The 288,358-nt window shown below is 41.0% G+C and overlaps 1 protein-coding gene and 2 pseudogenes across 1 annotated transcript; all 3 read right to left on the bottom strand.

Annotated features, from left to right (window-relative positions):
* Positions 1–13,947: 13,947 nt before the first annotated feature.
* LOC148029198 (putative calcium-binding protein CML27) lies at positions 13,948–15,446 on the bottom strand. The gene has a single exon (XM_087688677.1). The coding sequence runs from the start codon at positions 15,228–15,230 to the stop codon at positions 14,178–14,180; it is 1,053 nt and encodes a 350-aa protein (XP_087544803.1). The 5' UTR covers positions 15,231–15,446; the 3' UTR covers positions 13,948–14,177.
* A 47,317-nt stretch (positions 15,447–62,763) lies between these two features.
* On the bottom strand, positions 62,764–64,846 carry LOC148029197 (uncharacterized; annotated as a pseudogene).
* A 5,979-nt stretch (positions 64,847–70,825) lies between these two features.
* Positions 70,826–272,004, bottom strand: LOC148029196 (uncharacterized; annotated as a pseudogene).
* Positions 272,005–288,358: the final 16,354 nt, after the last annotated feature.

Here is a 288,358-nt window from a genome sequence, read left to right as displayed (position 1 = left end):
GCGGTGAGTTTGACCCTAAGATAAGCAAGTGGCACTATGTCTTCATCTTTCGGGTCTTGGTTTACAGCCTCAAGACTTCTGATACATGCCTTTGAGTCCTTAACTGCACAGTCAGACATGGATTCTCTACTGAGGTCTTGGGTTGTCTGTGCGGCGCTGCTCAAGGTACATCTATCATCAGGAGTGTCATGTCTAGTCATCCTTGTATTGATAGCTTGATGATGTTGCATTTTGCTTTGACTAGACGCAGTTTGAACACAGTGTACATGTGTTTTTGTGGTGTAGCCTTTTTGCCCTTGATGGCTAGATTGGTCCGTTGAGGTTCTAGGGTCTTTGTTTGTCTCTTTTCGGGTACGGGCTTTTGGTTGCTCTTTTGCAAGTGAGAATCCATGCTCGTGTAGAGCCATTATTACACTAGGGTCTAAGTTGGGGGACCTGTCACAGCACACGTTTTCTCTCCAACCTACTTGGGGGAGGTGCAGAGGGGGTAGAGCCCTCTTTGCAGGGGTTCGGGGGGTAGTCCCCTCCCTGGGTCGCAGGGCCGTTACAGTAAACACCATGCACAGTTTGGAGGACCGTTCAACCAAATCTTAAACTACTTGCTCTAAGTTTCAGCCTAATGATGGATCCGTGATGTGCCTTTAGCTCTATGTAGCCTGTGGGGTCAATTTCAGGGTTTAGAGTTTTTCTAATTTGTTGCCTCGTTCGTTTGTTTTGGGTCCAATCAGGCTTTACCACTCAGCGGTTTGCATCTAAGTCCCTGGGTCTCGCAACTGCCTACTTCTAGTTGCTAAGTGGCTGCGCCCTACGATTTTGCCTATTCCATGTGCCAGAATCAAGTTCTGGGCGTCCTAAGGGCTTTCAACAGATTACATTGCTGAGTTCTAACCGAGTCAGGTCAAATTTCTAAGAATTTGATCAAAATTTTTTACTTGGCCTAGCTGGTCCGAATTGCAGGGTATGAGTGCCCAATTTGGCACGTCCGAGGGCCGAGTAGAAAGGGCCATATGTAACTGTCTGAATGCCAAATTCGGCCAGTTCGAGCCTAGATATCTGATGACCGAGTTGGTCAAGGCCGAGTCAAGAGGTCTAAGTAGGCCGAGGCCGAGTTCCAAGGTAGTCCGAGTGCTTGATTCGGATGGGCCGAGCGTGGGCGTCTAAGTGGTAGTGGCCAAATGGTTTGAGAACCAAGTGGCTGAGTGGGCCGAGTCGAGTGGTCAGGAAGGCCGAGTGGGCTGAGGGCCGAACGGCCAAGCGGTTCAAGGGCCGATTCTGGGACTCGACCTAGAATCGCCATCACCTGGACACGCCGAGTGCAGCGCGGTTTTCGTTGGGCTTCACAAAATTCGCCGTGCCGGGTGTTGGGGGCCTTCCCCGTAGTCAAGCAGCTCCAGATTCATCCTACTCATGTAGGGGAAGGTGTAGAATTACTTGGGTTGGGTAAATATCTCATGGATGACAAGATCGAAGCGGATCCACTCACGAAGCTTTCCTCCTCTCTCCTGCTCTCCTGAAACCCTGCAATGCACAATGTGCCCTTTCTTGCCACTTTTGGCCCTTATACCCCTTCCCGGGTATGGTATTGATGCCCCCTATCATTCACTTGGAGACCTTAGGCATCACAAGCGAGCTTTTTACCTTTTTTTGCACAATTTTTACCCTATTTTGCAATAGTAAACCCTAATGCTTATTTTCTTTGTTTTTCTTTGTTTTCTCCTACTCTAATGCATCCAAAACACAAAGTAAATACCTACACTACTCCATCTCACAACATAAATCTCAAAAAAGCAAAAATCTACTTGCCAAGGAGGTCGAATACCATCTTCAACCCCCTCCCTTCCTACCTATCTCAAGCACTGGTTCGGGGAAAACCCTTACTTCGATGCTCGATTCGAAGCATGCAAGCGCTCAAGGCTTGAATCCGTTGGTCCCGGCAATGGAACCAAAATGTGGGAGCTTTCGCTCAACCTCCAAGACCGACGGACTGCTTATTGTTTCAAGCGTTACAAGCCGAGCACTAATGGCTACCTCTCACATAGCCAATGCACCATCCATATCTACGGGTGTAGTGAGTTTATCTCCATACCGTTTGAGTTACTTCCTCTCCCGTGCACTCCGGTAGCTCCACGATCCAAGTGTAAGCTTCAAGCAAGCTCCATCCTCAAGCTCCACGCTCCAAGCTCCATCACCGCAAGCAAGAGAAGAGAAGAGAAGAGAAGAGAAGAGAAGAGAATAGAAGAAGAGAGGAGAAGATGGAGAGCTTCTCCACCCCACGGTTCCTCACCCTCACAAACTCACTCCCTCACACTCTCACACTCCCTCTCTCAAGCACAAGCTCAAGCAAGCAAGAAGAAGAAGAAGAAGAAAAAGAGGAGAGCCACTTTTTGCCACACACAAGAATGAGCTTCTCATTCACTTTTTAGCTTTATATACAAAACCCTAAATCCCTTTTGGTCGGTCATCCCCTTTTCCCCTTTTTTACATGGCTGGCCGTAGCCCAGGCCCTTTTCCCATTGTTCTTCTTTCTTCCTAGCTTCCTTTCCACCGCCTGTCTACATTTACAAATTGCATAGGTGAGAGCCCGGGGCTCCTTAAATTAAACCATGATACGCTTGCACTCTTTTACAAAAGTTTTGACTTGCGCTTTTCCTTATGCGCCTTTGTCTTTCATTTCTCTTGCCTTGGCCTTTGTCTTTGTCTTTTATTTTAGCTTTTCGGATTTTCCACCACTTGGCACTCTTTTACAAGATTTTAGGGTGCGCCTTTGTATTTTAAAATGCACATTTCTCCTTTTTCATTTGCCTTGGGCTTTTTAAGGTTGCCCCTGTGCTTTTGGCCTTTTATTTTCTTATTTTTTCTGTCGGGCTACCTTTTTTTCGTCTTTGCCCTGCGTCCTTTTTATTTCCTTTTGCTTTCTTCGTGTTGGGTTTAATACCCAGAGCCAATAGCCAAGTTGAAGTCACCAATCGCATCCTTTGCTTGATCTTGACAAGAACGATTGCCACACATTGTCGCGACTAGGACAATCCACTTATTACAGAGGCCCTCTGGGCATACAGAACCTCCCATAAGGTAGCTACAGGACAGACCCCTTTCCAGTTACTGTATGGTATAGAATACGTATTCCCTGTTGAGCTGGAATTTTCCTCTTTGCGAGTGGCAGTTAAAGAATGCTTGGGAGATGATGAGTCACTACAACTCTGCCTCTTGCACTTGGAATGCTTGGACGAGATACAACGAATGGCCCTACAATGTATGAAAACCACTCAAGTGCGACGCAAGGCCTATCATGACAGTTTTATCAAGCACAAGGAGTTCAAAGAAGGTGATCTTGTCCTAGCCTATGATTCAAGATTTGGCAAGCTTCAACAACGGTTGATGGGGCCATACAAGGTACTTGTTGTCAATCCTAATGGGTATGTTTAGGTGCAGACCGTTGATGCCTCTGATGATCCCTTCTTGATCAATGGCTATTGTCTGAAGAAGTACTTCCCTCCTTGGGGATCTTGACAATCACAGTCGACCTACCCTCCCCCTTTTGGGCGTCACATTGTCCTTCTCGTCATGCTTTTGATAGCCCTTATAATTCTCCTCATGAGGTGGTCTTGTTCTGCTAGCCCCTCACAGATACCTCTCAACCCGACCTTGTTCTTTTCTCGTCTAATCCAACAATGGTGGTGAGGTTGGTACTGACACATGGTATTTCTACCATTCCCTTTCTTAACGGAAAAAAAAATAAAAAAGAAAAGAAAGAAAGAAAAAAACAAAAAACAAAACAAAACTGTTATGGGAGAAAAGAAAGAAATTCCTTATCATAACAAACCTCGTTCTCCAAGAAAAGGTGAAAACACCCTTAGGCGGGATGCTGACTATGGAAAAGGTGGTAACACCCAGCAGTTTAAGATAGCTAATCATCAGCATCACACCTTTTCAGCAAGGTAATTTGAAGCCACCTCCCTTGGTGCATTGTCTTTGCAATATCGGTCCTGCCGTCTGCCCTTATTAACAAACGATATTTCTTACAAATCATTGAAGTACCAGACTTGTTGGTTGCCTCCCTGGGTACGCCTTATCTTCAATATCCTTATGACAACAATCGCCGACATGATCTTCATCACCAACCCCTTGGGTGATGTCAGCTTCATCCTAACAGGATGGGGATGTGACTATGGGTTGCCCTCTGTATCTTTCAACAGAGCGTGAGACAGAGGTTGGGGTGAGTGACCAGTCTTTCCCTTCAAATCAAATGAGAGGTGTGATGTGTGAATAGAGTGTTGCACACACGGGATGGGCCTCTCAATGCACAACGCACGATTGTTCATGTGCAATGTACCATAAGGCTCCCTGGCCTTCCTTCTTACACTATATGCCGGCACAGGGTGGGATGCACAGTTAAACCATCAAAAGTGCACAAGGCATTCAAGCTCTACACAAGTGACAATGAGGATTACATCAATGGGTTTCAGGAATGGGTTACCCTCTATATCTTTCAACAGAGCATGAGACAGAGGGTGGGTTGAGTGTGATTGGTGTTTCTTCACTCAATTATCAAGAGGTGAGGATTGAGGGACGTTACGACCATTGGAGTCAGGTACATTTATGTTTTCCTATGCACCCACGAGATGGGTCTCTACCATTAGCACATGACACGTCACTCTATTCTGTACACTACATTACAAGGCTCCCTAGCCTTCCTGCTTGCACCTATGCTAGACGGGTTTGGACGCACTGATGCACCATCAATTGTGCACCCTGGCATACTCTCTTTGTACCATTCCCTTGTCGATTCCTAAACCGGGTGGGAGCTATAGGTTTTCATCATTATTCACTCGAGTAATGTTAGTAATGGGGCGAGTGACTGCTCTTTTATTCCATTTGAGTGATCATGAGTTGAATGCAATATCCCTTGTCATCGACGAATTTCATGTGATTTCTTCAACCAGCTACCTCCCTGGGTGCTATCATGTGTTCCCTGCCATGAAGGACGTTGGATGTGTGCTGTGAAGATACCTTGGTACCTCCTGCAGCTGACAACGATACAAGACGCAACCTCCATAGTTGGCATTACTCCTCGGTAATATGGGCCAAGTTTTTCTAACCCTACACCTTCTGTTTTTCAGTGACGGTCATGTCTTAAGTGTGGGGACGTTTTTCTGGTTGGTTTGTTGTGTAGTCTTAGGTCCTTGATGTTCGGTTTACCCTTCTTGCTAAGGTTTTTAGTCTAGGGACACGTCCCTGCACGTCTATGTTGCATATCCCCATGCATATACCCTACTATGATCATACATCTATGCCATGACTTCATTTTACCTTGATGGGGTCCCTTCCCCACTCCTCCATTCTATTTCACCCTGTCCTCGGAGTTGTTTCTTGACCGTTTGCCTTTATTTTTTGTTTTTTGTTTTTTTCATGTGAACGCACCCTATGTTTACTGAGACTCATATCCAACCGTACAGCGATGTTCCTCCCTTTGAACTACCCATTTTTCCTTTTTACCAACCCCTGTTTCGACAGATGGTTCTTGAGTTATTAATTTTTGAAGCAATTCCCAAAAATTGGATGGTTTTCCATGTGAACGCATCTTTATTACTTCGGAACCCTGATCTGATGTGCCAACCCTGTCCTACCCATTCCCCCTAATATTTTTACCTTTTTACTCGTGTCATTCGGATGCACGGTTCATCCACTATTAATTTTTGCGAGTTTTCGAGCCCTTTTCGTGCCTATTTTTCACAATTTTCCATGTGAACATGCCCTATTTTCACCGGAATTCTATTTTGACAGCCATGTCCCACTAGCCTTTCTCCCATTTTTTCCTTTTTCCTCCCCTCTCTTCCGACTTTTGGATTTTTAGTTATTAATTTTTTCGAGTGTATTTTTTGTGTTTTTTCCATATGAACCCCTCCCAATTTCCCCCAAACTGAGTTTTGATGCACCAGTCCTATGAATCCCTTTCTCCTGGACATTTTTCCTGTTTATTGCACTTCATTCCGACAATTGGTTTCTCCCGTATTAATTTTCGAGTCCATTTTCAAGTCCGTTTTTGGGGTTTTTCCCATGTGAACGCATCCTATCTTGATTGAAACTATGTTTTGCCATGATAGGGTTGTTGGTCACATTGTTCTGCACATTTTTCCTTCTTTCCACACTTCGTTTCAATGTGCAGATTTTTCGATTTTAATACACATAAGTGTTTTCGTGTCTGTTTCTTGCGTTTTTTCCATGTGAGCACCCTGATTTTGCCCTGAAACTAGTGTCACATTTTTCCATCATTTTCCACGTCTTTCAGTACCTTTTTTCTTCTTGTGGTTTTTCAATCCAACGTGTGGTTTGAGTTTTAGTAATTTTTCTTCATTTTTCCCGTGTGGTCACGTTTCTCGTGTCACGCGTGAACGCATTTGTTTTTGGTTTTACGTGCCTCGGGACACCCTTGTGGCTTTTGTGACTCGCGTGTCACTATCCCCGTCCTGTTTGATCCCATCGATGCAAAATTTTTTTACCCCCGCCCCGTGCCTGTGCACGGGACGAGGGTGCGCTCATTTTTCCTAACCCTTTTTTAAAACAAATAAATCATAACAATTAACAAATCAAAAAAATCACAACATAAATCAAAATTTAAACAAAAAAAACACAACCCACATAATAAAATTTTATAATAATAATAATAATAATAGTAAAACCAACAAAAATAACTAATTAATTTTTTAAAAAAAACAACAAAAGCAAAGAAAATGAAAATGAAATAAATAAAAAATTAAAAAACATGAAATTACCAAACCAAATAATAATAATAATCACACATAATTCAATTTTTTTTTTAAAAAAACAGTCTTACTTGCTTCTCCTCACGCACTCGCGGTCCTTCCACCCTTCCTCCTGCGACTCTCTCTCCCTGCGCCTCCTTCCTGCGACTTTCCCTCCCTGCGCCTCCTTCCTATGCCTCCTCGCCTCCCTTCCCCTCCTGCACCCTCGGCCTCCCTCCCCCCAACGTGTCCTCCCGTGCCTCCTACTCCCTTCTCCTCGCCCTCTGCCGCCTCCCTCCCCCCCGCCCTCCGCCTTGGCCTCCTCGTCCTCCACGCGCCATTCCGCCCTTCCGCTGCCTTGGCCTCCCTCGTCCTCGTCCTCTTCTACCCCCCCACGCCTTCCACCTCCTCCCTCTCCCACCGTATGGCCTCCTCCCTCGCCCACCATGCTGCCTCCTCCCTCTCCCACTGCGTCGCCTCCTCCCTCGCCCACCACCTATCTCCTCCCCACCACCTGCCTCCTCACTGCCCTCCCTTAGGCACCCCGCTCATCCCCCTCCTTCACCCCCTTCGTCCTCCTCTTTGTCCCCGCCCCGATTTGGGCCCCCCTCCCACTATTTTACCCCCCCTCTAGATTTGGCCCCCCACCAAATTTGGCCCTCCCACCCCCCAATTCCCCTAACCCCTAACCCACCCCCTAACCCCGGTTACCCTAACCCACCCCCTTACCCCCACTTACCCCTACCCAAGCCCCCTTTCCCACCCCTTCCCACTTCTCCCCCTCATAGGCCCTTTTCCCACCACCACCACCCGCAGCAAACCTGCCGCCCCCCATTTCTACCGGGCACCCACTAAATTCTCTGATCATCCCCTCCACGTGGGCCTTCTTGCTGCCAATGGTCTCGTGTGTGCATATGTTCGCGCAGGCCCCGCCATGTGCCTATCCGTACGTGCGCTGCTAGCAGGGGTTCATGCGCGAGGACGCGCCTCTGACTTGTTTGTGCGATGGTGTGTTGCAGTCAACCGTTCACACGCACTCGTTTTCAGTTGTTCACACACAGCTTGGGTAACGACTTTTAATTTCAAAACCCGAAAAACACATAAAAACACATTAAAATAAACATAAAACACCAAAAAACTTTTAAAAATTCATTTAAAATCCAAATAAATTGCAAAAAATTTCCTAGAAACTTTCCAACGTTGTTGAAATAATTTGCATTATTTTCTAAAGTGGGAATTCAAGAAAATAAATTGTAAAATTTTGAAAAGTTTGAATTTTTTCAAAAATACATGTAAAATACGCAAAATTCATTAAAAATTAGTAAAAATTGGAAAATATGTTCAAAACATTTTCATAAAATTTCACAAACTCCCTTGCCCCTTTTACCAATAATTTTTCAATTGAAAATGCTTTCATAAATGGCCAAAGTATTACTTGAAGCCAAAACCCTAAATTTAATACTTCACCTCATGAAAATTTATTTTAAATTTCAAAAATCAATTGAAAAATCATGGATATTAATTTAAAACACATTTTCACAACATATTCATGTGTCCTATATCCTATTTTAATCATTTTTTTAAAAAAATAAAAGAAAAAATAACCAAAAAACCAAAAATAATATACAAAATACAAACACACTTAAATTACAATTTAAAAATAAAAAAAGAGAAAAAAATAATAATAAAAAATAAAAATAAAACAAACATACTAAGGTGCTTTATTTTTTCAGTTAGTGGTTTTTGCTTTTTTTTTCTGGATTCCTTGCATTTGGAACTACTCAATACGCCTTCAGTCTCTTGCATACACACCCCTACCAGGTATTTATTTTTTTGTGCTTTATTCATTTTGGTTATCCCTTAATCATAATTAATTGTTAAAATGAACTATATTCACCCACTTTTTCATGCGTGCTCGTACTAAATACACATTTTTCTAATAATTTAAAATCAACCAACTATTCACTTTGCACGCACTACGTGCACTTCAGAGGCACTTTAATTTTTAAATAAAAATGAACCAGACGTCACAAAAAAAAGTACGCGCTGGCAAAAAACAACTCCACATCACCATTAATTTTTAATTAATGAATTTGCATTTAGAGACCCTTGTCTGGGTATCGCAGTCCGGGTTTTATTTAAGTACCCCTTCACCCTAATAAATTGTAATTAAAATTTTAAGAATGAACCATCATTTTCTTATTAAGGTTTATAACCTAATAAAGTTTCACCCATTATTAATAATTTCTTAAAATGAACCCTTCATTAAAACCATTTCCCCTCATTTCACTTTTTTCCCCTTTTTAATAAACACGCTTCATGGGATAGGCATGTAAAGTCCTTTAAGCTGAAACTATTAGTCAAAGTTATGGTTAGGTCCTGATTAGGTTTTTATGGTATAATGGTTTGTTTGTATGATATAATTATGGGTGCGGTTTATAATTTTTTTTCTTTTTTGCCTGATACGGGGTCTTGGGTGCCTGTTTGTTGCATCGCATGAAGTTTTCGATCGCATATGTGTAGAGGTCATGCCGAACTTTTTCTAGGATGTGGGTTGTTTGGGGTAGTCAATTGGTTAGTTACGTCTATGTGTGTACTTCTTTTGATTGATTTCTTTTTTATCGCTATTTGGTTGTTTTGCAAGCATTCTTTGTGATTGTCTGTGTTTATGGTGTGTGTGTTTTCCATCTAAATGGTGCCTCACGCTCCTCCTCATATCCAATATGTCCGTTGATTAGTAGGGATTATTCTTTCCTACTGGCTTTTGAGTCTATAGAGAAAACATGACTTGCAACTTTCATGGCTACTTCATTCCCATTGATTCCAGACGATCCATCCCTGTGTGATGAGTTTCTTGTATTATACAATAAGAAATCGGGCATGGTTTGTGGTGTTTCCATGGTATTGACACCCCGAGGATTAGGGAAGGCTTTATCTCTTCCCTACAAAGGAGAATCCTTTGTTACATCTAGACAATTATTCTCCAATGATGAGATTCTTAAGCTGTTATACAGAAGCAGACCAAAGAGGTTTTGGATGTCAAGAAAGTGATTAACACTTCAGTAGTGTCTTTTTCCATGATCCTTAATCCTCTTTGGAAGTTAGTTTGTCAATTTCTCTAAGATAGGTTTATGCCTGCCAAAACACCATCTCATTATTTGTCCAAAGAACTCTTCACAGCTTCTAGGATGGTGTTAAAAGGGGTTGCCATTGATTGGAGTACTTACCTGCTTATGAAGTTGGACCAATATTTTGTCAAAGTGACCAGAGGGAATGTTACAAATGTCACTTATGGTTCCTATTTATATGATTTTTTGATATACTCAGGCCTTAAGAAAGGTGTGCTACCACCTCCCCCATCTGATCCAGTTCCTCCCCCTCCACCTTCAGAGGATTCAGAACCTATTGACATAGAGGATCTTGATTCCCCTCCTCCATTGGTCATTCAGTGGAAGCACTTGAAGCGTGTGGCAGATAAAACTCCCTCAATCATTCCTTTAGTCACAGTTCTTGCTACATCTGGAAGTGACCTCTCTGTCTACCTTACATGCAACAATTTATTTCGAGCACATCGAGAGGGTTCTTTGGAAATATCAGTCCCTTCACTGAACAGTTTAGTGTGAGGAGATGCCATTCCATTCCTTTGTAATGACATCTAGAGTTCTATTGAACTCTCAATGACAGCTTATATTCAATAGTTATATGCTTCTTTCTATGAAAATTTGATGCAATCCAAAGACTAGTTGCATACGGCAACCACAGAGTTGGCCTCTGCTAAAAACACTCTTGCTGATTTGTTTAAGCAAATGAAGCAGCATACCCAAATAATTAAGACCCAGAGAGAAGAAATATCTTCTTTGAAGATTCAGTTAACAGAAGCTCAATCAGAGATCACTAGAGTTTCGGAAGAGAAAGAGAAAATGTCCAAAGAAGCTCAAGAGTTTCAAACTCTTTTAGATGCGAAACTATCAGCTTTGCAGAGTGCTCATAATACATTGGAATCCCAAGCTTCCCAAATTAAGGAGTTGCAAGACCAACTGACGTAGTCACGGTCCATTCTTCCAAGGCCCAATATTCCTATGATTCCTTCTATATCTCAGCAGGACTTGGAAGTTCTCTAGAGACATGCCACATTGTATCCGTTATTTCAAGATAAAGTGAAAAGATTGCATTCTAGAATGGATTTGTTATGGTCTACATTTGAGCACTTTCAGGAGTATGTTCCTCCGGACCATTCCTTTTTTGTCCACTATCAGGCAGAAGCTGGCCTTCTATATGAAGCATTCAATGATGGATATTCATATTCTAGAGGATGGTTGGAGTGGGGCTTGGTCTTTTGATTTGCTAACATAAATTATTCATATGGTCTTTGAAGATTCTATGACGATGGATACTATATTGTTGTCTTACATGTATCTACGAGGTCATCTATTGATTTCAGATGATGTAGATCTGGCTTGGTATGTGGAGGATGTGGTTTTGCAAGCTACCTTATATGTCAACTATTTGGAGTTGAGGATAGATGACATGTTCTAGTGTTATTATTCTAAAGTGGCTACTTGCCCTGACACTTCATGGCATTCAATGATTGATTTTGTGGTCCTGAATAAACGTCAGAATACAGCTTCTACTTATGTGCAGAGCACTAACCAACTGAGAGTGGATCTCCTAGCTTATCTTTCCAAGAATCATCCATTTGATTCATCCTTCTTTGATGCCTACAAGAGACGATCTGTTTTAGGTCCCTTTGTTCCTAGCCTATTGTACTATCAGAAAATGGCCCATTGCTATAATACTTATCTTTCCCTTTATCAATCCAACTTAGCAGCTATCTTACCTCTCCTTTTTCAACCTCAGGGTTTTCCTCAAATTTCTATCTTCACCTATTGTTTTTTCATTGAAGATCAAGTTTTTTCCCCTTCTCCACCATGACCTTCTCCATCTATCCATATACCTTCTACTTTTTCTGCTTATCAATTGACACCTTTCATGACTGATTCACTTAAATTTTCAACCACTCATTCTTTAGCTTATTCTTCCTTTTATGATTTTGCCTACCCATCTCCTTATCCTCTTTTACTTGTTCCACTTCCATCTCTTGCCACTTCTATTTCTCAACCCCCTCAGTTGGTTAGTGGATACGAAGGATTTGATCAGCAGATTTCGAGAAGAGGATGGAGCTCAACTAATTCTCTCACAGAACCACAAATTAATTGGCCATTAATTCCAGGGTACTGGACAATTGCTAGTCAAGCATACCAGAATTACCTCCATTTTTCTCACCAATATTCACAATCTCTAGATCCATCAGTGAGATTGACAGCTCATTTTTCTTGGTATCTAGCATATATGCATAGGAATTTCCATAACGATCAAAAGGCCATTCCAAAGATTTGTATGAATGTCAATGTGAACATTGATTCCCAACAATTGGATGTTTTATATTTTCGTGCCCTATGTCTACCTAGCACATACCTTGTTTTGCTAGAAAGGATGTGCTACCTTCAATTCTTTCAAAATCCTCCCAAGACATTTGTGGATGAGTCATTCTCCATGGATCGTTTTCAAAATTATCAAGCCTTCAAAAGAGATCACCTTCATTGATGCCTTTACAATGTATTTTGGATTATTCTTAATGATATATATATATATATATTTCTAGAGGTGTCATTCAGATGGTTGTGTTTGTGTTTGTGTTGTGGGTTAATTTTATGTTATGAGTTCGTGCTGGTTGAATAATTTATTCGAGAGCTCTTTTCAACTATTGATAGTGGATGGAAAACCTATGGTGGAAAGTTGTTGAAGAAGAACCTCTTATATTCTTTACAAATTTGTTATGACTTTTAATTGTTTATCAGATGAGTTAATGAATAATGAAGTTCTCCTTTAGTAGTATTTTTTCTAGAGATACAAGTGATAAGTTGGGGTCGTGGTTTAGAGAGATTATTGAAGATACTACAAAAGATTAAATTGAGCTCTTTATAAACTTATATTCTTCTTTTCCTTAGGTCACAAGGAAGCTTCTTTTCTAAGTGTGGGGATATGTTGAGATGGAAAAAGATTGAAATTTTGACTAATTTTTGTTGTTTTTTAGGTCTGAATGATTGATTTTTGGTGGATTTAAAGTGATGTATAGTTGTTAATGGGAGTGTTTGAGAGTGTTTTGGATGATATTGATTATATTTTGGAAGCTCATGATGATTTTTAGTGGAAATATGAGGCTCTGTGATGTTCTGATAGGTTCTATTGAGGTTCTGATTAGTTCTGTATAGCTTCTCTTTTGTTTTGATTTTCTTCTGTATGAAGCATGGATTGATGATTGATGAAGATTGAAATCTTTTGAAAGCTTATTGAATAGTTTTTTATAGTTTGGAATGGTTTTAGTATGAGTCATGAGGTTCTGATGACCTTCTGTAACCCTCTATAGAGCCTCTATCTCTACTTTGTATCTGCTCTGGTCCTATTCTGTACTATTCTATAGATCTTCTGTAAGTGTTCTGTAGAATGTATATGCGACTTTAGAAAAGTTTTCTAACTTTTGGAAAGGATGAATCTAAGTTCAAAAGAGCTAAAACAAATGGAAGAAGCAGCTGTTGAAGACTGAAGAGAAGACTGGAGTGACAGTGACAGTAGTAAGCTATGAAGAGACACTGCAGTGGCTTTGGTGCCTCTTCACATCAGACATACCTCTTCACTGTAGTGGCTTTGGTGCCTCTTCACATCAGACATACCTCTTGGGAGGTGCATCCACGACCTAAGAAGGATTATTGAGAGTCATTATTGAGCATTGTAGTGAGGAGATGATGTATTATTGAGAGAGAGAGAGAGAGAGAGAGAGAGAGAGAGAGATAATCTCTTTTACGAAAGCTAGATAATTTTTCTCATAGAATATCATCAATATGGTGAGTTGATCCTACCAAAGATAGACGGAATGATTATTGGGACATTTATGATGAGATTATGAGCTAATTCCAATCACAATATATTGAAGGATACAAGTGCAAGGTGAGTGCGACAGGATGCTTATATGATAGTAGATAACCCATAATTCATATCCATACATTGATAGAGAGATGACCATACTATAAGTTGACCGAATGATTATTGGGACATTTATGATGAGCTTATGGGCTAATTCCAATCACAATATATTGAAGGATACAAGTGCAAGGTGAGTGAGACAGGACGTTTTTACGGTAGTAGATAACCCATAATTCATATCCATACATTGATAGAAAGATGACCGATAATTCATATCCATACATTGATAGAAAGATAACCGTACTCTAAGTTGACGGCAATGTCAAATGCAAGCACTTACTACGACTTTCTAGAAGTCTAGCAAAGGTAGCCTTCATTTAGATAAGACCGGGTCTAAGAGGCACGTACTTTACACATGGAATTATTTCCTGGCTGGAGTTATCCAGACGATTATCAATGACACGAGATGGGGATATTAAGGAAGGGGAGCATCATGGACTTGAACTCCCAGAGGTCGATAAGGCCGTTGCCATCGGAGTCATGGCGGTCGATGCAGGCTTGGCAGGCGGCCGCGTCATCACCCTCGGGGAGGCCCAGCTGTCGCAGGACCAGCGCCAGCTCGGACGCGCTGATGAAGCCGTCGCCGTTGCGGTCGTACACGCGGAAGGCTGCCTCCACGTACTCGTCAGATGCAGTGTCGACGTTATCATTCCTCATCTTTTCATTAGCATCATCAGCTAACAGCTCCCTACGCCGAGCCATGAGGCGGGTCTGATCTCCCGCATCCGCAGGTAATTTCATTGGATCATCATGATGACCGCCCTCCATTATGTACCGGTACAGTGCTCGAAATCCAGAAGCATCCAGACCGCCAAATCCATGTTGAGGGGACTCATGTTGTAGTCCCGCCGGATGATCTGTATATTGGCTGCCGATGGCGCCGCGGATGAGAGATCTCAGAGAGTCTAACTGATTGTCGCCATGATCAATATCATGTGTGCTGCTGCTGCTGGCCAGCAGGCCGAGCTTCCGCAACAGGTCATAGATCTCATCCACGCTCAGCTTCCCGTCCCGATCCGTATCCAGTATCAGGAACATGTCTTGCACTAAGCTGCTCTTGCTGCGGTTGAATTTAGACGTGATGATCCGGCTGGAGCTGCTGCTTCTCTGACCAGCAGACGTAGTGCCTAATCTGCCTCCGTCGTCCATGATCACATGATCGGCCATTGCAGGTAGCTGGGAGCTGCTGATTGATTCATTTGAGTGCTGAGTTGCAGCTTCCTGCAGTTGATTATGACATTCGTCGACGCTAGGTATAATAACAGCTGATTCAGGAATCGGTGGACTCACGCGATTATCCTGATCATAATCTATAACACGTTGTCCCCTTCTGTCATGAAAGACGGAACCGACCTCCCAGAGGCTGTCAAAGCTTCTCTCCACGTCCAGGTAAGATGCGTGGTTTTGTGGTTGTAAGCGAAAATTTTCCATGATGGCTATAAGCATCTACACAACACGCTTATATATAAGGAGAGTCGAAACCGTCGACGCGGCAGCTTGCCGCCCGCGGCGTTGATGGGTGGTGGTGACGTACGAGTGTACGTCTGCACGACGTCCTTGCTGTGGTTATGGCGATTAGGCAAAGTTCTTCAGAAGTGAGAGCTGATTTGTGGGGATTCGCAGCTTCCAGGCAAACACTAGCGCTACTTCGCCGAAGGTGGATGAGGACGTTGACCATTAAATTTAGCCTCTGGCCGGCGATGACTCTAGATCCTTCTTTTCTTAGCCTAAAGAAGTTTCGGAAAATTTCAACCATCCAAAACTTTTACGTTTCAACTTAGATCGGTCCAAATCCTTTTATTTTACAAATTGAACCGATTTAATTCCCTTTTAAATATATAATGAAAAGATAATCACTTTTTTCCTATTATTTGAAAGGATCTTTATTTCAAAAATTTTTAAGGAATTTTTTAAATTATTTATCTCTTATGCTTTAGAAATGAAAACCTTTATTATCATTAAGAACCTTAATCTACATTACTTATGTAAATTTTCAATAGTAAAAAATAAATGTATAGAGGTGGTTTCTATATCTCTTAATGGGTCTAGACTCTATGGCCTCAAAGAAGTATATACATCATAAGCACAAAGATAAAAGAAAGTATAAAACAAAAACCCAAAAGAAAAGAAGTTAAATCTTAAAAGAAACAAAAAGGAAAAAAAAACATGAAAGAGAATATCATGAAATACAAGCAAAACCAAAAACAAAAAAGATTTTAAAAACAAGCATATTTTATTGAAAGAAGCAACCATGATACTAACCAGAGAAAACAAAACTAACATGAAAGAGAACATAGAAAAAATAAGTTTAGCATAGAAAAAGGACTAAACATAGAGAAAAAAATACAAATTTTACATTATAAAAATGTAATAAACATATAGGAAAAAAGGAAAAATTGTGACAATGAAAAATGTAAAAATTTTAAGATAACAAAAGCGCAAATAATGCACAATGACTTCAATATCATCATAGGCCATAAAAAATCAATTGCCCCTTTGAATATGCAAAGTTATTGCAAAATCAATTAGCAAATTCCTTGTGCTATGTATAAATGTCGATGTGTTTTTTCAGCCCATAAGTCCATACTCTCAATCAACTCCATATTAGTGAATTTAGAAGGCCCTTCAATAAAGTTTTTCATTAATGCATCTAAACTCTTAATCTCCAAATGATTATGTAGCTTACTCTTTATCATAGTTCGAGCACTAAAACCTCTCTCACAAATAGCAATGCTTGAACATTGGACAAGAGCTACTTGACAAAGAGTAAGAACATTACGATAAGCATCCCTCCACATATTGTTGCAAGCAAGTGCTAAAGTTACCTCTGGTAATGTGAATCTTACCCAATCTCTAGAAGCTTGATGCTTAAAATTTCTAAATTCTTTCTTAAACTCATCAACTTCTATCATTGCAGGGAATTCCCCTATATTCAACTTTTTGGGAAAACCATAAAATGAGGTTACTTTATCTATTTCTTGGATTCCATAGTTTTTTAAGGCCTTCTCATGTATTGGATGTTGTGTAGGCACAAGTATTTTTAAACAATTAAGCACAGAATTATCTTCAAATCGAGAATTCAAGTTACTTACCACTGACTTGGCAAAAGCAACTTGAAATTCTAAGGTCCTATTAAAGTCTTCTCTATTAATTTTACATTTTAAATCATGCTCATAAAACTTATTCCCATGCAAAGCACCTCTTAATGTATATAAATATCCTTTTTCAGGCCCATAGTCTGGAAGGATATCATATCCATATATATCGACAATTAATGCATTCATATCAGGAGGAGAACAATCAATGTAATATTGTGTTATGGATATAATTTCATTCTTCACAAGACTATCTATAGTTGTGACATCTACAAAGTCCTTTTGAAACATTTGGCTTAATGTTGTTAAACCTCTTAAAATGTCAGCTAAGAGATGTAAGCAATAAACACACTCAAATTCAGCCAATTCTTCATAAATATGCAATGCCTCTTTTTTTTTTATCTCAAGTATGGCATCTAAAGACTTGCATACTCTACTAATGGCTCTATATCTACTTAACCATCTCACATCAAAAGTATGCTCAAGTCGAAGAATGGGACATGCCAAATCTTGTTGCATAGCTTGCAACCCTTCTAATCTCTTTGTGCTAACATTAAAATAAGAAGCTATGGCATTAATAAGCTTTTTACAATAAGGCATCTCTTTTGCTACACTTGATATTGCAAAGGCACTACGATGTCCAACATAATGAATTGAAGTTAGAAATGGATTAACATGTTTTTTCAATAAGTCCTGAACACCATTATCCTTTCCTACCATTGTGGAACATCCATTGGAGCCAAAAGCAACAAATCTAGACAAGTCTAGCTTACATTTCTTTAGCTCACTAATAATAGCTTCAAACAAAGATTTTCCAGTACCATCATGCACATGTATAATGCCATAGAAACTTGTCTTGGGAATGCAATCTCTCTCAAGATATGATAAATAAATAACCATATGTCCATGTGAAGAGATATCATTGGACTCATCGATTAAAACACCAAACCATGGACTAGTAGAAACCTTCATTATTGTGGTTTTCATAAGATGTGATGACATGCAATAGATCATTTCAGCGCATGCCTTATCATCATTATAGAGACTAGTAGTATATGGTGCATGACAATCTTGCAACAAATTTATCATCTCAGGAAAAACTGAAAATGGTAAAAAAAAATTAGCAATTAAATATGCAATTCTAAATAATGAAAGTAATGCCTCATCTTTGAATTCCCTTATTTTTTTAACACTCTTTTCAATACAATCTTTTCCTTCAAGCAAAATGGCTTCCATGGCAAACTCATGACAAGTCGTGCGAACATGGGATTTTAAGCTACTAATTTTAAAATTCATTGATCCCCCTTTTGAATATGCACTATGTGGATGAGGATATTTTAAACAATACTTACAATATATTTTTACTTCGTCTCTATCATAAACAAGCCATTTGAATTGGTCAAGCCAATCCTCTTGAAAAAGTAAACGTCCTTCTTTTTTTCTTTCAAGTTCAGCCTTATCTTCAAGTGAAATATTATTGAGTGATTCATTCGAAGGCAATACATTAATTGAAGATGACTCCACAATATTATTAGTGTTTTCTTTTACCTTTTTAGAAGGATGCCTAGTTATATGTTCAATCCCAATCCAAGAGAGAAGATTTCCTTGTCTTTTTTCTCTTGATTTAGGTGCCATTTCTTGAAAATAAAAAGAGTAGTTTCGATCTTACCTTCTTTGCTAATAATACTTGAAATTTGCTACCTTTTATAATGCCTTTGTTCCTTTGAAAACCAAGCTCCTCAGATCTTTAGTTTCTTTTTATCTTCAACCTTCACAAATTTATCAATAAACACATAACAAAAAGAATTTATTGCTAATCTTTCATTTCACCAACCACTCTTAAAAGAAAAGAGATCGCATGCTTTTGCTTTATTGAGTGATGTCAATACTTAATTAGAAATTACATTGGTAATAGTAGAATTTAAAAGACTAAACTTTAAACTTTAAAACTTTGACAATAAACCTCTAAAGAATTGAGATGGTGCCTACCTGTTTTGCCACTTGTGAATCATGATTAGGGAGAATGTTGACAGCTTGGCTCTTGAGTAAGGAAGCATGGAAATTTGGAAGTTAGAAGACTAATTCATTGTTCACTGTTCAGGCCCAAGTAGTGAGGCACCTTTAAAGTGTAAGTTCTTGAATCTTCTCTGTCTCTCTCTCCCATGAATGCTTAATGATGCCAACAATTTACAAATCTCTCTCTCTCTCTCTCTCTCTCTCTCTCTCTCTCTCTCTCTCTCTCTCTCTCTCTCTCTCTCTCTCTCTCTCTCTCTCTCTCTCTCTCTCTCTCTCTCTCTCTCTCTCTCTCCCCCATCAAAGGCAACAGCCTCGCCCTACACAATACTGAGTACATGCCAACAATCTGTGTGTGTGTGTGTGTGTGTGTGTGTGTGTGTGTGTGTGTGTGTGTGTGTGTGTGTGTGTGTGTGTGTGTGTGTGTGTGTGTGTGTGTGTGTCTGCTCAATGCTCAAGCCTCACGTCCTCATGCTTCAGGCTTTAGCTCTGCAGCTTGCTCGGGAGTCGACAGGGGATGCTGAGCGCTCGCGGCCAATATTTAGGCCCCAGGGCTGATGCCCTCAGACAGCTGCTTACAGTAGCAGCTGGCCAGTCTTCAAGGCCCACAGCACCACGCCAAGAAGCCTCATGCCACACCACGCCAAGCCACCTCACGGCACGCCCTCAAGGCTCAGCCACACCAAGTTCCAATAACTTACATCCATTTTAGATTATCAAAATAAGAACTAGACTACCATAACTCCACGAAAAGGCACTTGCAAATAATATACAATATGATGTCTACTACAAACCTTGCTATAGTAAAACTAAAATATCTTTTAATGGGCTTATCCAAATCAAGCATTCTATGGGTGAAAAGAAAGCTCATTTGACATAATTTCAACCCATATATAGATATATCTCCTTTGTAATCAAACAAAATGAAAAGTGAGCCAAAATAGAAGGCCATCTACAACTTGCATGTAGTAGAATAGGGGTTAAGATGACTAGTTCTGAACCAAATAGACTTGCTAAAGGTAAAGATTTTGATCCCAATATGGATTCTAGTATAATGAAGGTGCAAAAGCCATTCCATATCCTCCTAAATAAAAGGTATGCCCACATAATAATAATTCAAAGTAAGAAAACTATTATCAAACTCATAATCTTGACCACTTGGGTCAAATGGGTAGGAAGAAGTATCCCCATAATCATATCAATCATTCATCATATTATAACCATCATGAATCTCATGTACATCTTCATCATCAATATACCAATCATAATATTCCTTACCAAAGTCTTCATAATCATAGTCATATGCATATTGCTCTTCTTGTGGTTGGTGTAGACCTTGCTTGAGCATGACTTGATGCATATCCTCAACTAATCCATCATAAGAGTGGTCAAAGACTACAAAATCTTCAATTTCACCAAACCCATATTCTTCTACAAGTGGTCCATATAACTACTCACTTACTAAGTACTCCTAATATGCCTATGCATTATCCTGTTCTAGATCATCTTCTTGCTTTTCATCTTGGTCATCTTCTTGTTCTTCATATTCTTATTCTTCATCTTGCTCATTGGCCTCTTCTTGTTCTTCACCTTCCCCATCATATTGTTTGTTGTTATCCTACCCATTCATGCACTATGGCATGTATAGCATCCTACACTACTCAAATAATCTGTTTTAAAGCATTTTTGGGCTTTTTTAGCCAAAACTAAGAACATTCCCCTATCAACCCACAAATTTTTTACCGAATTTTTTAAAAAAGATTCATATCCCTTTTTCCTTGTATGAAGCATGCTAACTTATCATTTGACAAAGAAAAAAGGTTAACTAGACCATTGCCTCTCGATAATCAATTGTTCTTCTACTTAATTGTGGAGTTTTCAATTGACCTTGCAAATTTAATCATTACAGTGTCACGCACAATAAAAAGCAAAGGTTTTTCATTACATGTTGAAGTTCACAAAGTAAATTGCATTACAGGTACAATAAAAAGCAAAGGTTTTTCATTACATGTTGAAGTTCACAAAGTAAATTACATTGCAGTTTGTTACAAAAACTCTAGTCCCTTGGCAACTCCTATCTCTCTCCCCTCCTATCTGTCTAGCTGACTACATTTCTCTCTTCATGATGGTCACCTACTTGGCATGAATCATGCATAGATATATATCCTTAAAAAGAGTGACAAGATACAATTATACAAATTCTTGTATACCTTACATGCAAAGTTGACATCCATAAGAGTGAAGAATTTCCTTCACTAACACTACAAGGATATAGGGGTCGCAAATGGCCGTTGCTATTTGCATCGCATTTAGCGACTGTACTCAGACGAAAAAAAATGGGCCGAAACTCGAGCGCGGCATTTTGCGCAAAAGAGTAAAAGAGAGAGTGAACTACATCGTGCATTAGGGAGGGAGAGGGAGAGAAAGAGAGAAAGAGGGAGAATGAGAGCTTTTCACTATCGCCGCCACTGGTATTCATGAAGAAGAGGAGGAAGCACATAAAGGGCGAAGAGGAGCCACCGAATCCATCCTCAAGTCTTTGTGGTGAGTACATTGCTCTCTCTTGGTTTGTTCTTGTATTTTCTCCTTTTTTTGTTTGTTTTTGTTAAGAATGATTTGTATTGAGAGAGAAAGAGAGGAAATGAGAAAGGGAGAGGAAGAGAGAAAAAGATAAATTTATTAGACACTTTCCACTTATCCCCCGCATATATCACATGGTTTGTATGTCTGGCATGGCAAGCTTGACAACGTGGCATGCAAAGAATAGATCCATAGATGGAGTCCAACGAATATCAGTGAATTCACGTGCATGGAGCCACATTGACTCTACCTTTCCAATCTTTTCCCAAGAGCCAAGGAATCTTCAGCTCAATCTTGCTATGGATGGCATGAACCCATTCGGTCTGCACTCAACTTCTTACAGTGTGTGGCCTATAGTCCTTGTTAACTACAACATCCCTCCATGGATTTCTACGAAGAAAGGATACTTCGTCCTTAGCTTGCTAGTTCTTGGCCACTACAAAGCTCCTACAAAGTCAAGAATATGGACGTGTGTCTTCGTCCAGTTGATGAGCTTAAGATTTTGTGGGAGGAGGGGGTCGTGGTGGAAGATATGAGCAAGCGCGATGGTCTACGGTCCGCCAATATACGAGCCATGTTTATGTGGACCATGCATGACTTTCCAAGATTCGGGGAGTGCTCAGGTAAGTAGACTTTCGTTCTCATTGGTAATATCTATCATAGCTCATTCAAGTTTGTATTCACTGGATAGAGATATTGAGACAGGTCTGGTTACCTCAGGTTATCATGCATGTCCATTGTGTGGGCCACAATTAGACTCCCGAAGGTCACGAACCATGAAGAAGATGGTATATCAAGGACACCCAGCTTTCTTACCGGAGGGTCATGAACTAAGGAAAGGTTTTCTTAGACGACCTCCAACATGAATGAACGCCCAAAGTTGGTACAAGTTGAAAATGGTCCACAGTGAGTCCCATCCAAATAGAATGCAACAGTTCTCAGTTTTTTATGAGTTGTCATATTGAACCCACTTACAGATCAACCACTTGTTGGATTCCATGCATATTTTCAAGAATATGGGTAGCTTACTATGGGACCACATCACAAGAAAGAGAGACACTGCAGGGGCACGAATGGATTTGAAGGAGATAGGCAAGATGCAGGTGCTTTGGCCGTAGTCAAGGCCACAGTCAAGTGCTGATGGTCACTTGCAACTACCTTGCGCTCCTTGGATTTTTTCCACTAAAGAAGAGCGCATTGTGAAGCAAATTATCAAGTTTATTCTCACTCCGACGAGTATGATGTATTTTCTCAAGTCTATGTTTTCTAAAGATGACCAATTATCAGGGCTAAAATCCCATGATTGGCATAAGATATGTCAGGTTCGTACTACAAATGGATTGTAATTGCCTTGCGTATTTTGCTATTTGGAGTCTAGTCATCGTCCATAATGCTTCTTCATTTGTGGCAGTTTGTACTACCGATGGCGATCACGGGATGCCTTACTCCAGAAATACATGGGGCGATTTACAGGTTGTCAAATTTAGTGCAATGGATCTCACTGAAGGAGATCAAGACATCCTCTATTGAATCCACAATGCGGGGAGCAGTGGAGACTGTCTGTCTCTTAGAGAAGTACCTACCCACCAGCATACTCACGATACAAACCCACCTCCTGGTGCATCTTGTAGAGGAAGTTGTAGAGGAAGTGGAGATTACGGGACCTATCCATACACGATGGATGTTCTTCTTGGAGCACTTCATGAAAACCCTAAAAGTCTTTGTGCAACAACGAGCTTGGCAAGAAGGTAGCATGGCTGAAGGTTGGTTGGTGTCTGAGACGTTAGCGCATATTTCACAGTCGCTACCAACAGTGGATTCAGATAATAGTGTGCTATGGTCTCATTGAAGAACAATGACAGATTGACCGGAGATGTGGTGGTTGGAAATGCAGTAGAAAAAAGGATGGATGCTTCAATGGAGGAGAAAGTGAGTCTTTTTTGTATGTTGCACCATTTCTCCTTGGAGACGTGACTCACTAGGTACAAGCAAGCCAGGAAAGATCGGGAAGAAGTGTGATCTGAATTTTGACATAGTATGCACCATCGATCGATTCAATATCCCGAGGGCATGGAGGAGATACCGTGGTTTATGTCAACGCAATGGTTGCATGGAGCTTTCATCGTAGTGTCTCGCAAAGAGGCAGAGGTCTCAACTAAGGAGTGGGAATTCTTGAGGGGATGTAGTCCAAAGGTGACAATGTGTTTAGGGTTTGTAGCATCTAGATTTTATATGCGACAACTAATTAATTGTTTCAATGTACAATAAAAAATATACAATGCGGTGTGGTCATGTGAACAACAACATTTTCGCGTGGAGCATATCGACAAAATGCACTCCACAATAGATTGTGGTATCATGGCAAAGTTCGAGCAAGAGATCCGATGACGAGCAACAGATCCAAACACCATTATAGATGAGATGGAGTATTTTGGAAACTTACAAAGCATTATCACGGTGGATTACTGTAGCTTCTCCATGATCCTATTTGATGTGTAGTGGTTCAAAGTGGTACTTGAAGGAGCTGAGGCAACAGTTCGACGAGGTCCATCTAGATTTCTCGAAAAAGATTCCAAAAAATGATGAACAAATTTGCGCGACACGTTTGTATTGTTGGCCCATTGTGAACAGGTGCATGAACTCATGTTTTTTTTTATTTTATTAAGACATGGTATATGTCATAAAAGTTAAATCTCTCTTGTATGCGATTTTGAACATGTAATTTTATATCCAAACCCCCGACAACCTCAATGGTGGTATATTGTATCTTCAGCTTCCCGAAGTGCAAAATATGATAAAAGCAATGTTCCCAGCGTAGATAAGGACATTATACAAATAGAGGGGTTGATATTGCAAGGGGTGGAGGCCACCGAAAGCTTGGAGCATGTAAAGAAGCCAAAATCGGGTAACAATGATGGAAATACAAGAGTCCAAGAATTCTTTGAGAATGAGATGGACTCATCCTTTTGTGCTGGCCTTTCTATCGGCCTTCCAATGTATGCAGAGTTGTGTCAAGAGATTGACATGGGACTATAGGGTATGTCATACTTGGAGCATCCACCTACTCAATTCATTGATAAATCACTTATAAGGGTACATAAGATATACGTTTTAAGTAAGATTTTTTTTAAGATTTATATTACCGTGATTTTCTTGATTTATATTGATTATGTTAACATCAAATTTTGTTTGTGTAGGTGACCTTTGTGGATATTTGGATTCACATGATGAGTCGAGGAATGAGCGACAAGGAGCTACAAAAGATCTTCACACGTATATCTCTAAATTAGGTGGCTCAATTCAAAGATATGGCAAACCAGGAGCTCTCTCTCAGACACCATGAGGCCATCCTATTAGATCTACTTCGGTGCGCTGCTCTGATGCTTCAATTTCCACCAGTAGACGAGGTCGATGCTCTAGACTTGGGTCGGATGGAGGGAGTAGTTAGGGGATGCTACAGAGACGTGGATGTAGTGAGCCCATGGTGGCGGCTTGGGATACATGTGCTATCCTCGCTCTTGTGCAGGTTTGAGAGAGCGTACTCAGGTGGTTGTTGTGGAGGTACCGATACAATGTCTCCATATCTTGTCGTTATGCTCTGCTAGAGTTGCATCACCTATGGGATTTTTCACTTCTGTGGAGAAGTCTACTCTAGTCACTCCAACTTTTGCTCAAATCGTCCACAGGTGGCACCCCTATGGGTGCTACTCTAAGAGATACCACCCCCGTAGGTACACCAAATGTACAGGGGTCTCCTAGATATGCCCAGGAGCGTGGTTGTAGACAGGAGAGGACACATCTTAGGCATATCCCAGAGAGGTATGGATACCTTGTAGATGATAGGATAGGAGCCATCATCATGAATGATGAGGGGAGGAGAGTGATGGCTCATATGAGAGAGTTGTGTTAACAAGTTTTTCGGCACAATGTCTTGGATCATTGGAAGAACATACCAGATGGGAGCAAGGACTACACAGTAGTATCCTTGGATGAGGAGTTTCTGGTACCTACCACAACATATACGTTTTCCACAAGCTGGATGATGGAGTGGCCGTGGACCTTGCAATGGTTATGTCCTTGTGCATGTTGGGTTTGGGGTTGGGGCAGCTCGGGTATGGATTGCTCGGTAGGGGCTAGTTTTGAAGTGGGAAGGAGGGTACTAGAGGGGGGGGAAGTTGTCTTGCTTTATACATGGGGCCCTTACCACCTATTGAGTCCCCCATAGTTGCCTCTCCACTAGCCTTTGGCCATTCTATCCTCTCCTAGGGTCTAATAGGCCATTGTTTTTAGCTTCCATATCCTCACTTACTTCTTCCTCTTTGAAATATTCTTCTTGTGTACGAGCTCTTTTCTAAGAGAGGATCTTTGAGCCTTTAGGTGGACTTGGGCGGGGGAGGGGAGGACATGGAGACGACGAGGTTCTATTATTATTGGAGGCATCCCGTTGACTAAAATTAGGGATCTGTTTGTGTTGCCATGGTAGAGAAGTGAAAACTTGTCATTGGCCTTGGCTTGGTAGTAGATGTTGTCACATAGTTTGCTTGGTGTGGACTATGAGGTGGTGGGTAAGAAGAGAATACAACAATAGAAGTATGAAATATAAAATGAACTAAAAGAGCTCTATTTATATGAAACCTAGTATTAGGGTTTAAGGGAGGTTCACATGTGGTTTTATATACATGTGCATTTTGACCCTTCCCTTTGCCTTGTCATATGCCATGTGACATGTGTATTCACTGTAAATGTGTTTTCACTTTTTGTTATTATGCACGTGGATTTGTTGCCTAATAGATTTAGCCAATGCGGTAGCCCTAGGATTCTCCAATGTAATGGAGCAACCAAAGCTACATCTATAAAACCAATCCAATATTTCTACAATGTAGCTTTACTTAATGCAACCACCTCCATAATAAGTGTTCTTGAAATATGCACCCATGAGCCTTGTACTTTTCCATACCTTGGGTGCTCCACATTTTCAAAGACTCATATTTTTCCAAAAATTATGATCCATAAGCAAATAATACGTACTACAAAGATATGGGACATTGACATTAGATTTTAAGTGTTAACATATCCAAACATTAAAGAACATGCAAGTACTAGAGTTAAATGGTGTATTTTGTAGTGGCTGATGTTGGTTTTTCCCCATGCATTGACAAATAACTTTGTAAAATCATTGACCACTACATGGAATTCAACTTGAATGGAATGATCTATTGATGGTTTGGAGCCCCAAGAGGAACACCAAGGAAAAGAAAATTCTCTTGCAAGAAAATCTATCTTGTAACATCAACAAGCTTTTATTTCATTCTTTTTATGACCATCACTAAGAAAACAACACCAAAGACAAGAAATCTTCACGCAGCATCATAGAAACAATCTCCCACGGCTTTATCTTTAATAAACTTGATTATGTTCTTCATCTTCTTCATAGATTTCATTGATAGACAAAGAGAACACAAGAGAAACATCATTTTGATGGAAATAAATCACATAGTATTCATCTTCATTGTCTTCATAGTCTTCTCTCTCATAGAAAGATACATTGTCTCACATAGAATTGACTATCTCTTGCATATGATCTCTCTCACAATAGTATGCTCTCAATAATATATCATATCCTCTCTACAATCACTCAATAATCACTCATAATAACCCCTCTTTGGTCGTGGAGACACCTCCCAAAAGGTGTGTCAGATGCGAAGAGGCACTAGAGCCACTACAGTGACTCTTCATAGCTCACTACTATCACTTCACTTCAGTCTTTACTTGAGTCTTTAGCAACTACTTCTTTGACTTATTTGAGCTCTTTTGCACTTTTATTCACCTCTTTTCAAGGCTAGAAAAATTTCTCAAGCTACATCCTCATCCAACAGAACACATACAGAGGCATACAGAAGCTCACAGAGGCTCAACAGAGAGTTACAGAAGGTCAACAGAAAGCATTAGAACCACATAACTCATACCAAAACCATTCCAAACCATCAAAAACCACTCAATAAGCTTTCAAACAATCTCAAACCTTATTAATCAATACTCCGTCCTTTCATACAGAGAGAAAACAGAACAAAACAGAAGCTCAACAGAAGGTATCAGAACCAAACAGAACATATCAGAACATCACAGAACCTCATATCTGTACTAATAATCATCATGAGCTTAATAAAACCATTCCAACCTATCCAAAACACTCTCAAACCACTTCCAAACCAATCAATCATCACATAAAATCAACCATTCAGCTCTCAAAAACAACAAAAATTAGCCAAAGAATAGGTCATTTCAACACTCAACATGGTTTTAGCATTACACACATTATCTTATCAAAAGAATGCCAAGGAATTCTTAAGAATAGGGCCTCTTTCCAAATTTGTATTGCATTTGCATAAATCTTTCCACAACTCCCACTTTAACTTTGATGTCTTGCTTGTCATATTGCTCAAGAATCTCTTCACCTTTGTTTCACTCATTGATATATTCTATGCTACATCATAAGTTAGGCTTGATTTTTTCTAATCCTTTTTAATCTTTACCTTGCCTCCATGTAAACCTAATGAAATTAATAGCTCCTCAACTTTCTCATCAATAGTTGCTTCACGTTTAGAGAGAGCCTTCATTATGTAGATATAATTCATATATAACTTCAATAATTTGTCAAATATGTGTTAATTGAAAATATGTGCATGAGGTAATGGAAAGTGCAAAAATGAATATTCTCTATGTTAATTGGAAATATGGTTTTCCAATTCTCGTCAAGACGTAACCTTTGATTGTGCCTTTCTACTATAGGAGGCCTCAGAAGAATCGTTTGCTTTTCATGCTAAATGGACAAGACAATGATATTGATGCCTTAGTGCCACAATTGAGCATACAATTTAGAGTCTTGAGATTACCACCCAAATTTCAATAAACATTAAAATCTCTGACTCCTTCCATGTAGAGCTTCTTACTATTTGTTTGCTTAGAAATTATATCGAGATATGGAGTATGTTGGAAGATCCAAGAGAGAAAATTATGGGTTTCCTTGGGCACTTCAACTTTGATGTTGCTAACTACCAAATTTTATTTTATGACTGCACACTAAATGGTTGGATAAGCATGCTGTCGTTTGCATAGGGCATGGCTTAATTCATCAATGTAAGACCCACCCTCTCCAACTTGCATCCCTTTATGATTTGGCATTCATCAAGCTTGATAACAAACTTAAGGTTGAAACAAGACCTGGCAATCATAGTTGGTAGGAACTTAGGGGAGATAAGTGTACTATATTGAATCCATAATGTTAGATTAGAGTTGCATCTTGTAGAAACGAACCATGGCATATTGCAACTTAATTAGGTCAAAAAATATTGTTGAAGTTATCATAGTCATAAGGAATATTTTCTTTGTTGGAAGAAGCTTGCATTTAAGTTGGATTAGAGAAAGAAAAAATCTTATCAAGGTAGCTCAAAAACTTTTCATTGTGCTTTCACTTGCATTAGTTTGAGAATTTATAAATATACATAGGGATGATTTGTTGTATTTCTTTCTATCATACTTGCTCCGTTTGTGTATTTGTATAAAGAATTGAAAGAAGCTTGGCTATGTCAGTTGGATTGCAAGACACAAGAAACTTTGTTCTCCATGCTTTAATAGCATGATGTTGATTTCCCTTTCTCTTTCTCTTAGGAGTATTACTTCTCTTTCTTTGTTTACCATTTCTCTTTCTCTTGCTGTATACACCATTCAAAGAAGTTTCATATCTCATTTAGATGTCAAGAAGTAAGAAACTCATTAAGTTATTATTTGGAATATTAAGGTTATGCTTTTCCTTTATGTTTGTACTTATGCTAGCTTTAGAAGACCTAAAAAACCAACATTTGATTATTTCAAGCCTTGAACTTTTTCTTAGTTCTTCGCTCATTATCTCTTTCTCTTTTAGTGCATTTGGATGTACTATTAAAAAAATCTTGAGATATTATTTGGTGTGTAAGAATCATCAACCCAACATGAATCTCTAGAACGCCAAGACCTATAGTGACCCACCCACCAAGCAATGCCCCAGTGCACTTTGTAGAGGAACCACTGGAGGAAGACTCATGTGAACCCTTTTGTGTCTTATGATGAGGAGGGTAATCTCATATTGATGGACTTTAGGCATGTGTCGATCATGGCTTTAGGCAGAGGGAGAGATAGAGGCCTAGGAGGAGGTCAGAACCATGAACCCTAGCATGTTGGACATGTGGCCATCCAGGGCATATCTCAACCTGATGCCCAAAAAAGGAGTGAGAAAATAGAGAGAAGGCCAACTTGAGGTGTCCTGAATGCAAAGTCACACACCTATTCGCTAATTGTCCTAGGCAAAAACCCTCCACTAGTCTAGCAATTGTGCCATCAATGTCACTCAAACTCTTTTGCGTCAAGTCATTGGACAATAATGTCATACCCATCCCCATAAATGTCATGACACGAGCCCAAATGAAGCAACCCGGTATTTCATTACTTGGACCTAGCAACCTAGAAGTAACCTCTATAGGGAAGAAGAGCTTGCGAAGGAGAAGAAAGAGGACTGATGCAAAAATAATACTCAAAACAGAGAGCATGACCACTTAGACAAAGGGAAAGCACGTTATTGATGCAAAACTAGAAACATCTACTCCTAAGATGAGGGTCAAGGGAAGTGCTAAGGTTGGAGAGTACCCTGACCCTAACTAGAAACTAAAGACTATGGATAAGATCAAAGAATTGATAAAAGAAGCACAAGCTCACTTGCAAGATGCTGAGCCTACTAGCATTGAGGACAAGATCAATGAACTCTCAACCATTAGCCCACCAATCTCTCCCACGTACTTGAGAACAAGAGAGGCAACATCACCACATAACCACAACCACATAAGAAAAATATGGACACCATGAATAGATGATTTTCCCAAGAGCATTGATAGGAAATTCATCAAGTAAAGGCAAGAAAGACGGTTTGCAATTTGTTCACCACACTTATATCAACTCGTGTAGCATCACCATTGGAAGAATTTCTTATGCAAAATCGTGCATTATGGCAAGTGTTGAAGGCGTCTTAGGCTATAATCAAGTGTATGTCCATCCAGACAATAGGGACAAGATGGCATTTGCCACTAAATGAGGGATGTTTGCCTACATAGTCATCCCATTTGGACTAACCAACACCCTTGCTACCTTCCAATGCCTCATGTGTGCCATTTGTAAGGATATGCTCAGAAAATGGTTGGAAGTATTTGTTGATGACTTGTGCATCCACGCTAACTAGAAAGAGCACTTAGAAAAGTTACGAAAAGTCTTTGAAAAATGTAGGCAATACGGTCTCTCATTGACCCCTTAAGGTACCAGTTTTGGGTGAAACATGATTATATTTTAGGGCATGTTGTGTTAAGGAATGGGATAGCCATAGACTCCTCAAAAGTCAGGGTAATTGTGCACCTTCCCCCTCCAACAAACTTCAAGGGAGTTCAATTCTTCTTAGGCTACACAAGGTACTACCAGCAGTTTGTAATGAACTATGCATTGATTGCTAGACCTTTGTATAAGCTATTGATAGTGTTCGAGTGGACTGAAGAATGTCAACAAGCCTATGAAAGTCTTAAATAGAATCTAGATTTATCTCCTATCTTAAGAGCCCTAGATTGGACCATTATCTTCCATCATGTGCATATTGATGCATCAAAGTTTACCGTGGGGAAAGTGTTGTGCCAACTTGGTGAGCATAACCTTGATTATCCAATGAGCTTTGCTAGCAGAAAACTCACTAATACGGAAATGAACTATTCCACAACAAAGAGGGAAGGGTTAATCATGGTTTTTACCATAAAGAAGTTTAGACACTATCTTCTAGCAACACCCTTTATCTTCTTTGTGGATCATCAAGCATTTCTTTACCTTGTGAACAAACCTTGCTCAACAAGCCACGTTGCTCGATGGTTACTTCTGTTGTTTGCAATTTGACTTCTCTATGGTAGTACACAAAGGTAAATGGCACTATATGGCAAGTCATATGTCCTGCATACCCACAGATGAAGCAACTGGACATGGCATCATTGATGATGACTTACCAGATGCACATCTTTTTAGAATGTCCAACGAACAAGACTTGTTTAGAGTAAATATCACACCATATTGGGCAAATGATATATTCCACATCATCCTAGAGAATGGATTGCCTAAATGACTCACAGAAAAAGTTAGGTTTAAAAAAATAATCTTGAAGATCCAACCCTATCCATTGATTGCTAAGGTCAATCATATTTGTTAAGATAGGATGGACTTCTAAGGAGATGTGTCTACGAACATGAAATGCAATATGTTCTCACAAAAGCACATGGCGAGGTCATTGAAAGACATTTCAGTGGAGACACCACAACACACAAGGTGCTCTAGTCTCAATTGTGGTGGCCTACACTCTTTCTGATGCAATTAAGTTTGTGAAACATTGTGATGAGGCCAACAGACCAAAGTCCCTATTTGTAAGGACACAATGGAGTTGACCCCAATGATCACATGCCAACCATTTGAGAAATGGAACATTGACTTCATAATTTGGTCCAATCAGTCCTATGACATAATACTCACAAGCTAAGTACATCATTGTTTCCACTGATGACTATCTCATCAAGTGGGCAAAAGCTCAAGCAACTCGCAAAAATGATGCTAGGACCACAGTCAAGTTCCTTTGGGAGCAAGTAGTCTCATAGTTCGATTGTCCCATAGAGTTAATTAGTGACCAAGGCATACATTTCATTAATGAAGTGGTTACTCACTTGTTATCCACCTTCTTGATAATCCAAAGGAAGTCCTCACCATATTATCCTCAAGCTAGAGTGACTGAGCCCCTCACGATTGAAATCAAGAAACCAAACATGACTGTTCAAAAAGTAGATCCTCGGCCTAGCTTTCTTAACAAGTGGATATCGGATGTAGCTGTTGAGTGTGCACAAAGGCCACTAGTACCCAAGGAGCCTTTGACTTCCCAAGAGGATAATGAGCACCACATGCACAACGTTGCTCATGATAAGGTTGATTGCTCAACAAAGAAAATGGTAGAATCATCAAACAACAACAAGCAAATCTTCTAGCCAGTGCCAAGTCTACCTAGGAGTCCCAAATCTCCTACACCCTCTTTTCCTAAACAGACATAGGAAGCACAATAGCACTCGTCAAGTGTAGTTGCTCAATCCCAATCTCTATCTCCATCTCAGCTTCCAAATGTCCAAGATGGGAGACACAATAGCACCCCTATTTCTCAACCTAGGGTTATACCTATGCAATCCACCGTGGCTAGCTCAATCTACACAAATGAATGCTCAAAGGGTAGCAAAAGACACGACCACTTTTGTTTTTATCTAAGGACTTGACATTGCAGTCTAGCAGCAGTAGCCAGTCCACTGAACTAGCCGGTGCTACTTTCGATCAGGAATCACAGTGGTCATAGCCTTTGGCCATGACGATGCCCCTTGCGGAACATATCCTTAGCAATTCACTTACATAAGAGATATCGAAACCAACATACTTGACACCTCCATCACTTACAAAGTACCTAAATCTTAGACTTGAGGAGAAATCTCTCAAGGATTTGGCCAAGGAGATGGTGCATTTGACTAATGAATGAGAGATGAAGTGCATGATGAAGCTTGATCACAAGTTGACAGCCATCACACGTGGGTACATCCATGTGGATATCAGAAGGGAAACAGTATAGCACACAAAGCTCATAGCCAAACCCCTAACTTGGGATGAACAACAACATGTTTGCTCCCGCTATGTAGCTATCACTGAAGAAGTCATAAAGGACATCCCAAAAGCCACAACTAGAGAATTACGCTTGATATCCTCACTCTATACTGCTCAATGTGTGACAAACAAGGAAAATCTCAAAGCAATCAAACAAAAAGGGAAAGGACAAGGCAACTTTGTGCAAAAATGGTACTCCAACCAGAGTTTGATAGCCAAAATTGGCCATCGACTAATAACACTCGCTAAGTGAAGGAAAGCCCATCAATACATGATCCCATGTATGTTGCCCCAACCTCATTAAGAGTGTTGGCAATGGTCCATGAGGTCCAACTTTATGCCACTATCCAAAAACATCCCTTGTATGATAAACTGCCTCTAGAAGAAGATCTACACGTGGCTAGCAGGCTAGGAGTAGGAAACATGGTACTTGATGTTAGCACATATGTCTTCTGCCTCACTCAAGATCCTGCAATCCTAGATCTCTATGCTTCCCATCAATACAACCTTGACTTCTTTAGTGGGTTTTGTCCAAGCTTACATGACAGGAATCCTAAACTATCTCTTAGTTCTACACGAGAGTCACCCAAACCTCCTGAGCAAGAGAAAAATAGCTCTAAATACAACACCTGTACTAATAAGAAGTGATGGAGGCATGTTCCAATGGGTAAGAACAAGAGCCTAGATCAAATGCCCTCTGACCCGGAGCAACTACCAATGCAATCGGATGAGGAGCTCAACACAGGGGAATTAGCTGAAGAGGTAGACTCTCCAAGAGAGACAGTTGTACCCTCACAACCTTGCGAGGCTATTCAACAAGGCTGCAGCTATGTCCCATAAGGACATGCCAGAAAAAGAGAATGTTGAGGCCCAACCAAGCACATCAATGGCTAACCTAGTTCACGGTCCTCAATCTTTAAAGGATACACCTCAATTTCCCAAGAAAAAGAGGAGAAAACAACAAAAACAACAGCAATTGCAAGTGGCGGTAGACGCCAAGAAGATTGAGACCAAAGGCGCTATAGAACTGAGGAATGAAGCATCGAGTCCACCCACGAATGAACCCATTTCCATCTCTCCTAACAACAGTGAAACCTCAGACACATCCGTGTGTTCTGATAAGTCAAAGCAACCATTACCGTCAACAGTTGCTTGCAACACTCCATCCACCGACAACAACAAAACATGCATTGACCAATCAATAGTGGATACAACACTGTAACAACAGGGGGAGTCGCATCTGAGGAGAACCTTGACACAATAGCAACAAATCCTCAAGAGAAACATGAAAACCTCGATGACATAAGTGATCCTAGTAGCGACCAAACTTGCTCATCTAGGCCTGAGCCTCCAGCTATGCTGAAGCCTAGGGAGACTCCCAAAACCTTGCATGAGATAGCAACTAAGCAAGCCTTCATGGGACATAGAAGTGTCATAGAGTGCTTGACTGAGTTGGAGGCTAAACTCAAATTATTCTCACGTGCTTATGTCCTTGCAAACATGGGCACATTCCCAAGGGAGCAGCTTGAGGAATACTTGCCATTTCCACTATCATGGGAAGAGCAAGAATATCTTAGCGAGCACTATGATAAGCTCCTATGTGAATGCATGCAACTCTTCTTTGACAAGGAGACCAACGAATTGCGCTTAACTATGACATTCAAAGAAATACTTTGCCAATCAAATATTTTAGAGATAGAACAACTAAAGCAACAATCAGAGGGTCGAAGTCAATTTGAAAAATGTTAGTTTGAAATTCGCATTACAATGGCCAAACTTGGAGCCAGTCTTAGAGGAGCAATTGGCCAATTGACGGTCTCAAAGAGACCCAACCTATGTGGGGCCAACTTCCTTTCGAGTACTAACTACCGTTTGGGGTATGGACTTAGCCAGAACTAGCCAAGAAAACTCTCTGATTGATAAAATTCTCATTGAGGAGGAGCTACATGTTGTGAGTAGACTCGGACAAGGTACCGTGCTACTCAATGTTGCAAAATATCTATTGTTATTGAGTAGGCTGCCATGATTCCTAGATGTCTATGCCACACTCTAGTACAATCCTAAGTTCTACAATTGGTTTTTATCCTCACGAAGTGACATGGATTCATAAACATGTATATAAATAAACAATGTGTTTTGTGGCTGTGTATAGATAATACAAAAAAAAAGCTAGCACACACACAAGCAATGATAATCAAGAGTAGGTGATATGCATCGAAGTCAACACCATGGGATTCTTATAAGTGATGTCTCTTTGAATTGCACCTGTTCATTATAGTTGAGGCACATGACTTATATGTACTCTCATGAGTTATCAAGTGGATACAGGACAACATAGGTCTCTATACGAAAGCGTTCAATGTCCAAGTTACCACAAGACCACCAACTCCACAAAGAGCCATTACAAAAAAAGTAATAGAAATACCAAGAACAAAGAGCCATGATGGAAGCCCCACTACTGGAAGAGAAAATCACCCTTGCAGAAAACAGACATTGCATTTGAGCATGGCCCAAAGCATAGTCATTGGCTACTCTCTCTTTCTTGGCCAAACTCTACATTTGGCTCACTATAGTTGCTACCTCAATTGTACCGATATCTCACATGTTACAAAGAGGTTTGCAAAATTTTAAGTGTATCTCTCCATCTCAACAACTATTCCTCCAACATCGAGGCTCATAACACAATCATCCTTGTAATATCCATTTTTCGTAGCCTTTGGATCTTGGCATTTCTCAATCCAAATGAAAGGCTAATAGCCTCAATGTATTGCATTGGTTGTATTCATTTTATCCCGAAAAAAAAGAGAGAAAAAATAGAAAACAAAAAGAAAAGAAAAGAAACAAACACTCACGATCACAACACAATACCTAGGGGTCCTCAAATTAGGTACATCCAGTGACCTTGGTTGGCTAGCTCCATCCCTAATCCCCTACCCCTTTTACACATCCCTCGCAATTGTTCAGGGCACATCAAGGGCAAGACCTACCTAGGGAGCCGGTTAGACTTGTCACCCTGAACCATTTGCACAATTTCTTTTTTGCACTCCATCTCAGTGCCATTGCAATCAATGGTGGTAAGCAAGGCATGGAAGATCATGGAAAATACATTGTACTCTTCAACCACTACAAGTAGCCATTAGCTAGCAAAGCTAAGGCATCAATGAGCTCAATTATGCTACATCGTGTTGTCAAAATCACAAATGATGTCTCAAGAAGCCTTCAAGTGTAATTCTCCTCAACATTGATAATTTTTTCCACCCTATCAAACGCTTGCTTCATCCACCCATTGCTACGAGGAACTAGACCATTAGTCTTCTAACTACGTAATATCTAAGTATGCACGTGCACTCACATAATATCTGCACCACAATATATACACAATTTGGATCCTCAAGTGCAGGAAAATCCTCTTAGCTTGCTTGTCTTGTCTCCCAAACTAATCAAACTACGTCTTGTGCATGATAAGAAGACTAGCACTACCCCCAAGGAGAGACCACATATGAGAGGTTTTCAATTGCAAGGACTGCAAACTCCAATGAAAGAAAGTATTATCAGCTCTTCATCAACACTCAACTTTGAATTCTTATTCTTTATCATCCTGCAAGCCCACCAAAGAGTCGTCGCCCACCACAAAATCCCCAAAACATCAATACCTATGCCAACCCATGAGTGCAACTCCCAACAAAAACCAACTATATCACCAACCAATCAGGCCAACAAAGTGTCACCAACCACCTTCATCCACACCACCACCAAAACTCCTCCAAGGCAACCCACAGTAGTCCCTTCCACACATGTCTTCGGTGCATGCCAAAGCCTACTACCTACGATGGTGAGTGCCATGGAACTGGCACTCGTCTAGGAGGGGGGTAATGTTAACCCTTAGACAACAAGGTGGAAAATCCAAAAAATCTAAAGCAGAAGACAAGGCCAAGGAAAAAGTGAAAAGGAATATGAAGGAGTGCCAAGAAAAATCCGAAAACACAAAAAGTGCAAAAAAATCCTAAATCGAGGAGAGAGGTGCACAAGAAAAAGATAAAGTCAATACTTTTTTTAAAAAGTGCAAGGTGCATCATGATTTATTTTAAGAGCACTGGGTTCTCACCTTCTCACCTGTGCAAATTGTAAAGCTAGATGGGCAGTAAGAAAGAAGCTAGAAAGATAGGAGGACAATGAGCAAAAGGGCCTAGGCCACAACTGGCCATGTAAAAAAGGGAATAAGGGGATGACCGCCCAAAATGGATTTAGGGTTTTGTATATAAATTTGAAAAGTGAATGAGAAGCTCAGTTTTGTGTGTAGCCAAAGGTGGCTCTTCTCTCCTTCTTCTTCTTCTTCTTCTTCTTCTTCTTCTTCTTCTTCTTCTAGCTTGCTTGAGCTTGTGCTTGAGAGAGGGAGTGTGAGAGTGTGAGGGAGTGAGTGTGTGAGGGTGAGGGACTCTAGTGGAGAAGCTCTCCATCTTCTCCTCTCTTCTTCTCTTCTCTTCTCTTCTCTTCTCTTCTCTTCTCTTCTCTTATCTTCTCTTCTCTTGCTCGCGGTAATGGAGCTTGGAGCGTGGTCTTGGAGCATGGAGCTTGAGGATGGAACTCACTTGAAGCTTGCACATGGATCGTGGAGCTATCGGAGTACTAGGAGAGAGGAGGCAACTTGATAGGGCATGCAGCGAGGTAAGCTCACTACACTCGTAGAGATAAATAGCATGTCGGCTATGTGAGAGGTAGCCATTAATGCTCAGCTTGGAATGCTTGAAACAATAAGCAGTCCATGGATCTTGGTGGTTGAGCTTGAGCTCTCCTCTACAACCAGCATGCCTTACACTGACAGGTTTGAATTGTGTGTTTGCCCAATAATTAGAGTTATAGTTCTCATGAAAGCAAAATGTCAGGAGAGAAGGTGAATTATATGCTAATAGAATAGATTATTTCTTATGAATATTGAGTTTTTGGCTTGCAGGAATTGATAGAAGGTTGTGTTATTCTAGTGTTTTCTCATGGCTTGTGCCTTATTTTTTGTACTAGCTCCTACCTTGCCGTGCTTGTGTCACAAGACCCCACATCTTTCCGACCATCACACACATAGTGCTTTGACAACATGAATCCTTCCCATAGAGTATGTATTGTTTCCCTTGCCAATGCACTAGGTATAACACCTTTGGAGCTCATAGAGCATGATTGTGCATTGGTGATTTACCTCCTTGCATTGGATATACCTATAGAGGAGGAGAGCAATGAAGATATAACTCCATGAGCTATTGCTATCACATACAGGGGAAAAGAGTTTTTTGAAGAGTCAATAAATGTTCAAGAGGAATGTGAGGTGGTTGGCTCTCATGGTGCCATCCTCTTTAGAAGATCCAAAAGTCAACAACCCCAACCTTACATCCTTGACACCCATTGAAGTAGATGGTGCATAGTACTTGCTTCTATCAAATGCGATGCAATACTTAGAAATGAAGAAAGAAGAGTTTTTCTCCATCTATGATTACATGGAGGTGCATTCAATGATGGTAGAGGAGGCTGGAAGATATGATGGCATAAGCTTAAATACGATGAGTGCCATCATAGCAACACAAGAGCAGATTATTTTGGCTGAAGAAGATTATCTTATGATGGATGCTGAATTCGAAGCGCTATAACATGATCTATTCAAACCATGGCCCCAACTTCCTAACAAGGAGTTTGTGGATCCATCTTCCCTAGAGAGGTGCATCATTGACACATGAGAAAACAAAGATACAAGATGATTTGAAAAATGTGAAATTTCTAACTATCATACATTTTTATTTGATGAAACTTGACCATAGGGTGCATTAAGTACCTGGAGTCCACTGAAATATCTTGTCAAAAAATGATGCCTATTGTTGCTGTGTCGTCTTGAAATCCAGCATCTGGGACCACTTTCCTAGCAATGGACCCGATACACCCTATGGTTAAGTTTCATTGCATTCCAATAACTCAATGTTAGTTAATCATGTTTTTTGTTTTGATCATATCATTCAGGATATACTATATATAGATGAGTTTACATCAATGCAAACTCAAGGAGGATCTCAACATGCTGATCAATGAAAGGATTCATCTCTAAAGGAGTACATTAGCAACTTTGTTACAGACTTGGTAGTCTTCCACAAGAAGTGCTCACCATGAGGAGAGGAAACAATCATGAAACTACGAGTTCTAACTAAGTCTTGACATTTTCAAGCAATATGTTTGACATCTAGCTTGGAGAAGGTGGTACTAGTGAAGTGATCAAAGCTTTTCTACCTGTTTGGCTAAGCACATGGTGGAGTAATATATGTGCTCATTAAATTAGGTGATCTCACAAAAGTGTCAAATTTGCTTCTCCTAGAGAAAGAATTTAAGGGGAAGCGTATCATTTTTAAAGCAAAGAAGGAGCTTCTATTTTCAACAAAAACTGGCCCCTCCTCTCTACCAATGAGAAAGACAAGGAATGAATGAGAGTTCTTGTTGGCCATCAACTCTTTCTATTTATTATCATTATCAGCCCATGGTATGTGTTTTTCTTGATGAATATAAGACATATTACTTTGTCACTATACATAAATATTCATTGAATAAATGTATGGTCTGTGTAAGTGTGACCATGATGTGTGGTACATTAATGACACATTTTTATATATTAATATAATTCAATTTAATTATGTAAATACGTAGTATGTATACTTGCAATCGTGCATATGCAATAATATAACTCATATTTGTATATATTGGTATTTTTGATATGCATGTATGTTAAACAAAAAATTAACTAACTAAATTGAGTACACATCACATGAGATTAAAAATATATACATATTTTGATATTAAAATGTATAAAAAATATTTTGGCTTCCAAGATATGATGGTGTTGTAGCACTCATGTTAAAATCTATGGAGGAGTCTCCTTGATGTATCAAAGCCAAACAATAAAGCTCATGCCTTTATCTCTGATTGTAATGTGCTTTGCATGGATGGCCTTTAGTGGTGTATCATTGAACATGTCAATGAGAAATCCTTTTGTAGTTGTTTGCAAGGTCTCCATGGCTATTGTAGTAGTCCACTTGTATGGCAATGAGGGATTAGCCACTTGCACCCAAAACCTTCCTAGACCTTTCACCCACATGTCTTGCAATATTTCTTGAACCACCTTCTGGAAGGATCTCTATGGGATAAGAAGCTCATATCCACGCTCTTCTTATCTCTCATAGGGAAATAGTCCTTAATCTCCATCTCCTCTTCTTCTATAGTGGTATTTATGGTTGAGTGGGATCACCTACCTACTACTGTACTAGAGGAGGATCAACCTTGTGCTCCAAGTAGGCCATGTCATATGGTCTTTGCCCTCAATCTTTGCTAGAATGAAATAGTTAGTGGCTTGCTTGGTATGTGCCATGCAAGTTTGAGGAGGGTGGGATTGAGAAAAGACAAAGGTTGGGGAGTGAAAATGGAGGAACTAATGAAAGAAAGATGTAAAAATGAGAAGAAGAATAAGCTTTTAACCCATTTAAATCTAAAAATTGGATTAATGCAACTTCATATACACGATCATTCTTAAGTGAGTAGTACAATTGTTTTGTACTAGGACGTAGTCAAGTGTGCACAAGGAGAATACTATTCAATAAAAGATAACATTACAAACTATATTCATTCCATTGGAATGAATGCATCCTTCACTTCTTAAATATTTCTTACAATTTGGAAGTCCTTGGGAGCTACAGTGATGCACCTCACATGTATTACACAATATTGAGCATCAACCATCAAGCCTACCAAAAAGGTCTCTATATAACACACTTCAGAGCATGAAGATATTATTTTGTGAAGCAATTGGGTCTATCTTGACTTAGTGCCAAAAATCACTTCATGCTTCCTATGCAGTAGAGGTCTTGCACAACTTGCAAGCAAGTCTTGAGAAACTTTCCTTTAGAATGATGAGATAAAAAAAGCACTAATACGTCTTGATTTCTCTCAAGGCCACTATACCTAGCTTCCACTTATGTTTCTTGTGGGATGGTGAGGAGGACCCCTTTCAAGTCATCTTGAGGAACCCTCAAGGCATGCACATATAAGAAATCATCTATGTAATGTGCACTCATCAAAGGGTATTAGAAAATACCCTTTCTTTACATACTATAAGGCCATAAGATGACCCCTTTTACTTTACTAAACTTACGAAATTTTTTCAAATTATAATTAAAAGTACTTTTAAAATATGATCCTATAAACTTTACTAAATAAAATACATTTTCTTTTGAACTAACATGATATTTTACATGTTTTATAAGGATTGAGCCTGGGGATGGTTCATTGATACGCTGTGAAATGTCATTGTTCAAGACTGCATCTAAGCTAGTAGATACATGGATCTGATATGATATGGGGCTTTGAGGGGAATCTTCTTCGTGGTTACCTTAGGCCTAGCCATATTTCCTATACAGCAATCGATTTGAAATCTCAAGGAATAAGGTAGAAAGTGAAACCATCTTATATAGTGCTTAGACTTTAAGACTCATTCACATAGATGTACTCTCTCTTTATCTCTTAAACAATGAATTGCATTTGCACTAAGAGAATACATTCTTCATCTTACTATCTTAGTTCTTTTCAAACCCATTTGTTGCCTTCTCAAAGCCTTGTCTCTAGCCACTTGGCACGGTTTTCTTTGGCACTTGAGGCATCATAACTCGCTCTTTTAGTGTTATGAAGTGATTCGATCACATTTGCAATGAATTCATTTAAAAAAAATTTTCTCTTTTCTTGAGAGTTGAGCTTCATATGCTACTATGATCTTGTACCCAAAGATAGTAATTGGATTATTATATTGTGTAATGGGAGCTCACACTCGACTGCCAAGACCCATAGACCGCTTATTCTTTCAAGAGTTTCAAGCGAGCACAAATGGCTCTCTCACCTAGCCAACGTGCCTTCGATCCTATGGGGGTGTAGTGATATTACCTTGATGCCCAAACGAGTAGCCTCCTCCCTCAAGCAACCTAGTAGCTCCACGATTCTAGATGCAAGCTCAAGTAACCTCAAGCCTCCATCTTCAAGCTACATCCTCCATAGCCGTGCATGAGACAATAGAAGAGAAGAAGAGAGGAGACGATGGAGAGCTTCTTCTCCTCAATCCCTCAACCTCACACACTCACTCCCTCACACTCTCACACTCCCTCTCTCAAGCATACACAAGCAAGCAAGAAGGAGAGAAGAAGAGAAGAAGAAGAGATCACACTTGCCACACACCAAAGAACGAGCTTCTCATTCACTTTTTGAGTTTATATACAAAACCCTAAACCCTTTTTGGGTGATCATCCCCTTTTTTACATGGCCATGGCCTAGGCCCTCTTTCCCATTGTCCTCCTAGCTTTTTAGCTTATTTTCTACCACCCGTCTACCCTTACAATTTGTACAGGAGGGAGCTTAGAGCTATTTTACAAAAGTTTCAGGGGCGCCTTGCATTTAAAAATGTGCTTTTGCCTTTGACTTAGCTTTTGAGTCCACCCTTGCACTTTCGATCATTTTCCTTCCTGCTTCTTCCGTTGTGTCTCATTTCCTTTTGGGCCATCTCTTTCATCTCCTGACTTGCACTTTTCCATTTTTTTCTGCTTTTTCTTGTGCTGAGATTAACATTATCCCCTCCTAGCTGAGTGCCAGTCCCATGGCACTGACGAGTAGTGGTTGGAAGGTGGTATGGGTCTAGCCACATTATATACAAGCCCTTGCTCAAGATGGTGTTGGATGGATTTGCCCTTAAAATTGAAGATGAAGTTGGGGTGGGATGCCGAGGGTGGGTGGATCAGTCCTTTGAAATTTAAGATGGTGTCGGATGGATCCCCATTGGAGAATGGCAGGTGGATGGATCTATATTTGAAATTGACAATGTTGTTGGACGGATCCCTCCCCTCGCCCTCCGAGGTCGATATGACGTGATCTTAGCCTAGCTTTTCCCTATTCCCTTCAAGTTGCCTTATCTCTTCACCTATGTCTGTTTAGACTTTACAACTTGCACATGAGGGAATCTGTCACTCTTACAAAATGAATTACATTGCACATTGTGCTTTCCTTGCGAGAGTCCTCAGAGGTTCTCACTCATCCTTGAGAGAGCCTTGCTAGAACATTCGATGCTTCCCCACATTCTTTCTAAGCACCTTGCTAGAATCTTTGGTTATTTTCTTCATCCTTGACAATATCTTGCTAGAATCTTTGGTTCTCTCCATTTTTTCAAGCTTGCCTTCTCCTCCACTTTTCTTTCCTGGGCAGAATGAGCTTCTTCATTCACTTTTTGACTTGGGTTTGTTCCTCCTCTGATTTGTTTCGGCTCCATGGTGACATGTCTTGCAACATTACCCCCCTCCTAGATGAGTATCAGTTCCATAGCACTTGCGATTTTGAGCTAATGAAGATTCGGTAATTTAAAAGGTGGTCATGTGAGATGATGATGATGAGGTCTCGTGGGGATTGGTTCTGGGAAGAAATTAAGCAATCAATTGAGGTGGCAAAGGCCAAGAGTGAATTGAATGGATGATGGGGCCTCCGAAGTTGGCGGGTTGCACCATTTGTATTTACTTGGAAAGAAAAGAAAAAAGGTGCACTACTTGGGGGTGTATCTACCTTACTGTGCGGTGTATCATGCTTATGCTAGTGGAACTGAGGCAAGCATGGGTGTTGTCCCACACTTGAGAACCTAGTTTGTGCATCAGTGTATGTGCGGTGCACAGCTTAGGGAGATAGGTTTGGAAGTCCTGTCCTTGAGGTGCCCTAAGCGTGTAGTGGAGAATGGGGCTAGGTAAAAAATCCTAGGTGTAGTGATTATGGCACTTGAATGATTTCAGAGATTGAGTCTTTCCTTTTATTTCTTTATTTCTTTTTCTTTTATTTTATCTCTCTTTTTCTTCTTCTTCTTCATTTTTTTCCTTCTTTTTTTTCTTTTAAAAAATATAAGTAGATAAACACATTTGCCATCATAGATCCATGGGTGCTCTTAGACTATATCCCAATCCTCTTTTGGTGATGCATTATGGGGTGGCCTAAGGGATTTGCGAAAAAAGGCATGGCTTTGCATGTGGCTTTTGAGATTAGCCCTAACATTTAGAGGTGTGGTTGACAAAAAGAGGTGTCCACACCTCGTAAACTGGCTATCATTCATGTTTTCAAGCACCTTCATACAAAAAAAGGGTAACAACGTAGCCCTCATCATTAGCCTAGGCCATGGCACAACTATCTATTCCTAGGTTGAGATAAAAAAAGAGCGGAGGGAGGTGGGCCTCCTTGATAGCTTGCTTTTGCTTTAGTGGAAACCTAATAATCCTAAAATAATTACAAGTTGTGATGAAAGTGGGGTTTGGACAGGATGAGAAATCCTCAAGAAAGCATGTGATTGATGGACGTATGTCTCCTACCTTGAAGGTTAGGCACCCCTCAAGATTCTCTGCATTGGCATTATAGATTTTGGGAAAGTCATACCTACCATGTAGGGCATGTAGATATGATCATTCCCTTCTTTGGGGAGTGTGTTGCAGAATGCCATCCATGCACCAAGGTTTGTATCCCAGATCCTTCTTTGCCATTTGGGTTGTGCTTCGTAACCTTGGACCATCTTAGGAATATGGTACACCTTGTCCTACTAGTAATCTGAGACCTCTTGCCTCCATCAAGTGATAACTATGCTCCAATCCTCGACCCATCGATTCGCCAAGTTGTTGGCCATTTGAATTATGTTGTCCACTACTTCCACTAGCAGGAATCGGTCCAAGTCTTGTGGGGATGGAAGAATGATAGCTCGAAGGGTCGGGTTTGCAGTTCTCCTTGCCCCCAAATACCCAGTTCTTGGGACCAGTTTGATGGGTTAGCAATCCTCACGTTGTGGCATGGGCTCTCCAGGAAGCTGTTGTGAAAGGGATGCAGGAGACGCGAGAGAGAAGAGCACACACAATGTAGGTGCTATCAACAATGTTATGATAACCTTATTGCACTTTCATATATATATGAATAAAGAATATGGGTAGTCACTGTACACGGGCAAGCCTAAGGGCCTTTTACCCCAACAACCTCCCACTAAAAGGCCAATGGGCCAGGGAGTGAAAAAACAAACAAAAGAAAAGAGATAGGGTGAGGAATCATGGCATCTCACCTAACGCCCAATCGGAAAGCGAGCTATGCAATAAGTGGCAGGAACCTCCTCACAAGAAGAGTCAAGCATCCCTGAGTCCATAATATCTACATAGTAACACGATGCCAAGAGTCTAGGCTCAGCTACATCATCATGGGTAACTACGTGCACCATACCACTATCAATAGTGGACTCACCCACTGTATCACTGACTCTGCTCTCATGTCTAGTGCGGTGCAATCTTTTCTACTCTCTAATCCACTTGAAGCATTTACGCTTCACATGCCCTGTCTTTCCACAATGAAAGCAAATAGAACCTATAAAACCTATAGGAGAGGACAACTAATCTGTAATAGCATGAGTAGGACTGTCCAATATATCCAAGGAGCTCAAAGAATCAAGGGAACTCTTATTAGAGAGAACAGGCTCATCAAGAGGACTGTATGCATGTCTAGAAGAGTTGGAAGTCGTCATAGCATACTACAAAGGGGACTCATCCAAACCAGAAGGGGAGAACACAAAGGCATCAACCACGGATGCAAAAGCTCCCACACGGACAAGCCTAATAGACAAAAGCATGACATATCCAACCACTGTAGCTCACAGCCATAAAAGCATAAGCATGCCTCGGAGCTATAAATGCATAAGCATCCCAAAAACATAGGAGTATACATAACTTTGCAGTGTCTCATACCATGTATTGACATACATGTCTAGCCAAGAATGGCAGGTGGCAAATAAACCTGCAAGAATCAAGCTAAAATAAAAGCCCAAATATCTGTGTAAAAGCATCTAGGTAAGAGGCTCTGCAAAATACATAGCAATAGACCAAGTGCATACATGGGTGGCCATAAAGATCAACTGCTCCCTGACATACATGGGCAATAGCAGCCCAAATAGCGATGCCATACAACAGAGAAGTAGGACCGCCATAACTGTAAATCCCAAGCACTATCAAATTCCACTGATCAGTAAGTATCCCGCATATCAAATGCAAACAAGCAATCACAGCTCAATAGGCAACTGCCAAAACAAGGGAGTAGTTCACTGCTCAATACTTGTAAGTGCATCCAAGTAATAGCCAAGATCCATAATCAGAGCATCAAATCCCATATAGCATCCAAGGTTGTAAGTGAAAAAGCCAAGTTGTAATGGAAAAATCCAAGTCAATGTCCAACTACTCAAGGGAATACTCAAATGACTGTCGGGACGAGCTCAAACAGCTGTCATCCACAGCCAAAGCATAAAGCATTCACCAAGACATCATAACCCGTACTGGGTAGCCTAGGCATAAACCATGTCATAGATGAAATGCCGGTTGCAAAGAAGTGGCAGTCAAACCCAAAGTGAGCTCTAATATCATCTCAAAAGCATTCCGAAGCATAAACAAGACATGTGGCATAGTCCAAATACATCATGACATCATACCGAGTAGTCGGGAGCACCCCATGACCAATAGGCATAACCCAACTATAGCATAAATAGCTTCAGCCCTGAAGTTTCCAGTAGCAAATAATAGTCCAAAACTAAGTGAAATAATGCTCAAACCAAGCTCAAATCAAGTTCCAACTCATAGGCATACATTCCTAGACATGTATGCACCAACCGGGCATAATCGAGCATCAAATGCCAAGACCTATAAGCATAAAATTGAAGTAACAAGTGGCTGTGGACAGATCTGGGACTATTCAAAACAGTCAATGGCTGAGCTAAATCAGCTCCAAATTCATCTCACATAAGAGGCATAACATCCACAAATAATCCGATATCAATAGACATCAATAGAAGCATCACATAAGCCATAGGCATACAAATACATGTTGTCTCAGACCTGAAATCTATTGCAAAATATTATATCATCAGAATTTGGTAAATCCAACATCATCATCGTGTCTGTAGCATGCCAAAACCCTAACTTAGACTCTTACCTTGCCTGAATGAGGTTCCGAATGCTCGAGATATAACAAAAAGAGTGATTTTTGAGCCATTTTTACAAAAGGTGCAAATAAACGTGAGCATGCTGCTATACTTGAGGGTCCAAACCAAGGTGGGTAGGGGATAAGAAAGAGCCCAATGAAGGCCTACACAAGCCTAGGACAAGTCCAAGAAAGAGGTGAAGAGAACAAGCTTCAATGATGGAAGCTATGGCTGCCTCTTCATGAAACCTTGTTGTTTTGACAGATGTCGAGGAAGAGCTCGCGAAGGAGTGGCTCTCATACTAGTTGAAAGGGATGCAGGAGATGTGGAAGAGAAGAGCACACACAATGTAGGTGATATCAACAATGTTATGACAGCCTTATTACACTTTTATATATATATGAATAAAGAATATGGGTGGTCACTGTACACGGGCAGGCCCAAGGGCCTTTTACCCCAACATGTTGGGGTTGTGCTCTAGCTCTATGCTAAGCTTGCTTTACCAATTCTTGTCTTCTTCTCTTAGCTACAATGATGCACTCAGGTACTTGGTTGCTTTTTGGGTCTTCTTGAGGTGCATCTGGTAGTAGTGGGCTAAGTTCTTGGGCATGTTGTTCTTCTAGTTCTTATTTGAAGTCCTATCCTTCCTCTAGTGGTTGCTCTTGTGGGATTGGAGCTAGGGTGGATACAACTGCTCCTGCTCTTCAAAACCTAGTTCCTTCAGCTCATTGGTGGAGAGGTGGGCATGCATCAAGTACTGGCGTAGTTCCTTTGTTGTGAGGCCGATGCCAATTGGAAGAGCATGCTCGTGCAGGCCGTACTTCAGGGCTCTGGTGGTCATCTTTAATTTCCTTCTTAGCCTCTCCACAGAATCCTCGCTGTCCACTTGTGTTACATGGAGCATTGTGCTTAAGAAGGCTTGTCGTTGTGCATCTGAACTTGCTTTTGCGGCTTCGATTTTGGTCTCTACCAACACCCGCTTGCATTTTGCTATGGCCAAGTACTCGACAAGTCCTCGCACCCATTCAAAGTCATCCCACCATTTGGCTCTCTCTTCTAATTCCTCCTTGCCCTTTTCCATACTTTGAGATAGTGTCATTACCACCTGCTGTTATTCATTCCATACTTCCAACATGTGTGTTTTTTTCCTATTGCGGTGGTTCGGCTATCTTTTGGGTGGTGGTATTTGTCTAATTATTTTATGACTAAGGGAATTTTTTGCCTAGTCTCTAGTGCTTGGAGTGTTTCTCATACTAGTTAGGATGGTTTGTAGGATGTGGGTCCCTAGTTGCATCATATCAAAGCAATCAAACACGTGTTGCTGCATAAGATCCAAGAAGGAATCCTATGATGAGCTCATTACTCTCACCTTCAACAACATTCTATGTATACTTTTCATTTATGCTCGCACAATTGCAAGCTAATGCCTAGGATAATTATTAAGATCTAGAAGTCGATTGAGGATATTTGTCCCCTAGCCTTAGAACTCTCAAGGTTTCCTTTCAATGGCCTTAGGGGTAATGATTAGGACATCAAATTTGGCAACTTGTTGTCATAAGCTATCAATTGAGGCCTAAAAGTCATCCATTAAGGCATCTCATGAGCCCTCAACTCTCTCCATTATGCTTTGTGTCATCCTCATAGTTGATAGGGGTGTTTTCAATGTGTATGAATTTGCTATCTAGGAGTCTGCTTGATGTGAGCATCCAAAGGCCACATTCACTCTATAAGCACATGTATCTACACCATGAACTTCAGGTATTCCTGTGGACTTTTTTTTCTGATTCTATGTGAGTATTGAAAGGTCACATCCACTCTGCAAGCACATGTACCTATGTCGTCATGAACTTAAGTTCGAGGTATTCCTATCAATTTTTTGTTTCGATTCTTATCTTTTGTCCTTGGTTTTCTTAGGTCTTCTGTCCTTATCCCTTTTTTTTTAGATCATTGAATATTGAGCAGGCGAGGTCTTCTTGACTACAATTCAGGTTGTGCTTGTGTTGCAATGTGCACAAATAGGATTTTTCTTTTCTTCAAACAATGTTGACAATATCTTTTGCCATGTTGAGTTTGCCATGTTGAGAGTGGGATCTTCCATTTTTCTTGACAATATCTTTTGCCATGTTGAGTTTGTCTTTCCTTGTGAGTTTCCTTTTCTTATTATAGCCTTTACCCTTTACATTCATTGTGTGTGTGTAAGTGTGACTACATGATAATGGTGGAATGCAATGAGACTAAGTGGGAGTGTTTTAGTGCATGTTTACCCTACGTTACATGCAAGGGAGGTGTACTCATGTGCTCTGTTTACTAGTGGTTAGAGTGTCTAAGTGTAGTTCTTGATGTGCAGCCTATGTTAGGATGAATAGATGGGGATGGCACAAGGTACAACGTGTTGATGCATGGGAGTACTAAGTGGTGCATATACTAGGAATGCATTAGTGTGAATGTGTGATGTGCAATGTCCTTTGGTCTAGCTTATGTGGATGTAAGGCATGCATAGTATGCTAACACATGTCATAATTCTTCTAGGCTGTCATGTGAGGGTGGTGTGGCTATGTGTATGCTAGTATGGTTGTTCAATGTGTTTGGCAAGATATCTCCTTTTTCCTCAATGCTCTATAAGCTCCCCCCTCTTGTACATACAAGATGAGAGTCAAGGGCTTCAAAGGAAGGAGGCTTCTTATAGTTGTTTTGGCATGCCTGTGTTTGCTAATGGGTATGTAAGGAGTAAATGCACAATGGTCTTTAAGGTGGAGTTCTAGTGCAAATGGACACTACAATACTACTCTAAAATGTGCATTAGTACACTATGATAGTGCACTAGAGTAGAGACCTAAATGTAGGGTCATGCAAGGTAACAAAATGACTTGTGCACGAAGCTAGATGTAGTGCACTTGAAAGGCTATGCATGCAAGGGTGGTACAATGGTGCACTAGTGTTGGAGTCCACTATGGTTTTATGGGTTCCATATCATACCTCAAGGCAAGCATATGTAGATCGAGAAGAAGGGTGTTTTAATGTACACTTATGGAAGATTAACCTTAAATGTGGTAGGTTGGTGCACAATGCCTATGTACTATGCACAAGTGTGACTATGTGCAAGTATGGGGGGTTTGTGTGTAATGTGACATGTAGTTCTAATAACAATGTACTACGGTAGACTATGTGCAAGTACATGTGTATGTGTGAGTGAAAGTTCTAGTTGCAATGTACTATGGTAGACCATGTGCAAGTATAGGTGTATGTGTGAGTGCAAGTGCAAGTGCACTCGCACACACAAGTGCGTGTTTATGTGTAATTGTAGCGTACTATGGTAGACTAAGTGCAAGCATAGGTGTATGTGTGAGTACATGTTTATGTGTAATGTGACATGCAATTCTAATTGTGGTGTACTATGGTAGACTATGTGTGCAAGTATAGGTCTATGTGTGAGTGCAAGTGCAAGTGCACACAAGTGCTTGTATGTGCATGTATGTGCATTAAAGTGCACATAAGTGCATGTAAGCGCAAGTGTGTCTACATGCACATGCACTAAAGTGCAAGTGTACTCATCCTAAGTGCAAGTGTGCCTAAGTGCACTCAAGTGATCTCAAGCACACACATTTTCATAGTCACTGGCTTATTATGGAGGCTCATGTGTACTAGGTTAAGGTATCTAAAGTTGCTAGTACAAATGCTCGCAAGTGCACATGCACATGTACTAGTGTTAGTACATGTGAATGTCAACATGTGCTAATGTTAACTCAAGTGCACCTAAGTGTACTCAAGCATGCAAAAGTGCATACAAGTGAGCTACATGAGGCTACATGCAAGGTTTACAATAATGGACCTAAAGTGGGTGCAGGCAACACAAGTGCACACAAGGATACTTAAGTGAGCTACATGAGGCTACATGCAAGGTTTACAATAGTGTACCCTGAGTGGGTGAGGGTGTGGGCACAAGTGCACAAAAGGGTGCTCAAGTGCATTTACATGTGCCATTACATGTGATATTGATAGTGCCAATGCCAATAGCAATGCACATGTGTACACACTATTGCATGTATGCACACTAGTTCACTACAAGGTGTCACCTTCCTTTCTCCACTAGTACACTAGTGTCACTTGCATTGGGTTGGTATTGAGATAAAATAGACTCTTACAAGCACACATCAATATGGCACGATGTTGTGCGCTTGGGGTTGATAGTCCTAGCAACTAGTGCAAAAGAGTGCATGTCTAGTGCAAGTGGTTCTGCAAGGCTATGTGTGAGGTGTAGTGGACTAAGTGGGATAGTGTGCAAAGTGTATGTGCACTAGGGTGGTGCACTAGCACACTAAGTTGTGCACTATGTGCATACGTGTAGTTCATTAGGGATAGTGCACAAGAGGCTGCAAGAGGAGGGCTTAGTGCAAAATAGTACACTAAGAGTAAGACTTAGTGCATGTGGGTAATGAGTTGTGTGCAAATGTGCATGCGGTAGTGCAATGCACTAGGCTTTGTGCACTAGGATGAAGCTAGTACACTAGTGTGCAAGGGTGTAGTAGACTAAGTATCAAGGGGTGGTGCACATTAGTGCATGTGTGAGTACCAGTGCCTATGATACTGTGTGTACATGTGTTGAGAAGTGCATATGCACTCAAGTGCACTAGGATGTATGGAAGTACACAAGGGTGTGCAATTGGATGCAGCAAGTGCACACACAAGGCCTCACCATCTTCCCTTACTCCCCCTCAAACCTCCCCCCTTGTGAATAGGGTGGGTGTTGGAGTTGCAAAGGAAGAAAAAGGGCCTCTTTGTGTGTGTATTAGGGTTGGTTAGAATGCGTGTCTCTACGATAAGTGCACTAGAGTGTTCTATAGTACACGTGTGGTTAGGAGTAGTACACTAGTGTGAGGTGAAATGCACTATTGTGAGTACTAATGTGGTTAGGAGTAGTACACTAGTGCAAGGTGAAATGCACTATTGTGAGTACTAATGTGCCAAATGAGTGTGTAGATGTCCAATGACTTTCATGCAAGTGTAAGAGATGCTCAAGGATATGTGCATAGTGCAAGATGCAAGCCTAGGTGGATAAGGCTACACATAAGTACACACATGTGCACACAAATGCACTAGAATGCAATGTTTTTTCATTGAAAATTTTAGTGAGTGGTGGGATGGCGCACGGGCACTATGAGGTGCCTTACTCCTTGCTCCTTCAACCCGTTGGCCTCGCTCTACAAACAACGTGGTCACCTAACCAAAGATAGAAAAGGAAGGAGGGACTAGGATTGAGAGCCCAATCCATCACAAGTGCCAAGTGTCAATGTAGTGGTGTGCGGTAGCAGGTATATAAGATTCAAGTGATTACAGTGTAATGCAAGTGCATCAACACATGAGTATACATAGTGCATGTGTTAGTGCCAATGCAAGGTTGTGCACTATGCAGTGCTCATAGAGACAAAAGTAATTCAAAGTCTCTTTCATAAATGCAATGCACTCTCCCGCCAGAGAGTGATGCATGCATCAAGCATAAATTTGAATGTAATCTTACCTCTATAGGGTTTGGATTTTGGCTTCCTTTGGCTTTACCCTTGGTAGCTATTCCCTTCTTATGATGGCTACTTTTGATGCTCATCATCTCTTCTTTCCTATCAATAGCTCCTTTTTCTTCTAAATCCTCTTGGGTTGAACTCAAAGCTAAGTCATTGTGCTCCTTGCATGCATGGTAGATGAAGAAGGAGACAATGAATGATGCTGAAGATGATTCAAGAGAGTTGTCAAAGAGCATGTGTGGGTAGTAGAAACCTTTTATTTGGGCTATTCTCTTATCAGTAAATAGAGCTCAAGCACAAGATCCTTGAAGTAGTTTGTTGGCAACCAGGAGATGGTTGCCTTGCAATAACTTGAAGATCAGGAAAGAAGATGTGGGGAAGCTTGCTAATGAAAATTATGGCTATAAGAGATACTCACACCTACAAGTCATGTGTTTGTTTCCCTTTTTATCTATAGGCCATGCTTTCTTCCCTACACCTTGTGGGCTACTCTTCAAGAGATTGCTTAGTAGAGGTAATTGGGGTTTTGATGAAGGGGCAAAAGGATAAGGTGATCAAGCTAGTTGTATAGGTCATGGGTTACATCAATAAGCATAGATCTCACACTAATTTTCAATGTCAATAGTGCTAGGGTAAAGGCACATGTGTCTAGATGCTCGTGTCACAATACCCTCACACCTGTATATTGGAGGTGGTGGGCGCCCGTCATTATCACTTCATTATTTATTCTCTCAGTGACATTTGAATAAAGGGAAGTTTAGTCACACATTGTGACTATTGGAGTTCCCACATCCTCTCTCTCTCTCTCTCTCTCTCTCTCTCTCTCTCTCTCTCTCTCTCTCTCTCTCTCTCTCTCTCTCTCTCTCTCTCTCTCTCTCTCTCTCTCTCTCTCTCTCTCTCATAGCTCTTGCTTCCACTCGTGTGCTTCCACTCCAGGCTTATTACTCTCTCCAAACGGTATTAGAGCCAACCATTTGAGGAGCTTCTTCATCCTTTTCTTTAGCCTGGATTCAAAGCTTCAACTCAAGGTTTCATGGCATCCATTGTTTCTTTGTCTTGATGTATGCATTGAGTCTTTCCTTCTTTTGACTTGTTCCAACTTGCTCCGTGCTTGTTGAGGAGCTTCCCAAGGCCTAACTGGGCCTTTTTAGTTCTTATTGGGCTAAGGAGCAACCATTTTATCCATTTTTGAGTGGATACAGAGTATGTTGTAGAAGTCATGGTGGATAGTTATGGCAACTTAATAACAGTGTCATGGCCATGACTTTTGCATACAGTATCAAATTTAGGCTTCTATAGCTAGAAACGAATAGCACAATGAGATCTATAAATATGGGTACTCACAAAGTTAATTTTGTGTAGTTTTATGTTCTCTATTTTACACAAAACAGAATTGTTCTAGTTTGGACAACAAACAGTAAATTCCATAATGCATGTTTGATGCTTCAAGTATGCTATTTTGGTGCTCAAATGGTATGGTTATGATTTTGGGCTGATTTGAGCACACATTTGGCTCAATTTTCTCAAAGATTTCATTAGTGTAATGATAGGGTTGAATGTCATTTATCTAGAAAAAGCATATGCCTCTTGTCACTGAATGCTTCTGAGGCTTGGTATTGCTACCTAAATGTTGTCTTAAAACTTGGGGATGCTTAACATGAAGGGTAACTGCATCCAATAAATATCAAGAGAGCATGTACACATCACAATGAGTCCTACAATCTCATTGTAATAAGCTCAAGTTCAATTGCATAAACTAAATGATTTGTAGTATATCTAAGTGCCAATGTGGCTCAATACTACATAAAGTTGAGTAGCTCCCACTAAAGGAAAAGTCAAATGCCAAATGAGCAAGCAAATCTCAAAACATCATGTGAATGACATCCAAGTATCCAAGATCCATACAGCATATATCTTGAAGCATTGAACCCAAGTAGTTTGCAAGACTTTGACTATAGCATCCAAGTAGTATCCAAGGACAGGAATGACAGCCAATGTCAAAGCATCCAACCTCCAATCTCAGCTTAGGAGCATGTCATAAACATATCCATAGGCATACATGACAACCAAAGTGTTGATACATCCAATATGTGGTACCTGAGTAGCTTCAAAGCATAATGAGCATAATATTTATTAGACAAATGCTTGATGTCCACTACAAAGATTAGGGATATGATATTTAAAAATGAGCTAATGCAAGCTCAATCAAAGCCTAAAAGCATTATAAGATATGTGGGCTAATTTGATCTCTTGGCTTAGACTTGGTACTTATACCTACTAGGGTGTTGTCAAAGGTATTTATGTGCTTCTTGGTTATGTATTTATCTTTGCTCAGTGGGTTATGCATTTGGCAGTTCTTTTCATTTACCTTTTTGACCTATCATGTGCATGATGTCTATGCCTATTGCATGCATGATTTCTGACACACTGCACTTGTGATAGTCTTCAGTGCCAATTGTTCTAGCTTCTTCCTTCTTGGTTGCTCATAGTTGTTTGTTGGCATATTACTACAATTTACTACAGCAACCTATCATTTTAATTCTATGCATTCTATTTGAGGGTAGTCACCTAGACTTGACAGTCTTTTACTTACAATTTGTGGCTCATTACTTTGGAAGTATCCCATGCCTTTCGCTTGATTTAGCAATGGTTTTGGGGTTGATTTGCAGGGTATTACAGCAACCCCTTTGTCCCTTCTGTGTACTTTCTTAGTCTCATTATGGCTACTGGTTCTCATAACACTATTATCTTCAATATTGAGATACTATATGGGATGAGTTACAACTATTGGAAGACCCAAATATAGTGGGTTTTAGTGTAAAAATTGCAGGTTAGACCAACCTCTCAAAAATGGGAGTGCCAAACCCGAAAATATTGCAGCTGAGGCTAGGGATGAACTAAATGAGCTATGCAAGTCCACCATCATTTTATCACTCTCTACACAAGTTCACTACAATGTTGTAACTAGAAATCAAATTATATATGAGATTTGGACACAAATTAAGAATATTTATGACAAGCAAAGTCATGCCTTTCAGATGTATCGATTGAAATAGTGATGGACCTTCACATGAAGGAAGGGACTTCACTCCATCATCAGCCATTTAGCTTTGCAGAGGAGATTGAGTTCAAGGATACTTTGCATCTTTTATTTCTACTTGGTACTCTACCTGAGTTGTGAAACACTTTTTGTATGGATCTATGTGCTAAGGATGGGCTAAATCTGCAGGATATTGGGAGTGCCCTCTTGACAGAAGAGGTAAATAGAAAGAATGTGGATGCTTCTCGTCCCATGCAATGACTGATGTGAGAGGCCGGTAGGATGGAAATGGTTGTGGTAGAGACTCTAACAAGTCTCAGTCTAGCACATGTGGATAGTCTCATAGTAAGTCCTATGGGACTGTAAAACCGATCTTACTTGTCATTATTATGGAAAATCTGGTCATATTTGACCACAGTGCCATAAAATGCATAAAGACAAGTGCAAAGAAAAGGGAACGGGTAAAGTGCAGGATAAGAATGATAATCACAGTATTGTGCCTAGCAAGTCTAGTGGTGTCAAGATTGAGGAGATTAATGTAGTGCAGCCTAATATATTTGATAATCTTATCTTGGCAGCTTCTTCTTTGGATGATTCACAGCTGGTTGATGCTTTATTAGGATATACTCACCGTTGGTTGATAGATTTAGGGGCTTTCTTTCATATGACCCCTCATAGAGAGTGGTTTCACTCCTATCACAGTATGATTGGATCTATTCGTTTGGGTAATGACTTGGCATTGAATATCATTGGTATTAGTAATGTCTAGCTGCGTTTCGATTCAAGAAGCATATTCATTCTTCATGATGTACATCATGTACTGGCTCTCACGAAGAGTCTTATCTCTACTAGGCACCTTGGATGATTTAGGTTATGTTGTCTCTTTTGGTGATTCCTCATGGAAGATTTCCCATGGGAATCTTGTTATTGCATGTGGTGCTAAGTCTAGTACCCTCTATCCTTTGCTTGTATATGGGTCAGTTGACCATGTTTTGGTTGTGGATGCTACAGTTCCACATGTATCTCTTTGGCATAGTCACCATGTGGACACGTCTTTAAAAGGAATGAAAATGCTTATCAATTTGCAGTGTCTTCCGCCCCTAGACTATAAGTATTTTGAGTCTTGTGATCATTGTTTATATGGTAGGTAGACACATTGTACGCATAAGAAGTCTGGCATGAAGTGCATGGGTGAGCCTTTGACTCTTGTTCATTCAAATGTATGTAGTTCCATGCCCTGTCAATGGTCGCTAGATGGTGCAAAGTACTTTCTCACATTCATTGATTATTACTTACATAAGGTTTGGAATTTCCTTGTTAAGCAAAAAATTGGATGTCTTGTATATCTTTCAACATTGGCTTACTCTTGTTGAGAACCAATTTGAGTATAGGCTAAAATGCCTAAGGTATAATGAATATGAGTATGTTTCAAAATATTTTAAGTAGTTTTGTAATGAGCGGGGTATTATGCGTGAGTTGATTGCCCCCTACACCCTCCCCAGAATTGTATTTCCGAATGCATGAACATGATTATTCAAGAGAGAGTCTATAATATGCTTAGCTATGCAAGCTTGCCCTAGTGCTTTTGGGCTAAGGCTATTACTACTATTGTACACACCCCCTTGCACTACTATTGATTGCTAGGTCAAAAAGGAGGTCTAGATTGGGAAACCTCCATCATATGCTCATTTGTGCATCTTTGGTTGTGAGACATTTTACCATGTTCCCAAAGACAAGCGTAATAAGCTAGATCCTAAGTTTGTGAAATGCATCTTTCTTAGTTATGGAGATGCAAGTGAGATGAGCTATTGCCTATGGAATCCACAAGCTCGCAAGGCTATCTATAGCCATGATGTCATTTTCTATTAGGAAAAGATGCATACGTAGCTTGAGCATGTAGTTGAGGTATGTAGGGTGATATTTCAGGAGGAGCCTCATGCTCTTGTACAACCAGCTAGACAACATGCCCTAGTTGATGCTCCAGTGGCCCAAGCCCCACTTGTTGTGTAGGATCAATCTACTTTGAGACGCTCTACTAGAGCTAGATGTTAGCCTCTGACTACTTTACCCTCTCCATGGATTATGTTATGGTAATAGATGTAAGTGAGCATCTCTCTTATGATGAGCCTATGCATAAAGATGATAGTCACTCATGGAGCAGGGCTATGCAGTCAGAGTTTGACTCCTTACATACTAACCATATATGGGATTTGGTTCCTTTGCCTAATGGCAATAAGGCATTGAAATGCAAGTGGGTATACAAGCTGAAAAGTATCCCTGGATGTCCCAAGTCCGCTTATAAGGCCAGATTAGTAGCTAAGGGTTTCAAGCAGGAATATGGTATTGTTTTGATGAAGTCTTTTCTCTTGTGATCAAAATGACGACACTACGTGTGGTACTAGCATTGGTTTCTCAACACCTTTACCACATGGATGTAAAGATGGCTTTTTTACATGGGGACTTGCATGATGAGATCTATATGCAATAGCCTAAGAATTCTAAAGAAAAAGGTAGGGAACACCTAGTGTGCAAGTTAAAAAGAGCCTTTATGGCCTTAAGGAGGCACGTAGAAAATGGTACCACAAGTTTGATGCTTTTATGCATTCACAAGGATATAGCCATAGTGCTATGGATCCTTGTTATACATGAAGAAGGCTCATGATGGCAACCTTATGATTTGATACTTCATGTGGACGATATGCTTATCGCCGCTAAGAGAGCTCATGATGAGTTGGATGCTTGAAAAACTCAACTCAAGAAGAGCTTTGAGATTAAGCACATGGGACAAGCCTCGCATATTCTTGGGATGTGCATCACGCATGATCACTCTAAAAGGGGCTCCTTTATTTGTCATAGGAGTATATCTAGAAAATCCTTGAGTGGTTTCATATGCAAGATGGTAAGCCTATTGGATATCCTCTACCTTCTCGTGTGAAGGTTAATCAAGCCAATTATTCATAATCTCATGAGAAAAAGGCCAAGATGGCCAAGATCCCTTATGCATCTGCCATGGTCAATTTGATATACGACATTGGGATGGCCAATTTGATGAGCAAAAGACCAAGATGGCCAAGATCCCTTATGCATCTACCATAGTCTATTTGATGTATGACGTTGAGATGCTGTCGAGGGTATCATGAGGTACTTGAAGGGCACACCAACTATGTGTATATGTTATGGTAGCCAGGATACATGAGTCATGGGGTACACTAACTCTAATTATATAGTACATGTAGATAGTAGGAATTCTATCTCTAGCTATGTCTTCACCTTTACTAAAGGTGCTATTTATTGGATGTCCAAGGTGCATAAATGCATGGCCCTCTCTACTACTAAGGCCAAGAATGTTATAGCCACTGAGGCTTGCAAGGAGACTGTCTGGTTAGGTTGTTTGGTGGCAGACCTTGGTATTACTAATGTGGTCTCTACATTGCATTTGAAATCTATGACTACTATCCAATTAGCTAAGGATCTGATCTCTACATTGAGGTGCATTACCACTTCATCAGAGAGGTCGTTGAGGACAGGTCCGTTGACCTTGTCAATATCTCACAATTGACCAAAATCCTATAGATCTGCTCATGAAAAGTCTCTGAGTAGAGCATTTTTCCTTTCTTAGAAAGTTGATGGGCATTGGATGAGATGATGTCTTTCCTCATCCTATTGTACTTACGTACATTTGTACTTTGTCACTTTTTTTCTTATTCTATCCTCATCACTAGGGACCCATTCACCTTTAAGTGGGAGGTTGTTGGGGGTAAAGGTACTTGTGCCTAGTCGCCCATGTATTACTACACTGAAAATATTTTCACACCTATACACTACAGGTGGCAGGCACCCATCATTGTCACTTCATTCTTTATTCTTTCATTGACATTTGAATAAAGAGAAGGCCAATCACACATTGTAGCTGTTGGAGTTCCCACATCTTGTGTGTGTCTCTCTCTTGCTTTTGCTCCTTCCACCATAGCTCTTGCTTCTACTCATGTACTTTCACTTTGGGCTACTCCTAGTTGAGTGTGCTACCCTTTGTAGCTAGCAAGAGCTAGATGATTGTCTCTTGCAACCCAAGGATATTTGTTAAGGGTTGGGCAATAGAGAGATCAGGGCTAGAAGGAGATAAATAATAGAAACTCATCTACTATTGGCACCTATTTGCAAAGTCTAAATCACCACGTGGGTAACAACAAGTGCTTCCCCTGATGATGCATTCTATTTATTGAAATAACATGAGCAACAGAGATCAAAATCTTGCTATTGCTACCTTGGTCCTAGCTTGATCACTACAAGAAGGTGAATAGATGGAAGTAGTAGGTTGTGGCAGAAATTTTGAAGTACAAGTGCTTCTTTCTTCTAATGAAGCCGTGAGCAATAGGCTTTTCCTTCCAAAATAAACAATAGGGTTGATACCCTCAAACAAAAGCCTAGGGTCTTAGAAATAAAGTATGTTTGTTATCACACCATTTCTTTTCCTCTCGTATTTAGCTTTTCCTCTTATTTCTCTCCCCAACATGGTGAATCAATCATGGGAGTGATGATGCACTTTCTTACAAGCACCTTGCCTTATACATTGGGGTTTTTTCCTATTAAGTCATGCTATGTGACCATTCTCTAGACTTCTCACTTTCGTGTCTTATAAGATTCATGTATCTCATTCTTTTGAGGGGCAAGATCTTTCATGTTGATCTCTAATTTAAGATTTTCATTTTCAAAATATAATAAGATTTTCAATTTCAATTTAACTACATTATTAGCACTAAGTATCTAGAGTACAAGTGTTTTATTTTGGTACAACTAATCTTAATTGACATCTAATAGTCAATAGGTTTGATATTTCTCTTACTACTTTGTCAATTGGATACAAAGTTTTTATGGTGGATTTCTATGAGTAGATTTGTAGATGCTAAGCATTGTAGGGTTGAAGGAGGGAGAAGAGTTAGTATCATTGGAGTGAACTTGTCTATTTTAGGGATTTTCCTACTTTGATCTACTTGATCACTATCTTAACTTAGAGTTGTATTAGCAACTTTTCCTTTCCTCCTCACATCCAATGGTGCACTTGCTAAAATGAGGGGATCAACAACGTCAAAAGTTCCTCATTCTAGATCAAAGCCCCATTTGAATTTTACTCAAGCTTAAAAACCACTAGATTAGGAGACACAATGTAGTTTAGAGGAGCAAAAAATGAGGATGTGGTCTAGTTCCTATGGATCCACTTTCTCTTTAGACTGAAAGAGGCACATATGAGAACAAGATGAGATTGCTTTTATGGCCATTGGAAGGAGAAGCTAGAGTTTGGTACGAAGAGATGTTGCATCATGAACCTAAAAAAAATTGGCCTGAATTGATTACAAATTTGTAGAGTCAATATGGAGGAGAGAATAAGTAGAACAAGTATGGAAGTAAGTGGAGAGACTGGTCCAAGAGAAGCAAATAACATGGAGCAACATATGATTCGATTGGAAACCTTGTGGAGGAACCTACAAAGGATTTCTAGGAAAATCCTTGCAATTTTCAATTTCTAGTCACATCGAGAGAGAGAAGGTGGACTCAAGAGTTGAGTGATAAAGAAAACATGAGATCAAATACAAGAGCCACCTATGAGAGCTATCAAGTTGGAGAGCTATAATGGAGAGAAGGTACGTTTAATTCTTTTTTTTTCATAAGTCAAGAAACATTGCTCTTTATTTTCCTCCTCCCTATTCTTGTGAGGAGCACAAACACCTTCTCTCTTTTTTCTCTTTGGGTGTGTTCTTCTCAAAAAGCACAGCCATTCAAGAGAAGAAGCATCATTCAAGAGACTTTCTTCTTCTCAATGAATTCTATTCACATAAACATTGGAGGTTGGGATGATACCTTCACCTTTGCTTATTTTGACTATATGAACAACTTCCTTCTCTAGTTGCTTCTTTTGCTCTTATGCTTCCAATCTAATGCCATTCTCTTCTTAAATGGCATTAAGTTATAGGACCTACCCAAATAGATCATATCTACCTTCTTGATTTTCAAATAATCTAGTAAAATATCTGCCTCTAGCCTTACCAAAGCAAATAATCTTCCATCTCGATGTGTTTGTTTCTTCCTCTTCTTCCTGTAAATAGACTTGCTTCTCCCACCTCTATGGGTTGTGGCTCTATAGCAAGTGGTTCCATCCTCCTTTGTGTATGCTTGATTGGCTTGGTCAAATCTTCTACAAGTTTTATACTCAAACTATGATTCTTTACCCAATTTTATGCCATCATTTCAACATTCTTCTTATCCTACTCAACACTGACTATCCAGAATGTTTCCAAAGTATTTTTCAAAGCTTATGAGTCTATGGGTAGGATCTTAAATGCATCCAAGTGATTTGCCAAGGAATTATACAACAATTCTAGACTACTTTGTTTGCAATCAACTTTACAAAAATCTAGATCAATCACAAGACACCTTAAGAAAACAAGGGAATGGAGGGAAAAGAACAAGGATAGACAAGCGACGACAACCTCGTTTTGAGGCAATTGAGGTACCATCATACAACATTCAACATAATCACGATCCACGCTGTCCATATGAGCAAAATATAAAAATGGAGCAAAGAGAGGATACGTAAGCAATGATGCTACAATCAGAAAAGTCCATCTCTAAATGCAACCATATGGCATCTAATATGACCTAATTCATATCAATGGCCTCAATGTAGGAAGCACCTTGTCTAGATGGCAGCACCAAGTACCGGACCCAAAGAACCAATAACTTCCTCTCTCTATTCATCCTCCCATCTATTAAGAAGGAAACCATCCCTCTATTCATAGGTTGTATGGGAAGTAACAATCTCAATACGTTTACTCATCAGTTGCCTCGTGTGCAATAAGTAGCACCATTCAGGTACACCCCACAGTGCCACTTATAACAGCTTTAATAACATCATAATGGACAATTAATGTGTCATAATACTATCCCAGTTTAGGAAAAGATCTCAACTGTACCAATCAAAAATCTCCATTCAACTCCTAGATAGTGCTCTAAGCTGAATAAATTTCCAAGTGTATGTCTACCCAATCAACATACAGAGCCACGCAGGGCACAAATGACTTTCAAGTCTAGAACAAGAATTACCCTAGGCTTACACTTATTGAAAATCTCACCTCATCCACATATATAGGAACCCATGGCTGCAATAAGCATTTACATTCAACAACACATCAACCCTACAATTGCCAAGCTCCCAATGCATCCAGATAGCAGGCTAGACATATCCACATGGCTGATCTACCTCATGGTGGATGATCCTCATACATGCCCATAAAGAGCTTAGAAGCCTCAGTAGCAGATAATAAATCAAACTTGAATCGAGAGTTCCAATAGTACAGTGCACTATAGACAAGGCAGACCTAAATTATCAAAGAGAGTATAGTGCAATGGCAAACCGGCCATCTAACACCACAGGCATCAATGATGACAGCCCACACATGAAAGGCGTAGAAATCTGATTAGTGCCTATGTAATTGTGGAACTTTACAAAATATCTGCTTTGGTTGGGATGTGGATGTAAGAAGCCAATATTTTGTAAGCTGCAGTGAGAGCTCAATCACAAATTGCATGCCGTTTGCCGAAAGACGTAAAAAACAAAGAGGGCATGCCATCTACCAGAGAGAATACATGTCAAATAGTATCTAGAGGCTGCAACTAGCATTACTCCAAAAAAGAATTGTGTTTGTTGCCCTTTGTCCAGGGAGCACAAGCAAAAACCAGTGAGAATCCTTGTCAGTAGTTATAATCTTGCACTAGCATTCAGTGGAGTGTATGTAAGTCTATATTACAAACAAAAAATTCATAGAAATGATGTACAAGTGACTCTCCAGACTTCCTCAATAGTTCCCAGACTCAGAATCCTTGGTGAAACCTTCCTCCAGATTATGCTGATTGAAGTAGCATTGCCATCTGTAGGGGCAAATTGTGATGTATGCACAGACAGATGTGAAACATCATTGCCACGTATGATATTCTCGCTATTAAATGATGTACACGGAACTTTGCAGATTTCCTCAATAGTCCCAGATTCAGAATCCTTGGATAAACCTTCCTCCAGAATATGCTGGTTGCCTCAGTGAACCCTTCCTACAGAATATGCTGGTTGCAAGTAGCATTGTCATCTGTTCAGGCAAATTGCCATGTTCGCAGAGACATGCAAAAAACGCTGGCTGTGCATTATATCAACTCTGCGGACTTCCTCAATAGTCCCTAAACTCAGAATCCTCGGTGAAGCCTTCCTCCAGAATACGCTGGTTGCAAGTAGCATTGCCATCTCTTGGGGCAAATTGTGACGAATGCACTGACAGATGCGAAACATCCTTGCCATGCACGACATCGTCCCAAGGATACCAGACATCTGCAAACTTCTGCAAACAGAGGGTATTTCCCATAACCACAGTGAACAAACCCTTGGCCTGGGCACTCATGAGCACATGTGCAAATCCAGAGTCATCTGAGACAAGGCAAATGCACTCCACACCATTTGCAATGCAGCTCTTCATGCGGTGTTTGAGGGCGCGGTCAGCGGCCTGGGGCTTATGATCCACGGTGCGGAGGCAGACTCCCGCTCGGCGGAGCTGGAAGCCAAGGCCGTATCCAGCATGGAGGTGCAGCCGCTGGCGCTCGCGGCTGTGGGAGGCCCTGAGGTGCCGGTGGAGGGCGAGCGGCGAGGGGCAGGGTGCGCCACAGATGGTGCACCCGCCTGCATGCTGCCGGGCAGCCCAGCGCGGGATGTGGAGAAGGGCGTGCTTGTTGGCGAAGGCCACAATATCCACGACCTCGCCGAACTGCTGCGCGGCGGCCTTGAGATGCAGGGCTGCGTGATAAGGGGACGCCTTGGGGGGCTTGTTGTCGAGGTCCCACAGTATCGACACCCTTCGGCCCTTCACGACGCCATGGCCGCAGCCCACAACCACAGGCAGGTACAGAAGGGCGCCATATGCCATAGCTGGTCTCTGCCTCCCTCTCTCATCGCAGTCTTTTAGCAGAATGCAGCATCAGCGATGCCCATTAAACGTGGCTGGATGCGAATATGAAAAGGAATAAGAGTAAGAATAATAAGAAAGATGCGAGACTACACATGAAGAGAAAAAGGCATAGGAAGTCCATAATAAGGCTGGTTACATAGTGCCATTGCTTGCCCAATCTGCGCCCAGTTTGGTTGACAGTCATCAATAAGTGTCCGTCCATCTTTCGTCCACAATCGTTCACACATCGACTATCACCTATGCACTAGACACTTCTCGAATCACATGTGAATGAAGGGACGCTATGGATGTAGATCATTAATGATATAATGATTATTATTTGAATAAGTGATTAAACACAATCATTGATGTTAGATTTTTTAAAAATAAATAATAAAACTAAAAGCATTACAAAACTTTTAAAAAACTGACTAATAAAACTAACACAAATTAGTAATGAAAAAGAAAGCAAGGGAGTTGAACCCTTTCACCATGTTGAGGCATGGCTCTACCCAACTCTTTGCGGAAATGTGGAAAGAGAGAAATTTTATTAGCACACCACCCCTCTTTTCACCTGCAATGCAAATGTTACAAAAGTCTACTCACCCTTGTCTTCGTCATTGATCTCCTCTGTAGAGTCAGAATCACCAAAGACTGTTCTCACATTTGCATTCTCCCTCTCTCGAAACATGGCTCAAGCAACATTGTCTCTTTAAGATGCTCCCCCAAGATAGCTTGCCCCCGGTGTTGGATACGTTGATTGAGCTCTTTGTATTGCTTGCATGGTACCTGTGTTTGTTAGCGGGCAACCTCTACTAATCCATTCCTCAAACTATTTTGTTGATCCATGCCTTGACGAGGTGCATTGCTTTCTCTCTTAAGTTCTGCTATTGCTTCACATATCCATACATCATCAAAACTATATCCATGCACAATGCATATATTATGTCGAACAAAGCATGCTGCCACCATCTTCGAGACATTTTGTAAAAGCATGTCACATCTCTTCAATAATATACGAAATGGCACTTTAAGGATGTCGAATGCTCTTTCAATTGGCATACGAGTACTTGATTGTGTGTAATTCTAATAATAACATTCCAGAGACAGTCCATCCTTACTACCCTTGAAAGGAGGAAGCATCCAAAAGCGTGCATGATAAGCACAATCGTCTAGTAGACAGTATTCTCCTAGAGCTTTGTTTGTGTATCGTTTTCCTAGATCTGAATATTGAAAAACATTCCAATCATGCTTAGAACGTGTCCAACCAACATCATAGTCCCAACATAATTGGCTACCACATTGATCTATAGAATACTTGAGTGGAAGCCCTTCCTATTAAAATAATCTTTGTAGTTCTCTCTTAGGGCAATGATGGGTATATGACTGCCATCTACTGCACCAACAACATACAATATACCTCGAAGGGCTTGAAATGCATCTGTATATATTTGTATTTGTTGTGATGCTGGCCACTTTATGTACATACCATGCAAGCCAGATGCGGCTAGTGCATCACAAAAGCCCAAAATAGCCAACTGTGTAAACGAAGTTGAGACTCCATACAAATCAGCTATAAGTCTCAAATTTAAGCTACTCGCCAAGCAATGCAGGGCCACACATATCCACTTCTTGACAAGTATTGCTCTTCTATAGTTCGTGTTCTTGCATCGCATTTGTGGTACTAACTTCGTGATGAGATATTCAAATGTACTCCTGCTAACTCATAACCTGCTTTTAAACATTCAATTTGAATAACTCCCCAGAAGCCCATGCTCCATAAAAGTTTGTGGTCTTGGCTAGGCCCAGCATGACTGTCGATCATGCCTTCGTTGACCTATCCTAGACATGCAACGTAACCTCAAGCTCTTCTCCTCTTGGATGCATGCAAAGTGATGCTTTTGTCACCTCCTCCACACCCAAGGAGAGCCTCCCTTTTTATAGGTTCCAAGAGCTTCTCTTCTTGGAGAGCGACTTGAGTGCCAAGATTGGAAAGGTTGATCTTCATGCAAGATGTGATTGTTCCAGGACCTACTCTGTAGAATAAAATTTGAAATATCTCTGTGTGTTGCTCGAATGGAAAAACGTCCAACACGAAAGTTGTAGATCTCACTGTTTTTGATAACCTTGAGAGCCATTTTTAGAGATCAGATTTCTATCACGAGATATTTAAAAAATGGATTCATCATGTCTATATTAAGAAAAGTAGCTTTTTAAACTCTACTCTTAACATATGGTCCATGCATCCACCTTGAGCCATAGATAAGGAGAGTTCATTAGATTGCCTCAGGCCTCAACATTAAGATTGACTTCCCACAAAAGCTTGTGTCATCTTAGACCTTAGAAAGAGAAAATCACTTCTCTCTTCACTTCTAGAGGATCACGTCTCTCGTCTTTCTTAGTGAGAGAATTACTTCTCTCATTTTTCTTAGTGAATAATTACTTCTCTTCTTAATTCATTAAGAGATAAAAGACCTTAAACCTTGACTAGTAAGGGGGAGAGGATGACCCCAAATGAATGCTATTTATACACAAGTAAACATTTCCACGCGTCCCCGGATGCACACATAAATACATATACACAATGCTAATGCACTTCCTCTTCTTAGAACTCAATCCATCTTCATTTATGTGTAACTCCTTGGCTCTTGTGTACACTCTTACACTTGGAATACACTTCCTTCCCCCTTCATAACTTGTACTACATGTACCAAATATCCTCGTCACAGTGCTCTGATCACCCCATTAAGTGATGCACTAGGAATACTGGTCTCTAAATGGTCTCATGGCCATGCTAGATCATCATCAATACTTAAAGAAAAGTGAGTCATTAGTTTATTGATTTAAATTTACTAAATAGAGAATGTGTAAAAAGCAATCAATTTAGTGACATCCCTCTGGCTTCTAAACAGTTGACCTCAACTGTAGAGGGGATACATATTCCTTAAGAAGATTTGGAAAGTCTTGTAGTTCTCACTCAGTCACATAAACTGAGTGTCCAATGGGGGATAATTCTTAAACTTAACCAAATACTTCTGTAATACCTTACTTGACCTTAGAGTATTGTCCTGATGGTGTAAAATTCTTTCAGGCATAAGAAACTCTTCTATTTATTCTATGTCAGGTAAATCTTCCTTGATTGGTTCCATTGGAGGTTCTCCAATATAGAAACGTAGCAAACTTATATGGAAAGCATTATGAATGTTCCAATGACTTGGTAGATCCAAACAAAAAGTCGCATCATTTATCTTATATGTGATCTTGAAAGGGCCATAATAGCGATTAGAAAGCTTGACCACTTTACCCTTTTGACATTTTTGCTTCTTTAAGCGAGCTTTCTCAAACTTAAGAAGAACATGCTATCCCAACTTGAGATCTAACTTACGACGATGCTTATCAGCTTCACATTTATACTTCTCTTGTGTCCTTTGGATAGCAACTTTTACTTGAGTGAAAGCTATATCAATGTCTCTAACAAACTCATCTGCTACAAAGATCTTATCCTTCGTAAGAAGAATGGGTGGTAAATGAGGCTTACCATAGATGATCTCGAAAGGGTGCCTTATGAATACTAGACTGCATTGTGTTATTGTATGCAAACTCTATTAAAGGCAAATACTTTTCCCATTCTCTTTTATTATCAGAGACATAGGATTTCAAAATGTCAAGAACAGTATAATTAGCACTTTCACTTTGCCCATCCGTTTGAGGATGATAAGAGGATGAAAACTTTAACTGAGTCCTAAGGTTCTCGAAGAGAGCTTGCCAAAAGAGGCTGGTCATGCGGGGGATCTCAATCGCTTATAATGGACTTAGGCATGCCATGATGCTTGAAAATATGAGCAATGAATAGCTTATCCATATGTTTGGCTTTGATTGTCTTTCGCACAAGTATAAAGCGAGCTTGCTTATTACTGAATCTATCAATGATAGTCCAGATTGCATCGTTGACTGCCTGTGTACGAGGAAGCTTCATGATAAAGTCCATGGCTATACTTTCCCAAGGCTCATTGGGAATCGGTAATGGCTTCAGTAGACTAGGTGGTTTATGCTTGTCATACTTTACTTTTTGGCATATCTTGCACTCGTGGACATATCTTTCAATGTCATCTCTAAGAGTGGGCCAAAAACAACATCTTTCCGATGCTTGAGTAGTGGGTAGAATACCCCTATGTCCAGCATATGGAGATGCATGTGCTTCATCCATTACCTTGTGTTGTAACGGTAATGCTACACAAATTGCTTGATGATGATACAAATAACCATCTCGAATCAATTAAGGTATAATCGACTGATTTGAGTTAAGCTGATCCCATATGGTTGAGAAGTCAAGATTAGTTGCATAAATTTTGGGTAAATCCATGAACTCGTTATGGTAAAGAGTTGCGATTGCATTCAATCGAGGTCGCCGTGATAGAGCATCTGCTATCGCATTCTTAGTTCCAGATGTGTGAAGGATTTGGAAGTGAAACATGGATAAGAAATTTGCCCAATGCATATGTTTCTCTGAGAGCTTCTTTTGAGTGAGGAAGTATCTTAAACTTTGGTGGTCTCTTTTAATAAAAAAATCTACACCAAGTAAATAGTGTTTCCATACTTGAAGAGCATGTACCATCACCATAAGCTCTTTCTCATATACCAGAGCATGTAGCTCATGATCCTTGAGGCGTCGGCTCTCAAATGCTACTACATGATGCTCTTAGTTAAGCACAGCTCCAATGCAATCCCCAAAAGCATCGCAGTGAAATTCAAAACGTTTTTGAAGATCCAGAACTATGAGAACTGATTCTTGAGTCACAAGAAACTTAAATCTTTCAAAGGCTTGTAGTTGCCTTGATCCCTATTGAAAAGGCATTCACTTCTTAGTAAGGTCATGTAGAGTTGATGCAACATACACAAAACCTTGTATGAAGCTCATATAGTATGAACATAGGCCCAAGAAACTTCTAACTTCATGTACTAATGTAGGTGTAGGCCATTCAACAATGGCTCGAATCTTCTTAGGATCTATTCTCACTAGATTGTGAGAAATAATATGGCCCAAATAATGGATTTCCTAAAGGAAAATTTCACTCTTCTTAGCATTGACATGTAGTCTATGCTTCCAAAGCTCTTGAAAAACAATAGATAGATGTTTTCTATGCTCTTCTTCAGACCATGAAAATATTAGAATGTCATCAAAGAAGACACCTGCAAACTTTGAGTGAGGTCTGAAAAGTCTCTCCATCATTCAATTGAATGTGGCGGGTGCATTAGGCAAACCAAATGGCATGACTAAGAACTCGTATAGTCCAAACGTTGTATGAAAAGCTGTCTTATGAACATCTTCAAGTTCTATCTGTATCTGGTGATAGCCTCTCTTAAGATCAATGTGACTAAAGATACTATCCCCTTGCAACTTATCCAAGATATTATCTATCCTTGGGATAGGAAAATGATTCTTGATTGTGATCTTGTTCAAAGATCTGTAGTCTATGCATATACGAAAAGAACCGTCTTTCTTTTGAACAAGTAAGACTAGAGAACAATATGAAGAAGAGCTAGGTTGAACTAACCCTTTTTCCAATAGTTCGTTAACTTGTTTCAGGATCTCCTCTTGTTGACTTGCACTTACTCCGTAAGGTGGTTGGTTAGGTGGTGAACTGCCTAGGATAAGACCAATTGTGTGATCTTTTGAGCGCTTAGGAGAGGTAACTCTCCTAGGAGTGAATCACCAAAACAATCTTCATATTGTTTAAAAAATCATGTCTGGCTTGATCAATTAAACAGAGGGGTTCTTTTAAAGTTTGAGACTTAGAAGCATTAGTTGGTATTGTGTGTTCTTTTGAGGCATCAAGTGTCCTTGAATCATTAGCTTCTTTTGACTCTCTCACAAAAATCATGTACACAGAAAAAGCTTTCTTCATTTCTTAGAAATGCTAACATGACTAACCATTGACACATGCCAATCTCCAGCATCAGCAATGCATACTATGTTTCGACCCTTGAATTGAAATGCAAGGGTCTTCATAACAAAATCGGGAAGAGGTCTAATCTTATAATGCCAAGGCATACCTAAGATACCTTCACAATTACCAATGGGTGCAAGTAGAAAAGATTCTTGGTCACGGTAATCCCCAATTCTAAGATTCAACTTCCCCTGGATAGGAGTAGAATTGGTTGTAAGTCCTTCAAATGCCGAACCTAATCCAATTGGTGTTCCCAATCGATCCGATGGAATTTCTAGCCTTTCAACAGTATCTATTGACACAAAATTATCTGTGGACCCTGGATCAAAGAGTATCAAAACTCGTTGATTGTTGAGTGTCCCCCAACCCTTTAAGAGTTGTCTCTTCTTCTCATTTGAATGAGTGTTAGCTTGCACATTCGGAATAGAATTTGAGGATGGCGAAGGAGGATCTTTAATCAAATTTTCTTCCTTCCTTTTGTGAGGACAATCATGCTTCATATGTGCTAACTCACCACAAAGAAAGCACCTTCCTTCCTCTTTGTACTTTTGTACCTCAAAGGGTGAGAGATACTTATGCTTCTTCTTGTTACCCTCTGCCTTTGAATATTGGTCATGGGTAGAGGTAGGTCTTCTTCAATTAGTCCTATCTCTTGGTTGATCATAGAGTTGCTCTTGTCTAGCTCTATAAGAACTCATCTCCCAAATTTCAAGATGTACCAGGTGTATGCAAACTTTTAGTTATGATGGTGTGGCAGACTCCATCATGCAAGATAAGGTTTCATGTGGATACACCTTCATGGTTTTGTGTAAATGAGAGAGTAGACCAAATTCAAACTTCATTTTCTTCTCTTCATCATTGATCTCCATGAAAGGAGTGACCTTGAGAAGATTAGACCAAAACTTATCCACATAACTAGTGACCTTCTCATGCTCTTTCTGGCCTAGTCAATCCCACTCCTTGACATCATTCGCAAAATCAGGAGGCAAGAACTGAGTATAAAACTTCTTTTTGAACTTTTCCCAAGTCGTAGGTTTCCTTCCCTCCAAAATGAGAGTCAACCACCAATTGCTAGCGGTGTCTTTCAAGTGCATGCCTACATGCCTGAGCTTGGACTTTTCCGAGAAATTACTATCAGTAAAAACAACTTCAAATTGCCTAACAAAGGCTAAAGCCTTAGCAAGATCTCTCTTACCAGAGTAAGAGTTGAATTTTATGTCCTTATCCCCAGATTGAAAGTCTTAGTCTTCTTAAGCTTACTCCTCTTATGGTCCCTCTTTGTCACTTTGTGGATTGCACGAGACTTAGAACCAAGAGAGTAGGAACTAGAAGATGAGGAGGAGGAGGAGGAGGAGGAGGAACTTGAGTAATCAAGGGAGTAGCTAGTTGCTGAGGGAGATGACTTCCTCCTTATCCACCTCACTCAATGTGAGGTCTTTTTACTCTTCATGACCCAAAAGTCCTTCTTTCTTCCAGGAAGCTTCTCAATAATTGGATGCTTTGCACCTTCACCATCAATTGATGCAATGGTGTTTCCTTCAGTATCACCATCTTTTGGAGGATTCGGTCCTTTATAAGTAGCTTCTTCCCTTTCCCTTAAGCTATCAATCAATTGACATACTTTGGGAACCTCCAGCAAGCTACGATACTCTATCAATTGAGCCTATAATTGCTCACTTGTAGGCACTTCATCAATTGCCATCTTTACCTTCTTCTTACAAGGATTGTCTTTACTTTGAGAACAACAAAGAGACTTGCTCTGATACCACTGTTATAAGATCCTAGATACATGCTCGACCTTCTTATATACTTAAAAGATATATGGTGAATATTATGCTAGCACAGAGAGAGAAAGGAAAGATGTAGAGAGAGAGAGAGAGAGAGAGAGAGAGAGATTGACAACACACTAGGGAGGACTGGAAGATGGGCCAATGCCCCTCCCTTTGTGGAGTTATATTTTTGACAAGGAGCAAGCTCCTCGTTATACATAAACCAGTTCTTAACTTGTAGATCTTGTCAAGATTGTGGGAGAGAAGGAAGGAGTCTCACTTGTAGCTTTCTTGCTTGCACAATGGGGGAATACACACAAGGGTGGAGGCTAAAAACAGTTTTCCTCTTCTTAGTTGTGTAAGCCAAAAAGAACTCTCATACAAAGAAATAGAAGAACCCTATATATGGGCCTCAAACCAAACTCAACTAACTAAGGTGGTATACTAACTGAGCTACGAACTAGGGTAGATAAGGATAGCTGTCATGTAGCTATTATTCATGGGCGGTGTACCAACCGCATCTGCAACTGACAAGTCGGTGACATAAATGCACAACGGTCACCCTGGCATATCACAAGTGGAGCTCGATATCTCAACACTCCCCCTCGAGCTCAATCCCAATTCCTGCACACCAAGCAGGTCTCTAAACTTGCGCAGCTTCTTTGCGCCCAATGCCTTCGTGAATATGTCAACTACCTGATCCTCTGTGCTGACATAAACTAGACCAATAAGACCTAGTAAAACCCTCTCTCGCACATAGTGATAATGCACCTCAATGTGCTTTGTTCTAGCATGATAGACTGGGTTATTTTCCAAGTGTATACTACTCATGTTGTCACAATAAATGACAACTGGCCCATCTGTAGGCTGATGCATATCATAAAGTAGCTTATGCAACCAAGCTACCTCACATGCAGCCATTGCTGTGCCCCTGTACTCAGCCTTTGTGCTGGATAAGGCAACTGTAGGCTGTTTCTTGCTGCTCCAAGTGACTGCAGCACTCCCAAAAGAGAACACATATCCACTGGTAGATCGTCTATCAGAAATACTACTAGCCCAATCAGCATCAGTGTATCTATGCAACTGTATCTGAACCCCAGTCTCATAAAATAGTCCATACTGCAATGTGGACTTCACATACCTGAGTATGCATCTAGCCGCATCCAAATGCGGTTTCCTTGGAGCCTGCATAAACTGACTTACCAGTCCAACAACATAGCTCAAATCTGGCCTGGTAATAGTCATATAAATCAAGCTTCCTACTATGCGTCTATACATAGTAGGGTCTTCTAGAAGCTCACCTGCATCTGCGCGCTCAACTTCACATTCTGCTCCAAAGGAACTGAAATAGGCTTATAGCTTGTCATCCCATATTTGGACAGCATGTCCAATCCATACTGCCTCTGTAAGATCTATATCCCACTTGGTGATCTAATCACCTCAATGCCTAAGAAATAACGCAGCTCTCCCAAATCCTTCATCTCAAACTTTTGCTTCAATAGCATTTTCACATGAAGGATATCTTCATCACTGTCACCTATCATAATCAAATCATCAATATAAATGACAAGTAGCATAATACCTTTCTCTATTTTTCTCACATAAAGTGAGAAATCTGCCTTGGAAATCTGAAAGCCAATAGTAACAAGATACTGTCCTATCTTGTCAGACCATGCTCTAGGTGCTTGCTTCGAGCCATACAAGGCTTTCTTCAACCTGCAAACAAACTCAGGATGAACAGCATGTACATAACCTGGTGGCTGCTCCATATAGACCTCTTCTTGCAAATCACCATGCAAGAAGGCATTCTTTACATCCATCTGATGTAAAGACCATCCCTTTGATGCAGCCATAGCAGTGACTGCTCTTACGGTTGCCATCCTTGCAACCGGACTGAATGTTTCTTCATAGTCAATGCCATATGTTTGTGCATACCCCTTGACTACTAATCTTGCCTTGTATTTGTTCACAGAACCATCTGCATTGTGCTTCACCTTATAAACCCACTTACAGCCAATTGCATTCTTACCTTTAGACAAAGGTACTAACTCCCATGCAGCATTTTCTTCCAAGGCATCCATTTCTTCATCCATGGCTTTCTCCCATTTTTCTTTTCCCATGGCTTGCTCAAAAGAAGTGGGTTCTGGTTCCTGTATCACTTTGACCATATATGCATAGTGAATGGTTGTAAATCCATCATATTTCAGCCTATCCACAGGATATCTAGCTCTGGTAGACCTGCGCAAAGTAGGTTCACTCCCAGGTGCTCTCAAAACATCCCTGGTCTTCCTTACTCCAGGTGTAACAATAGAAGGAATACCCAACTCATCATCAATGCTCTGTTCTGAGCCACTGGATTCACCATCCACATAAGAGTGACCTGCATTTACATCAAACATGGGCTGATCTACCTTCTCTTTTCCTTTTCGTGAAACCTACATACCACTATCTGCATTGTTTTGAGGAGATTCTCCTGATCTCAATTTGCCTGTCCATGGCGAAGAATATGAACCACTGCTAGAGGATACTCCATGTCCACTAACATTTTGTGACTGCTGCTGTGAATTCTGTGTAGCATTACCATTTTGTGCATCTACATCATCAATCACATTTACTGGTTTATGCAATCTACTCATCTCATCAAAAACAACATCTTTGCTCACTGTAAACTTACGAGTAGAAGGGTTATAGCATCTATATCCTTTCTGCTGTAGAGAGTAACCAATAAAGATACACTTCTCAGCTTTTGGATCCAACTTGGATCTCAACTCATCTGGCACATGAACATAGGCAATGCAACCAAAAATTTTCAAATGAGAAATATCTGGTTTCCTACCAGTATACCTCTCCTCTGGAGTCATCCCATGTATTGCTGTAGTGGGAGTCCTGTTCATTATGTAGACTGCTGTAGCAACTGTCTCAGCCCAATAAAAATCTGGCAAGTCTTTTTCCTTGAGCATGGCACGAGATACCTCTCCAATATGCCTGTTTTTCCTTTCTACAATTCCATTTTGTTGTGGGGTATGACTGCATGAATATTGTTGCTTTATGCCATGCTCCTGCAGGAACCTTACAAACTCATTTGAGAGGTACTCTCCCCCTCCATCTGACCTTAGGCATTTTATTTGCAGGCCTGTTTCTTTTTCAACCATAGCTTTAAGAGTTTTGAAATGCCCAAAAACTTCACTTTTCTTTTTTATAAAATACACCCAAACTTTTTTGCTATAGTCATCAATAAAAGTGAGAAAATAATGACAGCCTCCAAGAGATGCAGCTTTAGTAGTCCACACATCAAAGTGGATTAATTCCAATGGCCTCTTACTCTCTTGAACATGTCTAGGAAATGGTTTCCTTGCCTGTTTTCCAAATTGGCAGGCTTCACATACCTTATGCATTTCTGCAACCTTGAATTTAGGCAATCCTGCAACAATATTTTGGGCCTGCATTGATTTAAGTCGCTGTATATTAATATGACCAATGTGTTTATGCCAGATATCAATATCTGCAACTACACCGGTCCCATGTGCAAACATTGCTGCACTCAATTCAGACATGTTTGCATCCAATGTAAACATTCTGTCCTTCTTCTTTCCTTTTGCTATCAAGCAACCTTTATTTTTCATATCCTCAACAAAGCATCCATGAGGATTAAATCTGACCTGCAAGCCCTGTTCAACCATTTGACCAATAGAAACTAGATTCTTGGTGATATTCGGGACATGAAATACATCGGACATGTATTTCTTTTTCCCATCCTGCATAGACAAAGGAATTTTTTCAATCTGCACAATAGGATGTGCAGTATCATCACCAGTCTCCACAAATCTTGGTTTTTCCATTTTCCTTGTATCCTCCATCCATTCTGCATGACCTGTCATGTGGTTTGATGCACCTGAGTCAACATACCATACATCATTGTTTTCTTCTGCACTTGTCACAGAATTGTTCATGTGCTGCACCATAAACAAATGCTCATTTCTGTCATCATCTTGTCTACTAGAAGATGCATAATTCCCTTGTTGCAATTTACCATTCATGATGTCATTCTGCTTTTTATAGCAGTCTTTAGCCATATGACCCATTTTACCACAGTAGTAGCATTCAACATTACTGTTTGCATTTTGGCCTCTTTGCCATCCATCATGACCTCTTTGGCTTCCCCTGCCTCTAGAGTTACCACGTCCTCCTCCACAGGACTGGTTTTCTTGAGTTTGTTGCATATTCTGATTTCTACCACGGCCTCCAGATCGGCCTCCTTTACCTTTGCCTCTACCTCTTCCAGCATTTGAGTAGAAGACAGCTTCCTTTGAAGTTCCTCCTGAAGAAGATGCACCACCATTTCTCTGCTCCTCAGAAATTAGAAAAGCAATCAACTCCTCAAAGTTAGGAAATCTTTCACGAACTGAAATGGATGTCCAAAACTGTGCATAATCCTTTCCTAGACCATTCAAGGTCACAAAAACTAAATCATCATCTTCCACTGGCGACCCAATGGAAGCAAGTGCATCTGCAACCTTCTTCACCTTCATGTGGTAATCATTGATGCTCATATTTTCTCTTTGCACATTATGCAACTCTTGCTTGAGCTGCATTTTCCTGGCTTGCGTATTTGTGCTATATATTTTTGACAAAGTATCCCATGCCTCCTTTGGCGTACTTGCATCCTGAATATGCACAATCATAGAGTCTGAAATGCTGATAGACAGCCAATACATAACTTTCATGGCTCTCTCATGCCATGCTTTAAATGCCTGCATTTGCTGTTGATTGGGAACATCAGGAAGAACTGGTTCTTCTTCATTTCTTACAACAAATTTCCAATATCCTTTTCCCATAAGGAAATTCATCATTCTAAACTTCGATGCTTGGAAGTTGTTCTTGTCAAGCTTTTCAGTTACAATCTGTGAAAGAGAATTAGACGCCATTACAGGACACTGCAAAAAATTCTGTCACTGCAAAAAACACAGCTTCACCCTCACAAGGGCAAATATGCAAAACTGGCGAAAGTGGTATTTGACCACACAGTCACTTCCTAGTGACGATTTTGCATATACAGGAACCAAGGATGATTCTGTAACTCCCAATGTTTCTGCACACAAGTATACGATGCAGTTTCTGTGGTAACTTTTCACCGACCTGTAGAACAGTGGTCACATAGCATAAAACAAGGCTTTTTCCTGAGTGCGTGCAGAAAACTTCCGCCTCCAAAACAGGCCTCGAAATGGCCTCAAATAAAAAAAACAGGGTCACCAAGGGCTAAAGCCTTCTCCCCCAACATATACTGCCCTCTTGCTCCACCGCGAAGGGCGTCTCAACCTGAGACAATGCACTCTTGCAATTTTCGGCTGTGCTACCTGCAGAGATCTGCTCCTAAAACAAAAAATGAAAGCAACATTGCTCCTCTTACCAGAACACCGCGAGCTTGGCTTGCTTTCTTGAGCTCCTTACCACGAACAAGGCTCTAATACCATGTCAAGATTGTGGGAGAAAAGGAAGGAGTCTCATTTGTAGCTTTCTTGCTTGCACAATGGGGGAATACACACAAGGGTGGAGGTTGAAAACAGTTTTCCTCTTCTTAGTTGTGTAAGCCAAAAAGAACTCTCATACAAAGAAATAGAAGAACCCTATATATGGGTCTCAAACCAAACTCAACTAACTAAGGTGGCATACTAACTGAGCCACAAACTAGAGTAGATAGAGATAGCTGTCATGTAGCTATTATTCATGGGCGGTGTACCAACCGCATCTGCAACTGACAAGTCGGTGACATAAATGCACAACGGTCACCCTGGCATATCACGAGTGGAGCTTGATATCTCAACAGATCTTGGGAACAAGATCATGGTTCCTTCCACGGTATACAATCGGCTAACACTTGCACAACTTGGAAGTTGGCACCTTTTGTTCCTGCTTGAGTCTCTCCTTCTCCCCTACACAATATGTGTAGGGCTCTCCTCTTGGAGCTTGATTTCAGCAGATCTTCCACAATGCTTGCACCTTCTCTCCTACACAATATGTGTAGGGATCTCCTCTTGGAGCTTGATTTCAGCAGAGCTTCCGTAGTACTTGTACCTTTTCTTCTCCTCTTGGAACTTGATTTTAGCAGATCTTTCGCAGCACTTGCACCTTCTCTTCCTCTCTTGGGACTTTATTTCAGTAGAGCTTCTATAGCACTTGCTCCTTCTCTTATCCTCTTGGATGCATGCAAAGTGATGCTTTCTTCATCTCCTCCACACCCAAGGAGAGCCTCCCTTTTTATAGGCTCCAAGAGCTTCTCTTCTTGGAGAGGGACTTGAGTGCCAAGATTGGAAAGGTTGATCTTCGTGCAAGATGTGGCTATTCCAAGACCTACTCTGCAACATAAATTTTGAAATATCTCTTTGTGCGTTACTCGGATCCAACACGAAAGTTGTAGATCTCGCCATTTCTGATAACCCATGTGAGTCGTTTTTAGAGATCGACTTTCTATCATGAGAACATAGCCATTACCCTAGTCCTCTATCACTTTGGCATTCCTCATCCAAGGTCTGCCTAACAGGATATCATAAACCACTCCCTTCATGACTATAAAGTTCATGGAGAATTGGATTCTTGCTAACTTTAGAGGCCAAAATCCTTGAGGACTCCAAAAGTTCTAACCTTCACTCCATTTTCTAGAGTAACATTGAAACATGCGATTTCCACTTGTGGGTTTCCCCAAGCTTGCAGGATTGCATGGCTAAGTACACTAACCCTTGCTCTTGTGTCTAATATCCCCTTCCGTGTAGTATCTCCTAAGGCAAGGGCATGTAAGACTATGTGCATTTGAGTGCCTTCCCAAAAGGCATTTACATGTGGAGACTTCCGGAGGGGTCCACTAGGGTTTACCATATGGTACTACGTGAGTGTAAGGGAGGGGGGTTATTTAAGGGAAGGAAGGTACATTTTATAAGGTAAGGTCCCATAAATAGGGGGTAGATAAGGGGTATTTTCATATATTTCTTGCATGCAGGTGGCGTCGCCTTATTACTACTAGTGAATCCCCTATGGGAGACTTAGACATTGGATTAAGCATTAGGCTTAGTATATGTGTCATGGTGTCATGGTTAGGCAAGCCTCGTAGTTCATGTTTATCAATTTGCTCTATCCATAGCTTCAATCCTTGCCATAGTGCAGAGTTTTTCCTAAGCAATTCTCCCAGTGACAATGTCATAGGAGTTTATATTAGTGTGGCTAGAAAATTGCTTGCTATCTTTCCCTCGGCTACATGGGATTCCTACCAATGCTCTTGGGTAGCCTACCTATTCATTGCATCCATGCTCTACCCATGCAACTATTCATGTGGTGGTGTTGCCTCTTTTGCTCTCAAGTATGTTGGAGAGACTAGTGGGCTCATGGTTGAGAGTTCATGGATCACATTCTCAACAATATATTCAACATCTTGTAAGTGAGCTTGTGCTTCTTTTATCCATTGCTTGACCTTATCCACAACATGTAGTTGCTAGTTGGGGTTAGGGTACTCTCCAACCTTAGCGCTTCCCTTTTCTCTCATCTTAGGAGAATATATTTTTGCTTCTGTATCAATGACTTATTTTCCCTTTGTTAATGTGGTCTTACTCTCTGTCTTGAGCATTATTTTTATCTCAATCCTCTTTTCCCTCCTTTGTTGGCCCTTCTTCACTATAGAGAATGTATCCAAGTTTCTAGGGTCCAAGTAATGAGATACTGACTTAAATTGTTTGAGCTTGTGTCATGACATTTATGGGGATAGATGTGGTATCGTTGTCAGGTGACTCAACACAAAAGAATTTGAGTAGCACAAATGACATGATTATCAAACTAGTGGAGGGTTTCCATCTAGGGAAATCAACAAATAGGTGTGTGAATCCACATTCAAGACACCTCAAGTCGGCATTCTCTCTATTTGCTTGCTCCTTTTCAAGGCAACAAGATGAGATATACCTTGGATGACCACACATCCAACATGCTATGGGCTCATGGTTTTGAGCTCCTACTAGGCCTCTACCTCTCTCTTTACCTAAGGCCATGACTGGCACATGCCTCTAGTCCATCAATATGGGTTTACCCTATTCATCATAAGAGATGTAAGGGTTTAGTATGAGTCTTTCTCCAGTGGTTCCTCCACAAAGTGCACTAGAGCATTGCTTTTAGTGGATGGGTCATGATAGATCCTGGTGGTCTAGGGATTCCCATTTGGGTTGATGTGATCCTTGGAGCAACTGGCTTTGAATTATTAGGTGCGAGTAGAGCCAAAGGGGCCCCCCTTCCAAAGTAAGTTTGCATATGACATTCGGTGACATATCCCCTGAAGAGTTAAAGGTGTTTATTGATGACTTAGGGGCAGCCACCGTGAGAGAAAGGTAGTTGATCATTTTAAGAAAATTCTTTGAGCGCTGCAGGCAATTTTGCATCGCTCTAAACCCATGGAAGTGTGTTTTTGGTGTACCTTCTGGGCTCTTGCTGGGCCATGTGGTCAGTTCGGTAGAAATTGCGACAGATCCCGAGAAGGTCAAAGTCATAGTTGCCATGGGTCCACCACGCACTCCGAAAGAAGTTCATAGCTTTCTATCTTCGGTTGGTTATTACCGTAGATTCATAAATGCCTTGGCAGAAAGAAGTTGCCGCTTACAAATCTATTGTCCTTTAGTTGTTTGTTTGTATGGAGCGACCCTTGTAAGGTAGCTTTCAAGGATGTGAAACAGGAGCTAGTAAAAGCACCCGTTTTAAAAGCACCTAAAAGAGGCAAGGTGTTCTATATATTTTCAGCAGCCACCATGCATAGTATAAGCTATTGTTTAGCTCAAATCTGGAAGGAAAAGTGGTATCATCCGATAGCTTTTGCTAGCCGTAAGCTGGGGGTATCCGAGATCAATTATAGCTACATGGAGAAGTTGTGTCTTGCGATGGTCTTTGGGACCAATAAATTCAGGCATTATATTCTCTATGAGAAAGTTGTGCTTTATACGAAGGTGGAGGGGCTTCGATTATTGATGAATAAGCTGCAGCCGCCTGAGCGTCTAGCGAAGTGGTTAATCACTTTGCAAGAGTTTGATTATGAGATCAGGAGTAAGCCACTAAGGTTACAGGGTATTGTGGAATGTCTTGTGGACTTTGGGGAGCCGAAAGAATCTGTGGGCTGAAGGTAGTGACATGGAGTCGTTATTTAAGATAGATACGGTGTCTATTCCCTCCTGGTATGCTGCAATTACACATTATTTATTGACAGGAGAGGCTGGATCCGAACTATTTAGAGCTGAGAGAAGGAAAATTAAGCAGCAGGCATTAAAGTTTGCCTTGATCGCAGGTACATTATATCGGCAAGGGGTTGATGACATCTATCGCCGATGTGTGATGCCTGATGAGATGCCATTCATTTTGGAAGAGTGCCATGATTCCGCTTGTGGTGGTCATTTTGCTGGACGGCTTACAGCACAAAAGGCTTTAAGAGCAGGTTACTGGTGGCCTGCCATCTTCCAGGATGCGTTCGCGTATGTTAAGAGATGCGATATTTGTCAATGACATGATAGTCGAGAGAATAGGAAAAGACCACTCACCCCTATTATGGCAATACTTCCATTTGAGAAGTGGGGAATAGACTTTGTGGGTCCTATTACTCCATCGTCGACTGTGCAAAGGAGGTATATTATTGTAGTAACTGACTACTTCACAAAGTGGTCAGAAGCATGTACAATAAGGAAAGATGATGCTAAAGAAACTGCTAGTTTCCTTTTAGAATAGATAATATGCCGTTTTGGTCCACCGAAAGAATTAGTGTCGGACCGTGGAACCCATTTCCTGAACAAGGTTATCAAAAGCTTGACTGAGGCTTGGCAAATCAAGCACAATAAAATGACTCCTTATAATCCACAGGCAAATGAGCAGGTTGAAAGTACCAACAAGCAGCTTGTGGGTATCCTATCAAAAGTCATATCTGAGAAGAAACGCCACTGGGACAAGAAGCTGTATGTGGCAGTATGGGCATATAATACCACATTCAAGTGAGCCACTGGCCACACGCCATTCAAACTAGTTTATGGTGAGGAGTGCGTTTTACCCTTAGAAATTGAGTTACCAACCATTAGATTCGCAATAAACCATTCTTTGGGTAATGAGGACGCCCTATTAGAACGTTTCACGACTTTAGCGCACCTAGATGAAATTAAGTTGCAAAGCCTATTACACCAAGAGGTGGCTAAACGTCGCATGAAATAGTTGCATGACCTGAAGGCGAAGAAGTATACCTTTAAGAAAGGACAACTGGTTTTAGTGTAGGGAGCTGTTTCCAGGGAAGCTGGAACCTAAATGGGATGGCCCCTACAAGATTGTTAGGTTAGGGAAAAATAGGTCTACATCCCTATTAGTTGATCTACAGGGAGTAGAGTTTAAAAATAAGGTTAATCTTAATAAGATTAAACCTTATTATTTCTAAGTCTACTAATACAAAGAAAATGCATTGCAAGTCCATGCTAGGGACGACTTGAGACCTGCGGGAAAGAGTTTAAAAGATGGTTGATGGGTCGGTTAATCCCTTATTTGGAGCACCCATATCTGGAGCAAAGATACCATTAGGGGAAACTCATCTGGTGGAGCAAAGGATATAAAGTGATTGAGTAAGAAGACGGAAACTTTGTGTGGGAGATTAAAGTCTTCTACCATCACTGCTTACGATTGTTGATGAGTATCCCTGTTGAGTTCAATGAAGAAGGTGGGATGGAGCCGTCCGTTCATCCTCTTAATATGCTAAACTTTGATTACCATAATTACGAATAGAGGAGTTCATGATGGCCGGCTGTGTAAACCCATTATGGACGTATACATTATATTTTGACAGAGCGTCCAGGGGCCCTAATAAAAAAGGGAGTGTTGGAGTAGTAATCTGAGACCCCCAACTAAGAGTGACGATGAAGTTAGCTGCTTATCTCGGGGCAGGATTCACTAACAATATGGCAGAGTATAAAGCCTTGATTATGGGACTGTATATTGCCAAACAAGGTGGTCTTCGTCGATTGTTAGTAAAAGGGGATTCCCAGTTGATCCTGAATCAGCTAGATGGGACATACACAGTGCGGAATCCCATTCTTTGTATCTATCATCGGACTGCTACGACCCTACTTGAGGAGTTTGAGAGAGTGTCTATTCAGCTGATTCCACGTTACTAGAATCAGTTTGCGGATTCATTAGGGAATATTGCTTATGAGGAAGACCTTTTCTTTAATTGTGGTCCTAGTCTGGATATTGTTATCAATGATAAAACAGGACCCGGTCGCTTGTGGGGAATGTTATCAGAGCATGCAATATATGGCAGACGATGGTTGATATGGGTGATGCAAGGAGTAGCCGAGATCAATGTACCATTATTATCTAGGACCCATAGGTTGATTAGACAACATATTATGCGTACGCCTCTTGCTATTTATGCAGGAGGGATGGGTCATAACCTTATGCATTTAGTTTAGGGCTACGAGCTTGTTTTTCCTTCTTAGGAGGGAGCCTATTAGTGTATATCTGTGCTATTCCAGGGATTGATGTGTAGGTGCTATTTTGTTTGATCTCGTTAGGCCAAGAGGGCCAGTTTGCGAGGTTTTAGTGTTCTATTCCGTTAGGCCAAGAGGGCCGATTCTTTTTTGTGGTAAAGTGCTTTATTTCATTAGGCCAAGAGGGCCAGCTGTTTGTTTAGTGCAGGTGCGGTTAATGGTTTCTTGTTTGAGTCCTGTGCTTGACAGATTCCGTGGAGCTAGAGGGAGCCTTTGTCGTGGCATGGACGCTTCTTGTGGCCCTATCCAGGTGATATCTTTCCTTTATGAGTACTGTGGTTTTTATGATATATGTGTTTGTGTATTTATTAAGGGGGGTTTTTTTCGTTTCTTATTGGGGACCGACGTCCAAGGCATGAAGTCCCGAGGTTTAGGTTTAGTATGTTTGAGGGAGGTCTGAGTAGTCATTGCCTCCTGTAAAGACATTGCCAGGCATTGAAAGACCTATTTTAGAAGGGAGTTCTAGTGATCGTGTTCTGCTAACCTGCTAGGCAGCCGTTCTAGGAGTTCTTGTTAGTTGTGAGGCAGTTAGAGAAGCCTGCTAGAAGGAAAAGAATGCTGATAATAAGAAACCCTGAACATTTGAAAAGAAAATAAAAATATGCAAAGGTGTGTAAAAAGGGTTCTAACCCCTATAAAAATCAAAAAGGAAAGAAATGAAAATTTATAAGCAGTTGATCATCGCCTTGCGAAGGCCTGGTAGGTTCCTGGGGATGAGTCAGACCCGGGGCCGATGCCTTGTCTTCCTAGGGGTGGCATCTTGCTAGAAAAAAAAAGACATTAAGGAAGGTTGGAGCGAAAGTAAAAGTGAGCGTTAGAAAAGGATTAAGTGTCGCCTTGCAAGGGCTTGGTAGGTTCTTGGGTACCGAGACAGGACCTGAGGCCGATGCCCTATTCTCCTTGGGTCACTACGCTCAGCTCCCTCCTTTTTACATGCCCGAGTATATGAATAAAATAACAACCCTAATAGAAGAAATGTGCTGAAAGAAAATGCTTCTTGATCAGGCTATAGGAGTCCTCGCCTAGTAGGAGCTCCTAGTTGTGTTGTTCTTAGTTAGGTAGGCAGTTATGACCACCACTTAGGGCAACCTCTTTGACAGTTCTTTTTAGTTTGGCCGTGTTGGAGTAGTTGGTTAGTGACTAGCTTCGGACCTTTTATCAGATTATGCTAGGCCTACTCCTTGTGGATGTCATGCCTTGGTTCTGTCAGGGGGTAGGGTGAGCATTGTGCTATGTTTAGTATGTATCTATTCTGTATCAGCTTGATACTTCCTTTGGTTGTTTTGTGCAGATCTATTGTGAGATTCGATAGACTGAGTCGCCCTATCCCGTGGTCACCAATGAGAGCGTAATTTTGGTGCCGAGAAGTGCTTAAACATAGCTAAAAATTACGAATATTAAGGGAAAAATATTCAATGTCGAAGGCGGCGGCTTGATCTAGGATGATTTTAAGCGCCAAAGTGCTTTAAAGATGCCCGAGTGACACTTGTTGATTTTCCATAATTTTTCAGACTGTCGTGCGGGTTGACAAGAGTTACTGGCCAATGCAGGATGCTGAGCCGGGACGCCCAGGATTTTTCAGAGCTCAATTCGGAGTCCGGACGGGGACATGGCCAAGAAACCGGTCAAGATTTGAAGAGGTAGACCAAACTTTGGCCAAATTGAGTGATGACCTTTGGGGCCCCAAATTTTATGCCACGACATTTTGAAGATGAAAAAAATGTGAAAAAATGTGGAGGAGGTGTGGAGGAAGATGGCGCCCGAAATTTGCGCTTCTTGGATGGAGAGGCATTATGCAGCCTGTAAACAACCATGGCAATTGATCATGGGGCTTCAATCCCCTCTAGATGCTGACTCTATCGCCGGTCTTCGCTCCTCCAATGGCGGTCTCTATGAAGAATTCTGATTTCAATCTTTCTCTCTCCTCCCTCTCTCTCCCCTAAAGGCAGATTCATGTGGTGAAGAAGAAGAAGAAGAATGGATGACGGATGCTTGTCCAATGAAGACCGGATTACTCCGTGGTTCAAGAGGAATGAAGATTGCTAATTGTGGACTGTCATGAGTATTAATGGTGGCTGGAAATCAGTCCCGAGATATGGCAAATAAAAACCCGCAACCCGCAAAGAATGGTAATCTCATTTTTACAAAGGAAATTGATGGTTTATGCAATTTGCTTCATGAATATTTGTTCCCATGGGATGATTATGCATTATAATGTTGTTTGCAATGTCTTCCAATTGTTTATGCTCAGAAAATCAGAAAATCATAAGTGCTATGGATGAAATTAATAGTGTAAAACCCGTGAAACACGTGAAATATGGGAAATTTTGGTGTTTTTGAGATATAAATGGAAAATATAATAAGACACACCAACTAAATTTGTGATTTTGCTGCAAATGAACCTAAGGGCCATAGCCCACAACTCATTTTGTATTTTTAGTTATTTAATATTGCAAAAAATACAAGAAAAAAGAGAAAATGTGGAAAAATAGGGGAAAATGGATTTTGAGTGCCGAAAATTAAGGAAAAATAGAAACCATGTTTGTGGATGTATGGGGGGTCTGAAGTATGAGGTTTAGCCTCAGTTCAGCCCTACCTTTATGTTCTAGTGAGTTTTTATGGCTTTTTATACAATAAAAATGTGAAAAATGAACCCTAAACCTATGCACCATGCACAATCTAAGCGGGTGAGGGGGTAGAGTGTATGAGAAGTGTTTAAATGCTGAATGAAATGATGAAAAGCTTGCTGGTTTTTATGCATACCATTTAGGTTGGTTGATAATTAAAAATTAAGAATCTAGTAGCACGAGGTCTTCTCGGTGCTAGATTCATGCAATGCCGCATACAAGTGTTAGTCAAATTCATTGAAAGAATGCTTTTGCACTAAACACAAATGCTGATTTTCTTAATTGTTTGAGCACGTGGACATTCACAATTTGCATGAAGCATAAAATGATAAAAGGTATTAGACAATATCTCTTGGATGCATGGCAATTGCTTTCTAGAGGAATATGACCAACGTTGAGCGACTAAGGTTGTTCAAGCTGTAGGCTAGGCATTGGGTGTAGGGGAAAGAAAGTGAGGAAGCATGATACATTCCTGGATACGAAATAATTGGTACCTTGAGTGGAAATATGTGCGATGAAGTGTTATATATGTTTAGCGACGCATCGAGGGGCCAATCCCCAAGGTGTAGGAGAGTCGCAATGAGGTAGCGGCAGTCAGCCGTGGGAGGACCTCCTATGTTTGTACTTCGTGCTATTTGACAATGTGATGGGACTCCCTTTGAGGAGTGTTAATTGGGTTAGAGTTGGACTACGATATGTGATACAAATGCAAGATGTTTAGGAAGATGATGTATGTGTCATCCATGCTCCTGGCTGCGAGGCCGTGGGGTTGTTGAGTGTATGATAGAGGTCCGGCTAGTGCATGAGACAATGCTGGCCCGCTTCAGGTCCCATCAAAGGCCCAAGGTTTGAGTTTGAGTTGTCAGACTCTTGTCCAAGTGGACTTAAGTGGCTTACAGATTTGAGCCTATGACCGTCCAAGGCTTGTGGTCACCATCCGAGCGGCATGTGGATGTTGAGATATCGAGCTCCACTCGTGATACGCCAGGGTGACCGTTGTGTATTTATGTCACCGACTTGTTAGTTGCAGACGCGGTTGGTACACCGCCCATGAATAATAGCTACATGATAGCTATCCTTATCTACTCTAGTTCGTGGCTCAGTTAGTATGCCACCTTAGTTAGTTGAGTTTGGTTTGAGACCCATATAGAGGGATCTTCTATTTCTTTGTACTTGAGTTCTTTTGGCTTACACAACTAAGAAGAGGAAAACTGTTTTCAGCCTCCACCCTTGTGTGTCTTCCCCCATTGTGCAAGCAAGAAAGCTTCAAGCGAGACTCCTTCCTTCTCTCCCACAATCTTGACATGGTATCAGAGCCTTGTTCGTGGTAAGGAGCTCAAGAAAGCAAGCCAAGCTCGCGGTGGTCTGGTAAGAGGAGCAGTGTTGCTTTCATTTTCTGTTTTGGGAGCAGATCTCTGCAGGTAGCACAGCCGGAAATTGCAGGAGTGCATTGTCTCAGGTTGAGACGCCCTTCGCGGTGAAGCAAGAGGGCAGTATATGCTGCGGGAAAGGGCTTTAGCCCTTGGCGACCTTGTTTTTTTGATTTGAGGCCATTTCGGGGCCTGTTTTGCAGACGGAAGTTTTCTGCACGCACTCAGGAAAAGGCTCAGTTTTATGCTGTGCAGCCACTGTTCTACAGGTCGGTGAAAAGTTACTGTAGAAATTGCATCGTATGCTTGTGCGCAGAGACATTGGGAGTTTCAGATTCATCCTTGGTTCCTGTTTATGCAAAATCGTCACTAGGAAGTGACTGTGTGGTCAAATACCACTTTCGCCAGTTTTGCAGATTTTCCCTTGTGAGGGTGAAGCTGTGTTTTTTGCAGTAACAGAATTTCTTGCAGTATTCTGTAATGGCGTCCGATTCTCTTTCACAGATTGTCACTGAAAAGCTTGACAAGAACAACTTCCAGGCATGGAAGTTTAGAATGACGAATTTCCTTATGGGAAAAGGATATTGGGAATTTGTTGCAGGAAATGAAGAAGAACCAGTTCTTCCTGATGTTCCCAATCAACAGCAAATGCAGGCATTCAAAGCATGGCATGAGAGAGCCAGGAAAGTTATGTACTGGCTGTCTATCAGCATTTCAGACTCTATGATTGTGCATATTCAGGATGCAAGTACGCCAAAGGAGGCATGGGATACTCTGTCAAAAATGTATAGCACAAATACACAAGCCAGGAAAATGCAGCTCAAGCAAGAGTTGCATAATGTGCAAAGAGAAAATATGAGCATCAATGACTACCACATGAAGGTGAAGAAGATTGCAGATGCACTTGCTTCCATTGGGTCGCCAGTGGAAGATGATGATTTAGTTTCCGTGACCTTGAATGGTCTAGGAAAGGACTATGCACAGTTTCGAACATCCATTTCCGTTCGTGAAAGATTTCCTGACTTTGAGGAGTTGATTGCTCTTCTAATTTCTGAGGAGCAGAGAAATGGTGGTGCATCTTCTTCAGGAGGAACTTCAAAAGAAGCTGTCTTCTACTCAAATGCTGGAAGAGGTAGAGGCAGAGGTAGAGGAGGCCGATTTGGAGGCCGTGGTAGAAATCAGAATATGCAGCAAACTCAAGAAAATCAGTCCTATGGAGGAGGACGTGGTAACTCTAGAGGCAGGGGGAGCCAAAGAGGTCGTGGTGGATGGCAAAGAGGCCAAAATGCAAACAGTAATGTTGAATGCTACTATTGTGGTAAAATGGGTCATATGGCTAAAGACTGCTACAAAAAGCAGAATGACATCATGAATGGAAAACTGCAACAAGGAAATTATGCATCTTCTAGTAGACAGGGTGATGACAGAAATGAGCATCTGTTTATGGTGCAGCACATGAACAATTCTGTGACAAGTGCAGAAGAAAGCAACGATGTATGGTATGTTGACTCAGGTGCGTCAAACCACATGACAGGTCATGCAGAATGGATGGAGGATGCAAGGAAAATGGAAAAACCAGGATTTGTGGAGACTGGTGATGATACTGCACATCCTATTGTGCAGATTGGAAAAATACCTTTGTCTATGCAGGATGGGAAAAAGAAATACCTCTCCGATGTATTTCATGTTCCGAATATCACCAAGAATCTGGTTTCTGTTGGTCAAATGGTTGAGCAGGGCTTGCAGGTCAGATTTAATCCTCATGGATGCTTTGTTGAGGATATGAAAAATAAAGGTCGCTTGATAGCAAAAGGAAAGAAGAAGGGCAGAATGTTTACATTGGATGCAGACATGTCTGAATTGAGTGCAGCAATGTTTGCACATGGGACCGGTGTAGTTGCAGATATTGATATCTGGCATAAACGCATTGGTCATGTTAATGTACAGCGACTTAAATCAATGCAGGCCCAAAATATTGTTGCAGGATTGCCAAAATTCAAGGTTGTAGAAATGCATAAGGTATGTGAAGCCTGTCAGTTTGGAAAACAGGCAAGGAAACCATTTCCTAGACATGTTCAAGAGAGTGAGAAGCCATTGGAATTAATCCACTCTGATGTGTGGACTACTAAAGCTGCATCTCTTGGAGGCTGTCATTATTTTGTCACTTTTATTGATGACTATAGCAGAAAAGTTTGGGTGTATTTTATGAAAAAGAAAAGTGAAGTTTTTGGGCATTTCAAAACCCTTAAAGCTATGGCTGAAAAAGAAACAGGTCTGCAAATAAAATGCCTAAGGTCAGATGGAGGGGGAGAGTACCTCTCAAATGAGTTTGCAAAGTTCTTGCAGGAGCATAGCATAAAGCAGCAATATTCATGCAGTTATACCCCACAACAAAATGGAATTGCAGAAAGGAAAAATAGGCATATTGGAGAGGTATCTCGTGCCATGCTCAATGAAAAAGACTTGCCAGATTTTTATTGGGCTGAAGCAGTTGCTACAGCAGTCTATATAATGAACAGGACTCCCACTGCAGCAATACATGGAATGACTCCAGAGGAGAGGTATACTGGTAGGAAACCAGATATTTCTCATTTGAAAATTTTTGGTTGCATTGCCTATGTACATGTGCCAGATGAGCTGAGATCCAAGTTGGATCCAAAAGCTGAGAAGTGCATCTTTATTGGTTACTCTCTGCAGCAAAAAGGGTATAGATGCTATAACCCTTCTACTCGTAAGTTTACAGTGAGCAGAGATGTTGTTTTTGATGAGATGAGTAGCTGGTATAAACCAGTAAATGTGATTGATGATGAAGATGCACAAAATGGTAATGCTGCACAGAATTCACAGCAGCAGTCACAAAATATTAGTGGACCTGGAGCGTCCTCTAGCAGTGGGTCACATTCTTCGCCATGGACAGGCAGATTGAGATCAGGAGAATCTTCTCAAAGCAATGCAGATAGTGGTATGCAAGTATCACGAAAAGGAAAAGAGAAGGTTAATCAGCCCATGTTTGATGTGAATGCAGGTCACTCTTATGTGGATGGTGAATCCAGTGGCTCAGAACAGAGCATTGATGATGAGTTGGGTATTCCTTCTATTGTTACACCTGGAGTAAGGAAGACCAGGGATGTTTTGAGAGCACCTGGGAGTGAACCTACTTTGCGCAGGTCTACGAGAGCTAGGTATCCTGTGGATAGGCTGAAATATGATGGATTTACAGCCATTCACTATGCATATATGGTCAAAGTAATACAGGAACCAGAACCCACATCTTTTGAGCAAGCCATGGGAAAAGAAAAATGGGAGAAAGCCATGGATGAAGAAATGGATGCCTTGGAAGCAAATGCTACATGGGAGTTAGTACCTTTGCCTAAAGGTAAGAATGCAATTGAGGTCTATATGGAGCAGCCACCAGGTTATGTGCATGCTGTTCATCCTGAGTTTGTTTGCAGGTTGAAGAAAGCCTTGTATGGCTTGAAGCAAGCACCTAGAGCATGGTCTGACAAGATAGGACAGTATCTTGTCACTATTGGCTTTCAGATTTCCAAGGCAGATTTCTCACTTTATGTGAGAAAAACAGAGAAAGGTATTATGCTACTTGTCAGTTATGTTGATGATTTGATTATGACAGGTGACAGTGATGAAGATATCCTTCATGTGAAAATGCTATTGAAGCAGAAGTTTGAGATGAAGGATTTGGGAGAGCTGCGTTATTTCTTGGGCATTGAGGTGATTAGATCACCAAGTGGGATACAGCTCTTACAGAGGCAGTATGGATTGGACATGCTGTCCAAATATGGGATGACAGGCTGTAAGCCTATTTCAGTTCCTTTGGAGCAAAATGTGAAGCTGAGCACAGATGCAGGTGAGCTTCTAGAAGACCCTACTATGTACAGACGCATAGTAGGAAGTTTGATTTATATGACTATTACCAGGCCAGATTTGAGCTATGCTGTTGGATTGGTAAGTCAGTTTATGCAGGCTCCAAGGAAACCACATTTGGATGCGGCTAGACGCATACTCAGGTATGTGAAGTCCACATTGCAGTATGGACTATTTTATGAGACTGGGGTTCAGATACAGTTGCATGGATACACTGATGCTGATTGGGCTGGTAGTATTTCTGATAGACGATCTACCAGTGGATATGTATTCTCTTTTGGGAGTGCTGCAGTCACATGGAGCAGCAAGAAACAGCCTACAGTTGCCTTGTCGAGCACAGAGGCTGAGTACAGGGGTGCAGCAATGGCTGCATGTGAGGTAGCTTGGTTGCATAAGCTACTTTATGATATGCATCAGTCTACAGATGGGCCAGTTGTCATTTATTGTGACAACATGAGTAGTATACACTTGGCAAATAACCCAGTCTATCATGCTAGAACAAAGCACATTGAGGTGCATTATCACTATGTGCGAGAGAGGGTTTTACTAGGTCTCATTGATCTAGTTTATGTCAGCACAGAGGATCAAGTAGCTGACATATTCACGAAGGCATTGGGAGCAGAGAAGCTGCGCAAGTTCAGAGACCTGCTTGGTGTGCAGGAATTGGGATTGAGCTCGAGGGGGAGTGTTGAGATATCGAGCTCCACTCGTGATACGCCAGGGTGACCGTTGTGTATTTATGTCACCGACTTGTTAGTTGCAGACGCGGTTGGTACACCGCCCATGAATAATAGCTACATGATAGCTATCCTTATCTACTCTAGTTCGTGGCTCAGTTAGTATGCCACCTTAGTTAGTTGAGTTTGGTTTGAGACCCATATAGAGGGTTCTTCTATTTCTTTGTACTTGAGTTCTTTTGGCTTACACAACTAAGAAGAGGAAAACTGTTTTCAGCCTCCACCCTTGTGTGTCTTCCCCCATTGTGCAAGCAAGAAAGCTTCAAGCGAGACTCCTTCCTTCTCTCCCACAATCTTGACAGTGGAAACACATTGAATGACATAATATTTACTTTAATGGCTTAATGATCAATATCCAATGCACCCAGGGTTCTGAGTCAATGCAAAAATCATCAATAAGGACTCAAGGCATACCTACAAAGCCTAAATGTGTCAATGCCAAAGGTTGTTGGTGCTGCTACCTCTAGACCTATCACTCCATGTCTCTCTCTTAATGTTAAAACATGGATCTAGGACATGGCTTGAGGCGGAAACTATGTTGGTGCTGCTGCCTCTAGACCTATCACTCCCTCTCTCTCTCTCTTAATGTTAAAACATGGATCTAGGACATGGCTTGAGGTGGAACCTATGTTGGTGCTGCTGCCTCTAGACTTGTTACTCCCTCTCTCTCTTAATGTTAAAACATGGATCAAGGATATGGCTTGAGGCAGAAACTATGGAGGTTGGAAGAGAAAGAGCGAGTTCATGAAGACACTGACATGACTAACTGTTACACAAGTGAATTAGGTTCCAAGATAGAAGCTTGGACTCATAAACCCAATCTTGTGTATAGATTGACAATGACACAAAGACTTTACTGAAGGACAAAAGTACTATGCCATTTTATTAGAAAAGAGAGCGAGTACAATGCTTTATAGGAAACTGGATGGTAGCACTTCTCCTATTGTGCATATGGGATTCTAGAACCCTCATTGCTCCTTCCAAAGAGACTGAAGTAGGTGGGATTGCAAACATCTCAACACCCCTCCTCAATCACAACCAGAAGTACAAAGCGTATAGAGGCTTTAGTGAAAGCAACAATTGCAAAGTGTGGGCACACCATAGACATGGTAAAACACCAGAGATTGTTGCAAAAAAGGCTAAGTGTGGCTACCACAAATATGGAGGACATCCAGAGACTGTAACAGGGGCCTCACAAAGTGTACAGAGGCTGTAGTATAAGGCTACATGAGGATTTTACAAGTTTATGTCCGAAGCATTAGGGCTAGGCAATACAAGGCTAAAAAAGTCTATCCAAATAGAAGGATTGATGAGGTTTGTCCTTCTCTTGGTGGTCTTCTTCTTCTTCTTCTTTCTTTGCTCCATGGTCTTGTTCTTCTTTAACTACAGCAAGATAGGCCTTTTGGGACCTTTTTTTGGCATGGCAAAACTTCTCGGTGTGTCCGGTCCTTTTGCAAAAGTCACAAAAAAAGCTGGTCCTTCTTGCCTTTGTAGCTATTGCCAACATATAATGCTTGTTCATTTCTAGAGGTGGTTGGCTCTTCCTTAGTTTTTATCTTCTTTTCCTCCTCTAATAGTGATGCCTAAATATCAACAAGCTCAAGGTTTGGCATATTGATTAGAGTTGTTGACACATTATTATATTTAGGAGGTAAACCTTTGAGCAGAACACCAATGCAAACATCTTCTTCCATTTTAATGTTGATTCCTGCAAGCTACGTTAGAAGTCCTTCCATGTAATTTAGATGTGTCGCAAGTGATATGTTGGAATTCATTTCAAGCATGAAAAATTCAATCAAGAGACCATACTTTGATGACTTAGACTATGCACCAAACAATGTCAAGTCTCTTCCAAGTATCATGTGAAGTATCTTAGTTATCCACATGGTGGATATAGCTGTTGTCTATCTCCAGTTTGATAATGGCTTGAGCCTTATCATCATTCTTTTGCCAAGTGACTGCAAGGTCTGCATCACGAAGCTTCTTTTCTTTTCCAATGGTAATGGCCCATATGCCCTTCTTCATCAGGATGAGTTTGATGTGGGTTTGCCAAGTGTGAAACCTGACTCCTTTGAAGCGAGCTATTGGAGAGTCTTTTCCCATGTTGGATTTGCAAGGATAGAAGAAAATTAACTCTATAATTCTCAAATTTTATCAGTGGTGGAAGGGCAGATTACAGTGTGTTAAGAGGTACAGGTAATGACAGTGTGAAGACACACCATATAAAGACTATATCTGAGTTGATGTAAAACGTGAATCTTCTTAGTTCGGGGTTGTGGGATCCTTCTTTGATCTTTCCAGGTTCTTTCCCTCCTTTATTTGATGCTGGGATAGTAGATCAGAGTGTGGCAATGAGTTGCTCTAGGTGGCAGGAAAGAGAAAATGATGAGATTTTTTAGCTTAGGTGAAAAATGGCTATGGAGTCACAGTTAGGGTTTCTGATAGTGGCCTGGTTTTTTTGACATTGCAGGAGCTATTCTTGATCATTTTTGAAACTTTTTTTAGAAAATTAAGCTTACTTCATGGGCTATCAATGCCCTATGATGGTGAGTGAAATCGTGTTGCGAAGAAATAGATCAGAGCATTTGATCAACACAGGTGCAGTTTTAGATAGTGTGACAAAATTTCAGCAATGCTAAAGCATATGATGGCCAACGTTGCACTCTGAGGTGCCAAGAACCAACGGCTTGAGTAGAGAAACAAGTCCCTAGAAGGAATCGTGAGCTGATATGCTTTGTATTGAGAGATCTAGGGACTCCAATCAAGGTATGTCCTACAGGTCACAATTGCAAGCTATGGCAATGATTGAGAATTTTGACAATGCTAAGCCTATGGTTGCCTGATGTCAGTGATTGAAGTGACAAGAAGAAGCTCTAGAAGCATGGGGAAAATTTTCCACAAGGAAGATCTAGGAGATTTAACCTATGGATCGAGATATAAGAGCTTCAAGCTGATAGGGTGCAGTTGGCTATGGCTGCCATGGAAGCTCAAGTGAAGGTAGAGTTGAGAGATGAATTCATGGGCTAAAACTAAGCTGACCAGAATTGAAAAGGGACTGGGAGAGAGCATAGAAGAGCTAAGTCAAGCTGAGCCATGCTCGGCTGTGCTCTGATACCATGTTAAAACATGGATCTAGGACATGGCTTGAGGCAAAAACTATGGAGGCTGGAAGAGAAAGAGTGAGTTAGAAGACACTGACATGATTGACTATTACACAAGTGAATTAGGTTCCAAGATGGAAGCTTGGAATCATAAACACAATCTTGTGTATAGATTGACAATGATAAAGAGACTTTACTAAAGGACAAAGTACTATGACATTTTATTAGAAAAGAGAGCAAGTACAATGCTTTATAGGAAACTGGATGGTAGCACTTCTCCTACTGTGCATATGGGATTCTAGTCTTGAGCCCTCATTGCTCCTTCCAAAGAGACTGAAGTAGGTGGGATTGCAAACATCTCAACTCTTAATAGCTCTCTCTCAATCTCACAGTGTGCAAATGAGATATCTCTTTCCCTTTTTCACATTTTCTATTCTCTCTTTCTCCCCTTATACTCTATTTTCCTTCCTACACATAAAAAATCAAATTTCTTTCTTCCCATATTACCTTGTTTCCTAGTTATACAAAGAGTTATCTTTTCCTTCTTTTTCATTATTTCCCAAACTTAATGTCTCAAATCAGATCAAAATACACTTCTCCTGCTCTAACCAATGCACAAAAAGCTTTCTAAACCTAAACTAATCCACAAGAGAGATCGAATGGCCTTTGGCTCCCTTGCTTCCTACATACTAAGAACAAATGCCATTTCAAATATGAACTCCTACTTCCGCCCTCGATTTGGAGCACTCCACAATTCAAGATGCACCCTCAAATAAGCTCCATCTCTAGGCTTCAAGCTTCGACCTCCATAGCCATGTGCATAAGAAGGGAGAAGAGAAGAAGATGATGATGATGACGAGAGGAGAAGAAGATCTTTTCCATGGCCTCTCACTCTCATACACACACTCTCTCCCTTTCTCACACCCCCTCTCTCATGCACAAGAAGGAAGCAAGAGCAAGAAGTAAGAAGAGAACAAGTTTGGCCATACACAAGAATGAGCTTCTTCATTCATTTCTTGAATTTTATACATACTCTATCACCTCCTTGAATTACCATCCCCTTTTTGGTTTTATTCCACCAGTCTTTGTCCATTCCTCTAATCTATTTCCTTCTCCTTCCTATTAGTGTAGGTCTTAACTTGCACCTCTCATTCCTTACAACTTGCATGAGAGAGAGCTTGGTACTCTTTTACAAAATGAATTGCCATGCACTTGGTGCTTTTCGTGCTACCATATTAGGGGGTGCTTAATATTGTGTGCTTACTTTTACATTTGAGACTTTCTCCTCTTGCCTTGGGGGACTATCTTTCATTTCTTTTTTTTTAACTTTTCCATCTTGGTCTTCTGAGGGTGTAGCACCAAATATATTTGAGCTTATCAAAAGTTGAAATTGTCACTACTTTCAACAAAAGGAACCTTGTCTCTTGTCCAAGGAAGGGCAATCAACCTATCTTAGAGTCAGATCAAAAACCTAGTGAGGATGGCTAGAGAGTTCTAAAGGAGCTACTCAAGCCATATGCAGACAAGAGAGAACCACTTAGTATGAATCCTTTTGTAGTAGCAAAGTAAAGCCTAAGGTGGCTAGGACCAACACAATAGCTTCTCAAGCTATTAGAAAAAGAGAAATTCATCTAGAAGGAATAGGAGAGCTAAGGCATATAATTGGAAGCATCACTAGAGAGCTGACACAAAGCTACAATGATGGGATCCTAAAGCATTGCTATGCGCTCACGGGTTTTATGCAAGAAATTGTTAGATTTGGTTGCCAAAATCACCCACAAAGACACCTCCATTGACCATAGTCCAAGGTCCATCAAAATCCAAGAGAAAGAGCAAGAGATCCAAATGCGAATATAGGTCCCAGACCAAGATACTTATAGTGATACAAATTGACAAGCTAATGACCAAGTAGCTAGTTCTTGAGATGCCCATATCCACAATTTTGAGAGTGTAGTAGGTTGAAGAAATTGCTAATCCACAAGAGGAACTAGAAATGACTAAGCATCACTAAGTCAAAAAGAGGACACAAGGTAGTCACTACCTAGTGATGCTACTAATGTTGAAATAGAAAGTCCAAGGAAGGTGAATATAGATCCCTCTATTGTTGACAAGCACCAATCCATGAAAGTTGTTAGTTCTTCAAAATAGCTAATGTCTCCCAACAACCAAGAACCTTTTTCACCCAAGCCAAAACAAAACATCCAACAACAACAGTAGCCTAGTGTAGCTACTCACTACACTAAAACATATCAACAAGGAACAACTTGAGAAAACCTCATAAGATCAACAACCTCCCTTTGCGAGTGTTGTCAAGAAAAAATTTGGAAATTTGAAGAGAAAGACTACCTCCCATGAGTCAAAGGATCCTAGTGTTCCATCATCTTTGATTGACAAGATTGACTGATCCACTACCTCAAAAGTTACTACTTCTAATTTTGAGGTGAATCCCACATAGTCACAGCCTTTGGCTATGACCAAACCTATCACTTTAGCTAAGGGAGAAGCCTCTAGTACTTCATTCTCACAACAGAATACTTACTTTAGCCCAAAATTCACAATGAGTCCCATGATTCACAAATCTTGTTCTTGGCCAAAAGCTCTAGTGCATTTAAAGCCAGTTAAGAGACCTCTCATAGAGGCTTTAGTAAATATGGGGTAATAAAAGGATCAATTGAAGGTTACAAGCTCCAAGAAACTAGATAAACTACTAGTGACTTCACTCACTCATGTATATACTCATGCTAACATTGGATTTCAAATTGTTGAGGACAAGAATTAGCTCTTAGAAATGCCTCTCTAACATAGTCAGAGCAATCACAAATTTGTTGGTGTTATCCAATGGTCATGGGAGAAATCATGAAGAGAATGACCAAGACAAAGTGAGAGAAGCATCACTTGATTCCTATGTTCCACCTTGAGCAGTGCATTGGCAAGCACAAAATACATTGCAACATTAGCCACAAAAGCCAAGTGCCAAAGTGAGTTTGAAAGGAAATGGTATTCTACTTGAGATTTAGCTACAAGGTATGGTAGCAATCTGATGACTATTGCTAAGCAGAGAAAGGCAATCTCGACTTCATTGCATGATCCAACATATATAGCACCTACATATTTGAGAGTGCTTGCGACTATTTGTGGTGTCAACATTTCTAAACTTGCTAAACTAAATCCCTTATGTGGAAAACTCTTTTCAAAGGAAGATCTATACATTGCAAGTTGATTGGGACAAAGCAGCATGATGATTGATGTCATTTGATATATTTTCTACCTTACACATGACCCACAACTTCTTGATGGCCATGCTTCATTACAATACAATCCCAACTTCTATGAGTGGTTTATTCCAAGGCTAAGTGATACAAAGTATCATCTTTCCTCTACTTCTACCACCATCCAAAGTGAATTTTCATTACATGATGTGAAGTCAAGTGATGTACATAAAACTTCTAATAACACCAACATAGTGGCTAAAAGCAATGTGCTTGGAATTCCAAACCCTAAGGTTGCACCTACTAACATCCCTACTAACCCACACCACCAGTTCCACCAAGTTGAGCCAATTGAACTCCAAGTTGCTCCAAAGAAGGCTGCTCATAGTCACCTCTAGATTAGCCCTAGTAAACCTAACTCTCCATTTGGTCTCTAGTCTTTACTTGTTTGTCAATCAATCAACAACACGGCTATTCATTTGGCCAATAAATTCAATTCCTCTAAAACAAAATGGCTACTCCAATTTGATGTCATATTCACTACTAATGCCAAGCTGTTTGTAATGATTGATTTATGCATTGATGATGATGAGACAATAAAGTTGCTTTGAAATGGCATCCCAGTTGGGAAGAGAGTGAATGCCTCTACCACAAAAGCCTCTTGGTTCAAGACAAATATGCTAAAACCCTTCCTCAAAAGCAATTGCAACCATACCAACTTATTTCCTCTTATGCTTCTATGATCAAACTCAAAGACCAATTAGCACTTGGTGAACTTGAAAAGAATTGCAATTCCTCAAGTCCATTCTTACATAAATGGTATTCTCATTGTCTTGAGATTGCTTCAATGAAAGTCACCTTATAACAATGGTTGAGAAGCGTTTTATAGTCAATACACTTCAATACGATCCAACCTACTATGATACTACTTCCTTGCATTCTATCATCTTGGCTCAACATCTGGACTTGCCACAAAAGTTGAAATACCACTCATTCCTTGAAAGTATTCTAAGTAAAGAGGAGTTGCACATTGCTAGTTGCTTTGCAGGACCATCCTTGCTTGACGATTTCCTTACTTACATTTGTGGACTAGCTACGAAAGCAATTGACATAGATAATTTTGCTAAGTTGGAGTACAATGCAAATTTCTATGACTGGTGTATCCCAAAAACTACAAAATATTGGCCCTTGTATGTAAAAGGCCGCCTATGTCGAGCTGCCTACATTTACTTGTATATAGTATCTACACACTTGTACATAACAAGTGCTGAGCACCCATCACTGCCACTTTATTCTTTATTCTTATAGTTGCAATAAAATAAGGGAAGACATGATATTTCAAGAGGAGCATCTTGCTACAATATAGTTGGTTCCAATCAAATAGCTTGTAGTTGCTAATGATGTGGTGGCCCAAGTTCTATTTGTTGTGTAGGATCATTGTGTTAGATAAAGAGGAGAGATAGTATAGTCCCCAGAATTGGTTTGAGACACTTTGCAAGAGCCTCACATCCTCTTGATTATTTTGAGCCCTCTATGCATTATGTCTTAGTGATAGTTTGTAGATGAGCCACTTACTTAGTGTCGGGACCTAAAATGGGCCCAACATTGGCTATAGGCACTAGCTGGGCCTTTATAACACTTACAAGACAACCCCACATGGCCTCGCAGCTAGGAGCTTCCAAGGAACACATTGCCCTAATTACTACTATAGATATTGCATTTGTAGTGAAACGTAGTCCAACGATTGCCCTTCCTTACTCCTCAGAGGGAGATCCCATACATCTTGGTATAGTACACCAAGGCAGTACAAACATAAAGGAGGCACCCCCTCAGGTTGAATTCTGTGGCCCCATTGTAGCTCTCCTACACCAAGAGAATTAGACTTGATGCACTGCTCTAACATAAAGAACATACAAACAATCTCCACTCTTATACATTTTGAACGATCCAAGAGATTTGATATTTCCTTACCAAGCTTACCCCAAGAAATTGTTCATCTACCCTACAGCTCGGATTTCCTTACACACTCCACATAGGTCAATGTTTGGAAAACAATTGCAATGCATCCAGGTTTGATACCATGTTATGCTCAATGCAAGTCTGGATAACCATTGTGCTCAAGCCCCCTATCATCAGTTTTTTTTTGAGTTTGTAGCTTCTTTTAATAAGCCTAAGGTTAAAATCTTTAAAATAACCAGTTTAGGCTTGACATGTTTACAATACATCGCAAGTGGATATTTTAATTTCAGGTAGGCAAACGAACTCAGATTCTAGATTCATTTGGACATGTAACTCCGCGGTATCAAAATCCATCATCTTGGCCTCTGTCATGTACTTTCTGATTCCTAGATCTAGTAGCTGCTTTATAACGCCAAACCTTGCAGGGATTAAATGGGGGGTCAAACGACCTCTGATCAACGAACTAAAACTTGCATTAGATTCTTGACATTGAAATGCATCTAGGAAAAATCCAACCCCAGCTATCTGCCACCGTTTGATTTTTCACAAAAATTTGGTCTTTGGTACTTCTTGGGCACTTCTTGCTCCAAAAACGACCTCAAATGCTTCAAGCACGACTCAAAAGCAGCTCCTAAAATTTAGCTCTCATTGGCAACCATGGGATAGGGCGACTCAGTCTGTTGAATCCCACAAACAAATCTGCACATACATAATCATACAGAGCATCAAGCTGATACAAAAAACCACAACAAGATACATCATAGCTCTCACCCTACCCCTTGACAAATCAAGGCATGAAAATCCACCAAGGGATAGGCCTAGCATAATCAGATAGAAATCCAAAGCGAGTCTCTAACCAACTGCTCAAACATGGACTAGCTAAAAAGCCTATTAAAGAGGTCATCCTAGTGGTGGTTTGAACTACCTACCTAACTTAGGACAACTGGACCAGGACCTCCTACTACGTGAGGACTCCTATTGCCTATTCATCATAGTTTCTTCTTATAACACATTTTCCATTCAGGGTTTCCATACTTGCGCATCTAAAAAGGAGGGGGCTGAGAGTAGAGTAACCCAAAGAGAACAGGGCATTGGTCTCAGGTCATGACTTGGTACCCAAGCACCTACCAAGCTCTCGCGAGGTGACACTTAATCCTTGTCTTAACGCTCACTTTTATTTTTGCTCCAACCTTCCTTTCTCTTTTATTTTCTGCTAGCTGCTACCCCTAGAAAGACAAGGCATTGCCCTAGGTCTGACTCGTTAGCAGGAACCTACCACGCCTCCGCAAGGCAATAATCAACTACTTGTAGGAATTTTCTTCGTTTTCCTTTTCCTTTTCTTATCGAGGGTTTAGAACCCCTTTTTGCACACCTTTGTAATTGTTATTTTTTAGATATATTTCGAACTTTCTCTGCTTTGATATTTAGACAGGCTTCTCTAACTGCCTCACGCTAGTAGGGACTCGTAGGAAAGCTGCCTAGCAAAAGCAGGAAGGACAAGGTCACAAGGACTATCCTCTATCATAGGTCTTTAATGCCTAACAATGTCCAAACAACAAGTAGATAACTACTCAAATCTCCCCTAGATATACCTAAGCAACCCTAGGACTTCATGCCTTGATTGCTGGTTCTCACGAACGAAAAGAAAGTAACCCCCACATACACATATAACATTATCTGCTTAAGGGAAAAACTCGAAAAGGGGACGATACCACTTGGAATGGCCACAAGAAGCTCCTCTGCAGTAAACGCTCCCTCCAGTGACTTCATCAACCTATGTGATGCAATCACTAAAATAGACTACCATTAAACATACTTGCACCAAATAGACATATGGTCCTCTTGGCCTAATGAAATAGAACATTTCACTGCAACCTAACTGACCTTCTTGGCCTAATGAAATTAAGCATTAAAACCCTAAAAAGAACCGGCCCTCTTGGTCTAATGAAATAAAATAAAATAGCTCGTATATATCCCCCCTTTTTGAAATATCGCTAATATACGACAATATGCTCCATCCCAAGGAGGAAATAGGGCTCCTGCCCTTAACTAAATGCATCAGATTGTGACCCATGCCTCTTGCATAAATAGCAAGAGGTGTATGCATAACATGTTGTCTGACCATCCTATGGGTCTAAGATAACAAAGGCAAATGGGTCTTGACCACTCTTTGCATCACCCATACTAACCATCACTTGCTATACAAGGCATGTTTTGATTAAAAAAACCCTATAATCGACCATATCCTATCTCATCATTAATAGAGGTATCCAAACTAGGACCGCAGTTGAAGAAAATGTCTTCTTCATAAGCAAAGTTTGCTAACGAGTCTGCAAATTGATTCCAATAACGGGGAACCAACTGACACACTCTCTCAAACTCGTCGAGCATGGTCATAGCATTACGATAATGCATAGAAAGAATGCAATTACGTATTGTGTAAGTCCCATTTAGTTGGTTCAATACTAAATCCAATCCTGAGATAAATAGCTAATTTCATCACGATTCTACGTCCGGGGATCTCTAATAACTACCCCTATGCTCCCTTTCTTGTTGGGACCCTTGGGGACGCTCCATCAAAGTATAATTTGTATGTCCACAATGGGTTTGCATAGCTAGCCATTGTCACCTCTACTTGTAATTATGATAGTCAAAATTTAGCATATTTAGAGGATGTAGTGTTGGCTCCATCCCACCATCATCATTGAATACAACAGGGTTGCTTTTCAGAATTTGTAAGCAGTGATGACAAAAGACTTTGATTTTCCAAATGAATGATCCGTCCTCTTGCTCAATCACTTTATAGCCTTTACTCCACTAGATAAGCTTCCCTTGATGATATCTTTGCTCCAAGTATGGGTATTCCAAACAAGGAATCAGCCGCCCCATCAACCAATATTTTCTCTTGCAGGATTTTGATCAATCTCACATTGACCTGCAAGGTATTTATTTTGTTAGTGCATTTAGAGATAATAAGGTTTAATCTTATCAAGATTAACCTTATTTCTAAACTCTACTTCCTCAAGATCAACCAGTAATGCCGTGGACTTATTTTTCCCTATTCTTATGATCTTGTAGTAGGGACCATCCCATTTGGGCTCAAGTTTTCTTGGAAATAGTTCTCTACATGCATCATAATATAGAACTAACTGTCCCTTCTTAAATATATATTTCTTCACTTTTAAATCATGCAACTGCTTCATTCGACGCTTAGCCACTTCTTGGTGCAACAGACTTTACAATTTGAGCTCATCCAGGTGGATCCAGGTGGACCAGAGTCATAAAATGCTCAAAGAGTGCATTCTCATCACCCAAAGAATGATTGATTGCAAATCTTATGGTCGGCAACTCAATATCTAAGGGCAGAACACACTCTTCCCCATAGACTAGCTTGAATGGGGTGTGGCTAGTGGATCATTTAAATGTCGTGTTATATGCCCACACCGCCACATATAGTTTCTTATCCCAGTCTCGCTTATTTTCTGACACTATTTTTGGTAAAATACCTAAAATACCAACAAGATGCTTGTTAATACTTTCAACTTTCCCATTTACCTGCGGGTTATAAGGAGTCGTCTTATTGTGCTTAATTTGCCATGCGTCAGTTAGGCTTTTAATCACCTTGTTTATAGGAAATGGGTTTAAGAACATACAAACAATCTCCACTCTTATATATTTTGAACAATCAAGGAGATTTGATATTTCCTTACCAAGCTTATCCCAAGAAATCATTCATCTACCCTATAGCTTGGGTTTCCTTACACACTCCACATAGGTCAATGTTTGGAAAACAATTGCAATGCGTCCAAGTTTGATACCAGGTTATGCTCAATGCAAGTGTGGATGACCATTGTGCTCAAGCATTTTATCATTAGAAGCCAGCTAGGTGAAGTGCAAAGACAACCCTTCAATGATTTTCCAACTAATCGTATGTGCTACATTGATAGAGAGTAGCACCAAATTTCTTCGTGCTACTAGTCTCCTTAATTCAAATGATAATTCGTCTTATATGTTATGCATGGATAAATAAATCAGAATTTGAATCGATTTCAGCAACTAACCACGTTCACAAACCATATTTTTCCCTACCTTTTAGGTTTTGCATTCGTTGGTGGGTAGGGCGATAAGATTCATTTTTTGGCATTTTTTTCACGTAAAAAACGATAAAAACATACTATAACATAGAAACAAGGCTTGACTGAGGCTTAACCCTCAAACTCTAGCCTTGTTATACGTTCATGAATATGAAATGTAAATTTTCCTAATTTTTAAAGCACAAAACTAATTTTTTTCTATTTTTTTCTATTTTTCCATTTATTTGTTCATAAAAATGTGATATTTCAAAATTATGAGTTCTTACTGATCAAGGGCACTCAGCATCATCTTCATATCAATTTCTATCTCATATGATCCCAAAACACTCAACAAAAATCCCAAATTCTTTTATGAAAACTATAACTTGCAGGTTTTGTGTGTTTAAGGGAAAATTATAATCCCACTGATTTTTTTAAATTTTTCCTTAGCATTTCTAAGAAAACACAGCATGCGAAACCAATACCAATCATGCTCAAGAAATTTCTTCAACCATTTATCATAAAATAAAATAAAAGATTACTTATGTATAGAAATTGTGATTTCGAGGCTCGTATCTCATAGACGAGAGGCCGTTGACACTTCTTCTTTGTCGTTGACGCACTCTCTCAGCCCGATCTACATCCTTCATTGCTACAGCATCATCATTTGCTCTGAATTCTTCATCACACCCCTCCTCCTCTCTTGAATTAATACATACGAACAACAGGAGAGAGGAGAGAGGAGAGTTGAGAGAGGAGAGAGGAGAGAGGAGAGAGGAGAGAGGAGAGAGGAGAGAGGAGAGAGAAATACTAAAAATCAAATTTTTTATTCCTCCATGAAATCCGCCAAGATTACAGCCATCTTCTTCCTCTCTTTGCGTGGATCAAGAATCTATTTCTCTCTCTCTAGAAGATTGTTAAATGAAGAGGCACCAATAAGATCTGGAGAGGGTGCAAAAAAATTTGCGCCCCCCCTGTCGTCAGTTTTTTTTGAGTTTTTAGCTTCTTTTAATAAGCCTAAGGTTAAAATATTTAAAATAACCAGACATGTTCACACTACATTGCAAGTGGATCTTTTGATTTCGGGTGGGCAAACGGACTCAGATTCGAGATTTGTTTGGAGAGGTGGCTCCATGACATCGAAATCCATCATCTTGGCCTCCATCATGCACTTTCTGGTTCTTGGATCCAGTAGCTTGCTTTATAACGCCAAACCTTGTGGGGATCAAATGGGGGGTCAAACGACCTCCGATCGATGAACCGATACTTGCATTGGATTCCTAACATCAAAAAATATACGAAAACTCTAGCTGGACCATCCGTCACTGGTTGATTTTTCATGAAAATTTGGTCTCTGGCACTTCCCGAGCACTTCTTGCTCCAAAAATGGCCTGAAATGCTTCAAGCATGGCTCAAAAGCGGCTCCTAAGACCCAACTCTCACTTAAAAGAGGTTATGCATAGAGGTGATAGTCACTCTTGGGAGAGGGCCATGAAGTCTGAGTTTGATTCATTGCAAACAAATAATATGTGGGACTTTGTTTCCTTGACAAATGGTAAATATGTATTGCCATACAAGTGGGTCTATAAGCTGAAGAGCATCCCTCGTCACCCTAAGCCAAGATACAAGGCCCATTTGGTTGGCAAAGGTTTTTTAATAGAAAAATGGAGTTGATTTTGATGAGATAGATATGCTCTCCTATGGTCAAGATAACTATCATGTACTTGGCTTTACCAAATCACTTGGTAAAGATAAGTTCATTCACTTTAGACAGCTACTTGGAGTGATGCAAATGATTTGAGTTTTGTTCTTGAGCTTGAGGGGGAGTGTTAGAAATCAAGCTCACCGTCAGTGTGTCTTCATCTATGACCGACATCTATGACAGCTAGTGTATACAGCTGTCTACATGTGACTACATTAAATAAGTCGGGTTAGTAGTCAGTCAGTGACCTGACTAGAGTTAGTCAGTCTAGTCTACGTTTACACTAGGTCACTTTATCTTGTAGTGTGTGTGCTTTTCAGTATAGTGTGTGGAAATGAAGGAATGAGCTTGAGAGCCTGAAGGCTCATGGATATGGAGTCTTTCCCTTTCTCTCTCTCTACTCTTTGAACAGGGCTCAATTGAAAGATGTTGTACGTAGACGATACCTTCCACCAACCTACCAGACTTTGAGGATTAATGAATTTTTCAAGCTCAAGCAGCTAGAATTAACCTTGGAAGCTTACTACTTGTAACCCTACTAAAATATGTGCTGCCAATGGATATTGCGCTGCAAGTATCCAAGTTTTGCCATGGCCTAAAAAATCCTATGAACCATCATCTTGAAGCAATGCATCCAATGGACTTGCAAGATGCATTACTCCGAGCGAATCCAATCGTCCAAGAACTGGGTAAGAGATGGCATACATGTGGAGAGATAGGGCACATTCGTAGGAGATGTCTCTACCGTTGATGTTTCCATTGTAATGAGCTAGGACACATCCAAGCAGACTGTCCTGATCTAAGTCCAAAAGACATTGAGCCTCCAAGAAAACAAAGCTACATAGGTGTAGTCTATGAATATATAGAGGAATTAGATGAAGACGAAGACCTAGAACCTAAAACACCTCTTCAGGATGACTAGAAATCCTAGAAATTTTGTTGACATGAAATATAACTTGTATTGGAATAAACTTTACTCATGTAACTACAGTTAACCTAAGTAATATGAGTTGCATCTATTTTGAGCCTAGAACTTGCAAATGATTAGAGATACTCTGGCAAGGAATGACAGTTATAACGTGCAATGAATTTCTCTTAAGTCGTTTCTTCTCAACAAATATAGATTGTGTCTCATCAGAATGTCGAAGCTTGAAAGTATTCTTTAGTACTATAAGCAAAGCCAATTGTCCATGGAGCTCAGTCCCGAACTAAGAAGAGGACAATCTGGGAACATAGTTTCCAAGATAAAGGACCACTCTAATCCACTAAAAGGATCCTAGGACAATTTGGTCTAAAGAAGAAAATCCTACCAAGGACAACCAAGAATCTTGTGACCACAAGTGATAAAGTTCCGCAATGTTTCTATTGCATGGAGTTAGGTCACTTCAAAAGGCAATGTCCAAAGCACCCTAAACACCGATGCTCCGAGTGCCACAACATTAGACATAACTACATCAATTGTCCCAACAGAACTTGAAGATAACTTGAGCTTACAAGAAATGAAGTTGTATAAGCTCTAGTGATCCAGAATATACCAGGTGCTTAGGAAAAATCTAGAAGATATCCATGAGATGTAACTACAATAAATTTTCTATTGTAATCAAGAATCGGATATTTCAAATACAATAGGTTGTTGTTTCAAAAGACTGCATGCCTATGAGTGATCAAAGTAGCACAGCGAAAGCATGGTGGGCCCATAACCCACAGGTTCCATAATGATACCCCCGGTTTCTCTCGAGATGAGGACATCTCGATTTCTCTAAGGGGAGGAGGATGTAATATTTCCACACAATAAAAGTTAGTTGGTTAGTTCAAAAGCTAGTTAGTCAATTAATAAGTTAGTAAGATTACTAACTAAAGTCTAAAAATATTTTATTTAGAAAAAATAGAGTCGTAAATCTGATATTTTTCTCGGATTGACAAGAATCGTAGCCACCCTTCACATAAGTAACAACGTGAATGAGACTTATGAGCTATATTAATCACTAGGATTAATGTGTATAGTTTGGATGGTCCAAAAATATTAGATTTTAAGAAAAACTAGTATATTTTAGATATTTTAGATATTATCCTTAAAAAAAGATATAGAGATTTCTAAAACTAGATGTCATTTAAAATAAAAGACAAGTGATGTTTTAGTTAGTTTTGGAGATTTTATAAAAATAAAAATAAAGAAAAGTGATTTGCAAAATCATGCATGTCGCGATCGTAGTCTACAGACAGTAGACAACACTTCGAACAGAGAAAAGAAGAAGGAGTGAACTAAGAGTTTTCTAATCAAGTGTCTTGTGTCTTGGAGTTTTACCCCCCTTTCGGATCCAATGGAACCATCTGATTTATGATCTGAGCATCACATCACTGATCTTTCCAAGATCCCCCTCCACTAAAAGCTCCACTTCTTAGTCACAAGCCCTCTCCTCTAATTCACTATAAATATGAGGCATGGGGAGGCACAAGGGAGCATAAGGAGACCCTGAGAGGCTGCAAGAGAGAAGGATACCCCTCCAAGATATTGTGAGAGAGTGCTTGAAGAGAGAGAGAGAGAGAGAGAGAGAGAGAGAGAGAGAGAGAGAGAGAGAGAGAGAGAGAGAGAGAGAGAAGAGTCACCTTGAGAGGCTGCAAGGGGAGAGAGTTAGCTCAATTCCCTCTATCTCGATCCTTGACTTACCCATCTTCTCTTACTCTCTCCTATCTCAAATCTATTCCGCCTTCTTTATCTCTTAAATCCACTTGCGGACAATGGTCCCCAAGCAAAGAATGTCACGTGTGGATGGCAGTGCCATAACCAACAATGAAGCTTCAGGCGAAGGAAACACTGTCAATCCAACTATGGTACCAATCGTAAGTAATGTATTTTCATATTGATAGATGCTTGTTTTGATTCTCATATGAGATACATTAGGCCCATACTATGATGCACGAGTATAGATCATTTCATCTCACATATTCGTAAGATGGAGCTTGCGAAGTGCATATATCAAGGAAAGTTAATTGCACCTAGTTGCATATGGCTTGTTCATTGACAGAGCAATTACAAGGAGGAATCGGTTAAGGAATATGAATGGCATAATCATGACATTAAAGATTGTGCATGCAAGTGCTAGGTTAAAGCATAGTCAAGGGTTATAAATAGCATAATTGCTAAAAGAATATGACATTAAGAATCATGAATAGAAAGTACTAGTTTAGATACTTCAAAAGCACTTAGCCTAAGAACCCAAATATTAAGAAGAACTAGATTCTAGCTCAAGGCAAGGCCTGTTGGAGACTAATTAGTTGAGATAATCTCGCACTTATCTTATCAAGTATTTACACGTTATACCTATAACATATTTTGATATATGAGGATAATTTCCTATTTGCCTCATGACTTGACTAAGAGTTAGTACAAGAAATTAATCATAAGGGTTAAAACTAAGATGTCTTGAAATTTGTTGGATAACGATGACTTCTGCCAATCCAAATTCAAGGTTGGGTTATCAATCAAGGTAAGTGACCTATAGAAATTACATCATGAATAGTGTTTGAACCCTTAACATATGCTCTAGCCAAAGGAAGGAAGTGTTAAGAAACATTTTTGCATAGTATTGCTCTTAGATCCCAAGGGGGAGAGCAAATATACAATGGAAATCTTATATTGTCTATCCTTGCATTGTTTGGAAATAATGCAATTGGTTTTGTTGGTTGATCTAACAACATCCTAAATGCTTTTACATTCAACTGGTTGTTATTTTGTTGTTTGGATGATTGTTCCAAGTGCTTGTGATTTATGCTAAATGCATGGCAAGGGTCTGTGAGATGACAAGTTGCCATGGGGATAAAGGAATGTTTTCCTAGAAAATGATATTAGGGTTGAATGCCCTGTTTGTGCTTGATTCTTAAAGGATTTAATTAAGAAATTATATTTTGCACACGTGGATCAACTCCATGATCGCACTGCGGATTAATCTAAATAGGGCATTGCTCGATTCATGGGCCGAAGGTCGAGTGGTGAAAAGGCCAACCACAGGAATGATGTTTCACTCCTAGATAGCTTAAGGGTTAGTTGGAGCTCTGGATACCCCTTGCTAGGTCTAGAATGGAGTTGAAAACCTCCGTGGCCCCCAACGTCTGGGTATGTTGGGAGATCCTATTCTAGATAAAGTATTGAGTTTGTGGTGCCATGAGATTTGGACTAGTTACTTCTACGGGGCAGAAGAGATACTTCTATTGGACAGAAGGGATACATAATTTCTCATGTATGGGCAGGAGACAAAGATTAACTTGAAGATAAGTTAAGGAACTTGTTTGTCAAATAGATTGCTTGTTTTGTTTTCATGTCTGTGCTATAAGTTATGCGAACGAACCATGTTTCCTAAAAGGATTAATTAATGAAGCTGACTACTTTAAGTGTCACACATAAATGTGGTAGGACCTAATTAGAAAACTAAAGCTATTAAGGAAAGCAAGTGGGCGGAATCCCCGACGGGTTCGTCCTACAGCAGGGTGGTCCCAAAGAATTGGGAGGCTTCTCACAAGATTTTATCGTCATTCCACCTTTAGGTATTGTTAGGTTAGAACCCAATTCATGCCATTTTAGGGGACCGAAATGGGACTATGCCCTATGGGTAGAGAGGTTGAGCAGCGCATCCCTCTCGTTTCCCATTCTCTTTGAACTAAGTGTGGCATGGGTCTGCTTTGGCTTTGATATCTCTGTCTAAAGTAGGTGTCTATGATCTGACACTAGAATGCTGATAGGAGACCTTGGCCACTAGGAGCCCAAATTTCAGGTTGATCCTAGTGGGTTCAGCCGTGAACATTCCGTTGCGAGGCTAATTCGGGAAACCCCAAGCAACAAAACTGGAAACATTCCATAGGAGTGCCGGGCAACGACACAGATTCATTTCTCGATAGACCGCTAAAAGCACGCCTGGAAACCAATGGGGCAGGCACCTTACATGGGGACAACATTCAGACCCACCATTGATCTCCAAATAGTGTTGGTCCTCACTCCTCAATGTCAGCACTATCTCATATTAATCCAGTTCAACAATCAATCTTTATCTCATATTAATCTGGTTCAAGCTGGACAATCGATCTTTATCTCAATCTTCTCCAAAGAATACTCGCATGAACAGCCTCAAGAGGAGAGAGAGGGAGGAAAGAGAAAGACTAAAATTCAATCTCCATAATCAGGCCACCAATTTTAGATCAGTCATCACTGATGAAATGGAGTGAGAAAATTGAAGATCATGCTTGTGTGATCAAATTGTCGTTGTGAACAGAGGGCGCCTTCATCTTTTTTTTCATTAAAAAATACCCCCACGTGAAAAATTGGGGTGGCCTTGGCCCCCAAGGTCCACAACTCTTCGCAATTAAAGTTTCTTTTACATTCCCTCTTGACCCTATGTGCCACCCAGCCTTTGTCAACCTTGACGTCTGACATATGATATTCGATTCGAAATTTTTTTCTCAACTATCTTGGAGTCCTGCACTGTGCCTGGAACTTGTTTCCGCTCATTCCAGCACCTAAAAAAACTTACGAAAAATCCAAGACTGCTGCAAAGTCTATCTTCAAAAATGATTTTAAATCTTGTCTTCAACAAGTTCTTAAGATTTTTGAATCTGCATCCGCCCCTTCTAATGAGCTTCGAATTCCACTTCAAATTGACAAAATTTGGCACATTTTTGGCATTCTCTAGGTCGTAAAATCTTTCTCTCACCTCAGACGGCCAAATCATAACTGACCCCTTGGATGACTGAGTCACCTTTGTCCACTTGGATAACCCTTCTCAAACTTGGACGTCGGTCCCTACTCGGACAGCTAAGCCAGTCCACTCAGATAGTCCCGCTCAAACACTTGTTGTCTACTTGGGTAGACCTTCTTGGACTCGGACGGACAAGTTTGGGACTCAGATGGTCAAAAACCTACAATTTGGACATCTAAATTAGAAGACTACCTCACCCAAAACACATTTTTAGGGGCCATCCAGACCTTCCAAGCGTACCAAAGACCGTGTGCTAATTATTGGAAGACCCAGCTGGATCCTAGACTTGTAAGTGTGACCGTAGAGCTAACCAATACCAGAGTTTATGTTGAGACAAGCCCAAGAATTGACCAAAATGGCAGGTCCCATGTAATTTACTTCCCAATCAAGACACTATTTGATTGCTTGGACAAACCACCCATCAAGACCCCATAGAGGATCAAAATTGACTACCAAATGTGATTGCAACTTGCATAACAAGGTTGGAATCATACAGACCTAACTGGCATGGTGTATGTGTGATTTCATTGAAGGTTGCACAATGCATTGTAGGCACTTAGGTGCATGAGAAAAGTTGAAAGCTTGATTGGGCACAGTTCACTTTGCATTGCACCATCTAAGTGTGTAAGTGAGCATAAACTTGCAAAGTGATTTAATTAACAAGGAACACACTAAGGAGGAATTAAGCTAAGAAACAAATCCACTAATAGGACTTGCAAAATCCTTGGGACTACGGAGACAAACTAAGAAACCCAACACTAAGAAGTGAAGAGCCTTAAACCACCTAATAACCAAGTGAAGAAAGGAACGAACCACAATTAGAGACGTGTCCTTAGCCGACATAATCACCCTCATTGATACCTTAGTGGTTCAAGAGACCACCAACATGGTAGGTGATAGCATGAACACATGCAACTAAGGCCTCAACCTAGGCAATTTTCTAGTCGACATACAACAACTTGTATCACAATACGACCGTCAAACAAAAATAGCACACCATGGGAGATTCGTAGATAAAATCATAGTTGATCTCAAGGAGAAGAGGAGGCTAGGAAGAATTGCCCTACAATGCTTAGCTAGCTACAACTAGGAGTACATGCTCAAAGGGTATGCTAGGAGATAGAGCATAACGAGGTCCAACAAGTCCTAGCCATCACAAGTAGAAACAAGCTAGGGGGAAATGCCAATATAGAGAAAGCACTAGAGTTTGATCTTACATTGAGTGGTCTTCTCACAAAGCAACTATTAGATAACACTACCACAAATCAAAGTGGAGCCGCCCTAGCAACTTTGCTGCTAAGGAGCTGGACTAGGAATCACTCCAAACGCTAGGAGCTAGACCAAGATACCTATAGTTACAAAGCAACTTGAGAAGTATTAGACATGTAATGATCCTTATAGCTTTGTTGAGAAATTTGAGTAGGCTTGCAAAGCAAATAGTCTCATGGACCCTACTCAGTGTGCTCAAGCTTTTGGACTCTACCTAAGGGACAAGTGATGAACTTGGTTTACTAGCCTAGATAACATTGAATGCAACAACTTGAACAACCTAAATGATCTTTTTATTAAAATATTTTTCAAGGCTAGATACTCAAACAACCTCATTTTCAAGTTGATGAATGCTAGAGACTATGTCACTCATGTGAAAAGTCTCTATAAGAGGATTTGAGCAACAGAGTGACCCAATGAGAGAGTAGTCTCCATCGTGTTTACCAATGGAATTCAAAATGAAGAATTGCATAAGGTCTTAGCTAGTAACTCAAACCTGCAAAGGGGCATGTTAATTAGGGTATTTGAAGAGGCAATATACGTGGAGGACTTGCTGAGAGAGAGAAGCTCAAGAGTCACATTGCAAGAATAGAACATCACCTCTAGGAATACCAAGAGAACCACAATCCTTAGTGATCGATCAAGCCATAGCACACAAGGGAAAATAATATCTACCAAAACCAAGAGATAGCTGACATGAAGTTAGAGTTGGCCAAGCTATAAGAGGTGTTGAGAAGGCTAGTGCAACCCCACATATATGTGTGCATTATGGTGGGAACCATCTTCCAACTCAATGTCCCGACCCTAGATCACAACTGTTAACCCTCAAACGAACGAAGGTGGAAAATCCAGAAAAGCTAAAGCAGAAGACAAAGACAAAGGCCAAGGCAAAGAGAAATGGAAGACAAAGATGCACAAGGAGAAGACTCCTAAATAAGGGAGAAAGGCGCACAAGGAAAAACACAAGTCAAAACTTTTGTAAAAGAGCGCAAGCACATCATGGTTTAATTCAAGGAGCGCTGGGCTCTCACCCGTGCAATTTGTAAATGTAGACAAGTGGTGGAAAGGAAGCTAGGAAGATAGAAGGACAATGGGAAAAAGGGGCCTAGGCTATGGCTGGCCATGTAAAGAAAGGGGAAAAGAGGATGATCGCCCAAAAGGGATTTAGGGTTTTGTATATAAAGTTGAAAAGTGAATGAAAAGCTCATTCTTGTGTGTGGCCAAAAGTAGCTCTCCTCTTCTTCTTTTTCTTCTTGTTCTTGCTTGCTTGAAGCTTGTGCTTGAGAGAGGGAGTGTGAGAGTGTGAGGGAGTGAGTGTGTGAGGGTGAGGGACCGAGGAGGAGAAGCTCTCCATCTTCTCCTCTCTTCGTCTCTTCTCTTCTCTTCTCTTGTCTTGCTCATGGCAATGGAGCTTGGAGCATGAAGCTTGAGGATGGAGCTTGCTTGAAGCTTGCACTTGGATCGTGGAGCTACCGGAGTGTGCGGGAGAGGAGGTAACTTGAATGTCACAGAGGTAAGCTCACTAGACCCTTAGATATGAATGGTGCGTCGGTTATGTGAGAGGTAGCCATTAGTGCTCGGCTTGGAACGCTTGAAACAATAAGCGGTCCATGGGTCTTGGCGGTTGAGCGAAAGCTCCCACATTTTGGTTCCGTTTGGGACCAATGGATTCAAGCCTTGAGTGCTTGCGTGCTTCGAATCGAGCATTGAAGTAGGGTTTTCCCCGAACCGGTGCTTGAGGTAGATAGGTAGGAAGCGAGGGAGTTTGAAGAGGTATTTGATCTCCTTAGCATTAGGTTTTTGGTTTCTTGGATTTGGAAAAGCATGTTGGAGTAGTGTAGGTGATTGCTTTGTGATTTGTATGCATTTACGATAGGAAAAAACAAAGAAAAAGAAGCAAACCGTAGGGTTTTCTATTGCTGTATAACAGGCTAAAACAGGGAAATAGGGACACATATCCTTGGAGTGCCATTTGATTCGAGCACCATAGTGATTCCAGGCATGTTTGGCATTTCCTTGTAGTGTATTCTACCTATTTGGAAGGCACTGGATGATTTGGTGTAGTAGATGTCAGCCTAGAGGTATCGCGTGAAACTCGCGGGCCGTCGGCCGTGTAGTTGGACCAGCTCATCCGAGTCCCAGAATCCAACCCGTCCATAATCGGACGCTTGGACAACTGTTCGATCGGACCATCCTGTTCGATTGGACCACTCGGACCAACCCGTCCGATTTGGAAATCGGACCACTTGGACTCAGACCAACCTGTCCGATCGGACACCTCGTCCGATCGAGGAAATCGGACCCACCCCTGTCCGAATAGGACCAGTCAGAATTGGACTAGTCCAGAATCAGACCAGTCAGAATCGGACCACTTCAGAATCGGACTACTAGAACTGGACCACTCTATCCGATCTGATTCCCAAAATCGGACATGACCAAAATTGGACCACTGGGCCGATCGGACCACCCAGAATCGGATGTTCGATTCCGATAATCAAACTCCTAAAAATCGAACATCTGAGAATCAGACAGAAAACTCTCAAAATCGGACAAGTATCTGGAACACAAATTTTGACACATCTAAACCCTCAGATTGACCCCAAAGGATACGTAGAGCTAAAGGCACATCACAGATCCATCACTGGGCTAAAATTTAGAGCACGTAGTTCAAAATTTGGCTATAAATGGTCCTCCAAATTGCGTATGGCATTTACCGTAATGGCCCTACGGGCCGGGGGGGGATTGCCCCCCCCCCCTGGACCCCCGCAGAGGGGACTCTGCCCCCTCAGCACCTCCCCCGAGTAGGTTGGAGAGAAAACGCGTGCTGTGACAGGTCCTCCAAATTGGACCCTAGTGTAGCAATGGCTCTACACGAGCATGGATTCTCCCTTGCAAAAGAGCAACCAAAAGCCCATGCCCGAATAGAGACAAATAGAGACCCTAGAACCTCAATTGGCCAATCTAGCCATCAAGGGCAAAAAGGCCACACCACGAGAACACAAAGACATTGTGTTCATACCATGTCTAGTTAGAGCGAAATACAACATCAGCAAGCTGCAAATGCCAAGATGACTAGACATGACACTCTTGACGAGAGATGTACCTTGAACAACATTGCACAGACAACCCAAGACATTGGTGGAGAATCCACATCTGGTCATGCAAGTGGGGACTCAAGGGCATCTATCAGAAGGCTTAAATTTACAAGCAAGGACCCGGAAGATGAAGACATAGTACCACCTGCTTATCTTAGGGTCAAACTCACCGCGAAAAGAGAGCATACTATCGATGCTCTGATTGATGAAGGAGCAGATTTTAACATCTTGACCTATGGATCATGGACCCTACTAGGCCAACCAGAGCTCACACTGACTAGTGCAACTCTTAGCCCTTATGGGGGACACCCACAAGCACTCATAGGGAAGTGCAAAATCCTTGCGACAATTGAAACGGAAAGCTTGCCTATCCTATTTCATGTTCCTCCAAATAGTGCTAGCTATGGGAAAGAAACCCTCCTAGGAAGACCCTTCAAAAGGGCGACCGTATGAGGCCGACTATGTAGCATAGAGGATACACCTGACACTACCTGGTGTGAGGATAGTCACAACCTTTAGCAAGGGTGACCTCATCAAACCTCAAGGGAAAGGCAAGCAAGGTGCTGACATAACAGTCAAGCCTGCTGATGAGAGCGAGGACTTGTTGGAAGATTTAATACAAGCATAGGTTGAACAACGAGAACCAATGAGTGAGGCCATGCTGGAAACAAGAAGGTCAGGAGACAATGCCAAGGACGGCCTTTGGAATTACAAATGTCGTAGAAGACCCCAAAATAAGCCCAAGCCTTATGGACGAAGGCATTGATGGAGATTCAGCACAACGCCGCGATGGATATCCAAAGCATTGCTATGTGCTCAAGGATACTACGCAGGTAACCGATGGATTTGGGTACCAAAACCCCATGCTACACCACCTCTATCAGCTGAAGGCCAGAGTGCATCAAAAGCAATGAAGCACAGGAGGAAATCTAAGAGAAACTCTAGGTCTTGAGGCAAGAAACCAGACATGAGTGTTCGAAATAAAGAGCCTCAACCTAGCATGCTTAATAAGCAGATGTCATATGTAGCCATTGAGCATGCACAAAAGCCATTAGTGCCCAAAGAGCCTTTGATTCCCCAAGAGGATAAGGAGCACCAAAGGCACCACGCTACTTGTGAGATGGCTAATTGCTCAACAAAACAAATGGCACAATCGTCTAATAGCCTTGAGCAAATCATTCGGCCAGTGCTAAGTCACCCTAAGAGTCCTAGATCTCCTACATCCTCTTTTTCCAAACAGACACAGGAAGCACAACAGCGGTCGTCGATGGCGGTTGCTCACTCCCAACCTATGTCTCCATTAAAGCTTCCAAATATCCAAGAGGTGGGACATGACTCCATCTGTAGTTCTCGACCCAAGGATATGCCTAAGCAACCTAATGTGACTAGATCAACTCATGATCGATCTACACAGATGAGTGCTCAAAGGGCAACAAAAGACACGACCACTTCCGATCGCCCTAGGGACTTAACACCGCAATCCACCAAGGGTAGTGAGCCCACTAAACTAGCTGCTACTACTTCCAATCAGGGATCACACCAGTCACAGCCCTTGGCCGTGACAATGCCCCTTGTGGAACGTGTCCTTAGTGGTTTACCTGTGGAGGAGGTGTCGCAACCAACCTCCTCGACAACTCCAACACTTTCAAAGTGCCTAAAGCCTAGGCTGGAGGAGTTAAACACAAGGGAGTTGGCTGAAGAGCTAGACTCTCCGAAAAGGGAGGTAGTTGTGCTCTCACAACCTAGCGAGCCTATTCAGCAGGCCACGGTCATGTCCCATAAGGACACACTAGAGAAAGAGAATGTTGAGGCCCAACCAAGCACATCAACGGTTGACCTAGTCCAGGGTCCTGAGTTGTTGAGAGATGCACCTTCACTGACCAAGAAAAAGAGGAGAAAACATCGAAAACAACAGCAGCTACAGGTGGTTGTGGACCCCAAGAACGTTGAGACCAAGAGCACTGGAGAGCTAGGGAATAAAGCATCAAGTCCATCCACCAGTGAATCCACTGATGGCTTTCTTAATAGCGGTGAAACCTCAGACACATCCGTGTGCTCTGAAAAATCAAAGCAGCTGTTGCCATCAACAGTTGCTTTCAATACTCAATCCACTGACAATAGAACTTGCATTGACAAATCAAGAGTGGATACAACATTGTCATGACGGGATGACGAATTCGCACCAGTCACACCCAAGGAGAACCATGACACAATAACGAAGCCTCAAGAGAAACATGGAAACCCTAAGAGCATGAGCAATCCTAGAGTTGATCAATCTTGCTCATATAGGCCTGAACCCCCAGCTATGCTAAAGCCTAGACAAACTCCTAGAACCTTGCATGAGATGGCAACCGAGCAAGCCCTCATTGAAGATAGAAGTATCATAGAATGCTTATCTGAGTTGGATGCTAAGCTCAAGGTGTTTGCACGAGTCTACGTCCTTGCGGACGTGGGCACAATCCCCAAGCAGTAGCTTGGAGATTACTTGCCCTTTTCTCTATCCTGGGAAGAGCAAGAACATCTTAACGAGCACTACGACAAGCTCCTGCATGAATGCATGCGACTCATCTCTGATGAGGAAGCCAATGAACCGCGCCTAACCGTCACGTTCAATGAAGTGCTCTGCCGACCGAATCTCGTAGACATAGAGCAACTAAAGCGACTGTCAGTAGGCCAGAGTCAATTTTAGCAGCGTTGGTGTGAACGCTGCGTTGAAATGTCCGAACTAGGAGCTCAGATCATGACAGTATCTGAGGAGCGATTGGCCAAATGGCGATCTCAAAGAGACCCAACCTATGTAGCACCAACTTCCCTTTGAGTGTGCTGATTGCCATTCGGGGTACAGACTTGGTTGAACCTAGCCAAGAAAACTCTTTGTTTGATAAGGTTCTCACTGAAGAGGAGTTACATGTTGTAGGTAGACTCGGACAAGGGTCCATGCTACTCGATGTGGCAAAATATCTATCGGTACTAAGTAAGATGCCACGAGTGCTGGATGCATGTGCCACGCTCCAGTACAACCCCGAGTTCTACAATTGGTTCTTATCCTTGTGAAGTGACATGGATTCATAAATATGTATATAAATAAACACTGATTTGTGTGTCACCATGTATAAACAGTATCAACACACACAAGCAATGATAGTCAAGCGCAAGGAGAAGAGTTGGTCTGACAGGCTAAGCTCCTCAAGTCCTCCTCTCAGCACGCATTGAAAAGCCGTGTGACCATCCCCACCTCCAAGTGAAGGGCATGCAATCCACATTACCGCCATAGGAAGCCTTGACCACCAACAACTCTGATGGTGTAGACAGGGTATAGTCCCTTTCCATACACCTTCTTCCCTTTCCAGTCTATCCTTTCGAGGAGGAGTCTTGCCTAAATCCATGACTGCCAGCCAAGGTAACTCAGCGTGAACCAAGATCTGCTAATGGCAGGAGGCTAAATATACATCACGGGGGCCATCCCTCTACAACAAGGACTGCATGCCCCACCCCTCCCCTTCTCATCCTATGTGCTTGATAATCTGCACTATAATCCCTTACATATGAATGGTCTTATCATGTGACAAATCCTAATCCTTGATTCGCATCTTATCGGCCCCCCGCAAGGAAAACATGGAGAACCAAGGGCAGCTAGCTTGCAAGGATGCTCTCCGTAGCTGACGGGAACATACAGCACACGCCCCTCCGCCGGTGCGCTACGTGCCCACTCTTAAAAGGTACGCCAAGAAATGCGGCCCCAAGCGACACCGCCCCAGATGAAGGCCGAAGCTAGGGTAGCGGATGCTCAGGGAGGCACACAAAATGTGGCAACGCTAGTTGCACAGACCCCCAACACATGCTTAGGCACCAGGTGCTCACGAAGTGACAAAGCGGCCAGGGATAGGGCAGAATTTAATGAATTGTTTAAAGACATTCTGGAAACGGTAGCGGCCCGGGACTACACCATTCATGTCCCGGCTGACATGTTCCCTGCCCAGCCTCACGGGAGCCCCACACTAGCACCGCCCCGGTCGCCTAGCCAACCGAACTCACCCCGCCTAGGGGGACCTGCAAAATGCAAACCAAGGATTAGGCCTTGATACATGATAAAACCATTTGCATGGAAGGGATCATAGTGTGGGTTATCAAGCGCATATGACAAGAAGGGGAGGGGTGAGGCATGCAGTGTTTGTTGTAGAGGGATAGTCCCCATGATGATGTTCATCCAGCCATTACCAGATCTTGGCTCATGCTGAGTTATGCGGACTGGTGATCATGGAGTGGGGCAGGGCTCATCCTCAAAAGGATAGACCGGGAAGGGGGAAAGGTGTATAGAAAGGGATGGTACCCTATCTACACCATCAGAGACGTTGGTCAGGGCTTCCTATGGTGGTAATGAGGGTTGCATGCCCCTCGCCTGGAGGTGGGCATGGTCACACAACTTCTAAATGTGTGATGAGAGGAGGACCTGAGGAGCTTAGCCTGTTGAACCCAACTCTTCTCCCTGCGCTTGACTATTATTGCTTGTGTGTGTTGATAGTGTCTATACAAGGTCACAAAATTCATTGTTTATTTATATACATATCTATGAGTCCATGTCACTTCACGAGGATAAAAGCCAATTGTAGAACTCCAGATTGTACTGGAGTGTGGCACACGCATCTAGTACTCGTGGCAGCTTACTCAATACTGATAGATATTTTGCAACATCGAGTAGCATGGAACCTTGCCCGAGACTACTGGCAACATGTAACTCCTCCTCAATGAGAACCTTATCAATCAAAGAGTTCTCTTAGCTAGGTTCAGCTAAGTCCATACCCCGAGTGGCAGTCAGCACTCGAAAGGAAGTTGGTGCCACATAGGTTGGGTCTCTTTGAGACTGCCATTTGGCCAATTGCTCCTCTGAGACTGTCATGATCTGGGCTCCTACTTTTGCCATTGCAACGCGGTTTTCACACCAACGTTGCTCCAATTTGACTTCGACCCTCTGATAGTCGCTTTAGTTGCTCTATCTCTAAGAGGTTTGGTTGGCAAAGCACATCATTGAATGTGACAGTTAAGCGTAGTTCATCGGCTTCCTCGTCTGAGATGAGTCGCATGCGTTCATACAGGAGCCTGTTATAGTGCTTGTCAAGATATTCTTGCTCTTCCCAAGATAAGGGAAATGGCAAGTATTCTTCAAGCTGCTCTTTAGGAAATGCCCCCATGTCTGCTAGGACATAGACACGTGTGAACACTTTGAGCTTAGCATCCAACTCGGTTAGGCATTTTGTGACGCTTCTATGTTCAACGAGGGCTTGCTCGGTTACTATCTCATGCAAGGTTCTAGGAGTTTGCCTAGGCTTCAACATAGCTGGGGGCTCAAGCCTAGATGAGCAGGTTTGGCCAACACTAGGATTTCTTATGCTCTGGGGGCTTCCATGTTTCTCCTGAGGCTTCATTATTGCGTCATGGTTCTCCTTGGATGTGACTGGTATAAATTTGTCACCCTGTTGTGACAGTGTTGCATCCACTCTTGATTGGTCAATGAGAGTTCTATTGTCGGTGGATTGAGTGTTGCAAGCAACCTTGATGGTAACGATTTCTTTGATTTTTTAGAGCACATGGATGTGTCTGAGGTTTCACCACTACTAGGAGAAACATCAATGGGTTCATTGGTGGATGGTCTCGATGCTTTATTCCTCATCTCTCCAGAACTCTTGGTCTCGATGTTCTTGGGGTCCATAATCACCTGTAGCTGCTGTTGCTTTCGTTGTTTTCTCCTCTTTTTCTTGGTTAGTGAAAGTGCATCTCTCAACAACTCAAGACCCTAGACTAGGTCAACCGTTGATGTGCTTGGCTGGGCCTTCTCATTCTCTTTCTCTAGTGTGTCCTTATGGGACATAGTCATGGCTTGTTGAATAGCCTTGACATGTTGTGAGGGTACAACTGCCTCCCTTTTCAGAGAGTCTAGCTCTTCAACCAATTCCCTTGTGTTTAACTCCTCCAGCCTAGGATTTAGGCACTTTGGATACTAGTTATAGGGCAGAATCTTGGTAGGATAAACCTTTGGGTTTTTATTTCTAGGATACGAAAGGATTATTTCTGTGGAGGCAAAAAGGGACACTTAATTCTCCTGTATGGGTGAGAGACAAACATTAATCTTAAGATAAGAAAAGGAAGTGTTTGATCTTGTTTTATCTTGTCTCCATGTCTGTGCTCCAAATTATGTAAAGGAACCTGTGATTAATGGGCTAATTAAGGATTTTGCTTTTATGTGTCAAACATAATGTGGTAGATAATTAGATAATTAAAACAACCCCCGAGGGAAGCGTGGTGGATGTGACCATTGGGTCCATCCTATGGCACGGTGGTCTCAGTTAGCCGAGAGTTTTCCTCAATGGAATTTATTTGATGCGAACGTTACATAGGCAAGGACCTTAGAACTTGTAAGTTAAAAACCTGATTCACGCCGTTTTAGGGGACCGGAATGGGACTATGCCTTACAGGCAGAGAGGTTGAGCAATGCATCCCTCTCATTTCCCATTCTCTTTGAATCAAGTGCGGTATGAGTCTGCCTTGGTCCAGTTGTATCTATGCAAAGTGGAGCGGCTATCGACCGACGCTAGAAGGCTGTTAGGAAGACCCGACTGCTAGGAACCTGGACTTCGGGTCGATCCTAGTGGGAATGGCCAGATAAGTTCCGTTGCAGGGCAGACTCGAGAGACCTTAGTTGGCAAGCCCCATGTCATTCCTTGGGAGTGCCGGGTGGCGTCTTCTAGATATATCTCTCAATGGACTGTTAAGACGTGTCCCGCAAAGCGGACGAGCGGACATGTTACACTCACAAAGCCTTCAAGGTCAATGTGGTTTTTTAATTTAGCTCCCATTCTCATTTTGAGAATGTCATGAGTTGTTCCAACTAAGTGCAATCTAAACAAGCAATGTAGACATTCCTATGTAAACTAATTTCCCTTGATGGCTAACAAGTCTTTAAGGTTCTATGGTTTTTGTTTCCTCAACATTTGGGTGTGGCTAGCAAACCTTAAGTGATAAAGTCATCTATAGTGGACAATCCAACCTAGATCCTAAGTTTGTATCGTGATCTATGTTTGTTCCTCTAGAGACTTATTGTATCTTAATCCGTCTTTTTTTCATCTAGTCTTTAGTGATTTAGTAAGTCCCCCCTTGTGTGGCTACATGTAACTTGATGTGGCCTTGATGTTTTCTTGCCCTCGATTCACTACCTTAGGTTCATTCTTTCTCTTATATCTTGTTTGTTACAATTATATTTTAACTTCTTTCTTTGTATTTTTTGAGTTGCTAGTCTCATAATTGCCTTCTCAGTGTCTTCTCGACTCATTCATTGTTAAAAGCTTTTATTTTTTAGGTCCTTGACTCTTTTCCCCCACTCATGATCTTGCATTGTGTTTGTAAATTTTCTTGAGTGTGTGCCTTTGTGCTTTGATGATCTACTTGCTTTGAATCCTACTCTCTATGGTTGTGTGTGCTCCTTGTGTGACTAGGTCTGTGGCTTACTCTGTGTGTGATGCGGTGTGTGCAATGCCTAGTGTAATGTGTCAAGTATTCATTATAATGGAAAAACCATTACTACAATGCATGTTTTTATTATTTACAATGGACTTGAAAATTAAATTACAAGAATCCTCAAGGGCTAAAGATTCCAACTATTATTATATGAATAGCAGAGACATAAACCAAGTAAAACAACTCATAAGGAAAGGGCACTAACTATTAATTGCAAAACCAAACGTGAAGAATATTAGAAAGGACTAAAGATTCTATCCTATGTTGTAGGTGCCATAGATAGCACCCAGTTGCTATTTGGGTCACCCTAAATGAACAAGATTTCCTTGTTCATGTCCATGAAGCTATTCAATTATTTAGCCCCATAGTTTTGCTTATTCTAGTGAGAATGAAGAGTAGAGCATATGTCCATAGTAGTCTCAAAGAAATGGGCTTGGAGTGGTTTAAATAGTCCCAAGGACAATATGAGTAGCCAATAAGGCAATAAAGACTCCCTCTTTTAAGATACAAATCATATGATAAAATGAGAGGGTTAAAATATAACACAAGAAGGTTATAGATCTTATTTTTTATGGTTTTCAACCAACTATATTTCAAGTTAGTATTATTTGAAGTAAATTGCAGTTACTCTAAAATATATATGATAAGAGATTTATAAAAGATAGGGGTGAAAGGAGTTATTTATTAGAACATACATAGTAGTATAACATAAACCAAACCTTAGGGGGACTAACATCTCAGGCTACTAGTAGTATGGCATAGAAAAATATCCATGTCAACAATGAACCTTTATTGCCTCATAAAGGTATACATACTCATTCCAGGGCAGTATACATAGTCTACTAGATAAATAACATAATAACACAATACCACTAACCAAACTATGTTAAAGACCAAGCTTTGGTTTCCCATCAACCAAGAATGCCTTGATATCTTCTGGTTAAGAACATGGGTGTAGTGTGCATGTGTTGTTTCTAGTGTACATGGGGTATTCATGAGGGAGGGACCTAGTTCTTTTGTAGTCAAGGTGTGTGGTGATGTATATGTGCATAACCTTTAATCAGCTAATGCTCTTGGAACATGATCATGTGATTCAAGTGCATGTGTCTAGGTGAGGCTACACGTGGCTCATGGTGCTAATTTTGAGTTCAAGGGACCACTAGCTATGTGCCCTAGTACTACTCCTTCAATACATTTGTGACTCATGTAAACATAGTTGGGTGGCCTAGGAATCATGGGTTCCTAGCTTAGGTGTTTCAACTAACAAATCCTAGGGAATGTGGACATAAGGTTTGAGTACAACTCCATATACATAGGGAACTCAAATTTAACATCATGTGCCCTCGAGGTTGAGCATGTGTGGCTCAATTTCCCAAGGGTCATCTAGCACAAATGCAGTGCACTTGTGCCAAAGGTATATGCTAAGGTAAGAGATGTCAATCTATTCCTAATGTAGTTTTCTTGGGACATACAACCTCTATTCCTAGCACAAGATGTAAAGCATGTGTCCCAAGTCACCCCCAAGGTTATGGAAACCTCAATAGGTGAGTCATTCAAATACGGTGCATGTCTATTGAGTTTACTTATACCCTAAATAAGGTGGTAGGCCTAATGGTTCCTACTTGTGTGCACAACCTAGGAGCTTGTGAGTACCTTAGTGTATTTTGGGTTGGCCTATCATTGTGGCTTCTCTTCCATGACCATGGCCTTGTTTGTTGTTACCATTTTCATGGCCTCTTTCAAATGTTGATGTTTTTGAGGATGATGCGAGTAGTTAGCTTTTAGATGTCTACTCGCATCATCCTATTTTGAGTTCAAGGGACCACTAGCTTTTAGATGCCTATTTCCTACACATTTGGTCCTTGAGTAATGGCATCACTCTGACCATTTCCTCTTGTATTTCCCATATGAGGTCCATGATTTGCATCATTCCCTCCATAGTTGTTGTTCATGTTGGAGTTATAAAGAGAATGGAGATTGCTGTGGGAGCTTTCGCTCAACTGCCAAGACCCTCGGACTGCTTATTGTTTCAAGCGTTCCAAGCCGAGCACTAATGGCTACCTCTCACATAGCCGACGCGCCATCCATATCTATGGGTGTAGTGAGCTTACCTCCATGCCGATCGAGTTACCTCCTCTCGCGCGCACTCCGGTAGCTCCACGATCCAAGTGCAAGCTTCAAGCATGCTCCATCCTCAAGCTCCACGCTCCAAGCTCCATTGCTGCAAGCAAGACAAGAGAAGAGAAGAGAAGAGAAGAAGAGAGGAGAAGATGGAGAGCTTCTCCTCCCCAGTCCCTCACCCTCACACACTCACTCCCTCACACTCTCACACTCCCTCTCTCAAGCACAAGCCCAAGCAAGCAAGAACAAGAAGAAGAATAAGAAGAGGAGAGCCACTTTTGGCTACACACAAGAATGAGCTTCTCATTCACATTTCAACTTTATATACAAAACCCCAAAATCCCTTTTGGGCGGTCATTCCCTTTTCCCCTTTTTTACATGGCCGGCCATAGCCTAGGCCCTTTTTCCCATTGTCCTTCTATCTTCCTAGCTTCCTTTCCATTGCTCGTCTACATTTACAAATTGCATTGGTGAGAGCACGACGCTCCTTGAATTAAACCATGATGCGCTTGCGCTCTTTTACTAAAGTATTGACTTGCACTTTTCCTTGCGTGCCTTTCTCCCTTATTTAGGACTTTTCTCCTTGTGCGTCTTTGTCTTCCGTTTCTCTTTGCCTTGGCCTTTGTCTTAGTCTTCTACTTTAGCTTTTCCAGATTTTCCACCTTCGTTCCTTTGAGGGTTAATATTACCCCCTCCTAAACGAGTGCCAGTCCCATGGCACTCACCGTCGTAGGTAGCAGGCTTTAGCATGCACCGAAGACATGGGTGGCAAGGACGTCTGTGGTTGCCATGGAGGAGTGTTGGTAGTGGTGGGGAGGAAGGTCATTGGGGGCACGTTGGTGGGCTAGGTGGCTGGTGGTAGGGCTATTGGAGTTGATGGTAGGGCTATTCTGTGTGGGGATTGCACTGATGGAGTACAAGTGGCAGTTTATTGGGGATTCTGCACATGACAATTCTTGGTAGGCTTGCAGGGTGATAAAGGAGGAGAATTCAGAGTTGAGTGTCGATGAAGAGTGAACCAAACCTTCGTTGGAGTCTTCAATACCTGCAATTGAAAACCTCCCATAGGTGGTCTCTCCCTAGGGGTAGTGCTAGTCTTCCCTATCGTGCACAAGACATAGTTTAATTAGTTTGGGAGACAGGTCGAACTCTAACCAAGCTGAGAGTATTGTCCTACACTTGAGGAACCAAACTGTGTATATACTTTGATGCAGATATTATGTGAGTGCTCGTGCATACTTAGATATTACGTAAGTAGAAGACCGTGGGCTGGTTTCTCGTAACAATGTGTGGATGAAGCAAAGTTGTCCATGTTGAGAAGAATTACACATGAATGTGTATGTGACATCCTTTGTATTGTGATTGCACGACGTAACATAATTGAACACAGGGACACTGCACTATTAGTAGTTGGTAGCTATTGGACCTGCGTGATGAGGACAGTGTACTTTTCATGGCCATTCGTGCGGTGCTTACCACAATTGATTGCAATGGTATTAAGGCAGAATGCAAGAGGGAATCATGTGAATGGGTCAGGGTGACAGGTCTAACCATAGGCGAGACAAGCTCCCTAGGTACATCCTGCCCTTGATGTGCCCTGAACAATTGTGGGTGATGCTAAGGGGCTAGGGGACTAGGGACGGAGCCAGCCGACCAAGATCACTGGATGCACCTAATTTGAGGACCCCTAGGTGATGTGCTGTGATCGTGGGTGCTTCTTATCTTTTCGTTCTTTTCTTTACTTTCTCTTTTTTTTTCTTATATGTTCGCTTTTTTGTTTCTTTTTCTTATGTTTTATTCTTTTTTTCTTTTTTTTCCCTTTTTTTTTGACTTGCCTGAGTACAACCATTGCAATATGTTGAGGCTATCATCCTTTCAATGGGTTGGAAAATGTCAAGCTTCGAAAGCTCAAGGAATGGATATTATAGTGATGATTGTGCCCTAGCCTCGTTGTTAGAGAAGCAGTTGTTGAGATGGGGAGATACACTTGAGATATTGCAAACCTCTTTGCGACACGCGGTGTCGGTACAATTGAGGTAACAACTGTCATGAGCCAACTGTAGAGCTTGACCCAGGAAGAGAGCGTAGCCCATGACTATGCTTTGGTTCATGCAGTGTGGGCACTCGCAAGGGTGATTTTTCTTGTTCGACAGTGTGGCTTTGTCGTGGTTCTTATGAGGTTGGTGGTCTTGCGGTGGCTTGGGCATTGAACACGTTTGCATGAAGACCTATGTCATCCTGCATCCACTTGTCACTTCATGAGAGTATATGCAAGTCGCATGTGTCAAGTACAATGAACAAATGTAATCATGTCAAGATATAACTTTTTCAAAATCCTATGATGCTGATTGCGATACCTATTCCGGTGCTTGTTAAAGACGTGGCATATATTAGCGATAGGTAAGGGAAGTGTGTACAAGTGGGGAGCCTGCCCCTTTAATCATCAAAAGACAAAAAGTTATGGCAGGATGGCTTGTTAAGTTGCTTGTATATCATAGGGGCTACTCAATTTGCATAAGGCGGGGTGAGTCCGTGTGGTTAGGCGACTGAGGCTCTGCTAGTGAGGGGCTCATGTGAGGTTGGGCAGGGAAGATGTCGGCCGGGACCTGAGTGATGTAGTCTCTGGCAGCAACCGTTTCCAAAATGCATTTGAACAATGGGTCGAATTCTTCCTTATCTCGAGCTGCCCTTTCTGCCTTTGAGCACCTGGTGTCCGAGCATCTGTTGGGGGTTTGCACAACTGGTGTTGCCACACCTTGTGTGCTTCTTTGAGCTTCTACTCTCGTGGCCTGGGGATTCTTTGGCCTATATCCGGGGCGCTGTCGCTTGGGACCTCGTTTCTTTGGATACCTTTTGAGGGTAGGCACGTAGCACACTGGCAGAGGAGCTTATGCTGCACCGCCCCGGTCGCCAGAACATTTTGTTTTTTGATGAGTAAAGGGGCAAGATCCCCACTTGTACACATTCCCATTACTTCTCGTTAATGTATGCGACCTTAACAAGCGATGAAATAGGCATCCCAATAGACATCATAGAATTCTGAAAAATTATGTCTTATCATGATTGCATTTGTTCGATGCACTTAACACAAGCGAGCATATACTCTCACGAAGTGACAAGTGGATGTAGGATAATACAAGTCCTTGTGCGAAAGTGTTCAATGCCCGATCACCGCAAGACCATTGACCCCACAAAGAGATGCGACAAAGCCACGCTGTCGAAAGCAAAAATCACCCTTGCCGACCACCCACATCGCATGGCCCAATGCACATTCATGGGCTACGCTCTCTTCTTGGGTCAAGCTCTAGAGTTGGCTCATGATAGTCATTCCCTCAATTATACCAACATCACGTGTGTCACAAGGAGGGTTGCAATAAGTGTATCTCCCCATCTCAACAACTGCTTCTCTAACAACATGGCTAGGGCGCAATCATCACTGTAATATCCATTTCTTGAGCCTTCGAAGCTTGACATTCTCCAACCCACTGAAAGGTCGTTTGCCTCAACATATTGCAATGGTTGTACTCAGGCAAGTCAAAAAAAAAAGAGGCAAAAGAAAAAGAAAGAAAAAGAAAGAAAAAGAGAGAGAGAGAGAAAAAAAACAAAACAAAAGAGAGAAAAGAAATGAACGAAAAGAAGCACCCACGACCACAGCACAACACCTAGGGGTCCTCAAATTAGGTACGTCCAGTGACCTTGATCGACTGGCTCCGTCCCTAGTCCCCTAGCCCTTTACCATCACCCACAATTATTCAGGGCACATCAAGGGTAGGACACACCTAGGGAGCTTGTCTCGCCTATGGTTAGACTTGTCACCCTGACCCACTTGCATAATTCTCTCTTGCACTCTGCCTTAGTACCATTGCAATCACTGGTGGTAAGCACCACACGATTGGCCATGGAAAGTACACCGTCCTCATCAAGCAACTCTAATAGCTTCCACTACTGAAAGTGCGGTGTCCCTGTATTCGCATGCTACGTCGTGCAGTCACAATGCAAAGGATGTCTCATATACCTTCACGTGTACTTCTCAACATGGACAACTTTGCTTCATCAACACATTGTTACGAGAAACTAACCTACGGTCTTCTAACTATGTAATATCTAAGTATGCACGAGCACTCACATAATATCTGCACCGAAGTATATACACAGTTTGGGTCCTCAAGTGCAGGACAATACTCTCAGCTTGCTTAGAGTTCGACCTGTCTCCCAAACTAATCAAAATATGTCTTGTGCGCGATAAAAAGACTAGCACTACCCCTTAGGGAGAGACCACATGAGAGGTTTTCAATTGCAGGTATTGAAGACTCCAACGAAGGTGTCGTTTTCTCTTCATCAACACTCAACTCTAAATTCCTATCCTTATCACCCTATAATCTTGCCAAGAATCAGCATGTACAGAATCCCCAACAAACCGCCACTTGTACTCCATCAGTGCAACCCCCCCAAAGAACAACCCTACCACCAACTCCCATTGCCTACCACCTACCACTCAACCCACCAATGTGCCCTAATGACCTTCTCCCCACCACTACCAACACTCTGCCATGGCAACCATAGACGTCCTTGACACCCACGTCTTCGGTGCATGCTAAATGCTTGCTACCTACGACGGTGAGTGCCATGGGACTGGCACTCGTCTAGGAGGGGGGTAATGTTAACCCTCAAATGAACGAAGGTGGAAAATCTAGAAAAGCTAAAGCAGAAGACAAAGGCAAAGGCCAAGGCAAAGAGAAACGGAAGACAAAGACGCACAAGGAGAAGAGTCCTAAATAAGGGAGAAAGGCACACAAGGAAAAGCGCAAGTCAAAACTTTTGTAAAAGAGCGCAAGCGCATCATGGTTTAATTCAAGGAGCGCCGGGCTCTCACCCATGCAATTTGTAAATGTAGACGGGCAGTGGAAAGGAAGCTAGGAAGATAGAAGGACAATGGGAAAAAGGGGCCTAGACTATGGCTGGCCATGTAAAGAAAGGGGAAAAGGGGATGACCGCCCAAAAGGGATTTAGGGTTTTGTATATAAAGTTGAAAATTGAATGAAAAGCTCATTCTTGTATGTGGCCAAAAGTAGCTCTCCTCCTCTTCTTCTTCTTCTTCTTGTTCTTGCTTGCTTGAAGCTTGTGCTTGAGAGAGGGAGTGTGAGAGTGTGAGGGAGTGAATGTGTGAGGGTGAGGGACCGAGGAGGAGAAGCTCTCCATCTTCTCCTCTCTTCTTCTCTTCTCTTCTCTTCTCTTGTCTTGCTCGCGGCAATGGAGCTTGGAGCATGGAGCTTGAGGATGGAGCTTGCTTGAAGCTTGCACTTGGATCGTGGAGCTATCGGAGTGCGCGGGAGAGGAGGTAACTCGAACGGCACAGAGGTAAGCTCACTACACCCTTAGATATGGATGGGGCGTCGGTTATGTGAGAGGTAGCCATTAGTGCTCGGCTTGGAATGCTTGAAACAATAAGCGGTCCGTGGGTCTTGGTGGTTGAGCGAAAGCTCCCACAACAGCCTTGTATTAACTATGGTAGGTTCGGAGATGATGCATTGCACTATTGATTGCTAAGAAGGCTCCCATATCCACAACCATATACTACCCAATGACTGGAAGCCAACCACCCCTAGGATTGACATCAACCCCACAAGAATCCCAAGAGCACCTGGACCCATAGCAACCCATCCACCAAGCGATGCTCTGATACACTTTGTAGAGGACCCACTAGAGGACAAAACATATGTCTCCTCCCTATGTCTCCTATGACGAGGAGGGTAATCCTATATTCATGGACTTTAGAATAGAGCTGATTATGGCTTTAGGTAGGGGAAGAAGTAGAGGTCTAGGAGGAGGCCTAAACCAGGAGCCACTAGCATGTTGGACTTGTGGACATCTTGGTCACATCTCATCTCCTCGCCCTAAAAAGGAGTAAGGAAACAAGGACAAGACCAAATTGGGATGTCTAGAGTGTGGGATTACACATTTGTATGTTGATTGCCTTAAACAGAAACCTTCCACTAGTACGACAATTATGCCATCAATATCACTTGGACACTTTTGTGTCCAAACACCTGATGATGAAGCTACACCAATTCCATTAAACATCATGACCTAGAAGTAGGCCAATATCTCATTACCTGGACCTAGCAACTTAGATGCAACGAGGAAAAGAAGAGCCAAAGAAGGAGAAGGAAGAGGGTGGACACCAAGATAATACTCAAATCTGATAATGCCACCACACTTACTAAAGGGAAACAAGTTACGGACGTGGAGGCAAAAACATTTGCACCTAAGATTGTGGAAAAGGGAAGTGCCAAGATTGGAGAATATTCCAACCCAAAATACCAATTATAAGTTGTGGAAAAAGTCAAAGAGTGGGTGAGAGAAGCTCAAGCACACCTGCAAGATGTAGAGCTTGTCATGGAGGATGAGATTAATGAGCTCTCTAGCATGAGTCCACCAGTCTCCCCTTGGCACTTAAGCTCAAAAGGCACATCAACACCCCATGTAGCACCACACAAATAGAACCTAGATGTTGCGAATGAAAAAACTACCCAACAACATTGGCACAAAAGACTTGAATTAGAGGAAAAGGAAAAGGTTGGAAATTTTCTCATGATACTAATATCAACTATTGTAATCTTGCCATTAGAAAAAAAGCCTTGAGTTAGAGGAAAAGGAAAAGGTTGGCAAATTGCTCACGATACTGATATCAACTCCTATAACCTTGCCATATTAGGAGAATTGCTTAGGAAAAAACTTATGATATGGCAATTGTTGAAGAAATGGGTAGAAAGACCCAACAAACATGGAGCGACCAACTTGTCAGACCATGACATAGAGATGAATATACCAGGCTTAATCCTAAACCCATTGTTAAAATCTTTACAAATGAATGCCTTTTGGGAGGGCATGGAAATGCATACAATCTTACCTATTGTTGCATTAGGTGTTGATGCCATACGGAAAGGAATTGTGGACATAGGAGTAGGAGTTACTGTGCTTAGCCATAAAGTTCTACAATCTTGGTGAAATCCACCAATGGAAACTACACGATTTAATGTTATACTAGAAAATGGAATGAAAGTTAGAACATTCAGAGTGCTAAAAGATTGGCCTCTACATATAGCAAGAATCCAATTCTCAATTAACTTCATAGTCATGAAGGGAGTGGACTATGATATTATGTTAGGGTAGGCCATAGATAAGAAATGCTCGAGTGATAGAGGATTGGGATAATGGCCTGATATTCTTGGGCAACAAAATAGAAGCTATTTGAGTAGAGATGGACACTTAGAAAACCTCATTAGTTGACCTTGAGGGCTATCTCTACAATACTAAGTATATTCCTTGCCTTGGGGATCAGGGTAACTGGCAAGGAAAGTGCAAACATGGACCCCTAACTAAGTATATTCCTTGCCTTGGGGATGAGGGTGACTAGATGCATGTATTGGCAACCATCGACTTGCCATTATCAAACGATGAAAATGACTATAGAATAAACTAGTAAACACAACAGATTCATTTGCTTTGGAGTCACCCAACAATGATGCTACATCATCAGTACCTCTTTGCATGATGGCCAGGAGTTCCATCAGCAGAACCAACCAATGCCTATCACCTACCATGTACCAACTAATAAACTTGAACCCCATAGAATTCTTTATGAGAACTTGATGAGATAGCTAGCTCGTAACCTAAACGCAAAATTTAATCCTCTAAAGAATCTCATAGAGAATTTGGAGTGGCAATGGACTAAGGTGCATGACCTAAATCTGATGTACAACTGGGCCCTCGTTGTGGATGAGAAAAGTCCTATGAACAAGAACCATGGGAATGATGAATAGTATGAGTATGAGGATTTGGATGATGAGTGTGAAGAGGAAAGTGAGGAACAAGACAAGACCATAGAATATGACACAAATGGATGAGTGATTGAGTAGATAAGAGAAGACTCTAAACCTCGAGAGGCCAATGCTTTTAGGGTGGATAGAGGAGTCATCAAGGTAAATTGTGATCATATGTGGTTAAAGCACCTGGACATAGTGGACCATGAGCAAGCTGGATTAGTTCAATCATGCACTACACTATTTCTTAGAGTGGAATCAATCTCAAAACTATGACCACCAAGTGAAACTCCTTCTTCTAATGAAGGCTGTGAGTTCAACTTTGAGTCAGAAGTTAGCGCTAAGAGTGACCTAGAAATCCCACAACCACTTAAGACCAAATGCACCAAAGGGGATCTTGCGGTCCCCATCTGAGGTGCAATAGGCTCAAGGAAGAGAGAACGACAAAAGAAACCACATGACTTACCCAAATGCTTCACTAAGTATAAGCAAGGCGACCACATAGTGGTGTTAATAGGAGCCAAACAAGCAAGACAAGTTAGCAAACCCATTGAAGGACCCACTAAAGTTAAGGAAGTCAACCTGTTAGGGGAAGGAGAAAAACCTCAACCCATGTACATAGCCAATGACTTAACTAAGTATGTAGATGTCTTTGCTTGGTCCTTAAAAGAGCTGAAAGGAATTGATCAAAGTATTGTGACTCACAACATTCTTATGACCCCCAATGCAACACCAATCAAACAAAGATAGTACGCAATGAATCCAAAGCATGGTCATGCTATGAAAAGGAGAAAATAGACAAGTTGTTGAATGCTAGATTCATTTACAAGATTGAGCACATGGATTGGGTATCACCCATTCGAGTGTGCATGAACTACAAAAGGTCAATGCAGTGACAAAGAGAGACAATTACCTATTACTATACACCGAGAAAATGCTTGAAAGAGTGGTAGGGAAGGAAGCCTACACTTTCCTAGATGGCTTCTCTAGCTATAACCAAGTGCAAGTGCACCCAGATAATAGGCATAAAATGGCATTCACAATAGAATGGGGTGTGTTTGCGTGCATATTCATGCCATTTGGGCTGACTAATGTGATTGCTAGCTTTCAACATCTTATGTGTGCTATTTTCAAGGACACACTTAGAAAGTGGCTAGGAGTGTTTGTTGATGATTTGTGTGTTCATTCCAATTGGGAGGAGCACTTAGACAAACTCTGCCTAGTCTTTGAATGGTGCAGATAATACACTATTTCATTGAACCCCTTAAAATTCTAGTTCTAGGTAGAGCATGGATGTATCCTAGAATACATGGTCTCAGAAAATAGCATTGCTACCCACATTTCCAAAGTTTGAGCGATTGTTGATTTATCACCACCAACAACCAACTACAAGCGAGTTCAGTGCTTCCTCGGCCATGTAGGGTACTATCAATAGTTTTTGTTGAATAATGCACTTATTGCACGACCACTTTACAAGCTGTTGATTGTATTTGAGTGGACTAAGGAGTGCCAATGTGCTTATGAAGAATTGAAAAAGTCTATGATGACCACACCTATTCTACGAGCCCCAAATTGGTCCATTACCTTCCATGTGTACATTGATGCATCTAAGTTTGGCATGGGAACAGTTTTGTGCCAACCTAGAGAGCATAACTTGGAGAACCTAGTGAGCCTTATAAGCAAACAACTTAGTGATATAGAAATGGACTACTTCATAATAGAAAGGGAAGGGCTAGCTATAGTATTTGTTGTTAAGAAAGTTCGATGTTACCTTCTAGCTACACCCTTTACTTTCTTTGTTGATCATCAAGCATTGCTTTATCTCATGAACAAACCCTCTACAACAGGATGCGTTGCATGATGGTTACTTCTGCTATTAAAATTTGATTTCTCTATGGTAGTATATAAGGGCAAACAACATTACATGGCATTTTCTGGGTTGAAGTGAATGTTAGTGAAATTCCTTAAATACCCATTCTGATAATAGTTGAATAGTGGGGGGAGAGAGAGAGAGAGAGAGAGAGAGAGAGAGAGAGAGAGAGAGAGAGAGAGAGAGAGAGAGAGAGAGAGAGAGAGAGAGAGCACAAGCAAAAGCAAGAGGAAGCAATAGCTATGGAGGTTCAAGTAATAGAGAGAGCAAGACAATATGTGCGAACTTCAAAAGTCACAATGTGTGATGTGCCTTTCCTTATTCTATTGTCATAGAAAGAATGATGAATAAAGTGACACTAATGGACCACCACTACCTACAATGTATAGGTGTGCAGGCACTATTTACAAAGTAAATGTAGGTGACTAGGCAGAGGTGGCCTTTAACCCCAAAATTTTCCTTCTATCCTTGAGTCCACTTCAACCTTCCTAAACTTTGAATAAGAAGTTTTGCCAAATTACAGCCTTCCTCATCCATTTTCTAGCAAATTTTTACCTCATTAAATTAATTTTTAGAATAGTACTTTTAAATATTAATTTAATACAATTTGTGCAAAGAAAAAGACTAGTCAACAATTAAATTAGCTAGGCCAATTTTTTGCCCAAGTATACTATAGCATTTATTAGCCCTTGAATTGGCATTAATTAATTGATTAATGTCTAGTTCCTAATATCACCATTTACATTAATGGCTAATAAAGTGATCTAGGCCAAAATATGTCACTAGTACCACCTAGTACTTGTTAAGTACAACTTGTTACAACTTTTGCCATTGCCATCCACTGAATTCTTAGGGTCCTTGGCCTATCAATGTGAAATAACTAACTTACACAATCTTGCACATCACAAGTGCACTTCATATTTGCACATTTGATTAATAGTTAGTCAAATGCTAAGCAAAGCATTAAGATTTCACATCCTTGTGACAACATGCTTAAATTTTGAACTTGCTCATTACATGAATACCATGAAACTCATGAGGGTTAATTGCCAATTTAGGTATTGATGGCTTCCACATAAGTAATCGAGAAATGTGTGTGGGTGATGCGGGAAATCCAAGTAAGAAATCAGGAAATATCCTCTAGGTAAGTAATCAAGAAATGGGTGGCTCTTCTTTAGATCCTTAAAATTCTCTCATTCTCTTGATTTTAGTCATAACAGTTGTTCTTATTGATGATCAGTTGCATAACCTAGTCATCTAGTTTGATCAATCATGTAGTGGAAGTAGTTGAATAGTAATAAATGCCTAAATTTGTACAGGATACCTAGTTTCTCAAAGCAATAGTCAAGTTTTCCAAAATGCCTTTCATTTATTTAGAGGCAAGAAGCACCTAAGTATATTTCACTTACACAAATTTACATAATCAAGTTTAATAGTGTGTGGTTGGTTTATTTGACCACTCACAACTTTGTATCATAACTTTAGGAAATTTATGGAGTACCTCTAAAAATGGTGATAGTCCATGAACTTAGAGAAGTCCAAAGACTTGACAATCATTTATTGGTGGATATCATATTCTCTCTCTTGAAGAAAATTTTCTCTCTCCTCTAAACAGTTGTCTCTCACCTCAAACACCCTCTCTCTCCTTGTTGGCACAAATGGAGCCCTTGCATAGTCAATGTGTGGGTGGCCTTTGTTAGCCATGGCTTTACACTTAATGCATTATGTTTGCATTTGCATGGTTATTACCTTAGTCATAGTACTTCTATGTGTAAAGTAGTCTTAAAATACCTCATGAACTTGTGTGCCTCATGAAGTTATAATTATGTAGACAGTTTCAACATGGCCTAAAGAGGAAAATAGGGTGTAATTATCATTTTGGATCATTCATGAGGTTCACGACCTGATGTATGATGGATTTTCATGATGATATGTGAGATCTAACAAATGGTGCCATTCTATTTGCATGTTTCTATCCATTTTCAACATTTTCTTTTTTATTTATGTCTTAGATTCTTTGAGTATCATCAGTATTGTAATATGTATTCTCAGATTCCTGTGTTATTATATTTGGGTTTCTATGAATCGCCTGATATAGGATTGTGTGTTCTCTACACTGCTTACAATAGTGAGACGTGTATTCTTGTATGAGGCAATTCAGTCCTATCATGCATTTAGAATAGATTTGGGGCTAAAACACTGTGGCAATTCTACCATCATCGTTTTGAGCCTCTGATTGAAGCCCCTATAAAAAACAAATCTATTTATGGAATGAAAATCTCAGTTTCTGTATGTAGTTTGAAGGGTTTTCTGTGTGTAGATCGTATTTTTCCTTTCCTAATCCTTCAATTACCTTCTTATATCTCTATTGTTTTGTATCATTGGTCTTAAAGCTTGATCATAAATGACTATGTCTGCTACTAAAAGGCTAGAGTTTTTGCACAGGCCTAATGTAGTAACTGACTACCTGAAGCGGCATAATGCAGTCTAAGGTCTTAATTTTGTTGGTTGGGGTATATGTCAAAGAAGCACCCATATCAATCAAATGTCATTGTAACTAGGAGAAAATCCATGGAATTAAGAAAAGTTTGGGCAAAGTATTGACAGCAAGGGGAGGTGAATAATGATATGGAGTAGCAAGAGGACTTAACACACTAGATGAAGAATAGTTTTGAACTATAGGGATACTTATGGAGATGCAAATACCTCCGGTGTACCGCAACAATATACCAATCTCCCAGAATATCCATGGTATCTCCTATAACTCCTCCGACACCTGCAAGTATACCAAGTGTGTCAGCTAATGGGGAGACAATATTGTCACCAAGAAATCAGGATACTCCTAAGCAGGAAATTCAAAGATTTAGCATATAGTACTTGGTAGAACAATCTTGCTAGAAAATAAAAAACTTTCATCATAGAAGTCTTTGAAGTTCAGCCCTTTACCCCCACTTAAGAAGCCTAAGTAGCAGCACACAATGAATCCTAATCAGCCGGTTATTCCCAAGGTAAGAGCTTCAAAATTTTCTGGTAGGAAGGGAGAAGACTTAGATTGCCATGTGGCTCAATTTGAGGCATGATGGATTGCGAGTGACTTTAATAACATGTATGGGAATCAAGTTAAGAGGTAGCAACTTGCATCAAATTTTAAAGGAAAGGCCATGGATTGGTATAGTATGTATGATGCTACTCATTTTACTACATACAATGCCCTTAAAGATGCTCTTTTTTAAAAGGCATAAAGCTGCTACTGATATCTTGAAGAGATTGAAACACATAAAACATAGATCAATGCTTGTGTAGGATTATGCTTAAAAGTTTAAAAATTTGTCAAATAGACTAGATGCTGTTGATAGGCCATATTTGGATTTGCAAAGTTTCTTCTACTTTGTAAAAGGGTTGGATAAAACTATTGCGAGTGTAATAGCTAATGTGGAATTGCAAGCAAATGCTACAATTGATGTGTTGGCAGAAGCTGCTCAAAGAGTTGAGAGGAGACTTGGAAAAAGCAAGTCTAAGAAGAAGGCAACAAGGGATGCATCTGATTTTGATTTGGAAGATTTAGGTTTTGAAGATAACACTAGTGATGGGGACACCTCATCAGGTTCAAATTCAGATACAAAATGAAGTGACTCTCAGAGTGGATTTTAAAGGCTATTTTTGAAGATGAAAAGAGCTTCGGACGGCGTCAAAGTCCAAATTTTCATGCAAAATGAAATGGTTGCGAATCGATGAGCTAGAGTTCTCCTAGATGGAGTTTGATGCTAGGAATCCAGGCAGGTCTCGGTTCTCGTCGATCGGAATCCATTTGACCCCCCCATTTAATTCTTGAAAGGTTTCACGTTATGAAGCAGTTATATGATCTGGAAGCCAAAAAGTGCATGATGGTGGCCACGTTTATAGATTTCAATGTCATGAAGTTAGCCATCCAGATGGATCTCGAATCCAAGCTTGTTTGGCCCTCTAAAAGTGAAAACACCAAAATTACTTAGGCTGGACTGTGAACAAAAAATGGAGAACTGGTTTTTTAAAAACCAAAGTTAAAGCTTAAATAATCTTTGTGGCATGAAAAGCCACGATTCTTCAAAGGGGGGGGTAGTGGGGGTAGAAACACCATTTTTTTTTTGTGCCCCCAAATTTCCATTTTTAAATCATTTTTTGGCTGAGCAACATCTTGGACATCCTCTTGGCAGTAACTTGCATCAATTCTTTGCCCTCCATTGCTTCAAAAATGGTAAAAAATGATGCATTCTGCAACGAGATCTGATTTTAGTCTTTCTCTCTCTTCTCTCCTCTTTTCTCTTGTGGTTTGTTCTCATGGATCAATGTAAAAGAGAGGGGAATGGGCTGAGATGGATGTTTTTGATCATACAATGATGTGGGGGTATAAAGATATGTGAATCAAGGTTGGACAGATTGTTAGCTGCGACTGTGAAAGAGTGTCAATGGGACTCCAAGCTTGAAAAGCGCATGTCATAATGAGCGGTTTTATGAGAAAAATGTAGATTTTATTATTTTATGATCAATTGTTGTTTGAAATGGTTAGCAATGAGTGTATTCGATTGCTCATACTCTGTTGATTAGTCATGTTGGAAGAAACATAAAAAATCAATTGTATAATAATTTTATAGTGAACACGCAAAACCCGAGACTAGGCAGTTCAAGAAAAAATATGCAGTTTTTGGGTTTTTGGTGTGCATTTGCCATTCCTATGGATTGAAACATGCCAAGAAAACCATGTTTTGATAAGAGCAATCCGTTTAAACCATAAAATTAATAATTATTAGTAATTTTCCATAAATAAATGGAAAAAAAAGCAATTTTAGGTTTTTCGCATCATAAAAATAAATAAAAATAAGATTTATATGTGTGAACATATGATAGAGCTGAAGCATGAGATTAAGCCTCATTTCAGCCCTATCTTTTTGTTAGAGTGAGTTTTTTTTGCTTTCAATAAAGAAAAAAGCTTTAAAAAGGATGCCTTAAACCCATCACCCTGTGCAACATCTTAAAAGGTAGGGACTAGTGGTTGTTGAGCAAATAAAATACATTAAATGCTAATGTTTCATGGTGCATATCATATAGGGTTTGGTGTTGTTTAAAAGTAAAAAGGGACTAGTAGCATGAGGAAGCTCGGTTACTAGCCCTAAGCAATGAAGCACTATCGAAATACGAAAAGAAAATCATAAATTTTTTTGTCTTTGCACTTTCATGTTGTTGATTTTCAATGGATAAATATGTTTGAGCACGATGGTCATATACACATTTTCATTGATGCACCATATGGTATCATATCCTAGATGCATATCACCTATTTGTATGAGTGATGACCGATGGTGAGAATGTGAGGTATCCCAAGCCATAGGGGTAGATATTTAGTTCCTTGGGGGTTATTTGGTGAGGTTTATGTATCATCTCTTGGATCCTTTAATTGAAAGAGTGTTTCGAATGTATTTTATATTTACAGTGTGACTTGGAGCCAATCCTTGAGGTGTAGGAGAGCTGTAGTGGAGGCACTGTGATCAACTGAGGGGGGTGCTCCCTTTGTGTGTGTCTACGTGGTGTATAACACCAACATGTTTAGGGGCTCCCTCTAAGGAGTGGAGAAAGAATTATTTGATGGACTACAAAATCGTACAAATGCAAAGTTCTTAGACGATCCTGGCCGTAAGGCTGTGTGGGGTGGTTTTAGGTGAGTAGTAGAGGCCTGCCTAGTGCCATAGAGCAAGTGTTATGCCCATTTTAGGTCCCAAACAACAAACTGAGAGGATGAGAGAAAAAAGAGATAGCAAAGACACCAAAAGACAAAGTCTAAAAAGAACAAAGGAGCTTCTAAGGATAAGAAGAAGGGGAAAGAAATGGAAGAAAATATAGCATTAGAAAAAAGATTAGAAAAAAAAATTAAGAAACAATTGCTAGATATGGGACCTATTAATACTCTTAGAAATGTGAAGTCATGCAACATATAAGAAGTGCTAGTACAATCCAATGGTGTAGAATTAAAGACGGCAACTAGTACTGCCAGTGGCATTGGTAAATTAAATTGAACCTCAAATGGCATAACAACGTGGATTTAGAGGTTTTGGAAGGAAGGGTCAACCAGCTAAGCAATGGGACAATGACCATCCAAGGCAGTGGAATAATGCCGAGTAGAGGTAGCGAGGGCCTTTCTAGGGACATATGTTAGGACCTACTTGTGGGCTTTGGATATACCATAGGGCTGAAAGGGGAATGAAAACCAAAGAGTAGCAAGAAATGCAACTGATAAGACTACCCCATGGAGAGCAACTACCGGCACCTATAGCAGTGGTCCTAGTTGAGATGCCTGCTAAAGTCACAGAAGGCAAGCCAATAGATCATCAATTTTGGAGAAAAAATTAAAGAAGTTTTCCAGAAACAAGTGCCAAGTAAGGGTGTTTTAAATGTAAGGCCACATGAGTTAGAGCCACAAGTAGGCTACAAACTATATAATCATGGAAAACTATCTAGAAGAGATAGTAGTTTTAGCCATAACTAGGGCTAAAGCCAAGCAAAATATAAACTAGAATGACCAAGAATAGGCTTGGGAAGTAGTCCCTAAGGAAATTCAAAAGTTGCAAGAGAAGGAGTCAAAACAACTCACTTTCATAGGTTTTCCATATAAAATTGTAGGAGAGTCAACTACAATATATGCAGCAAATCAATAGGAATTGCCACCTACATGGTTACAATTTAGTGGCTAGGAACAAAGTGTGAATCTGCATGAGTAGTCTCAAGGTTCTCATGAGTCATTTGCTCCATTAGCTAAATCTTCATTACATTTAACTTTGGAACAAATCCTTGATTTGATCCTAGGATTTAAGGAAAATCTTTTAGCAAAGATTATGGTGAATTTAAAAAAAGTGATGAAACACTATACGATTGATAGTAGGCGGATTTTAGAATGTATCCCCACATAGTCAAAAGTGGTGGATTACAAAGTGCCAACCATTCAAGTGGAATACTTGGGCAGTAAATTGGATGATGTATTATTAGATGGAGGCTCAAGAATAAACATTATACCTGAAGAGCTCTATTTAGCATAGAAATTACAAGGACTTGTACTGTCATTGTTCCAAGCTAAGATGGTTGACTAGTGGAGGATTCAACCTTTGGGGATCTTGAAGAATCAACTCAATTGAGTTGCAAGATTGAAGTTTAAGGTAAGCTTTGTTGTTCTCTACATGGAAGGTTTAGGAGATTCATATCACATGCTAGTGGGAAGGCCTTGGTTTAGATTATCCAAGTTGAAGCAAGATTGGGAGACTGTGACATGGTAATTATTTCCCATGGTGGCAAGGAAGTAAAGTTATCTACAATTAATTGTTGAGATATCGAGCTCCACTCGTGATATGCCAGGGTGACTGTTGTGCATTTATGTCACCGACTTGTTAGTTGCAGATGCGGTTGGTACACCGCCCATGAATAATAGCTACATGACAGCTATCCTTATCTACTCTAGTTCGTGGCTCAGTTAGTATGCCACCTTAGTTAGTTGAGTTTGGTTTGAGACCCATATATAGGGTTCTTCTATTTCTATGTACTATAGTTCTTTTTGGCTTACACAACTAAGAAGAGGAAAACTGTTTTCAGCCTCCACCTTTGTGTGTATTCCCCCATTGTGCAAGCAAGAAAGCTACAAGTGAGACTCCTTCCTTCTCTCCCACAATCTTGACATGGTATCAGAGCCTTGTTCGTCGTAAGAAGCTCAAGGAAGCAAGCCAAGTTCACAGTGTTCTGGTAAGAGGACCAGTGTTGCTTTCATTTTTCTGTTTTGGGAGCAAGTCTCTGTAGGTAGCATAGCCGGAAAGTGCAAGAGTGCATTGTCTCAGATTGAGATATCCTTCGCGGTGTAGCAAGAGGGCAGTATATGCTGCGGGAGAGGCCTTTAGCCCTTGGTTGCTCTGTTTTTTTTATTTGAGGCCATTTCGAGGCCTGTTTTGGAGGCGGAAGTTTTCTGCACGCACTCAGGAAAAGACCCTGTTTTATGCTGTGCGATCACTGTTCTACAGGTCGGTGAAAAGTTACTGTAGAAATTGCATCGTATGCCTGTGCGCAAAGACATTGGGAGTTACAAAATCATCCTTGTTGCCTGTTGATGCAAAATCGTCTCTAGGAAGTGCCTGTGTGGTCAAATACCACTTTCGTCAGTTTTGCAGATTTTCCCTTGTGAGGCTGAAGCTGTGTTCTTTGTAGTGACAGAATTTTTTGCTGTGTTCTATAATGGCGTCTGATTCTCTTTCACAGATTATCACTGAAAAGCTTGACAAGAACAACTTCCAAGCATGGAAGTTTAGAATGACGAATTTCCTTATGGGAAAATGATATTGGGAATTCGTTGCAGGAAATGAAGAAGAACCAGTTCTTTCTGATGTTCCCAATCAACAGCAAATGCAGGCATTTAAAGCATGGCATGAGAGAGCCAGGAAAATTATGTACTGGTTGTCTATCAGCATTTCAGACTCTATGATTGTGCATATTCAAGTTGCAAGTACGCCAAAGGAGGCATGGGATACTTTGTCAAAAATGTATAGCACAAATACGCAAGCCAGGAAAATGCAGCTCAAGCAAGAGTTGCACAATGTGCAAAGAGAAAATATGAGCATCAATGACTACCACATGAAGGTGAAGAAGATTGTAAATGCACTTGCTTCCATTGGGTCGCCAGTGGAAGATGATGATTTAGTTTCTGTGACCTTGAATGGTCTAGGAAAGGATTATGCACAATTCTAAACATCAATTTCCGTCCGGGAAAGATTTCCTAATTTTGAGGAGTTGATTGCTCTTCTAATTTCTGAGGAGCAGAGAAATGATGGTGTATCTTCTTCAGGAGGAACTTCAAAAGAAGCTGTCTTCTACTCAAATGCTGGAAGAGGTAGAGGCAGAGGTAGAGGAGGCCGATTTGGAGGCGGTGGTAGAAATCAAAATATGTAGCAAACTCAAGAAAACCAGTCCTATGGAGGAGGACGTGGTAACTCTAGAGGCAGGGGAGCCAAAGAGGTCGTGGTGGATGGCAAAGAGGCCAAAATGCAAACAGCAATATTGAATGCTACTACTGTGGTAAAATGGGTCATATGGCTAAAGATTGCTATAAAAAGCAGAATAACATCATGAATGGAAAATTGCAACAAGGAAATTATGTATCTTCTAGCAGACAGGGTGATGACAGAAATGAGCATTTGTTTATGGTGCAGCACATGAACAATTCTGTGACAAGTGCAGAAGAAAGCAACGAAGTGTGGTATGTTGACTCAGGTGCATCAAACCGCATGACAGGTCATGCAGAATGGACGCAGGATGCAAGAAAACTAGAAAAACCAGGATTTTGGAGACTGGTGATGATACTACACATCCTATTGTGCAGATTAGAAAAATTCATTTGTCTATGCAGGATGGGAAAAAGAAATACCTGTCGGATCCTGAATATCACCAAGAACCTGGTTTCTGTTGGTCAAATGGTTGAGCAGGGCTTGCAGGTCAGATTTAATTCTCATGGATACTTTTTTGAGGATATGAAAAATAAAGGTCACTTGATAGCAAAAGGAAATAAGAAGGGCAGAATGTTTACGTTGGATGCAGACATGCCTGAATTGAGTGCAGCAATGTCTGCACATGGGATCGGTGTAGTTGTAGATATTGATATCTGGCATAAACGCATTGGTCATGTTAATGTACAACGACTTAAATCAATGCAGGCCCAAAGTATTATTGCAGGATTGCCTAAATTCAAGGTTGCAAAAATGCATAAGGTATGTGAAGCCTGTCAATTTGGAAAACAGGCAAGGAAACCATTTCCTAGACATGTTCAAGAGAGTAAGAAGCCATTTGAATTAATCCACTCTAATGTGTGGACTACTAAAGCTGCATCTCTTGGAGGCTGTCATTATTTTGTCACTTTTATTGATGACTATAGAAGAAAAGTTTGGGTGTATTTTATGAAAAAGAAAAGTGAAGTTTTTGGTCATTTCAAAACTCTTAAAGCTATGGTTGAAAAAGAAACAGGCCTGCAAATAAAATGCCTAAGGTCAGATGGAGGGGGAGAGTACCTCTCAAATGAGTTTACAAGGTTCTTGCAGGAGCATGGCATAAAGTAGCAATATTCATGCAGTCATACCCCACAACAAAATGGAATTGCAGAAAGGAAAAACAGGCATATTGGAGAGGTATCTCGTGCCATGCTCAATGAAAAAGACCTACCAGATTTTTATAGGGCTGAAGCAGTTGCTACATCAATCTACATAATGAACAGGACTCCCACTGCAGCAATACATGGGATGACTCCAGAGGAGAGGTATACTGATAGGAAACCAGATATTTCTCATTTGAAAATTTTTGGTTGCATTTCCTATGTTCATGTGCCAAATGAGTTGAGATCCAAGTTGGATCCAAAAGCTGAGAAGTGCATCTTTATTGGTTACTCTTTGCAGCAGAAAGGGTATAGATGCTATAACCCTTCTACTCGTAAGTTTACAGTGAGCAGAGATATAATTTTTTATGAGAAGAGTAGCTGGTATAAACCAATAAATGTGATTGATAATGTAGATGCACAAAATGGTAATGCTACACATAATTCATAGCAACACAGTCACAAGATATTAGTGGACCTGGAGCATCCTCTAGTAGTGGTTCACATTCTTCGCCATGGACAGGCAGATTGAGATCAGGAGAATCTTCTCAAAGCAATGCAGATAGTTGTATACAAGTATCACGAAAAGGAAAATAGAAGGTAGATCAGCCCATGTTTGATGTGAATGCAGGTCACTCTTATGTGGATGGTGAATCCAGTGGCTCAAAACAGAGCATTGATGATGAGTTGGGTATTCCTTCTATTGTTACACCTAGAGTAAGGAAGACCAGGGATGTTTTGAGAGCACCTAGAAGTGAGCCTACTTTGTGTAGGTCTACCAGAGCTAGGTATCCTGTGGATAGGCTGAAATATGATGGATTTACAGCCATTCACTATGCATATATAGTCAAAGTGATACAGGAACCAGAACCCACTTCTTTTGAGCAAGCCATGGGAAAATAAAAATGGGAGAAAGCCATGGATGAAGAAATGAATGCCTTGGAAGCAAATGCTACATGGGAGTTGGTACCTTTACCTAAAGATAAGAATGCAATTGGTTGTAAGTGGGTTTATAAGGTGAAGCACAACACAGATGGTTCTGTGAACAGATACAAGGCAAGATTAGTAGTCAAGGGATATGCACAAACATATGGCATTGACTATGAAGAAACATTCAGTCCGGTTGCAAGGATGGCAACCGTAAGAGCAGTCATTGCTATGGCTGCATCAAAGGGATGGTCTTTACATCAGATGGATGTAAAAAATGCCTTCTTGCATGGTGATTTGCAAGAAGATGTCTATATGGAGCAACCACCAGGTTATGTGCATGCTGTTCATCCTGAGTTTGTTTGCAGGTTGAAGAAAGCCTTGTATGGCTTGAAGCAAGCACCTAGAGCATGGTCTAACAAGATAGGATAGTATCTTGTCACTATTGGCTTTCAGATTTCCAAGGCAGATTTCTCACTTTATGTGAGAAAAACAGAGAAAGGTATTATGCTGCTTGTCATTTATGTTGATGATTTGATTATCACAGGTGATAGTGATGAAGATATCATTCATGTGAAAATGCTATTGAAGCAGAAGTTTGAGATGAAGGATTTGGGAGAGCTGCGTTATTTCTTGGGCATTGAGGTGATTAGATCACCAAGTGGGATATGGCTCTTACAGAGGCAGTATGGATTGGACATGCTGTCCAAATATGGGATGACAAGCTGTAAGCCTATTTTAGTTCCTTTGGAGCAGAATGTGAAGTTGAGCGCAGATGCAGGTGAGCTTCTCGAAGACCCTACTATGTACAGACGTACAGTAGGAAGTTTGATTTATATGACTATTACCAGGCCAGATTTGAGCTATGTTGTTGGATTGGTAAGTCAATTTATGCAGGCTCCAAGGAAACCGCATTTAGATGCGGCTAGACGCATACTCAGGTATGTGAAGTCCACATTGCAGTATGGACTATTTTATGAGATTGGGGTTCAGATACAGTTGCATGGATACACTGATGCTGATTGGGCTGGTAGTATTTCTGATAGACGATCTACCAGTGGATATGTGTTCTCTTTTGGGAGTGCTGCAGTCACTTGGAGCAGCAAGAAACAACCTACAGTTGCCTTGTCGAGCACAGAGGCTAAGTACAGGGGTGCAACAATGGCTGCATGTGAGGTAGCTTGGTTGCATAAGCTACTTTATGATATGCATCAAACTACAGATGGGCCAGTTGTCATTTATTGTGACAACATGAGCAGTATACACTTGGCAAATAACCCAGTGTATCATGCTAGAACAAAGCACATTGAGGTGCATTATCACTATGTGCGGGAGAGGGTTTTACTAGGTCTTATTGATCTAGTTTATGTCAGCACAGAGGATCAGGTAGTTGACATATTTGCGAAGGCATTGGGCGCAGAGAAGCTGCGCAAGTTCAGAGACCTGCTTGGTGTGCAGGAATTGGGATTGAGCTCGAGGGGGAGTGTTGAGATATCGAGCTCCACTCGTGATATGCCACAGTGACCGTTGTGCATTTATGTCACCGACTTGTCAGTTTGCAGATGCGGTTGGTACACCGCCCATGAATAATAGCTACATGACAGCTATCCTTATCTACTCTAGTTCGTGGCTAAGTTAGTATGCCACCTTAGTTAGTTGAGTTTGGTTTGAGACCCATATATAGGGTTCTTCTATTTCTATGTACTATAGTTCTTTTTGGCTTACACAACTGAGAAGAGGAAAACTATTTTCAGCCTCCACCTTTGTGTGTATTCCCCCATTGTGCAAGCAAGAAAGCTACAAGTGAGACTCCTTCCTTCTCTCCCACAATCTTGACATTAATCAGGTGGTATTGAAACCAAAATACCATACATTAATTTCTCAAACAATAAATTATGCACCCGAGATTGAAAATGATGAAGATGAACTATTTTTATAGGTAATCCTACCATTTGGACCAATTTTTGAGGTGGATGTTGAAATTTTTTTGTCTAAATATAAGGTAGTTATAGCAATACCACTACAAGAAGAGACTTTAACACTACAGGTGCAGTAGGGTTACCACTGCAACACGTAAAAAGAGACTTGATACATGAAAATAGTGACATGATACAACATGACACTAAATTGGATACAAAAAGCAATAACATCCCTAAGGGAAGTAAGGGAATTGATAAGGAGACTCTTAAAGAGTAGGAAAAGGCTTCATTAGAGAGGAGGCCCTTGATAGAGCTTATCAACAAGCCATTATTGATGTTGAGTTGAGATATCAACATACTATGAGCAAGTCACCAAGAGTGCTTGAAGATGATGTTCATGAAGTTTATTTGGATGTTGTATCAAATTATAAACTAATAAAGGTGAGCATTTTTGTTGAGGAAGACTTCAAGCAGTAGTTGCTTCACTTATGCAAAGAATTCCAATATATTTTTGCATGGGATTATACTAATATGAAGGGATTTGATCCAAGGGTATGTAAACACGGGATCAATTTGAAGGAAGATGCTACACCTATAATGCAAAAAAGATACCACACAAATATAAACTATGCTAAATAATGAAAGAGGAGATTGACAAATTTCTTAGAGTTGGCTTCATTAAGCTTGTGAATGAAGTGATTTTGGTTGTCACCTATTGTACTAGTACCCAAAAAGAATGGAAAAATACAAGTTTGTGTGGATTATAGAAAATTGAATGCAACAACTATCACTCATCCATTCACAGATTATTTGTTGAATGATGTAGCAGTTCATGAGATTTATAGCTTTCTAGATGGTTTTTCAAGATACAATTAGATTCGAATGATTCAACTAGCATGGAAAAAACTACTTTTATAATGAATGAGGAGCATTTGTGAGCAATGTTATGAATTTTGGATTAAATAATGGACCACCAGAGTTTCAAGGTGCAGCACACAAAACATTTGATCCATATCTTCTAATATCCTTGTGTTTGTTAGAGTACTCCTTTATCTTGACAGTAGGTGTTATTAGTTTTTTGATAGTTTTTGTTGTGATGATTACTAATAATTGTATCAAGTTGTCACAATGCCTAATGCCTTGACATTTATAGGTGTAGCTCTTTCATCGTTTAAATACAAGGCCTTAGAAAATGTGTATTTTTCATTGTTACACATGTTAGAATTGTATGTACTTTTGAGCAATTATACATTGAGAAAACCACATTCAAGTACTTTTAGCAACCATCAATTCATTCATGCTACATGTGAGTCCTAGGTAGTTTTCGACACCTCCAATGAACAAAGGCGGGGCAAGATAGATGGTAGAAAGTCTCACAAGGGAAGAATTATGAATTGAATTTCAAACAATGGTTAAAATTTTATTATTTTGTGAAACTCATGTAATGTTGATGATTGGGGTCAAAAAGTAGTTTCTAAAATAAGGACCAAAGTACTATTTCTAACAAGAAAGCTTTTTTCTAACAAAAGAGTTCCATGCACTACTCTAGTGAGATAATTTGTGGTATACATGAAAGATGGAGGTGTTGGGACTCAAGGGCCTCACTTTGATTTGTGAATGGTTAGAGAAAAACCAGGTTTATGTGCAACAAATTATTTACTTGTTTGCAGATCCTTAGATTTCAAAACAATATATCAAGCATATAACACAATCCAAGTAATTATATGCAGTTAGTTATCAACCATGTCTAATCATATTTGCAATTTGCATTACTTTCTTAGGCTACGCAATTCTCTCTAGAATTTATATAAATGAGGGTTGCATCCTATCCCATTCACCAGAGTGCAAGTTGACCTAATGCATATGCATAAAATCTAAATAATAGCTCACAAAGTAGATTGTTTTGCTCATTGGCTTATTCCTCTTGGTCGGTGTACGAATCAGTACATTTAATTACAATCTTTCTTTCTTGGTGTGGTGTTGTTACAAATTAGATTGTGTCTAAAGAAAAATGAATGAAAAGATAGCTTTCTACAAATGTGTAATTTGCCAAACTACTTGAGTGCCATGTGTCAATACTTATTCAAAGAGTTATAGTATATCTTTGTTGTTTTTGTGCATGGTTTGAGCTTTTCTTTAGGATTTCATGTTGGCCCACACACATGACAAACTCTGGGGCCAAGAAGGTCATTGTAGTGCATACTTTAGTGATGTGGCATGGAAATCCTAGTTAGACTAGGATCTTCTTGATTACTACGGGAAGATCCCATGTTCAACCTTAGCAAGGTTAAACTGACCTACATGTATGTAAGCTTCCTAACTGCCTCTATCTTTTGTATTGCTCTAATAAATTATATTTATTAAATTTTATCAACTTATATGTGGAAAATTTCCTATTTGTACATCATTAAAATTTGTGCTTCATCAAATGATTCAATCACAACTAAATTCAGTGCATGCAAAGTTTGTGCCGGATCAGCCAATTGATGAGTCGATTAGAATTAAATTTATAGCATGCAAAATTTGTGCTTGATCAATTGATTGATGAGACAATTACAAAGAACTTCATTGCATCTTAAACTTATGCATGATCAACTGCAATGCAAAAAATCTATGCAAAGTATTCCAAGGATAAACTACAATAGAACATTTAGAACCTATCAAATGGGGGCAACATATACATAGACTTGGTGTGACATAAGTTATATATGAATTCACTATAGATCTCATTAGAATTTCATTGATTGTTTTGATTAATCTAACTTTTGTTGTATTTCATGAACTTTGAATACATTGACCTACATTTTGATTATATTTAGTTGTAATGTGTATAATCATTTTGTGTACGAGCTTGGTGCCAAAAAAAACGTTCTTAGTTTATTTCATGGGGATCATTCTTAATAGTATTTAGATTTATGTGTATCTCAAAGAAGTTTGGTTTTCTTTTCCATTGACTTAAGTGTAATTATTGATAGCAGAGTTTTCCAAGCACAAAATATTCAAGTACTAGAGAGAGAGAGAGAGATAGTTTGTGCATGATTATATACTACTTATTAGGTACTATAGTAATCATCTCAAACATGAAGTACTTTTAGCCACTCCATGGTAGGTATTACTTCATAATTTGCAACCATAAAGAGATGTTATTATGTGTTCAAAGATATAACAAAGAGAGTATTACATATTAGAATGAGTTAGTAGTGTTGGAATGTGCAAGTACTAAGTGGTCATTCGTGTTTACCTACCTATGCACTCAACATCAGGATGGGAGCGGGAGCTCCTATTATTATAGGAGTTCAACCTACTTTGATGGATTAGCTCTTATCTAGTAGCCCTCTTCCTTTCTCTAAACTATCAAGTTCACAAGCAAGCAACCCAAATGATTTTGAGTCTGTATTATATACACTTCATTATCCCTCCCACTTTAGTCCATCCAATCCGAAGCTGAGATGGGTTTTACAATCCTTGTGCAGCCTAGTTCACTTCAAAACCTCAAACTATACATCTATTGCTTCAAACTTGAACCAATATAGCAAGAGGACGAGGACGAGGACGAGGACGAGGACGAGGACGAGGATGAGAACAAGGAGGAGAAGATGAAGATGAAGATGAATATGGATAAGTCAATAAAGATGGAGAAGCTGATAAATACTTCATCTTTGTCCCTTACATTGCGAACCTCAATCCCTCTCACTTTAGAGATCCTTCTCTCTCTCTCTCTCTCTCTCTCTCTCTCTCTCTCTCTCTCTCTCTCTCTCTCTCTCTCTCTCTCTCTCTCTCTCTCTCTCTCTCTCTCTCTCTCTCTCTCTCTCTCTCTCTCTCCTCTCTCTCTCTCTCTCTCCTCTCTCTCTCTCTCACAAATGAAGGAAGCAAGAATGAGCAAGAGAGCAAGAAGCGATTGGCACATACACAAGAATGATCTCTATTACTTTATTTCCAACGTTTATACATGGACTTCGTTCCTTGGGTATCCTTCTATATAGGGTACCCATTCCTCTTGCTATGCCCTTGTGTTGGCTCTTTCCACCTTTAAGTACTTACCCTCATAGGCTTCAATTATCTTGTCTAACTTTCTATGGAAGTCCTTTTACAATTCGCATGGAACTGAGTTTTTTGGCTCTCTTAAAATGACTTTTACAGTAGTGAACTATGACTAATCAATTGTTAATTGTTGAATTAGAGCAGTATTTCCAAAAAAAAAAAATTCTATTTCTATTTCATTGCTCTATTTTCTTCTATTGCAAGGGTTTAACATTACTATCTCCAAGATAAGTATCAATCCCTTGGCATTTCATGCCTCAGTGAAATACGTCTTCCCCCTAAGGGGTGGTAGTTATTATGAGTATAAGAGTTGGAGATAACTTTGTTGTCTTGGAGGATGACACTTAAGGATGCATGTGATGGTTGCAAAGAGTGGGGGATGGAAGAAGTGGAGGGTGAGGGGCCACTGATATCATTTGATTTTCTTCATGGCCATGTACCTATAATAGCAAGTATGTCTATCACATAGGGTGTGACTACCTTACCATGTGACATGAATTGTGTGTATAGTGCCATCAGGAGTTGGGTCAAACATGGACAAGACAAGGATATTGTGATATACTTGAGGACCTAATTGCATGTATAGTGCCATCAAGAGTTGGGTCAAACATGGACAAGACAAGGATATTGTGATATACTTGAGGACCTAATTGGTTCCTAGTTATCTGTGATGTGCAATGCTCAAAGTGACACATCTTCGATTGTAATTAGGGGGTTCTACCCTTGAGGTTCCTTGAGGTGGTGAAGTGTGGGGAGGCGCTAGGATTTAGTAACTCCTTGGGTACAGTGCACACAATGATGTTATCTCCATCCTTGGATTTGTCTTTTATTCTTTATTTTTTTGTTATTTTTCTTGCTTTTTCTCTTGTTCCTTTCCCTTTTGAAAAAATAATACAATGTAAATTCCATTGTTTAGGGAGGGGATGTAGCATGGACTAGAGATGTCCTTTGCCTACTAAACATTTCTTCACTGCTTCTTGGAGGCTAAAAGGAGGCTTTGGGAAAAAATGACCAATACATATGGAAAAACTATAATCTACCATGTCTTTATGCAGTAGAAGGACAATAAAATCACCTCAAAATGTAACCCCATCATTGCCACCCTATCTATGCTTGCATTCACATCAAAAAAGGGTAGAAGCCCATCTTTAAATAGAGTGATATACTGATGGAGAATTTTTACCAATAGCTACATGTAATTTCATGTGGTGACAAATGATGGGTCAAAGAAGTTGGAAAATCTCCTCACAAAATCATTGAGGGAGAGCACAAGTTCTTGTATGGCTAGAATAGATAGGTCTTTTCAACTCTAAGGACATAAATGTTTGGGATCTTTGGGAAGTTGTCTTCTATACTTCTCCTTGGGGGTACAAAAGTTGCAATAGTGGTTGATCCTCAGGGGTAGGAATAATACGATAGATCACTTCTTTGTGAGGATGCATGTAGTAGTAGGTGGGCTAGGTGAGCTTATCCATTTCTAGGATAGTTAAGTGTCATTTTGGCTACCTTGGCCATGTATCCTTGGGATCCATTTCAAGATAGATGCTCCCCAGACTTGCATGGCAAAGACTACAATGAAAAGCCTCTACGTAAGAGGGAAAAAAAACCCAAAATCGAATCAGTCCTCAAATTAATCAAATAAAAGAAAGAATAATAGTCATAGGTACTCTTCTCTGCTCATGGAGGTCCCTAATGATACTGCAAGCCACAAGCCTACTGAGGGGACTTGAAAAGAGAAATAATCTATTTTTTATTCTAAAAATGAAGAAACGTCTGTAGAAAATACCTAGAAACTCTAGTTGTCCTTTCTTCTATTCAACTTCTTTACTCCTTTTCTCTAGTTGCTTTATGTTTTCTTCCAACTATGTATATCTTTTTTCCACCTCTTCACTTTTTTCCTCTAGCTCTCTACTCTTTAATTCAAGCACTTTGTCCTTGTTTTCTATCTCCTTATCTTTCTCTTCCAACCCCTTATTTTTACCCTCCAACTCCTTATATTTTCCCTCCACCTAGCTCTGGAGTTCTCAATGTGACCTAACCACAATAGGAGTCTTTCATAAATTTTTAACTGCTGTGTCTAGTCACTTGTAGCTCATTCATTGTCCTTACAAATTGGGCCTTTTCTTGTGAAGTATTTTGCATAAATTTTCTAGGGCAAGGTGGTCTTCCTCCATCACTTAACAAGGTTGCATACCGATTCTAATCTTTTCCCCTACCATTGGATGGTTTTTCTTAGTGTCCCCTTTTCCTCTTTATTTTTCTATTTTTTGGATTGAACATTTTGAATCCCTTGATGAGAAATAGTACTATCCACTTTTTTCTTGATTTTTTATTTGTGTTTTCCCATTCTTTGCAATCTTGGATAAAGTCCCCTACTTTAGACACTTGAAGCATGTGTTTAGGAGGTTTTATAGAGCATTGGATGCTTATTAATAATACGCCCTCTAGACTTCTCGATTGCTACATGTTCTTTTAAGTTTTTACAACAACAAGCTCTACCAAAACCTATGGGTGGCACCTTGGATTTATGTCAAACTAGGGACGTTGTTCGAGAACTCTCCCTACTAGTGGTGCAACTATGGAGCCAAGAAATCAATAGTGGGGGGGTCGGGAAGGTCAAGAAATTCAACCCACATAAGTACATTTGTGGGTTCGGGTACATGAGGGTGAGAATCTTGGATCCCACTAAAATGATGTTAAGATTAAATTCCTAAGCATCCAGTGCCCATATGCTAATGTGTTGACAACCATATCCTTAGTATCAAAGAGTTACATAAAATAATTGTTCAACAAGTATCTTGTTGATTAGACCCTAATTCCTAAGGGGTTTTAGTTATCTCTTATCCATTTCCTCAACACCTATGTCAGAGGGTGAGAGCCATGGCAAAGATTGATGCCCTAGCCCATTACTCTAAGAAGAGTTTGAAAAGACCATCATCTAGAAGGAAGCAATTACCTTTGATTTCATTTGATTTAGCCAAGATTCTTGCTTCTTGATTTCCTGTAGAAAGTCACTATTAATCCTTTTAGGGTCTTAGATAGTTTAAGTCCATGTTTTGTTGCACAATCTTGTGTGATAAAATTGTGAGTGGCTCCTATGTCTATCACGATTGCTTGATCCCCTTCACTCACTCTTCCCTTGAGGTGCAAGTGTTGTACTGTTGCTACCCGAGCCACCATGCATTAGGGATGTGTACTAATTGTCCCCACTCTTGGGTGGTCTAGGCTCTCTTTACTTCCACTTGGGATTTCCTAGATGCACAGGGGTTGTGGCTCCTCTCCTCAGTGAGCACTTGTGACTGTTACCCTGGGCCCACTTATTGAGGCTATGTCTTCCCTGGGACATCTATTTTGATAGTGAGGTCCCCCACACTTGAAACATCTAACCCTTGTGGTTGAGGGTTGGAGTCTCCACCATGATGTATTCAATCTTGGAGACCCATAAGATGCACTAAAGGTTGGCCTATAGTGGTTGTTTCCCCATAGTTCAACTGCTCCTCATAGTATCAAGGCTAGGACTATGATGCGGCAAGGTATCCACCTCTTCTTGTAGTTTGTGTCTCTTCTCTTCCTCTTGTTGTTGCATCACCCACTCCCTGTAACGACTATGATGGGGGTCGTCACGACACGATTTTAGGGCACTAGATCTTCTCTCCCACTTCTATGAGCACTCCTTCACTCCTAGCAAGAGTTGCTCTAATATCAAGTGTAATGCACATGCACACAATCACTCACTCGACATGGCATAGAAAGGTAACATGATATGTGAGAGCAAGGTATATTCTTATATTGTTTGATAAAAGAAATTGTACGATGTAGGCACATCCTAGGACTACACCGTCGTGATGCTACACATATGAGGGTTCAACACACTGGGTATAAGGAATCACACGTAGAGTAGAAACCAAGCAGGGCTCAGAGTCACTAGTGCTCCCTATATAGATGTTTCTCAAAGCAACACCAATGGTATAGCTATAAAGCCCCCTTGCAGAAAGGAGGGGGGAGGGGAGGGGGATATTTACAGTTTGTATGAAGGGGGGATTTGGAAGGTTAAAAAATAGAAAAGAAGGGTCGTGTGAGAGGAATGCAAAAAATGAAAGGAAAAAACTGCATTTGTGTATGGGGGGGGGTGGGGGGGGGGGGGGGGTGAGAGAAGATAACAATGGCAATGTTGCACTTGTGGTGCGGATTGATCATCGTGCTCGGTGCCAGGATAATTATTAATCACCATCATATCTCTCGTAATGATCATCATTATGGTACGATAGTCTATGCGGGCTTCCTTCAAAGTCGATAGGCATCTGATCGCCCATCAACATCCTCATCGACGTATGTATGTTCCTTCAAGATCGTCGTTTTCGTCTTGATGGAAATAATCATTAGCTTCTCTTTCATTTCCATCATTACCGTCATCATCATTATTGTTGTGAATATTCTGCCTGAAACATGGCACTTCACCTTCACACATGATGGCGGCCATAATCGGAAGACAAGGAAAAGGGGATGGTTCTTTATCTTCTTTTAGACCTTTGTCACTTTAATGCTCAACCAAAAAGAAACCTTTGGAGTCGACAATACTTTAGTGGAGTGGGGGCCCCACAAGTTCCGAGCTGAAGGCTCAAAGGACATCGCTGAGCCTTAGCCTTGTTCATCCACCCTCCTTCGCTGGACTCCACATCGGACCTTTAGAGATCCCCCTCGGCTACACAAAATTGATACACGTATGCCTTCTATTTTAAATTTATTTTAGAATATAAAAAATAAATAGTTATATTCTATTGTGAAATTATGTGTACAGGTTAAAATGCTTGTTCAAATATGTATTTCTTGAGCATTTGCCCTATGATATTTTCTAAAGTATTTCAAATATGAAAATCTAGTGAAAATAGTTTTAAAAGCCACATTTCTGCCTTTGAAAATTGTTAGAAAATATATGCTTGGCGTTTTGCAGAATTTTATACTTTTTCTAAAATCATTACCATATTACAAACTTGTGCTTTTTTGTATTTCTTAGAACATGGAAATTATATATAAATATTATAAAATAACAATTTATAATGAAAATAATAGCTATTAATAGGTTATAAATGCTTATTAAATGCAATAGTTTATCAAAATTTACAAAAATAGAAAGTAATTGTATTCCACATACTTTGATTTTTCTTTTTGATCTTATATTATGTATTTTGAAATAATGTGCTAAATATTCTCGTAAATAAAAAATATGTTTAAAATTTTCATATTTGTGTAGCTGAATGGGAGATGATTAATGAGATTTTTAAGAAGTAAATCTCGTGTGTGTGTGTGTGTGTGTGTGTGTGATTTATACGAATATAAATATAAGATTATATATTCATTTGAAGGAAATGGAAAAAAAATTATATGTTTCAAGTAAAGAGAAGTGTTTATCTTTTGTATAAGATTTAGTAGGATGAGGGTAAACCTCAATACTAACATTGTCATGGAGGAAAGTGATTGTGTTGAAATAGCAACTAAATAAAGTTTTTATTATCAATTTACAATGTGAGTGGATGGCTCATATTAATTAAATTTTAATTTAGAAATTTTAAAAAAATTAAATGAATTTGTACATTAAAAGGGAGAGTTATAAAGATTGATTTAATGTTTTATATGTTTGAAATAGATTTTATAAGAATTATTGTGAGGAAGATTTAGCTTGTGTGTGAAATCTAAATTCTTAATCATTAACATGCAATGATGAACCAATGCAAATGAAGTGGATTTATAAAATGAAAAATGGCATAAAGAGAGGATTTTAAATGGACATTAAAAATGTTCTCTTTTAAGTGCTTTTATTTTGACATATCTAAAATTACCTTAATTATAAAGACAGAGCAACAAAAAAGATATTTTAAAATGAATGACTACATAAATCTAAATGATATGAAAAACAGAAACAATTTTTCACCAAAGTTAAACATATAGTAGATAAACCACTACTAGTGGGTAGGAAGAAAATTATGATGAGTCGTCCTCCCTAAAAGACAAGAAAAGGATGGGAAGCATTAGGAAAAAAATGAACTCACAAATGGGCCCTTAAAAATAATATAGTTTAAGATGTGGGCCTTTTGGATTGTCCAATAGGAAGGCTATATGTTGACATCCATGGAAGGGTGAATCTTCTCTCTCCAAATCTTGGGTTTTCTATTAAAAAAAGGGTAGTGGGGGATAAAAAAATGGGAGAATGAATAGTACACAAAATTTGAGTTTCTCTCACCTCGTATTTATCCCCCTTTTTTAGAGAATTTTCAAATTTGATTTTTTTCCCTGTCACGAAATCAATTTGACCCAAAAGTTGAGCAACAAACCACTTTCCCTCTCCTCTATACTCGTGAATTTTCGTCTCCATTAGAGCTCCCTGCTGAGAGTAATTAGGGTTTTAAGCATTTTTCTTACCTCTACACTTTCTTCTCCACGCAGCTCCTGATTTTGGGCAAAACACAGGTGCCCATCTCTCTTTGCATTTTCTCTTGTTTGTTATTTTTTCAATAGGGTTTGATGTCGTTTCTTACTGTTGTTATTGTTTTATTGTAGAGGTTGTTTGGGGCATGAGACAGAGGTGCTCATCTCTCTCTCCTTTCTTTTCCCCCCTCTCTCTATGTGTTGTTTCTTTTTTATGTTGTGTTTTCAATAGAATTTTATGTTGGTTCCAATTGTTGTTTTCTTGCAAAGTTTATTTGGAGCAAGAGGCAAATGTGTTAATCTCTCTCTCTCTCTCTTTGGTTTTTTTTTTGCTGATATCTTTTCAATACAACACAATGTTAGTTCTAACCCTTGTTGTTGTTTTGTTGCAGAGATCATTTTGGGTGAGATTGCATAAGTGCTTATCTCTCTCTCTCCCTCTCTCTTTCTCTGTCTATGTTTCCTCTTTTCTACTATTTTTTCAGTATACCTTCATGTAAATTCTAACTCTTGCAAAATTGTCTTTTGCAGAGATCAATTTGGGCAAGATTGGATAGGTGCTCATTTCTTTCTCTCTCCCGTGTATTCACACAAACTCTCTCTTTCTTTCTCTTTGCATTATCACTTTTCTACTATCTTTACAATAGGATTTAATGCTAGTTCTAACTTAAGGATCAATTGTTGTTGTAGCACTTAACACAAGGTAGAGCATAGATTGTGTAGCTCAATTTATAGGTAAATCTACCATATTTTATGGTGCCAAAATTTATTCATTTAATTAGTGACTTTTATATTTGATGGGATTGATGTTTTCTTATGTCCATCATTTGCAATGGGTTTTGATTTAGCAATGATTCAATCTTATCTTCAGCAAATCAGCTTATAGGTAAATTGGCCCTCTTTTGTATTGCTTCTATTCATGCAGTTATCTAGATATTTTTTGCTAAAAGGGATTAATGCAAGTATTTTTGTTAAAAGGGATTCATGCAAGTGTTTTTTTGTACATGTAGGTATTGTACAAGGTTAAGGTGAAGCATATAATTCTCCATCAACTATTTTGATGTGGTGAGTGATTCCTTGGTGTTGGATGATATAGATCTACTAGAAGTCGATGGTTCAAAATGTAACGTGCCTGCTCCTCAAATTGCGGGACACGTCTTAGCAGTCCATCCAGAGATATATCTAGAAGACATCGCCCGGCACTCCGAAGGAATGACACGGGGTTTGCCAACTAGGATCTCTCGAGTCTGTCCCGCAACGGAACTTATCTAACCATTCCCACTAGGATCGACCTGAAGTCCGGGTTCTTGGTCAACATTGTCTAAGATCATAGACCAACTTTTTCCTAACATTTCCCATTAACATTTACTTTACAGAAAGCTCTCAACTAATCGAGACCACCCTTCCGTAGGATAGACCCATTGGTCATATCCACCATGCTTCCCTCGAAGGTTATTTTAGTTATCTAATTACCTACCACGTTATGTTTGACACATAAAAGCAACCTCCTTAATTAACCCGTTAGTCACAGGTTCCTTTACATAATTTAGGGCACAGACACGAAGACAAGATAAAACAAGATTAAACACTTCCTTAACTTATCTTCAGATTAATGTTTGTCTTCTACCCATAAAGGAGAATTAAGTGTTCCTTAACAAGATTAAACACTTCCTTAACTTATCTTCGAATTAATGTTTGTCTTCCGCCCATACAGGAGAATTAAGTGTTCCTTTCTACCTCCACAAAAAAATCCTTCCGTCTCCCGGCAACAAAACCCGAAGGTTTACCTTACCAAGATTCTGCCTTGTAACTAGTATCAAGGCCTCGAGATCCCATCTCAAGTCATGTAGGACACTTGTGTAGGGTCCGGAGGCATTGGGATTTACAGCCACAGCCCCCACTGGTACCCAACCGTCCTCCTACGCCAAGTAATTTCCACAGAGAGACCTCTCGCGCATGCAACTCTACCTTATCATTTTATGTGTGTAAAAGCTATCATTTCATGCCTAAAGTCTTGTGCGAATTCCAAACTCTACCGTTTCGCGCATGCAACTTAGTACTTAGAGTAAAGAGAACTCTAAAACTAGTTCTTATTCCATGCTCGTTCCCAATCCTTTCATCTCTAATACCTAATTAATTTTAAAGCTTAGAACCTAGGTTTGATTCGTGTTTGCTACGTTGGTCACTCCACTCGCCTCTCCAGTGTTACCGGTAGCTTGGGTGCCTACGCTTCCCGCGACTTTCTTCCTGGGAGCCATTCGCCTCGTGGAGATTGGGCAGTCCAAACCTTAACGGTTTTCGGGTCGACAGGTTCCGTTAGGAAGGACCACTGGATGGAGCCCTTCGTCGAGAGGGTGGTTTGGGTGTGGCTCCTTGCAGCTACTCACCAACTCCCACTCTCTCTCCTTCTATCTCTCTCCCTCTCTCTCCCTCTTCTTTTCTACTATCTCCCTACTCTTTCTCTCTCCTCCACTTCTTCTTCTTTTCTCTTATTCTCCTACTCTCCCTCTCTCTCTCTCCTTCTCTTCTTCTTCTCTTACTACCTCTTCTTCTCCTTCTTCTTCGACTACTTCTCTCTCTTCCCTCTTCTCCTTCCCTTCCTCTCTTCCCTCTCTCCTTCTCTTCTTCCTCCCTTCTTCTCTCTCTTCCCTCTTCTCCTCCTTCTCTCTCCCACTTCTCTCTCTTCTTTTTCTTTCTTACTTTTCTTCTTCTCCCTTCCTCTTCTTCTTCTCCTCTCTCTCCCTCTTCCTTCTTCTCCTTCTCCCCTCTTCTCTCCCTATTCTCTTCTTCCTTCCCTCTTCTCCTCCTTCTCTCTCCCACTTCTCTCTCTTCTTTTTCTCCCTTACTCTTCTTCTTCTCACTTCCTCTTCTTCTTCTCCTCTCTCTCCCTCTTCCTTCTTCTCCTTCTCCTCTCTTCTCTCCCTCTTCTCTTCCTTCCTTCTCTCCCACTCCTTCCTTCTCTCTCCTTCTTCTTCACTTCTTCTCTTCTCTCTCCCTCTTCTCTCCTTCTTCACTTCTCCTTCTCTTCTCCCTCTTCTTCCTCCTTCTCTTCTCCTTCTTACACTGTCCATGGGGCCCGTAGTTATCAACCGAACAAGGAGGGGGGGGCCTGTACATTAGCAGGGGGGTCGCAACGTCAATCGGAGGGGCTAGGGGGCTACATGCAGCAAATAGGGAGGGGCTTGTGGACGAGGAGGAGGGGTTGTCTTATAGGGGGGTGCAACTGTATGCCGCCACCTGGGCGGCATGCCCCTCCCTTTCCCTACTCACTCCCTCTCTCTCTCTCTCCGCGACGTACTGTCAGGGGGGAGGGAGAGGGAAATTTTTTTTGAAAAAATAAAAAAAAGGGGGGGCGGTTCCTATGGGGTACGGGGATATTACATCCTCTCCCCCTTAGAGGAATCGAGATGTCCTCATCTTGAATGCGCTTAGGGGCATTGATAACCAGTTATCATTGGGTTCTAAAACCTGTGGGATAGGACCCATCACGCTTTTGCTGCGCAACTTTGATTACTCAAATTCTCATCCTAAAATAACAACTTGCCATAACTCATAGGGTTCAATAGGATTTGTTCCAAGTACAAGACTTATTACCTCAAAAGGATCTTCCTAATACATCTAGTCATCCTCAAAGGTTACAATAGGCTACAAGCCTTCATCATTATATGGTTCATAATATGAGCAAAAAGTGGAGTTTAGACGGCTTTGTTTGACCGCACGTTCCTGATTCTCAGGGTCCCAATCACTTTGGATGTGTCCTAGTTTATTGTAGTGGAAACATCGGTGGTTGGGGCATCTCTTACTGATGTGTCCTATCTCTCCGCACTTGTGGCACCTCTTGTCTTGATCCTGTAAGTCATCTTCATCATAGTTGCCTGATTTAAGTTCTTGGACGATTGGATTCGCTTGGAATAATGTGTCTTGCAAGTCTTTTGGGCGCATTGATTCCAATCGAGTGTTTATGGGTGGATTCAACCCAGCACAGAACTTTGACACCTGATGTGTCATATCCATTGGGGGTGCATACTTTAGGAGTGAAACGAACTTTGAATAATATGCTTCAAGGGATAATTCTATCTGCTTCAAGTTGTAAAATTCATTCATGTTTTGTGTGCGGTAGGCAGGTGGCAGATACCTCCCTCGCACAACTTAGCTTATTCCAAGTAACGGTCCCCTCCGAGATCACTTGGTCTCTACACCACTGTTTCCACCAAAGTCTCGCTTCATCTGTAAGCTTAAGTTCGGCGAGCATGGCTTGGTTAGCAGGTGTAGTTCTTGCTGCCTCAAAATAGTTCTCCATGAACTCAATCCAGATCTGGGCGTCAGCTTGAACAGTCCTTCCCTTGCCATCAAACTCGGGTGGCTTAATTTTCTTGAGAAGGAACTTCTTGTCTTGTATGTCAACATTCGTGGGTGCAGAAGGTGCCTGAAAATCAAGCCATACCACTTAGGTTATTTCTATTTAAGATATGTCCATGAACCGAATATTAATCAATCATGTATCATTAAGAAGTTTTGCTCTGATACCAACTGTAACGTGCCCGCTCCTCAAATCGCAGGACATGTCTTAGCAGTCCATCCAGAGATATATCTAGAAGAGGACGCCTGGCACTCTGAAGGAATGACACGGGGTTTGCTAACTAGGGTCTCTCGAGTCTGCCCACAATGGAACTTATCCATCCGTTTCCACTAGGATCGGGGCCTGAAGTTTGGGTTCCTGGTCAACATTGTCTAAGGTCATAGACCAACTTTTTCCTAACATTTCTTGTTAATATTTCCTTTGAGGAAAGCTCTCGGCTAACCAAGACCACCCTTCAGTAGTGTAGACCCATTGGTCACATCCACCACGCTTCCCTCGAGGGTTGTTTTAGCTATCTAATTACCTACCACGTTATGTTTGACACATAAAAGCAGCCTCCTTAATAAACCCATTAGTCACAGGTTCCTTTACATAATTTAGGGCATGGACACGAAGACAAGATAAAACAAGATTAAACACTTCCTTAACTTATCTTCGGATTAATGTTTGTCTCCCGCCCATACAGGAGAATTAATTGTTCCTTTCTGCCTCCGCAAAAAAATCATTCTGTCTCCTGGCAACAAAACCCGAAGGTTTACCTTACCCAGATTCCGCCTCGTAACTAGTATGAAGGCCTCGAGATCCTATCTCAAGTCATGTAGAACACTTGTGTAGGGTCCAGAGGCATTGGGATTTACGGCCAGAGCCCCCATTGGCACCCAAGTGTCCTCCTATGCAAGGTAATTTCCATGAAGAGACCTCTCACGGTGGGTTCGGTCCACATTCTCAGCGCGGATTCACAACCCCCTTGGTTAGGGTTCGGCGGTTCGCAGGGGATAGCTAGTGCAATCCTTCCTTAATTATTCCTTTAGGAAATCAATCATAGCTGAAGCACCCAGCTTAAAAGTAATCACTAGAGAAAACATCCCTTTTGTTTCCATGGAAATTAGTCATCTCAGACCCGGCCATGCAATCATCAAACACACCCTACTTGGGTTATCATTAAAACCACATTAACAAAAAATTAAATGTACAACCTCTTGCTTCAAGGCATTGCAATCCCATTGCATGCACAATCAGAATTTAACTTGGATTTATCAAAACACTTGCTCAAGGGATTTACAACCTTTTCAAATAACCAAGCATAACTTGGGTCAACAATCCATTTAGGGTTAGGTCACCAACTTGAACTAAGCTAGGAGCGTATCCATTTGTGATAGTCCACAGCAAGATCAATAAAATAATTCGCAGGCAAGTATACTTATTCCTAATGCACCAGATCACATGTGACTTGCGTCTATGAAGTGTATCTCATGAACAGAAATTAACATTTAATGTGTTTCTTTTAACCATGATTGCGAAACGTGAATTCTAAATGACTATTCATGCACTAAACTGGTTAAAAAGCTATCATTTTACGTGAAGTAAGGTTATAACATTATCTTTTTATGTAAGTAAAAGCTATCATTTCATGCCTAAAGTCTTGTGTGAATTCCAAACTCTACCGTTTTGCGCATGCAACTTAGTACTTAGAGTAAACAGAACCCTTAAACTTGTTCTTGTTCCATGCCCGTTCCCAATCCTTTCATCTCTAATACCTAATTACTTTTAAAGCTTAGAACCTGGGTTTGATTCGTGTTTGTTGCGTTGGTCACTCCACTCGCCTCTCCTACGTTACCGGTAGCTTGGGCTCCTACGCTTCCCGCGACTTTCTTCATGGGCGCCATTCGCCTTGCGGAGATTGGGTGCAGTCCGGACCTTAATGGTTTTCGGGTTGACAGGTTCAGTTAGGAAGGTCTGCTGGATGGGGCCCTTGACCGAGAGGGTGGTTTGGGTGTGGCTCCTTGTAGCTACTCACCAACTCCCACTCCCTCTCCTTCTTTCTCTCTCCCTCTCTCTTTCTCTTCTTTTCTACTATCTCCCTACTCTTTCTCTCTCTCTCCACTTCTTCTTCTTTTCTCTTATTCTCCTACTCTCCCTCTCTCTCTCCTTCTCTTCTTCTCCTCTTACTACCTCTTCTTCTCCTTCTTCTTCCACTACTTCTCTCTCTTCCCTCTTCTCCTTCCCTTCCTTTCTTCCCTCTCTCCTTCTCTTCTTCCTTCCCTCTTCTCTCTCTTCCCTCTTCTCCTCCTTCTCTCTCCCACTTCTCTCTCTTCTTTTTCTCCCTTACTCTTCTTCTTCTCCCTTCCTCTTCTTCTTCTCCTCTCTCTCCCTCTTCCTTCTTCTCATTCTCCCCTCTTCTCTCCCTCTTCTCTTATTCCTTCCCTCTTCTCTCTCTTCCCTCTTCTCCTCCTTCTCTCTCCCACTTCTCTCTCTTATTTTTCTCCCTTACTCTTCTTCTTCTCACTTCCTCTTCTTCTTCTCCTCTCTCTCCCTCTTCCCTCTTCTCCTTCTCCTCTCTCTCCCTCTTCTCTTCATTCCTTCTCTCCCACTCCTTCCTTCTCTCTCCTTCTTCTTCGCTTCTTCTCTTCTCTCTCCTTCTTCACTTCTCCTTCTTTTCTTCTCCTTCTCTTCTTCTCCTTCTCTTCTTCTTCTTCTCTTCTCCCTCTTCTTCCTCCTTCCCTTCTCCTTCTTACACTATCCATGGGGCCCACAATCGTCAACCGAACGAGGAGTGGGGGCCTGTACGTTAGCAGGGGGGCTGCAGAGTCAGAGGGGCCAGGGGGTTGCCTGCAGCAAACGGGGGGGGGGGGGGGGGAGGGGGGCTTGTGGAGGAGGAGGAGGAGGGGTGGTCTTATGGGGGGGTGCAGTTGTATGCTGCCACCTAGGCGGCATGCCCCTCCCTTTCCCTACTCACTCACTCTCTCTCTCTCTCCCCGACGTATTGTCAGGGGGGAGGGAGAGGGAAAAAGATTTTGAAAAAATAAAAAAAAAGAGGGGGGGATTTCTATGGGGTACACAGATATTACATCCTCTCCCCCTTAGAGGAATCGAGATGTCCTCATCTCGAATGCGCTTAGGGTTCATTGATAACCAGTTATCATTGGGTTCTAAAACCTGTGGGATAGGACCCATCACGCTTTCACTGCGCAACTTTGATTACTCAAATTCTCATCCTAAAATAACAATTTGCCATAACTCATAGGGTTCAATAGGATTTATTCGAAGTACAAGACTTATTACCTCAAAAGGATCTTCCTAAGACATCTAGTCATCCTAAAAGGTTACAACAGGCTCCAAGCCTTCATCATTATATGGTTCATAATATGAGCCAAAAGTGGAGTTTAGACAGCTTCGTTTGACCGCACGTTCCTGATTCTCAGGGTCCAACTCAGGACAATCTATTTGGATGTGTCTTAGTTTATTGCAGTGGAAACATCGGCGGTTGGGGCATCTCTTACGGAAGTGTCCTATTTCTCCACACTTGTGGCACCTCTTGTCTTAATTCCGTGAGTCATCTTCATCATATTTGCCTAATTTAAGTTCTAGGATGATTGGATTCACTCGGAGTAATGCGTCTTGCAAGTCCGTTGGGGACATTGATTCCAATCGAGTGTTTAAGCACAGAACTTTGACACCTGCTGTGTCATATCCATTGGGGGTGCATACTTTAGAAGTGAAACAAACTTTGAATAATATGTTTCAAGGGAAAATCCTAGCTGCTTCAAGTCGTAAAATTCATTCATGTTTTGTGTGCGGTAGGCAGGTGGTAGATACCTCCCTCGCACAGCTTCCTTAAGCTTATTCCAGGTAACAGTCCCCTCCGAGATCGCTTAGTCTCTGCACCACTGTTTCCACCAAAGTCTTGCTTCGTTTGTAAGCTTAAGTTCGGTGAGCATGGCTTGGTTAGCAGGTGCAGTTCTTGCTGTCTCAAAATAGTCCTCCATGGACTCAATCCAGATCTTGGCGTCAGCTTGAACAATCCTTCCCTTGCCATCAAACTCGGGTCGCTTAATTTGCTTGAGAAGGAACTTCTTCTCTTGCATGTCAGCATTCATGGATGCAGAAGATGCCTGACAATCAAGCCATACCACTTAGGTTATTTCTGTTTAGGATATGTCCATGAGCCGAACATCAATCAATCATGTATCATTAGGAAGTTTTGCTCTGATACTAACTGTAACATGCCCGCTCCTCAAATCGCAGGACACGTGTTAGCAGTCCATCAAGAGATATATCTAGAAGACGCCGCATGGCACTCCGAAGGAATGACATGGGGTTTTCCAACTAGGGTCTCTCAAGTCTGCCCCGCAACGGAACTTATCCTGCGATGGACCTGAAGTCCGGGTTCCAAGTCAACATTGTCTAAGGTCATAGATTGACTTTCTCCTAACATTTCCTGTTAACATTTCCTTTGAGGAAAGCTCTCGGTTAACCGAGACCACCTTTGCGTAGGATAGACCCATCGGTCACATCCACGATGCTTACCTCGAGGGTTTTTTTAGTTATCTAATTACCTACCACATTATGTTTGACACATAAAAGCAACCTCCTTAATTAACCCGTTAGTAACAGGTTCCTTTACATAATTTAGGGCACAGACACGAAGACAAGATAAAACGAGATTAAACACTTCCTTAACTTATCATCGGATTAATGTTTGTCTCCCATCCATACAGGAGAATTAAGTATTCCTTTTTGCCTCTGTAGAAAAATCCTTCCGTCTCCCGGCAACAAAACCCGAAGGTTTACCTTACCAAGATTCCGCCTTGTAACTAGTATCAAGGCCTCAAGATCCCATCTCGAGTCACGTAGAACACTTGTGTAGGGTCCAGAGGCATTGGAATTTACGGCCAGAGCCCCCACTGACACCCAAGCGTCCTCCTACGCCAAGTAATTTCCATGGAGAGACCTCTCGTGGCGGGTTCGGTCCACATTCCTGGCACGGATTCACAACCCCCTTGGTTAGGACTTGGCAATTCGCGGGAGGTAGCTAGTGCCATGCTTCCTTAATTATTCCTTTAGGAAATCAATCTTAGTTGAAGCACCCAACTTAAAAGCAATGTCTAGGGAAAACATCCCTTTTGTTTCCATGGAAATCATTCATCTCAGACCCGACCATGCAATCATCAACTTGGGTTATCATTAAAACCACATTAACAAACAATTAAATGCACAACCTCTTGCTTCAAGGCATTGCAATCCCATTGCATGCACAATCAGAATTTAACTTGTATTTATCAAAACACTTGCTCAAGGGATTTACAACCTTTTCAAACAACCAAGCATAACTTGGGTCAACAATCCATTTAGGGTTAGGTCACCAGCTTCAACTAAGCTAGGAGCGTATCCATTTGTGATAGTCCACAGTAAGATCGATAAAATAATTCGCAGGCAAGTATACTTATTCCTAATGCACCGGATCACATGTGACTTGTGTTTATGAAAGTCTAGGGTTTTGTCTAATGATGCAAGTGTATCTCATGAACAAAAATTAACATTTCATGTGTTTCTTTTAACCATGATTGCGAAACGTGAATTCTAAATGACTATTCATGCATTGAACTGGTTAAAAAGATATCATTTTATGTGAAGTAAGGTGATATCCTTATCATTTTATGTGTGTAAAAGCTATCATTTCGTGCCTAAAGTCTTGTGTGAATTCCAAACTCTACCGTTTCACGCATGCAACTTAGTACTTAGAGTAAACAAAACCCTAAAACTCATTCTTGTTCCATGCTCGTTCCCAATCCTTCACTCGCCTCTCCAGCGTTACCGATAGCTTGGGCGCCTATGCTTTCCGTGGCTTTCTTCTTGGGAGCCATTCGGCTCGTGGAGATTGGGCAGTTTGGACCTGAAGAGTTTTCGGGTCGAGAGGTTCGGTTAGGAAGGACCACTAGATGGGGCCCTTTGCCTAGAGGGTGGTTTGGGTGTGGCTCCTTGCACAGCTACTCACCCACTCCCACTCCCTCTCCTTTTTTCTCTCTCCCTCTCTCTTCCTCTTCTTTTCTACTATCTCTCTACTCTTTCTCTCTCTCCTCCACTTCTTCTTCTTTTCTCTTATTCTCCTACTCTCCCTCCCTCTCTCCTTCTCTTCTCCTCCTCTTACTACCTCTTCTTCTCCTTCTTCTTCCACTACTTCTCTCTCTTCCCTCTTCTCCTTCCCCTCCTCTCTTCCCTCTCTCCTTCTCTTCTTCCTTCCTTCTTCTCTCTCTTCCCTCTTCTCCTCCTTCTCTCTCCCACTTCTCTCTCTTCTTATTCTCCCTTACTCTTCTTCTTCTCCCTTCATCTTCTTATTCTCCTCTCTCTCCCTTTTCCTTCTTCTCCTTCTCCCCTCTTCTCTCCCTCTTCTCTTCTTCCTTCCCTTGTCTCTCTCTTCCCTCTTCTCCTCCTTCTCTCTCCCACTTCTCTCTCTTCTTTTCTCCCTTACTCTTCTTCTTATTCTCACTTCCTCTTCTTCTTCTCCTCTCTCTCCCTCTTCCTTCTTCTCCTTCTCCTCTCTTCTCTCCCTCTTCTCTTCATTCCTTCTCTCCCACTCCTTCCTTCTCTCTCCTTCTTCACTTCTTCTCTTCTCTCTCCCTCTTCTCTCCTTCTTCACTTCTCCTTCTTTTCTTCTCCTTCTCTTCTTCTCCCTCTTCTTCCTCCTTCTCTTCTCCTTCTTACACTGTCCACGAGGCTCGCAGTCATCAACCAAACGAGGAGGGGGGGATCCTGTACATCAGTAGGGGGTTGCAGCGTCAGCTGGAGGGGCCAAGGGGCTATCTGCAACAAATGGGGGGGGGGGGGGCACGCTTGTGGATGAGGAGGAGGAGGGGTGGTCTTATAGGGGGGGTGCAGCTATATGCCGCCACCTAGGCGGCATGCCCCTCCCTTGCCCTACTCACTCCCTCTCTCTCTCTCTCCCCGACGTATTGTCGGGGGGGAGGGAGAGGAAAAGAAAATTTGTAAAAATAAAAAAAGGGGGGAGGGGGGTTCCTATGGGGTACGGGGATATTACATCCTCTCCCCCTTATAGGACTCGAGATGTCCTCATCTCGAATGTGCTTAGGGTTCATTGATAGCCAGTTATCGTTGGGTTCTAAAACTTGTGGGATAGGACCCATCACGCTTTCACTACGCAACTTTAATTACTCAAATTCTCATCTTAAAATAACAACTTTCCATAACTCATAGGGTTCAATAGGATTTGTTCCAAGTGCAAGACTTATTACCTCAAAAGGATCTTCCTAAGACATCTAGTCATCCTTAAAGGTTACAACAGGCTCCAAGTCTTCATCATTATATGGCTCATAATATGAGCCAAAAGTGGAGTTTAGACGGCTTTGTTTGACTGCACGTTCCTGATTCTCAGGGTCCAACTCAGGACAATCTGTTTGGATATGTCTTAGTTTATTGCAGTGGAAACATCGGCGGTTGGGGCATCTCTTACGGAAGTGTCCTATTTCTCCACACTTGTGGCACCTCTTGTCTTAATTTTGTGAGTCATCTTCATCATAGTTGCCTAATTTAAGTTCTTGAATGATTGGATTCACTCGGAGTAATGCGTCTTGCAAGTCCGTTGGGCATATTGATTCCAATCGAGTGTTTATGGCTCGATTCAACCTAGCGCAGAACTTTGACACCTGTTGTGTCATATCCATTGGGGGTGCATACTTTAGAAGTGAAACAAACTTTGAATAATATGTTTCAAGGGATAATCCTAGCTGTTTCAAGTCGTAAAATTCATTCATGTTTTGTGTGCGGTAGGCAGGTGGCAGATACCTCCCTCGCACAGCTTCCTTAAGCTTATTCCAGGTAACAGTCCCCTCCGAGATCGCTTGGTCTCTATACCACTGTTTCCACCAAAGTCTTGCTTCATCTATAAGCTTAAGTTTGGTGAGCATGGCTTGGTTAGCAGGTGCAGTTCCTGTTGCCTCAAAATAGTCCTCCATGGACTCAATCCAGATCTCGGCGTCAGCTTGAACAATCCTTCCCTTGCCATCAAACTCGGGTGGATTAATTTTCTTGAGAAGGAACTTCTTCTCTTGTATGTCATCATTCGTGGGTGCAGAAGGTGCCTGACAATCAAGCAATACCACTTAGGTTATTTCTGTTTAGGATAGGTCCATGAACTGAATATTAATCAATCATGTATCATTAAGAAGTTTTGCTCTGATACCACCTGTAACGTGCCTGCTCCTCAAATCACGGGACACATCTTAGTAGGCCATCAAGAGATATATCTAGAAGATGCCACCCGGCACTCCCAAGGAATGACATGGGGTTTGCCAACTAGGGTCTCTCGAGTCTTCCCTGCAACGGAACTTATCCGGCCGTTCCCACTAGGATCGACCTGAAGTCCTGGTTCCTGGTCAATATTGTCTAAGGTCATAGACCGACTTTTTCCTCACATTTCCTGTTAACATTTCCTTTGAGAAAAGCTCTCAGCTAACCGAGACCACCCTTCCGTAGGATAGATCCATTGGTCACATCCACCACGCTTCCCTCAAGGGTTGTTTTAGTTATCTAATTACCTACCACGTTATGTTTGACACATAAAATCAGCCTCCTTAATTAACCCGTTAGTCACAGGTTCCTTTACGTAATTTAGGGCACAGACACAAAGACAAGATAAAAAAAGATTAAACACTTCCTTAACTTATATTCGGATTAATTTTTGTCTCTCGCCCATACAGGAGAATTAAGTACTCATTTGTGCCTCCGTAAAAAAATCGTTCCATCTCTCGACAACAAAACCAAAAGGTTTACCTTACCAAGATTCCGCCTTGTAACTAATATCAAGGCCTCGAGATACCATCTCGAGTCACGTAGAACACTTGTGTAGGGCCGGAGGCATTGGGATTTATGGCCAGAGCCCCCATTGGCACCCAAGCATCCTCCTATGCCAACTAATTTCCACGGACAGGCCTCTCACATCGGGTTTGGTTCACATTCGCGGCATGGATTCACAATCCCCTTGGTTAGGGTTTGGCGGTTCGCGAGGGGTAGCTAGTGCCATCCTTCCTTAATTATTCCTTTAGGAAATCAATCATAGCTGAAGCACCCAGCTTAAAAGCAATTACTAGGGAAAACATCCATTTTGTTTCCATGGAAATCATTCATCTCAGACCCGGCCATGCAATCATCAAACACACCCTACTTGGGTTATCATCAAAACCACATTAACAAACAATTAAATGCCCAACCTCTTGCTTCAAGGCATCGCAATCCCATTGCATGCACAATCAAAATTTAACTTGGATGTATTAAAACACTTGCTCAAGGGATTTACAACCTTTTCAAACAACCAAGCATAACTTGGGTCAACAATCCATTTAGGGTTAGGTCACCAGCTTCAACCAAGCTAGAAGCGTATCCATTCGCGATAGTCCATAGCAAGATGGATAAAACAATTCGCAGGCAATTATACTTATTCCTAATGCACCGGATCACATGTGACTTGCATCTATGAAAGTCTAGGGTTTTGGTTAAAAAGCTATCATTTTATGTGAAGTAAGGCGATAACCTTATCATTTTATGTGTGTAAAAGCTATCATTTCGTGCCTAAAGTCTTGCGTGAATTCCAAACTCTACCGTTTTATGCATACAACTTAGTACTTGGAGCAAACAGAACCCTAAAACTCGTTCTTGTTCCATGCCCATTCCCAATCCTTTCATCTCTGACACCTAATTAATTTTAAAGCTTAGAACCTGGGTTTGATTCGTGTTTGTTGCATTGGTCGCTCCACTTGCCTCTCCAGCATTACTGGTAGCCTGGGCTACTACGCTTCCCGCGACTTTCTTCTTGGGATCCATTCGCCTCGCGGAGATTGGGCAGTCTGGACCTTAATGGTTTTCGGGTCGACAGGTTTGGTTATGAAGGACCGTTGGATGGGGACCTTCGCCGAGAGGGTGGTTTGGGTGTGGCTTCTTGCAGCTACTCACCAACTCCCACTCCCTCTCCTTCTTTCTCTCTCCCTCTCTCTTCCTCTTCTTTTCTACTATCTCCCTACTCTTTCTCTCTCTCCTCCACTTCTTCTTCTTTTCTCTTATTCTCCTACTCTCCCTCTCTCTCTCCTTCTCTTCTTCTCCTCTTACTACCTCTTCTTCTCCTTCTTCTTTCACTACTTCTCTCTCTTCCCTCTTCTCCTTCCCTTCCTCTCTTCCCTCTCTCCTTCTCTTCTTGCTTCCCTCTTCTCTCTCTTCCCTCTTCTCCTCCTTCTCTCCCCCACTTCTCCTCCTTCTCTCTTCCCTCTTCCCCTCCTTCTCTCTCCCACTTCTCCTCCTTCTTTCTCCCTCTTCTCCTCCTTCTCTCTTCCCTCTTCTCCTCCTTCTCCCTCCCACTTCTCTCTCTTTTTTTTCTCCCTTACTCTTCTTCTTCTCCCTTCCTCTTCTTCTTCTCCTCTCTCTTCCTCTTCCTTCTTCTCCTTCTCCCCTCTTCTCTCCCTCTTCTCTTCTTCCTTCCCTCTTCTCTCTCTTCCCTCTTCTCCTCTTCTCTCCCACTTCTCTCTCTTCTTTTTCTTCCTTGCTCTTCTTCTTCTCACTTGCTCTTCTTCTTCTCCTCTCTCTCCCTCTTCCTTCTTCTCCTTCTCCTCTCTTCTCTCCCTCTTCTCTTCCTTCCTTCTCTCTCCTTCTTCTTCACTTCTTCTCTTCTCTCTCCCTCTTCTCTCCTTCTTCACTTCTTCTTTTCTTCTCCTTCTCTTCTTCTCCTTCTCTTCTCCCTCTTGTTCCTCCTCTTCTCCTTCTTACACTGTCCACGGGGCCCGCAGTCCATCAACCAAATGAGGAGGGGGGGAGCTATACATTAGAAAGGGGGCGCAATGTCAGTCGGAGGGGCCAAGGGGCTGCCTGCAGCAAACGGGGGGGGGGGGGGGGGGGGGGGCGCTTGTGGACGTTGAGGAGGAGGGGTGGTCTTATAGGGGGTGCAGCTGTATGTCGCCACCTGGGCGGCATGCCCCTCCCTTTCCCTACTCACTCCCTCTCTCTCTCTCTCCTTGACATACTGTCGGGGGGAGGGAGAGAAAAAAATTTTTGAAAAAATAAAAAAAAGGGAGGGGGTTCCTATGGGGTACGGGGATATTACACAAAAATCCTCTGCTTTATTGGTCCTATGTGTCCATTTGGATCTCCATACCAATTGGCAATGATCCATGAAACTCTTGTATCATATTATCCATATAACATACAATGTGTTGAGTCTTAGAATATCTCAGGTGTCAATCCAATGTGCCTATTAAGATTTTCATGCCATGTGGCTGCTATCCTTGTAACAACTACTCTATAATACCCACATTTCATACAATATATTGAGTCAAATCAAACTTCTCTTCATTATAATAAAATGTATTTTGGCAAAATTCTCTGAGTATTCTTGTGCTATTATTTTCATTATATTTCATGTAAATGGTATGATTAAAGTGATGTCTTGAAATTAAATCTATACTTTGTGTTGATGTATATATCCACATGCATTTCGATATCGATGTTTATGTCTGGTTACAAAAGTGTAAACATCTCTTAATGCCATGTTGATTTGTATGTCATATTGGTGATTACTGGACAGACTTAAAAATGCTTATTATTTAGGGGTTAATACATACTTCTTTACATCTAATGCATAGGTTATAATGCCTGAGAGAAGAACAAGCATTCTCTCGATAGAAGTACGTAATAGAAAAGATGAAGAAGGGAATTGGATCACTAATACGTATCATTGCTTATCTTGGGTACATATGTGTCCAAGTATGAAGGGAGCTTTCAGGGTGAAGGCATCTGCAATTGCTGATGTATCAAAGCACTGGAAGGGTAAAATTTTAGCTGTCAGACAAAGGAATGTTGATTCTCACCTTGTAACAGAGGTGTTTGTACAACATGTATTCATGCAAAAACAAATACACATTGCGCCCACTGTGCCCTTTCAATGAAACATTGCAAAAGTAAGTATTTGCAACTCATTGAGAATGAGAACTTTCATGATACCTATGTAGCAACTTGTCTTGTATTTACAGAAGTATACCCTTCAGATTACTGTGAGTGGAAAAATGTTGAGAGTTTCACTAGCTCTTTTAAGTGTTACCACCTCGAAATTGGTAGATTGCTCTTTGAGGGGCATACAACTAAGCAACTCGCAGAGGACCTTGTTTTTTTCTATGACTCCAAGTACATATTACCCAAGGGGAGTCGAGAATATGGAACCCTTGAGTCTATGCACATATCGAATCTCAATAGCATAGAATGGCCATTGTGTAGTAGTGACATTTTGCACGTGTAGCACATAAATTTCAGCAGTCATATTGAATTCTACAAAGCTAAGCACCGGCTCAAAGAATGCACATCTAAGCTGGTTCATATCGATTGCAATTTTTCACACATGTTCAAGGAATGTAAGGGTTTGAGATGTACCAAAAGCACATACGTCATAAAAAATACATCAGAGGATTATGCAACAAGGATTCTAGGCAAAACTTGGACATAGAAAATTACTAACAATCCTGACACAGTGGAGTGTCGAGTCACAACAAGGGACATGGCTTTCGGGTAAAAATTTTCTCTCTTAGTTGACTATTATCTTACTTTGGGATGAATCGGCTAACTTTCCTTTCCAATTACAGGTACTTTGTCGCACGACAAACTTTATGCCTAGTGTCCAATTATCGTAGATGGAGGATGCTCAAGGGTAAATGGTTGTGCCTTGATCAAGACATGCATGAAAGTGTAGGTGTGGATGTTACTATCATTTGTGAGGGCCACGAGCCCCAAGTGTTGCAAATGCAGGATGATTGGCCCTTGAGTATAATGCGTCAAGAAATTATAATGTTAATGCAAAATCCACATGTTAGCTTCTATTTTAAACTAGATGGTAGGAAAATTCGAAGCCGAGCTGAGGATATTGTTACCAGCGAAAAGTGTGTGGCTCCATATATTTTAGAAATTGTAGAGTCTCCCTAAAAATCCCAACACCACAAGTTGTAATATCCAACACTTGTAAATTTTTGGATTTTTTTGGCCAATAGAATATTGTCACTTACAAACTTGTAATATTTAAAAATTATGGTATTTATGCAAAATCATACACTTTTTATATACTTTTCACATAAACACATTTACATATGCATGTAAACTTTACAAAGATGTAAGTAAAGCCATAACTAAATATCGTATGTGAACAACCCTTAATGGTTTAAAACTTAAGGTTTTTAAGGTAGAACTAGGTTAGTTCTTGTTTCATTGTTTCATTTCACACTTTCTCTCTTCATCTCTTTATATCCACCACATCCCTCCTACATACTACGATGGATGCTCATGCACACTTTGATGAGTGGATGCACGAGACTATCTTTGCCAACCAGGGTGACAAGATACTCCAGGTTTTCTCTAAGAACTTCAACCTTGAAAGGGTGCTCTCATCGCTAGATCCCTCCCTTCAGGTTTTGGAAGACTTTGTGAGCACCATTGCTACATGCACATACTCCATCAAGGGATCCGACATGACTTGGGTGCCTCTGGAACAGCTCATGGTATTTCAGCAGGAAAGAATCACCAAAAAGTGGTGAATAGGTGTCTAGCGCATGTGGATCCTTTGCATAGAATATGCATTGTTCCCATGGGAAGTGCACCAGGTACATCACCTTTGGATCTTGTGGAGTGTGATTGCGCATTGGCAATTTACCTCCTTACATTGGATACACCCCTAGAGGAGGAGAGCGATGAAGATACAACTCCACAGGCTGTTTCTATCACATATACAAGAGAAGAACCAATTGAAGAGCTCATAAATGTTGAAGAGGAATATCAAGTGGTGACAGAGCAAGGTTTGGCTCTCATGGTGCCATCTTCTTTAGAATAACCACAAGTCATCAAACCCAACCTTGTCTCCTTGACACCCATTGAAGTAGATGGTGTACAATACTTACTTCTATTAGATGTACTGCAATACCTGGAAATGAAGGAAGAAGAGTTGTTTTCTATCCTAGTTAGGGATTCAATGGAAGACCTGATCGATTATGATTACATGGATGTGCATCCAACAATGGCAGAGATTGGAAGATATGATGGCACAAGCTTAGATACTGTGAGTGCGATCGTAGCAGCACAAGAGCATATTACCTTAGTTGAAGAAGATTACCTTGTGCCCAATGCTGAATTTGAAGCACTACAGCATGATTTGTTCGGATCAAGGTCCCAGCTTCCTACCAAGGAGTTTGTAGATCCCTCTGCCCAAAGAGGTGCCTCCTTGACACATGAGGAAATGAAGATACAAGATGATCTGGAGAAGGTGAGATTTCTAACAACCATATTTTTTTATGCAATGAAACTTGATGGTAGGGTGCGTCGGGTCCCTGAAGTCCATCGGTGAAATCTTGGCAAAAAATGATGTCTGCAGCTGCCCGGTTCGAAGTCTGGCATCTGGAAAAGTGGCCCCAGACGCCAGGGCAGCTGCAAGCATCATTTTTGGCCAAGATTTCACCCCTACCATCAAGTTTCATCACTTTTTGATAACTCTAGGTTAGTCGCTAAATATATTGTTTGATTTGACTTTGTCATTCAAGACATATTGTATATAGATGAGTTTGTATCAAGGCAAGGAGGAGCTCGACATGCGGATCGACACAAGGATTCAGCTCTTAAGGAGTATATCGGTAACCTTGTTGCAAATTTTGTGGTCTTCTATAAGAAGTGCTCACCAGGAGGGCAATAAATAATCATGAAAATTCGAGCTTTGACCAAGTTTGGACCTTTTCAAGCGATACCTGTGACATCTAGCTTGGAGAAGGTGGTGCTAATCAAGTGGTCAAAGCTTCTTTACTTGTTTGATCAAACGCGGGGTGGAGCAATGTGTGTGCTTGCGACATTAGGCGACCTCGCTAAAGTATCGAATCTGCTTCTCCTAGAGAAAGAATTGAAGGGGGAGCACTTCATTCTTGAAGCAAAGGAGGAACTTATATTTTCATCGGAAGCTGACCCCTCCTCTCCACCGAAGAAAAAGCCAAGGAACAATTGAGAGTTCTTGTTGGCTATCGGTTTTTTGTATCTACCATCACTAACAACCATCACATGTATTTTTCTTGATGAATATAAGATACTTTACTTTGTCCCTACAAATAAATATTTATTAAATAAATGTGTGGTTCATATAAGTGTGACGATAATGTGTGGTGAATGACACATCCACATATATTAATATAATTCAATGCATAATACTGTACTTTTGCGATTGTGCATAAGCAATAATGTAACTTGTATCCATACGTATTACTACTTTTGATGCGTTTGTACGTTAAACAAAAATTAAGAGTCATGCATTTCAAGAAACAAAACAAAACAAATTTACTCAATTATTTGAATTCAGTACACATCGCATGAGATATTATGTATATATAAATAAATATTCCAATGTGTCAGAGTATACAAATTTTTTTGGGCTTCCAAGATGTTATGGCGCTGTAACACTCATTACAAACCTTGCATTATTAATCTAGTAAACTATGGCGGGGTCCCCTTGTCGTGTCGAAGCCGAATGATAAAGTTCATGTCTTTGTCTATGATTGTAACATGCTTTGCATGGATGGCTGCAAGGTGTGTATCATCGAACAAGTCGATGAGAAACCCCTCTGCAGTGGTTTGTAGGGCCTCCATGGCTGCAGTAGTCCCCCTTCCTACTGGTGGGCCATCTCGCACTTGTGCCCAAAATCTTCCTATCCCTTTCAGCTTCAAGTCTTGCATGACTTCTCGAACAACTTTATGAAAAGAACTTTTCGGGATGAGAAGCTCGTATTTGCGTTGGATTCTCCTTATCTCTCGAAGGGCGACATTGCCCGATTTCCATCTCCTCTTCTTCTGTGGTGGTCCTTGTGCTCTAAAGGGAGCACCTGTTGCTGCACTAGAGGAGACTCCACCTTGTGCTCCAGGTTGCAGGCCTTGGCATGATGTCTTCTCGAGGTCAAAATAACGACATGCTTGCTTGGTCCGTGCCATGCAAGCTCAAGGAGGGCAAGACGGAGAAGAGAGAGAGGTTGAGGATGTGAAAATGGAGGAAGTAAAGAAATCAAGATGTGAAAATGAGAAGAAGAATGAACTTTTAACCCATTTAAACCCCAAAACCTGGTTAATGCAGCTTCATATGCACTGTCCATCGTGTGATTGTAAATCCATAATCTTGTATCGGAATGCGATGAAACTTCACACGTGCACTCGTTAGGTGGCCAAGAGCCCAAATTTTTCTTTTTTTGAAAAAAAAGAGCATGCAGACCCCTGGTCTGAAGCCTGATAGGAAAGTGGCTCCAGACGCCAGACTTCGGACCAGGGGTCTGCATGCACTTTTTTTTCACAAAAAAAACTTAGGCTCTTGGCCACCTAATGAGTGTGCATGTGAAGTTTCTTTGCATTTAGATACAGTTTAGTATTTTAAAAATCATCCCACACCAAAATTATGGATGGATTGATAATTGAGAAATCAACATTGTGACTACTGGCCCTTAGAAACTTCGCACCACATAAACTATACAGAGGCATTAGGAGTAAAGTCTACAACAAGAAATGGCAAATTTTTGCATGTTATTCCTATTGAAATTGACAGTGCTAACAAAAACTGTAAGTAAGAATTGAAAATACAGCGAAGATGCATAGTCAAAGTTGAGAGCAAAGGACAAGTGTAACATTTTAATTCATATTTTAAGGGTGCATACAATAGTTTTGCACTCGGACATAGTTATATGTCCAATGCACAAGGATAACATTATGCCAAAAAAGATAACATTGCAAACTATGCTCATTCTATTGGAACGAATGCATCCTTCGCTATTTGAAGAATTCTTACAAGTTGGAAGTCCTTGGGAGTCACAATGATGCACTTCGCATGTATTGCACAACGTTGAGCATTAGTCATCAAGTCAACTAAAAAGGCCTCTGCAATACACTGTAGAGCATGAAGACATTCTTTTGTGAAGCGATCAGGTCTATCCTGACCTTGTGCCAAAAACCACGTCCTGCTTTCTATGCGGTAAAGGTCTTGCACAATCTCGCGAACAAGTCTCGAGAAGCTCGCCTTCAGAATGATGAGATCAAAAGAGTGTTGATACCTTCTAATTTCTCTCAAGGCCACTGTACCTAGCTTCCACTTGCATTTCTTGTGGGAATGTTGAGGAGGACCCTTGTGAGGGCGACTTGAGAAAGGTGGACTAGATTGAGAAGGGGGTGCATTTGAGCTAGTAGATGCTCCAAGGGGCTGAACACGATATGGGGCTCTGAGCGGAAGCTTATTTGCAACTACCTTAGACCTAGCCATCTTTCCTGCACAAGAGATGTGAGAACTGAATGAATAAGATAGAAAGTGAAACCCTCTTTTATATAATCCTAAACTATGAAACTCATTCACATAGATACACACTCTCTCTTTCTCTGTTAAACTATGAATTGCATTCACACTAACTCACATTGTTCATCTTACTATCTTAGCTCTTTTCAAATCCATTTGCTGCCTCTATAGCCGATTCATCAGCACTTTCATTTGCTCTCTTTTGCGAGAGTTTAGCTTCATCCGCTACTATAATCCTATACCACCAAGATAGCAATTGGATCATTGGATTGCTACCATTCACCCCTCCACCATGATCAGTTTTTCTTTGGTATGCACCACGTGCTATCCAATGTGAATTTTCCATCCCTTGTGTGGACCAAATTTCAATGCTTCCCTTTTCTGCAAAGTATGGCCCATGTGCCTCAAGGATATGCTACAAAGATACATATCACACATGAGTAAAACTATGCTCAATAGTTTATACAATTCATACAATTTTAAAATATTAATTTAGTACGCACCATGTAATGTGTGATAGAGCTTTTGCCCCATGCTTCCACCATGTTTTTGTAGAAGCTATGCACAGCATTGATAAATTCTTGCTTATCTTCATTGTTAAACACCATCTTGCAAAGTAAGGGAGCCAATTTGTTAAGACTTATCCAAACCTTAGCTTTGGCCAATCTTGTTTTTCCTCCATTACTTCGATCAGGAACTGCAAAATGTAACTTTTTCCACCCATCATAGTCCTGCAGCCTACGAACCATGACATTCCCTTCCTCATTGATGAGTATTGAGAGAAACTTCCTAGCCTTTGCTTCTCCAAAGCAAGGCTTTTTTGACAAGTTACTAGATTTTCCTGATCTCTTCTCATCTTTTTCAATCGTCACTTGATGCTTGTGTAGCCCAATTTCTAATAGCACTCGCTCCACATTCCTACACGTTGCAATGACTTCTTTTTTTAGTTGCATCCTATAAGCAAAGCAAATGTATTCATATACAAGTTTCTCCATGATTCTGACAAAAGCATGCAATGAAAAAATGTGAATACGATGCAAGGGAATGTTGAAGATGGGCTTCTAAGTGGAATCTTCTCTATTGCGCGTCAGTGTAGCACTTGTCACCTTTCGCCAGTTCTTCTTTCTGTCCTTTCCTTCCACCCTCTCTGTCAAGTGATATAGGCATGGATTCTTTGTATATGCACCATTGGAGATTCCACACATGCATTTTAAAGTTTTCAAGTCTCTTGCAAGTTGCCATTCAACCAAGTATTTACCATACCCTTCAACCGAGAGCATCTCACCATGTTCCTGACGATCGATGATGCTTGGAATGCTTGTGTGCATAAAGAATAGCTGCGACACCTCAAATTTTTCCTTAGCATCTCACCATGTTCCTGACGATCGATGATGCTTGGAATGCTTGTGTGCATAAAGAATAGTTGCGACACCTCAAATTTTTCCTTAGGAACTTCAAATGCAGCGAGCCACCACACATGATGCTCAGATTGAACACTAAAGTTCCCTGGGTTGTTCTTGTCAAATTGTAAAGCTCTATTCATCATAGTTACACTAACTCTTTCAAGCTTTACTCCTTTGATGACCTCACTTTCATCTAATTTTATAACAAAGTGCAATTTACCATTACATTCCTCAACAGACATATTGTAGTACATTACCATTGCCGACTGCACGTTGTTCAAATCTAAATAGTAATTATTGAGTTCAGTGAACTTCACCTCATATGAATTTTTGGTCCCAACCTTTAGTGTTTCCACACATTGAACATGCATGGGATCTCCTATCAACTCCAAAACCATTGTATTAAGTTGCCGTCGGGCCTCTATTAACTTTGAAGGTTGAGGAAGAGGCACGATTCTATTTCTCTTCAGCACATGACCAAACCCAGCCTTCACATCTTTGAATATCTTTGAGTAAGTTGTTGTGCTAATGCCGGCCCTGTCACAAATAGATTGTGTATCCACAGCTGAGAACTCATTTGACACATCTTTTAATGTGTACTCAATCACCTTTTCCTTCATAGCCTTAAACTTACGATTGCTCAAAGTGTTTTCCAGTGTACTTGCCTTCAGCAATCTACTAATACACAATCCAACCTCACCCTCATCTAAGTTCTCTTTCTGAGCTACCTTGCATGCAATACGTCGCTTCCACTGGCCACTATTCACAATTAACTCATTGATTGGCTTCTTCTTTCATTTGCGCTCCTATGTTAGCTTGCTGTTGATCTTTCTCAAGTCTTCAAATTGTGCCTTTGCCTCCTCATATGAGATACCAATGTCATGGATAGTATCCTGCATTGAAATAATTTGATTGTTTTGTTGAATTACAGTGTCATTCAGTTGTACCACTTGTCCTATGAGCTGTTGTATATGAAGTTGATGTGCAGTGATCACATCATGGAAAATTTTTATGGTTGCCTGGCAAGTTGTAAATACTTTGAACGCCTGATCGTTGAGCCGCCTAGTATGACCAAGTAAACCATTTTCACCCTCACACACATACTTCAGCAAATTTGTGATTCCTAAGAAAGTTGAAGGTCTATTGTTTAAGGGGTCAATTGGATAGATTCCCCTATCAACCCACAAATCCACATGTTTCGATCCCATTTTTATGTAACTCTGCAAAACCTAAGGGTTGACACTAGTACGCTGGGTTCTTTTGAATATTGGGGCATATTCAATCTCTACCTCAATATGTAGCTCCTTCTTTCTTGTATTCATTTTACTAGTAATAGAAATGAGGAGCCTACTTGGTTGTCACAAGAGGTAGAGTGGAGATGCACAGAGAGACACACAAAGGTGTCAAGGGAAAGGAGGATGTAAGTAATTCACTATGTTAATGAAGGTTGCATAAACACAGAGAAGATGTCACAATAGAGCCATGAGAGAGTCTAGATATGGGGGGAAATAAAAACAAGAAATTTGACTAGTTGGTTTGTTTTTTGACCAAAAGCTAGGATATAAAGAATCCCCAAAATATCTTTAAAAGACTTTCAAAATTTCATTTTCCTTGTTCTCGATTAAAAAATCAATTACCTCGTATTTACTAATCATTTTGCATTGAAAATGAAGCACCACACTCCCGTAACTAATTCCTTTTTAATATAAAATTTGGTCGAAAAAGACTTCTTGAATGAGGAGAGAGAAGGAATCTGAGTATATCTTTGTAGATAATATAAAAAGGAAAAACGAATTTGCAAAAGTGGAGAGAGAGGAAGATTATTTTACTATTCTTCTCTCCTCTTTTTCTTGTTTTAAGGAGGGGAGAGGGGGGGCTAAAAGGTCCATTTGTGAGTTCATTTTTTTCCTAATGAATATTTAGTTTTCCTAGGTTAGAATCCTAGTTTAAGGGTTAGTTCCTTCAGTAGAGACTAAGATAATATTTATTATTTTCAAGTGTTTGTTCAAATTAAGCTAACTAGAATTAATTAAAGCTAAAGGATTTAACCAATTTAAAGAAGAAAAGATTTAAAGAGTGATTTAATTAGACTACATTAGTGAAGGTGAGGATAAAAGAAGTCTTGGATAGAGCATAAATGAGAGGAGATGCTTATTTATTCTACTTTTTAAGTGCTACAATCACCATGTGATTAGCTTGATACCTAGTTTAAAGTAGCTTAGCCTTGTATATTGTGTGCTAAAGTTCCCAATGTTTCTTCCTTTTAAAATGAAGAAATATGCAATGGCTTTTGTAGCTCTAAGCCAAGAATTTACCATGTAGTATTAAATATAACAATGGAGTACGATGAAAATGCATATAGCATAGAATTTTTAAGAAAATAGAAGATTTATCAATGTAGAGGCACAATCTTATAGTCTTTTTAGTGAAAAAATCAAAGGCTATCATTTCTTCCACACTTGAATGGTGAACTCATGAGAACCAAGTAACCATAGTGAGCCTCCATTTTGACCTTCAAGGACTTTTGCATATCTACTTTATCATGAGTTCACAATTTACTACATCATTTGTCCATCTCTTCAGCCAATCTCATTTTTCATCCACTTCTTATCTCTCTCAAACTCTTTAACACAATTTTCTTCATTAAAAAAATATCAATAAGAAAGGAACAACATGACACTTTGTCCTTGAAACACACCACCTGCATGAAGAAGAATTACAAAAATTTCATAATCTCGACACCAAAATGGTAAAATCCTACAAAATATCTTTTTGTTAAGCATTCCCTCTCATCAAATTTTTCTTCTCCATTTTCCCATCAATGTGTTCTAATTCTTAGAATTCTAGATAAAGGGAAATATTAGTATGAAGGCTTTGTTATAACATTGTATATGAAGTTTTTTTTTTTTTGAAAGGGTAATTGACCTTAGGGTTTTAAAATAAAAGTGAAACATTATATTATCATTCTTTGATCATCATGCAATCACCATGGATGAGGCATGATGAGGAAGGGAAATTTATCAAGGAGATTCATAGAGAAGGCATGTTGCATGTTGCATGATAATGGTGAAAGGAAGAGAAACATGGCTAGTATTCACCATCATTTTCTTTTTCTTCTTCTAGAGTTGGCATCTAGATTGTGTTGAGATGGCAAGCTCAACATGTGCAGACAGTGATGATGGACCGCCTGGCTAAATGAGTCCACAGGTCTACACTTAGCACGTTGGTGGTCATGATACTCACATGGCCACTGACTTATCACTTATTATATTTAGTTTGTTACACCTACCTACAACTAGCAAAGATATAACAATAGTCGATTAGTGTAGTCGGTTATGCATTGTTTGACTTAGAAGGCCACTTTCATTTATATTGTATCTTATCTATACTTTGTGTATATTGTATAATGTGCGGATGAAGCAGAAAAAAATCAGCAAGAAAACGTTTTGGCCTCTATCTCTCTTCTTATGTTCTTGAGTGAGCTTCCTCTTGTGTATACAGCGTGTGTTTGGCACAGCAGCTCAAGCAAGTCCCCCACCACGCGATTCTTGACATGATATCAGAGCCCGCGATTGAGAGAGATTGATTTTGAAGGCTGAAGTGAAGGAGAAGAAGCAAGGTTCAAGCAAGCAAGCAACGGGTAAGAAGCTCTCCCATTCTTCCACTCTCTCTCTTGGATAGTGCCTGTAGAGGCACCGGAAGCAGGGTAAAGTGAAAAACTAAGATTTCTGTGAGATATGGTGTGTGAGGAGAGCACTGTATATTCTACAAATCGGCCCTTTAGGGCTTTCCCACAGCTATTTTGGGCGTTTGAGGCCATTTCAGGCCCCATTTTAGAGCGGCAAGGTTGCAAATAACAGTTTCGGGGTACATTGTGATTTCAGCTGTATTGAATTAAAGTGGGTGCATAGGATACAAATTTTGAATCTGTAATTTTTTGAGATATTTGCAAGAATCAAACATAAGGTTTATCTGCAAACAAGTTGCATATTACATGTACTATTGAGCAATCAATGAAAAAGGTTGCTTGATGTATTGATGTGCATGTGTTGTGAAAGATTGCAAAAGACTAGCTTACTGTGTTGTATCCTTGTTTATGATAATGGCAAAGAACAATGGAAATCCCATTATTGAGAAGCTTGACAAGAACAACTACCCTTCATGGAAGTTTTGTGTGATGAACTTCCTCATTGGAAAGAGCATTTATGAGTTTGTTTCAAGTGAAGAAAAGAAGCCAGAGCTGGGTATCCCTCCGACTGCAGATGAATTAAAAGCATGGAAAGAATGGAATGCGAAAGACAAAAAGGTGATGTACTGGTTATCTGCAGTCATTGATAGTACGATGTTGGGACATATTAGGAATGCAAAAACTTCACATGCAGCTTGGATAATTTTTGAGAACATGTTTTCAGTAAATACAAAGGTACGAAATATTCAACTCAAGCAAGAGTTAAATGCCTTGAAGAAAGGAAAAATGTATGTTAATGAGTATGTGTTGAAGGTGAGAAGCATTACAGATGCTTTAGCAGCGATTGATGCAATGCCTGGTGATGATGATTTGGTTTCATCCACTTTGAGTGGCCTTAATAATGAGAACGCATGGAAATCATTTGTTACTTCAGTATACATACGAAAGCCATTTCCAGATTTTGATGAGCCAATCTCTCTCATGATTATCAAAGATATCAATATGCAGGGTGACTCATCTGAAAAAAATGGTGAACATGTTTAATAATTTTACTCAAGTTTAAGAAGGGGACGTGGTAGATCCTCTTCGAGAGGCTATGGTATGGGATGCGCTGGCGATAACCAGAAAATAGGTTCAATCAGCAATTTGGTGAAATGCAGGTTTCAGGAGACCGAGAAAACTTTAGAGGCAGGGGGATCTCTAGAGGAAGAGGTGGATGGCACAATAGAGGTTTTGGAAATTTTGCTATTGTTTGCCATTATTGTGGAAAAACAGGCCATATTGTAGCCCATTTCTATGCTAAGAAGGATGATATTCACAGTGGTAAATTGCAGCAAGGAAAGTATGCATTGCCTTCATGACAGAATGAAGACAAAAATGAGCGTCTATTTTTTATGCAGCATATGATGAATGTAGTTACAGGAAAGGGGACACATGATGATGTATGGTATGTTGATTCAGGTGCATCTAATCATATGACCAGTCATGTTGAATAGTTTGGAGAGATGCAGGACTTACAAAATCTAGGTTATGTGCAGATGGGTGATGATTCATGCCTAATTTCACACATTGGAAAGGCTCTCTTGTCCTTGTATGATGGCTAGACAAAGATTCTGACAGATGTATTACATGTACCATCAATCACAAAGAATCTAGTGTCTGTTGGCCAAATGGTAGAGCAGGGGTTGTAGGTCCGATTCAATGCAAAAGGTTGTTTTGTAGAAGACTTTAATGATAAGTGTAGGTTGGTCTCAAAAGGAAGTAGAATTGGCTGCATGTTCACTTTAGATGCTGGATTTCCTACAATGGATGCTACTATGTATGCTAAAGGAAAAGGAGTAGTTGTAGATACTAAAATATGGCATAAACGTATTGGACATGCAAATATGCAAAGGCTGAAATTAATGCAGTCCAAAGGATTAGTTACAAGGTTGCCTTCTTTTAGAGTTGCAGAATTGCATAAAGTCTGTGAAGCATGCCAGTTTGGTAAGCAAGCAAGACAACCCTTTTCACATGACAGAGAAGTGAGTAGAAAAATACTTGATATAGTGCATACAAATGTTTGGGGGCCTACACAAAATGTATCTCTTGGTGGTAGCAAATACTTTGTCACATTTATTGATGACTGTTCAAGGAAGTTATGGGTATAATTAATGAAGGAAAAGAGTGATGTATTTGAGCACTTCAAATCTTTTAAGGCAGATGTTGAAATAGAAATAGGCTTAAAAGTCAAGTGCTTGAGATCAGATGGAGGGGGAGAGTACCTCTCTAATGAGTTTAGTAGCTTCTTGAGGACTCATGGGATAAAGAGGCAACTTACTTGCAAGTATATCCCACAGCAAAATGGGATTGCAAAAAGAAAAATTAGACATATTGCAAAATTTTTACGGGCATTAATGGTTGAAAAGAATATGCCAAAACATTTTTGGTCTGAAGCTATCCATACTGCAGCAAAGAAAAACAAGAATCACGGATTCTTAGTGGACCAAAAACATCATGTGGTACTATACCTACAGTGAGCCCTTGTTCAGGGAGACTAAGGAGTAGCCCCACATCTTCAGGTGGATTTATAAGTGTTGCAGAGAAGGACAAAGAAAAGAAGAAAGTGCTAGATGGTAATGATGCATCTACCAGCCATTTGGGATTTGATGGAGATTCTAGTGGTTTAGAGACTTTGGATGATGAGCTTGGTATTCCTTCAGTCACGACACCAGGTGTACAGAGAGCTTATAGTAATGTAAAGGCTCCATTGAGTTATTCGGTGGTACGCAGATCTAGCAGGGTCAGATATCCTGTTAAAAGATTTGGTTTTGAAGGTTATGCAACTCAACATTATGCTTATATGGTGAAACTAGTTGAGGATGTTGAGCCCACTTGTTTTGAGGATGCTATTGGTCATGCTCATTGGGATGCAGCAATGGATGAGGAGATGGCTACATTAGAAGCTAATAAGACTTGGAATTTGGTACCCTTACCTAAGGGTAAGAAAGCTATTGGCTATAAGTGGGTTTACAAAGTCAAGCATAATGTAGATGGTTTAGTTAGTAGGTATAAGACTAGGCTGATTGCAAAAGGCTATGCTAAAAAATATGGCATAGATTATGAAGAGACATTCAGTCCAGTTGCTAGGATGGCAAGTGTTAGGTGTGAGATTGCCTTGGCAGTAGCCAAAGGTTGGAGTTTGCAGCAAATGGATGTTAAGAACGCCTTCTTGCATAGTGAATTGTAGGGAGAAGTGTATATGGAACAATTAGCAGGTTATGAGGATTTAGAGCATCCCACATATGTGTGTAGGTTAAAGAAGGTGCTCTATGGGCTGAAGCAAGCACCTAGAGCATGGTCTAACAAGATTGGAGAGTATCTTGTCAATATTGGATTTTTTATTTCTAATGCTGATCACTCACTTTATGTGAGAAAGAGAGATACAAGTTTGGTCATCATAGTCATCTACGTGGATAACTTGATTATTATAGGTGACAATGACAATGGGATTTCTGAAGTTAAGGACTTCTTGAAGAAGAAGTTTGAGATGAAAGATTTGGGTGAGCTGAGATACTTTCTTGGTATTGAGGTGATTAGATGTGATGATGATATATGGCTATCCCAAAGGCAGTATGGCTTGGATATGTTATCCAAAAATGGTATGATAGCACCTCTTTCAATACCATTGGAGCAAAATGTGAAATTGAGTGCCGACATTGGGGATGAGATAGAAGACCGTACTATGTTCAGGAGGATAGTGGGGAGTTTGATTTACATGACTATCACAAGGCTAGACTTGAGCTATGTTATTGGTCTTGTCAGTCAGTTTATGCAGATCCCTAGAAAGCCTCATTTGGATGCAGTTAGATGTATATTGATGTATGTGAAGTCCACTTTACATTATGGACTTTTTTATGAGGCAAGTAAGGACATACAGGTCTTTGGATACACGTATGTAGATTGGGCTGGTATCATATCAAACAAAAGATCTACTAGTGGATTCATGTTTTCCCTTGGTAGTGCAAAAATTACATAGAGCAACAAAAAGCAACCTATAGTTGCTTTATCGAGTACAAAGGCCAAGTATAGAGGTACTACTATGGCAACATGTGAGGTGGTATGGCTACAAAAGTTATTAGGTGATTTGGATGTGCATGGAGATGGCTCAGTTTTCATTCATCGTGACAACATGGGCAGCATACAATTAGCTAGGAATCCAGTGTTCCATGCTAGGACAAAACACATTGAGGTGCACTACCACTTTGTGAGAGAGAAGGTACTTGCAGGAGAGATTGACTTGGTATATGTCAGCACACAGGATCAAATAGCTGACATTTTCACAAAGGCATTGGGTGCAGAGAAGCTTTAAAAGTTTCGAAGCTTACTTGGAGTTGCAGAGATAGAGTTGAGCTTGAGGGGGAGTGTTGAGATGGCAAGCTCAACACGTGCGGACATTGATGATGGATTGCCTGGCTAGATGAGTCCGCACGTCTACACTTAGCACGTTGGTAGTCATTATGATACTCACATGGCCACTGGCTTATCACTTATTATATTTAGTTTATTACACCTACCTAAAGCTAGCAAAGATATAACGTCAATCGATTAGTATAGTCAGTTATGCACTGTTTGACTTAGAAGGCCACTTTCCTTTATGTTGTATCTTATCTATACTTTGTGTGTATTGTATAGTGTGTGGATGAAGAAGAGAAAAATCAGCAAGAAAACGTTTTGGCCTCCATCTCTCTTCTTGTGTTCTTGAGTGAGCTTCCTCTTGTGTATACAGTGTGTGTTTGGCGCAACAGCTCAAGCAAGTCCCCCACCATGCAATTCTTGACAGAATGCATGGGTATTATAGAGGGTTGCAATGAATTATTATTATTATTCTTTATTCATAATCTTTTTATTTAATATTTATCCTTGCAAGCTATATCTTTTATCAAGAAAGACACTAAAGAGAGGAATGCATTTTGAGGGTGTTAAAGAGGAGTGAGCCAGATGAAGTAAAGATCAAGATTGGGGTGCTAGTGGAGAGGGTACAAAAAGAAACTCAATAAATTTCTTATTCTTCATTATCTTCTTTCTCATTTCATTGTGACCTTTGCCTCCATCTCAACACTCACCGCATCCTCCTTTTCATTGTTTGGCTCGAAAATTAGAGGTTCAACACGAGTGAGTGCTCCTTTGCAATACATTGACATTGGTCTACTTCATCGTTAAATGGTATCAATACTAGTCTTCTATTTTCTTAATATGAGCATCACCATCCTCTTTTAGTTTCTTGATGCGACTTTTATAGTCTTTATGTGGATGCATATGTTGTACAAGGATTGAGCTGAAGCTCTAATATGATAAACATATTCTACATTTGGGTTTGATCTGTCTCTCAGATTTCTATCGCTTCTTATGTTTTTCTTCCACATATTTTCTTTCCTCTATGCTATGAACTCTTCTTACCTAAGTCTTGCTAGCTTTCAACCATACACAATAAATACTCCTACAACATATGTGCATTGATTGTTGTGCTTTTAATCAAATCAAAATAAAGAATTAGTTTCCTATCCAATGGATCAATGACATTTTGGATAGATTATAGGGGGCAGCCATATTCAACCACATTTATTTGAAAGTAGGTATTATCAAATACATATTAGACCAAAGGGAGGAAAAACAAAAAGCGAGCAACAAAAATCAAGCAAGGCTAGAAAAGGGAGCATGAAAATGTGAACAGCAAGATGTCTTCTAGAACCTACTCTTGGAGCATCACTACAACATAAAAATACAATTGTGGATTAGAATTAAATATAATGAAGATACAAAAAATTTCTCACACAACTCAACCCATGATGACACAAAAGAGTGTAATCTATGTTCATCTCACAAAGAAAGTTATAAGAAAATTGTATGATCTTGAATTATAGACGAGGAACTAATTTCAATCTCCCAATGAACAAAACAAGTTGACATTACAAAAGTATTTCTTATATCACTCCATGTCATACAAAAAGCTAACAAAATGGATACAATAGATACTATGAAGATAAAAATATACTTATTTTTTGGCAAAATGCTTTAAAAAAGGTGTCCTCCAACAAGCTTTGGCCATCCATAAGACCAAAAAACACACTATCCATCTCTTATAAGTATTGCTTGAGCCAATAAACCTACTTTGGTAAGAGCTACCTCATGGACGAGTTGATACATGAGTTCGTTGTATCCCAAGACCTTAATGAAGACATATTATAGGTGTTTGCATGGCATGTCTACTAGATACGTCGTGTCTCACTTTGAGTAAAGTCCTTGCATGAGAATCTTGGATATTATGAAACAATGGTAGAATCTGTCAACCCATCTCTTATTGAGCCTTCTGTCTTTAGAAAGTAAACATGAGCAAGACCATGCATAACAATGCTCTCTTTCACAACCTTTGTAACCATTGGCTTTTCCCTATTTACTCGTTCTAGAAACTACTTCATAACTTGGTCCTCCACTTCACATTCATTATTTCTCCAACATGGGAATCATAAACATGATTCTGCATTTATTCTATCATTTCACCCTATGCACATGGTCAAAGTGTATCCATTGATCTCCCAAAGATATACCTGGTTGCATTCTATTAACAAGGTCAACTCCCAAGCTTGGTTCAACAGTAGGCATCTTAAATATGTGTGGCATGGCACTATCTCCAAGCTATTGCAAAGACAAAAGACTATGAAAGAAGGGCTATGTGCACTTTCTTTTCAGTGCCAAAATTGCATTAAGCCCACCATCATCATGTCATATGTCTCTTCTAGCAATGTTTACTGACCTTTCCATTATGAAACAATGGGATAAGGTTTTCCAATATTTCATGTGAAATCTTCAAAGCAATTATCTTTTGAAAGAAAAATTTTCATCACAAGATCTTGACCAATAGATACTTCCATGCTTTTACAGGACAAAAATGATTTATTTGTACACAAAATTGCACCATGTCTTTAATCTTCTTTTGCTTTTGTAGAGATGAGTTATCTTACACAGGGTGATCACAAAAAAACCAACATGAATAGTACATGCCATGGTAATTACTTTGTTAAAGGGAATATACTATTATATATTTGCATCACAAGCCTTTACACATTCATGAGACATTCCATAATGCACACTTCAAGGTACCAGTATCTAGTTGCACATACCTAGTTGATGAAGGAAGCATCTCCAACTTACCTTTCCATTGGCTCTCATTAGCAATGCTAGTCCTCTCCATATATGGACATTTTGAGGAGAAGCATCTAAGATAAACACAACATCTACTCATCCTCATAGTGCCATTGAAGAAATCTTGAGAAATATAAGTGTACTCCACTTAAGCATGCCCATCATTCTTTTGGTCCATTCCATGCATTGAGTTGCTATCGACTTGCTTAGGTGGTAACTCAAACATGACATAGCCATTGTATACAATTGGAAGCTCATCCACCATTTGTATCTCTTTGAAAGATGAGTATGCAACATGAAGAGAACTAGATAAGGGAAGGCTATCCAATAAAACTTGCACACTCATTGAGTCAAGCATTTTCTTTGTAACATGGATATGCTTAATTTGGAGACTATAAACAGTACTTTGTCTATTATCTAGCTTGAATCCCTTACTGCATCTTCTAGTCTCATCGATGGCATGGCCATGAAAACACCTGGCTGGCTTGTTTCTTGTTGCATCTTCACATCAATATCATTACCAATCTTAAATTTATTCTTAAGCTCTTCCAATGCCACCTCATAGAAACATGAGGCATATCTTATTGATAAGGTACTAAAACTACCATACCTAATTTGTACAATGTTTGCCACATTGTTGCTAAAATGATAAATAGTCCTATGTGTATGAACAACTTGTAAAGAAGCAAGAAACACAGTTAGAACTTCAATAGAGTTAAATAACAATCTAAACAAAGGAAACAAGAGAAGAGATGGTCTTTGAGTGATTGCAATAAGATGTCAATATAAAAATAGATCTTGTATTCCATATGCATACTTTTAAACAATCATGTTAATTCATTCTCTTCTTTGTTCTTTTTTAAATAACCTGTTGTTTTTTCATAATGATGTGGTATGCACTAAATATTCACACTAATGGTTACTAACTTGCCTGATGGTCATTAAATCTCTCTCTCTCTCTCTCTCTCTCTCTCTCTCTCTCTCTCTCTCTCTCTCTGGTGGTTATTACACAATATCTAGAGAGAGAGAGAGAGAGAGAGAGAGAGAGAGAGAGAGAGAGAGAGAGAGAGAGAGAGAGAGAGAGAGTGTGTGTGTGTGTGTGTGTGTGTGTGTGTGTGTGTCCATATTACTATCTATGCATCATATGATAAAGACTAGTAGAGTGGCTAAGACTAAGTTCAAATGAAGTGCATATGTACTAGAATATAGGATAAGACTAAGTTAATAGTGGTTGCAAAACAATAGATGTGTCCTCCCTAAGGTTAATGCTAGTAAATGAGAACTTAATGTGAAATTAGTAATGAGTCAATGCTTGCCAAATGTTTCATATATGAGGATGGGGTGAGGATAAAGTGCTATATGTAGGAAATAATTTGTGATGTAAGGAGGTGATTGCCTACAAGACAATGTGTAAGTGATTAAGTGTATCTTCAAATTACAAAACCATTTCCTTTTATCAAATCAAAACTCTATTATGTTTTAAAAAATGATAAAGTAATAACAATAGTTTGATGAAGTATTGAAATACATTATGGTGCAACTATGAGGGTACACATAAAACTTTTGATATACTAAATAATTGGGTGGATGACGATATTGAGATGGCAAGCTCAACATGTGCGGACATTGATGATGGACTACCTAGTTAGATGGGTCTGAACATCTACACTTAGCACATTAGTGGTCACTATGATCCTCACATGGCCACTAACTTATCACTCATTATATTTAGTTTGATGCACCTACCTATAGATAGCATAGTTATAACATCAGTCAATTAGTATAGTCAGTTATGCATTGTTTGACATAATAGGCCACTTTTTTTTATGTTGTATATTATCTATACTTTGTGTATATTGTATTGTGTGTGAAAGAAGAAGAAAAAACCAATAAGAAAACGTTTTGGCCTCCATCTCTCTTCTTGTGTTCTTGAGTGAGTTTCCTCTTGTGTGTATGGTTTGTGTTTGGCGCAATACTCCAAGCCCCCCACCACATGATTCTTAATGTGGTATTAGAGTGGTGCCATTTAGGTAGGCTAGTTTTGAAGGCTAAAGTGAAGGAGAAGTAAGGATTTGAGCAAGTAAGCAATGGGTAAGAATCTCTCCCACTCTTCTACTCTCTCTTGGATGGTGTTTGTAGAGGCATCGAAAGCAAGGCTAAGAAAAAATCTTAGATTATTGTAGATTTGGTGTGCAATCATAGCATTGTATGTTCTATAGAGAAGCCCTTTGGGGTGGACCATTACTTTTTTGGCCATTTGAGTCTGTTTCAAGTCCCATTTTAGGCTCGCAAGGTTACAAAGAGTTGTTTCACGGTAAATACCAATTTTATGTGCAAACAAGTTGTAGATTACATGTATTGTTGAGTAGTTAGTGAGAGAGATTGTTTGTTGTGTTGTTGTATACTTGTTATAAAAGATTGCAGAAGACTTACTTATTGTTTTGTATCAATTTTTTGAAATGGCAAAGAACAATGAAAACCCCATCATTGAGAAGCTAAACAAGAACAATTATCCATTATGGAAGTTCCATATTACGAACTTTATTATTGGAAAAGACCTTTACAAGTTCATTTCAAGTGAAGAAAATGAGCCAGAGCTAAGTAATCCTGCGACTACTACAAAAGAATTAAAGGCATGGAAAGAATGGAATATAGAAGACAAAAAGGTTATGTATTGGCTATCTACAGAGTCATTGACAACACTATGTTGGGGCATATCGGAAATGCAAAAACTTCAAAGTAGCTTAGACAATCTTTGAGAACAAGTTTTCTGTAAACATAAAGGCATGGATGATTCAACTAAAGCAAGAGTTGAATACCTTGAAGAAAGGAAAGATGTTTGTAAATGAGTATGTTTTGAAGGTGAGGAGCATTGCAAATGACTTAAAGTTATTCATGCAATGCCTGATGATGATGATTTGATTTCATCTACCATAGGTGGCCTTAATAATCAAAAGACCTAGAAATCATTTTTCACTTTTGTGTATGTATATAAGCCATTTTTAGTTTTTATGAGTTGGTCTCTCTCATGATCACTGAAGAGATCAACATGTAGGGTGAATCATCTAAAAGAAGTAGTGAATACCTAGGTCCAAGTATTGTACTCAAGTTCAAGAAGGGACGTGGAAAATCCTCTTTAAGAGACTGTGGTATGTGACATACTAGTGATAACCAGTAAAACATGCTAAATTAGCAGTTTAGTGAAATACAGGTTTCAAAAGGCCATGGAAACTTTAAAGGCAAGGGAAGCTCTAGAGGAAGAGGTGGATTGTATAATAGAGGTTCTTGTAACTCTGGTATTGTTTTATGTTATTGTGGCAAAATAGGTCATATTTTAGCCCAATGAAGATATCCATAATGGTAAATTGTAGCAAGAACACTATGCATCATCTTCATGGCATAATGAAGACAAAAATGAGTGTATGTTTATTATATATCATATGATGAATGCTATTACAAAAAAGGAGACACATGATGATGTATGACATATTGATTCAGGTGCATCTAATCATATGACCAACCATACTAAATGGTTTGTAGAGATGCAGTATTTACCAAATCCAAGTTATGTGCCAACAAATGATGACTCATGCCACCTAATTTCACACATTGGAAAGGTTCCCTTATCCTTACATAACACAAAGAATTTAGTGTATGTTGGTCAAATGATAGAGCAAGGACTGTATGTTCAATTCAATGCAAAAGTTTATTTTGTTGAATGCTTTGATTATAAGTGCAAATTGGTCGTAAAATGAAGTAGAGCTGGCCACATGTTCACTTTAGATGTTGGAATTCCTGCTACTAATGCTACTATGTATGCTAAAGGCAAAGGAGTGGTTGCATATATTGAAATATAGCTCAAAATATTGGATATGCAAATGTGTAAAGACTGAAATTAATTCGGTCCAAAGAGTTGGTTACAAGGTTGCCTACTTTTAGAGTTGCAAAATTTCATAAAGTGTGCGAAGCATGTCAGTTTTAGTAAGCAGGCAAGACAACCTTTTTCACATGATAGAGATGTGAGGAGAAATATACTTGATGTTGTACATACAGATGTTTGGGAGCCTACACAGAACATATCTCTTAGTGGTAATAAATATTTTGTCATGTTTATTGATGATTGTTCAGGAACGCTATGGGCATATTTCATGAAGGAAAAGAGTGATGTGTTTGAACACTCCAAACTTTCAAGGCTTCTATTGAAACAAAAACAAGCTTGAAAGTTAAGTGGCTCTCACCCAACACACAAAGAAGCACAAAACCAAGGTACCGACAACAATGTATATGCATTGAGCTTTGGTCCTCACCCCATGAAACCTACAAGTACGCCTCTCTTCCATAGAAATATGTACACACAAAAGACTCAAAACATCCACACTAACCAAGAGACAAGATCAGGCAACTCCTCCTTCAGACTCACACACCAAGAATCCACAATTGTTGCACATGTATGAGAGAGAAGAAGAATGGACAAAGAAAGTTTGAGAAAGAAGGAAGAGAGAAGTTAAAGAGCCACAAGCATCAGTTGTGTTCCAACCCCCTCAACTACCTTTTCTTGAAACTCACTTCACACCTCTTTGTATCTTTATTAAATTGAAATATTTTGACCATACAAACACTAAGGTATGAGCCTTTAGTGTGTTGCATGCATTTAAAGCAAGCTCCCTAAGGTTATAAAAATAAAAGACATATGTAATGCCCTTTATAGATCAAAGCCAAGCATTTACAAATACACCAAAACATATATTAATGAAGTACTATGAATGTGTACATGGCACAAAGATTTTGGATAAAGCTAATGATTTGTCAATGTAGAGCCCCAATATTTTAGCCTTTTTGGTGACAAAATTGGAGGCTATCATTCCTACCACACTTGAATGGTGAGCTCTTGTTACGAACCAAGTAATTATGATACTCTTACCTTTTAAGCTTCACAAACTTTGACACCTCCTTTCTTTTCTTTTATTTCTTCACACTTTGGTACATCATTTGCCTACCTCTTAACCACTATCACTTTGAATCCTCTTCTTCTTTCTCCTAACTGCTTCACACATTTTACTTCAATAAACAATGAATGATAAGGAAGAAATACCATGACACTTTACTTTTGGGATATGGAACCATCCCCATGAAGAAGGAATGTGAAAATTCCACCACTTGAATCACCAAGAGGGGTGATAACCCATAAATTATATTTCAATATGCACTCCCACTCATTAGATTTATCTATTTGTTGAAGTGCCCCACCTGTGTTACTTCATGCTTGCTTGTTCATTAACAAGAATAAAATACTTCGAATACTTGCTTTGGTTATTATGTGCTGCATATGAACTAGCATTATAAAGACCTTAGGGTTACTCTTTAATCAAAATATTATCTACTCCTTCCTTGAGGGGTCATTAGGCCATTGCTTTGGAAGATATGGTGTGAGAAGGGCCTCTGTGAATCCGGTTGCACCACCATGCTGTTGTGCTAGGGGAACAGAGGGTGAAGTGGTGCATCATTGGTTGTGACAAAGACACGTTGAAGAAGAAATCTCCTACTACAGGAGGCAATGAATTAAGAGTGGATATTATTAGTTTTGTGTGGAGTGCAAAGGAAGGCAACAAATGGTGGACTACTACATCTCTTCTTTTTCTTCTTCATCCATCTTCTTCCTTATCCATTCACCTTGCATGCCTTGAGGTTGCTAATGCGGGCCTCAATCTTTCCATGCCTTATCATCCTCACTATCTTCTTTATTCTCCATTCTACTACAGGCTTTAATAGCATCAAGAACCTAAGGATATTCCTAAAATTGGTTTGCAAGTCACCATGGATGAGGGTGTGAGGAAGAAGAATTGAGATATTTGATGGGAGGAGGTAGAGAGGAGCTTCTGGATTAGATAAGGGTAGGGCAGTAGCTTCTTCTTCTACTTCTTGCATTTTTCTTTCTCCTCTTCTTCTAATGAACAGCTACAATCCAGTCCTTCTTACCAGTTTTAGTCTACATCATACAATCCACATTGTCGTATCCTCTTTCCATATTCTTTTGTAATGGAAGAATTATTACCAAGATGAATAATGAAGAACCACAAGTCCAACAAACAAAGATTTTTTATTATTAAATTCCAAGGCAAACATAGCCTCCTCCATTTTCCGTAGGCAACTTTGAATTTTTCAATCTATACCCATTCTTCAGCAATGTGTCTCCTTCTCAAAGATATTCTTCTTGAAATGCAAAAACTATTTTGCAGAATCCATGGCTAGCTTGGTCCCACAAATGGAACCAAAAATAAGTGTGCACACAAAGAAGCACAAAACCAAGGTATCGAGTAGCAAAGCATATGCATTGAACTTTTCTCCTCACCATGAAACCTGCAAATACACCTCTCTTGCACAGAAATATATACACACAAAAGACTCAAGACATCCACACCAACCAAGAGACAAGATCAAGTGGCTCCTCCTTTAGACTCACACCCCAATAATCCATAATTGTTGCACAAGTATGAGAGAGAAGAAGAATGGACAAAGAGAGTTTGAGAAAGAAGGAAGAGAAAAGTTAAAGAGCCACAAGCATCAGTTGTGCTCCAACCCCCTCGACTACCTTTTCTTGAGACTCCCTTCACACCTCTTTGTATCTTTATTAAATTGAAATATTCTAATCATACAAACACTAAGGTACGAGCCTTTAGTGTGTTGCATGCATTTAAGGCAAGCTCCCTAAGGTTATAAAAATAAAAGACATATGTAATGTCCTTTATAGATCAAATCCAAGCATTTACAAATACACCAAAACGTATATTAATGAAGTACAATGAATGTGTACGTAGCACAAAGATTTTGGATAAAGCCAATGATTTGTCAATGTAAAGCCCCAATATTTTAGCCTTTTTGGTGACAAAATTGGAGGCTATTAATGTTGGAGATGAGATGGAGGGGGAGAATACCTTTCTATTGAGTTTAGTGACTTTTTGAAGTCTCATGGGATAAAGAGACAGTTTACTTCTTATAGGTATACCCCATAGCAAAATGGAATTGTAGAAAGGAAAAATATGCATATTCCAGAAGTTATACAAGCATTGATAGCTGAAAAGAATTTTCCAAAAAAAAATTATTTGAAGCTATTCATACTAGTGTCTACATTATGAATAGAACTCCCACAGTTGCAGTTCATGAAATGACCCCCAAATATTGTTTTACAAGCAAGAAGCCAGATATGCCACGAAAGAAGCTTGATCCAAAGGCTAAAAAATATATTCTCATTGAATACTTGTTAGAGCAAAAAGGATATTACTATTATAACCCTATCACAAGTGAGTTCAAAGTGAGTAGGGATGTTATTTTTTATGAGATGAGCAATTGGTATGCATCTAGTAGTGATGCATTGGACGATAATGATGATCATGATAGTTATCTGCAAAAAGAAAAGAAAGAATCATAGAGCCTTAGTGGACCAGAGACATCATATAGTACTACATCTACAATTAACCCTTGGTCTAGGAGACTAAGGGGTAGCCCCACATCTTCAGGTGCATCTACAAGTGTTGCAGGTAAAGGAAAAGGGAAGAAGAAAATGTTGGATGGTAATGATACATCTACTAGTCATTTGGAATTTTATGGAGATCCCAATGGTTCAGAGAGTTTGGATAATGAGCTTGGTATTCCTTCAATCAAGACACCAAGCATACAGAGAGCACATGGTAATGTAAAGGCTCCACTGAGTAATCTAGTGGTACAGAGGTCTAGCAGGTTCAGATACCCCATTAAAAGATTTGATTTTGAAGGTTATGTTGCTCACTATTATGGTTATATGGTAAAGGCAGTTAAGGATATTGAGCCCACTTGCTTTGAGGATGTTTTTGGTTATGCTCATTGGGATGTAGCAATGGATGAGGAGATGGTTGCATTAGAAGGCAATGAGACTTGGGATCTAGTATCATTGCCTAAGGGCAAGAAAGCTATTAATTGTAAGTGGATCTATAAAATTAAGCATAATGCAAATGGTTCTACTAGTAGGTATAAGGCTAGGTTGGTTGCAAAAGGCTATGTTCAAACATATGGCATAGACTATGAAGAGACATTTAGTCTAATTGCTAGGATAGCAACTATAAAATCGTAGAGTACCTTCTCAACATTGGCTTTTATGTTTTTGATGTTGATCATTCACTTTATGTGAGAAAGAGAGATGCAAGTTGGGCCATCATAGTCATCTATCTAGATAATTTGGGTGAGCTAAGGTACTTTCTTAGTATTGAGGCAATCAAATGTGATGATAGTTGTAACATGCCCACTTGAGCCGCTTCCTCGTCAACACATTCTTAGTAGCCCATCAAGAGATGTCCTAGAAAACGCCGTCCAAGATTTGATGAAATACCTGAGAGTTTGCTATCTAGGATCGCTTGAGTCTACCCCACAATGGAAGTTTTAGCTGTCCCCATGAGGATCAAATTGAGTTTTTGGTTCCTATTATGAGTCAAATCAACTACTAATGGTTGATTAGTGTTAGCAGTTTGAGTTTTCACTTCTTAAAGAATGACCCGACTAAAACGGACTTGCATTATGCTTGGTTCAAAGAGAATGGGAGATGAAGGGGAGTGTGGTAATTTGATCCCTTCTGCCCATGGTGCAAAATCCCATTTCAGGCCCTAAAACAATACAAGTAAGGCTTCTTGATCTCTATTAGTCATACATCTACCTATTAAAAATGTAGTTTTTATTCATTTTTAGGAAAGCTCTTGGCTCACCGAGTCCACCCAACCATAGGTCTGGATCTGTGGGGGATCCATCCTTCCACTTCCCTCGAAAGAGTATTTTTTTATTACCTAATTACCTACCACCTTAGATTCAACATATAAAAATAGCTTCTTTAATTATCTCATGATACAAATTTGTTACACGCCTTTATTTCACGACACAAAGACAGAGTAAAGCAATTCCTTCTCAATAGTTTCTTTAAGAAAAATAACTTTTTACAATTTTTTCTATTCTAGCTAGATATGATGTCAATTCGAGGGTATTATTCTCTCCGAGTTCAGTTCCTAAACTAGTATTGGAACTTCCAGGATACTATCTGGAATTCGAAGGGTAGTTGGCAGTTTGTAAGAGTCTAAGGAGTTTATGACCACAGCCCCCTAGTATCCTCACCTCTTCCTGCCAACTAGAGTTCCCTATGATAAGACCTTTCATTCCATGATTGGTCTATACTTGCTAACGTGAAAACAAAAAAAAAACATTGGAGTAGGTTTTTATCCACGCTAGTCTTGGGGAGGTCTAGAGCCATCAAAGAACACTACTGAAAGGTGAGAAGGATCGAAGCTTGCACGCGAGCTATGGCAGGAAAGCAAGAGCAAGAAAGAGGGAGACAAGAAATGCGAACTCCAACAGTCACAATGTGTGACCGGGCCTTCCTTTATTCAAACTGTCACTAAAATAATAAAGAATAAAGTGACGTGACGGGCGCCCGCCACCTGCAGTGTGCAGTGGTGGGTACTGTCAGTGTAGTAATATACGGGGCGGCACGGCGGAGGCGCCTTTACCCCCAACAACCTCCCACTTAAAGGCGAATCTGCCCTAGTGAGAGAGAAAAGAAAAAAGAAAAGACAGTACAAATGTACATAGGTACAAGGGATGAGGAAAGGCGACATCTCATCCAACGCCCATCAACCTCCTGAGGAAGGCAAAGCGCTCAGTAGTGAGGCTCTTCGTGAGCAGATTTGCAGGATTCTCGTTAGTGGAGATCTTGACAAGGTCAACAGACCTGTCCTCCACGACACCACGTATGAAGTGATACCTCACCTCAATGTGTTTTGTCTTCGCATGGAAGACCAGATTCTTAGCCAACTGAATGGCACTCATAGAATCCGAACGCAGTGTAGGTGTAGCATCAATCCCAAGGTCAGCAACTAGACGGCCTAACCATATGGCCTCCTTGCAAGCCTTAGTGGCTGCAACATACTCGGCCTCAGTGGTAGACAAAGCCGTACACTTCTGAACCCTGGACATCCAAGAGACAGCCCCTCCAGCATAAGTGAATACATAGCCAGAAGTGGACTTCCTACTATCCGCATGTCCTGCATAATCGGAGTCAATGTACCCCACGACCCCTGTATCCTGGCTGCCATAGCAAATACACATATCTGCTGTGCCCTTCAAGTACCTCATGATACCCTTCACGGCATCCCAATGTCTGCTAGGTGTAGCCATATAGCGTGCCACAACACCAACTGCATGCGCAATATCTGGACGAGTGGCTATCATGGCATACATCAAACTGCCCATGGCTGAAGCATAAGGGATCTTGGCCATCTCAGCTCTCTGCTCATCTGTCTGCGGACAATAGGCCTGTGATACCTTCACATAAGAAGGTAATGGACAGCCAATAGGCTTTACGTCCTGCATGCGGAAGCGCTCAAGGACTTTATGAATGTACTCCCGCTGTGAGAGATACAAAAGCCCCTGATGCCTATCACACTTAATGTGCATCCCAAGTATATGTGAGGCCTGTCCCAAATCCTTCATCTCAAAGCTTTTCTTCAGCTGAGATTTAAGAGCATCTAGCTCATCATGAGCTTTCCTTGCTATCAGCATATCATCAACATAGAGTACCAAGATAAGCAAATTGCCATCAGGGCTTTCTTCGTGTAAAGACACAGATCCATAGCAGTCCTGCTGTAGCCCTGTGACTGCATAAAGGCATCAAACTTATGATACCATTCCCTAGGTGCCTGCTTCAAGCCATACAAGCTCTTCTTTAACTTGCACACTAGGTGTTCCCTGCCAGGTTCTGCAAAGCCCTTAGGCTAATCCATATAGATCTCATCATGCAAGTCCCCATGTAGAAAAGCCGTCTTGACATCCATCTGATATAGATCTAAGTCAAGTTGTGCAACCAAAGCCAAGACTAAGCGCAGGGTGGTCATCTTAACCACAGGAGAGAAGACCTCATCAAAGTCCACACCATGTCCCAGGAACACCTCATCATAAGTGAAAGGCTCTCCTGCATCTGTAACCAAAACATAATGCATAGAGGGCTGAAATCTGTCAGGTGGACGTCTGTCTCTAGCAGATCGTCTCACCGCAGGCTCTACTACCTGTCTAACTGCCTGTCCAACACCCTGGCCCTGTGGAGGAACTGCTACAGGCTGTACTACTGGCTGTGCTGGAGCTCTAGGCTCCTCCTAAAAGATCACTCTGTGGATCTCAACCACCTTCTCAGGCTGCCTGTGCATCTTGTCTTCATGGAAGACGACATCATGGCTGCGAACTATTTTCCACGCCTGCGGATCCCATAGGCGATAGCTCATCTCTCCTGACTCACCATAGCCAAGGAATATGCATTTAATGCTCTTTGGATCCAATTTACTCCTCTTGTCCTTGGGCACATGGCAGAATGCCTCACATCCAAAGACACGGAGATGCACATAAGAGGGTGGCTTACCAGCCCAAACTTCCTCTGCAACCTGGAAATCCAATCCACTAGAAGGCGATCGGTTTATGACATGCATTGCCGTACTAACTGCCTCAACCCAAAAACTCTGGGGTAGGCCTGCATGGCTAAGCATAGAGCGCACATGCTCCTGAATAGTCCTGTTCATGCACTCAGCCAAACCATTCTGGGGTGGGGTGTAAGGGGCGGTCAACTGATGCTTAATACCCCTGTCATCACAAAACTGCTCAAAAGCATGCGAGACATATTCTCCCCCATTGTCAGTCCTAAGGCATTTCAGCCTATACCCAGTCTGGTTCTCAACAAGAGCAAGCCAACGCTGAAAGACTGCCAAGACATCAGACTTTTGCTTTATGGGATAAGCCCACACTTTCCTAGAAAAATCATCAATGAAGGTAACAAAGTACTTCGTGCCACCCATAGACATGAAAGGCATAGGCCCACAAACATTGGAATGCACCAATGCCAAGGGCTCACTCATGCGTGGCCTACCCGATTTCTTATGCGTAGACCTATTCTGCTTACCATAAAGACAATGATCACACGAGTCAAAACATGCATAATCCAAAGGCAGAAGATACTGCAAACCATATAACATTTTCATTCCCTTCAAAGACATGTGCCCTAAACGAGCATGCCAAAGTGATACATGTGGGATAGAACCCACTGCCAAAACATGGTCTACAGAAGACCCAGATACAACAAGAGGATAGAGGCTGCCAGCCTTGGTTCCTCTAGCAAGCACAAGTCTGCCACGAGTAATCTTCCAGGCAGAATCCCCAAAACATACATGAAATCCTACATCATCCAGCTGTCCTGCAGACATAAGACTGCGCGTAAGCGCAGGTGCATGACGTACATCCCTAAGCAAAAATGAACTGCCAGTGGAAAACTGCAACTGAATATCACCCATGCCCACAATGTCAAGAGACCTGTCGTCTCCAAGTCTGACTGAACCAGATATAGTGCGGTAAGAGTGGAACCACTCATGGTAAGGCGTCACATGGAAGGATGCTCCTGAATCCAATAACCAGCACTGTGCATACATACTAGATGTCTCAGTCAAGTGTGAAGCATCAGAAGAACTAGCTACAAGTATAAACTCATCACCACCATCGGACTCCTCAGTCTACGTGACATTAATTTCCTCAATCTTGACGCTGGACTTCGCAGGTACTATGCTGTGATCAGAGGACTTCTCCTGCACTTTATCTTTCCCCTTATCCTTGCGCTTCTCATTGCGCAACTCATGACACTGTGGTCTAATATGGCCCTTTTTCCCACAACGATGACAAGTGACATTTGCATTGCGCCCACGCGACTTACTACGCGACTTGCCACAAGATTTAGACCAACCCTTCTGCGAGTCACGGCCACGGTTATTACCACGATCATTCCTGTCATTCCTGCCTCTAACTGTCAAAGCATGACTACCACGAGAGGCATCCAAGTTTTTGCGATTCACCTCTTCCTGAAGAAGAGAACTCTCAACATCTGCCAATTTTAGAGTAGCACTAGAGGCACAAAGAGCAGTGCGGAATACATCCCATGACTCATTCAGAGTCCCAAGCAAGAAAAGAGGAATTACTTCATCTCCAAAGGTGATATCCTACGAAGTCAGGTTTTTCAGTATAGCATGGAACTGGCTCAAGTGAGCAGACATAGTCGCATTATCCTTCATGCGCAGATCCATAAGCTGCTTCAACCAGTACATCTGACTCGCCGGACTTTTCTTATCATAAAGATTCTTGATCTTATTCCATAGATCCCATGCACTCTGTGCTTCCTCAAATACATTATAATATACCTGTTCAGTGAGAGACAATACAATCGTGGACTTGCATAGCTCATCAAGTTCAAGCCAGTCGTCATTGTCCATAGTTTCAGGCTGCTCTCCACTCAACCAAAGTGGCTTAATCTGAGATTTCTGCACCAAGACCTGCCAAATTTGACTCTTCCAATAAGAGTAGTTAGTACCATCCAACTTTGTAATGTTAAAGATGGCACTATCATGCGAAGATGATGCCATTATGCAGGCTGGAAATGCCCAAACAGTCCAAAACTGCTTGCTGTTTTACTGCAGAAACTGCCCAAAAATGACCAAAACAGGGTCCAAATGGCAAGCAAAGTGTGCCAAAAGTTGCTGCCCACTTAGTACTAGGTGCGGTACACCAAATCAGGATATTTCAGCATGAAAAGTACACCTTAGTCCACCAATAACTGCTTGCTGTAATAAATTGCAGGTATGCAGTCTAGAGAGCAAATTGTCCCAAAATAGGATCCAATGTCAAGCAAACAATGCTAGGTCCAAAGCTGGCATGAAACGGACATAATCAAGGCCAATGACAATGAAAAGAACATGAGCTCAACACCGAAGCATGTCAAAATAACATCTGCCAGTGAAAGGCACACCCCCAGACACTCTAGGCAAAGTATTCCTGTAACTGCCAAAACTTGACACAAATAGGTGTCTGCTCAAAGAGAAAGATCCAAATATGAGACTCATCTCATAAGCATCCTATGAACCAAGAGTACATCAATGCATATCCATAAAGATCAGAGTACGATCCCAAAGTCTCAATGCGTATGTAGCTGCTCAAGACATAAACTGCTCCAAATACATGTAAGTGCTCCAATAGCATGCAATTGTCAAAGGTCAAGCAAGCATGTAAAATTCTCCCACTGGCACAAAAGGCGTACAAAGCAAGCTCAAAAGCTCAAACAACCCAAGAGAAAGCACCAGTGATAAGGGACCCTGTCAATGCATCAAGCGCATCCAAGAGAGAATGACATACATGAAGCACCGGTCGTATTAACCATGAAGCAATACATAAGCCCAAATAAGCTCTCGGTCAACTCAATGACATCCAAATACCAACCAAGATCAGTGATCAAGTAAGCCGAGAATGCTCAAATACATCCAAATCCAAGCTCCAAATGTCGGTATGGCATACACGAACCAAATAGCATATGTCACGAACCAAAGCATGTAATGCAAAAGCCTAACTGTCAAGCAGAGACATGAGGCATAGGCGGTCCACGAGCATGCCAAATCGGTCCAAATGCCAGTGAAGACGGAGCTAATGCGAAGCTCAAAAGCATCCCATAATCTCATACATATGCTCCAAGTCATCCCCAAATGTCAGAGACATCATGCCAAAGCTCAAAGCATACATCCGGTATCGGTAGGTAAGTGCCAAAGCATGTAAAGTACCTTCAGCCCACTATTATTCCAGCATGTATTTACTGTTCTAAACAGTAGATTTCAGCCCCGAATTCAAGCCAAAATCATGGTCAAACCAAATGCATACATCCCCAATACATCCGGGTAGAAAGTAGACCGCATACGGGCATCAAATAGCTCCAATGGAATGAGGCATAAGCAACAAATGTCGGTGTCAGGGGTGCTGCCCTGTTTCCAGCACTATTATGCAGTGAATGACAGTTTCAAAATTGAGAATGATCAGCTCCCAACCTCAATGTCAAGCCAAAGCATCAAAATGACATCCAAAAAAGGCTCAAATGCCCTCCAAATAGGCCAATGATGAGTGCTCCATGAGCAACAAGGCATTCAGCTATAAAACGTGGAGGTCAAAGTCTAAAAATGGGCACCACATTCAGCGTGTTGAGGCCTGGAGTGCTGCTGCCAATCACGTGGAGTTATGATGGTTGGGGGGGGGGGGGGGGCTCAATGATGGCCCAAGGTAGGCACATACCAAGCCATGAAGGCCCAATGCAAAGGGGAGGGAAGATATGAGCTATGGAGCTCAAGAAGAGTGGCTGCCCTTTGTTCCTGCCCTGTTTCAAACTGAGAATACACTCAAATGCCTGCAAATGCTGAAGCAATACCTCAAGGGCAAGGCCCTGATGAAGCTCAAGAAGGCCGGGATGGAGCTCGGGAAGCCGGGGAGAGTTGGGAGCTCGAGAGGTCGGCTATGGCTGCCGGGATGGAGACCCAATGTGTGAAGCGAGTCGATGCAAAGGTCGGGAAGCACCGAGTCGAGCTCGAGCAAGAGAATGCCAAGCTCTAATACCAGTTGAAAGGTGAGAAGGATCGAAGCTTGCACGCGAGCTATGGCGGGAGAGCAAGAGCAAGAAAGAGAGAGACAAGAAATGGGAACTCCAACAGTCACAATGTGTGACCAGGCCTTCCTTTATTCAAACTGTCACTAAAAGAATAAAGAATAAAGTGATGTGACGGGCGGCCGCCACCTGTAGTGTGCAGTGGCAGGTACTGTCAATGTAGTAATACACGGGGCGGCACGGTGGAGGCGCCTTTACCCCCAACAACTACCTCAATCAACGTTTTGTGTTCATCAGAATACTGCTTTGGTCGTTGCCAATCTGTACCCCATCATCCATCTTTTAGCCTAATGAGTTTAGGAATGATTAGTACCTAACTTACAATCACAAACATCTTATTTCGAATGCATTATACGTAAACGTTTAACAAATTTATTTCTAAGACAATTCTTTCCTTTCCAAAAATAATAATATCAATGTAAAATTTAACACAAGTGGCAATATCTTTCAATAATCTTATTGGATTACCCTCCCCTTGGGATCTAGTCCAAATTGAATCTAAACAAGAATTCCATTTTTAAGAACAATTCCCATGATGGTTTTTTCTTTTCTCAACAAAGTTCATGAGTCTTTACTCACAATTTTTTTTTAAAAATCTTGGTTAGTTTTATTACAAAAATTACATTTCAAGATCCCTTTTTTTTCATAGGAAGAATTAGTGTTCGTGTTTATCCACCCATCAAAGGTTCTGTTATTTCAATACATATCAAAAATTTTAAGTCTTTTTAGGAACATCTCATACAAACCCAAATTATCCCTTGGAATTTGTGGTTAAGAATTTCTTTAAAAGATTTTATGCATGAGATTTTAAAAAGTCATATTTTACAAATGTAGCTTTTCGTTACCAACTCCTAGGATGATGATCTGCTAGCCTTCTTTAATATCAAAATATGGTACTTGTGGATCTACAACGAGAGTGCTTGGTTGATGGTATTTAGAGCTTCATTTGTAATCCTAGTACTCACCATTCCATTTGTAGTGGTCATATCCACAGCGTTATTGGCAGCTCCTACCTCCGCAACCTTCATAATTTTCTTCTTTAGAGCCATGGTCTTTAATCACAAGATTGTAGAGGGGATTTTATCAATAGAGCTTGGGGGTTGTCACAATCGGATTGATGGGGGATGGCGATCACTAGGGATTGAGAAAAATCGAGTAGAGTCTTGATTCCACATGGAAGTGAAGGTAGAAGGGATGGGGGATTTGATTCTAAGAGTTGGAAAAGTATCCTCCTTGTCTTTGTGACAAGAATTACCATCCTCGTGCTCCTCTTGCCCCATTCCCCCTTGCTATATACTCTTGGTTTGAGAAGAGCCTCTTCTCTTTGATTAGGCTGCCTCTCCAACGACTCCTCATGCCCCATATTTATAGTTAAATTGAAGAAGGGGTTTATGGGTTGTGGCCAAAAAGAGAAGCTCTTTGTGGAGGCTATCTTGACAATCCAAAAATGTGGAAGATTTCAAGATGCAATCTAATGGTGGTGATTTGATCTTTGAGGTCCAAAGAGGCTGCCAGAGACATGGCCGATCCGCCTAGCTCTCAGATGATCTTGCTCCAATCTAGGCCTCTTGATTATCGAACTGAGAAAAGTGGGAGATTACTGGAGTCTTTTGCTGAGATCAAGGAGGAGAATTTAGCCTTTTCTTCATGCTTTCAGCATCTCCCAATTCGGGAAGAGAGAGAAATATGGTGCCATTTTTTTCATTAAAAAAAGAGGGGAAGGGGCAGTAGCCTGTTCATCGTCTTCTCCTTCCATAAGCTTTCTTTTTTTAAAGCTTCAAGTTTTCTCTTACTTTCTAAGTTTTAAATGTGCTTAGTTAGTTCTGACTTGCCATGACTATTGTTCATATGGTGATTTTTGTAAAGCATGTCTACAGATCTTATCGGCCCTGGAAGGTATCAGGTTTTGAATTTTGGATTATTTATTCGAGACTTCCTCTATTTAATGGTCTAAAACTCTCCAAATCTAATTGCGAAAAGTTGAGAAGATTGAAAATAAATGTCAAAATATCACATTCTCTCCCCCTTAGAGGAATCGAGATGTCCTCATCTTGAATGAAATTGGGGATATTGGTTACATAGTGATTTTTTGTCAACCCAAGTGGCATCCTCTTCAAGGTAGTCTTTCCACTGGATGAGATACTCTCTAAGGTTTTTGCTTCTTAGAGTCTTCTCCTGCATGTCAAGTATCTTTTTTGTTTGAAGTTTGAGGACTCCTTGACTTGGCATCACAATATGTTGGTCATTAAGTACATGGTCTAGGCTAGGAACATATGCTTTCAATAGATTGACATGAAATGCATTATGTACTTTCAAGTTATTAGGGAGTTGCAGCTTGTAGGCATTTGGTCCTAAACACTTTAGCACCTTACATGGTCCACAATACCTGGGACTTAGCTTCTTGAATTCCCCCAAAGATAAGAAACTTTTCTTTGGACAAGCTCGAATGAAAACCATGTCACCTTCTTTGAAAATGAATTCTTGTCTTTGTTGATCAACATATGCCTTTTGTCAATCCCTAGTGGCTTGAATATCTTGCCTTATAGTCTTCACTTGTTGCTGTTCCATTTCTTCGAGCATTTTCCTAGATGCTTCTACTCGTAGGGTACAATTAGAAAAATTTAGTGGTGTAAGACAACCTTGCCCATATAGAGATAGAAAAGGAGTCATTTTTTTAATACTCTGGTTGTATGATGCATTGTAGGTGAATTCAACTAAGGGTAGGCATTGGATCCACCATTTGGGCTCCCTATTACAATAAGCTCTCAAAATTTCTTCACAATAACTTGATTGACGCGCTCTGTTTAACCATCAGTTTGGGGATGGTAAGTAGTACAGAAGTAGAGTTGGGTTCCTAGAGCTTCAAACAAACTCTTCCAAAAGTTTGATGTGAAGAGAGCATCGCGATCACTGATGATTCTCTAGGGTAACCCATGTAATTTGAAATTTTTCCTAATAAAAAGCCTAGCGATATCAGAAGCCTTATGATTGGTTTTTACAGGAATAAGGTGTGTAACTTTTGTTAGCATACCAAAGACTACCATTATGGAATTATATCCTCCTTGTACCAGGGGTAATCCAACTATGAATTCCATTGCTTATATACCCCCATTTCATTTGAGGGATGTCAAGTGGCTGGTGGAGCTTTCTTGGCAACTTGACACGTTCGGCCTTAATTCATTGGCAGTTTAGGCATTTAGTGATATACTTAAGTCCATCACCCTTGAGTCTTTCCCAACAATAGAAGCTTCTTTTGACTATATTAAGAGTGTTAGCATATCCAGGATGACCCAAAAATGGAGAATCATGAGCTTCCCAGAGTATTTTCTTATTGAGTTCATAGCTTTTGCAAGAATACATAGTCTTGTCTTAAAATAGGCAAGCTTCTTGTTTATGGAAAAATATTGATACTTAGACTTGAGATTTGGACTTGAATCCTTAGCGGAAATCTCTCTTAACATTCTCTAATAGCTTTGATCCTTCACTGCTTCTTCTTTAGCCATTTCTATGAGAGGGTTATTGGGCATTGAAATCATTTTAGTAAGAGTTCCTGCCCTAGAGGGTTCCTCTAGGATTAGAGTATTAAGAAATGATTTACAGCTTAGGGTACCAGCAATCACATTCTCCTTGCCTGGCCTATATTTGATTTCAAAGTCAAATTCCTGCAAGGTCTCAATCCATCGGCATTGTCTCATATTGAGGTCTAGTTGAGTAAAAATCCACTTCAGGCTTTTATTATCAGTGACTAGAGAAAACCTATTACCAAGCAGGTAATGTCTCCATAGTTTAAAGGGCATGAATTACATCAAGGAATTCTAGATCATGTGTGGCATAACACAATATTAGTGAGTTTGGGAATCTCCCAATTCCTATTTTTTGAATACTAAAAAGGTGGCACCTGGGTAACATGCCCATAAGTTTCTCAAAACCATATGATGTGACCTATCATTGGAAAGTGCTTGAAAAATGAAATCTATTGAGTTATAGAGCACTCGATTTGGAGTTACAATATTCAAGTTATGACAAATCCAAAGATTTGACCATGTGTCCCAAACTTATGGGAAATTTCCATTTTCCCCAATATGGTGTTGCATAGTTTTTTTCATGGATATTTAATTTTCTTGAATCATAGGCTACTAGATGTTCTTCTTGCATAAGCACGCAACCCAAAGCTAGAGAGCTCACATCAGTTTTATGACTTTGAATTCTTTGCTTAGGTTAGGTAGCCTTAAAATAGGGGCGGTTACCAAACTCTGCTTAAGCTTCTCAAAGATAGATTGTTCGGTGGACATCCATATAATGGAGACCTACTTTTTGAGAAGGTCAGTGAGAGGTGCAGTGATCAAGGCATAGTCTTTAATGAAGACTCTACACCAACCTGTTAGTCCTAGAAAGCTTCACACTTCCTTAACCATTATTGGGGGTGGCCAATCTTGTACATCTTGGACCTTGGCAAGATCCACTGAAATGCCATCTGCTGATACTATGAATCCTAGATATTCAATCTGATTTTTTAAGAAGATGCATTTCTTATTTTTAGCATACAGTTTGTGGGCTCTCATTGTTTCAAGAACTACTCGTAACTATGGTCCATGGTCTTCTTCATTCCTGGAATATGTTAAGATATCGTCGAAAAAGACGAGGAAGAAGTCATCAAGTAGGATCGAAAAATGTCTTGCATCAACCTGTTGAAGGTGGCAAGAGCATTTGTTAATCCAAAATGACATCACAATAAACTCATAATGACCATACCTTGTGTTAAAAGTAATTTTAGGGATATCTTCCTCCCTAATTCTTATTTGATAATAGCTTGATCTGAGATTTGATCTGAGATCGATCTTTGAATAGACTCCCTAGAGTCGGTCAAGCAACTCGTCTATCCTAGGGATTGAATTTTTTTTTTCACTATCACATGGTTTAATCCACGATAATCAATACAAAGGCAAAGTGTTCTGTCTTTCTTTTTCTGAAATAGTATCAAGGCTCCCCATGGTGAATTACTTGGTCAAATGTATCCTTGGTCTAATAGCTGCTTGAATTGTTATTTTAGCTCAATAGCTTCAAGAATTGACACTCGGTAGGCCGTTTGGTGATGAGGGCAGCGCTTGGAAAAAGTTGGATCTTATGATCTACTTCTCTTGTTGGTGGAAGCTTTGTCAGGTTGTCCTTCTAGAAAAACATCCACATAATCTTTTAGCCAAGATGGTTGGCCCTTGGCTTCACTATCCTGCTCATCCTTATTGAGCTTAATTAGATAGACGAGTAATCCTTTCTTTAGTCCTTTTACTATTCAGGAAGCTTTATCCAATTGAACCTTAGGGTTCCCTGCTTTCCCCTAAGTGGTTACTTGTTCTCCCTTTGAGTTTTGAAACATAATTTAACCCTTTTCGTAATGGATATGGGCATTATTTGGAATTAACCAATCCATACCTTAGCTGACATTCATAAGCTCTGAGGTTCATAATCCGAAAGCTCATTTTGGAAGAATTACCACCCAAGCTAAATTCTAACTTGCTAGTTTTTTGAGTTGATAGAACTTATTTGCCACTTGCTAACTCCACAAGAAAACTAGGTGTAGGAGTAGTGTTTACGCCTAGTCTTTTTACACATTTTGGTAATACAAAAGAGTGGGTACTCCCACAACCGACGATTAAAATTCGAAAGGGTTTACCTTGATAAATTTTTTATGTCTGAATTACTAAGAATTTGTGATTTGGACCCTTCTTACTAAGAGTAGCATGTACTCTCGCTCTTTCCATATCAGACTCCATTATAAGATCATTATCATTATTGGCATCGTTCACATTTATTCCAGCAACCTTGCCCCTAGCATCTTGGTTTTGCCCACGAAACTGACCTTGCTAGATGATTGGGCCAAGCTTCATGCACTACCTCTTGAAATGTCCTGGTTCCTTGCAATAGAAGCACCTTGGAACCTCATTGCTCTTTCATGTGGGTATAAATTTTCCCACTACATTTGACTTGGCTCTCTTTGTCCTATTTGGTTGATATTTCCCTTGGGCTCTTTTTGCATATGCTTGGAATTTGCCCTTATTCTAACAGTTTTTGTTCCAAATTTTTGCATTTCTTGGCCTTTGTTCCATCTCGTGAACTATTAGAGCTACTCGAATCAATGCATCCTCTAAATTTGATGGCCTCGTTGACTCAAGGCATGTATTCAAGGGCAGATTTAGACCATTGCAAAATTTGGATACTTTTTGTGAAACATCCACCGTAGATGCATATTTTAGAAGTGTTACAAATTTGGAGTAGTAAGCTTCTAGGATCAGGCTTAACTACTTTAAGTTGAAGAATTCATTCATCTTCTTGGCTTGATATGTGGGTGGAAGGTATCTCCCATGCACAGCATCCTTAATCTTGTCCCAAGTGATAGCGCTTTTAGACGTTCTTTAGTCCTTGCATCACTGTTTCCACCAAAGACAAGCATCTCCTGTGTGAGTTTTAGTTTTATTTGAGACTCCCTCTATTTATTGGTTTAAAACTCTCCAAACCTAATAATGGGAAGTTGAGAAGATTGAAAAGAAAGATCGGAATATCACAATAGTATATGGCTATCTCAAAGGAAATATGGCTTGGATATATTATCCAAGTATAGTATGATAGTGTATAAGCCTCTTTTAGTGTCATTGAGTTAAATGTAAAGTTGAGTGTTGAGTGTTGATGTTGAGGATGAGATAGAAGACCCTACTATGTATAGGAGGATAGTAGGGAGTTTAATTTACATGACTGTCACAAGGCCACACTTGATTTATGTTATTCAACACATGACCTTAATTATTTAATTATCTAAAATTCCTCATTTGGATGCAATTAGACACATATTGAGGTATGTAAAGTTCACTTTTTATTATGTACTTTTTTATGAGGCAAGTAAGAATATATAGGTTTTTGGATAGGCAGATGCGGATTGGGCTAGTAGCATGTCTAATAGAAGATCTACCAACAAATTTATGTGTTTCCTTGGTAGTAGAGCAATGAGATGGAGCAACAAAAAGCAATCTATAGTTGTTTTATCGAGTATAGAGGTGGTGTGGCTATAAATGTTATTGAGTGATTTGGATGTGCAAGGAGATCGTCTAGTTTAATAGAAGATCTACCAATAAAATTATGTTTTTCCTTGGTAGTAGAGCAATTAGATGGAGCAGCAAAAAAGAAATCTATAGCTGCTTTATCGAGTACAGAGGTGGTGTGGTTGCAAAGTTATTGGGTGATTTGGATGTGCAAGGAGATGGTCTAGTTGTCATTCACTATGACAACATGAGCAACATATAGTTAGATAGGAACCCAATGTTCCATGCTAGGACAAAACACATTGAGGCACATTACCACTTTGTGAGAGAGAAGATACTTGCACGAGATATTGACTTGGTATATGTCAGCACATGGGATCAAATAGCTGACATTTTCATAAAGGTATTGGATGTAGAGAAGCTTCAAAAATTTTGAAGCTGACTTGAAGGTGCAGAGATACAGTTGAGCTTAATAGGGAGTGTTACATGGCAAGCTCAATAAATGCAGACATTGATGATGGACTGTCTAGTTACATGGATTTGCATATCTACACTTAGCATATCAGTGGTCATTACAATCCTCACATGGCTAGAGACTTACCACTTATTATATTTAGTTTGCTACACCTATCTACAGCTGGCATAGTTATAGTGTCAATCGATTAGTATAGTCAATTATGCATTGTTTGACTTAGTTGGTTACTTTCCTTTATGTTGTATCTTATCTATTCAAAAAGCAATCTACAATTTCTTTATCAAGTGTAGAGGTGTTGCTATGGCAACATGTGAGTTGGTGTGGCTAAAAAAGTTATTGGGTGATTTGGATGTGCAAGGAGATAGTCTAGTTTTCATTCACTATGACAACATGAGCAGCATATAGTTAGCTAGGAACCCAGTGTTCCATGCTAGAACAAAACACATTGAGATGTATTACCACTTTGTGAGAGAGAAGGTTCTTGCAAGAGAGATTGACTTCGTATATGTCAACACACGTGATCAAATGGCTGACATTTTTACAAAGGCATTGGGTGCAGAGAAGCTTCTAAAATTTTCAAGCTTACTTAGAGTTGTAGAGATATAGTTGAGCTTGACCAGGAGTGTTGAGATGGCAAGCTCAACACGTATGGACATTGATGATAGAACACCTGGTTAGATGGGTCTGCACATCTACACTTTGCACGTTAGTGAGGTCATTACAATCCTCACATGGCCATAGGCTTATCACTTATTATACTTAGTTTGTTACACCTACCTATAGCTTGCATAGTTATAGTGTGAGCCGATTAGTATAGTCAATTATGCAATGTCTGACTTAATTCAAGACTCAAGGAAGAAGGTGCAAACATAGTGTCCAATGGCACTCATCTAGTGCTCTTAGCACTTGTGTCTTTTGACACATTTCAATAAACTATTCTGCTACTCAAATTTGAGAATTTTTTAGATGATTTTTTGTTATCTCTGCCACTCCATCATGGACAAAGACTCTCCAATTGTTTGGTTCAAAGGAGTCAGGTTTCACACATGGCAAACCCGCATCAAGCTCATCCTAATAAGAAGGGTCTTTTGGCCATTACCAATGGCAAAGAGAAGAAGCCTTGGGATGCAAACCTTGTAGCTACCTAGTATAAGAATGATATAAAAGCACATGCCATCATTAAGCTAGAATAGAATGACAGCTACATCTGCCATGCAGATACCTATGAAACCTCCAATGATACATGGAAGAGATTAGATACCTTGTTTGGTGCACAATCAAAATCATCTAAGTATGGATTACTAATTTAATTTTTCAAGCTAGGTATAAACCAAACACATCTCTTGCAATGATTTAAGCTACATGGAAAGTCTCCTAACACAGCTTGCTGGTATAAATCTCAAGATGGATGAAGATATTTGTATTGGTGTGTTGTTAAGAAGCCTGCCTCCTAACTATAATAATGTGTCAACTACATTAATCAACATGCCTAGTCCTAAACTAGTTGACATCAAGGCCTCCCTACTAGAAGAAGAAAAGAAGATAAAATCCAAAGAAGAACCAAGCACCTCTAAAGATGAACAAATGTTATATGTCAGTAACAGGTACAAGGGCAAGAAAGACCAGCTAGTATGTGACTTCTACAAAAGGATCGAGGACACGAAAGGCCTATCTAGCTAAAGAAGAAGAAGACCACGGAGTAGCCATGTCCTAGATCCATGTATTTTAACATTTATTTTGTATCTTATCTATTCTTTGTGTACATTGTATTGTGTGTGAAAGAAAAATAAGAAACCAACAAGAAAACGTTTTGGCCTCCATCTCTTTTTTTGTGTTCTTAATTGAGCTTCCTCTTGCGTATATGATGTGTGTTTGGCACAGTAGCTCCAACCCCCCACCATGTGATTCTTGACACAATACAACCTCTATTATTATCATGATAGTGTACGTGATAGTGTAACTCATGAATGAGACCTAACATTATGAGTGTGGGTCAAGTAGTAAATGTCTATGAGTGCACTCACAATGTATTTGTGATGGAAATAGTGTTGGACTAATCAACAATCTATGATCGCTCAAGGGTACGACTACAAGTGGTGAGTGCCTAACTATGAGTAGGTATTTTTACAAGTGCTTAAGTGATATGTGGGTACACTATAAGGGCTTCATGGTACTAGTGTGTCTATGACTACTTAGTATCTAAGAGTGTGTATAAGTGATATGTGGGTAGACTATAAGTGCTTCATGATACTAGTATGTATATGGTGCGTAGTATCTAAGAGTGCCTATTGTTGTGGTTATAAGTGCCTATCATGTAGACTATGATCTATCATGTGTGTATCATGTGCCTATCATGTATATTATGTTAGTGCCTACTATTGTGACTAAAAATTCCTAATATTATGCAAAACTCCCTATTCATAAAGTAGAGTATGCAATCCCTCTATTTGTGAAGTGGAGTCTAAAATCCGTTTGATCATGAGAGGAGATTGGAACCCCTCTACTCATGAGTAAACCAGCAAGTGAATTCCTATGTTTGTGATTAAAACCCATGAGAAAAACTAGTGAGTGATTGCTATCTTTGTCAGACACTTGTATTTGTCAAATGTTTCCATGGCCATAAGTAGTTGAAGAGCAAAGATCATCATTGAAAAGGTCAAATGCTAAGAGCTCTTCCATATCCATGAGTAGTCCAAAAACATATGAGTTTTAAAATGTGACATGTGCCCACCCTTTTTGGTGACTATCACAAGTGATCGATGTCCAGTTGCAAGGAATAGCATTGATGCTACTACTACTATTATTGTTGGTAATGGTTGTCTAGGTGGAAAGGACATGAAAAGGGACTGCCATGATGCAATATTTGAGAGCAAGCAAGGCTTAGGCATCAAGATTGATGTCGAATTGGCCATTCGCTTGTGAGTACAATAGCATCAAACAAGAACCATCAAGATTTGACAACAAAAGAATACATGCATTTTAAAATGCACTTCTTTGTGACCTTGCTCCTAGCGGCTCTACGTTTATTCACTACTTGTAGGTGGGCATCAACTACACCTTTGTGTGGCTCATAATTTCATCAATTAACTACCTCTGAAGTACACATATAGATGAGGATATTCATTTATATAAATGAATAGTTAGAAGATATGGGGGGGGGCAACTTTATTAAGTAGTACTATTGCTTGGAGGATAAATACATTGATTAATACACACAAATCACTCTTTAAAACTCGGGTCCCTCTTGAGACTTTTTTGTGCCATCAACAAGGGCGAGAAGTAAGGATGTATTAATAGGGGGATCAAGGACTATTGGGCAAGGTTAAAAAAGGGGGTTAGCTAGTATCAATTGGAGGATTTGTATTAGGAAGGCACTGTGAGAGTAAGACTTTCTAAAGGAGATGGTAGAAATTGCTAAGGTCACAAAGAGGTGTGTTTTAAGGAGGTTTTAAGACACACCTCTTTTTTGCACTTCCACCTTCTTATATTTTTTACCTCTCTCTCTCTCTCTCTCTCTCTCTCTCTCTCTCTCTCTCTCTCTCTCTCTCTCTCTCTCTCTCTCTCTCTCTCTCTCTCTCTCTCTCTCTCTCTCTCTCTCTCTCTCTCTCTCTCTCTCTCTCTCTCTCTCTCTTTTTGTGTGGAAGTAGTTTCTCAATTAGGTGATGTGCTTAGAGTCTTGCGTGGATATGGCATGCCATCAGAGCTAGTTTTGATTAGTTAGCATTTGATTGACATAGGTCTACTAGTGAAACCTTTTGGGATGGAGATCTTCTTCTCAATAAGGATGGTTTGTGGGTCATCTCACACAATACCCGTTCATCTATAAGTACCATAAATTTTTTGATTCATGTAGCATGTTATGATTTTTCCTATGAATTGATAATCTAATCAAAGTAAAGATTTGATTTAATATTTGTTTCTACAACAACATTGATCATACACATAATGATTATACTTAGTTATTTTTGGTGGTGCCACATTTCTCATAGTGATGGAGAAAGAATTCATGTGCATCATCCGTGTTCGATCAGATGGCTAACCTTTCACCTCTGAAAAGCAAGACTGTGATGTTTAAATAATGGAGCAATGGCATTGCTTCTATGTGTAATTTGTAACAACAATTATGAATCTGTAGTTTCGAGTGTAGACCTTGTGTTGGTCTAGTGACTTAAAGCTAGCATAGTCTACCAGGTAGTAGCAATAGCCGATGCCCATACAATCCCACTCAGAAGACAAACACCATAGCTATGGCCATGGATGCCTTTGTTGATGCATCTTAATATTTTCACATGTGGATGAGTCTCTCTAAGCCTAGCTATGAGGCCACTATTGAATCCTAAACAAGGCATAATTATGATAGCAAGAGGTATTTGGGTTAATGGAGGAGATTGAAGGAATCTCAGTGTACACTAAGAAAGTGTAGTATAAACTTTAAAAATTTCTACAAGGGGTGCCAATATTGGGACCAAAACGGTGTCCAATAATTAATTGGTGACATTTCAATTTCAATTTATGTGAATTTATTGCTTCCTATAACTAGTCTTTAATCAGGTCATTACCACCCTTTCCCTTGAGGAAGGTCAGTATTTACATGTCTCTTTTGGACTTGCACCCATGGACTCCATGAGAATGCAAGAGAGTTCAAGATATGTATTGAGGCTCTACTTGCATGCAAAGGAATGTAGGCAGCAGTAGCAGGTAGGTTTTTTTGCAACAAAAAGCTATTGCCTAGGGTGAAAAATTTTCATTGCAGACAAGAAACTCTACTTGCTATGGAAAATCTAGCTCCTAGAATGTGAGTCTAGCAAACCAAAGGTATGCCCATTGTCACAGCACAATTAGCAAGTATGGCTTGCGACAACTAGCATGTATAATGAACTTAAGAAGTCATTTGAAGGGAAATGGTGATTTGTTCCCTCAACTTAAACAACTTAAGGAAAGCTATCATACATGTAAAAATTTACATTCTTCCAAATTTCCATTATAAATGCTCTTTGTGGGAGTCTCCATGGGTGCCAAGGATAACCTTATATGCTCTATCTTTTCAAGTAAGTGGTCTTTGTGGATCTCTCATTCCAATTATTAGAAGCTCTTGAAAGAATGCTTTGAATCATGTGATCCATTTTTTGAAAAATTAAGTCATTATGGCTATTGGTCATAGAAACATTCTCTAAGGGTGCATTCAGATAAGGTGGACTAAAAACAAAAGTAAGCAATCAATGCATGTGAGTCACAAAAACTTTTTGAAGTTGGAAGACAATGTGCTAATTGTAACAAGGCTAGAAGGGTTTTATCATGATGAGATCAATATATGAAGCATGGATATTAGTGTTCATGAAAAGTCAAGGTCTAGTGTCAATTGAATTGTTGAATTTGAAAAAACAACCTTGAAATTCATGAAGAGAATTGTGAGAAACCTCATGTGACAAGGCCCTATGTGAGCAACCTATCCTAAGGTATGAAGTTGAGGCCACTATTATTGCTTAGAATGAGGGAGGGAGAATACTTTTGTCATTGTCATTATTTACTAGCACTCCACACCATGACCCGCGCTAGGGTACCGGTCCAATATCATTGAAATGTCCAATATCCCTTAAGCATTTGAACTCAAAGGTTGATAGATAGAGGGGAGCCTTAACTGTGTTGCAGGTTGATGGCTTAGTTGCTTGAGGTGAACTCATGTGCATGTGTGCGAGCGCACATAATCAAGGTGATATATTACTCATCAAGCTATCAAGTTTTGTTTTCAATCTTAATTATGCTAATCATGTCATTGAGGATTGAAAAAGTAACTTTCATTTTGAAACCTAATTTAAATAATAAATTTAAGGAGGTACTTATAAATGCAAAGTATAGTGTGAAACTTATGCAGTAGTATTGATTGTTATTTAAAGTATTATAATGTGTCAGAGTATGAATGAAACCATAAATATTGAGTTTTGTGTGATTTTTGTTCTCAAATATTTTTTCCATATGGGATCTATTATAGGGCTTTTTCTAGGCCTCAAAATTCCCCTAATGTTTTGGATATTAAAACAACTTCTTTAATTATCCATTTACATAGATTCTTTCTTGTAAATTAGAGCACTAATATGAAAATGGTATCAAACAATCCTTTAGAAAATAGTTGAGAACATATGTATGGATATATACATTGTCCAAGGCACAATGCCTCCCCCACATTCTCCTCTACTTTAGAACCCCCTATGTGAGGACATGTATCCATAAACTATGATATTTGTATCCATAAACCTAGATACTATAATCCACCCATATCTAGAATTGCATCTTCCAATATTTGCAAATGTTAGACGACAAAAGTTATTATCTCTATCCTAAGACTAGTGTGAGAGTGTCTAGAACCTCCCTAACTCTCATAGTTTCATAAGACCAATCATTTCTCTATGGTGGCCTTTCCACCACTTGACCTCTAGTCAGTGTATCAAACAATGCCATTTTTGGGTTCCTTGTCTTTACCAACAATTTCATGTTGAAATCTTGGAGATGATCCATCCATGCAATAACCCTTGTCTAATAGACCTCAGAATGAGCATAATTTCCCCTTTAGGTAATAGTCATCAAGAGTCAATCACTAACAAGATAATAAAGCCTATCCTTATCTAGGAAATCATCCTTTGCAAGCAAGTCCAACAACTTTGCAAAAATTGAAAACAATCCATGATAAATATACAGGCATCCTAGAAGAGATATTCCAAATCAGTTATCCCTCGTAGAAGATGCAACATTTTAAGGGTTTGATATTTAGAGACACACATAATAACTTCCCTTATATGGTTTCAAGTCAACACATATGAGTTTACAAAACACGACCCTAATTGGAAGTGTCCTTGGGTTTAAATTTCACAATCCTATTTCCTCTTCTAGGAGCACTTGGGTCTCTTACATACCATCTCTAATATCTAAGCTTAATTGGCATTTCACATTAAGTCCATGCCTTGGTTCTTAACATGATAGTCTTTCATTGTTATCATTAAAGTGTGTGGATCAAAGAGAGAATGGAGCTTCAATGGTGGATGTTGTGCAGATGAGAGAAAGAGAGAGACAATGACACAGTGTGTGGGTACAATAGTGTACCTCTTTTGGTTTTTTGGATAGATATATAGTACATAGAGTACAATGCTAGGCAAGCTCAGTGGTTAGGTACATTGCCCTTTACTTTCGACAACCTCCCCCCTAAAGGCAATGTGCCCAAATATAGAGGAAAAAGAATCAGCTAAGTCTAAGTATGTACAAAGCTGAAGAGACTATACATATCCAATCCCCATCATCTATTGGCAATGAGAAAACTGCTCTTCTAGAAGACCCTTCATGAGAAGGTGTGTAGGGCTATCATCAATGTGTAGCTTGACTAGCTCAATGCTCTTGCTGTCGAGTACCTCCATGATGAAATGATACTTCACCTGTATGTGGTTTTTCTTTGCATGAAAGATAGGGTTCTATGCTAGCATGATAGCACTCTAACTATCACAGTGGAGGATAGGAACCTTGGGTATTCTAGCAAACAAGGTATGATATGCAAGACCGAATCAAGACATTGATCCTTTCATGATATGCATGAATTGGAAAAGTATCATGAATGAAAATGGGCTGAGATAGACGTACCAATAGTATCAGTGACTCACTGCATACTATGCTCACCTTTACAAATTTATTTTGGGAAATTCTTAAAGATTGGATCAACACAAGCCCATGGGTTAGGGTTAGGTAAATCTCAATCAAAATATGAAGGGCTATATGATGAATTTTGAAATCTTCAATCAGTCAAATGCAATAGATCAATGGGATGATCAAAACTCAATCAATGAGTGGCTGAATGACTGAATAGACACTCAATCAACGCTTGAAAATCCAAATTGAAGGCTCATTGTATGAAATTTGATGATCCATTATCAATCAATGCTGAAGGTTAAGTCTATGAAGCAATTCATTGCTTGATTACTCTCTTAATCTCTCCTTCAACAATAGGAGATGCAGTCATCAAGTGGATTAATTATTGGAGAGATTAAAGGGAGTTTTAGAAATACCTCTTTCAATGCTTGAAGAAGAATATATTGCTTGTCTCAAACCTCAGCCATAAAGAGAGATAGCCCATCTTCATAAGTTCTCCAATTGATCAAGAGAGAGTAATACATCATAATTCCAAGCAATAACTCCAAGTATAATCCAAGGATGATGCCTTGAGTGAATCTTCAACTCCAAGAAGCCAAATGAATGGAAGATCCTTTGTAATTGGTGCCTCTTTGACTGAGATTTCCAAGAAATTCTTCAATCCCTGTCATGCTTGAAGTCCAAGAGAAGATTGGCCTTCAATCTTGAATCCATTGCTTAAAGCCTTCAAAATCTTGAGTGATTGGAGTAGTAGGAAGGTCCCTGAAGTCATTTAAGACCAAAACCCCATGAAATAGAGGAGAATAGACCAAAAATTTGAAGCCTATAGCTTGCTGCCCTGTTTTGACTCCATAGCCAACTCTCTTTGAAACTTCAAGTCCAAGAATGCTTCAATGTCGATCTCTTGAGTGTTGAGGAAGCTCCAAGAAGTAAAATGGAATAAAAGCCCCTTGATCTCTTCAAGAATTTCTAAAAATTTTGAATGGTGTCCTAAAATCCGCCATAGCTAGGGTTTCATGTAAGCTTCAAGACTCCAATGTCGTGAAGAAGAAGCTGTTTGAGGCCAAGATCTTCAAGAAAATGCTCCAAATAGCCATGCCATAGTGCTCAATGCTTGAAGCATCCAATCGATTTGATCACGTGGTAAGAAGATATGATGAAAACTGGCACAAAATTGCTAATCACAGACTCCTCTACCAACGTGAGTAAATCGATGAAAAGTATACCATATAGGTATTCTATGGCAAGCTTATAACCCAAGGAAGACTCCTACCAAGCCGTTTGATGGATAGAAGCCATGGGAGGAAGATATGAGCAAAGATCTCTATGGCAGTTTGTAGAGAAGCTTGAGAGAAAGAGGAAAGAGAAGAAGAATCCCTTGGTTAACAAAAGTAACCCTGTTTACTCCTCCCTAATCCATGTTTAACTCTAGTTAGTCCAATCTCCCTCCAAAATGACCTATGAATTGACCACGAGCTATTATTTTCACCATAGAACCTCCAAGAACCTCAAAAATAGTGACGACTTGATGCAGATAGCCATGGCTAGTCATAGTTTGAACTGTAACTAAGCCTGTGACCAAATCTTGTCCTCCTAGTTACCCTGTAACAAGTCTGTGACTAAAATTCACTATGAAAATGACCCTTCCCATGGATCAAAATCCATGCTCTGATACCAATGAAATGATACTTTGCCATATCCAATAAAATACAAGAAAAACTAACAAGAAATGCTTCCAAGAAATGCTAGAAACAAACCATAGCTTGCCATTCATATTCAATGAGAAGAAGAAATACAAATGTTGAAGCCATGGTTGCTTGTTGAGAATACTATGATGATGGCTGTTGCAAGGTACACACCCTTTGCAATGGTGGGGAAGGAAGAAACCTTCTAGCTCCAAGAAGTGGAGTTTCAAGAAATGAATTGAAAAGATGCGTTACATTGGCACTCTCTTGCCTTTTATACTCTAGCCTAAAATAGACTAATTGGCCTAATTAAAGTAGCAAATTGCTTTATTACACATTCGATCCCCTAAAACGGTATGAATCGGAGTTCTAAACCAACAATTTCTAAGGGTTGGTAAAACCTCATGAGAAGCCTCCCAACTCTCTAGGACTACCTTGCCCTAGAATGGACCCGTTGGAAGTTCCGTCCACCCGCTTCCCTTGATAGCTTTAGTTTTCTAATTGGGTCCTATCACATTTATGTGTGACATTCAAAATCAGCTTCCTTAATTAGGCCTTTTAGGGAACGGGGTTCATTTGCGTAATTTATGGCACAAACACAAATACAGAGCAAGCAATCCTTTGACAAACCATCTCAAACAAATTCCTTAACTTATCTTCACGTTAATCTTTGTCTCTTGACCATACAGAAGAAATTATATATCCCTTCTGTCCAACAGAAGTACCTGGTCCAAATCACATGGCACCATAATTTCTATCATTTATCTAGAATAGGATCTTCCAACGCCACAGACATTGGGCTCAGTGCAGTCCTCAACTTTGTTCTGGATCAAGCAAGGGGTGTCAAGAGCTCCAATGACCAAACAACCTAGGAGTGAGACACAACTTCCATGGGTGGCCTTTTCACCACTCGACCTTCGGCCAGTGAATCGAGCAGTGCCCTATCGGGTTGAAGCGCGGTGTGACCTTGGAGATGACTCACCCGCGCAAAATATCCTTCCTTAATTAATCCAATTAAGAATCAAGCACAATCAAGGCAATCAGCCTAATATCATCTTCCAATAAAACATTCCTTTATTTTCTCATGGCAACTTGTCATCATTGACCCCTACCATGAATTTTCCATCAAACACAAGCACTTGGAATATTTATCCAAACCACAATCCAACAATCCGTTTAATGCAAAAGCATTTAGGGCATTGTTTGATCAATCAATAACCAATTGTATTTCTTCCAGACAATGCAATAAAAGTTTTGATAACATTTCCATCACATATCTACTCTCCTCCTTGGGATCAAAGAGAGATTCTATGTAAAATTTACTTAATGCTCCCTTCTTTCGGCTAGGGCATATGCTAAGGTTTCAAACATTGTACAAGATGTAAGTCTTATCATTTCAATGCTGGATAATCAATCTAGCAAGAGCTTTTATGCCTCTTCTCTAAGTATCTTTTATCTTTTAGTCTTTCCCTAGCACATTACTACACAGAACCTTTAATTTGACCTTATCTTCCTTTCTCCCAAGTAAGGAATGCGAGAAAATTTTTTAATGAAGCAAGACTATCTTCCAATGTAAAAATAATCCCCATATTCTTGTGTGAGTTGTAAACAACTCATGCTTTGGCAACACAAGGTAAACTCCTTGACCGTTATTTTATGCGAAACCTTCATAGGATGGATGCAAGACTTTTAATGCTAGATCATTTCATGTACCATTGATGTATGTTTCGTATACCCTTTCCCCATGCATGTACCATCTACGTGCATGTACGAACCTTAACAATATTGTCCTAAGTAAAGATTAATCAAAGACTTATCAATGGTTAATACTTTAGGATCTTATATGTTGCTTATGCTATGTATGGACTTGTCGTATAGCAACTAGGTGCAACTAACTTCCCTTGATACATGCACTTTGCAAACTCCATATTTCAAATGTTTGCAATGAATTTGTCATTTTCAATAATCCCTTCCCATGGGGCTTAGTATGGGTCTAATGCATCTCATGCGTGAATCAAAGCGAGCATTCATTAATTTGGAAATACATTACTTACAACCGGTACCACAGTTGGGTTGGCAGTGGTGCCCTCGTCCGAGGCTTTGTTGCTCCTTGTGGGGTTGCCATTTGCATGCGATATTTTTTAATTGGGGGTCATTCTCAATCTTTGTCTCCCTTAGACATGAATTGCACAAGACATCCATGCCTTGTACTTGATTATCTAGGGCCAATTTGGGGAGAGAATTAAGCTGTGGGGGAGGATAATTTCACAAAAAAAGAGGAGAAGGATAAGTACGTGTGGCCACCCTCTAAGGAGGGGAAGAGAAGGAGAACCTTCTGGAGGTCTCTCTCTCTCTCTCTCTCTCTCTCTCTCTCTCTCTCTCTCTCTCTCTCTCTCTCTCTCTCTTTGGGCATTGGAGGATCTGGCATTTCTGCTCTCGCTTTTCATGCTCTAAAGCAGCCTGCCCAGCCTGGGGTCACATACATTCAGATTCATAGTGTGCAGGATTTTTCTGTTCTTTCAAAGGGTTACACATTGTCAAGCTTAGAGGCATTGCACAAGGAAGGCTCCTGGAATGTGCAAGCTGGGACAACATTTGTGGATGTGCAGTTTCAGGAGGAGGTGAAAAGTGGGAAACTTTCTTCATTGAAGGTGGTCTCTCTGACATTCGACAGGTCTATCGAGGGGGCTTTTTCCCCGTGAGGCGACATGCCGCTCGAGCTCCATAACGTGGAGCTTCTAATCAGCCACGCTATCAAGGAGGCGAAGAAAGATTTCAAGAAGGATGCGGATAATGCCTTGAACCAAGAAACCCGCCAGCTCCATGAGAGGATCCGGCGACTGGAGGAGATGGTGAAGACACTCACGGAAGAGAAGAGGGATCTCAAAACTGACCTGGACAAGCTACAAACGGAAGTGTCACATCTACGGGAGGCAAGAGAGGACGCGGATTTCAAAGCGGACCTCTAAGAGGCTATCACGAAGGAATGCCGAGAGGACCTCCAGGTATGCATTAAAACAGAAGTTGAGGCTTCGAGAGAGGGATGGGAGGAAAAAATCAAAGCAAACATGAAGGAAGAATTAGAAGGGAATAAGGAGGGGTGGATTGAGGTAGTGAAGAAGAACATTAAGAAGGAGGTCCAGGAAGAAAATAAAAAGGAGGAGGTAGTCCGGGTTCAAGAGACCTTAGAGGAGGAGAGGCTCAGGAACTCGCATAGATTGAACGTGCGTATTATCGAGCTCCCCGAAGGGGCCTCTCCGGAGGAGGACGCACACGGGCTATGCACCCGACTAGGGTACACGAGCATGCCCTTTACTCAAGCATGGTGTGCAGGACAAGATACTACCAGGGTCAGAGCTCTGATATTACATATGAGCACACCGGAGGACAAAGCCGCTTTCTTTCGAAAGCGGATTTCACTCCGAGGGATGACTGGGGCTCCCATCTTCATGGATGAGGACCTGACTCAGATGCAGATTACACACAGACGAGCATGCATGCCACAGATACTCCAAGCACGTAGAGAAGGCCGTAAGGCCTTCTATTGAGATGGCCGGATTTTTATAGATGGACGCCCCACCAAATAGGGGGGCGTGGCCTATGAGACGGGGCAGAGGAGTGTACAAGAGACCCCGATACGTGTGGCAGTTTGGAACTGCAACGGCACCCTATGGTCACGACCGGACAGACTTGAGGAGATTTTACCCGACCATGATGTTATATCCCTCACAGAGACACATGAGAGCCAAGAGAGAGGGCTCCCACGCATTACAGGATTTGAGTGGGTATCTGTATACCGAGCTACTACTAGGCAGAGCACATCTAGGGGCTCAGGAGGGGTGGCAGTTCTATTCCGTCAAGGGATACAGAGACATATCCAGTTAGTGAGACGAGATGAGGAGGCCAGTTACATATGGATCAGAGTGCAGATATCAGATGAGAGATGGATCTATATGGCAGTATGCTACTTTTCACCACGAGGGTCCAGATATGCTTCTACGCAGGGTGATATTCAGGCCAGAGATTCCCCCTCCCCTTATTCACAGCTCTCAGAGGACATTATTCTGTATTCTAGTTTGGGTGAGGTCTTCCTTATGGGGGACTTCAATGGGCGCACACAGAGCCGACAGTGTGAGAGTTTTGATATGGAGCAGCCAGAGATCATGAGAGCATTAGACCCTGAGGAGTTGGGGATCAGTAGGGAGTCAGCAGATACTAGGCCAGATGCCACAGGGTATGGAGGGCATTTACTTGAGCTTGGTAGTAGACATCATCTCGTTATTTATAACGGGATGGCACGATAGCCATATTCAGGAGGTCTTACATGCTTCCCACATGGGGGGGGCGAGAGTACCGTAGATTATCTGCTTGAACCGATTAATGGGATGCATACTATCGAGTCCTTTGGCCTTGGGAGACTTCCACTCGGTGCCGATCACACCTTTCTCAGTTTCTCACTCCTCACCTCATTACCATCACCACCTACAGATATCATACCCCATATGCATACTACCATACACTTCACTCATGAGCTCTCACATGTTTACTCACAGCATCTGGAGGAGCACATCACGTCACTTGATACATACGCACCCCTTGATACACTGACCACTGATATCACACGCATTCTGCATGATTGTGCTACACTCAGTTTTCCACATCACACATACACGCACCCCCCTCGGACCAATACCATGCCACAGAACAGGTGGTATGATGATGAGTGCAGAGATCTACGTCGATAGCTACGCGATTTGGAGGCTAGAGAAGAGATCACACATAGACAGGTGCAGAGACCATGCACCGCTTGACCCGCCGTAAAAAGCGGGAATGGGAGGAGGAGACATATTGGGATATATACCACCTTCTTATGAGCAGAGATTGTGCAGAGGCATGGAGGCAAATCAGAGAACCACGCTCACCCACACCGATCCATGACCCTGCAGTATGGCATGGATACGCACAGAGTTTATATCATGTGCCCGCACAGCCGGTGATACCCACACCATGTACACCGAGACCAGGTATTTCATCATTTTTCACCACTAGTATGGTGAAACATGCTGTCTCACAGTTACAGCATGGCCGCGCTCGAGACCAATTTGATCTTCAGGCAGAGCATATTATATATGGCAGAGACACATTGGCTCCACTCATTGCTCACCTCTTCAACCATGCATTGTCTGAGGGGTTCCCTGACTTGTGGACAGAGCACACCATTGTACCTATCCACAAGTCAGGGGATCCTATGGATCCTAACACATATAGGACCATCATGATTGGGCCAGTTTTGTCCAAAATTTATGGCACGGTGATGGAGGAGGAGCTCAGCACGCTAGCAGAGAGAGAGTGCATGCGCACACCCGGACAGGCAAGGTTCAGACGGGCATTTTCTACCATAGACCACATCTTCACTCTCTGTTTTCTGATCGACCAGACACGAGTGAAGAAACAGAGATTGTACTATTGCTTTGTGGATTTCTGCAAAGCCTTTGACAGTTCCGAGAGAGAGGCTTTTCAGACGCCTACTTGATCTAGGGGTGGATGATGACATGATGTGGGGTATTTATGCACTATATGAGCGGGATACTGGCAGAGTCAGATGTCCGGGAGGTATATCAGATCCCCTTGTGAGCACCATTGGTGTGAAGCAAGGATGCCCACTCTCACCGACTCTATTTGGGCTATACATTGATGAGATAGCAGAATTTATTCAACAGCGAACCGGTGGAGGTATAGATCTCAGTGGAGCCACAGTTCATATCTTACTACTATATGCAGATGACATTGTATTGGTCTCAGACTCAGCTCAATTACAGCAGCATTTATTAGCATTGGATGATTTTTGCATACAGAGAGGCATGACAGTGAACCTTGGTAAAACCAAGGTTCTTATATTCCATACATCAGCTCAGATACGCAGACAGAGTATTTTCATGGCAGCAAGAGGGAGTATTGAGGTCACTGGATCATATGTATATTTGGGAGTCACCTTTACAGCAGCTTCAGGGACTTTCTCGATGACACAGGCAGCTTGTGACCACCTCACTAGAGGATACTCAGCATTGGCTCTTATGGAGCGACAGTGTCATCAGGCACATTTCCAGGAGCCCCGCTCCAAGGGGTGGCTCTTTGATACTCTAGTCACTCCAGCACTGATGTATGGAGCAGCTATATGGGGGCCAGGCCTTGCCGATTATGTATGGACATTGATGGAGAGACCTCAGGTGATCATGATAACTAGATTGATTCGCAGCAAGGCCTCAGTCCCACATGACATTGTGCGAGCAGAGCTTGCCACACCGCCCATGCTAGTCGAGGCATTATTTCAGATAGTCTGCTTCCTACACAGATTTCAAGATATGGACAGAGATCACATTGCATATAGAGCATATATGGCATCTCAGGAGATGGCTCGAGCGGGGGATACCACATCATGGTATGCACAGACTAGAGCTTGGTTTGACATACATGGGCTGGACATTGATAGACTCCCACCTCTTCTATATGATACTCAGGCTCCCACTTACACCCTCTCTCTCTCTGAGAGGAATAGAGTCATCAAACAGGAGATATGGCATATTTTTATACAGAGGACATGGGTCAGCCCTGCACAGCCACTGCCATCAAAGATGGCACATTATTATACACAGTTCTTGAGGATATCAGAGCAGGGATTCATAGATATTCCGAGATATATGCATATCTATATGCCACATTGATTGAGAGTTCTTATTGGACAGCTCAGGGTATCATCACATCAGCTTATGATTGAGAGTGGCAGAGCCAGTGGCATCCCGCGGGAGGAGAAAATATGCCCCCTTTGCAGATCAGAGGTGGAGAGTGAGGAGCATTTTGTTCTCAGATGCCGGGCATACTCAGAGTTGAGATCTAGATACACATTGAGCAGCTCACTTCAGGGATGTATGACTGATATGAATCAGAGATCATTTGGCCGTTTTCTGGGAGAGGCATGGCACATCAAAGAGCAGAGCACACAGCGGGTCCTAGTCAGAGAGGGGCCCACCCAGACGACTATTACACAGTTCTTTCAGACAGACAGAGTGAGAGCTACTGTACCAGCCTCCAGCTAGACCTCCGGGCTCACACTACAGAAGGCTGAGGACCAGCGTACCCGACGCCGCACGAGGATCCATGGGTTTCGGACCCCATAGCCACACCGACAGGAGATCCGAAGGATTCTTGATCTACATCGACAGCAAATTGAGATCCGACGACACTCAACACATTGGATCTCAGATCTCCAGTTTGCTCTTTCTCCACCGTCGATGTACCACATCCTGCATCCAGGAGGGATCACCTACTATTAGCGACTTCGACGACTACTACTACATCCCATGATAGTATATCTCCCTGCATCTGTTACATATACACATCACACCACTTTATCAGAGGCGACAGTTGTTTCCCTATCACAGCTGACATTTGTTCCCCTTTTGTAGCCATTATCTGGAGTACCAGAGCTACATATGCACATACACATACACAACACCTATCACACTCACAGCACCGTATTTTCAGTTTCCAGTTTTTAGCTTTTCATTCAGCACTTTTATTTTGAATAGCTAGACCTCATCAGTTGTATCACAGTTTGTCTCATAGGCCAGTTTTGGTCTTTAGAAGACGTTAATATAACTTTCTTTCTTTCTCTCTCTCTCTCTCTCTCTCTCTCTCTCTCTCTCTCTCTCTCTCTCTCTCTCTCTCTCTCTCTCTCTCTCTCTCTCTCTCTCTCTCTCTCTCTCTCTCTCTCTCTCTCTCTCTCTCTCTCTCTCTCTCTCTCTCTCTCTCTCTCTCTCTCTCTCTCTCTCTCTCTCTCTCTCTCTCTTTGTCTAGGCCTCTGATTGGGGGGGTTATAATGGGAAGGGAGGGGGACATGGAGTGGTGGTGGTCTCCCCCACCCACCACTTGGCATAGCATGGTAGTGGGGAGCGTGTTTTGGGCCATGGCTCATCGAGGAGTCAGGGGGGTGGTAGGCCCATGGCCTTCCCCTTCACCATTATCGCCTACTTATCCCTCTTGTCATCATCATCATCGCCAGCTTCCCTTCCTCCCTCCCCATCATCATCATCAACCTCCTTCCCCTCACCATCCATTCGGTGATGGGTGGGGGGTGGGATTTAAAAATTTTAAACCAATTTTATTAAAATTGTAGGGGGTGTTCATATGGGGGGATATTACAACCACAATCACTACTATGACATAATCAGTAGCATACTGAGCACCAAGAACAAACCTATCAGGTGGTCTTGAAGTTCAAGTCAACCTACGAAGCAAAGGTTTGGCATTTGTGGGCTATGGGGCCTGAAAATCTACATTTTTATAGCTTACTATTCTAAAATTTCAGCATGATGTCCTACCACATCTAGCCATCCAAACTGCATATTTTCATGCTGAGACTGTGGGGCATCATGAGCAATACCTTGCCGACTATTTTCAGCATCATTCCCTACATTTTTAGGGTCATTTACAACAGATATTTACTGTTGTCTACTAGGCACAATCTGTTGTCCAATATGTATATCTTCCCTGAAAACAACCCTTCTAACCTCCACTGTCTTTTCAAGCTGCTTATGCATGCGATCTTCATAGAAGATTACATCATTGTTGTGTACTATTTTCCTTTTCTCGAGATCTTATAACCTATACTTCATTTCACCCTCATCACCATATCCTAGGAAAATGTATTTACATGACTTTGGCTAAAGTTTGTTGTGTTTCTCCTTACATACATACACAAAGGCCTTGCAGCCAAACACTCTCAGATGAGAATATGAAGGTGGCTTGCCTGACCACTCTTCTTGAGGGACTCTCCCCCCTAAAGACGTGTTTGGTGACTGATTAATCAAGTGAATGGCTATCATAATAGCATTTCCCAAAAACCATGGGGTAATGTAGCATGAGATAGAATAGTATGGACCTTATCCTGAATGGTCTGATTCATATGCTCTGCAACACCATTCTAGGGTGGATTATGAGGGGCAGTGAGCTCCCTCTTTATCCCTTTGTTCTAACAAAAGTCCTGAAAGGCTTTGGACACATATTCCCCACCATTGTCATAGCCAAGACACTTAAGTGTCTTACCAAACATGTTCTCAACCAATGCAAAGAATTTCTTAAATTTATCAAGAACCTTAGTCTTACTACCAATAGGGTATATCCAGACTTTCCATGTAGCATCATCGACAAAGGTGACAAAGTATTTCTTTCCCCCTAGAGATAACCCTAGCATCTAACGTACATCTGAATGTACTAACTCTAAAGGCAAAGATTTCAACGAAAGAGACTTTTTATGTGAAGTGTGTGCATGTTTACCATAAAAACATTGATCACAATGCTCAAAATTAGCATATCAAAGACAAGGCAAATAACCCAAACAAGTAAGTACTTTCATCCCACTCTAACCCATGTGTCCCAACTAGCCATGCCATAAGAAAACACTTGGCTGGTCAATGACAGCAAAAGTACATGTAGCAGATACAAAGTATCACTCTTTGAGCCTCTGGTAATAACCCTAGATCCCTTAGAGATCTTCCCTTTTCCATCGCCAAAGGTGGTATGAAAACCATCATCATACATCTAGCTACCCACTCTTCTTGCCCTGGGGTACATGTGCCATACATTCTAAAGAGTAAAGACAGATCCATGTTGAAACTACAACTGCACACTACCAATGCCTACAATGTCACATGCATGGTTGTCCCCCAAGTGGACAACACCATGTCTACCCCCAGTGTAACCTGAGAACCACTCACGATGAGGAGTGACATGAAATGAGGCACCTAAATCCAAGATCCAGGTATGCATGTCATCATCCATATCTACTACCAAGGCACGTGTGTTGAAGCAAGAAGAGACAAGGAGTATATCATGACCACTGTCTCTCTCATGGTTAACTACATTCACTTCTTCAATCTTGACATTGCTCTTCTTAGCTGGTTGATTGTCCTTCTCATCCTTGCTACCATCAGTCTTCTTACTCTTTCATTTCTCTTTCTTCCACTTAAAACATTCCCACTTAAAGTGTCCTTTCTTACCACAATGGTAGCACTCCACATCTTTCCCACAAGATTTACTATGTCATTTGCTTTCAGATTTCCCCCTCTGCTGAGACCTACCTCTAGTATGCAAAGCACTAGATGACTTGTTAGATACATTGTTCTACCAATTCATCTCTTCCATTAGCAGAGAACTCTCTACATCACATACAACAGCAGCATAACATTCGAGTTGCTCATGGTTGTCATGAAAGTATCCCAGCTTTCAGGTAGAGTACATAGCAAAAAATTAGCCTTGAACTCATCATCAATATTGAACTTCAAGGCAACCACTTGGCTAAAAGTGGAATTCAACTCACTGAGGTTTACAGACATGGTTGTCCCCTCGTTCTTGCATAAATCCATCAATTTCTTCAGTCCATATATTTTACTCGCAACATTCTTCTGAGCATACAATTCCTCCAACCGCTTCTTCCAAATGGCATAAGCAAAATTGAGTCTTTCTATGTTGAACAACAAAGCATCGGAAATTGAAAGCTCAATGGTCAAATAAGCTAGCTCATTCAGCTCATCCCAATCCTCTTGCTCTATGTCGACTGGTCGTACTCCTTTCAACTTGATAGGCTTCACCTATTTCTTTTGTACCAAGACATTGTAGCACTGATTTTTCCAACTTGAAAAGTTATGTGCCCCTTCAAGCTTCTTGATAGGCATAAGATGACTACTATCCCTAGTTCCAACCATAATTACAGCTCAAATGACAAGAAAACAAGCCAAGTCTGTCAAAAAACAAGTGACCAAGAAGAGATGCAAACTAACCAACAAGATCTATTGTTCACTATAAATAACACCAAAAGGCCTGCATTGATTGATTTGTTTCAGCCTAAAAATGAGGCATAAAGCATGTGCACCCAATGTCCAAGCATATGTCAACAATTTCAGTACCAAATCAGTACATAAGGACCTCAATGGAAACCATCCAATTGTCCAAAATATCCTCTCTATTATGGTACTTGCAAACTGTAATTTCCCAGCCCCACAACAAAATGTCCCAAGCTCAAAGCATCTCCAAAATTATTCCTAGGTATATGACATCCAAGATAAGCATCTAGACATCACTTTGAGTACCCAAGATAGTCCCTACAATCAATAGGCATGTTATTCACTGATAAAATTGCATTCAACCCCTAATATTACAATAGTGAATTCAATGTCAAAATTAGCAATGACAGTTCCAAAGTCAGCTCCAAATTAGTACCAAATAGTAGGCATAACATCCCATGACAAGTAGGCATCTATTTGCACATGTATAAGCATCAAACAACCAATGCTATTCAAGCATATGCATGAAGTGTCAATGCTGCCCTATAAACTATTATGAACATTTCAAGAAACTGAGTAAAACACTCCCAATGCCAATTCCAAGCTCGAATCAAATGCCAAGCTCAAGAGTGAGCTCTCAAGTATCCAATGATGGTCCTAGAGTTGCCAATGATGAAGTAGATGATCAAGATAGTGGGTTGATCTGCCTATAGCCAAGATCTACATACATTATCCTCAGAAAACAGCCTCTATGTTTTCAATTTTAGTCATACCTACACTCCAAATCAGCTCATAAGCTCTTCTACAAATTCATAGAACTCAAAGAAAGCTTTGTTTTCATTGTTTAAAAAAATTGAATCCGAGTTTTCTAGCTCAAGTTATGAGCAAGATAGTGACATGTCGTCAATCTATCCAAAAGTGAGACAAACTCATGGCTACTAATGTGATGGCGCCTGGCTGGTTGGGAGGGATGGAAGGCTACAATGACTCAATGCTAATGTGGGAGGGGTCCCAAATGACCCTCCCAATCTCCCCCTTGAAGCTTAGAGGCAATGGTAATGTTTATGCTTCATAAGAAGCAAAGAGGCATGACTGTCGTGTTTCCAACTTGAAGTGCTCTTCCAAAAGAGCTTAAGACACACTCAATAATGCCCCAGCTATGCCGTGATGAGGTTCATAGGTGCCTTGATAGATGGCAAAGCAAATGAGATCAAGGAAAACCTCAATGAAGAGCTATCATGGATGCCATAGCTATGAGCTTTCAAGCCAATTGCTACTCCCTTTCTGTGTAAGCTCCTACTCTAGAATCCCAAGCTCTAATACCAATTTGAACTGCGAGGATCAAAGAGAGAACAGAGCTTCAATGGTGGATACTATGCAGGTGTGTGTGTGTGTGTGTGTGTGTGTGTGTGTGTGTGTGTGTGTGTGTGTGTGTGTGTGTGTGTGTGTGTGTGTGTGTGTGTGTGTGTGTGTGTGTGTGTGTGTGTGTGTGTGTGTGTGTGTGTGTGTGTGTGTGTGTGTGTGTGTGTGTGTGTGTGTGTGTGTGTGTGTGTGTGTGTGTGTGTGTGTGTGTGTGTGTGTGTGTGTGTGTGTGTGAAAGAGAGAGACGATGACACAATGTGTGGGTACAATAGTGTACCTCTTTTGGTTTTGTGAATAGGTATATAGTACATAGAGTACAATGTTGGGTGGGTGGGCCCAGTGGTAAGGTACAGGCCCACCGGTAAGGTACAGTGCCCTTTATTTCCAACAATCATCCATGATTGATTAGTATCTATTAATGAAGTTTTTAAGATTCATCAATAGTTTTAATTTCATGTTTCCTACTCTCCATAGTTTTTCTTCTAAGTCAAACCCTTGCTATTGTTGGACGATGAACACGATCTTATCTTCATTGAGTAGATCCTTGATTTGCATATAAGGGTCAACGATATGATGGTCACAAATTGCAAAGGCTAAGAACCTACCATCTACATAAACAACAAAGGGACCACCATGAGAACTATATAAATAATGAACAAATGCATTCTCAATCTTCCCATCTTTACCTTTTTTCCCAAAACTTTACCATGATGAAGGTGCTAGCTAGTGCATTCCCCTGTTGCAGAAATAATTATCAAGCTTCCTATCTCAATGGGATGTGTTATAGTGTGTGAAAATTTTTCTTAAAGAATGATCTATTAATATTATGTACAAAAACAATATGGTTTACTTATGTACAACTGTTTAGGGGTGACATTTTGTGGGATCCATGAATTGTAAAATTTAGGATTGTACTCTACTCCATGAGTGCATCTAAGTCAAAGGGTTGGATTGTAAGTATGAAAAGATATGATGTGATAACACAGATCAAGGAGGGTTTGTCAAACTAATTAGCTATGTGTGATTCTTCCCTGGTCAAGACTTTTGCAACAAGCAATGGATGGTATTACAACTCTAGGGGTGATTCTAGCTTTCTAGAAAGAATGGTGAACCTGAGAAACATGGTCTTATAGTATGTAGGGTCATGTTTTAGGATATTTATATCTTAACACTATTCACCAATTATTATGAGGAGACTATCTATACATGTGATCTTAACCATAAGCATGTACCATTTTTTAAAGAATTAGCTCAAAGAGTTGTATGTCTAATTGAGTTCCTTAATCTCAAAATGATCCTTGATTTTATAGCTAACATGTAGTTGGGGATCAATTGGCATGTTTGCAACTAGTTTTCTAGGAATTCTCATGACAGTTGTGAGAGAGGGAAGCAATGGTGGGATGCAAGCTATAAGCTATGGAGTGTAAGAGGATTGAGAGAGAGAAGAACACATAAGAGAATTATATGGTACATAATGAATGGCATCCTTATTCTCTTTTATTTTCCTTTATATATTATTGTATGCTATATATGTATACAAGGAGTGCCTACCCACAACTATTGGCCATCGGTCTTTACCCCAAAAACCTTACACTTAAAGGCCAATGTGCCTTTATGAAAATATAAAAAGAAATTAAAGATACTATCCAATGCCCATTATCATTTTGGAATGTGCAAAGTGCTCAAAAGGTAAACTCTTTTGTGAGAAGATCTATATGGTTATCATCCATATGGATCTCAACAATCTCAATGCACTTGTCCTCAAGAACCTTCTTAATAAAGTGATACTTCACCTCAATGTGCTTCATCTTTGCATAAAAGATAGGGTTTCATGCCAATTGAATGACACTCTAACTATCACAATGCAATGTTGACACTTCTCTTTGTAATGTCCAAGTCTTCCACTAGATGAATAAACCATGTAACTTCCTTTCAAGCCTCTGTGATTGCAACATACTCTTCCTTAGTGGTAGATAAACATGTACATGGCTATAATTGAGAGACCCAAGAGATTGCACCACCTATGAAAGTAAAGATTAAACATATACTAGACCTCCTAGAGTCTGCACTCCCTATAAAATAAGCATATGTATGTCCAAGAATAGATGTATCCTTCCTTCCAAATCATATGCACATAGATCTAGTGTTGTTCAAGTATCTGATGATACTCTTTACTGCATGTCAATGCTTCTTGCCAACGTTTTTCATATACTAGCTAATCACTCCCACTACATAGGCAATGTCTAGGCATGTAGCAACCATTACATATATCAAGCTATGAACAGTGGATGCATATGAAACCTTGGCCATTGGTGTGCAGATCGGATGATGTATGAGTAGTAGTGAATGCCGAAAGGTCCCCAAGAACAAAGAACTCTACAAACCTTCATAATTTCAAGTACAAAGCAAAAGCAGGTTTGCACAACATGAGACAAAAAGACAAATTGGGTGCAATCTCCCCCCATGCCTTGTGTGAGCGCTTCACAAGGCATGTATGTATAGATTTATTTATCTTCAAGCTCAAAAATAGCCCACTTTACATTTAGCATGCCTTTTTGCTTTTTTGCATTTGTGTTTTCCCAAATATAAAGTAAGACGTTTGGGTGTCCAAAAGTCGGACTGTGCCCAAATACAAGTATCAAATAATGAACTATTTAATCGATGCATATGGGCATACAAGTTAGTAAATATTTTATCAAGTGCTTAAATAAATAAGCGTACTTAAATAAATATTGGCACCATGCCTTTAGTGATAAGGTGCGCACCCATCAAAAATAGAAATTCTTCTAGGCATTTGGATTCACGCCATCGCCAGTGCTATCCAACGCCACCGCCACCTGCTCTATATGTCAACTGAAGCATTCATAATTGTTAGAAATAATTAAATAAAACTCCACAAAAGTGAATACCTAGCAATCTTCAGCTACAAAATAATTAAATAGGTTGGAACTCTGTCCTAACCTTAATTTAATTCGAGTGTGCACTCTAAACTCGTAAACGTCCATTAATCTAATATGTATTTTATGGAATCACCCACTATGGAATCACCCACATACACATTAAATTAATCTGACGCCCAAAAAGGACAGGTGTCCCCGTCAACTTCTCGCACAAGGAATTCTTTCTTAGGGCTCCCAGCAATCTTTAGCTACAAAATAATTACATAGGTTGGAACTCTATCCTAACCTTAATTTAATTCGAGTGCGCACTCTAAACTCATAAACATCCATTAATTTAATATGTATTTTATGGAATTATCCGCTATGGAATCACCCACGTGCACATTAAATTAATCTAACGCCCGAGGTGGTGGCGTCGTCGTGGTGGTGGTGGTGATGGTGGTGGCATGTGGTGGTGGTGGTGGTGGTGGTGGTGGTGATAGTGGTGAGGATGGTGTAGTAGTATAGGTAGTGGTTGGTGGTGGTGGTGGTGGTGGTGGTGGTGGTGGTGGTGGTGGTGGTGTGGTGGTGGTGGTGGTGGTGGTGGTGGTGGTGCATCTGGTTCAAGATTAGTATTGCTAGGCAGACCGAATCCTATATGCACAGAAAGGGAAACTCCTACCCATCCAACAATTATAAAGCATTGTAATTGACTACCACTTTTTGATATATAATGAATACAATAACATGATGCTTTTCCATCTCAGTTAGTGTATTGGTCATTTTCAATCTCATACTCAAGATTGTGTTTATGAGTCCAAGCTTTCATCTTGGAACCTAATTCACTTGAGTTACAGTTGGTCAAGTCTTCAATCTATGTCATCATGAACTTAATCTTCATCTTCCATCCGCCATAGCCATGCTCTAGATCCGTGTTTTTCAACATGGTATCTGAGCGCAGCTGAGCATGGCTTAGCATGATGTAAGGCTTGAACTATAGCTAATAATTATTTATCATAGGTGGAATACTTCAACTCAAAAGGTTCAAGTTTGCAACTAGAATAGGCTATGGGATGTGAATCTTGCATGAGGAAAGCTCCTATTCCTGATCCGCTAGCAATAGTGACTAGCAGGAAGAATGCTCAACTAAAATCAGGTAACTGCAAGATAGGTGCATGTGTTAAAGCACAAATCAAAAGACTTTTGCTGGTTGTCAAAACAACAATACACAAGACCTTTCTTTCAAAATTTCATCAAAGCCAATGCAAGCAATAAAAAATTTCTCGCACATTTTCTATAAAAGCTAGCAAGGCTAAAGAAAGAATGTAACTCATACACATTTTTAGGGATTGGCCAATTCAAAATTTCCTCTATCTTTTTAGGATCAATGTGAATACCATCAAAAGAAACAATGTGACCTAAGTATTCAATCTGGGTTTGAAAAAATTTACTCTTGTCAAGGTTAGCATACAATTGATTCTCTTTCAACAATTTGAAAACTAAAGATAGATGTTCATAATGCTCATTCTCATCCTTACTAAAAACCAAAATATCATCAAAGAAAACAATCACACAATTTTGATACTTCAAAAATATAAGATTCATCATACAACTGAATGTAGCTGGTGCATTGGTCAAACCAAAAGGCATAACAAGAAATTCATAATGACCAAACTAAGTCATAAATGCAGTCTTAAAAATGTCAAATGTATCCATGCATACTTAATGATATCCAGAATTGAGATCTATCTTGCTAGAAATAGTAGCCCGTTATAGTTTATCCATGAGGTCGTCTACCCTAGGGATCAGATATCTATTCTTAACAGTGATTTTGTTTAAGGCACGATAGTCAATGCACATCATATAGGTATTATTTTTCTTCTTAACTAATAGAACAAGTGCACCAAAAGGAAAACTACTAGGACTAATAAGTCCTCAGCTCAACAATTCCTCAACTTGTGTTTGGATTTCTTTTTGTTCAATCTGATTGTGTCTATAAGATGCTTTACATGGTGGTTGAGAATTTGGGATTAAATCTATTTTATGGTCTTCAAGACATGTAGGTGGTAAATTAGTAGCAAAATAATCTTTAAATTGTGAAAGAAATTGTGCATGCCTAGGATGCATCTTATTTTCCTTAGCTTTGATTTCATTCACCCATACTAAATATGATTTACTACATTTTCTCAATGCATGTTTATCTTGTGTGTGACTAAGCATGGGAAAATTATCAAAGGTGTGTAATCCATGTAATAAGATTTGGGTTCCATTAAAATACATTTTCATGGAATGTGTGAAATAATCTATGCCAAGGTTATATTTGTGATGTCAAGGCATTCCTAAAATAATATCACTAGCTTGCAAAGGCACAACCAAGAAATTTCGGTGTTCAACATAATCACCAATTTTAATCTCTAAATCATGCAGTTCTTATGTATCATTGTATCTAGTGCCTAAGAATGCAGCCTTTATGCGATAATGAGTTGGGACAGTAGATAAATTCAATTCTTTTACCAACTTTGCGAAAATAAAATCATGCATGCTTTCATCATCATGCAAAACAATCTTTTCTTGACCATACACAAAACATTTCATTGTTAATAACGAATGAGGATTTGGCATACTTGGTAAAGTATCTGAAGCATCACCTATATCATCATCATCTTCAGTTAAGTCTGGCATATCTTCATGGTCTTCATCATCAGTTGCTCCCAAGTGATTGATTTGAACAGCTTGCTTCTTGGATTGATAGTTCGCTGCTAAGTATCCAAGCTGATGATATGAGAGAGGAATTTTGGTGCCGAGAAGTGCTTAAAAATAGCTAAAATCTATGAATATCGAGGGAAAAATATTCAACGTCGAAGGCGACGGCTCGATCTAGGACGATTTTAAGCGCCAAAGTGCTTTAAAGGCGCCCGAGCGACACTCGTTGATTTTTCATAATTTTTCAGACAATTTTGCAGGTTGACAAGAGCTACTTGCCAATGCGGGATGCCAAGCCGGACGCCCAGGATTTTTCAAAGCTCAATTCTGAGTCCGGGCGGGGAAATGGGGAAGAAACCGGTCAAGATGCGAAGAGGTGGACATTAGAGTGGCCAAATAGGCAAGTGCCTCTTGGGAGCCCAACATTTTATGTCATTTGACAAGAGGGCATGAAAAAAAATCCTAAGATGAAGCAGAAGAAGGCACCATCAACAGGCGCCGAAAAATGCGCTATGGAGAGGAGGAAGCAATCTTCAGTCTCAATACAATCCACATCAATGATCATGGGGCTTCAATCCCCCCTGGATGCTGACTCTATCGCTGTGCTTTGCTCCTCCATTGGTGGTCTCTGTGAAGAATTCTGATTTCAGTCTTTCTCTCTCCTCCGTCTCTCTCCCCTAAAGGCAGATTCATGTGGTGAAGAAGAAGAAGAAGAATGGATGATGGATGCTTGTCCAATGAAGACTGGATTGCTTCGTGGTTCAAGAGGAAGGAAGATTGCTGATTGTAAACTGTCATGAGCATTAATGGTGGCTGGAAATTAGTCCCGAGATATGGCAAATAAAAACCTGCAACCCGCAAAGAACAGTAATCTCATTTTTACAAAGGAAAATGGTGTTTTATGCAATTTGCTTCATGAATATTTGTTCCCATGGGATGATTATGTCAAGAATCGCGTGGTGGAGGGGGTTGCTCAAGATGCTACGCCAAACACACACAGAATGCACAAGGAGAAGCTCACTCAAGAGATAAGAAGAGAGATGGAAGCCAAAACGTTTTCTTGCTGATTTCTTCTTCTTCTTCCACACTCTTTTCAATGTACACAAAGTATAGATAAGATACAACATAAAAGGAAAGTGGCCTACTAAGTCAAACAATGCATAACCGACTACACTAGTCGACTGGCGCTATAATTATGCCAGCTGTAAATAGGTGTAACAACCTGAATATAATAAGTAATGAGTCAGTGGCCATGTGAGAGTCATAATGACCGCCGACGTGCTAAGTGTAGACGTGTGGACCCATCTAACCAGGCGGTCCATCATCAATGTCCGCATGTTTTGAGCTTGTCATCTCAACACTCCCCCTCAAGCTCAACTGCATCTCTGCAACTCCAAGTAAGCTTCGAAACTTCTGAAGCTTCTCTGTACCCAATGCCTTCGTGAAGATGTCAGCTATCTGATCCTGTGTGCTGACATACACCAAGTCAATCTCACCTGCTAGTACCTTCTCTCTCACAAAGTGGTAGTGTACCTCAATATGTTTTGTCCTGGCATGGAACACAGGGTTCCTAGCCAATTGTATACTACTCATGTTGTCACAATAAATGACAATTGGACCTTCCACCTGGACATCCAAATCAACCAATAGCTTTTGCAGCCATACTACCTCACATGCTGCAACAGCAGCACCTCTATACTCAGCCTCTGTACTCGACAAAGCAACTGTAGATTGTTTTTTGCTGCTCCATGCAACTGCTGCACTACCAAGAGAGAACATGTATCCGCTGGTAGATCTTCTATCAGACATACTACCAGCCCAATTTGTATCTGTGTATCCAAACACCTGTACATCTGTACCTGCCTCATAGAAAAGTCCATAATGTAATGTGGACTTCACATATCTCAATATGCATCTAACTGCATCCAAATGTGGCTTTCTAGATACTTGCATAAATTGAATCACAAGACCAACAGCGTAGCTCAAGTCTGGCCTTGTAATGGTCATGTAGATCAAACTCCCCACTATCCTCCTGAACATAGTAGGGTCTTCTATCTCATCCCCAACATCAGCACTCAGCTTTACATTCTGCTCCAACGGGACTGAAAATGGTTTGCATGCAGTCATACCATACTTGGACAACATATCCAAGCCATACTGTCTTTGGAATAGCCATATACCATCATCACATCTGATCACCTCAATGCCAAGGAAGTACCTTAGTTCACCTAAATCCTTCATCTCAAACTTCATCTTCAAACAGCCCTTGACTTCAGCAATCCCACTATCATTATCACCTGTAATAATCAAGTCATCCACATAGATGACTATGATGACCAAACTTGCATCTCCCTTTCTCACATAAAGTGAGTGATCAGCATCAGAAACATAAAAGCCAATATTGACAAGATACTCTCTGATCTTGTCAAACCATGCTCTAGGTGCTTGCTTGAGCCCATAGAGTGCCTTCTTCAACCTGCACACATATGTGGGATGCTCTAAATCTTCATAACCTGCTGGCTAATCCATATACACTTCTTCCTGCAAATCACCATGCAAGAAGGCATTCTTTACATCCATTTGCTGCAACCTCCAACCTTTGGCTGTGCTGCCAAAGCAATCACACATCTAACAGTTGTCATCCTAGCAACTGGACTGAAGGTTTCATCATAATCTATGCCATATGTTTGGGCATAGCCTTTTGCAACCAGCCTAGCTTTGTACCTGCTAATAGAACCATTTGCATTGTGCTTAATCTTATAAACCCACTTACATCCAATAGCTTTCTTTCCCTTCGGCAATGATACTAGATCCCAAGTCTTATTGGCCTCTAATGCAGCCATCTCCTCATCCATTGCTGCATCCCAATGAGCATGACCAATAGCCTCCTCAAAACATGTGGGCTCAACATCCTCAACTAGTTTCACCATATAAGCATAATGGTGAGCTGCATAACCCTCAAAACCAAATCTTTTAACAGGGTATCTCACCCTGCTAGACCTGCGTACCACTGGATCACTCAATGGAGTCTTTGCATTAACACGTGCTCTCTGCACACTTGGAGTCCTCACTGAAGGAATGCCAAGCTCATCATCCAAGCTCTCTGAGCCACTGGAGTCTCCATCAAGAACTACATCAATGCCTTCTGACACTTTATTATTTCCTTTGTCTTTACCTGTAGTGCTACTAGATGCACTCGAAGATGTAGAGGTACTCCTTAGTCTCCCAGACCAAGGACTACCAGATGATGTCTCTGGTCCACTAAGAGTCCGTGATTCTTGCCTTTCAGCCTGCACATGAGTGTCATGATCATCATCAACATCCAATGCATCACCACTAGATGCATACCAACTGCTCATTTCATCAAGGATGACATCCCTGCTCACTCTGAACTTACATGTGACAGGGTTGTAACAGTGATACCCTTTCTGCTCTAAAGAGTATCCAATAAAGACACACTTCTCAGCCTTTGGATCCAGTTTCTTTCGCAACTCATCTGGCACATGAACATACGCAATGCAGCCAAATGCTTTCAAGTGTGAAACATCAGGCTTCTTACCTGTAAAACATTCTTCGGGGGTCATACCATGAACTAGAACTGTGGGAGTTCTGTTCATAATATAAACAGCAGTATGAACAGCCTCAGACCAAAAATGCTTAGGCATATTCTTTTCAGCCATCAAGGCGCGTGCAACTTCTGCAATATGCATGTTTTTCCTTTCTGCAACCCCATTTTGCTGTGGGGTATACCTACATGTGAACTGTCTCTTTATCCCATGAGACCTCAGAAAATCACTGAACTCATTTGAGAGGTACTCTCCCCCTCCATCTGACCTCAGGCACTTTACTTTCAAGCATGTTTCTCTTTCAACTACAGCCTTGAAAGTTCTAAAGTGCTCAAACGCTTCACTCTTTTCCTTCATAAAATATACCCACAGCTTTCTAGAACAATCATCAATGAATGTGACAAAGTATGAACTACCTCCAAGAGATACATTTTGTGTAGGCCCCCAAATGTCTATATGCACAACATCAAGGATATTTCTGCTTACATCTCTATCATGTGAAAAGGGTTGTCTTGCCTGCTTACCAAACTGACATGCTTCACATACCTTCTGAAATTCTGCAACTTTAAATGTAGGCAAACCTATAACCAACCCTTTGGACTGCATTAATTTCAGCCTTTGTACATTTGCATGTCCAATGCGTTTGTGCCAAATTTCAATGTCTCCAACAACACCTTTTCCTTTGGCATACATAGCCGCATTCATAGTAGGAATTCCAGCATCTAGAGTGAACATACGTCTAACTCTACTTCCCTTCGCTACCAACCTGCACTTGTCATTGAAGTCTTCTACAAAGCACCCCTTTGCATTAAATCTGACTTGCAGCCCTTGCTCTACCATTTGACCGCCAACTGACACCAAGTTCTTTGTAATAGATGGCACATGTAATACATCTGAAAGACTCTTTGTCTTACCATCATGCAAGGACAAGGGAACTTTTCCAATGTGTGAAATTGGGTGGCATGAGTCATCACCCGTCTGCACATAACCTGCATTCTGCAAATCTTCCATCTCTCCAAACCATTCTGCATGGCTGGTCATATGATTGGATGCACCTGAATCAACATACCAAACATCTTCATGTGTTCCCTTTCCTGTAACAGCATTTAGCATATGCTGCATAACGAACAAACGTTCATTTTTGTCTTCATTCTGTCGTGAAGACGATGCATAGTTTCCTTGCTGAAACTTACCACTGCGGATATCATCTCTCTTAGCATAACATTGGGCTGCAATATGACCTGTTTTGCCACAGTAGTGGCACACAATACCAGAGTTGTTAGAACCTCTGTTCTGCCATCCACCTCTTCCTCTAAAGCTCCCCCTGCCTCTAAAGTTACCACGACCTCCTGAAACTTGCATATCGCCAAATTGCTGATTCAATCTATTTTGCTGGTTGTCACTACCACGTCTTGTACCACGGCCTCTTGAAGAGAACCTGCCATGTTCCCTTCCTGAACTGGAGTAGAAAGCTTGGACCTGTTCACCACTTCTTTCAGATGTCTCACTCTGCATGTTGATCTCTTCAGTGATCATAAGGGAGACCAACTCATCGAAATCTGGAAATGGCTTTCTGACATATACAGAAGTTACAAAAGACTTCCAAGCCTTTTCATTGTTAAGTCCACCCAAGGTAGACGACACCAAATCATCATCATCGGGCATTGCATCAATCGCTGCCAATGCATCTGCAATGCTTCTTACCTTCAGTGCATACTCATTGATAGACATCTTCCCTTTCTTTAATGTATTCAACTCTTGCTTGAGTTGAATCTTTCGTGCCTTTGTATTTACAGAAAACATACTCTCAAGTATGGTCCAAGCTGCATATGAATTCTCTGCATTTCTAATGTGTCCCAGCATATTATTGTCAATTACTACAGACAACCAATACATGACCTTTTTATCCTTTGCATTCCATTCCTTCCATGCCTTTGTCTCTCCTGCAGTTGGAGGATCACTCATCTCCGGTTCCTTTTCTTCACCTGAAACAAACTCGTAGAGGCATTTTCCAATAAGGAAGTTCGTGACACGGAACTTCCATGAAGGGTAGTTGTTCTTGTCGAGCTTCTCAATGATAGGGCTTCCACTGTTCTCTGCCATTATCACAAAATTAATACCAAAGCAAGTAAATCTTCTGCAACCCTGGACCTGTAGTGCACAACAATACACCAGACAGCCTTTTTAACTGTCTGCTCAACAATACATGCAATCTGCAACCTGTTTGCAGATAAACCTTGTGTTTACTCACTGGTAAACACCTTTGAACTTACAGATTTGAAATCTGTAACCTGCGCACCCACTTTCGGTCAATACAGTCGAAGTCACAGCGTACCCTGAAATTGTTGTCCGCAACCTTGCGGCTCGAAAACGGGCCCTGAAACGGCCTCAGATGCCCAAAATAACTGCGGGAAAGCCCTAAAGGGCACATCTGCAGAATACACAGTGCTCTTCACGCACACCAAATCTCAGTGCAATCTGAGATTTTTGCTCTGCCCTGCTTCCAGTGCCTCCACAGGCACTATCCAAGAGAAAGAGTTGAAGGATGGGAGAGCTTCTTACCCGTGGCTTGCTTGCTCGAACCTTGCTTCTTCTCCTTTGCTTCAACCTTCGAAATCAGCCTCTCTCAATGGCGCGGCTCTGATACCATGTCAAGAATCGCATGGTGGAGGGGGTTGCTCAAGATGCTACGCCGAACACACACAGAATGCACAAGGAGAAGCTCACTCAAGAGACAAGAAGAGAGATGGAGGCCAAAATGTTTTCTTGCTGATTTCTTCTTCTTCTTCCACACTCTTTTCAATGTACACAAAGTATAGATAAGATACAACATAAAAGGAAAGTGGCCTACTAAGTCAAACAATGCATAACCGACTACACTAGTCGACTGGCACTATAACTATGCCAACTGTAAATAGGTGTAACAACCTGAATATAATAAGTAATGAGTCAGTGGCCATGTGAGAGTCATAATGACCACCGACGTGCTAAGTGTAGACGTGTGGACCCATCTAACCAGGCGGTCCATCATCAATGTCCGCATGTTTTGAGCTTGTCATCTCAACAGATTAAGCATTATAATGTTGTTTGCAATGTCTTCCAACTGTTTATGATCAGAAAATCAGAAAATCATAAGTGTTGTGGATGAAATTAGTAGTGTAAAACCCGTAAAATACACGAAATATGGGGAAATTGGGTGTTTTTGACATATCAATGGAAAATATAATAAGACACACCAACTAAACTTGTGTTTTTGCTGCAAATGAACCTAAGGGCCACAGCCCACAACTCATTTTGAATTTTTAGTCATTTAATATTGCAAAAAATACAAGAAAAATAGGGAAAATGAGGAAAAAATAGTGGAAATTTGGATTTTGAGTGCCGAAAATTAAGGAAAAATAAGATTCATATTTGTGGATGTATGGGGGTCTGAAGTATGAGGTTTAGCCTCAGTTGAGCCCTACCTTTATGTTCTAGTGAGTTTTTATGGCTTTTTATATAATAAAAACATGAAAATGAACCCTAAACCTATGCACCATGCACAACCTAAACGGGTGAAGGGGTAATGTATGAAAAGTGTTTAAATGGTGAATGAAATGATGAAAAGATTGCTGGGTTTTATGCATACCATTTAGGTTGCTCGATAATTCTAAATTAAGGACCTAGTAGACGAGGGTTTCTCGATGCTAGGTTCATGCAACGCCGTATACGAGCAATAGTTGAAATCATTGAAAGAAATGTTTTCCACATGTGCACCATGCTGATTTTTCTTTGTTTGAGCACATGGACATTCACAATTTGCATGAAGCATAAAATGATAAAAGGTATCAGATAATATCTCCTAGATGCATGGCAATTGCTTTCTAGAAGATCATGACCAACGTTGAGTGAGTAAGGTTGCCCAAGCTGTAGGCTAGGCGTTGGGTCCTAGGGGAAAGAAAGTGAGGTATGGTACATTCCTGGATATGATCAATTGGTACCTTGAGTGGAAATATGTGCGATAATGTGTTATATATGTTTAGCGACGCATCGAGGGGCCAATCCCCAAGGTGTAGGAGAGTCGCAGTGAGGTAGCGGCAGTCAGCCGTGGGAGGACCTCCTATGTTTGTACTTCATGCTATTTGGCAATGTGCTAGGGACTCCCTCTGAGGAGTGTTAATTGGGTTAGAGTTGGGCTACAAGACGTGATACAAACGCAAGATGTTTAAGAAGATGATGTATGTGTCATCCACACTCCTGGCCGCGAGGCCGTGGGGTTGTTGAGCGCATGATAGAGGTCCAGCTAGTGCTAGGTCCCATCATGACACTTATAGCAAACCATAGGCTTTGGTTTGGAGACATTGTTGATAAGTGCTGGAAGTTTGGGTGTATTGGGATTTGGCTGGAGGGAAGGCTTAGGGTTTGAATTTGTATTTGATGGTAAATTAGGAGGTCAAGTCCAGGGTTTACGAAAAGAAGAAGGAGCAAAGTGATGTTGATTGAATTTTTGGAAGTTAGAATTGAATTGCTTTGTACCAAAGTTACCATTAACCAAAAATTGTTGCAGTTTTCTCGTCCACGAATTTTATCCTTTGCATCATGCGCTAAAGAAATCGCATCCTCCAAAATCTTTGGCTTGAACATATTCACTTCCACATAGAAGTGACCAAGCAAACCGGACATGTACTTGCAGTTGTGAGTCACCTTAGGAACATCTTCAAGCATTCAAAGTTGAAGTAAGGCACTCCAGAAATGCTCAGTGTAGTGCGGGATGGATTCATGATCTCTTTGTTGCAGGAGATCCCATTGTTTGATGGCTTTTTCATGGAATTGAGGCGGAAGGAAATTCTACAATAATTTCTTTTGAAAGGCTTCCCAAGTAGAGGAACAATTAATACTCTTATGGACAACAGTCCACCATAATGATGCTTTGTCTACTAGATGGTTAGTGACGCATTTAAGTTTATCTTTTTCAGCATATTTCTCTGAATCATGAAAATAATCGTCAAAGTGACTAATGAAAGAAATAGCAATTTCTCCATCACCTTCCCCATTAGAAGTGCGGAATTTAAAATTTATTCTACTTATCTTGGCCTCTTTCCTAAGAGCCTGTGTCTCAAGCATTGCATTAATAGTATGTTAAATGACATCTTCAAGTTGCGCTCTGTCTTGCTCGGCAGCGGATTGTTGAAGTCCAGTCAATTGTGCTTGCAAGTTTTGACGTTCCCTTTGCTCTTCTTGAAGCTACATCATGATTAGATCCAAGTTCTATTCCATAGTCGAATCTGGAAAATCACCTTCGCGCATAAAATTATCCATGTTATGATCCGACATCCTGGATTTGATTAAAGATCCGTCGCTCGTTCTCTAGTCACATGTGAATAAGATCACCACGAACTTTCTTTGTTTATTAATATGCTTTTACAATCTTGCTTTTTGTGGGTACATCAATTGAAAATATTCTTCTTCCAAGCAAAATAATCTTCCACATAGACTACGTGTGACAGCCTACTTGCTGTAAATCCATTTAGCCAAGTTGCAGGTGGAAACAAGGGCTTACTAAAGCTTCAAAACTAGTTTAGGAGTACCGCAATAGAGGAACGCCTGTTATGTGAAGTATTGATAATTAAGCTTTAAGCTTAAGTAAAATACCTGATAGCTTAAGCTTTAAAAAGCTTAAGCAATTGGACAAAATCGATGCAGGACGACGGCATGTCTTTGATCAAATCAACGTCCACGAGTACATGCTGAATTACTGATTTGAGAGATTAGAGTTCAGCTCTCTCTAAGCTTAAACAATAAGCTTAGCATTGCATGAAGCTCTTTCTATCTCTTCTCTGAAAAACAATGACTTGTAAAAGGGGCTTCTTGAGTTATCATGTAATCTTGATTCTTTATGTGACCACTCAAGAAGCCCCTTTTACAAGTCGTCGTTTTTTAGAGAAGAGACAGAAAGCAATTCATGCATTGCTAAGCTTATTGTTTAAGCTTAGAGAGAGCTTAAACTCGAATTTCTCAAATCACTAATTCGGCATTACTCGCTGATGTCGATCATATATCTCAAGAATCTTGATTACTTCCCTAGCAATCAACATATCATTCATATAAAGAATCAAGATCATAAGGCTACCATTCTTAACCTTCCACATGTATAGATAGTAATCAGTCTCACTCCTAGTGTACCTCTGAGAATGCACAAATGTATCAAACTTATGATACCATTCCCTAGGAGCCTATTTCAAATTATATAAGCTCTTATGCAACTTGCACACCAATTGCTCCTTGCCTTTCCCAACAAACCCCTCAGGCTACTGCATCTAGATATCCTCATGTAAGTCCCCATGCAAGAAAGAAATCTTTACATCCATCTAAATAAGCCCCATATCCTCTCTAGCCACTGAAGCAACAATTGTACGAAGGGTGTTAATCTTGACTACCAGTGAGAAGATCTCATCAAAGTCAACTCCCTTCTCCTACTTAAATCCTCTAGCTACCAACCTTGCCTTTTACTTAAGCAATGCATCAAATGGAGATATCTTATAGTTGTAGACTCACTTACATAGCAGTGCATGTTTACCCCTAGGAAAAGGAACTAACTTCTAGGTGACATTATTTTTCAAAGAATACATCTTTGAATGTATAGCCCTCTTCCACTTATAACCATCATCCCTAGTCATAGAATCATCATAACAAGAAGGCTCACCACAATTTATCACCACCATGATGTTAGTCTAGAGACAAAGTGTTATCTTGCAGTCTAGAAACCCTTATAGACCTATGTAAAACTAGCTCAACAAGAGCCTTTGGCTATTTCCCACCTATCTATACTCTGAAGCATGAGTCTCTCCACTACCTTGTGACACTCTTACCTTAGTATTTTTTGGCTATCCAAAGACATGCATCATTTGGAACATGTTGTACATTATGCACATGTGTTGGTTGCCCATACCATTGAAATAGCACTCTAAGGATCTCAACCCTTTAATAGGATTCTTGTGCATCTTATCATCAATAAAGATGACATCATGGCTAAATACTACATTATTTGATTTAGGATTGCATAAGCAATAGCCCATTTCACCTGACTCTACATAGCTAAGAAAAATGCATTTCTTGGACTTGGGATCAAGCTTACTCCACTTATCCTTAGGTATATGCATAAATACCTCATATCCAAAAAACACATATGTAATCATAATTAGGTCTCTTTCTAGACCATAACTCCTTTGGTAACTTGCTATCCAATGGCTTGCCAAAAGACCTTTTAATCAAATGCATTATTGACATTACACCTTCATTCCAAAATCCATTAATGAGACCAATATTAGAGAGCATACTACAAACCCTTTTCTAAATGGTTCTATTTATCTTCTCAATCATAAAATTTTGAGTAAAATTCTCATGAGTTTTTAACTCTCTCTTGACACCATAGCTTGAACAAAATTCTACAAAGGCATACAAGTTGTACTCTCCACTATTATCAGTCCTCAAGCACTTAGCATCTTGCCTAATTGATTCTCTATGAAAGGCAATAACTTTTGAAATGCATTCAACATGTTCTTTTCTTTTGAAGAGGATAAACCCATATCTTCCTTATGGCATCATCTATAAAAGTAACAAAATACGATACTCCACCCAATGAAACCATGGGTATTGACCCACATAAACCATTATGAACCAAATCAAGACATTCTGATCTTCAACTCCTACTACCTCTCTTATTATACATACAAGGAAAATAGTTCAAATGGCACAATGCTCTCATTCTAGTGACTAACATATACCCCACATAGTGATGCTATAAAGAAACAAATGGTTGTTTAGTGACAACTATAATATGGATTTTCACACTAGAAATATACAAAATATACAAAGTACCAGATTACGGCCCTTTGGCCACAACAAGAGATCCTTTGGAAATCTTCAATACATTATCACCAAAGATTGCTCTATAACCACAACCATCACATTATCCTATTCTGATCAAAATTTTGGTGAAGTTTAGAACACATTGCACATTCCACAAGACAAAAGAAGAACCATTTGGAAGTGACAAGTGTATGTCCCCAATGGCAATGGTCCTACATGCATAGTTGTTTCCAATATGAATGCATCCCCTCTCTTTCTAGCACCATAAGTAGAGAATAAATCCATATGTGGAGCAACATGAAATGATGCTCCAAAATCTAGAAACCAATTCTAAGACATGCTAGTATTCATGGAAACCAACAATGCATCACCCAAAGAGGATATATAGAAAAAATCACCATCATCACTATCTCATGCATTAATCCCCTCTATCTTTGTCTTACTTTTCTCTCCAATTTTTCCATAATTCTCATTTGTCTCTTCATCTTTTTGCTTATTCTTCCACTTGTAGCAATCATTTTTTTACGTGTTCCTTCCTGTTACAAAAGAAGCAATCTACATCCTTTTTGTTACATGACTTATTCTTGACTTCCCTCTCTTATGAGAGTTCCCCCTAGCATTTGACCTTCCTCTCATCATAAATGTTGTGGAGCTCTTTGATGGCACATTTTTCTTTTTTCTCACCTCCTTATTAGTGAGAAAATTACTCTCAACATTAGTACTTGTAAAACCACCTGCATGTGTAGAGTTACTAATGGTAAACTTGAAAGGATCCCAATTCTCAAGCAAGGTGACTAACAAGAACATGCTCTTAACTAAATTATGAAAGATAGTATTTTAAGATGTCAATTGCTAAAAATTGTGTTGAATCATCGAGGTGATCAAACATCAAAACCCTCTCCTCCATGTGGAGATCAATAAGTTTTTTAAGCCAATAAACTTTTCAGGCTACACTTTTTTTTTCATGTAGGTCACCAACCTTTTTTCATACACCATGTACACCTATTATGTATTTCACATTAAAATACATAGACTTTAAGAATGTTAGCTTAATAGTGAAGCATGTTAGCTCATCCAATATCTTCCAGACCTCTACATCTATGTCCTTAGGCAGCTTAATCCCATTACATTTTATCGGCTTCACTTATTTGGACCAACACATTATATATTTTCTCTTTCTATTATGAAAAAATTGCTTTATTAAAATATTCAACATTGAATTCTCTAATCTTGATGAAGAAGCTATAATGGAAAAAACATGTTTGCACACCAAAAAACAATTAGTTGTACCTAACTACAATCTCAAAATAGACTAATGAAGCAAATGAAGTACCCTCAAAGCCAAGTAACAACTATCCCAATATCAAAATAGCATAAAACTAATGCAAAAATGATATTTTAACACTCCCAAAGGCATATGAAGCTTCTACAAGATTTATAGAGTATTCCATCAATCTTCTCAGCCTAAAACAACCATCAAAGACAAAGACATGCAAACTACCTTCACAAATCTATTTCATCCCACATAATCCCTATAAAATGATCATAAAACAACATGGAAAATCCTTCAAAACAAAAACTCTATCAAAATTTGTGAGCAATCTAAAGCCAAGACTAATCTACGAGCCTCTAAGTGTGAACTAGATACTTTTTTTGACTAATATTTGGACCTACAAAATGGTTTTTGTAATAATATAGATACCTTTTAGCTTCCATAACATTGAAAAACATGGAAAAATAGTGTCAGTAGCCTAGTTAAGCAACATCTATTAGGACATGTTTTTCTTATCACGACCTCAACAAATCATCAAGTCTCTCTCTCTTTCCTTTTCTCTATTTACGGACACAAGTAGACCCCCTACTTAAGGCCTCACCTTCAGCCCTCTACTTGCAAAGTAGGCCTCCTTCCAAGAGATAGTTGTCCCCTTGCTTAAGTAGACCCTATGCTTGCATATATCAAAACCATGTACCAAGATCTCTTCCCCTGAGCATCCAAATCCAAGATTTTTATCTCCAATTCTAACCATAAATAGCTACCAAATCATTGCCAAAGTGGACTATTGTAGCTCTCCAATGGCTAAAGCACCTTCTTGACTTAGATTTAAATCCCAATGATTGGAATAGTACCTCTACCAATGTGTGAGAAGCAAGCATCAATGTCAAAAAAGAAAATGGAATCCTTGACCTTCATGACCAAGCTTCACTCCTTGTGATCCTTGCCTCCAAGCACGAGCTCCCACAAACATTGAATGTCACTATAATACCTATTGAGAAGGAAGCAATAGTGGATGTGAGGTAGAAGCTATGGTGTGTAAGAGGGTCGAGAGAGAAAAGAACACACAAGATAGTTATGTGGATACAAAATGAATTACTCTTATTCCATGTTATCTTCCCTCATATATAACTATACAATGTGTATGTATACAAGGGGTGCCAACTTGGCTATTGGCCATTGGTCTTTACCCCATTAAGTTCATCCTACACAAGAATGCTTTTCTGATATAGATGCCTGTTTTTCTCCCAATTAAGATTCAACAAATGAGTTTGACCATGTCATCAACTGGACCCATATGAGCCATTGCAAAGATCTTAGTAAAGGTTTGAAATGTCAAGTCTCACTAGAGAAAAAATTTTGTGATAATGTGTTTGTTTTTCTTAGCCATATCCTCTACCATCTTGAAAATAAACAAAAGTTATGATTTATTCAAAGGGTCAACAAGAGGTAGAAGATTGGTATCAATGATGTGGGAGCTTTCGCTTAACCGCCAAGACCCACGGACCGCTTATTGTTTCAAGCGTTCCAAGCGAGCTCTAATGGCTATCTCTCACCTAGCCGACGCGCCATCGATCCTACGAGTGTAGTGAGCTTACCTTAGTGCCGATATGAGTTGCCTCCTCTCTCACACACACCAGTAGCTCCACAATCCTAGATGCAAGCCCAAGCATCCTCAAGCCTCCTCCACCTCCAAGCTCCATCCTCCATATCCGCACGCGCACAAGAAGAGAGAAGAGAAGAGAAGAAGAGAAGAGGAGATGGTGAAGAGCTTCACCCTCTTGATCCCTCACTCCCACACTCTCACTCCCTCACACTCTCACACTCCCTCTCTCAAGAGCACACACAAGCAAAAAGATGAGAAGGAGAGAAGAAGAAGAAGACTCTTGTTGCCACACACCAAAGAATGATCTCTTATTTACCTTTTGAACTTTATATATACAAACCCTAAAATCCCATGGGCACCCATCCCTTTTTTACATGACCGGCCATTGTGGCAAGGTCCTTTTTCCATTTCCCTCTTCTAGCCTTGTGCCTCCAGCCTACACCCATCTAATATTTTACAATTGACACAGGAGGGAGTCTGGCGCTCTTTTACAAGAGTTTTTTGAGTTTTTTGAGGTGCCTTTTCATTTAAGGTTGCGCTTTTTTCCCCGGTTCATCTTTAGAGGCCGCCTACGTGTCTTTGCTCTTTTTCCATCTTCCTTTTGCTTTTTCCTCCATTTTTTCACCATCTCGACTTGGGGTTAACATTACCCCCCTCCTAGACGGGTGCCAGTCCCATGGCACTTCGGCGTTGGTGTAAGGGTGAGGGCCACATGTAAACTCAGGTGCTTGTGGAAGCTCAAGAATGATGTTTGTCGGAGCAGCTAACTGGATGTCATGGGTGGACGAGGGCCTTCAAAGTTGGTGGTTTGGCGCTTTTGGGGTGCCTGAAGAAGAAGGTGTGGTGCTCTACCTAGGGGGGTGCTTCCGCAGCGTGTTGGTACATTGTGCTCGTGCTAGTGGAATGGGGAGGTGGGTCGAGCCTAGGTGATGTCCCACACTTGAGGACCCCATTTGTGCCAAGGGGATGTGGTGCAAGTGGCTTAGGGTGACAAGTCTAACCATAGGTGAGTGTTATCTCCCTAGGTGTGTCCTGCCCTTGATGTGCCCTAAACGTGAAGTGGGGAGCAAAAAGGGCTAGGGGGTTAGGAGAGGAGCTAGCCGACCGAAGCCACCAGACACGCCTAACTTAAGGACCCCTAGGTGTAGTGATCGTGCTTTTGTGGTGCTAAGTGGTTATTCAGTGTGGAATGGGGTTCGTGCTTTTCTTTTCTTTGGTTCTTTTCTTTTCTTTTTTCTTTTTTTTTTCTTTTTTTTGGGATACATTTAGGGATAGTATTACATCAGGAGTATGACAACCAAGTCTAATTCTCATCATCTGAATGAGGGGGGGAAGGAGGGCAAATGGATTTGTGCAAAAATTGGTGGCTTTGCATGTACCCTTTCAGGTTCATGCGGACGTGGAGAGAGGTGGTGGAAAGGAAGGGGTGATTACACCTAGTGAATTGGATGTCACTCATATCCTCTAGGAGAGCTAGGCAAAAAGGAAGGTAGTAGTCTAGATCTCATCATTAAGCGGGCCATAGCGCAGCTATCAATAGCATTGGGATCAAAAAAGAGGGGATGCAAGCCATTTTCTTGCGGTACTAGATCTTTCTTGAGTAGGAGCTTAAGGAGCCTAAGGTAATTACACGTGTTATGAAAGTGGGATCGGGACAGGAGGAGAATTCCACGAGGAAGCGCGTCATGGAGTCGGTTAGGCTTCCTAAATCAAAAAGTAGAGCATCCTCGAAGGAGGTGGCATTGGAATTGTAGATGGCGGGGAAGTCATGGCTCCCATGGAGGGTGGTGACAAAATCCACGCCTACCCTACGAGGATACACCATGAATGTGGGGTCGTTCCTCTCGTAGGGTAGGGTGTTGCAAAATGCCATCCAGGCAAGCATGTTAGTATTGCATATTTTCCTTCTCCAAAGGGGTTGGCAATCATAGCCCCTTATAGTGTGTGGCATTTCGTACACTGTCTTGCCAAAATTCTGCTTCCTCCATGCCCCATAGAGTCGGGGTCTTTGCCCTGTCATCCAGCCATTTTTTGCCTAATCGACTGCCAGTCGCGATCACCTCCTCCATTGCTTTGATCGACAGGACCCTTCTCAGGCTATTAGGCATAAGGAAGCTGAAAGAGAAAGGGTCCTTTTCGATTTCCAGCCATTCCTAGACCACCAGCTTCGCGTGGAATTGTGTTGGGAGATCATCGGGGCATGGTGGGAGGGATGCGAATGGCCACACAACTGGCTTGGCTTGTAGACTTTTCCTGGCTTCTTCCACCAATTTATTCCCTCGCTCCTTGAGTGTGGCTTGTCTGTCCAGGCGCGGGTCAAGTGGTTGTTGTTCCTGATTGTGTGGCGAGGGGGGTTGTGGGATTACATATTCTCTGAATTTTTTCATGTCAACTTCAAGTTCGGCTTCCTCCCCCTGCCGGATTCCCTGTGGCACTCTGTCTTCAAATCTTAGGGCATCCACTTCCTGGGGGGTTAGGCCGGCCAACAATAGGTATTTCCGTTGCTCGTCCAAGCTCAGCCTAACCTCCGCAGGTTGGGGTGGCAATTGTAGTCCTGTGTGTAGGGCTCTGCGTGTGATGTTGAGCTTCCTTTGTGCCATCTCCAACGGCTCTCCCTCCTCTGGGCAGGTAGTGTCCATGATGATGTCGAGGCAGGCTTTTTGTTGGGCATTAAAGGTCACTTGGGCGGCTTCTGCCTTGATCTCTGCAATGATCTTTTTCTTTTCTACCAGAGTGAGGCGTCGTGCCAGTGTCTTCACCCTCTTTTCATTATGCACCGCCCACTCCTCTGCCTTCTTGTTCATGTCCTCGATGCTCTCCCCTTGCTTCAGGGTCAGTATCATGAGCCTTTGCTCTTGGTCCTCTAACTCCTTGATCAGCCTCTCCTATTCTTATCTTTCAGAGTTCAACTGATCGGTTAGGCACTCAATCTCTTCTTGCTACTCCTTCATGTCTTGCTTTCTTTTCTCATCCCTAGCATTGAGTTCAGCCATGAGCTCTTCAACTTTAGCAGTTTTTGTAATGAACTCCTGGTATTGCATTATCAATAGCTTATATTCTCTTTGCATCTTCACCAGCTCCTGTGTTTCATTCTTGAGCTGCTACCTCCAATGCTCCTCTCTATCATCCTTAGCCTTTATTTCCTGCTTGAGATCTGCGATCTCCCTTTGTTGCATGGCTATCATCCTTGTTTTGTCAAGCTGGAAGGTGGCTATTGATTCCTTCTCAGCTGCCAACTCAGCCACCGCTACCTTGCGTTCCTCCTTAGCTCTCTCCAACTTTGAGAGTAGCTCGGCGATGTATTCGTCGTAATTAGCTGGTGGCATCATCGTTATTTGGATGGGTGTTGTTGAGGCCTCCACCTTTTGTCGCTTGGGATCTTGCCTAGACTCTGCATCTGTGGACGGCCGCTTTTGTCTTGTAGCCATAGTTTCAGTGCTCGTCCCTTGGGCTATCTCCTTGTTAACTGGTGGGGATGCTGGGAGTGATAGTGGTTGGCTCGGTGGGAGGCACCAATAGAGTAGGAATTGGGTGGATCGTGGCCTTGCCCTTGCCCTCAGTGACAGCGGTCGGCACAATCTCTTACACCTATATGCTTGACCCAGGCCTTTCTTCTCTATGTGGGCTCAAACTCCCCAGTTCATCAGCTTTGCATTGTTGTTCAATGGACCAGCATGTAGCTTTAGCCACGTCCTCTTCCTCCTTCCTTCTTAGTTCTTCCTCTTCTTCATTAGCCTTTCTTCACCTTTCCTCTTCTGTTTTTCTCTTCTCTTCCTTATTTTTCTTTTTTTCTTCCTTTTCCTTTCTTTTTCTCTCCTCTACCTCTTGCTTTGATGCCTTCTTAGCCTTCTGTAATTGCTCCCTTTCCTTTTCTTCTTCCTATTTTTTCTTCTTCTCCCTCTCTTTGGCCTCCCTAAGGGGCTCTCTCTTGACTTTCTCCAAGTCTTCTTTCTCTTTCCTGTGGCCCTCTTCATCCTTTTTCTTTTTCTTTTGCACTGCCTTCTTCTCGGTCTCCTTGGCCTGCTTTTTACTCTTCTATTCCTCCCCTTCTTCCTCGCTCGTCTCAGTCCTATCACTAGACCTCTCCTGGTGTTGATGAGGAGGTGATCTGTCGGGTGTTTCCCCCTCCCCCTCTTCTGCCTCCTGTGCCTCCTTCACGGCCTCCTGGATAAGCACTATTAAGACACCTCCATACCCTATGTAAGAGGCCTTGGATAAAGCTTTCTTCCTCTCTGTAGCCTTGGAGGCTGAAGACCCTCCACTTGCTGGCACACTTCCTAAAGCCAATGCTTTGGCTGCCTGGTCGATAGTCTTTCGTACATACCCGTTCCAGTCAATTTTTTCCAGAGTGTGGGCCGCTACATTCTCCAACACGGGTATGCTAATTTTATGCATCAAGGAGTTGTAGCGTTGGCTGGAGAAGAGGACATGTACTAGCTTTGCTTGCAGCCCAGCTTCTGCGTCGAGGATGTCTAGGATGCTGATGCAGTCATTGGTGAGGACCTCCTCCTTTTTCATTTTCAGCATCGCATAGACATCCTTCTTCTTTTTTCTCTCTATCTTTGGCTCCAACCCCAACGCCTTCTCTACCAAGGCTGGTCCAGACCTGCACCTGCTTGGCACTTTCTCCTCTACCCACCGTCACTGTGCCGCATTCTTGGTCTGGATCATATGATCTGAGGAACTCTACACACTTCAGGTGGTCCGGCTCCTGTGAGAATTTTTGAAGGTACTTGCTGAGGTTACATTGCTCGACCACCCTCCTAGCTGCTTCCTCCCTAGCCACCACAACTTCTATGTTGCGAACGGTTCGAAACTTAAGCTAGCCAAAGTCGCGGTTTTCTAGGTGGATGCAATATTGTTCTCTTTCCTCATCTGTGAACGAGAGTGGGTGGGCGCAGTCTTGCTGCGACATCTTTTGTTCCTGTCATAAACCGTAATTTTCATTAGTACTTGCGGCATAATAATTTGCTGGAAAAGAAAAACTCTATGCTTTGAATGAATTCATTAAGATCCAATGTAGATTCTCCTTTTCAGACTTTGACTTTTTGCCCTTTACTTCAAAATTTTCATGCCCTTTTCCTACCCCATCTGTTTTCCATAATATATGTCTACGTGCTTCACTGACTTTGATTTGATTTACTGATTCTGATTTGATTCACCTTACCCCCTCCCCTCCAGCTTGAGAAGAATCCTTCCTAGGATTTAGGGTCAAAAGGTTAAGGGCTTTCGGCATGGAGGTGTAGGGGTTACTTGTGAAGGAGCCAAGTATAGAAATTGGGATTGTATTCCAAATGAGCTTCACGGTCTAGGTCAACTGGTTTAATCCCCACTTGGGTGATGTATGTAAGAACATCGGTTAGGAAGTCACCCTAGTTGACTCGGCTAGCAATGTGTAATTCCTCCTCGGTCAACAAGCGATCGAGGTAGGGGTGTCCTTTGATGTGTTCTTCTATAGGACAGCCCCTTAGAGTGGTTAACACTCGATATGAGATTGGTGCGACATATGTGGGGTCGTACTCTGTTGTTTTGATAGCGTGGCGCTGCTCAGCGTTGGTCATTATTCGACATCCTTCAACTTCCCATTACAGCCTAAGAGTGTACCAATGCCTTAAGAACTGGGATTCTGTCTCAGCAAGTCTTGATAGCTCTGCAACTTCTTGGTTAGTGATGGCAGAAGTGGTTTGCTGATCATAAGACGTGATGAGGCATTGTTTGATTGCTTGCTCTTTAGAGATCTCACTACTAAGCAATTTAGCAGCAGAGATAGCAGCTTTTGCAAATGCAAATTCAAATGTTTCCCAAGAACAAGGCATCATTTGAACTTCAGTTGCGAAGGATTCGTCCAATAGGCCTAAGTCAAGGCGATTGTAGCTTAGAGCTAGCGACACAAAAGTGGCGTCCAGTCACTTAATGCAATCCACCACGTCATCCCGTGTTTCTTCAGCTAAATCAGCTTCTAGTGAGAGAAAGAATTTCCTCTCATAAGAGGGCCCAAGGCCTAGGGTGGTTGGGGTTTGGTAGGACTTGAGCCTTTGGCGACGAAAAGTTGTGGTGGTGAGTGTTCTTAAGCCTGCGATTGGGTCACTGGGACAAAGGTTGGGTTAACAGTAGCCTTGAGTGATGGCCTGCTACTTTCAAGATGGATTTGGGAATTCGGATCAACTCTAGTGGGTGATGACTCTTGTGACGATGGCTGTCACTTGGGTCGATAGGTTTGGGAGACTTTCTTGGGTTCACGCGTGGATGAACTGGATGGTTGCGGGTCAGGGAAGCTCTACGGCTTGTGGTTTTGAGGTTGTACGATTTTTGGGATGACCAAGCTTGAGGCTGGTGTATGAGTGGTGCCTTTGGCTGTGTGGGCCTTAGGCATCCATATCCAAGAATTGCCCTCATAGTAGCCTTGAGCGTGCAAGAGGGCTTTGGGAACCCATCTTTGACTGATGACGCGTCTATACCTGAACTGCGTTTGGGCCTCCTAGGTTTAGAGTTTATGGTCTTATGAGGGTAGGAGCATTGACTCCGAGGTGGCTGTTGTGGTTGTTTAGGCATCCATTGAAGGCGAGGCTGTGGGGCCTGAGCTTTGGCGGCTATGGGTTGCGGTCTATGAAATTCGGGAAGTGGCGGTCGTGCACTATCCCCATCCTTAGACTTGACTACATATATTTCTATCGGTGGCGTTGTGGCCCGGGATGAGGTCGCGCAGCCCTTGCTAAAAGCTGTAACAATGCGAGCGTCGCCTATTGCGAGGTGGATGCGCTGCGACGTGTAATCAACATTGCAATGGGTCCGCTTTTTAAAAGTTTGCCCCAACAGTGACTCTGTGCCTACATTTTTAGCATTTGGCAACACTTAGAAAATCATTGGAACGGTCTCAGACTCGATAGAAACAGCTGCTTTGCATTTACCGAGTAGTGCGTAGGAATGGGCCCCATATGGGCTTAATTTTGCATTAGTGCGCTGAAGTTGTGGTCTGCCAAGTTGAGTCCAATGATCGTGGGTTAAGACATTGAAGTCTAGTCCCTCGTGATCAAGGCGTTGAAAGCGCATGTTTGTTTTGTCGTGACCGTAATATGGAGGTATGTGGGTTCTACGGCTTCCTCATCCTTGTCGTCAATTTCAGTGATTGTGGCTACTCGTACTTTGACAGGTGGTTCTAACATCAGTGGCTCATGTAAAGGGTGCATAGGAGGGTAGTACTTCTTGACACTACTGCCATTGAAGAAGCCTATCCCTTCACCATCTAGGGTCTCAAGTTCGACATTGCCTATTCGGCTAATTGCACAAACTTTAAAAGGTCCAAGACCTCTAAATTTCATTTTTTGCTTATGCCCCTTAACTGAGTAGAGGAGCACTAAGTCACCCTGCTCAAACTCGCACAGCTTGATGTGCTGGTCAAACCAGCTCTTGTGTCAGGCTTTCTCACAGATCAGCACATGGGTGGCTAGAAGATCAGTCTCTGAGAGGCGTTCGAGCTCAACTAGGCATTGTGTCCATGCCTCCTTCCCTTCCCATCATTCTTGAAGCGTTGTTCTCATGTTAGGAACGAAGAATTCTAATGGTAGAATCGCTTCTGTTCCATATGTCAGCCTAAAGGGGGTTTGACCGACAGCCATTTATAAGCTGTTTGGTAAGCCCACAAAGCTGCCATCAGCTTGTTGTCCCAGTCATTGCATGAAGCAGAGGCAACCTTGGTTAGGACATTAACAAGAATCTTATTCATTGATTCGGCATGGCCGTTTGCCTGAAGGTAGTATGGCAAGGATTTGTGATGGATGATAAGGAAGGTGGACAGGAGATGTGCGATCACTTCATTGATGAAGTGCGTGCCTTAGTCACTGACCAGTTCGATGGGGCAGCCGAATCGTGAAATGACTTGCTCCCATAAGAACTTAGCAGTCGTTCTAGCATCATTTTTTCGTGTTGCTCTCACTTCTTCCCATTTAGTGAGGTAATCCGTGGCCACAATTATGTACTTGGCCTGCGAATACTATGCTGCAAGACTGATGGGTCCAATGAAATCAATTTCCCATTTTTTGAAGGGTTGTCGAGCAATAATTGGGGTTAATTCCATTTGATCCTTGCGAATTGGGACCTTCGTCCCACTGGCACTCGTCACAGTGCTTGACAAATTGTGCTGCGTCGCGGAAAAGCATGGGCCACCATAGTTGAGACTGCAACACTTTTCATGCTATCATGTCTTCGCTAAAGTGCCCTCTAGCAATGCCGCTGTGTGCTTCTGAGAGCACATCGTGCATCTCATATTCCATATGCATCTGCGCAACAATCCATCTTGCCCCAGCCTATAGAGTTGGCTTGCAATCAGTTGTTGATAGGGTTGGATCTTAAGGATTAATCGCCTAAGTCGAGCTTTTTCTATCGGTCAGTCAGGGAGTCCATGCTCAAGCACTTGGACTATGTCATCTGCCCAATATGGCATTAGATCAGCCTTAAATAGATCTCTCTCGCTGGAAAGGTTAAACAAATGGGCGTCGAGCAGTTCATCAACAACACCTTGTCTAGCGGCTTCTCCAGTGGGAATGCGTGACATGTGATCAGCCATGTAATGCTATTTTCCCTTCCGTACCACCACGGAGAAGTCAAACTCTAAAAGCAAAAGGATCCATCAAGCTATGCATCCTATAGCACAAGGTTTGTTTACTAGATAGAGCAAGGCTTGATGGTCCACGAAGAAGGTAAAGGGCGTGGCCAAAAGATAATGCCGGAATTTCTTCAAAGCGAATACCATGGCTAATCCCTCTCTTTCCGTCGTTGAGTAGTTCATTTCCGTCTCAGTGAGTTGCCTACTAGCAAAGCTCACTGGATAGTCTAAATTTTGTTCGCCAGGTTGGCACAACACTGCCACCACGGAAAACTTAGAAGCATCGATATGCACGTGGAAGGTAATGGTCCAATCCGGGGATCGCAGGATTGGTGCTGTGGTTAGAGCCTTCTTCAACTCTTCGTATGCCTGTTGGCATGCTTCAGTCCATTCAAAGGCAATAAGCAGCTTGTACAAAGATTTGGCGATCAATGCATAATTCAGTACAAACCACAGATAGTATCCAGTATGACCTAGGAAGCATTGAACTCCCTTGTAGTTGTTTGGGAGTGGAAGGTCAACAATGACCCTGACCTTCAAGAAGTTAGTAGCAATGCCGTTCTTTGACACCACATGCCCTAGGATGCATCCATGCTTCACCCAAAACTGGCACTTTAAGGGGTTCAAGGAGAGACGATATAAGCGACACCGCTCGAAGACTGCTCGGAGTTTGTCTAAGTGTTCGATCCAGGTCGAGTGTACACAGAGGTCGTCGACAAAGACTTCTAACTCCTTGTGAAGGATGTCCTTAAAGATGGTGTACATGAGGCGTTGGAAAGTGGCAAGGGCATTAGTCAACCCGAAGGGCATGACTATGTAAGCAAAGATACCCCACTCATTGGTGAAGGCAGTCTTATGCCTATCCGCAGGATGCACTTGCACCTGGTTGTACCTTGAGAAGCCGTCCAAAAAACTGTAGGCTTCCTTGCCTGCCACTCTCTCAAGCATGTGCTCGGTGTACAGCAACAAATAGTTGTCCCTCTTTTGGTAGCAGCATTTACCTTCTTGTAATTGATGCACACTCGGATTTTTCCATTCTTCTTCATCACGATGACTATGGGCGATACCCAATCTGTGTGCTCAATTTCGTAAATGAATCCTGCTCTCATCAGCTTATCAATCTCTTTCTTGACAGCATGAGCATGTTTTGGATTCATAGGGTACGGTCACTGCTTGACCGGCGTTGCGTCTGGTGTCATGGGTATGTTGTGAGTCACGACACTTGGATCTACCCCCTTAAGCTCTTCTAAGGACCAGGCGAACACGTCTATGCACTCTCGCAAGAGAGTAACAAGACTCGTTTCTTCCTCATTAGTCAAGTCATCAGCAATGAAGACTAGTCGGGGTGTTTCCCCTTCTTGGGCTAGGTCCGCCTCCTTGACCTTGGCTGGTCCCTCGATTGGTTCACTTGTCTGCACTTGACGTTTGGCACCTAAAAAAACTACCACCCTATCCCCTTTTTTGAATTTCGTAAATCATTTAAGGAGGTCCTGTGATTTTCGTTGTTCTTCCATTCATGTATCCCTGAGTTGTTTTGCCTTTTCCTACCTTAATCGTCTGCGCCTCAAGTGGACAGGTAGGTCCCCCTTGGTGCATCTAGTTGTGGGCAGCCTAGGGATTTCTGGATCACTATCTGAACTAACCTTCGATTCAGAGTCGAACCCTCCATCTTTGCTAGAAGAGGTGGTCTCCCCTGGTGGGCGCAGTTCAGATGGTGATTCAGTCCTAAACACTGATGTCATTCCTGGCTGGGCTAGTCCTGCTTGCTCAAGGTCTATGGCTCCTACGTGTTCCAACCAGGTGCGATCACATTCCACGTGCATGACTCCTCGCTCCATCCTGAAGATACTCTTTTTCTGCGGCTTGGAGTCTACTCGTATTTGCTCTATTTCTTGTCCTTCAGTGTCGTATTCCACGGTATCTACCTCACCCTCACTTTCATCACTGAAGGACTGGTAGTCTTTGTATTCATCGTTAGAATCCTCTTCATCAGACTGCTCATCGTCTCCTAGGTTCTGGTATATCTCTGGTCATTGGTCAGGAACCAGGGCCCAGTTATACATGAGGTTTAAGTTATGCACTGTGGTCCATTGCCACTTGGATTCATCTAAGAGGTCCTGGAGTGGTTTGAAATTTACAGCTGGATTGCCAGCTAGCTTGTTTGTTAGGTATTCTAGTATCTCCTAGAGTTCCCTTTTGTTGGTTGGGACTTGGAAGTTGACGGGCTTTCGTTTCCCATGAAGGATTCCTGCCATCATGCAGACGGGTACGGAGGGTGTGTCGTTAGCCTTACCGATTATTTTGATGGCTTGCTCATACGCCTCCTGGTCAAAGAACAGCAGGTCGATTGTAGCAAGGACATGCATCCAATCCCACTCATCCTCTGGGCATGGGATATACTTGGTCAAGGGCCCATAGGACTTCTTGACCTGAGCATTACCCTTGAGCATAGCAGAGATGGCATCTAAGTCGACTAGTGAGGTCTTCCAGGTGTCCATCTGTACTCTCACGGCGTCCGTCCTATTGCCAAGGATGATCATTCGTTACCCCAATCTTCAATGACTCTAGCATTGCGCATCCAAGGGCGGCCTAATAGGATGTCGTAGTCCACTCCCTTCATGACTATAAAGTCAACAGAGAACTGGACACCTGCGATCTTCACTGGCCAATTCTTAAGCACCCTGAATGGCTTGACTCTCATACCCTTTGCTAGTGTGACATTAAACCCAGCAGTCTCAACGGGTGGGTTTCCCCAAGTCTGAAGTACTGCGTGGCTAAGCACACTAACCCTAGCCCCTGTGTCCACGATTCCCTTTCTCGTTGTATCGCCTAGGGCCAAAACCTGTAAGACCACATGCATCTCGGAACCTTCCCAGAAGGCATTGACGTGCAAGAATTTAGGCATAGAGTGCAGCGTCAAACTCGGTATTTGCGTCTCTACATCATGGTCATGAGGGTTTGTCGTGACCTGCTCTTGTGACCCTTCAACCCACTGCTTAAGATCTTACCATAGGGTGGGGTGCTGCCTAAGCAGATCTCCCAGGCTAAGTGCTATAGGGGTAGTCACCAACATGGTCAGGAGATTGTTGGGTGTTCATCTCTCTCCTAACCTGGATCATCCTGACCATTGGCCGTGACTGAACCACGGCCCTGTAGCGCCGAGGCTTGGCCTTAGCGGCACTGCTTGTGGTGTAGTTGCTTCTCCCGACTTTGGTTTTGGAGGTGAGGTTGGCGTAGTTATGCTGGAGAGGTCATCGATTTCGTCCTCTAGGATGGGCTCAGCATCTTTTAGATGCTCTTGGGCTTTCTTCACCCATTCCTTCACCTTTTCTATGGCCTCTAATTGTCGCTTTGGATGCGGGTATTCCCCTGCCTTAGTATTTCCCTTTGTGGCCGTCTTAGGGGCTGAAGTTTCTGCCTCTGCGTCAGAGACCTTCTTTCCAGCAGGCAGAGTTGTAGCACTCTCTGTTTTTAGTGTGATTTTAGCTTTCGACCTCTTCCTCCTCTGTCTATGGCTCTTCTTCCCTATTGAGGCTGCATTGAGATTGCTAGGTCCTCGCAGAGAGATGTCAGCCTACTTCGTTTGGGCACGGGTCATGACCCGCAATGAGATAGGCGTGGCCTCCCCATCGTGGTTCTCGACACCAAACAGCCCCAATGGGATAGATGGCTCATTGGCTGAGCTAGACGACGGCTTTCGCCTTGGGCAATCGACGAAGAGATGGGTGATTCCGCATCAACACACCTTTGGTCAGCCTTGTCTTTGTTTTGCTGCTCCCTTTCAGGGCAGCGTGATGAGACATGACCTGAGTGACCACAAGTCCAACAGGTGATTGGATCATGTGTTTGCCCTCCTAGGCCTTTACCACGTCCTCTTCCTAACACCATCACCGGTACGGGGCGATAATCCATGAGGATAATGTTTCCCTCATCGTCATGCGAGACGTAAGAGCATATGTAAGCTTATTCCTTGTTCGGATCTTCCACATAGTGGACAGGAGCGTCACTCGGTAGATGGGTTACATAAGGGCCAGGTGGTCTAGGAATGCCTGTAGGATTTATTTCCATCCTAGGAACAGCCAGCTTAATGTCATTAGGTGCAGGGAGGGCCAATGGGGCTCCCCTTCCCAAAAATGGCTACGGCCTGTTCGCTAGGTAAGGCTGGCCGTATGGTTGTGAGTATGGAAGTATTATTGGCAACCTACAATGTGCGACATCATGACCGAACCTACCGTAGTTAGCGCAAGGTCTTGACGTGGGGTCTTGACACTCGGCTATGGCAACTGGTTTTCACCACAGTACACGCATTGGACGTGTGGGCGCGTTGGTCGTCTCAACATGTCTTGCAACTTGGCTAGTTCCATCTTAATGTCAGCCAAGTCTTGGTTCGTCTAGGTGGTTTTCCCCTTATCCTGGGATGATGGGGCTAATTGCTCACTCAAGGCTGACACTCTCTCTGAATTTCGTGAGTTGGTTTCGAGCTCCTAGAGCTTCGTTCCTTCAGTTGATCGTCAACTCAGATGGCTTCCTCAAATAATCTAGCTAGCGTGTATCGCTGGAAGCTCGAGTTGCTTGCCAAAGCCTTATATAGTTCCTCGTTCTGAATCCCGCTGATGAATACAGTTGATATTTCTCTTTCAGTTGACCGCTCTCCAATAGGGATTCTCTTGAAGAGACTCCGCACATGGGTCACGTAATCGCAAATGTCCTCCTTCTCTTTTTGCTTGACGTTCATCAAGAGTACTAGTAGATTATCGGAGTATCCAGGCTCAGCAAATCTCTTAATGAAGAGATCCTTGAGGCCATCAAAGCTGGCTCGCTCTACGTTATCTAAGTTCTTATACCACGTCCTACCCTTGTCGCCCAAGCACCGAATGCTTGAGAGAGTTGAGTCAGGTCGTTGAGGCTGTTGGCTTCGCAGACTTGCTCGAACTACTCAACAAAGCTATATGGATCGTCATGGGGTTGGTACTTATCGAGTTGCTTGTTAACAATAGGGATTTTAGACTGGCTCTTTGAGCCCTTGTTTGCTCCTAATCCTGTGAGCAGCGATATCACTAGAGCCATGGCACTTTGCTCTGCACAACTGTGTTATCGAGTAGTCGTTTCATGAGTAGCTCACTCAGCGTTAAGTCTCCTTCTAGTGCTCTCTCATGGTCCATTTGATTTCTGCCAGCTAGGTTCAGCACCCGCTGCACCTCTCGCAACTCCATGCTTTGCCTTTGGCTCCTAGCCTGTGTTGATCCCTATTGTATTCATCCATGCTTTGCAATGCTTTGCAGGCCAGCTTTCTCTCCTCTTCTAGATCTACGATGATAGCATCTGTTGTCCTATTGCGGTGCTCATACTGGGCATGAGCGTCGTAACTACTGACCAGCTGCTGCTGCTGAATAGCATCTGAAAAGGCTCCTAAGTCGAATTCCTCGTTAGATCTGGGGTCTAAACTTTCTTCTGCCATTTTCGAGTTATCATGCTCCACCAAGCTATCAATCAAGTTCTGTAGACTTGTCAAATCCACTTCGTTAGTGCCCCTTGCTTGGTCCTACTTTTGCACGTTGATGGTTTGTCTATGTCTTGGGTCCTCTCTTGCTGGTGGGTTCCTTGAGTGGTTTATCTGGGTGAGTTCCTTCAGTTATTGAATACAATCCTCAATTTATGACCACTCAATGTGTGTGTCTTTTCCTGTGCACTTGTGCTCAATCAGCCTTTCAGTTTCCTTAAGTGTACTTCAAGTGCGGAAACTTAGGGTGAGTGTAGCAACCAATTTCTAGGCGTCTTACACACTCTCGCGTTGTTTTGGGGCTAACAGGCTTGTTGGTCAATTTTCTAGCCGTCTTGGCAGGGTTTAGGGTTTCTCTAATATGTTGCCTCGTTGGTTTGTGGTCCAATCAGGCTTTACAACTCAGCAGTTTGCGTCTAAGCCTCTGGGTCTCGCAACTGCCTACTTCTAGCTGTTAAGCGGCGATGCCCTACGATTTTGCCTATTCCATGTGCCAGAATCAAGTTCTGAGCATCCTAAGGGCTTTTGACAGTTTGCGTTGCTGAGTTCTAGCCGGGTCAGGTCAAATTTCTGAAAATTTGGTAAAAATCTACACTCGGCCCAATTGGTCTAAATTGCAGGGTCCAAGTGGGTGGGCTCGGACGGACGGACCGAGGGTCGAATTTGGGACTTGGACAGGGTGGGCTCGGACAGGATCGAGGGGCGAACTTAGACAAAGTCACTTGAATAAATTCGCTCGGGAGGGCCGAGTCATCAATTCGGACGAGGTCACTCGGACGGGCCGAGGCAATCTGTCCAAGGGAACTGGGCTGAGGGTCGAGTTTGACACTGAGAGCGGAATTTTGATGCCGAGAAGTGCTTAAAAATAGCTAAAAATTATGAATATCACGGGAAAAATATTCAACATCGAAGGCGATGGCTCGATCTAAGCTAAAAATTACGAATATCAAGGGAAAAATATTCAACGTCGAAGGCGGAGGCTCGATCTAAGCTAAAAATTATGAATATCAAGGGAAAAATATTCAACGTCGAAGGCGGCAGCTCGATCTAGGACGATTTTAAGCGGCAAAGTGCTTTAAAGGCGCCCGAGCAACACTTGTTGATTTTTCATAATTTTTCAGACTGTCGTGCAGGTGGACAAGTTACCAGCCAATGCGGGATGTCGAGCCGAATGCCCAGGATTTTTCAGAGCTCAATTCAGAGTCCGGACGGGGAAGGAACCAAGAAACCGGGCAAGATACGAAAAGGTGGACATTAGAGTGGCCAAATGTAAGTGACCTTTGGGGGGGCACATGCAACATTTTATGCAAAACCAAATCGTGGCATTTCTTGGAGGCACAAAACATGGGGAGAGGGCGCCATCAGAGAGCGCTGAAAATTGCACTTGGAGGATGGGAGATGGATCATGCTACCTGAATACAACCCCACCAAGTGATCATTACCCTTCAATCCCCTCTGGATGCTGATCATTTCGCCATGCTTCACTCCTCTGATGGTGGTCTCTATGAAGATCTCTGATTTTAGTCTTTCTCTCTCCTCCCTCTCTCTCCCCTAAGGGCAGATTCGTGTGGTGAAGAAGAAGAAGAAGAATGGATGACGGATGCTTGTCCAATGAAGACCGGATTGCTCCATGGTTCAAGAGGAATGAAGATTGCTGATTGTGGACTATAATGAGCATTAATGGCTGCTGGAAATCAGTCCCGAGACATGGCAAATAAAAACCCGCAACCCGCAAAAAATGGTAATTTCATTTTTATAAAGGAAATTGATGTTTTATGCAATTTGCTTCGTGAATATTTGTTCCCATGGGATGATTATGCTTTATAATGTTGCTTGCTATGAGTTTGATCAATTTATGCTCAGAAAATCAGAAAATCATAAGTGTTGTGACTGAAATTAATAGTGTAAAACCCGTAAAACACACGAAATAGGGGGAAATTGGGTGTTTTTGATATGTAAATGGAAAATATAACAAGACACACCAACTAAATTTGTGTTTTTGCTGCAAATGAACCTAAGGGCCACAACCCATAACTCATTTTGAATTTTTAGTTATTTAATATTGCAAAAAAATACAATAAAAATAGGAAAAATGGAGAAAAATAAGGGAAAAATAGATTTTGAGTGCCGAAAATTAAGGAAAAAATAAGATTCATGTTTGTGTATGTATGGGGGGTTTGAAGTATGAGGTTTAGCCTCAGTTCAGTCCTACCTTTATGTTTTAGTGAGTTTTTATTGCTTTTCATACAATAAAAACATGGAAATGAACCCTAAACCGATCAATAATGCACAACCTAAACGGGTGAGGGGGTAGAGTGTATAAAAGGTGTTTAAATGCTGAATGAAATAATGAAAAGTTTGCTAGTTTTTATGCATACCATTTAGGTTGGTCAATAATTAAAAATTAAGGATCTAGTAGCACGAGGGTTCATCGGTGCTAGGTTCATGCAACGTAGCAATTACGCGTTAGAGAAATTCATTGAAAGAATGCTTTTGCACTAAGCATGATGTTGATTTTTCTTTGTTTGAGCACATGGACATTCACAATTTGCATGAAGCATAAAATGATAAAAGGTATCAGACAATACCTCCTGGATGCATAGCACCTGAGGTATGGTACATTCCTGGATACGATCAATTGGTACCTTGAGGGAACTATGTGCGATGTTGTGTTATATATGTTTAGCGATGCATCGAGGGGCCAATACCCAAGGTGTAGGAGAGTCGCAGTGAGGTAGTGGCAGTCAGCCGCCCGTGGGAGGACCTCCTATGTTTGTACTTCGTGCTATTTGGCAATGTGTTGGGACTCCCTCTAAGGAGTGTTAATTGGGTTAGAGTTGGACTACGAGACGTGATACAAACGCAATATGATTAGGAAGGCAATGTATGATGTATGTGTCATCCACGCTCCTGGCCGCAAGGCCGTGGGGTTGTTGAGCACATGATAGAGGTCCGGTTAGTGCATGAGCTAGTGCTGGCCCGTTTTAGGTCCCATCAGACACATGGCAGAGGGCCGAATTGGTCCACGGTCCGAATGGTATACTCGGATGGGCCGATTAGGGTTTGGGCCAAGTGGGCCGAGCAAAATAGGGGCGAGGGCCGATTCTGGAACTCGGCCCAGAAGTGACCGTTCGGACGGGCCAAGCACGGCGCACGTCAATAGCGCGAGTTTGATTTCAATCGTTCCTTGTGATTTACTCAATCGTATCAGGCACAAACCTCCAGATCCTACCTAAGGGGGTAAGGGAAGGGATTCATATACCTAGATAGAGTGGTGGGCTTGTCGTTGGTGCGATCAAATCGAATCGGGCAATAGCTCTCTCTCTCTTTCTCTCTCTCTCTCACTGAAATGGTTGCAAATGAGTCCTCCCTTAGTCTCGTGGCTCTTATACCCCTTCCCGGGTATGGTGTTGATGCCCCCAATCACTCACTTTTGCTGATCTTGAGCATCACAAGCGAGCTTTTTGCCATTTTTTACACTATTTTTGCCCTGTTTTTCCCTGTTTTGCAATAGTAACCCTACCCTTCTCCGGTGCGATTTCCTAATCCTAACCTACTCTAATTGCAACAAGAATCAAAATCAAAACACTGAAATGATTTCTCCATATTTCCTAATCATCAAACAAACAAAATAACCCAAAATAGTTACTTGTTTTGATGATCAAAAACACCCAAACTTCCTACCTATCTCAAACTCCGTTTCGGGGATGAATCCCTTACTTCAATGCTCGATATGAGGTGCACAAGTGCTCAAGCTTGAATCCGTTGGTCTCAGCAATGGAACCAAAATGTGGGAGCTTTCGCTCAACTGCCAATACCCATGGACTGCTTATTGTTTCAAGCGTTCCAAGGGAGCTCTAATGGCTATCTCTCACCTAGCCGACGCACCGTCGATCCTACGAGTGTAGTGAGCTTACCTTAGTGCCAATATGAGTTGCCTCCTCTCTCACACACATCGGTAGCTCCACGATCCTAGATGCAAGCTCAAGCATCCTCAAGCCTCCTCCACCTCCAAGCTCCATCCTCCATAGCCACACATGCGCAAGAAGAGAGAAGAGAAGAGAAGAAGTGAAGAGAAGATGGTGAAGAGCTTCACCCTCTTGATCCCTCACTCCCACACTCTCACTCCCTCACACTCTCACACTCCCTCTCTCAAGAGCACACACAAGCAAAAAGATGAGAAGGAGAGAAGAAGAAGAAGACTCTTGTTGCCACACACCAAAGAATGATCTCTTATTCACTTTTTGAACTTTATATATACAAACCCTAAAATCCCATGGGCACCCATCCCTTTTTTACATGACCGGCCATTGTGGCAAGGTCCTTTTTCCATTTCCCTCTTCTAGCCTTGTGCCTCTAGCCTACACCCATCTAATATTTTACAATTGGCACAGGAGGGAGCCTCGCACTCGTTTACAAGAGTTTTTTGAGTTTTTTGAGACACCTTTTACATTAAGGTTGTGCTTTTTGCCCCGGTTCATCTTTAGAGGCCGCCTGCATGTCTTTGCTCTTTTTCCATCTTCCTTTTGCTTTTTCCTCCATTTTTCCACCATCTCAACTTGGGGTTAACAAGTGACCAAGAAGAAAGGTGTATTCGAGATCTCTTATGTATTCGAGATCTCTTATGTATTTGGGATCTCTAGTTCTTGGATTGGAATTTTGCTTTCCTAATTATATTAGTGGTTAGGTTCTGAGGGCATTGATGTGGTGACAAGGGTGCCATATAGTGTGGTCTATTCTATTATGTTTTCCTTAAGTAATATATTGTACTATTTTAAAATTAATATTATGCCCCTCCTATACGAATGCCAATCCCATGGCACTCAAGTTGAAAGTAGTATACTATAGCAAGCACCAAAGATAAGGAATGTGAGGACTATCAATAAAGAGACCTTGGAGGAGGAGGGATGGTTGTTGTTGTTGTTGGAAGCTTGGAGTAAAAGATGGCTTCTGTGTTGGTGGTGATAGGTAGGTCTGTATTGAAGGGTGGAAGAATGCTAGTTGTATGGTGGACAAAGGGATGATAGATCATGGATGATATTGGCCACCAATGTTGAGGGATCTTTAAGGAGTTCATTCTATATATAAGATTACTCATTTTATTTATAAGGGGTCTATCTATCCCATACTTTCTTGTGTAGTGATTAATACACATGCCAATGAAACTAAGAGTTTAGTCAAATTCCAAGTAAATCCAGAATTTTTTTCCATACTTCAGGACACATTTAGTGTGAAGTTATATTGTGATGTGCAAGTGTGAGGGTGATAGGTTATCCACCAAGCTAAGCTCAATATGCTTGATGTACCCTGAAATTATGATGTGGGGGGTGAAGGCTAGGGATTTATAATTGGGGACAACCGACCAAGGCCATCAAATGCTTCTAACTTGAGAAACCCTAAGTGTAGTGAAAGTGTGATATACATGTATCCTTTTCTTTTCTCTTCTTTTCCTTTTCCTTTCTCTCTTTTTTTAAAATGAAATACAATTCAATGTGTGGAAGATAGTATGCCACTAAATAAGGAAGGGGGAAAAATGTCCTTTGTGTTGAGAATCAAGCTCAATCTCAATGATTACTATAGATAGTTGTAGCCTTAGTTGGCATCTATCATGTGTGGCATAATAAACGAGTTGGTTTGACTCAACACTGGTTATTTTTGTGTGGTCAATTTAGTGACCTATCACTTTAGTTGTAGTGTAGGTTACATTGAATGAATGGAAGAATTAAGAAGATAAATGTTCACTAACCTCTGACTTGACGAATTCATTCTTTATTTGCCTCTTCCCCTCTCTTTGAACATGGTATTAGAGCTTGGCTTCATAGGATATGAAGTTGTGGAGCTGGACTTGACCTTCAATCTATGAGAAACCTTGCAACATCCTTTTTTTGGTAGAAGTCATATCTTGCTATAGAAATGGGTTTTAGAAAGACAACTTGTGACCCCTAACCATTTTGACATTATCTACAACTTTGCAGAATAAAGTTTTTTCAAATTTTGCACGGATTTTGAGATATTTAACACAGACCTATGCACACTAGTTGTTTACTATAGTGGAAACCACTCTCATTTTGGCTTGAGATGTTAGTAAAATGTTTGGCAAGTGCTTCAAAATGCTTATGGATAGTAAATATTGATATATTGAAGCTCCTAAGTGATATTTTATTGTTGTACCTCTCCTGACTGAGAGCTGAAGACATTGATTTATGCCTAACAACAACTCAGAATTATTCTTTACATGTTCCGATGCTTCTATATTGCAATGGTGGATGCCTTGAGTATTGTTTGCTTAGTTTAGAGCTATTTTACTATTGGTTATAGCAAACCTTATGCCAGTTACTATTCTTGGCAAGGATCTCCTTCATGTTTGCATAACTATACATCTGATGGTGCTCGTATGGACATGTTTTGATGCGATATTGTGGTGATGTCCTAAGATGTTTTTTAGCTAACTTGTGTTGAGCTCAGTTAAATTGTTATTTTGCTATTGTAATATTTATAGATAGTACTCATCTAGACACGTCACTCAAAATGCTTATGGACAATAGCAACAAAATGCTTGGTAGAATCAAAATGCACAAGGTCAAAGAGGATCGGGATCCTTTCGAGGCAAGGTGATTCTTGGCATTCTCATGATCAGTTGAATAGTGACAAAGACTATCATTATTGTGGTAGGTATGGACATATAGGAAAAGATTTTCATAAAAAGTAGGCTGACATGAAAGAAAAAGGCTAACAAAAGGGTAACCATCCATCCTCTAGCAATGATATTGATGATTAGTCAGATAGGCTATTTGCTATGACACCATGCATCAAAGGGTATGTCTAATCAAGGCAAGGCTAATGAAAAGTGGTACATTGACATGGGTGCCTCAAATCATATGATTGCACATGGAGAACGATCTAATGAGATGACTGCAAGCTCTCATAGCTATGTATGTACTGGTGATCATACGTAGCATGAAATCAAGCAAACAGGTATTGTACTACTAGTTATGCATGATGGAAAGAAAAAAAGTCTACATGATGTGTTGCATGTACCATCTATCACTAAAAATTTATTGTTAGTTAAAAAAATGGCAACAAAGTAGAATCTGCAAGTTAGATTTAATATAGATGGTTGTTTTATTGAAGAGTATGGAAATGGTTGCAAGTTGATTGCTAAAGGGAGAAGGTATGGCAAGTTGTTTGCCTTGGATACTACCACTCTTGAGTTAAAGGCAACCATGTTTGCTCATAACACTAGAACAATTAGAGATTTGAAAATCTTTCAAAAGCATATTGGACATGTAAAACATACAATGGCTGAAAACCATGCACCAGAAGGGGATTGTACTTGGTTTGCCAAAATTTAAGTATATGGAATTGGGACATGTATGCTCCAGTTGCCAATTTGGGAAGAAAGCAAGACTTTTGTTTATCAAACATGTCAAAAATAGTATTAAACCATTGCAATTGGTGTATTTAGATGTTTGGGGTCTACTGCATAAAGTTTGTTTATAGGATGACTTACAATGGGTAGTCAAATAGACACTTTGCTTACATAACACGTCGACATACTCTCGTAGGAGAGCAACAAGTTTAGCCTCCTCGTCCTTGGTCAAGTCATCAGCAATGAACACAGGTCCAGGCTTCTCACCTTCCCCTGCCAAGTTGACTTCCTTGACCTTGGCGGGTCCCTCAATTGGCTCATTGGTTTGCCCTTGTCTCTTTGCTCCTAGCAAAGTCACTACTCTATCACCCTTCTTAAACTTTGTGAAGCATTTGGGGAGATCCTACAGCTTCTTTTGCCTCTCTGATTATGAGTCCTTAGTTCACTTCTTGGCCTCCTCCTTTAGCCATCTATGCCTTAGGTGGACTGGCAAGTCCCCTTTGGTGCATCTAACCTTAGAGGGTTGGGGTATTTTGGGATCACTATCCGTACTGACTTCAAACTCTGAGTTAAACTCACATCCCTTGCTTGAGAAAGGAGTTTTGCCAGGGGGTCGTAATTCAGTAGGTGTATCTTTCTTAAGCACTGGAACTACCACTGGTTGCGCCACCCCTGCCTGCTCATACTCCATGGCTCCTATGTGCTCCAACCAAGATCTATTACACTCCATCTGCATGACTCCTCTTTCATTCCAGCCTACCCTTTCCCTTCTAGGCCTAGAGTCTACCTTGATCTATTAGATCGCTCTCCCTTTAGTGTCATATTCTATCATGTCTAACTCTTCTTCACTCTCATCTCCCATAGAGCGGCAGTCCTTGTACTCCTAATCATCAGAATCTTGTCCCTCTGACTGCTCGTCATCCCCCAAGCATTCCTCTCCAATCTCCTTTTCGTCAGTGACTAAAGCCCAATTGTATAACAGGTTAAGATCGTGAATCTTGGTCCATTTCCACTCAAGCTTAGCCAAAAGATCACTTAGGGGTTTTAGATTGGCAGCCATGTTGCCCTTCAGTTTATCGATCAGGTACTTTATGATTCCCTAAAGCTCGAGCTTGTTGGTGGGAATATGGAAGGAGACCATTTTCCCTAGGCTAAGTGAGCTTCCTGCCATCATGCAGAATGGCACGATGGGCTCCCTTACTGGCCTGCCTGGTAATTTAGTAGCTTGCCTATATAACTCTTCTTAATCTGAGAACGGTAGGTCAACCGTTGCCAAGACATGCATCCAATCCTGCTCATCCTCGGGGCAAGGGATGTACTTGTTCAATGACCCATAAGGTTCGCTTGCTTGTGCATCACCTTTTAGCATGGTTGAGATAGCATCAAGGTCGGTTGGGGTAGTCTTCCAAGTATCCATGTCAACCCTTACAGCTTTTGTTCTATTACCTAAGAAGATGAGATTATTACCCCAATCTTCAATAACTCATGTGTTCCTCATCTAGGGTCAGCCTAGCAGTATGTCATAGTCCACTCCCTTCATGACAATGAAATTCACGGAAAACTGCACCCCTGTGACCTTCACTATCCAACTCTTTAGGACCTTGAATGGTCTGACCTTCATTCCATTGGCCAATGTGACATTGAATGTAGCCATTTCCACGGCTGGGTTTCCCCAGGTTTGTAGAACTGCATGGCTCAAGACACTAACACTGGCGCCTGTGTCTACGATTCCTTTTCTTGTTACATCCCCCAAGGCTAAGATAGGTAAGACTACATGCATCTCATTGCCTTCCCAGAAAGCATTGACGTGCAGTGACCTTGGAACTAAGTGTAGCGTTAGGCTTGGAATTTGTGTGACTGTGTCCTACTCTTGTAAGTCAATGGCATTGTGCTCCTCTTTTCCCTCCACCCAGTGCTTTAATTCTTGCCATAAGGGAGGGTGTTGCCGAAGCAGATCTCCTAGGCTCAAGGTTACTAGCGTGGTCACTAAAGTGGTGAGGAGGTTGCTGGGTGGTTGCCTTCCTCTTTGGTCAGCATTCTTTGGCCATATGTCTTGGTTAGCTTGCTGACATGCTTCTTCCTAGTCTTTTCTCTGTGGCATTTCATGTGGTGTAGGTGCGTTCCCCGATTGAGGTCGCGATGGTGAAACGGGTGTACCCACACTAAAGAGGTCTTCAATTTGGTCTTTCATTATGGGTTCTACATCCTTAAGATGTTCCTGGGCGTCCTTGACCCACTCTTTGACTTTGGCTATAGCCTTGAGTTGCCATCTGGGGTGGGGGTATTCCCTTACCTTGGCACTCCCCAATTCTGCGGTCTTAGGGGCTGAGGTCTCTGCCTCAGCATCAGTGACCCTCTTTCCCGTCACTAGCATTGTAGCTTCCTCAGTCTTAAGGGTAATCTTTGCATCCGTTCTCTTTCTCGTTCTCCTCCGGCTTTTCTTCCCCAACGAGGCTACGTCCAAGTTACTTGGCCCCGGCAATGAGATGCCTGTCTGTTTTGTCTATGCTCTCGTCATGACATGTAGTGGGATGGGCATATCCTCACTGCCAAAGGTCTCCACACCGAATAGCCCCAAGGGTACTGAAGGCACATTGGAAGAACTAGTTGGTGGCTTCCGTCTAGGGCAGTCAGGAAATAAGTGTGTGATTCCACATTCAGTGCATCGAAGATCAGCTTTGTCATTGTTTGCCTGTTCCCTTTGCGGACAACATGATGAAATATGGTGTGGATGACCACAAGTCCAGCATGAAATTGGATCTTGACTTGGTCCTCCAAATCCTCTGCCTCTTCCTCTACCTAGCGCCATCACTGGTACTGGTCGGTAGTCCATCAGGATTGGATTGCCTTCCTCATCATAGGATATGTAGGGGTTCACGTAGGTCTCCTCTTCACTAGGTTCTTCCACATAGTGAACACGAGCGTCACTCGGTGGATGGGTTATGTAGGGCCCTGGTGGTCTGGGTATGCCTGTTGGGTTCATCTCTAGCCTTGCGTCATTTGGTGTTGGAAGTGCCAATTGGGCTCCCCTGCCAAAGAGGTTAGGTGGCCTGTTGCCCAAGTATGGAGGGTTGTATTGCTACACATATGGGAATCTCCTTGGCAATCTGCAATGTAATGCGTCATGACCAAACCTACTGCAGTTCGAGCACGGCCTAGATCTAGGATCTTGGCACTCGACTAGGAGGTGGTTACCGCCACAGTGTATACACTGCACATGCAACTGCACAAGTTTCCTCATTTGGTCTTGCAATTGTGCAAGCTCCATTCTCACCTCAACCAGCTCCTGGCCTTGGTCAACATTCTTTCCCTTATCCTGTATGCTAGAGTTCTCTCTCTCTCCTGAAGTCGTCAACCGCTCTGGAGCTCTCTGACTTGTACTGTCCTAAGTGGTGTTCTTCATGCTTCGCTCCCTAAGCTGATCGTCCACACTTATTGTCTCTTCAAAGACTCTAGCTAACACATCTCAGTGTAGAGTGGAGTTACTAGCCAAAGCCTTGTAGAGCTCCTTTCTTCGAATTCCATTTATAAACACGGTAGTCACAGCCTTCTCATTAGGTCGCTCATTAGCAGGGATCCTCTTGAATAGGCTATGCACATGAGTGACATAGTCTCTTACATCTTCCTTTTCCCTTTGTGACTGACATTCATCAACCGGACGATGAGATTGTCAGATTACCCTGCCTCAGAGAATCTTTTCATAAAGAGGTCCTTAAGATGGGCAAAGTTCATGCACTCAGCTACATCTAGACTAGTGTACCAAATCCCCCCCTTATCACCTAAGCACAGACCGAAAGCTTGAGAGCATTGTGCAAGGTCCGTGAGACCACTTGCTTTGCAAACTTGTTCAAATTGCTCCACAAAGCTATATGGGTCATTGCTAGGTTCATACTTGTCTAACTACTTGGCTACAATAGGGATCCTAGATTGCCCCTTTGCCCCTTGCGTGACCCCTAATCCCGAGAGTAATGCTATGGCTAAGGCTATTGCACTTTGCTCAGTGGACGTATTGTCCATGAGCCGCCTAGCTACAAGTTCACTCAATGATAAGTTATCCTCTATTTCTCGCTCTCTCTCTGCATTTGGTCCTGCTTTGGCTGCACCAGCCAAGGCTAGCACACGCTGGGCCTCGTACATGTCTACATATTGTTGGAGTTTCCTAGCCTTTTGGTCCTGCTTTGGCTGCACCAGCCAAGACTACCGGGCCTCGTACATGTCTACATATTGTTGGATTTTCCTAGCCTTTTGCTCGTGGTTATAGGCAATTATGCTCTCTATCACCTTTCTTTTCTCTTCTAGGTTTGCTACCACTTCCTCTACTGGCCTACCCTAAACTATCGTCCTAGTCAACAAGTCATACTCATCGACTAACTCCTACACTAGGACTGGGAATTCCCCCAAGTCCAGTCTGTCCTCTCCTTGTCCACCTCGTGATCCTGACATTGCTTCCACTTCCAGCTCCACAAGGTCGTCGATCACTGTGAGTAGCTCCGACAGTGTCTAATCCTCTATGTTATCGCCTTCTAGATCCTCGTGTCCTCTTAGGGTCCTATTGATGGGACTCTCAGGCACCCAACTATGTTTTGGGATCTTCTCCTAATGTGGGTTCCTTGATGTTATTATATCTCCTGATGAGTTCCTTGTTATTGAAAGGAGTTGTCAATCTCACTCACAAGGTGTGCTTCGTGCTTTTCTAGTGCTCAATGAGAAAACAGGCTTTTTTCTTTCTTTTTTGTAGTGCACCTTTGGTGATAAAATCAAAAGTGAGGTGCAGATGCAAGAAATGCTCAATGCAAATTCCACTCTTCCCCTCACGTTTGTAGCCTGATATGGCTCTGAGCATAGGTTCTAGCTGATCTAAGATCTTACCGAAAGTCCATGATGTGTTCTCTATTCTACTTCAGGGTTGGTTGGTTAGTTGGTCATCGAAAGTCAAGTCACATTCTAAATTTGGTCTACTCAGTGTCTAGTTGTTCGAGGTGAATCATCGATTATCATGTCTGGCCTCTGGCTTCTAAGGGCTAAATTGGATTTCTCGGGGGGTCAGAGATGTGAACAGGGTGGCCAGGACTGTAGGGCAGGTTTAAAAACCTCTATTTAAAGTTCTAGAAAAGTGGTCCGATTCTAGGAATCGGAATGGCTGGTCCGATTCTGGGAATTGGACTGGCTGGTCCAATTTTGGGAATCGGATAGGCTGGTCCGATTCTGGAAATCAGACGGGCTAGTTCGATTTTCACAATAAGAAAAGTTGTCCAATTATTGCACTTGATCTGGTTCAAACAGGGTGGTCAAACTTTACTTTGGTCCGATTTCCCTAGTCGGACAAGGGAGGTCCGACTACTGTGATGGGTTGAGTGGTCCAAATCTGGGACTAGGACAAGTGGTCCAATTCTGACACTGGGTCCAATTATAGCAGTCGGATGGGGTGGTCCAATTCTGGGAGTCGGATCGAAAAAGTGGTCTGATTTTTGAAGTCGGACAATCCGACTCCAGAAATCGGGTGCTCCTATTCTAGGGGTCGAACTGACTCATCCGACGACACAGACGACGGTCCATGGGTTGCGCGCGATGCTTCAAGGTCAATGCCTACTCCCTGGAATCATCCCGTGCTTTCCAAATAGGTGCAAAACAATGCAAGTAACTACCAGGCACACCTAGAAACAATGTGGTTCTCGAATCGATTAGCACTTCAACAATCTCTCCATAACTCTCTCTCTCTCTCTCTCTCTCTCTCTCTCTCTCTCTCTCTCTCTCTCTCTCTCTCTCTCTCTCTCTCTCTCTCTCTCTCTCTCTCTCTCTCTCTCTCTCTCTCTCTCTCTCTCTCTCTCTCTCTCAAGCTCACTCTCTTCTCAGAAGGCAGAATGTCAAATGTGGTGTTTCTTGGTTCCCTGGGCCTCTTATTGCCCCATCCCAGCCTGCTGTAACCTCAAAAATTAACCCCTCATACTCTTCAAGCCAGAAATCTCAATCTATGCCCCTATTTTCCTGTTTCCAGCAGTAGAGCAGAACCCTTCTGTTTCCCTTCTTTTTCCTATCCTAATCTTAACCTAATGCAACAAAAATCAAAACCAGAGATGGAGATGAATGGTTCTACTCTAATATTCAACAACAAATCAAAATACTTACTTGCTCCAAGGATTAAAACCTCCTAAATCTCCTAACTATCTCAAGCACTGGTTCGAGCTGCAAACCCTACTTCTATGCTCGATTCGATGTGCGCAGCGCTCAAGGCTCGATTCCGTCGGTCCTAGCAACGGAACCAAAATGGAAGGGAGCTACGGAGCTCTACCCTGAGACCGATGGACCGCCTATTGATCAAGTGTTTCAAGCTGAGTGGCCATGGCTATCTCTCACATAGTCGATGTGCAATGCCTACCTTACGGGTGTAGTGAGCTTACCTTGATGCTCGATCAAGTTCCCTCCTCTCTCTTGCACTCCAATAGCTCCACGATCCTTGTGGCAAGCTCAAGCAACCTCAAGCCCCCTCCGTCAAGCTCCATCCTCCATAGCCGCGCAAGAGAAGAGAAGAGAAGAGAAGAAGAGAAGATGAAGAGAGAAGATGGGGAGCTTCTTCTCCATGATCCCTCACTCTCACACACTCACTCCCTCACACTCCCTCACTCAAGCACAAGCAAGAGGGCAAGAAACAAGAGAGGAAGAAGAAGAAGCTTTGGCCACAAACAAAAATGAGCTTCTCATTCACTTTTGAACTTTATATACATGCCCTACTTTTTAGGCAGTCATCCCCACTTTTTACATGGACGGCCATTAGCCTAGGCCCTCTTTTCCTATTTCCCACCATTCTAACTTATCCCATTCCCAACTAATGCATACAATTTGCATAGGAGTGAGCCCGGCACTCTTTTACAAAGATTCGAGAGCACTTTCACAATAAATGGTGCACTTTTACTCTTTTCTTTTCTCAAGGCGACATTGAGGCCTTCTGGAGAGGTCTTCATATATGCATATTTTTTTTAAATATCCTAAAAAGCTATGGAAACTTCTAGAATAGGATGTCATGTAAAAAAAGCAAGTGGTTTTTTAAAGCCAATTTTGGAGATTTAATGTTAAAAAAAGAAAGATTGACAAAATTGTGCACGTTGCGATCGTAGTTTATAGGTAGCAAATAGCACTTCGAACAAGGAGAAGAAGAAGGAGTGATCTAGAAGATTTCTAAGCAAGTGTCTTGGAGTTTTATCCCCTTTCAGAGAAAACAGAACCATCGGCATTGTGATTTGAGCATCAGATTGTATCTTAGAAGTTTCAAATTGTTGATTTTGCCAAGATCTCCTCTATAAAGAGCTCTTCTTCTCAACCACAACCTTTCTTCTCTAATTTAGATATAAATAAGAGGCATGGGGAGCATTTTAGAGAGGCACAAGAAGACCTCGAGAGGCTACGAGAGGGAGTTAGAAGGATATGCCTCCAACAGGCTACAAGACAGAGCTAGAGAGAGAGAGAGAGAGAGAGAGAGAGAGAGAGAGAGGCTACCCCGAGAGGCTAGGAGGAAGAGAGTTAGCTCAATCCCCCTATCTCAGTCTTCAACTAAGCCATTTTCTCTTACACTCTCCCATCTGGATCTTTACTCTATCTTCCCTATCTTTTGAATCCAATTGTGGATGATGGCTCCAAAGGGATGAGGTGGAAAGACCATGGGAACCACCGCAACCAGTGCTAGAGATAGAGGAGTGCCCAAGGTTGCTGGAGTTGCCACTACCAATGGAACATTGGGTGTGGCAAACGCAAGTGCGAGCAAAGATGAAATTCCCGATGTCATCATGCCAAACTAGGTTATTCACTACTGGGTTATTGTTTTGCCACATAAAATAATAAGGTTTATGACGAATTTTTACATAAAATATTAGCTTCCAAATTTTTCACTTACACAAATTGAAAATTTTATCTAGAGAGCGTATTAATACATGCATAAATAGTTAACTACTACCTATGATTTGTAGTTAGATTAATAAATATTATAATTTGTAAGATCATGATGGAAATATTTGCACGAGGATATTGCATGAAATGAGTAAAAGACTATATGCGCACTTGAGATTTATAAAATAACTCAATATATTATCAACGCAACAAGGTTAAGGTTGATTAACGCTTGTTATGAAAAGTGAATGTCTATTTAAAGGTCTTGAAAATCATCTCGTTAAATTATTATCGCAATATTTTTCCTAAAGGAAATTCACTTATGTTGGGTAAGTTAGATCCAAATAGGAAATTCATATCTTGCTTAACATGTTGTAAGAGATGTACTCAACACTTCTTTATGGGGAGGAAAATCCTCATTAGAATATAAGATCACCTTAGGATAAGGTCTAGCTTGGTTATGGAAGCTGTGAGTTGCACGATGGTGTGATTATCATTGCATCATTTGATATACATTTGAAATGACTGTTTGTGTTTGCTAGAATCTAGATCTCTTATTTAAAAAACATTGACAAACAGGATAAAAGGAAAGATTGCACTAGGCTACCCCCAAGCTAGCTACAAGACTCTACTCCAAAGGGGGTCATGGTTTCGCTTCGAGAGGCTTAGACCGGCTCCGTAGTAGTGAAAGGTCTGTCCGTAAGGATAGTCTCAAGCAATAAGAAATGTAGGTGCCAAGGGGGGTTCTGGTCATAAATTCCTCATTACTTCTAGAATCTAACAACCCCCTTCGTGACTTAGGATAGGATCTTGGAACCCTAAATACTAGTTACAAGGGTGGAATCTTGGTGGGTAGAATACCCTCGTGGAATTCTATATGTCTTCCACAGGGTCAAAAAGATCAAAATTATACTAAACTTCCAATATAATAAAGAAAATTGTTTTATTCAAGGGTTGTTTGAATTGTACGCGTGTCTATGAGATAAATTACGTGAAAGAAACTATGATTTAATAGACTAATTAAGAAAGATGGTTGTATATGTTCCAATAAATGTGCAGTAGGTA

The sequence above is a fragment of the Lygodium microphyllum genome, chromosome 11 (genome assembly GCF_053477565.2).
Source record: "Lygodium microphyllum isolate KBCC chromosome 11, Lygodium_microphyllum_v1.1.10, whole genome shotgun sequence".
In the NCBI taxonomy this organism is placed as follows: domain Eukaryota; kingdom Viridiplantae; phylum Streptophyta; class Polypodiopsida; order Schizaeales; family Lygodiaceae; genus Lygodium; species Lygodium microphyllum.
The sequence above is the reverse complement of the archived record's forward strand: the minus strand, read 5'-3'. Positions and strand labels throughout refer to the sequence as shown.

Excerpts from the sequence above, each read along its gene's own strand:
- LOC148029198 (XM_087688677.1), bottom strand. The coding sequence starts at position 15,230 with ATGCTTATAGCCATCATGGAAAATTTTCGCTTACAACCACAAAACCAC.